The sequence below is a fragment of the Apis mellifera genome, linkage group LG11 (genome assembly GCF_003254395.2).
Source record: "Apis mellifera strain DH4 linkage group LG11, Amel_HAv3.1, whole genome shotgun sequence".
NCBI lineage: Eukaryota > Metazoa > Arthropoda > Insecta > Hymenoptera > Apidae > Apis > Apis mellifera.
The window spans coordinates 14664171-14907963 of NC_037648.1; the positions used below are offsets into that span (position 1 = coordinate 14664171).

Genomic DNA, 243793 nt, shown 5'->3' on the forward strand with positions numbered 1-243793 from the left:
TCAAAGATTCATTTCCATAAATAACCTGGTGGTTGGTTTAACTAAATATCCACGATATTGCACGACTCGATGATTTTCAGGAATTGATTAAACGTTAATTAAACCGAAAAGTATCGTAACAGGGCTTTGTGCAATCGTTTCCAGAGAAATTGGACTCTCGATTAACGATCCTTTTCTATTGATTCAGTTATCGGCTTCACTTCGTGTCTTTCGAAAGCGCTCAAAATCAGAAACAATTTATGGAGTTGAAAATATAAGGTTTCATAATTTTCCAGAATTATAGAATATTGCGTAACATTTCTCGTTTCTTATGAAATTATGGGAACGAAATTTTTGTTTCTGCAAAATTAATATTTTAATTAATTTATTCTAATGTTTGTACAATTATTAAAAATTTAAATATAAATGTATATCATCGAAATTTTTTCAAGACTCCATATATCAATATTCAAAAAAATAAATAAATAAATTTATCCAATTAAATTGTCTCAAAAAAATACATATATATAAATATATAAAGGAGATTGATTCTGAAAGATTTTTAATGAACGATACTATTTTTGATTACTATAATTTGTTTTCTAAATTTAATTTCTAATTCTGTTATATCTATCACTTTTATAGAATTATAATCTCTTTCGATGTTCCAATCTTTTTCAGAAATCGATCATCCAAACGTTTCATCGACCATTGATTAACGAAACTCGTAAGTCAGATGCATTGTCGAAAATTGTCACGCGTGAGAGGATTGGTTAGAAACTCGTTAAATTCGGCAACGTAAGTCTCCTGACAATTTCTCCCTCTCTCATTCCCTTGATGCGCAATTAGAGGCACGTTAATTGCGCTGGAACGAATCGTATCGTTCGTTTTACAATTGGCAGAAAGATATTGGTGGAAATTTTTGCAAAATTTACGGGATACAAATTAGCCAATCGAAGGTTATGCAACGAGGAATTTATCGATATTAACTTCGATTATTTTGCAATCGATTTTCTAGGGGAAATTCTTCGAGGTTTCTATCATGCGAACTATGTTACAGGTTATTTATTGTAGGAATTTAATTAAGCTTGTGTTATTGATTGACTATCGCTTGTGGCAACATTGCGGAATTTCGAGATGGATCTTCTTCCCACGATACGTGTGTTATGTAAATATAAGAGAAGAAGTGGAAGTGGGGAATAGAATTTTATTAAATCAAACAAAAAGATGATCTTCCATCTTGTTTTTCCATTAAAAGACGTATAAATTGAAAGTGAAGTGTAAGTAAAAATAAATAATAAGAATTATTCCTAGTTATACGTGGATAAAGATTAGAAGAGGGAAAGATGGATTGTTTTTAATGAAAATAATGTTCTAGATCCCGAATGAAACTTCTAAGAAAAATAAAAGTAAATACAATAAAGATCGTAGAAAGTTATTAATACATCATACATGTGAGTAACACGTAATGTAAAAGTTAGGTTAAGTTAGTTCTTTATACATTCCATTAAGGATTAACATTCAACGTGACGTAACAATTGTCAAACGAGACTTATTATTCTTCTAACCAACGATTCTGCCTTCTCTTTACAGAATCTTACGTATTTCTGGAAGAGGATGGTCAATGATATCGAATCGACGAAGGAGAATCCGCGACTTATCGCGACTCAAAGGGATTCCAGACCGCTTTCGGAAGAGCGTCTCGCAGCTGTTCGTTATCCAGGAGTGTAGCAACCATTGAAGAGGTGCGCTTTGCATCCCCTGGAATTCCAGACAGTCCTTTGAATCGCGATCATCCACATGAACTCTCTTCTCGCTCCATTTCTTCGTTTATTTATCCGATATACCCTCGATCAATGTCCAGAATTTCGTTGCACTTGGATCGTGAAAAAAAACTATTTCGTTTAGCTGGAACTCGATGGAAAAAGAATGGAATCCTCTTCTTCTTTGACGAGGATATTTTTTAATGAAACTTGTTTGAGCTTCTTTGTCGGATATTGAATGGAAAAAGTGACCATCTTTTGATTACTATTATAAAGGAATGATTAAATTTTAGAACGGCTTTGGAATATTATTTGAATATTTCTCGACATGTGAATATTAATAATATATATAATATAATATAATAATAAATTAATTATAATATAATATAATAAGTCGTTTATTTTATGCTTTATTATTTGAAATTGTATGTTCAGAAATCAATTAAATTCTTTGGAAATAAAATGATAAATTCTAATGGTAAATTCTCTCGAAATTTATTCCAAACTTACAATCTAAATGCACTATCTAAAATTTTTAAATTTTCAAATGCTCATATTTTTCAAGAACCCAACTAGCACGAGTTTCTTCCTTATTTACAAGCATGGTCGCGGTTAGCCGAGCCCATTCATTCTCCAAGTGGATAGACGAATGCTCGAATTCGCGGGAACGATTTAAAGACATCGAAACTCCTTCCCTTCTCTTCTCCTCAACCGATCCTTTCCGCTCCTTTAACTTTTCTCGCTCTTCCTTTTTCTCCTATTTTTCTTTCTTTCTCTCTCTCCCTCCTCTTTTCCAAGAGAAGAATTTCTTCTTCTCATCCGTTTCACCGATACTCGACACGCGTTTAAACGCGGAAACCAGGAAAGCATCGAGGCATTCCTCTTTCGTCTTCCACCCCTTGTTTCCACGCCACTGGACTGTGCACGTGCACCCACCATTCCTGTTGTCTTCTTATTTACGACCGTTGTTTCGCTTCGATCGTGTTTCAACTACTTTTCTTCTTTGCTTTTTCTTCTTGCTTTTTCGTGAACAGATACGCGTTTCATCTTGAATTGGTTGGTCTTGTGCGTGAGCGCTCGTTTTTCTTTCTTTCTTTTTGATATCATTTCTTTATCTTTTGCTTATATTTTTTCGTTTGTGGGTTTAGCTCTTAATGGCTGCGCGCTTAATGGCCGATTCTTATCGCGGAATGGAATGTTTTTCATCGAAGGGAGGAAGAAAAGACGAATTGTTTCAAGAGAATTATTTATATGAAACTATTTATATACGATTTATATGCGATTTAAATTTTTTCATTAATTATTCGAAATTGAGTGAAATTTATTTAAATAGGGAAAGTTGAAATTTATTGATTGGAAATATTTTTATCTATAGGATTTATTTTCTCGAATTTGTGAAATATTTTAGATATTATTTGAAAATAAATAAAAGATAATTATAAATAAATAAATTGCAATCGATATATCTCAAAATCACAATTTTCGAAAAATTGATTTGACATTTTTCGTAAGATGTATATATACAAGTTCACGTTTAGAGTCGATTCATATTTGAAAGCCTTGTGTTCCGCATTTGGGCAAATTCACCAACCGGTCACTAACTTTGCGAATAGTAACTTTTCGTGTATTTAGGCAGCGGTCCAGAAGCTGGAGAAGAGCAAGCGCGCTAACGATCCGGGTAAAAGCAGTCGCTTAAACGTTCCTCCTCTCTTGTCAGAAATCCTCCCCTCCCCTTCCCACTTCCTTTCGAGCTGCACGCGGCTTCTGCGTGACCACGGTTGCCAGATAAGTTGAAACCGTGTCGATTTACGCTTATGTCGGTAAAATTCCCTCTCCCTTCGAAGTACGTACTTTCGAGTGAAGGAGGTGAAACGAAGTTGCTTAGTTTATGAATTCTGGTGTTGTGATTTCTGATCAGTGAAACTAAGTTACAAATGCGAATAATACAATTATGTAAGGAGATGATATATTTTGTTTTAACTTTGGATGGAAGTTTTTAAGTTAGTTTTTCGTCATCTTGGAACTTATTTATAGTTTCTAGAGGAAATTCAAAATAGTTTTTTGAGAAAGGAAAAGAAAATTTGTTTAAATTGATTCTGATTTCTGTTATGTACAAGAACAAGATTTTTCTGACATTGATGGACAAAATTTAATAATTTATTGTTCAGAATATAATAATAATAATAATAATTAATTATAATTAATTGTAGTGCCAATTTATACAAAGAGCTATTATGGGTCAACCACAATAGCTACAAATAAACGTTATTTTAATAATTAAGTTAATTAATTAAACTAACTTTGTTTGAAATTTTTAAGTGATTACTTTTTCAACTCTACTTTTCTGCCACTGTTGAATTAAACTATTGAAGAGAATTTCTAAGATAGACACCATTCATCTCTCTTTGTCTTCGACTTTGAAAAGAAAACAAAAAGTCCAATATATTCCACGATCGCAAAATTCATCCAATCACCATCGAAAATCACCCATAATCCCTCGATCAAAGATTCAGAAAAAGGGGGGCAGATCGAAGGAAACGAAGCGGAATAAGAAGAAGAAAGGGGGGAAAAAAAACGTAGGGCGGCCAAGTGGGTCAAGAATTGACCGAAATAGGGTGGCTGAAAAACGGCAGCGACCGACTACTGCGTCAGTGGAAAACGATCGAGTTCGAGCAGCCTCGGCCGGAATCCGGAGCCGACGTTGCGGCTGTGCCGAGCTCTGTGACGCAATCCTACTATACACGGTGCACAATGGCCCGTATCTGGGTCGTGGTGTCACTGCTACCCCTTGCTCGGCCGCCAGAGGGGCTGCAATTCCTCCTCCTGCTCAAAATCGCTGCGATATCCGCTCCACCTATTCTTTTATCAGTCTACTCTCCTCTCTTCTTTTCTTTCTATTTTTCTTCTTCTTTTTATTTGTTTCCCTTTCTCTTCTCTCTTTTTTTTTTGTTTTCTCATTGTTGGTTTAGGGGTGGAAGGATTTAATTTGATTGGTACATACTGAAGAGTAATTAGAAGAGTTGCAGATCTTGATAGATCTCTTTTCTGATTGCTGTTTAATTCTTGATTTCTTTTCTAGTAGGTTCTTAGTAGAGATAGAATTCTTTTGAGAGGATGTAATCTGGAATATAATCTAGTTATAATCCTTTTTAAGAATTTATACTTTATATATATGCTATTATATTTATACTTTATATATATTATTTTATTATATATGCAGTATGAATTACCTTTTTTTGAATCTTTATTGTTGTCTAAAAGGTCTACTCTTGTCTGAGTAATTGATTAGTAGATTTTGTAATGTGTAATCTTTGGTTTCATGTTTTCAAGAGTATCTGTGGATTTAGAAATTCTAAATGTAAAAATATCAGACTATTGAGACTTCGATATTTTTGTTTTAATTTCCAAAACTGATATACAGAAAATTCACCGTAAAAGAAAGATTCCCTTTTGAGAAATAATCTTTGAAAGAATTTAATTTTGGAATCAAATTCAAGTAAGAAGAAATAATAAACAAATTAAGACAAAAATTATCACGTTCTTTGAATCACAAAGAATAATAAAGTGAAAGAATTAAATAGACTTTTAGAAATAGCACAGAGGATCATGGTTTTCAATTAAGATTCGAATTACCTCCTTAATTTTCTTTAAATTTCAGATTGTTCGCACAATACAAAGGTAATTGATCCGATATCGAATTGAATCTCGAGATTCTTTTTGTCTTTTTTTTTCAGGAAAAGTAGAATTCTTTATCAAGATTCTGGAGCAAGAAGAGTCATCATCAGGATCGTTGCGAATCTTTCTGCCTCGAAAAGGGATCCGAGAAGGTGTTCTGGGTTAAGTACCGGCGAAGATTTCCACCATTTCTTGCCAATTTAGGGGAATGTTTTGCGCAATTTATGTTATAAATGGCGGCCATTGATAAAACGGCTCATTGTGGAGGAAACGTTGCATGCTCCTTATACTCGAATTTCTCTTCTCTGCTACGGTGTATTAACTGAAATTTACGTTATGAAAAATGTTTATAATCCTCCTTAATATGCAAAGAATAAATCGATTTTCAAGTCAGGAGAAAACTTTTTAAATTAAAAATTCGTTTGAATAATTTTGTGCGTGCAACGTGATCGAGGGGGGGGGGGGGAAAGAAAACGGTTTGTGCAATTTATTCATAAAATAAAATAGGGGGGAAAAAAAACTTTGAAATCCATTTGAATAATTTTGTGCAAGAAACGAGAAAACAATTTATCGATTAAAATTTTTACGATTCTTTTAATACTATCCATCAAGGAAAACAAATCACCGTTTACAATCGAGAATGTAACTTTTAATTTTAAAATCCATTTGTATAATTTCGTTTCCCGAGAAACGAACAATAAATCGAGAAAAGAAAAAATGATTTAGTAATTTTTGATAATATTATCCACGAGAAGAATAAATCAGTATTTAGAGTGAAATATTAAAATTTTAACTTTACACGTTCACATTTGTGTAATTTCGAATGAAAATCGATCTATCGAATGAAGAAAAGAGAATTTTTTTTAAAAGTGATGCAACAACGGAGAGATGTATTCGAAGCGTCCCCAAGGTTGATCGTCTGAAGAGCGATCAAGCAGGGAAAGCGGGTCACGGAAGGCGGCGAAGAAAAGGGCGTCGAACGCGTATCCTGAAAATTACGTTTCCAGCGATTTCTGTGACCCAGATCGAGCCAACACGCAGATTGCTCGCACGCAACCCGTCAGCCCGATTGTTCTACATTTTCAGTGACATCCTTTCTTTCCCTCGTTTCAAAAGAAATCTCTCGCTCTTCCTTCGTTGGGAAATCACGGGAAAAAGATCATCGTGAATTCCAATTCTTAAAAAAAAAAAAAAAGAAGATACATTTACGAATGAAATTTTCGTTCTGTTGTTGTAAGAATTTTTAAAAATTACTTAGCGTCAAGGATTACGATAGGGACGATAATTACAAAATTCTCCGTCAAACAATCCTTAAATTTCCGAAAAAACTGTTCCCCTGTGAATCGTTTCACAATGAATTTATTTTTGGACATTTTGAGAGAACTAAAAGTTTATCAATTTTCGAATTACTTACCTTCGTATCTTTTAAATCTTTAAGTCTAATTATTGATATCGTGTGATTTGAATAAGAATTGAGAGAATCGACTCAAATCCAATTTCTCTGAAAAGTCCATTCTAATATCCTTAAACCTCGCCCAGAAGAAGAAACTTGAAAGAAAACTGCCCCTTGAATCATTCGACGATGAATTAGACCATCGAGAACTCGATAAAGAAGCGCCAAGGAATTATTCCTCGCGAGAGAATATATCTCGAGGCAAAAATCTTTCAATCCGCTAATCTGCCTCCATTAAGAAGTTCATCGATCTTTTATCTCTCCGCAGTCTCCCTTTGTTATCTTTTCATCTTTTAACCTACATTACATACAGCTGTGAAGAGAGAAAAAAAAAAAGATAATGTATATATATATACGAAGTGTGTTTAAAAAGAAAAAGATTCTCGATATAATATTCAGAATCTAAAATATTCAAATATTCAGAATTTTTTTTTTCAATCAATTAATATCAGTTAACCTCTTACAATCTAAACGAGAGATGCTAGAATATCAATATTTAATTTCGTTCATAATAATAAATTTCATATATATTCAATCAATCAAGAATAAAATTCTAAAGAGATAAAAATGTTAAGAATTGTTGTTATTTTCGACAAATATTCGATAAAATTTGTGATAAATTACACGTTATTAATTTTGTATCAACAAAAATATTCTTAACTGGATTCAATAGAATTGGTTATAGAAATATCATAAAAAATAATAAATTATTACGTTGTGAAGATGAAAGAAATATTCACATAATGATGAGAATGAATCTTTACTTTCTATTGTTTCAATTTTCTTCTCTATATTCGAACTGAGGTAAAGCGTTTCTTGACTTTTCATTAAGCGCGGACCATGGAGAATGTCCTTTTTGTTGCATTACACGCTCGACCAATCAGAATTGTGTTTTAATCTCATTGGCTTGTCAATTATATATATATTTTTGTTGTTTTTAACAATATATATAATTTACAATTAAATTTCATGCAGATCTTCAAACTTTATCAAAGACACGAAAAATATTAAAAATTGCGAATGATTTTAATTTTTTTGTATATTCCAATCGATTCGATCGCGATATATCGCGAGAAATTCAACATAAATCGAATTTCAAATGTATGGTGGGGGATATTCGATATTTCCTCGAGGTAGGATTACAAGTGTAAATTGTATTTATCATCAGGAAACCACTCACGTGGAGACGTTCCACGTACCAAAAGCGTAATATATGTGAATTCGCATAAATTTCAAGTACTGAGTCGACCATTCGTTGATCGTTCACGTTTTCTTTTGCCTACGATGAATAATTTCTTTTTTTCGTTTCTTTCCTCCTTTTTCGAATTTAGTAGATACGGTTTTTCAATTTTTGAAGTACATCATTAATTATTGCTCTTACAAATTATATCTAATCAATAACTTGATATTTTATGGTAGGTATTATATGTATATTATTATATTTTAAATTTTTAAAATATATTCAATCAATAATATTTGCTATTTTAGGTTAGGTATTATATAGTTATATTATTGTTTATATTATTATTGTTTTATATAAATTAAACTTAATTTGGAATTTGTTTTGGAACATTGAAACTATCAACTTGTAATATATAATTTGTTATAAAAATATGATTAAAAGTATAAAAATATATATAACTGTAATATAAACTAAAATTAAAAATTTTAGTACAAATAATTATAAAAAAAGTAAAAAATTAAAACAAAATTTGACTTTTTTGAATTTTATTATTAAATACTTATTCAAGAATTATTTTAATATTTAGTAATACCAACCTAATATTATATTTCATTACAATAGTTTTCTAATCGTGAGATTCCAAAGATATAAAATTCATTTTAAATCCATATATATAAAAATCCATAACACATCTGTTTTTTTATTCATAAAAAGATATATTTCAGCCTAGTTGAATAATTAACCAAATTAGATGACCCATAAAAGTAAACACCCCACTTCGATCGGATGAATCGTTAACCTGAATCACCCTCAAAGAGGAGCTACTCTACTTTGAAAATTTCAACTACCAACAACAACAACAACAACAACAACAATCGTACATGGTGTAGCTGGGTTGTAAAAGCGAATAGTCTGGTTATCGGTTAATTTATAGCTAGACGACCTATGTAGATGAGGATGGCCTCGAATAAGGGGTCAGAAACATGGATGGTCGTCGATCGAGCGTCAGGTCGAGCACCAAGGGGGTAAGTTGTAACTTTCAAAGGACTCACCCTTCATGCCGAGTACTTGCGCTTCTCCTCCAGTCGAGAGGACACTTTCCTGTATGTGGTTGGCCGCGAGGCGACGGTATCGATACGCTTCGAGACGCGAGTCGAAAGTCTGGGTTCACTCGTAGGAATCTACTTCGATCAGGAATACACGCAGGAATATGGAACACACCCTGGAAACAAACACGATAAACATCAACATGATTAAGAAGGATACACAGGATTGCATAATTACTTGCTAACGATATATTGAGATTAAGGTGAGATCAAGGAGATTAATGGAAAAAGTTTAATTGCGAAATGTTATTTGTTAAAAAATAATGGTAAGATGATAAAAAAAAATATTCAGAATTATCAATATTTTAACGCTTACAATATTTATTAAGATATTTCAATACTTTTTTTCTATATTTTTAGATACAGTTGACGCAGAAAAAGAATACACATCATTCATCTTTTATCTGGAATATTTTTCACTATGAATAATACTATTAAGAAAATCAAAATGACATCCAGTATATTAATCTTTTGCATTATAAATCTTTTTCTTAAGAGCTAAGGAAAACAATATTATTAAAGGATCAAGGATTCATATCCTTTAAGTAAATTTAGACCTTCTTGTTTATTTTTCTAACAAATTTTGATTATGAAGGAAACGATACTGATATTATATTTTTCATCGACTAATATTAACTTAAGAGAAGCGATATTCTTCCAATACATCATGCATCATTTAGTTTAAACCTTCACGAGGCTTTCCAAAGTGAATTCCACAAGGAATCACTATTCTCCGGACGGTTGAAGCAATTTGCAACAACTCGAAACCGTTTAGAATATGGTAGAAGTGAGGAGAAGAGAGAAGGAGAAAGGCAGCCATAAATTGACGTTCGTCCTTGCGATGCATGCAAGGATACTCGTAAAGGCTCGATTCCTACGATCTTCGAGGTACACCCAATGACCCGATGGAATACATTATTCCTGAACGTTTCCGGCGTGGAACCGGAAGTCACCACCATTTGCACTCACGCCGCGCCTGTTTCACGGCTGATTTGTGGTTAACGGAAGTCTTCGTGATTCTCGAGAATATCGATTAACTTTGTATATCGATATTATGGAATTGCTTTTTATTAATTTTATAAAAATGTTATCTTAGAAACATTTGAAAATATTCAGTTTTAAATTCATGATTAACTTGTATTATTATTATTTAAACGAAATAATAATATTTTGGAAATTAATTCTCTTCTAATCTCTATTTAATATTTCGGATTCTTCCATTCAAATCCGCATTTCATTCTATAAATATACATCAAGAATAAATTGGCTATTTCTTTTCGTAATTTATCGGAAATTAAGTTCCCATTACGTTCTTTCACGAATTTCCCCCGCAGTTTTTTGTTCGAGGCGAATCTTTTCCCTTTGAAATATTCCTTTTTAAACGACAACAGTCACATATATATCGAGAATGGAAAAGAGAATGACTGGAAGAATCGAAATCGAGAAAGGAATGGAACATACGCGGAGACGGTCGTTAGACAAGCATTTCAGTAACCATACCAACGGTAATGCCGAATCATTAGAGAGTTTCTGGTTGGCAACAATGCTTCAAGGAGTGGGAGTGAGAGGGAGCTTTTGTGCCGAGGGACCGCTCGCGCCAAACAAATCAACGGAAATTGGGATTTCTTTGATGGGAATCGAGCTTGAGGATCGATGCCTACCGATCATCATTACTGGGAAACGATTATCAACGAGGTGTCTGATAGCTTGACGCTTGATAAAAAACTTCTGTAAAATGGTATTCGAGCTGGTGAAAGAAAGCGAGATTAAGCGAAATCGTGGTGGAAGAAGAGAGAGAGAAACTAAAGAGTGAGAGACTTTCGTGTTGTTCGAGCAACGAAGAAAGAACGTTGAGTGTTACGAATGAAATATAATTCCATCGACTTGGCTGTAAAACGTTGTCACTTTAAACTCGGAAAATTGTAACGCTCCGGGGAAATTAGATTACGAGCATAAAGGAAGGTAAGCTGGTAATTCGAAAAGAATATTTCACTTCGCGCATTCCAAGTGGAATTTTATGGAACAATACCTCGTATTCTAAATTGTTGCAGGCAATTTCTTTCGAGGAACGTTTAATGAAAGCTACGTTTGAAATTTAAAGAATCTAAGAGAAAAGCGTAAATATAATACTTTGAAAAATGTACGATACTTGCAGCACTATCGCACATTTCTTTTTTTTTTATCTCGTATCTCTTTTCCAGAAAGAACGGTGTGATGGATAATTTCAAAAGATCATCGAACAAGCTTGGAAATCCATGGAAAGGAGCTTAAAAGTATCGATTTCCATGTAAGCGATTAACAGTCGCGACAACAACCGAGCACACGCAGAAGAGCTAAACGAATTCTGGCCGCGGGATTAAACCGGGCACAAACGCGGACACATTCAATTATCCGTTGTGCATCCGAATACAAGGCTGTGCTGGAGATACGAGAACCACTCCCCTCCCCCTCGAATCCAGTTCTCGCGGCATGGCCGCTCGAAAAGCGTAAAGACTAAGCGGAAAAGCGAGTCGACGTTTCCCTGGAAATGTGCCGGCGTTATCGTTTCCGTCCTCATAACGTGCCACGGCGCCGCTTATCGCGCTTTATCAGCAACGATCCGTTGGAAAGCTACGCGAGCACTTTCCACCCTATCATCTCTCCCCTCCGTTCACTCACCCCCGTTTTCCCTTTCCTTTTATTTTCCATTTCCTCTCTCCTCTTTCCTTTTCCTCTTTTTCGATTCGTATTTCCGTTTCCCTCCTTCCTTTAAATATCGTTTTTAGTATTTGAAATATCATACAACACTTTTCTGTAGGAATTTTTCCTTTGAGAATTTTGTTATTTAATCGACAGCGATTATTATAATTTAAACAGATGGAATTAAAACGAAAATTGTGTAGTAAGTGACTAAGAGATAGCTTGTCAATATTGTGATGTTAGAAAAAAAAGATTATATAATAAGATTATAATAGTTAATGATTTATTTACTATGACAAGTAAATATATATATATACAGGTTCGTTTCAAATATTTTTAAAGTGTTTATGCTTGAGTAGATTGTATCTTTGAAATTTTTACAACGAGACTGAGTTTGTAAACATAAATACATTTTTGTTCTTCATAGGAAACGATAGGAATTTACCATGCATATTGTTTTTAGAGATAATATGTTCATAAAATCTTGTTATTGTGACATTCAATTTCCATTCCTTGATTCTTACGATATAAACATTCTACCTTATCGACAACACTCTACGTCAATCTTTACCAATGTTATTCGGCTGTTTTCGACAATATTCAATATTGAAACTCGGTCGACGATCAACTTTCAACTTAAAATCAGTTTTGTAGCCGCTTCAAGCGAGTAAGTACAATTTTTCCTTTTTCTTTTTTTACGCGGAAAGAAAGAACTTTTTAAAACTCGATGCATACTAAGGTTATAGCGTTCAATATGCAAAAAATATTCTGAACAGAACAACAAATGTTTGTCTCAGTTTCTTCGGAATAAATTGCGAGTACGATATCAAATTTGTCTCGCTTTAAAATAATTTACGACCCAAGTTCTTTAATCAGCGAACCCTATCCAGGTATTTTTTTCTCTAAATCGCGTGCAAACGGAGCTTGGGCAATTTTCCTTGTCGTTTCGACCTCCTTTCTCGTTGTTTCACCCCTGTAGGGAAACAATACGAGGAGGGAGAATGACGTGGGTGGATTTAAAGGCAAACAGCGAAGAAATGGTTAGGACCACGCGAAAGAAATATGGCGAAAGGACAGAGAAGAAGGTAAAAAGCATGAGTACTCGTAAAAACTTTCCAAATCATTTTTTACATCGCTCGTTTTCGTTTCATCCCTCGAATCGTTTATTGCCTTCTTTTTTTTATTTTTTCTTATTCGTTCTTGCCTTATTTTTGATTTCCACGACATGTGTTTCAGGAAAAAAAATTGTACTTTGGGAACACTTGATAATCTCTGAAAATGTTAGAGAATAGTTTATCATTAGAATGGAATTATGATGGAACTATGTCGTGAAATTGGATTAACTTGGATTTAAAACGAACCAGAATTTCTTGAATGGATGGAAAAATAATGAAATTTGGACAAGATCATCTTTCATCCTCGGTTAAGATGGAAAATTCCATTGAGAAAAAAAATAAATTATGCAAGATTTGCGAACGAATGGTTTCTCGTGGTAAGGTTTATGCTCGATAATCGAGTCCATTAAATTGCAGAAACTACTCGGGATCCGTCTATACGCCGACGACAGCAAGAAGTTGGCGAGGATTCGATTAAAATTCAAACAAAGAGACGAGTTCATCCTCGATTCAATTACAACTTTCTGCGAACGAAGATGTTGAAGAACACGTAAGAAACTTAAGAAGAAAAAAAATTTTATTCGAGTCTTGAAGATCTCCATAGAGTTCGATTAATATTCAGTTGACGGCATAAACAAGCTGATATGCAAGGAGAAAAACCTCGAAAATATTCGTACGAAATTCGTATTGGTTTTTTCAACATTTCAAAAGATTTAATTGACTATCGTTTAAAAATTAGAAATGCGTAATGATCTTGTTAATATTTCAAAAATAAAATGGAGAAAATTTTGATGAACTCTAAGAAAATTAAAAAAATACTAAATTTTTAATCTTTAATCTTTTAATCGAGAATAACATATTAATTTTTCATGATATTTTAAAGACGAAATTAATAAATAAATTTAAATTCTATTGTAAAATATTTTTGCTTAAAATACTTTTTTATTTATAGAAAAATATATTTTTTAAGATCTCTCTTTAATAATACATGAATTTATATATATTTATTGTGAAGAGAATAAGATTACAGATGCTTATGTATAATAAAATTTTTATGAATACGAAAAAAGTTTAAATGAAAAAATTTTTTCAAACTCTATAAATTTTTATATATTTAAATTTTACAAAAATAACAGTAATCTAGTCACGACACATTTATTATGAAATGCATTGTTACTAATTGATTAATTCCCTATTTAAATGTTAATCATGAGCATGCGCATATAAAATAATAAAAGGTCCTCGTCGAATCTCTGTTCTCGCCGCCATATTCAACAGCAATCGATACTCGCTTCAACTTTATTACACTCCAATTACAAGTTTCGTCGAATCCAATCCTTGGTCACAATAACAGAAGTCTCTCTATTGGTCTCGCCTCTGAACTTTCACGCAACTTGGTACAACATCAGAGATTCGTACTATTTCTCCATTAGCTTACGAATCAATTCACCAAAACCTAACCTAACCGTAGCATCAATAATCTTCCTTATCTAATAATTTAACCCGATAAAGATGACTTGGAACTCGATATTCGTCGAACAATGGGCCAGTCTCGAGCGAAAGTCGATTAGACACGGTTGATGATGCCGAGTTAATAGAATAGAAAAGCAAGAATCGAGGCTCGATAAACGCGGCCCAGTTTTCCACACCGATTATTCGCAGCTAATATCGTTTCTGCCTCGAAACTAGTTTAATTTCCGCCGATGATAAACTGGATACGCGGCTGGTATCAACCAACCTTGCATTGTCGGTTTCCAGGATAGATAAAGCGTGATCACGTGCACCGAAAATGCGCTCGACCGCACGAACGAGTTCCAGTGGGGTTAGTAGAGAATTTGTTTGATTTGTTTCGTTGATCTAAAGTGGTTGACTTTGATGATGAAGCGAACCGTGAGTTTGTTAGTGACAGTGTCGTTACTATTTTGTTTTCGAATGATTTGCGATAAAGTGTGTGTTAGATACGCGTGTGAAAACAAATTTGGATGAAATTTATTTCAAATGATCATTTTAGGAAAGAAAATTTTACATGATGAAGGTTATTTGATAAGTAATGTATTTCAATTGAGGTTATGTTACTTTGGTTAATCGATTTGAGATAATATTATTTATTTGTCTCGAGGATACAGAATTTTTTAAAGAATAAATTAACATTTAACCCGATATTTCCACTCTAAATTAGGATCATAATCTCGAGAATCTCTCGCACGAGGCAAAAAACAGTGAACAATTGAAGGAAACTAGAAGTTGTACAATGAGAGAAAATAAAATACCTGATATAAAACAAAAGCGAAATTGCTTTTTGACAAATCCACATTGTACGAATGAGGGGGGAAAAAAGGAAGGGAGGAGGGGAGAAAGTAAAAGAAAAGAACCGAGAACACGTTCATAAAACGTCATCCGTGAGAGGCAAGGCAAAAGAAGAAGATAGAAACAAAAAGGAGGGCACTCGTGACGACCACGAAAAACGAGGAACCACTTGTCAGCCTGGAAAACACGAACCTTCCCTATGACCGTCTCGGCCAACGAGGAGAAAATAGCTGAAAAAAGAGGAAAATGTGGAAAACGCGTGTTGAAGAATGGGACGTTTGTCCTCGAGGAAAGGCTAAGAACATCTTCGCAGGAATATAAAAGAGGATGATATTATTTTTTTATAACCAAAGACAAGGAGGAACGAAGAAGAAGCAAGAAGAAAATAAAAGGAAAAGAAATAAGTAGAAAAAAAGAGAAAGAAAGAAAGAAAAAGATAAGAGGGGGGGGCTGGAAAAGTCAAGATGGAAAGCAAGCCGCGTCAGCGCGCTTTTGTTAAAGAATAACTTTCCTCTCGTCGCGATTTTTGCACAGCGATCGTCCAACCAGCAATGATTGATGCGCTGAGGAAAATGGAAAAAGAGAGTATCGAAGGAAAAACCGGATCGATTCGAGTCAAGCGATCTATTCTAAACTTCCTGTTTGCCGGTAAACAAAGATATATTTTAAAACGTCATGAGAAAAGTAGTGCGGTGGTTGAAAAATGATAAGAATTCGAAATTGAATTCTAATTATGTGGAATTAATTTTTTGAGAGAATCAATAACTCGCAATCGTGGAAATTGAAACATACACTCGAGTAAATGTTTAATTTTTGAGGTTAGGGGACAGATTGTGTGGTAGAATTTTTGGTTTTGTAAAGGATTTATCTCTTCTCAAAGATAATATTCAAGAGATTCAAAGTAGCTTTATATAAGATTACGTACATATTAACGTAGATTTAGGTTTGTCTATGTAGATTTAGGTTTCTTGAGACGAAAAGTAAGGTTAGTTCTAGGTTTTTCAACTCTATCGATTTAAACCTAGATTGTTCTTTTAGATTAACTTTTACCAGATACTTAAATTTAAGCCTGAGTTAATTTCAATTCAGAAATTTTCATATTCATATTAACTAGGATATCTGGCTCTTACTCGTATTAATCCTTCTAATTACGTCACTCTCCATGTCACATTCATACAAATTAAACTTAACGAAGCTCTCTGCATCGTAGCGCCATCTATTTATTTATGTAGATTTAATCGAAATTACAGTGTATAGTTTCTTCCGCGTTGCAAGAACTATATTCGTCTTAGGCTCGAAACGTCCATCAGAAACATGATAGAATCGAAAGAAAATTACGCCCTGCTTTCTTCATACTCCTTTCCTCTACGTATCGATCATCAACCGCTGCCATAGAAACACATTTATCATTCCTCAATGACTTTTTTTCTTACAGAAAAATCTCTCCTCCAACTTTCAAACTCAGGCGCTTTCTGCTAATTAGTCTCTCCAACGATTTATATCATCTCTCAGAAATCCTCTCTTCAAGTATCGACAAATTAAGAAGAAAAAAATTTGGTAAATTTTTCTCTATCGAAGAATAACCGAAGATCGTTACAAAAATGGCAAGACACGTTCTTTAATGGATTGATCGAAAGCCATCTTCTCATTCCACTTGGAACTGCTTCAATTCACTTGATCCGATACACGACGGTATCTCAGTCCACCTGCGACAGAAGGCGAGCAATTATTTCCACCAGAGCTCAATTACGGATCACAGAAGAGGTAGGCCGATCCTATCATCTTTCCGCGATAGGAATCATCCACCTTTGTATCATCTGTCGAAAATCCATGATCCAGAGACTCGTGGGGGTCTTTAATCCTCGCCGATGAGCAGATTATTAGAATGCGGATCGTTCCTCTTTGCCAATGTTCTTTTTCCAAGCGATCCAATTCTTATTGATTTTGGGTAGATTTTCTGATTGGTAACTTGGTGTAAAGATAATACTGGATCTCGTGATAAAAAGTTGGAATTCTGAGAAAGATTAGCTTATTTAACTTGAACGTTGCTTTAGAATTTCTCTTTTAGATTTGTAGTAATAGATTTGTCACAATAAATTGACTTTTATTATTTGGAATCATACAAATCTAAAGTCGCTATTTTTAACTATTTTGAAATAATTAGAGTTCAAATATAAATAAATGGATTTAATTCTATATCAATTTCTACATTCTATTTCATTTTTCATTCATTCATTATATAATACATTAATCTAATTTTAATAAGAATTTATCTAGAGTTCATTCAATCAAACATTAATGAAAATTTCATTTTAATAAATGAAGTTTGGATAATTTAAACGATATTAAAATTATTAATAACATTTTAGATGATTTTCATAAAATAAACATAAAAAATTAAAGACAAATTCATTCACAGTGTATTAAAATGATATCTAGAATTAAATGTTTCAAAAGTTCATGTAAATAGAATTCTATTCTAATCAATAAAATATAGTGTACATATTATATATTGTAATACATAAAAATTGAAACATACCTTTATTTTTATTTTATTTTTGCAATTCTATTCAATAAAATCTAATTCATACAAAAATCCAATTTAATAATCAAAATTAAATATTAAACTCATCAGAATGACAGCCAGAATTTCAAATCACTCATTTTATAAATGACATTGCACCGTAGCCCCTACTCCCAATTACTCGTCTCTTTTCAACAGTCGCTCATTTCCGGTCGACGCTCATCCGTCGTGTTTTCGGTTCGTCGATCTCTTGGGAATGAGAGGATAGAACCCCCTCGGGAATCAGATGGAATGGTTATCCCGATCGCAGGATCCGGTGGCGTGATCCAACGTGGCGCAAAATGTACACACGCCAGGTTTACACGAACGCCGCCAGTGTCGAGTGCACAAGTATATCGATATATCGATATCGATCGCCCTCTGTCGAGCGATCGTCGAGGGAAATGAGTGTAGTGTGTGTCGTTAGACAGGATATAGGTACGTGCCGTTTCGAGCCGATCGATGGTGTTTACGCGCGCAATAAATACCCAAGTGTCCTGTTTCGAGGTTTCTTCGTTAACTCGTACGGCTAATGAAAATGGCATGGTCGTAAGCTCGATCGATCTTCCTATTTGCCGTAATCAGACGTTCGATTCTTTGGAGGTTAGATATAATAGCCTCGATATGGCAGAGATGTTTGATGTTCGATCGATGTATCAATCAGTGACAGGAATTAGAGGCATATATTCATCTTCTATGTGCAATTTTGATTAATCATCAAATATCGTATTCTCTTTTCGAAAGGTATAACAAGTAATAAGTTGAACTATTAGGAAGCCATTGGCTATCTATAACAAGTGTAATCGTTGCATTTATAGAAGCATTATTGTAATTTTTGTACAGTCAAAATATTTTACTGATAATAATATTTTACTGATTTTGTGACTATAACAGAAACATGTTTTATTGTTAATTATTATTATTTCATTTCAGGAATTAATTTATCATCTTATCTAAGTCAAAAACAGGTTGATCAAGTTAAAAATATCCATCAATTTTAATCTAAGATCGACCAAATGTTGATTTTAAATCTAGATTATGAAATTAGAATTTAGACAAGAGCAATAAATACGCACACATATGGAAATATAAGTTATTCGCAGCGTTCTCTCATCCTAATTCTACTCGAGGCAGACACAATTTCCCAAGCAGTGGCCCTCCTAACGAGTTAATGTCGGCAAAACGGTATACGGTTTCATTAATTATCGCCATAGTAATGTCCTGCTCGTTTAGAAAGACCTTTTCATATCTAGGTTCCAGGAAACCCTGCTACCATTAATGGTCTGTCACTTCGCTCCTTTATTTCGCGCCATTTTGAAATATTATCGTCGAATTCTGCTATCCACAAATCGAACGAACCTATATGATAAAAGAGAGGTAAATAAGTATTTCCTTTTTGGCAAAGTTTGGGATTAGATTGTCTTGATTTTAAAATTAAAGATTCTTTTTTTTTTCTTATTTGATAAAGTTTGGTCAAATTAAGTTTATTTTTGTGTTTTTACAATATCTTTTAGGTTAAGATTAATCGAGTAATCTGAACTTGAAAGATTATAGAAGAGTTTATGAAAGTTCATGAAAATTAAGAATTATAAAAATATTAAGTACTTTGGAATTATTTTAAATTTATTTGAATAAAATTGATTGTTTTTTTTTTGAAGTAGTTAGTAGCATGTAAAGTTATGTTTAAACAACCTGTTCAGCAAAAATCAGGTGTAAATTGCAACTATTAATTTCAGAATCAACGTATAATTTCTTGTTTCCTGTTAAATTGATTTATCAGAGTTTCGTCATTGTTAATTCATAGAAAACACGGCAACCATGACGCGCCAATTAATGAAGCATCCTATAAAGCTTCTGAAGGGCGGGTCTATTTGTTTTGCACGGAATAATGTAACAAAGTCGATTAATATTGTAGGCAAAGCAGACTAATTATTCCATGTTCAATTAATTTCTCGTGAAATTTGTTGCGATAAATGAACGAATTGTACATATATTATACAGAAATATACAAATTGATTTAAAAATATATTTTTACTCTCTATTTTCGAATCTAATAGTAAAAAAAATAAATAAATTAAAAAATAATTTATAATTAATAAAGATGTCACATATTTTTTTATATCTGAAATATATTCAAAATCACAATTATATTGCAAATTTTGAAACTTCTCTATTCAGAATTAATCTAATATCGTTTTTATTCTTTTTTATAGGTGACGTAATTCATTTTGATATTTATATAATATTAAAACCCGACACAAAGTTATGGAAAAGATAGCCGAACGACTAATTAAACCTTCACCTTCGTCACGATAGAGAAAAGTATAATTTTTCAAAGAAAAAAACAAAGGAAACGTAGGGGAAAGAGAGGAGGCATCATTGAGAAAGTTGATTACGCCCCTAATAATTTGCGTCTCCACGACTAAAGAGAGGAACAAAGGAGTTGCGGGGAAACAGGCGGTCCGTTGCTCCTACGTTCCTTCCACAGGAAACACAGTCGCTCTGACGTTACATAATTTCCAATTAGTCGACTGGGAGCAGGCGCCGCGGTAAGTAAATTCGTCGCTACAGAACAGAATATTTCTTTCACGAATCAAATTAATGCGACCTGTTTACTTGTCTCTGGATATGAATCAGGATTTGTTGCAGGAGGATACAGAATCTATGGAGTAAATGAAACGCGAAAGAAGAATGGATAATGATGTCTGCGTTAAACAGGAATTTTGGGTAACTTTGGAATTAGTAATGTATTTAGATATGTATTTAAATATAGAGTTTATGTAGGTTTTTTTAATTATGAATAACAGTAAATTTTGGACTTTTCTAAATTTAGATTCCAAAAGATTAAGAGATTTTGAGATTGCTTAAATTTAGACAACAAGAACTAAATTCCCTTCAATCTAAGAATCTTTCTGAATCTAGAGTTTCCTAGATTTATAGCAAATTTAAATTTGATTAATCTTTAAATAATAGTAAATCTAATAGTAAATCCAACATATTTACATTTTTTCTTAGACTAAAGATCCTTTCTTTCTAGGATTCCCTAGATCTAAGTAATAACAAAACATAAGTTTTCTTAATCTCAAATAATAACAAAAGATTTCCATTATATTTAAATTTTTCTTCAAATTAGAAATCTAGAGTTTCCTAATAAATCTAAATTTCTCTTAATCTAAGGATTTCTCTTGAATTTACTAGATATAAAATCTAAATAGAGTTTTCATTAGTCTCAAATAAATAATAGTAATAGTAGAGTAAAATTTTTTCTTCTAACTTAATCCAAACTTTTCTTCAGTTTTAAATAATTCTAAGCTTTTATCAAAGCTGAACTAAACATTCATTATAAAAATATTTCATTTATGTTTTTCCTTTCTTTGTTTGAAATTTTTTTTAAGTTATTATTATTATTAACTAATATCGTTATTATTAACTAATTGCAATAAATTTTATTGTCAGGTTTGAAACGTGAACATACATGTGTGTGTGTTGTCACTCTCTGTGTTAGTCGACAAACAAAATAACCACGTCTCATGGCCGAAAGCGAGCGGAAACAGAATGGTTGCCACGAGTTGATCGGTGAAGTGTAACGCGGATCCATAAGTCATGAGATGAAGCACGTTCAAACGACCCTCGACAAACTGAACGAGCGTTGACACGATGTAAAAGACGCGAGAACACGAGTATTTACCCATGTCCAACCTTTGCTCTTTTTCTAATTTCTTCTCTGTTTATTTCTTTGAAATTTCTGAATCATTTACTTACAAATCAATTACAGATATATTCTTGGTTTTTAAATTTTTTTCTTTTTAATTTATATTAATTATTAAAAAAGTATATATAATATACTCCATTATATTTCAATTTGAAGTTTAATAATGGTTTTGTCATTTTTTTTTTTGTCTTAGTTAAAATATTTTTTCCCTTTTTTTTATTTCATTAGAGAGATTTGTTATTCTCCTTTTACGTAATCAAATAGCCAGGAACAAATTCGGATTGCGACTTTTATTTCGTTCTCTATTACGCTATACGGAGAATTGAAAAAAAAGAAAAAATAGAACGAAACTGTTTCAATAAAAATTATGAAACACAAGGATAGTTAACGAATTGCAAATGAAGTAAGAAATAAAGAAAAAAATTTATTAATTTATTTAAGAAACATATAATGTATAATACTATATATATAATATATAATAAAATCGTTCTTCACTTAACTAATTATTATTCTTTTCTTTCATTTAAACGGATGATCCAAGAGTAAGGATTTCCTAGGACACGATGGAAATGTTTGCTGCCAATTTGATCAAGAACTGGATTCTGCATTACTTGCAAATGTCTATTGAATAAATTCAAGAGGATCGAAAAGGCTACTACCCTCTCGAGGCTCTTTGTTCCTCTATTTTTATTTTTATCTGCAAATCAAATTAACCGACCGCATAATGTTCATGGAAGAACTTTCGTCCTTCCATTCTTTTATCCGCATTATTTCCTTCCTTCTCACGGAGTTTCCTTTCTTATGGGGAAGAAACCGTATCCTAGTGATGTATGATGTCGGCAGATTCTATCTAACGATTCGGAACGACCGCATTGAACTTTGTAATCAGCTATTCCCGACTTCGTTAGAATGCGTTTGCTTCGAATGGTATTCATATTGGTATTACGATTGGGCTATTCTTCAATGTTCCTTTCAAAGTTCCACCAACATTCATCTCTCTTAAGAGTACTTAACTTTTATAGATGTTGGAACATTAAGTTCTATTACAAAATTCTCATTGCTAAAATAATCGTATTCTAATATTAAAAGATTTTTAACATCATAGAATTTGATTTTTCAAATCTTATTGCCAGGGAAATTTACTTCAAAATACAGAAAAGATCATTATATTCCTCAAGAATTTTTTTAAAATTAAATATTTTTATATTTATTCTATGACTGAAAATTAAATGTAAAAAACATAATTATATTAAAAAATTCTACAATTATAAAGTTTATAGAATTTTGAGATTTCAAGATCTGAAAATCTATGTAGAATTCCAAGTGAGATTATTAAGTTCTTCAAAGATAAAGTTTACTAATTATTTTTATATTTATTTTATCATTAAAATCATAAAAAAAATTTATAGAATTTCGATTTTTAAAATTTACTTAAAAATAAAAAAAATTATATTCCTTAAGAATTGTTTTGAAATTTGAAATTTTAGATTTTTATTATTATATTTCAGTAATTTAAATGGATATATCATCATAGGAATATAGCAATATATAAATAATATATACAAGTATGTAAATCCATATGAATTAAAATATCATAGATGTTGAAATATATTTATAGAAATTTATTCCTATATTTTAGCATAGTTTCACAGTCGTTTACATCAACTTTGATGTAGGTTCACAATAGTCTAAGCCAATGCTAATATACGTCGACGTTAACGAAGGTCCATAGTAGATTAAGTCAATGTTGACGTCGGTTCACAATAGTATAAGTCATCGCTTGACGTAGATTTGCATTAACCTAGATTGACTATAATTATATTAGCATATATCTATTATATTGTTCAAATATTAAAACATTTGTTTAATTTTATGTTATTTCTAAAAATATCTATGTAATTTAATTTGTATAATATAATATAGAAAAAAATGAATGGTAAATCTCAACATTTTTAAATGATATTGTATATTAATACTGACTTGCAATTTTAAGACTTTACAGTATTAACATAAATTCAGCTCACAATAATTTACATTTATATTGACATAAGTTTATATTAATTTCGATCGATGTTAATAAAAATTTTATACAAGATTGTATTAAGAATATATTAAACTGATAATAATTTACATGCGTTATCGTAGGTTTTCCAGTCAATAATTTTCCATTTTTTTTTTCAAGAATAAAATTTACCTCTTTCATAACGTACTGATAAAAAATTATTGCTTTACGCGAAGAATATTATTGACTCAAATAACGTATTATTGAAACAATGAAGGAGGAATGAGGAGGAATAAGTAATAAAGTTGAAATCGTTCAACCAGTTTGGTGCACGTGCATAAATAGCGAGATTAAAGCGACAGCGAGTTGTCGTGCGATATTTTACCGCGTAAACCGCGTACGCCTCTGACGAATCGCGAGCATTATCGGTAATTGCAAACGCGATCAACCTAGTCACTAGCACGCAGAATATTACCGATAATCTTTTCACCCGTATTTTCCATGCATAATGTCCGCTATTACGTGATAAAATATTTAGCAAATTTATTTTGTTATTAAAAGGAGGTAAAATAAGAATTTTTGAATCAGATCAAAAATATCGATTATTCTCAATATTTTCTATAGTGTTTATTATATTTCCAATATAATCGATCGTATAGAACGCCCTCTATTCCTTGGTTTCAATATTATATTTTGGTTAAGAATTTAGGTCGACATTACGTGTAATACGCAGTATGTAGATCAAAATTTAATGCGAGAGAATATATATATCTGAAGCATTATATATATCTAAAGCATAGTTGAGAAATTTGCAGATGTATATCAAATTCTAGATTCTAGCAGATATTATAGAGGTAACCTAGCATGTCACTAATGCTTATAATTTAGATATTCCTCGTATGTGTAGTCTAAATATCCCAGATTTGCAACTGTCAAAGATTTCTGAAGAAACTTCCTTGCATTTCTTTATTAACTAAAAAATGAAATATATTATTTTTAAAATCATAGATATATTCACGTGATAATTTTTATTAAGAATGAATATACATTAAATAAAAATAATATTTATTTACATTAATGCAGTATTAGTTTATTAGTAATTTTTCTATGGATTAATGTAGAGGTTATGTAAAAATCAATTTTAATTTTTTTAAATGAATCTATATAATTTATATACTAAACAGATTTATTATTTATACAAAATTAAACTATTTGTATTAAAAAATTTTTATTTTAGGAGATTGTAATTTAGAATTCATAAAAAAGACAAATATGAATAGTAAAATATTCGCGTGTTTCTTATATAGTATAATTTTTAAACTTCAAATTACAATATCTCTTAAATTAAAGATTTTTTTAAAGACATAAGTAGCTTAATATTTTTTTTCTAAAAAATAATTTTCTATCAAACAAACATGTTGTGTTTGAAACATTTTTTCATATTTTTCGAGATATTTTACTGTTCAGAGATGAACATACTATATATTAAATAGTAAATATATGTAATATTATAGGAAGAAAATACGCGTGATTTTGCTACGAAAACAAGTCAATTGGGTTTCACATATTGGCGCGTGGCATGAATATTTAACTTGTATTCCTGGAATCGATTAAACGGAGCCGATACCCAGGGATTTCGTCAATTATAATGACAGGTTTATATCGTGTATCGTATAAAATATACGATCGAATTCATACGTTAATATGATTCGTGGAATATAATTTTCATTAATATAGATCAAGTGGCTGGAAATACGCGTGATGGAAAATACTCGACAAGCCCAGCCATGTTCACAGGCCGTGTCCAGAGTGCACAATAGGCCGAAACGTCGTTCCAGTGATTAACCGTGCACTATGTCGCCAACGAATTTGCGAATCGAATTTATCGGATTCGAAGATACAACAATGAATCCTATTTTACCACGACCACTAATTCGATCGATTGCTTCATCCTCGATTGTTTGCCTGATCTTCGACCTGTCTGCATATACAATGTATCTACATTATATTATTACTCGTCGATATAGAGAGTACAGGAAGGCATTGGCCTGAATGGAGGTAAGTGCAGATTTGAGGGTAATCCAGGTGTAGATTAAACTAAGCTTGAGCCTGTTTTAACTTGGAAGATGGTGGATACGGATTAACCTAGACCTAGGTTACCTTGGAGATGAGTAAACTATGGTTTGAATCTGTGTGCTGCTCTGAGTAATCATAATTCTATTGAATTCTCATTCGGTCTACTGTAAACATAGGACTATTGTAAATATTAAGTTAAGCCTACGTTTGCATTGACTTGAACTACTAAAACTGCATGCCAAGATAGATCTTCTAAAAAATTGATTTACTTATTAATAATCTCTGATAATTTATCGTAAAGTAAATTAAGCTATATTTTAATTATATAAGATATATATTACATATTTTAAGGCTATCTTAGCATTGATCTGAAAGTTGAATACTATTGTATTATACTACTTTATATCAACTTAAATCTTGTAAAAAATTAGTCTATTGTAAATATTCCTTAACATAGAATTTATATGAATTTAGAATTTATTGAAATTTTATTAAATTATTACAATTCTGTGTTAAAAATTCTAATCTCAATCAAAAGTTTCAGTAAACCTAATATAAGTTAGAAAATATTTAATTCAAGATATATCTTCATTGATATATTAATATAATTCAACGTAAATCTTTTGAAAACTCAGATTATTTATCTCTGATAATTCTTAAAATAAAGTACGAATAACGTAAGGCTATGCTAGAGTTAATCTTGATTAATCTTGACTAAAATCAAGATCCTTCGTGAAATCGATTCAATCGTGAATTCACGGTACCATTGGTACTATTTATATATCCTCGTCAACGTTGAATTTTACGCCAACATAAACCTTTGTCAACGTTGACCTACTCCACTGCGAAGTTTCACGAAAGTTTCTACGTTAGCATTGACCTACACCACATTGTACACACGTTCATTAACGTTTTCCCCAATCCAATCTACGTCAACCTAAATGTAATTTGAAATTAATCCACGTTAATCCAGTCCTAACGCAACATAAATTAGTAAGTATTCATGAAACCTCGAAACCTAACCTGTATTATAATCCGCTCGCTGTAATGCACAAGTCTGAAAAGCACAAGTTTACGCAAATTTCAATGAAAAATTACTACACTCTTTCCATTATATGGACATTTTTCATTTTTGGTCACTTCGAATTATAAATTATTTATTTTATTCCACGTTTTTAACACAATTATTAATAAATCGATAAACGAGTGAATTATGAATATCCTCCAGCATCAGATGATCTTTTTATGGGATTACCAAAGCTAAAAATGAATTTTTCAAGGTTTCTACGACTTTATGAACGTTCTCGTTCAACAATTAAACTCATTTACGAGAAAATCGTGGAGTATATCTTCTGTCTTTTTCTACATATTAGACACTTATTCATCTTCTCCAGTTTGTTCCAGTCTTTTTTTATTCAAATTTCAAGAGATTTGCATAATCCTGGCGCAAAATATCCTTCATTTTCATACACTCTTAGCTTATTAAATCTTATTTTCATTCTCTAGGAGTATTAAAAAATTTCCAGCACGAGGAGGAAAATATTGCAATTAGTGACTTGGAGTGACTTAAGAAAAAAAAAAAAAAACTATTTTTATATTTGAAAGAAACAAAGAAGAAGGAAAATTGCCAAGTTTGGTATTTGAAACACGTTCGAGAGATCCATTTCTCCATTCCATCTCCATTATTTCGCCGTGGTTTTTCTCGAAAAACGGTTTCCAATGGATCAAAGACACGAAAGAGACGAAAAAACGGCCGGATTGAAAAGCGACTTGGACAACGGAGGCTTAATAAAGGCAGTGCTGATCGGGAAAACACAAGAGTAAAAGGGAAATACGCGAGAAGAGCTGTGCAAGAGAGGAAATCTCTCTTTCTCTGCATCGATCCGTTCGCTAATTAATGTTCCACGAACGAAGATTCGAATGTCGATTGGTCGTGGCAGAGAAAATCGTCTAGAGAGAGTCAGAGTATAGGGAAATTTTGTAATTTTTGCGTGGAATGTTGGCAGCGCGTGTCTATTTGTATTTTAGAAATTTTTAAGTTAGATTAAATTCGCATGGAATCTTTGAAATGGTTCTAATATATAATTGATTGTTTTTAGAATCTTTTTTGAAATTTTTATATGATAAAATGCGGATGTTTATTCGAAAATATTAATTGTAATTATTTTAATCGATTATCTGCTAGGCATGTATCAATTTCGCCATTTAATCATAATAATATTCTAGATTGATGCCAGAATTGTCGATGTATGTATATTATATCATATAAATAATTGTGATCGGAATGACGTGATAAAGGTATATAGACAAATATAATTAAATGTCTATCTTAATTAAACGTAATTAGAATCGATAATAATCACATGCCTTTGATAATTATCATTTCGACAAATTTCACTGATCTAACAGTCAAATATAATTCTCGATAAAAATCTTGAAATTTTCAATTTTCATCAACCACTTTCATCCCATTGCTTCGAATCTATATTCTATATCATTTTCAATTTCAATCATTTTCAATTCCAGCAAATAATTTCGAACCGAATTAATCCATCCAATTAATCCTTTATCCCAAAATTTAACAATTTCAATTAAAATCCCGAAATTGCTTCTCCAACTTCCGGTTTCTCTCCAACTCTTTGATCTCTCAACCAATCAATTTCGATAACGCTACGTCCGAACTCCCAAGATCCTTTGATGCACGAGACGAAACATTGTCCAACGATAATCCCTAGATTTTCCAACGCCCCCAATTCGACTTCCGGTTTCAAAGGCACGACGTCAGAGATTCGAGGCATTTCGCACCGCGTTCCAATCAGTTCACGGCATTTCGAGGTCACTAGCGGTGGACAGAGGTGTTACGTAACTCCTGCCAATGGGTCGAATACGATCCACGACATCGTCCACTTCGTCGATCGTTTATCTCGGTATCCCCTCTCCCTCGTCTCGGTTCACCGAGACCGCCGCGCATCGCGCGAGAAACGTTCCACGGTTTCCCGCCATTTTCATCGGCCGTTTATCGACCCACGAAAATGGAACGAGCCAACCAAGTTTCGAGGCGATCGTGATGGTTGGACGGTGATCGAAAACCTGTCGTTGAACGTGGTTAGTGGTGGACAACCGGAAACTGAAGCTATATTATTGACGAGAGAAAATTTTATACGGGGTGATTCGTGAATTGTCCATTGTCCATTCAAGGAATGTATCAAGGAATATAGTGAAAGAATTATCGTAGAAGAAATGTGTATATTTCGAGTATATTTTTATATTTCTGTAGTTACTATTGTAAGTTAAGAAACTATTTTAGAATTTTTTCATAATCTTTAGTTAATTTTTATATTATATTTTTGCAAAAAATAAATTTATTGGTTATTCATTTAATATATTGACAGTAATTTTCTTATATTAATTTTGCAATATATTTTTCTTAGGGAATAAAAAATAAATTATAAAGAAATTAGTGGACAAACAATTGATTTATTTTTTTAATTTTTAAGAGTAAGTATATTTTATATGTATATTATATATTACATATTTCATACGTTTTTTTTTTTTATATATTTTTACATGCTTATATATTTATATTATTAATTAAAAAATATTTTGTTTCAGAAATTGAAATTTGCATTTCAAAAAGCCAAGCATGGAAGAGAAGATATAGAACTAATAAGATAAAGTATAGGATTATTTTCCTTAGACTTAAGTAAAATGGTGAAAAAATGATGAATTCATGAAAATATGTCAATTGGTAAAGGTAAATATTAAAAGATAAATATTAAAAGATAAATACATCAAGTTCTGAAAAAAAATATCATATTTCACCTCCTCTTCAATTATGTTATCTTAATACAAAATTGAAAAATTGAAGAAATTTCGCAAATTATCTTTTATTGAATTATATTCTCCTAACAATTCTATTCTCTTACAAATTTTGTATTAAGAGAATATGATTCTATATACTTATCTTACATATTTATCTTATATATTTACTTTTTACTAGGTTCTATATTTCATATTTTTTTTCTTTTTCCTTTTAACAGTTTCCTTAATTCTAAATACTTACCCTTTGTATATTTATCTGTTATACTTATCTCTGTATTATTTTATGATATTAAACGTTTTTTGACAATTTATTTAATTCTAAAGAAATATACTGGGTGTTCCATAAATATATCTGGAATATCTCGTTATTTTTGATAATATTAGAAAAATGTTTTAGATAAAAATTGAATGGTTTCAAGGAAGCTTTTCACGTTATTAATTTTCTCATAAAATTTCTATTCAGCTTGTAACATAAACACGCAATTACGAATCATCTTATATATTATATATTATATTATATTATATCTATTTTTAAATCCATACGCAGACATTTAACGTATTTCAAAATTCGGATGAATTATCACGAATATTAAATTTTAATTATTATATCGAACACCATTGAAATACGCGAAAATGATTCAAATATTATTGTGATTCTTTAATATTGAAAATTATCGAGAATTCATCGCCGATGTATAACGAATCGAAAATTTTCTATCGAATTAACGTCCGGGAATATATCGACGTTTGAGAATTAAAATTCGTGCACGAGTGAAATTCCGTGTGGAATTTCGGCGGATATTTAGTCGAACGAGTGTTTGCGCGAATGAGAGTGCATCGTTTCCGGAAGCGAATTTCTCAAACATCGGCTCTTGATATCATCGAGCCGGTTACACTTCATCGGAACGGATTAACGAGGGTTCGAGTAGCTTGCTATGTTTTAACGCGATTACCCGCTAGTTCTGAACCTAGCCATCTACTCTGGCCATAACCTCTATCCACCTAATCGCGCAGACAGGAATTTCTGATCGTGAAAGTCGTTTCAAAAAGGGAACCTTCCTTTATACGTGAAAATACATGATAAATCGATTATCTTTTATGATAATATTTTTTCACGTAGAATTAAAATCATTCTAATTTTAATTACTATCGAAAATTTTATGAATTTTATTAAGATAGAAATACTTGAATTTAATTCTAGAGTCCCTAAAGTTACTAAAATTAAAGTTACTAAGATAGATAAAAATATCTTGGGAATTTAATCTTAGAACTAGAGTTACTAGAATCCTCTATAATTTTTTAGAACCCTATATTCATAATATTTAAAAAAATTTTAATTGATATAACAATTTACAAGAATGAGAAATTTTCACAAGAAAATATTAAATATTAAAAATTTATTGGAAAATTTTTCAATAATCATTAATTTGGTTCTAAAAAGAGTTATTCGAATCTTCGAGGCAGAAGGAAGGGAAGTGTCCCTGTAGGACTCTCTGAACATTAGCAAAGTTTTTGAACGAAGTTTCTTCCCAAGAGTTCCTTGAGATTTCTAACGCGATTTGCTATCCCCTTTCCAACAGGCTTTGGGAAAAGTTTCAAATTCATTAGACGCAGTGAAATTATTCGCCGTTTAATAAGCGGCTATAAACGTGCCACGTAGCACTCCGTCGACGTTGGGAAAAGCTTAAAAGCTTGGAAGGCTTTTAGGTGGCACGCTTGAGTCACCAAGGATCATTAGAGTTTATCAATATTTGCGATCGAGTTTTAATCTCGAAAAATTAAATATCTTGTTCCACGAAAAGAAATACGACACTTGGATTTTTTTGTTGGAAAAAGAACGAAGAAAAATGGTGTGAAAGAAGCTGGACTAAAATAAATAGAAAAAAAAAGGTGAGAGATACTTAGAACAGAATGAATGAAAGGAAAAGAAAAGAAAAGAAGCTCTATTAAATTAAGAGTACGGAAGAGAAGAAGAAAGGAAAAGACGTGAAACGAATAGATGAGAAACGAGCATGGTCGCTGCTAAATATTTGTCCTTGACGTTTCACTTTTCATGGATACAAACTGAGGAGAAATAATAATCGTCGAATAAATATAAAAAACATACTTTTTTGAACTTGTAAATTTAATAAATAATTATATTCTATAAATATATTTAATAAATCTAAAAAGATAAACAGAAATCTATTTAATTATTAATCGATGGATAATAAATATATGAAAATAATTAACCTAAAACATAATTATTTACTTCAAATCATAGAAGCATAATGTAACATTGACAAAATTTTTAGAGCAATAAAATCAGTGAAATGGTCTCTATTTTAAATAATTACTAGATTTTTTCATGATTCCTATCTAATTGCACAAAATATTATATCTATAAAATAATAATAAGATATACATTAGCTCTCATGGTTTACTATATGAGGAAAAAAGAAATTAAGGAGATAGCCAGGCGGAAGAGAGAATGGTCGATGAAGGGTTACCGGAAGCCGAGAAGCGTAAAGACGAAGTTCACGCTTCCTCGAGCGCTCAATATCGGATACTTGTCTCGAGAGAGAAGCTTTCGTCGTTAACAAAGAGACCAGGTCCAAGTTATGCGATAATTACTCCACGGTTTTCATGCGCAAAGGAAAAGAGAGGTGTAGATAGCAAGATGTCTGAGTTCCAACTCCCCGTAGGTTTCCGTGCGAATCCACTCTTTTAAACGAATGACTGGCGCGAGTCCAAACGCGAAATACGAAATTTCGCGATAATTTTCCAATGATCATCTTGAACGCCATCTCTCGACGTCTCGTCTATTGTGCGCCGATTCAATTGATGGCGTAATAATTTCGAAACTTTTGCAAACTAACCTATCACGTTTGTCACACGATTAAAAGACAAAAAAATCGCAAAATTAAATAATTAAATTCTATTTTGATATAAAATAATTGATATAATATACTTTTTTATATCACAGAGAGATTCCATGAATTTTTGATTCGGTTAGATTAGATTAGGTTATCTGTCGAAATTGTGTCAATTTGCACAATTGAGGAAATATTTGTTATCCGAGATAAAATGAGATAAAACTATAAAATAAATTAATATTATATTTATAAATATAGATAACAAAGCGAAACTTTCATAAAATATGAGAAAATAAAATTTTTAAATATTTGTAAAATAAATATTATTTTATTTATAAGAATAATTATAATTTGTGTATATATTTTAGTTTCTATTATTGCATAGAAGTTCGTAGAAATAAATACTTTTTATAGTATAATGCTACTACTGTAAATAGAATTAATTACGGCAAATCTAATCACTAAGAAGACTTACAAGACGAGAGGTTAAGTATTGAGCAAGGCATCACGCATTTCTGGTCTCCCCTAGTAAAATCCTTTCCTTATCGATCGGAGAAATCTGGCGTCCAATGATCAATTAATTGTTAATCAACGATGTCGATGCTCGACTAATTAACAACGTAGTTGCCAAACGAGTATTAATAGGAAGTCAATTGTTCGAGAATTTATTTTTTGCGACGATGAGTCGCATTCTCGCCAGTGTCAAGCCGAGCAAATATTTGTTCTTGCTCTTTGAACTGGAGAAAAGTGGCTGTTTAACCCTTGCTTTCTTTTTTATATTTGGCCAAAGCACCAGCGAAATTAAAATTCCACCTCGAGGGAGAAAGGGAACTTGAAACTAAAATACACCATCGTTCTTCTGTTTCCGATCCCTGGGGAAGAGAAACGCGCAAATTAACGCCACTGGTGAAAAGAATAAATATTAAATGCATCATGAAACCTTTGAAATTTGATCAAATTCAAAACAACGAATTTGTGACGAGACGAATAAGACGAGACATCTATGGACAAGAAAATTGTAATATTCTAATTTTGTTAAATTGGAAAAAAAAACTTGATAATGCAAATATATTCATGATTATTTATTTCAAATACCTTATTCTATATACTACAAGAGATATTATAACGTAAAAATGTAAATCTTGTAAATAAAATAGGTTAGAATTAAAATAGAATGAAATAGGTTAGAAAAATAGATCGCTTTTTTCTGAAAAGAAAATGTAATAGTTGTCAAAGATAATGATCGACAATAAAAAAAAAAAGATTACTTACGTAGAAAAGGAAACTGAAATTTTATAAAAGAAAAATTATTTTGTTTGCCAGCGAATCGCTTAATCGTGGCTTTCAGGCCACGTTAATTAGAGTGACGTTTGCCGGAGAAAGTCGCGGCAAGGTGATCCATCGTGGCTACCGTGACAGCAAGCTATACATTATTCTCGCCAGCGATAATCCATTATCAGGGTACCAGAATCGCGATATTCGTTTTCGACCAGACAACCTAGCCAAAGTATAATCGCGAAATTAATCTTAGTCCTCTACCAATGATTTTCTTTTCAAATATAGCTCATTCAATGGTACGATCTTTTCCATTTATGAAAATCATCCTTTACGTATGCCATTTCAACCGTGCAGTATGAAATATCTCATGTAAAGTTTACTTAATGGCGATAGTAATCAAATTTGTCGCCAGATGGCTCTCTAAAGGATTCGATTCATGTGAGTGTGCAGTGCAGTTCTGGCTGCGAAAGATCAAAAGTCGTTTTATATGCTCGACTTGCAATTTCTACTAACGCTCGAATATACTTGCAAAGTATGAATTTCGTAAGAAATATCGTTTCCATTCGTGAAAATCTTTCCTTTTATTTCTATTTCTAATTTACTTATTACAAATATTCGATGAATGTGAAATATTTTCAAAAATTTCTTCCCAAGAAATTACGTTACGATCGGTTCTAAAATATAACATTTCTGGTGATCATTGGCATTAGATGGTGACAAATTTTATTCTAGCGAAAAAAGGTAAAAATCGAAGAGAATAGAATTCTAAGAAAGCATATTCGACATTTTGGATCGTGTAATTGTAATTCCACCAATTTTAATTCTATGCGCAACTTTCTGACTAATTAGATTATGCAAAACAGTTGTTACGCGTCCTCGACGTGTCTGGAAATTTTTAATTCCTCGATCTATACAGCCATCGAAGAAATTTTCTCGTTCAATTAAATAATCATAATTTTGATTTTTTTTTTTTTTAATATTTTAATTTTATATTTAATGGCCGATCTTCTAATTATGATAAAAATTCTTAATTTTATAAAAGTTCAAAATTTTAAATTTTAATTAACCTATGGAATAACTTTTTAAATATCTTAGTTTTAAACAATTGAAGTTCGACTTTAATTTTCTTGAGTAGAATCTCAAAAAATTTTTCTGTTTCTTTCTCAATGTTCTAGAGTCAATCTCAAGAAAAAAAAAATTCGTGATAAAAATATTTCATGAATGTTCATGAAAAAGTGGAAAGTTTCAAACGACTTACCCTTCATACCGAGGACCAACGCCGTTCTCCTGGTCAAAGGGACGATCTTCGATTCTCCAACTAAGATTCTTACACTACGCTCGAGGAACAACTTTCAAACTTCACCGATCACTAGCGATCGTTTCTCGATCGCGACACTGCACACCAACGATTCGTCGATTCAGTTTCAAAAACATAAAACACACTTTCTGAAAAAGAAGAAAAACAATTGGTTAGGTTAGATTAAATTAGATCAATTTAAATATCATTAAGTTATAATTATAAATATTATTTTGTAAAGTATAAAAATCTTAAACTATTAAATGTATAATTAATTATAAATATAAATATAATATCTATATAAATGTAATATCTTATTGGAAGAGAATCAAAAAAAAGAATTTCAATACAATTTCTAAAAAAAACTTGAATGATACAAATATACAATTAAAGAAGCTAATGCCAAATTATTTTGAAATTACATTTAATGATAAAAATTAAAAAACAAACCAATCATTTACTAATTTCATTATATTATTTTATTTTTATTTATTTTTTGTATAAACATATTCGAAAAATATTTGTTTATATATTTTTAAATTTAATCTATTCATTTAAGAGAATAAGAAATATAAATAAATATAAATAAATTCACAAAAAATTAATTTATTTTTTAATTTTTTTTTAATTTTAATTTAATAAATGTATTTATAATTTTTAACTTATATTTGGCCTTTAATTTAATATCGCATTTATCAAACAAAATTGTTTCTAAACTATACATTTTTTTTCTATATAAAAAAAAATTATAGAAATTATACAAATTAAATTTAATCATCGTTACAAATTTTGGTTAATCAAATTTTCAATTTTATTGTTAATAAAATTTTTGAACCTTTATCTCATCATTAGAAACATCTCTGAAACATCACCATTTTGCGAAATAATCTGAATATAAATTAATGGTGGATATAACAATGACAGTATTATGCAATATCTCATGATTCTCGAATCGAATTTTCAAGAAACCAGTACATTAACGTGTCTCGATTTTCCAAATACGCGACCACACATCGGATTTAGAATTTAAACGAGAATTAAATCTTTATGGAATTCACGCGTACCGTCAAGAGACGAATTAATAGAGGCTGCGACAAATTAAAATCGATACTCGTGCTTAATTGGGTTATTACGATTCAACGTTATGGTTGCAAAGTTTATTAAGAATAAAGTCAGCCTCGAGTTATTATTTAATGAAGGTTAGGTTATAATAGGATCATGCATGAAATTAAAAAGCAGTATAATAAAGATGGATAATTACTGGCCTCTAACTGGTGGTTGAAGTTACTTGATATTAAAATTAGAGCACTCGAGGAATAACGAGTAGATGTAGGTGTATGGCGTTGGTTATGATTTAGAATTGTTATAAAAATTAGTCACGCATGAAATATAAAAACTGGAATAATATCATAGACACGAGATTAAAGTTGAATTATGACAGGCAATGAGAAATTAGAATGTTTGAAAAATAACAAAGTTAATTAAAATTCATTCAAAGAAAAATGTAATTAAAATCCTCGAGGGGAATTGGTTAATATTAAAAAAATTAAAAAGAAAAATTAATATGAAAAATTAAAAAAAAAAAATTTTAAAGATAAAATTGAGTTGATTTGATGTGTGAAAATGTTAGGTTAGTTACATGATATTAAAGTTGAAATGGATTAACGCAAGTTGGAGCAGCTATAGGCAGTTGCACGTAGGTCGGTGAAACAGAATTGTTGCGTTTAGGTATTAGAACAGATTAGCACACCGGGGCCACCGGATCTGAACAAAATCCTATTAGATCAATTAATACATAAGCTGTAAGCAAACAATCGTTAAGCTCTCATTCTGGAAAATTATGTAGTTCAAAAATTCAATAATTTACGTCTTATATATTTCGAGTCTAATTTTTTACTTCATAATATACTTTTTAATTCATAAATAAATATTACAATGCATTTTAAAAATATATTATATTAAATAAAAATATATTTTTATATTTTAAATATTATTTTTATGTTTTAAATATTAAATAACATGTATGAGTGTCTAACTACCAACTTGAAAAATAACAAAAAAAAATCTAGTGGAAAAAAAAATTAATTATAAAAAAAAAAATTCGAAAAGACGATACAAGATTGATGTAAATACAAATATAAAAATACGAATATATTTTTTAAAATTATCTTTGTTTAATTACTACATCTACTTGTTTAATTACTTCAGAGTCAAAATTATTGAATAGTTACTTTCGAGTGACTAGTAGAATTCCCTAGTGAAAAATAACAATACAATTTTAAAGTTTGATTCTCAAATATATTCGTATTCTCAATAAAAGATGCTGGATAATCATAATCGAAATCTTATTGTACCTCAAATATAAAAATATTTCTATCTGCACAGTATTCAATTCGATTTAAAAATCAGAGAGTTCCCAAAAGTAATAATTTAATTGTAAAATTTCTCCGCAAAACTGTCACCTTTTTAGCGAACAAGAGAAAGTGTAAAGACGTAATGAAATTCTTCGAGGTGCCAGAAAGAAAAGAAACTCGATAAAGCATCCATAAGAAGTTCGAGGACCAGGGAATAATAAACCAATTTACGATCAATGCTTACATTCCAACAAGAAGAACACGAAAATGAACGTAACTTCCACAACATTTGGAAAAAGAATGTTAACAATTGGAATACTTAATGAAGTTTTTGATTCAACTATTCAAAATTCGTTTCATTTTTTCTTTATTTTTGTAAGAATAAACATTTTAAAATTAATGTTGAAGTTAATAAAAGAATATTAAAATCAAGTTAACAGGTGAGTTTTGAATGAATTTAATAAAAGATAGAATCTTTAAAAAAAATTGTAATTGAAACGTCTTGTAAAATTCCAGCTTGAAAACTAATTTAGATTTCTTGATAATTTTTATGTAATATTAAGATCTACTTCGAGGAGGATAATTAAAGGAACATTAACCTCAATCTTCTTTGAAGCACATTAATTCTTGAAAATTTCTATTTTTATTTAATTTTATCTTATATATCGGAAAAATAATTTTTAAATTTTATTTTTTTGTTGCTTTTTTCATGTGACAATTCTTCTCTGAAAAATCGAAAAATCTGAAACCAATTTTCGACGATTCGTATGGTGAGAAAAACGATAAATTTGACGTCATCGAGCTCTTTTGCCCTACTCTTTGAACATAAATTAATTTTCCATCTGGATTCCCGCTCGTCCAGCGTGCAAATAATCTCGAATAAGGTTAGTAGCCACCGAGGAAACTTTAAAAATCCTGGGAAACAGAGCGGACGAAGTCGAACAACTATACTATTAGGACGATCCAGATTATATCCATCGATTCTTCTCTCTCCCAAGAATATTGCCAACGAAGTATTTGATAGTATGGATTCGTGAAAATCTGTGGAAAATCTGATAGGGAACTCATTTTTTTTATGATCAAACGAAAATCTACGAAGAATAGAAAATTAATAAATTATTTGCAATTTAACAATTTCGAAAAAAGTTAAATATTTAAATCGGAATTTTATTGAAATTTGTATTTTATAATTTTCATCTTCGTAAAGTTTAATTACAAAAAATTTTTATTTCCAAAGATCTTGGAAAGTTCAAGGTTTGATTCCATATTCCACGGTTAGTTTGGAACTTGGATTTAATATAATTGGAGTTCTTGAGTTTCTCTCGATTATTTAAAGTAATTTAACACCTTACGAACTTCACCGTGATTAAATTACCAGAAAGATAACCATCCGAAATTTTACGCGAAATATATATAAAATTATGAGATAAAAATAATCTTCTATTTTTACTATTTAAAATTAACTCGTGATTTTAATCTATTCGATTTTTTTAAAGTTTTAAATGTATTATCATTTATTAACCTAATTATCAATCTAACCTAATCATAAAGGTTAATATATCTTTCTAAACCAAATTTTATACAAAATCAAATTTTTATTAATGTTATTATTATTATTTTATTAAAGAAATGGAAACTTCTTTTATTTTTCAAATATCGATATCTTGTACTTTGGATATTTTATATTTTTATATACGTCATATGCATTAATTTCAAATATAAACAATCTATTAGTTAAAAGTTATTAAGATTATCTTTAGTGTTTTTTAATAATGAATGCAAAATATGTAAAGACAATTTTAAGACTAATTTACATTAAAAATGAATTTAAATTTGATAATATCAATATTTTTCGGACGAGATTAATTTAAGTTTTTCAAATATATAAAAAAAAACATTCTCAATGCTAATTTACATGAGAAAAAAATTTAAATTTAATGATATGGAATTTTTTTAGGAGAGTTAAGAAATCTCTGAGACACCAAAACATTTATATAATAAAAATGAATTACAATTAAAATTAAGATCAAAGAAAAATCTAAATTGTTACTCACCTGCGTAGACCACCAGCAACGAATGCCTAGAATTCTTCCAAAAACCCAACACGTCACAAAATCACACGTCACAACGTCATAATTCACGATCAATCTATCCTCTCAAAAAAATCACTTTTTGAGTCTTTGAATTTCTCATTTTTTTCTTTCTTTTTTTTTTCTTTTTTTTTTTTTTTATTTTTCACCCTTTTGACCTTTTTCCCCCACTGAATTTAACTTAATTATCACCAAAATAAGAACAGGTGATTACACATCGTGGCGAATCTCGAAACAAGGGTATTTTCATGAATCTCTCGACCACTTATCGATCTTGCCACCCTTTAATCCCTCTCGTTTCCACTGGAATGATCGTGTTCTAATTAATTTTCTTTTTTAAGGCTACCTCTTCGATTCGGGGATCGTTAAACACGCGAGTGGGTCAAGGACGCGGAGTGAACTTGCACCCTCGTCGCGCCTAACTAAGGGGAGCAGTAGTTGCAAGGGAGGAAGGTGGAAATGGCCACTTTGATATCGATTGTCGGTTGTTTTCGAACAATTTCCAAGGAGAATGAGATCTGGTAATATAAAAAATTCATATTTTTTTTTTTTTTTTTTATTATGAAAGGAAATTATTTTCGCCTGAATTTGACTAACCAAAATTTTTGATTTCAGGAATTAAATTCTAAACTTGACTAACCAATATTATTCAATTTTTTATTTTTGAATCATAAATATAAAACGTGTCAAATAATGATATGATATAGGTAAATTTAAAAATTTCTTAAAAAGTAGATAACAAATTTTTCATTTTATATTAAGTTAAAAAATATCGCCTCGATTCGACTAATCAAAATTTTTGATTTCAGGAATTAAATTCTAAACTTGACTAACCAATATTATTCAATTTTTTATTTTTGAATCATAAATATAAAATGTGTCAAATAATGATATGATGTAGGTAAATTTAAAAATTTCTTAAAAAGTAGATAACAAATATTTCATTTTATATTAAGTTGAAAAATATCGTGGATAATATAAGAGTTAAAAAAAAACATGAACATGAATTTCAATCTCTCTTCCTGTTACAGAAATGGAGTTGACTTTGAAACATAATCGTTCACATATCCAGAGATATCCTGTTTTCAACGCATCGCTACGTTCATACGATTAGCTTGATTATATCGTATTTACATTAGGGCCAAGATTGGTCTCTAACTAAATTCGCTTCTGAGTTTCTGAAACGTTCCAGTTACAAGTTAAAATTGAAACTCTACCATGCTAAAAATCCTCGTGGAAAGAAGAAACTTCTAGTCCAGGTAATAATTACTTATCGTCGAGGACTTTAAAATCGTCCAATAAGCGAAAGAATTAACTTTTCAATTTACGTAATACGGTTGCACGGTTTTACGTAAGATGGAACGAATACTTCTACGATTCGAAAACGGAAGAAGAATCACGCAAAGTGACCTATCGAACGAAGAGGAAGAAGGGAGAAGAGGGTTAATTTCCGCTCGATCGAAGGGTCGTTGCTCGTCCTCGACCCGTCTTCGAAATAAGGACACGCAAACAAGGACACAGAGCAATCCAGTTTTCTCGTGAATTCGTCCTTGACTTTTCACCTTTCATCTTTTCACCAAATTTTATAAGGTCCTTAGAATTTCCTTTTTACGTAACGTATAATACATGGTACACATTTCTGAAAAGTTACTTCTTTACTGTTTCTATGAACTGTAAGAAGAATTAAAGATCATTGTGAAACCATGAATTATATGGAAATTATGTTTACACAAAAGATACTATCTTTCGATTTGATTTTTTTAAATATATTGTCTAAGTTATCATTTTGAATAGTGTTGTGAAGATTATATATTGATAGTCATTTATTAAAAAAAATATTTTTTCTTTAGGTTAAAACTCAATTTAATAATTAAAATTGTTAAATCGATTAACAGTTAAAGTTTTTATTTAATTATGATTTAAAATAAGATTAATTGATGAAAAACAAAAATTTATTTAATCTCTAATTTCTTAGGTTAGATTAACAACTTTTTGACAAACCATCAACTAAATCTTTCATAACACTATTCAATGTAACATCTTGACGATACATAAGAAAAATCTAAATCAAAGAATGATATCTTTCTGTAAATATTTGTAAATATTTAGTAAATTTTCTGTAATAATTTACTAAATTTCACAATTGTCATATTAAACAAACTTAAATCATTCCAACTTAACGCATCAGTGTACAAGAGAAAAATTTTCATAGAAACCGTGAAACAATATTGTGGATAAAAAAAAAAAGAATGGAAAAGAGAGCATTGGCTGTAAGAAAACACGTTCGTTTAGAGGGTTGTATCGGGGACAGTGGAGTGCTCGAGACCGGTGATTATTGTCAAAGACAAACGGCCGAGGGATCTCGAAGGAATTCTCGCTTCAAAGAACAACCCTCCTTGAGAAATTCTCGAGTGTTCGCTTTTGATCAACGACCACGTCAAGTGGCTGGAGCGCGAAACGAACGCGGGCACGCCGTTTCCGTTCCAAACTTCACTTTCCTCTCCACTTCCTCGCTGGACGAAGCTACGATCGAGTGACTTTTTCATCTTGTAGCTTCCACAGATGACTTTTTCTGACAAACTGGTGTAAACTTTTTTCGTTACGAATTTTTTTTTTCTTCTTTTTCTTTTGGAAGAATTGAAAGAAAGTTGTAGTGGTAGTATTATATATTACAATAACTTTTGTGTCAACTTTCCATCTCTCTTGACTGTGAATTATTCTCTTATTTTTATTTTGATACTTTTTTGAAGGTTAGGTTATATTAATAGAATTACAATGATTTGTAGATAATGGAATTTCATATCAAATTTGAACAATTTTTTCTTTTTATATTTTTTTTTTTTTTGTGAAGAAAATTTTCAATTTTTTTAAAAAATCATAGATTCATATTGATAATGAATTAATAATGATTGATGGTGAAGAAATATTCAGTAGAAAACTTCTGAAGAAATAGGTTTATATTGATAGTAAATTAAATGAAGAAATTCAATGAAAAATTTCTCTTCATTACAAATTTTCCCTCTTTCATTTTGATATTTCTTTTTTCAAAGAATTAAATCTTACTAGTAATAAAATCTCATATTTCTTTTGATAAAATTACTTGTACATTATACTTCTTCGAATTTCTCATTGAAATACAAAAAATAAATTACTCTATTGTTAAAAAAAAAAAAAAACAGAAAAAGGAAACGAAGATTTTTCTTTTTACAGAGAGGCGAAGGAAAAAATTAGGTTAGAAGACCAAAAGAGAAAGTGTAAACGGAGCAAAAAAGTTGGTCAGTCCAGGAAGTAGTCGGTGAAGCTCCAATGCGAGAGCAAAGAAGAAAAAAAAGAAGAAAAGAGAATCGGTGGATGGAAAGGTGAGGAGAAGAGTCGTCTAAAACTCGAGACCAGCCACGAGGCAAAAAGGCAAAGCGCAGTGCGGAAATAATTCCGCGTCCTGCACTCGTGAAGGTCATCTCTGGGACGAGAACACTTGACCCGCTTGCCGTCCAAGGACAAACGCCATTATCCCGATTATTCCATTTCTTCTCGTTTCTAATTAACCTTTGCACTCCATCCACCTATCGATATTTATAGTATATTTTTATTTCCAGGGAAAAAGGAATAGAGAAAGATTTTGGAATTATTTTTTTATGGAAACATCGACGATTTTGCATTCTATGCGAAGAAAAAAATGAAGAAGGATTTTGGAGAATCCAAAATTGTTGAAGAAAGATAGTAGAATTATTTTTTGAGATTTTGATTGAAGCGTTGATATTTACAGTGGTATTTTCATTTCCTCGAAGAGAAAAAGAATAAAAAAAGATTTTGATTTTGGAATTATTTCTTTGTCAAGAATTCGATAGAAATTTCGACGATTAAATGATATTGCACTCCAAGCAAAGAGAAAAATGGAGAAGAGTTTTGAAGAACGAGAAAGTGGAATATTTTTTTTTTTTTTATCAGGAATGTTTCTGGCAAGTTTCTAGGGAATTGTTTCAAGAATAAAATGGAGAAATTGATGAAATAATTTAATCTCGATGATTAAAGAGAAAATACTAGACAAAAGTAAGAAGATTCCAAGGAATTTTCACATCTGTGTTGAGACAATACCGAAAAGAGTAACAAGGTTATACTATTTTGAGATTTATAGATAGTAAATTGAAAGACGTGAGAAGGTTGAATAAGGGGTAATTCAATCACGAAGATTAAATTATCGATTTAACCGGGGATAAAATTTGTCCCTGGGAATATAGAAGATTCGAAAAGAATCGTATAATTTTCTCGAGACGTTCCCAACAGTCACAGAATTCTATTACGTTTAAATTTATCGACGATTAAATTGGAAACTGTATTATCGATGGAGTAATTTAATCTCGAAGATTAAATGCGAAAGCTTTCGAAGAATTCTGCGAGTTTCTCGTGGAGAAATCATTTCCAAATTTTCCTTTTAATTCGATTTCAATTATTCTCAAGAGAAAATAAATAGATGGATTGACTAACGTCGAGTTTATCTTAATTTATAACAATAAAAATTATTTATTCGTCTTAAATAGATTTCAATTTGTCAAAAGAATTCCACGATAATTATAAAAATCACCTTGAAATCCCATTATATTGGAAATATTTGTAATCCTATTAGTCTTAAAGAATCGAAGAACTTTAAAAAAAAAAACATCAGAATGGCGCAATAAAGAGCTTTATTCTTCATCTATAATATAATTTATTTCTCAATAGATTTCAATATTCTGAAAACGCGATCCTGCGTTGACAAACTTCAAAGAATTCCAAGATAGAAAATCTTTGAAATTTTCCTTTAACTGTTCCAATTTATTTTAACCTGTAACAATATATTTGTTAATCCAATCTAATCTAACCTATGATAACATAGATTACAAAATACACGGATATTTTGCAACAGATTTATTTGAAGAAGAATTATAACAAATCCAATAATCTTCACAACAATTACACTTACAATTCTATTCTCCTCTTCTGAAAAGATATCGAAATTACGAATAATTTCATTTAAAGAAAGATAATTCTCCAACGATTCGAAAAATTGCAAAAGTGAATTTATTTCTAAAAGTAGAGAAAGTTGGCGTCTTTTTTCATTAAACATCTCTTTTCATTAAACTACTATCGCAATTTATAAATAGGAACACTTTCGACAATGATATGCAAGTTGTATTCCTCTGAATGGAACTGCTATATCTTGCACCCTTGATGGGGGCTGTTTACACAAGTACACTGACCCATGAGTACCCTCTTCTTTGTACTTTTCTCCCCATTCACTCGATGATTAAACAACACGATACCTGCGACTCTCAATAAATATACGAGCAACCTGAGTGTGACAACCATTTCGTCGAGTGGCTCGATTCATCCGCCATCATTTTTTTACAGGATGCGACATCTTTCGCTCTTTTTCGTTCGAATGTAAATGATAATTAATGGAGGGTTCAGAAACCAATCACTGATTGCTCGAAACTTGAAAAATCTCTTTATTATTCAAATTTAATCGATTGAACAATTTGCTCACTTGATTTTTCAATTGAAAATTTTTGAAAACGATAATTTAAATAAAATTATTAAATTGGATAAATCATTCTTGGGTAATGTGATGTTATACGTTCCAAAAGTAATTAAGTAATGTATCAATATATAGAGAAGAATTTAAAACCTAACCTAATTTATCTATATATTTTTTCTTGAAAGACAATTGATTATTGATGAACAACCTATCAACATTCTTTAAAAAGCAATAATCTCACATATAATTCATCACAAACTATTTCGTTCAAATTTCTAAATCGTTTTATTTTTTTCAGGAAACAAGAAACCAAGGAAGACCAATAAAAAAATTCAAATCATTCTATCAGGAAACAAGAATACAATCAAAAGAGGAGCAACAATTAAAAAAAAATCATTCTACTCTAACAAGAAACGAGAACAAACGATGGAGAAGCGATCGAAAAACCAAAGTCACCCATCCTCCATCCATCCATCGCCCAGACGAGAGTATTCGATTAAAAAGGAATCCTCCTCGAGGCGGCCTCGAAAGAGGGAAAAGTCACGGATGACCCCGTGACACTGTGCTCGACACGCGAGATATCGATTGCTCGGACCGAGAACAACGTGTCATCGTCTCGTTTCGCTAAAAACAACCTCGACGCCTCGAAATAAAGGGATCGTAAAAGGGAAACAGCGTGGCACAAGAGAATATAAGAAAGAAAAGAAAAAAGGAAAAAGACACGGCGCGTCGCGAAAGAAACTGGCAATCTGAAAATGTATATTCCGCGACGTATACCCAGCCGGTTGATTGAAAGTAGTTTGTCAGCGGCGTGCTGTCCTTCCATCAGACAGATTGCTCGAATTTCCGCGGCGGGATCGTTTTTAATACCGTGAAATCTCGCCTTCTCCCCAGCCGTGCCGACCTATTAGTCGGAGCCACGCGATGGGGGTTGGAACAGACTTGGGGGAGGGGGAGGGATGACTTTTGATCGAGGCGAACGAGGAGGGGGGTCAGAGCGAGGGTGGAAATGATTGAAAGTGTGGTGGAGGTGGAGGAAGGAGGAAGGTTGAAAACGTGAGAAAAGAAGAGGATACTAATGAAAGAAGGAGGAAACGTGGGGTGGAAGTTTGAAAGGGTTTTATGCACGATCTTCCCTTCCAGGATGCGAATCATCATAATGTGCGAATAGGATATGGCTAAAACGGTTACTGAAAACATTTCTCCGACGATGATGGATAAGGTTATGGCGAAAGTTCGAAGAATTTTTTTGCGAATGTAAGTATTATCCTTTTCGATGAAAGTGAACATATGAGTGAAGAAACACAGTTACGAGTTTCCTAACCTAATCTAATCTTACACGTATGAAGGAATAGAAATTTGAACGATTTTGAAACCTAACCTAACAAATGGAAGAATCATTTTCGAATCTTTCTCGACGAAAGTAAGTAAAACGCTAACCTAAAACGCATAAATATGAACGATTTTTCTTCTTCGATTTTTGAGAACAATCGCATAAAGAAATGAAAATTCTTTTTTTTTTTTAATTTGAGAACGAGAAGGAAGAATCGTTACGTTAATGAATATAAAAGGAAAAAGGAATAATTCGAACTGTTGCATTTCAGACGATTAATCACGACACGCGTAAAGATGAAGAAGAAGCATTTTTTTTCTCCCCACCAAAATGTTAAAATTCCCGTGAAGTTTAAGTGGATATGCGAGATCCTCCTCCCTTTGAAGAATCGACGGACTGTTCGTTTCGGTGGAGTTACGAGCGTCGACACGAACGTCTGACTGGGAAAGGGAGAAAACGGCCACACTTTTTCCTCGTTTCGATCCGATCAAAGAAGAGGAACCAGCTTTTTCCCTCCACGAGGGAATCCACAAAGGGACTATCGATCCTCCTTCTGCCCTCCACCTCGCACTTTCGCACGTGATCGAGATCTTGCTCCTTAATTCGAGTTCTCGAAATTCTTACGTTCTAAAACTACTCAGTAACAATTTATCGAGAAAATTATATTGAGAGTAAATTATTATATTATTAACAATAACTATTATTAAACTATCATCTAACAGAATAGTACCTGATATTTAGATAACATATTGCTATTCAACTACTCTCACCTTTTTCTGATAAATTAGTATTAGGTAGTATTTAATAGTATCTATTTAATATTACCAGATAACAGTGTTTAACAATCGAATAACCGTACTAATTATTGCAGGTATCGAGTAATTAATAACGAAGAAGCTCTGGAAAGGAAAACTCTGATAAACGAAAGGCCGCCAAAGGCTGTTGCGAGAGCTTGCGTCACCGCACGTCCTTGACCAGTCCTCGCGACCCAAACCCAGCCAACCCTTCCAAAATGCCAAAGGATCAACTCGCTCGCGTAAACTCTTTCTCTCTCTCTCTCTTCAAATCCCCAAAATCTAATCTCTACACTCTTTCAAAAATTCACCCACTTCGCACATCCTCCTTGGAAATCCTCCAATAGGCAATATATGTATATATATATACATATACATACATACATATATCACTATGAACCGAGAGAACACGAACGAGGATAAAACACGTATATACTTCCCGTATACAGGAGAACGAGAAACGAACCGTCTCCCCGTCTCTCTGTACAATGATAATAGTAATGATAAAAAAAAGGGGGAGAGGGGAGTAACGAGGGAGCGTGTCGCGTGTGTTGCGTGGCGCGCAACTGGCCCCGGTGTGCTCCGCTCGGTGCCTCGTCCGGAGGGCTTGTGACCCAGTTCGAGGGCCAGGAGAGTGCGCGCTACGGCCGGCAGCGCGTCGCGATACCTACTGAGCGGATCCAACCGTTCCAACCCCCCAGCTGCGCTCGCTCTCCACCCCCTCCTCCACCGTCCCTTCCACCGTCATCAGAGAGAGAGAGAGAGAAAGGGTGAATGGAGAGAGAAGGGAGAGACGCGAGTGTACGAGGGAAAAAAGGGGGTCTGGGAGGGAGGAGAACGGTGCAACGTGGCTGGGATAGTTGGAAGAAAGGGTGGCTGAGAGAGAGAGAGAGAAAGGGTTTGTATATGAGCGAAGAAGAGATGTAGCAGAGGAAAAAAGGGAAGAGAGTTTTTTGGAAGAAAGGGTGAGCGAGAGAGGGAAGAAAAGAGAGAAAGAGATGCGACGTAGTGCGGCGAAAAAAGGAAGGAAAACTCTTTTTGAAAGAAAGGAGATGAAGTGAAAGGGAGAAGGAAGGAAAGAAAGGAGGGAGAGATGGTTTTTTGGAAGAAAGGGTGAATAAGAGAGAGAGAGAGAGACATTTTCTCCCTCATGCCTGGATAAAAAGGAAGAGAAGAGTTTTTTTTTGGAAGAAAGGATAAGCGAGAAGGAAAAGGAAGAGGATTTTTTTGGAAGGAAGGCTGAGCGAGAGGGTTTCTGCTTGAATGAAAGAGAGAGAGAGACAGGAGAGTGGAGAAGTTTTTTGGAAGGAAGAGAAGGGCGCAACGTGGCTGGGATAGTTGGAAGGAGTGAGGGGTGAGCACCCCTACTCGCTTCGAAAGCGCTCCCCTCCATATTGATTAGTGCGCGCGGGCCGGCACGGCAATCCAGAGCGGAGCGAGCTGCGCTACGCGCTGTCAACACGGGTTGGTGAGCTCGAAATTCGGCCGTGCTCTCTCTCATCTCTCTCTCCTTTCGAAAATTGAAGAAATGAGGTTGGAGATTACGAGAGAAGTCGATCCGAGAGAAAGTTGGGCGATGGTTTGGTGCGATATGGAGATAGATGCAAGTGGATCCTTTTTCTAAAAAGTAAGAAAACTCTCCTCGAGAAGATGTCTCAAGAATGTGACGATTATGCACGAGTTGTGTCGTAATTGTGACGTAATATTCGTTTATATTTGAGATATTTAAGCTTTGGAAAATTAATGATCTTTCTTGTAAGATGATCTCGTGACGAAGAAGAACAAAGGATGTGATTCGTATCGGATAAGTTTAGTTTTAAGTAAAATGTTTGAATTTGTTACATTAATAGAGTTATTCGACGCTTTTTGAATGATAAAATTGTTCGAGTAATTTTATTTTTTAATCTAAAAAATTTATCCAACCATCTCTTTGTTTTTTCAAATTCAAATTATTTCGCATTTGATTGTAAGAGCGAGAAAAATTTCGATTCGGAAAAATTTACAGAGAATGGAACACTATATGTATATATATATATTTTATATGTGAAGAAAGTTCCAAGACAGAAATGGCATTTAAATTGCAACGAAGCGGTAGAGACATTAAGAATAAAGTTAGTTCAATGAGCTATTTGAATAATTTATTATTCAAAGCGTAGAATAACCGCGAATAATTACGCAAACGTCAACTATAATAGTTATAAACGTTATTCGAGCATTTTAAACGGAATTATTATTCAAAATAAATTTAATCGTTATTAAATTAATTTTTTAAACCGTGTCCAACTTTCCTCGAATACTTTCATTTACTACGATTAAAGTACAAAAATTTCGAACTTTATCCTCTTTCTCATTAAAAAAGAATTTGAAAAAAAAGTCGAGGTTAGGTTCCAGAGATGGATAAAATTTTAACGATTAAAATTAAATTAAAAAAAAAAAAAAAAAAAAAATACTCAATTTATCACTCAACGCGTAGAATAACGCTACGCTCAACTGCAGCGAAAGATTATAAATTATACAAAAAGCAGTCAACTGTGTAAATTTATATCATGTACAAGTGTATAAATTCGTTAAGTGAATTTATTATCGTAAACTAACTTTTTATTCGTTTATTATTTTAACTCTTAAATTTTCGAATTAATTTTTCCAACCCGTTCCACGACTAATTTTGAGGTTAGGCTCGAAAAATTTGCTTCTCTAACAAATCGACGATCTCGATGAGTGGCTGGTTGTAATTTTATAAATGTATTTTTATTTCTCGATGGAAGGAAAATGTTGGATACCAATATTGGTGTTTGAATGCGATAAATAAAGATTCAAAACTGTTATAAATTGAATATCGTGTTGTGGATTGGAATATATCAAAGAATCGTGAGTAGCGCGAAATTCGAAGAGTTTAGAACGCTCTTAATTAAGGAGGATGGAATATTCTATTGATTGTAATAACAACATTAATCGGATTTGAATGAAGAAAAGTTATTCGTTCAATCTCTTTTTGAAATGTTCCGCATCCGCCGAAAAATTGAGCCAGAATAAAAGCTGCATCGATAAATTTTCCAATTTATAAAATTGATTTTTTTTTTTTTTGCTCTTTTAATCTAATTTCACGTGTAATCGATCGTTTTGTTAAATTCGTTCGAATTGTATTTTTTTTTTTTTTAATCAATTATCGGAATATTTTTCGATAGAAAATTAACGATTCTTGATATACAATAGGGACGAGGTAATTTATTCGTTTTATAAAAAAAAAAAAAAATGTTCGAAAAATGTTGTTTCGTTTATTTATTTTAATTCTCTCGATTTTTAAAATAAGTTTTAAATTCAATAACTTGAAACATCCCCTAACATAATAACAGAGAATTGTACACTCGAAAAACAATATACTTCTCCCTTCCTCCCCTACAAATTTTTTCCACTAAAAATAATTCACTAAACAATCCGAAACAATTATGTTACGAGAGACTCGCCCTGTATTATTTTCAAACTATCAATATGACCCATTGGAAAATTTATATATATCCTAACCTCTCCAAAACTATCGCCATTTCTCCACCAGACGAGAACTTTGTCCACGGCCTGAATCACGGCCAGTCGTTCCTCCGACCAATGAAACCATTTATCGACAGCCGGCCAATACACCGTCCCTATAATATGAAAATTTGCACGGGTAAACAGCGGCAAGTGCGCGCATGCGCACTCGTGTCAGCGCATATGTAACCGAGGTTGGTCGCAGCTGCGAATCCAGTTTTATTAATCGGTCTCGTTACGCTGTTACGCCATTATAAGAACTGGCGCCCTTGATTTGTTTTTTACATAAATACAACAACAAAGGAATCGAATAATCGTCGAACGATCGATGATCGGCGACAGATCGAATGATTATACGATGGAAATCAAACTTAACGCCCGTTTGAGAAGCCAGCCCTCCACAATGAAATTTCAACTCGTGAGAATTCCACTTCAGAACGTTCGAGAGTACTATTCGTAAATAGACAGAGACAGAGACAGATCGACACACACACACACACACACGAGAGAGAGAGAGAGAGAGAGAGAGAGAGAGAGAGAGAGAGAGAGAGAGAGAGAGAGAGAGAGAGAGAGAGAGAGAGAGAGAGAGAGAGAGAGAGAGAGAGAGAGAGAGAGAGAGAGAGAGAGAGAGAGAGAGAGAGAGAGAGAGAGAGAGAGAGAGAGAGAGAGAGGAGAGAGAGAGAGAGAGAGAGAGAGAGAGAGAGAGAGAGAGAGAGAGAGAGAGAGAGAGAGAGAGAGAGAGAGAGGAATTGGGCAACGGTCGTCCACTACGAAGGGTGAGAGATGAAGAAAAGGGTTGGAGGGTCGTCGACCTCTTCGTTAAGACCATCCCCTTACCGATGGATGAGATGGGTCGAGAGTCGAAAGAAAATCAAGTGCATCCCCTCGAAGGGGATTACACGGTCTCTAGGGTTCCGCCGACCTTCTTCCGAATGCATGTCTCTCCCTCTCCCCTAGTGAAAGGACGAGGGGGGGGAGCTTTCACTTTCGTCGGCTTCGAAAGCCTCGGCCGGCAACTTAAAGTCGCGCGGTTCTCCCGCGGTTCCCCCTCCTCCCCTGGCCTCGTGCCGAAAACACCTTTTCCGTGAATGAACACCTTCTCCTGTTCCGCTCTTTAACCCTGTTCGAAAAGAGAGAGAGGGAAAAAAAAAGGAACGAACTGGACAAAAAGGTGTAAAGAATGTTTCGAGAACGCTGGGATGAAAGAGCGTTGAAAGAAAGGTATTGGATCGAGTATTGATACCGAGAGGTTTTTAAGTAGTACGGATCGATGATAAATGATAATCGAGCTTGATTCGAGTTTGGTTGGAGGCGATGATACGATAAAAGGTGTTGGGAGTTTCGTTGGGAAAGGATGCAGGTGCAATGGAAAAATGGAGTGGCTCTATAATATCCAGTTGGCTCGGATGGTAAGAAGTTTATAGGAGGATGAAGAGTCCGTTTATTGGGTCACCGATTGGACACCACACCTCCGGCGATGTCCACAAGTAGGTATTGTGTCTGTTCGTCGCTCGAGATAAATATTGGAAAGTATCGAGGGATCGAGTGCGAGTAACGTTGCTCTGTAATATGCGCGACCGATTGAAAGTGGTATTGACCGACGACGACTCCGACATGAAGGGATTTATAATTAACTGACGTCTTCAGCTTCGTATCGCGAATAATAGTGTATAATATTTTGTAAAATCTTATTGATTTGTAAGTATTTCTTGTGAAATTTATAATTAATTAACGTTAATTTTCTATTGTGAGTAGTACAAGCGTATAAAATCTCCTCCGAATCGAAGAATTTTTTAACGAATAATTAGTAGCCACAGAGACTTTGATTTTCTCTCGTTTCGTCGTGTACGTAATTAATCGGAAAAAAGAAACATCCAACGCGTTCAAATACATATATCGAAGACGGTGCTAGAGTCATTTCGATTGGCCGTTACGCCGAATGCTCGTGGAATATTCACGAAGAAATAAAGAAAGATAGTGGCCGATTCCCTCTCGGTCGTAATGGTAGCGTTCGTGGATTGGATACGAATTTGTTTGCAAGATAAAAGAGGGAAGAATCTTTTCCTTTTGAGCCCGTGGCTCGTTTACGTTTCTACGTCCTTTATTGCAACAACGGATTATTCCACGGGCCGAATCGCAAAACTCGTTGACGCTCTCGTACAGAAACAGAGACGGAAAATAGAATAACATTCGAGTTCCCCGGAAATGAGATTTCTTGGACCCCGTGAAACGTAATTTCACCGTGGAGGAATAGAGAGGAGTGGAGTGGAAGAGAGACAAAAAATGGCGAGGAGAAACGGCATGGAAGAAGGTGTAATTTTTGGGGAAGGGACAATCGGAATGGGTCTCGAGTCGCGCTAATAGAATACCGGAAAAATTATTCTGGTAGTAAGCGAAAATGATCCGCATGTATAAGTAATTTTGAAATAAACTCGAATAAAAATAGCGATCTTGAATTATTATTCGAATATCACGTTAAATATTTTTCTCTGTAGGAACGTTAAATAGAAAAACGAATAGAGTACGATTCTGATTGGTCAAGCGTGCGTGCGGTAAAAAGAGCACTCTCCATGGTCCGTGCATCTCAATCGAGTATGTATAATGTAATAGAAAGGACATTCTCCATGGTCCGCGCGTCTCCACGGAAAAAGCAAGAAAACTTACGAAACTCATTTTGGATCAATGTTTCCAGGTCAAGGAATTTGAGGGATTTAAGGGATTTGAAGGATAAAAAGGGAGTCGATTAGCAATGATTTACAACACGATAATGGGATTGTTTAACAATAGCTAAACGTAACGTATATAGATGGCATGCAAATGATCCCTATTTAAGCATACGTAACATGGAAGAAAATAAACAAAAAGATGAAAAAAAAGAAATGAAAAAAAAAGATAGGAAATGGAAGGAGACGGTTTACAGGAAATTATTCTCATCTTAAACGGGATGGTTCCCAGAAGGTGAGGCGCAAATGGTCGGTATATAATGTCGACGAGGATATCTATAATGAACGTCGAGTCGAATCAAGGGGACATCGTCTGCCTTGATAAATTAATTAAACCGGCAGAGGAGGGTCTGCTCGGATTTCCCAACGGCTGCATCCCTTCGCGCGTAACTCTGATCAATTTCTGATAGGCCTGACGACACGCGATATCGATGACCAAGAATCGAATCAAACGAGAATCTTTAATTGCCCTCTCGTCTCAATTCTCATCCGATATTCAAATTATTCGACAATCTCGTATTCTATTTTACACGATTCCAAAAAGAATATATACGTAAGAAAGAGCATTTTGTGGTGAGACGAGATTATGGCCTCGCGAGTAAGTAGGTCAATCATTTGTCAGACACTTTATAAAACGAAACGGTCGATTTAAGACAAGTGGTATAGGACTGTCATTTGTCAGACACGTGCAAGAAAAATATAAAACCATAAATGGAACAGACGTTTTCAGACAGCAACAAGTAAATCAGATCTTATTTATACAAATGTTATACATCAATCTTTCGTCAGATACGTGGAATAAGATAATCATTTTAAGACGAATAGTCGTAAAGGAATAGTCGTTTGTCAAAACGACATGGAAGAAAGATTGAAAAATAAATGGAGCAGGCCATTTTCACGACAACGAGTAACGCAAATCAGTCACGTGTCAGGCACGAAATAAGACGATCGTCGTCTGACGAGTAGTACAGATCGATCATTTATCGGGCACACCGAATGTAGTAGTACAGGATTATCATTTGTCGAGCAAACTTCTCGAGAAGAAAGATAGCGAAAGTGGAACGAAATACGCATTTTCGGACAATCGGTCAGATATAACTCGATCCTTCCACTGTTGATTAACGCTCGAGAGCGGAGGATACGCGGTTTCAACAAATCGATCGCGGGGAAAATCCACTCGGTCGGAGATTATTTTCTGATCCTCGGCAAACGGTTGGCGAGGACTGTGTTTCCTGTCTGGTAAGCCGGCACGGGAACCCGTAACCGGTGTTATCCTGTCGCAGGACAACCGTGTGAGCGACGTGCTGAATATTCAAGATCCTGGGGCCGAGCGTTTTCTCCAATTTGAATAACCCCACAGGCTCGTTCACAGGCGGCCATACTAATCGGGCGATTTCGCGCGCGTATGCGAGTGCACGCGCCGCGTCCTCCCACTTCCTCCTCCTTCCTGCTTTTCGGCCAGCCACGCCGAATATTTTCCATGCGAGTTTCGTCGAAAATTTAAACGAACTTAGAAATTACTTACGCCTTCTTCCCAGTTTATTTTTAATCTTCCATTTAATCTCCGCCATATTCGCTCCTGCGGTTTACTCTTGCCTTACTTTTTGCTCTCTTCCTCCATTTCTGTGCATTGCTTAATTTTCGAACATTCTTTTCTTTTTTTTTTGGAATCTTAGGGAATTGTATATTCTTGATATTTTGACGGAAATTTGAGAAACAGCAGTTTGCCAATTATCGACCGAGTATGACTGTCCGATATGTGATCGATCTGTACCACTGAAAATGTTTGCTCTCACCGCGTTTGACGAATAATAGATTTATACTACTTATAAAACGACCGTCTTGCTCTGTGATACGTGTGACGGACTTGTTTGAAAATGAGAAATCTTTCTTCTACGTGTTTGACAAATGATGCACCTACACTACTTGTCTTACTCCACGTATCTGACGAAAGATTGATACGTACTACTTGTGAAACCACTTGGTTATCTCGATACACGCGGATAATTTACGTTACTTGTTGTTGTCCGATGATGTCAGATCTGTTTTATTTACTTTCACGCGTTTGACGATTATATAAAAAAAAAAAAATATCGAATGCATCGATGTATTAAAAAATATATAATTTAAAAAAAAAAATTTCTATTCAATCGTTCAATTTCAATCCATTCGAAACATTTTTTCACTGCGACTGATAATATTGGAGGGAAATCAAGATTGAAAATTTTCTGCTTTATTTAAGATTGTCTGAAAAATTTGTCGATCTCGATTCTTTCGATCTTCGACAAGGATCGGTTTTGTTGTTGGATTCTTTTTCTTGGAAGGAGTGGGAGAATTGTCAAGTGGGCGGATGAAAGGGATCGAATGGGGATGAGTTGATTCCGCCTCGCGTCTGAGCGGATTCTAGAGATGCAAATGCGAGAAATTGGTGAACCCCGTGATACGTGTGCGCCTCCACGATAATGAGTTTAGCGTCTGAGAATCGAAGCGAGAATATATCTCGCGATAAATTACTTCCCCCCCTCCCACTACTATATCTTCTCCAATCGAAATTTTTGTGAACACGATTCCGACTTTTCATTCGATTATTTCCAACGCTTTCGGTATACGATGCGATCGACTCGGTCGATAATTTAGTGAATTTAGTGAATTTTTTCAATTCGACTTTTTCTCTCTAGATTGAAAATTATTGTAAGAAGAATTCAAATATTTGTATTTGAATTCTTAAATATTGTTTTATGAATAATAAATATTGTTTTGAATTTTTAGCTGTCTGAGAATGGAGAGATTTTAAAAATTTATTTATTCCACGACAGAAAAAAATAACTAAAATAATTTATTTATTCGTATTATTTCCGATTATTATTATTATTCAACTATTAAATTTTTTTAATTCGATTATTTCTAACGCTTTGAATATGTGATGCAATACATCGACTCGATCGATAATTTAATGAATTTTTTTCAATTCGACTTTTTCTCTCTAGATTGAAAATTATTGTAAGAAGAATTCGAATATTTGTATTTGAGAATTTGAATAAATATTGTTTTGAATTTTTAGCTGTCTGAGAATGGAGAGATTTTAAAAATTTATTTATTCCACGACAGAAAAAAGTAACTAAAATAATTTATTTATTCGTATTATTTCCGATTATTATTATTATTCAACTATTAAATTTTTTTAATTCGATTATTTCTAGCGCTTTGGGTATGCGATGCATAGACTCGATCGATAATTTAGTGAATTTTTTCAATTCGATTTTTTCTTTCTAGATTGAAAATTATTGTAAGAAGAATTTAAACATTTGAGAATTCGAATAAAATAAATATTCTAAAACTCTAAAGTGTTTTGAATTCTTAACTGTCTGAGAATGGAGAGATTTTAAAAATTTACTTATTCCACTACAGAAAAAAGTAACTAAAATAATTTATTTATTCGTATTATTTCCGATTATTATTATTATTATTCAACTATTCAATTTTTCCCTATCACTGATCCACCACTATTTGGGGAAAAAGAAAAGAAGTAGAAATTGCAAATTCGAAGTGAAATCCCCTAGAAATTCCCTAGCCCGCCAAACTACCAAATTAAACCATAAAGAAACAGAATTACGATCCTTCGCGATTAAACAACTCGAATTAACGTATCTCTTAATGAATCAAACTCGAAATTACAATTAAAATATAATTGATGCAATCGTCGAATCACAAAAAAAAAAAAAAAATTAATAATTCCACTTCTCAAACGTCTCAAATACCGTAAGGAAAAAAAAAAAAAAGAAAAAGAAAAAGATAGGAAACCCAACCAGAGTCAACGACTACGCGAAGAAACGTGCTCGAATTATTTCCTCGACGACTGTTTCGAGTAATTGCTACCGCGATACCCGATAATTATTTGGTATAATTACTCGCGAATACGGGACGTTTTAAGGGACGGGACACTCTGCTTGGTTTCGAGTGTCTCGGTTATAATATTGGCGAGAGCGGTGGGAGAAGGAACAGTGGATGGAGAGGGGGGAGAGGAAGGAGAAAGAAATTGAAGCTTGGGAGGGGAGGGGGAAGAGGGAGGGGAGACGCTGGAATTATTTCGCGCGAATCGGCGCCCCTCTCGTTTCCAATCGTTTCGCCGATATTCCAATTTGAATAATTACCACGGATAATTACTCCCGCGGAGGGGGCGAGAAATTATGCCCGGGCAAAATTTTCTAAATGATTATTACGCGAATCCCGCGAGGATCGCGCCAAGAACGGGAGGAGGGAGTAGGGTTTCTCCTTCTTTTTCTTCTTCTTCTTCGTCTTGGATTGGACGACGTTTCGCGATGTTTGTTTATTTTAGATAAAAACGTCACGAGGCGAAGAGGTTAGGTTGTAATAACAGGAAATGAACAAGAGTGGAAAATTGTGGAAATAAATATTGGAAATTTTGATCTTTCTTGTTTCAAGGTATTTTATAAATAATTTTATAAATAAAAAAAAAATAAATCGTTTCAAAAGATATAAAAAAATCCACCATATATAATCGATCCTGGAAAGAAACATTTTATATATAAAAACGCTAGAGATTAAAAATATATACATTCACTTTAATAAATTTTGAAAATTTTACATCCCAGACACATGAAATACATATGCTTCTCAACTTTTTTTCACAAATTTCGAAAATTTCAAATCTTCCATTTAAAAATGATGATGGAAAAAAAATAATAAGTCTTGCATCGCATAAAAACAAGCGATACCCTTCCCTTCCCCCCTCTTCTTTCTATCCAAATTCGACCGAAAAATTCTCGGCGTGAACTCATCATGGAAACGGGGATGTGTCGCGAATAATACGTCATTGTGACGCGAGAGTGAGCGAGCGAGCGCGAGAAAGAGAGGTGGAGGGGAGAGGAAGAGGTTGGAAATGTATTTAGGGATTTGCAGACCGACCGAGGTGACGCAGGACGACGGTTTCGGGGATGGATTCTGGGTCCGAGGGGGGAGGCAGGCGGGCGGCTACTGAAACCGGGTCGTGGCACTGACAGTACGACCTACATACGATTCTCCCTCCTCCCTCCTCCCTTCTTATCTCTGTCTCAGTGACGGAACCGCGATCGAGAACCGCCCTGTCATGTTGGCTTGGGACAGTTTCGAGAGGAACTTCCGAATTGCCTGCAGCTTCTGCACAAGAGAACAATGAGCAAAGAGAGGAGAATGGCACGTGATCCATAAAGACTGGTTTTTCGAGACTCGATCTCTCTCTCGTGTAAAATTTAAATTTCGATCGTTTCTTGAATGTTTGGCTCTCTTTTTTCTTTTTTTTTTTTTATCGTATTTAATTTTTTTTTTGGAAATGGACGAATGGAATAAATGCGGTAATTGGGAAAACAATGGGTTGGAAAACTTGTTAATTGGACGTACTTCGAATGTTTCGAGTCTTTATGATATTTTTGTATCACATTAATTAATCCGTTTGTGATCAACAGTCGGTAAAGAGATCGAATCGAATTGTTGACGAATATCAAACAATCTTCACAATGGAATACATCAATCGAAATTCCATTACGAATTCTATGTGTATCATAAAAATAAAACGTGAATTGAAATTATTTGAAAATTTTACATTATGAAATTTAAGATTCGTTAGAATCGAATAGAATTAATTTGAATGTAAAAATTGACGAATTATTATTTCAGTTTATCAACAACAAAGAAAAAAAAATATAAGGGTGCAAGGATACGTTAGTCCAGCTCTGTTCTTACATCATCCTCTTTATCTGCTGGCCGCTGGCTGCAAGCTCTTACGTCACCGGCTGCGACCGAGGATGCACTTTTTCCCACTCTTCCATCCAATATCCACATACATTATACGTATATGTAAACACTATCTATTTACCAATTTCTACTAATAAAATATCAAAAACTGTATTGTGTCGATCGTTGCTTATATCGGTTTTAATAATCCAATATTGCCAACTTAATAATCTATACTGATTGGAAAAATGAAACACGAAGCAGATGTAAATACGAATCATCAAATCTCTAAAAAAACTATATTTATTCCTCGCCAAATATAAAGAAATTTATCGAATATTTTTAATAATTTTTCCCCGATAAACGGAAATGGATGTTATCGAACTGTTCATAACCTAAAAAGTGTTCGACTTCTGTAACCCGTGTTTTCAAGAAACGGAGAGACGGATACGTTTCCGACGTGGAATTTCCGTTGCGGCAAAACGCTATCGATTTGAAAGTATGCACGACAACAGGAAGTAGAGTCATCTGACGATATGAAACGTCCGTGAAGAAGAAATGTAAGTAATACCTTTTGACGATCTTCAAACGTTTCTCCAAACTTACCTGTCTATCATTGCGATTTGAATGCGAGATTAATAGGTTATGTCACCGTCGTCATCAAATTTGGAACGAATGAAAATTTCATAACGATGAATTTTTAGGTTAGATCAAAGGAAATTATATTACATTACGATTTTGAGATAAATTTATCGATCGATTTTTAGAATTATTTTATTTTTATTTTTTATTTCGAGGAAGAAAAAAGAAAACAAGATTCATTCGTTCTTCGAATTTTTTTATCATATTTTTTGATCGATTCGTTAAGATAAAACCGTTGGTTGGTGAAAAATTCTAACCGAGATTGATCGTATAAATTATTATATGGATCAAAAAACGAGTGCTGTCCCGGCGCCATTAGAAATTGGTCTCACGCCCGGGGAAAAACGAAAGGAAGCGAGGAAGGGGAAAAGAAATAAAGGAAAATGGTCTCGCGTCTCTCGGTATCCACGTCGCGTACCGTTCGCCTTTTGAGAATTCATAAATATTCGAGGAGAGAAAGGGGAGAGATGTATATCGTCGGGGAATTTCTTTACAATATTCCGACGTGACATGCGAAAAAGAGACACTCGGTCGACGTAAACGTTATTTATTGGAAAACTTTCCTTCGCATCTAACCTCTATCCGGTTGCAATTTCGTCTTCTCTGTCTTCTTTCAGTCAAAACTAACCGAAATATACAAAATATCGCAAAAAATATATTCTATCGATTCTCTTATTCGTGAATTAATCTTTTCTTTATCTATCTTTTCGAATTATTGGTTTTAACATCTTGATTAATATTCCACGTGTTTTCATGTACAAAGTGAATAAAAGAATAAAAGCTATAAAAATAAATTAAGTAGATAGAAGTATATTAAAATTCAACTCTTCAAAGGCTGGTTCATTTTAATCCATTAATGAGAACGTTTCACAAAAAACACACTGTGTAAATGAAAATTTTTTGGTGGAATTATAAAGGAGTATTTAGGGATTAGAAAACGTGGTAAAATGATATTATTAAGATTAGGTATACCATTAAAAAAAAAAAAAGAATTTGTGAATAGAGGAACATAACTGATATACTGCTTATAAATATGTTCAAAGACAGTGGCTCCATCTTGAATGCATCCTTGTATCTTTCCGTTACAAACAACCTAGAATTCTTTTCCAATCCACTCTTCCGTGTCGGCAACTGCATCCACGGAACTAAAAGTCACTTCTCGTAATATTCCTGGTTCTCTCATTCAGGCTGCTTCGAGGCAACATTAATTTTCCTTAGAGGAAAACGTTGTTCTTCTAATTCTCATTTTCATCGTGAAAACGTTCGTTACGTTCTCTTAACGCTCGAGATATAAGCCATTGAATATTAAATTGAAAATAACTTATATCTGTAATAGATTGAAATTTACCTAATTTATCTAATTTATTTAATTTATTTAACTAGTAAAACCAAAAATAATTGCAAGTTCTGAAAACTATCAGGTTCCTATCCGTTAAAAAATTCATAATGATTTCAATGGTTGTACACATATGCTGCACGTTTCCGGTTTATCGGAATATCGAACGGAAGTCGCTCGTGCGCGTGCGTATTGAAAATTCGTACGAGAGGTGAAATATACGAGAGCAGACTCATTCGTGATCTTTTCAATAATAAATAACTCCGCAAGAGATGATCGAATAAATGTTTGCATATCTAACTTATATATTTTACGAATATACTTTCGTGCAACTGTATGTTTTTTTATTAGCGCATCATGAAAAAACAATCGCGAAAAGCAATTCGTATAATGTAACGGAATCATCGTGAATCGATCATTATGTGATATAGAAATGAATATTCTTTTTAAAAAAACATGCGACGAAAAAATGTTTTTAAGAATTGTAAAAATTGTTTTTTTTTAATTGAAAAATATAGAATGGATTGTTTAAATTGAGAATCTAGTGATAATAATTAAATGCGTGAAGGAAATACTATCGATAAATGTCTTTTTAACTTTATCGATTTATGATTTACCTCTGATTTTCTTCATGACCGATGATCGCTATAAAATGAATGTTTCGAAGAATAATTATTTTCTTGATATTATTATTGATGTCAGTAAATGTGAAATGATTAAATTTCGATAAAATAATGTATAACTTGATCTTGCAAGCGACGATATATATTTCGAACATATAACAAAATATCGTTTGAAAGGATGCCATGAGCTATGAGAATCAAAGAAGAAGGGAACAACTTTACCGACTTGATCGTATTTTAAATAGATGGAGATACTTGGACAGAAATCTCTCCAGATTCTCTCCGCGAATTTTTCAAATATACATGTGCTTTTCCTCGCTTTGTAATATCGGAAATTAAATCGAACTCAAATCTCGAAATTTAACTTTCGATCATCTTTTGAAAAATTACAATATTCAGAGTCATTATTTAAAGTAAAATTTTTAAAATTTAATAATATATTAATTAAGAATTTAAATGCATAGAATAATTTTTTTGAACGAGGATGAACGAGGAAACAGGAAGAGGAATTATAACGAAGAGTGGATTAAAATCGTATCTAAAGTCGTATAATTGGTACCGTGTATTATATAAAACCTCATTGTTACAATGCACGTAATTGTACATCCGCCATGTTTTCCGATTCCATCCAACGGAAACTCCGATTTTCTTCTTCTTTTCCCAGTGTTCGAGAATGCAACAGGTGCATAAGCGCAATACAACGAAGGAAAGAAGAATAATTAATCCGAACTGAAGTCGGTTAATGGATAATATTCTATTTCTCTCTTTGTGTATTTCATGATATTGCACACTTATTAAATCAATAGCACGCAGAACGGGAACGAAAAAATCGGATACAATAATGTAATTGTTACTTTTTTGGATAAAATATTTTTATTTTGTTGTTAATTAAAAACGAACGATTATTTTATCGTATTTTTTCGACCAATCTAGTACTAGTCTATTGTGGAATAAAGAATGCACGACTCTATAAATAACCTAACCTCTGTCAAAGCTACTGCTCATCGGAATAACCTATCAAGTGAGTAAAGATATTTGTGTCTTCGTTAACAATTATTTCATCACTATTATTTTTTTAAATATATCTCACGCAAGAAAGAAATTATATCCGATTTTCTCGAAACATATAGGTACTATACAATCGACACGAAAGCACGAATCCACTCACGCCTATTAAATATCACATGGTATGACCATCTGTTTATTTACACGGGAGACTAGCTTAAGGTAATTCCATGACGCAGCGACGAGAATGTCGCCAAATAATCTTCGAATATTTCCTTTTTTTTATAGTACAACTAATTCACCCAGTATTATCGATCGTTATATTTTCAACAACACGAACATCTTAAAGAAAAAAAAATATCTCGTTTCACTTTTCGTGTCGTCAAAAATATTAAATATTCGAACGATAATTCCAGGTATTCCTATAAATTTCCTATATACAAAAACATCGAATACTCGTACAATGATATACAACTTACATACAAGATGAGAATACGATATAAAACTTTGACAAAAAATAAAAAAAATTCTTTGTTAAAATTTGATCATTGCGCAAAAAAAATTCTAATTTATTTAATTAAAACTAGATTTCTGTAGATTCTGTAGACGTTTTTAAATTAAAAAAAAAAAAAAAAAATTTTTTTAAAAACTCCATCGATCTTTACACCTATCTAACTTTATGTACAAAACGTGAGACAATAACATTTATTAACCGATCTCGATCTCGGTTAGTGAACTGATGGGCGTTGCGGTTAGAGGCAACGTGAGATCGCACGATTCTCCTCTTGTTTGCGAGTTGGATCATCCGACTGGTCATCATCTGTGCGGGCAATTGGGAACGTGCGGGAACAGATGGCAGTGGATCGACCTGAATCTGTAATTAGAACAATATCGACACGTCGAGGCGCGAATATCTCGTTGTTAATGGGGCGCTGTCGTACGTCGGATAATTTGTGAACTATTTGTGAAATATATATAAATCGTAGCATGCAAGATTAGGTTAGGTTAGATTAAATTGGGAAGAATTGATGGAAGAGAAATGGAAGTTAGGAGATCGAAATTTGTATTAATTTGTAAATTAAAATTAAAAAGTAAATTTTGAGTAATTACAAATTTTCTGAAAATAAAATAAATATTCTTAAAACGATAAAAGTTAAAATTAACAGAGAAATTTTTACCGTGACCGAATATCGTAAAGTTAAAATATCAGAAATGATATCCAAAATATATTCACCGATATAAAAAAGTTAATAATTTCCATCCCAATTTCCCCTCATTCTTCGGAATCCCATTTTCGAGGAAAATTTACAAGGAATCGATAATTCCAGGTAAAACGAACCAGACGCTCTCCTTTCCTCGAGCAACCGATACTTTCCAGAAAAGTATCTCGTTAATATTCATAGAAACGGAAGTTGGCCTGTCTCTCTGTGGAACTGATGCTCGCGTGTCGAGAATAAAACCGAGAGGAGGAAGAAAAATGAAAAAAAATAGCGCGAAAGGGGGGGAAGGAACGGTGAAAAAAGGGAAACGTAAAAGGCCGAGTAGTAATTATAATAAAGTCAATTAAGAGCGGCGTGGCATCTTTGTCATTAACCTTCGCCACTCTTCCGCTTTCGCTCCCTTTTCCTCGCGGACAGAGCAATTACCGGAGCGATTCGAGCTTCTGGAGACGGTAAAAGAAGAAACTTGAGGAAAACGAAGCGGATAGTTGATACTTGGAACGGAAAAGGACGAAAGGAGGAAGATATCGTGCAAACACGTAGCTCTTCGCTCTGCTAATTACTCTTTCTCCGTTGCTACCTGTTGTGCCCCATACGATGATAAAAAGGATAGATTGGTTTCGACGAATTTTTCCAGACATTTTTCTCGGATCAAGGTGTTTGGAAAATGGAGAAGATATACATACGACTGATTACTTTTTAATAGGATTTAGAGCGTGATTGTATCAGTGAATGTTATATTGGGGAAAATATACTACGATATATAATTAAATGATTATTTTTGTAAAAATTTTAAAGATATTAAAATATTCATACAGAGTTGTAATTATCGATTATCGATAATTTTTTTGACATATCAAGATATCTTTTCTTATTAAAAAGTTATTGTTAAAAATATTATTTAATAAATTTCAACAAAAAAATTAATCTATCTCGACCATTTAACGTTTTATCGATGTATCGATGGAATTGCAACTCCAGCCAATAATTCTATCAAATTTTGACGATAAAATATCAACGATACGCACCTTTTCGGATCGTCCTTCATGTCGAAACCGTCGATCTTGAGAATATTCCACTCGTCCCTCGGACCTTTCGAGTAGCTGAACGATACCTGGAACAAAAAAATGGGAGGACGGAATGTGAGAAATAATTTCGCTCGTAGTTAATCGATTATTATCGCCTCGGATTACGATTCGATATCGGTGTTGAGGCTATTGCGCAGGAAGAAACGTGCACGGTCGTTGGAAAGTAACGCGATATCGTTTATTTTCGCATACCATGAGTCTCGGGGCAACACGATCGCGGCACGATCGCGTGAAACGCGAGACCGATCGAGTTCTGCCAACCAAACGAAAATATTTGTTCTCCAAGCGTTTTCGAGCTTACCACGAAATAATGAAAAGTTTTCGCCTCGTTTTATACCGCGTCAGATCTTCCATTCAATATCTCGAACGTTAACACACGTGTTTCAAATATCGTGCTCGAATAATTTGGGCCTATTATTTAACTCCTTAAGAATGACGAGTCAGACGAGTACGACGAGGCCAATTAAAATTGTCATAAATTAGACAATTGTTTTTGCGGTGGAGATGAAACAATTCGGGTTCGACTCTTATCGTTCAATTTGTTATCATCGAGTATTACGAAAAGAATATTTTTCTCGGCTAATTCAATAAATAACTAGCATTTATGAGATAAAATGATATTTCATAAAAACATGACGAGTAGTAAGAGGGTTAAGAAAACGCGTGTGTGTGTGGAATTATATCAACGGTAGAATCTTGGAATTGCCGCAGGTTGCAGCGTACGGATGGTGAACGACACCTGGTGCACGTTGACGATCACCTGTTCCATGGTGCACCATGGAGAGCAACAAACGAGGAAAGCAACAACAATCGAATCAATTGGTCATTGTTCGAGTTCGAGCGAGGAAAGAGACGGGTATTGACGGTGATTCATCGCGGGGATTATTCCATTACCCGCGATTAGACTTCACACTGCGACCCGTACGATCTTAATTTCCCCTCTTCCTCTCCTTACCCATTCTTTCATTCGTCGATTTTTTTTAATCCACCGCCTCCTACCGGATCAATTAATCAATCGTTGCTGGAACGCAGCCGAGATTGAGCTCGGTATGCTGCGTATCATTCGATTTCACGATTGATTTTCGTCGTTCGGAATTGTCGATGTAATTGGAATTAGATAGAAAAAAAGGATCGAAGAATTATGAGGAATTATGGAATTGCATAAAAGGAAATTGTCAGCATGATGGAATTGAATAACAGGGATGGAAAAATTAGAAAGAATTGAAGAATTGTGGAATTGCATATTTTTAAAGGATAACATGTCTCTCGAAATGTTTGAATCTGAGATCGTGGAATTGTGAATATCATGGAATTGAATAAAGAGGATCGAAAAATTATGAGGAATTGTGGAATTGCGTTAAAAAAAAGAATCGTCAGCATAATGGAATTGATTAACAGGGATGGAAAAATTAGAAAGAATTGAGGAATTGTGGAATTGCGTATTTTTAAAGGATAACGTGTCTTTCGAAATGTTTGAATCCGAGATCGTGGAATTGTCAATATCATGGAATTGAATAAAGAGGACGAAGAATTATGAGGAATTGTGGAATTGCATAAAAAGGGAATTGCGGGATTGCATAAAAGGGAATTGCGGAATTGCGTATTTTTAAAAGATAATATGTCTCTTGGAATGTTTAAATGTTAATCTGAGATTATGGAATTGCCAATATCATGGAATTAAATAAAAAGGACGGAAGAATTATGAAAAATTATGGAATTGCATAAAAAGGGAATTGTCAGCATAATGGAATTGAATAACAGAGATGGAAAAATTAGAAAGAATTGAAGAATTGTGGAATTGCGTATTTTTAAAGGATAACGATCTCTCAAAATATTTAAATCTGAGATTATGGAATTGTCAATATCATGGAATTGAATAAAGAGGACGAAGAATTATGAGGAATTGTGGAATTGCGTAAAAAGGGAATTGTCAGTACGATGGAATTGAATAACAGAGATTGAAAAATTAGGAATTGCATACTTTTGTAGGATAATATGTCTTTCGAAATGTTTGAATCTAAGATCATGGAATTGTTAAAATCGAAGAACTAGGAGGGAATCGTGGAATTATATAAACAGTTATTATAGTAGTATTGGAGTTTTGGAATTGTGGAATCGCATAAAATTTCATAATTTCGGAGAGTAACGTGTCTTTCGAAACTGAATTATCTCGTAATTTCAGAATAAAATTGAAAAACATACTTGCTCGTCGAAAGTATCCTTGTTGAGGAACTTCATGGGCTCCAGATGGGAATGGAATTGCTCGACGACGGTTAGCTGCTTCTTGAGCAAGTGTTCGATAATGTATCCCATCGTCACGTCATCCGGCAGTCTAATTCTGTCGCCCACAGTAATGAACTTTCCACCTCTGAAAGCAAACACATACACATTATTTCTCATCCCATCGTTTCTATCGATTATCAATACGAAACATTCAATACGAAATTTTCACGAATTGCTCATTCGATAATTCATATCTCTACTTTACCATTATTCTCTAAAATTATCTTGAGAATTTAAAAATGTATCGCGCTTTTCCAGCAAGATTTGGGACAAAATTCTCGCCAATCGCTCGTTCGATAACTCGTGCGTCACTACCTTACCATCACTCCCAATTCCTCACGAAATAAAAATAACCTAAATTTCGCTAGAATCCTCCCAAGAATTGTAAAATGTATTTTCCAGTTTTTTCAAGATTTAAATATCTCTCACTACGAATCCTTTAGCGATTCATGGCGCGTTTCCAGTAAAATAAACTGCGTCCCCGATTTATTCGCGAAATCTTGGATCGAGGAAATGAATTAACCCCATAAATTTCGTCTAACCCGGAGCAAAGCAACGCGTTCCAACGAATCACGAGACGTTTTCTCGTCCTTTTTCGCGCGGATTTTGCCGTGAACTTTCCTATGGACCGCGCCCACCTCGTGGACTAGGATTATCCGGTGTTTATTACCGTCGCGCTTCGGGTGGTCGTGAGGGAGAGGGGAAGGGCGGAAGGGGAAGGAAGCCGATAAATTCAGCGCCCCCGCGTAAAGTCTGGGTGTCCAGGAAACCATTGCGAATATTATTTATGATTATTAGGTTATATATGGAAACGTATATAACACATGTTTATATGGGTATATATGGGTATCGTGCAAATGGTGGAAAGAGGTTATGTTGGGTTGGTAGATCGTGGCCGCGTCTTGAAGAAATGAAACGTTCCAAGAATTTTTCAATTGGATAGTCTATCGGTCTACGAGAAACGGAAGAGTAGTGGAGGGGGGGGGAAGAGCGAATGACAACGATGGCGTGACTGCAAGCGGAGCGAATGATAGGCTGATTCGTCGATGAGAGCGAAAGTTAGGTGCACGGAAGAGAGAAAGAAGATAAGGGAACTCGAAGAAATTTTATTACTTGTTACAATACTGAAAATTCGATAATCCATTTTTTGTGAAGTTTTGCAAATAAACCATCGATGTAAATCGTATTCTTTGAAAATAATAATTTTTGTACGATAATTAAAACAATATTATAATTGATTCGTCAAAAAAATAATAGATATAAATACGAAGAGATTCTCGCCTCGTCAATAAAAATCCAATCGAAAGGAAAAAAGGGCTGAGAGGATATTCAAGATCATCGAATCTTTTCCTTTTTGGGATCAAAAAATCCCTCCTTCCTTCCGAAAAAAGAGGAAAGATGCAATATCGAAGAGAAGGAGAGGGGAGGGGAGGGGGGGGGGCATGCGAGAAAGGCGAGAAATATTAGAATCAGATAATTGGAGAGTAACGAGGGGTCCCGTTTAATTGTCGGATCTTCGGGATCCCTCGGTTTCCTTAATTTACCGGCATTCCAGCCATGTAGATTCAGCCGCGGCGAAGAAGAACACCTGCCTGCTCTCGGTCCTCTCCACTCCGCCATCATGAAAACGCGCGTTTATCAAGAGACCGGTTCGAATATCGACGGTAACGAATTTCCATCGATTACGCGATAATTCGATCTATTAATTGCATCTCTCTCTCTCTCTCTCTCTCTCTCTCTCTCTCTCTCTCTCTCTCTCTCTCTCTCTCTCTCTCTCTCTCTCTCTCTCTCTCTCTCTCTCTCTCTCTCTCTCTCTCTCTCTCTCTCTCTCTCTCTCTCTCTCTCTCTCTGTCCACACTTTTCGAGAAAGCGTGGCGAATCAAATGGCACGCGAGCGCGTAACAGAATGCGACACGGCTCGACGAGCTTGAAATTATTTTCCACGCCGCTTTCGAGACGCCTCGTTTCGCGATCCACCACCACCGGTTAATCTTTTATTTTTTTTTCTATCTTTTTTTTTTTTTTTTGGAACGAGAGACGTCGATTTTTGTAATCGAATGAAGCTTCGTATTAATAGAGGATCGTTCGATGCCGATCTTTCGTCTTCCACATTCGAATTTACCGCCATCGAAAATTTTCGTATATTTCGATTTTAGGAAGGAAAGTCGTATTTATGCGATTAATGGTAATTTTGCATTACAATCGATTGCTATTTTTGTCGATTCTTTTTTTTTGTAATTTATAAGAGGTTGGATTCTCTTTGGACCATTCGGTGGCGGATATTTGAATCTTTCGTCTTCCATATTCGAATTTACCGCCATCGAAAATTTTCGTATATTTCGATTTTAGGAAGGAAAGTCGTATTTATGCGATTAATGGTAATTTTGCATTACGGTTGATTGTCAATTTTGTCGATTCTTTTTTTTTTTTTGTAATTTATAAGAGGTTGGATCCTTTTTAGATCATTCGGTGGCGGATATTTGAATCTTTCGTCTTCCATATTCGAATTTACCGCCATCGAAAATTTTCGTATATTTCGATTTTAGGAAGGAAAGTCGTATTTATGCGATTAATAGTAATTTTGCATTACGGTCGATCGCCATTTTTGTCGATTCTTTTTTTTTTATAATTTATAAGAGGTTGGATCCTCTTTGGATCATTCGGTGGCGGATATTTGAATCTTTCGTCTTCCATATTCGAATTTACCGCCATTTATACGAAAATTTTCGTATATTTCGATTTTAGGGAAAGGAAAATTACGATAATGTCGGTTCTGGTAATTTTGCATTGTAATCGTCATTTTTATCGATTTTTTTTATATTAACAGAGGATGAATATTTTTTGGATTATTTCTTTTTCGATTTTAAAAAAAAAAGTCGTAGTAATATGGCTACGATAATTTTGCATTATACTCGACTACCATGTTGATTTTTTTTTGTAATTAATAAAAATCGGATCCCCTTTGGATTATTCGACGATGTTTGAATTTTTCACCTTTCACATTCAAATTTATCATCACTAGAACTACACGCACAGCAAATTTTCGAATATAAAATAACGAAATTCTTACAATGTAATCGCCATTTTTTTTATGCCGATTTTGAAGAGGAAGAAACTTCGATTTTTTTCCACGATTTTTTAAACTACCACATACGTACATACATACATACATACATACTCCCTTCATTTCTCCCCAAACTAATCGTTAAATCCAACTCTCAGAACGATCGATCGAAAAACCATCTCCAACCTCTCCCACGATCTCCTTCTTCCGTTCAGCAGGAAGAGGAGAGGGGGGGAGGGGATTTCGATCGTCAAACGCGCAAAACGAAAGGACGAAAATTCCAGTGGACGTTGATCGAGCGGCCGGGGCGAGAAGACGGTTGACCCGCGGCGGACATAAATCGTGCCAATTAGAGCGGCGACCGGTAGTCGCGGGGGCCCGCGGGCCCCCGCTTGTATATCGCGCGGCACCTCCTCTTCTCCTTGGGGGCTGCACGTGAGAGAACACCAAAGGACAAATGTCTCAAAGGCTCGCCGCCGCCTCCCTACGCGGACCGCCTATCGTACATTTGTCCGGCCGGCTCAAGGGAGCCGAGGATAAATCGACGGCCCGAGATAAGGGGCGGATCCTCTCGACCCGGAGAGGGGCGGGGAGAGGGGGCGCCCGCTCACTTTTCACGATCACGAATTTTTCTTTATATACTTTCTTTTTTTTTTTCTTTTTTTTTTTTTATATACGTGCACGCTTTCTTTTTTTTTTTTTTTTTTTTTAAGGAAAGACATTCACGTTTATTTTTCCATAGTTTAGTTTAAACAAGGAATCTTTGAGATTCGAATCTTTGAGATTCTAGGAAGAAAGTATTTCTTGCGTAAAAGTTTAAATGGGTGGGACGAGGACAGGAGGAGAGGAGAAAGAAGAAAGGAATAATCGAAGATCTTGAAAAGGGGAACTCGGTTGTTTCATCATTATTCGAGCGCACCTGTGCGTCCTTCCTGCGTTTCCTCCTCGTTGCCAACCCTCGTTGCATTGCAAATAAGGATTATCCGCGACCTAACCTAACGAGCCTTCCTTTGCGCCGTATTCATCTTTCGATCGATTCCTTTATTTCGTTTAATCTCGAATTAATCAAGTATTTCAATATTCTTTGGGCGTATTTTTTTTTTTAGATATTTCAAAATTACCGCCAATGTAAGTAGAATTCTTTAACTGACTTATCGATCAATCAGCTAGACGGATTCGCGTTTGTTACCGTGTGTCGATAATTTAGTTATGAGCGGTGCAATAAATATTCTCATCATGTTAATGTTGATGAAATTTATAGACAATTTTATGGATCGTGTAAATAAAATTGATGTCGTTCGTTTTGACGAGAGTAAGTAAAATATTCGATGAGAAATAAAATGATTTAACAAAAAAGAAAATTTTTTAATGAATGTTTTTTTACCAATGAATTAATAATCGAAGAAATCTTTCAAACTATTCACAATGAATCAATTGAAGTGAAAATTTGTCGAATCGATTCCAGATCGATCGATAATTAAAAGTAGACGTCAAATAATTGATACAATTTGTGGTAAAATTTTATGACTAATCTTCCAAAAAAATAATTAGTTAAAAATTTTAATAAAGTTATTAGGTAATAACTTTATTTGAAATTTAATTTATTTGATAGTTTGATTAATGTTAATAAATTATTAAATTTACCGAAACCTAACCTTACTCTTAACTTCAATTATTAAATTTTCTGGTGCGAATCGATTCACGATTCTTCCCCGTTTGTTATCGTTCCCCTTTATTATTCCACTCCCTGGTTTAACCGCCTCCAACACCGAAAAATCGAATAAACAATTTCTTTCCCTATCCCACGTCCCATGCCGACAAATTTCTCACGCTTCCCCCTCTCGCGCAACCGCTCCAAGCTTCTCAATAACCGAAAATTTTCGCTACGTTCACAGCCCAATTAACAGCGACCCCTGTAGACCAAAATATTCGTCGTTTATTTCTCGTCTAATTAACGTTTTCCAAGAGTTGATCGTTCTCGTCGAAAGAAAGTTCCTAAACCCAGGCAAGCTCTACGAAACGAAGGAAAGGAGTTCCAGGGAAAAAGGAGCGTGAAGGAGGGACGAAGAGGAGCGTTCATTAGCGAATACCATCGACGGATTCGAGAATTCACCGTACCTGTGCGCGCGTCTCTCGGCTCTTTTTAATTGGCCAGATTAGTCCCGAAATCGCGTATACCCTTTCCACGATCCTACCCCCTCCACCGGGCGTCTCTTCCATCTTTGTTCCCTCGACGCACGGTCTATCATTCCATCCTTCACCCGCCTGTTGCACGCGCGGCCTCTAGTGGACATAAGGCAGACCAGTGTCCTTTCTGCACCGCCGACACGGAATATCGGCCTCGTTAAAATACCTGGAGGACCGCGACGAAATCGAAATTTCGAGGTTACACGAAAGGGAAGGGAACAGGAGGGAGGGAGAGAGAGAGAGAGAGAGGAATCGAAGCCTTCCGTCTTCGTCTGTTCGGTGCTAAATAACCAAGGACAGATCCCGCTGATACCGACGCGGTTCATTTCGATCTTTTTCTCCACGGTTTCCGCTTTATCTCTCCACCTGTTTTTCGCGCTGTTCTGTTTTACAAGCATTCCGCGCGATCTTCTTCTGGGACTGGAATGAGTAGAGACGGAACGAATTATATGGTGTATAAATAGATTTGAATTTAAATTAGATAGTTTCAGAATTGATTATTATAAAATTTGATTATTGATCATTATAAAACGTTTCTAAATTTTTTAAAAAATTTTGATTTTGTATGTTTCGATATATTCTCCATTATTTCGATTTGTCATTTGTAAATATTACAAATTAGACTACTTAACACGATAACAATCGAAAATTGCCAAATAATATAACCTAATACATCGAATAGAGGAAGATAAAAATTTATGAAAGAAAAAAATTCACGATAAATTTCCATCACTAAACAAGTATCATTTATTAACCATTCGTTAAAAATTCTCGCGTAACGATCTTTAGCAAACAAATCCATCAAAGATACGAAAGGAAATGGCATGGAGACTTTGAAAGGAAGAACGAGAAGAAGACTTGACTCGAGATCGATTATCGATCCCGCGATCGAAACTATCGACCGCTTTGCGCACGTACTGCCACTTCGTTCGTTTCCAATTGGAACAAATGGCCGAGTCGATCCTCAACAGACGCGACGGATCTTTATCGATGCGAACGTGCCAACAGCGATCACAATCGATTCGATTGAGACATATATTCCACTGTATACAGGGATATAGGTTTTAATTGAAATTAGAAATGTTCTTTATTTTATTCTTATCGAGTGAATAAATTAATTCCCGAGTCTTAATTTAATTAAAAGTTTGATACGTATTGTTTCGTTTTGTATCTATATATAATTTTTTAAATAATTGTAATGTAAAAGAAATATTTCTATAAAATGAAACAAGAAGACAAAATCGAAGATCTTTAAAATTTGCCCACGATCAATAATATAAAGAATTTTTACAATTTCGTAAGTTCTATTTTTCTGAAAAATTCTTAAAATAGACAAATAGTCCAAATTTCAAAATCATATATCTCTTTCGAAACATTCCCATGACTGAACCCTTTCACCCAAGAAAATTCTCATCGACGCTCCCCTGTTATATATCTTTCTCATCGCGACGATAAACGTAAAAGTAAAAAAATACCGCGACAAAAACGCGAGCTGTCTTCACCATCGCTAACCAAGAGTCAAGCTACACGATCGATTTCCACACTATCCCCCTTTTCTCATCTCGGAGAATCAAAACACCATAAGACTAACAAACCGTGAAATTAGAAAATCAAGCTAAACCATCCTGGTACCTTTCAAACGAGATATAATTATTTCAAAAAGAGAGATTTCTCCATAAAACAGCTGTTGAGATTTATCGTCTCAAGTAAAAAAAAATCCCCATCGTCAACATTTCCTTGTCGGGATAGTTAATGTCATCGACTATTTTAATCGCCCATTTGTTTCATAACTTCTTAACCTAAGATTAGGTAGTAAAAACGAGAAAAGCGGCATTACTTACCCAGCAAATTCAAATCAATATCATTCAATATGCAAAGTATTTATAGTGAAACAACAACATTACAAGTAAGACAGTATAATAACAACGTCACTGAAAACAAAAATATTCGCTTTTACTACACTAAGAAACACAGTTAAGAACAGTTGATTTGCAAGCTGATGACAATACTTGGTTACAACACTTGACCATAGAGGTCTCCACTTGACTATAAAAATGCAAGCTCAAAATGCTAACCTCACAAATCTCCTCTCTACACGCTTCTCGTTTCGCGGCTTAACTCGTAATTACATTCTTACCATGGAGACGACTTCAATGGAAAGATAAATAAAAACAAAGTCTCACGCATCAATGACGAGAATCGAGCGAAGGAGAAGGAGGAGGAAGCAGAGTCGATCTCTTTGATTCCATTATTGCTCCACCTAATTGGATTCCACCGCGCGATCGCGGGCTGCAACGTCTATAAACCCGCGGTCGACGAAACCAATTTGGGCATTCCTACGGATACATAGCCGGTGGATCCGTCGTCGATCTATAGATCACTCGCCGCTACCTGTGCCAGTGATGGCTTGCCCAAATTTTCGACCGTGCGATCTTCGATCGTGCAAAAGCCGCCTCCGGTATTCGAGATACGACCGCGGCTTCGGGGGAAACTCAATTTTCGTGGGATGATGCACAGGTGAGGAGAGATTTAGTTTCGATCGAACGTGATGAGATTTGATCGATTCTATCTCGCGCGTGAAACACCATTCGGTTTTTTCGGATTGTTCAGATTTTTTTGACGATTCTTTTTTCGATAGATTGACGAAATCAAAAGTTATGATTTGGCTGTTCGTTTTTAACTGAAATATCGTGTCTTGTACGTTTTTGAAGTGAGATAAATAAATATGTATGTCTTTAAAGTGAAATTATTTTGCAAATGGATATTATGTTTTCAAAGTAAGGTTAGTTAGAAAATAAATATGTATATTTTTGAAAATGAGTTCACGAATGAAAAAATATCATATAATTACAATCTCGTTTTCTTATTTTTATTGGCAGTAATTTTGAAAATACACCTTGTATTTATTTATATTTACTCACTTTCTTCCAAAGAAATTACTTTGATATATAATTGATCGCGCCTTTGAATAAATAAACTCGTTTTATCGAGATACAAAAGGAAAAAACGTGTTTCGTTTAAAATTAAATTCGCGAGTGTACATACAGAATCGAGTTGGAACGAGTGCGTGCGTAAACGTGGGTGGCGATCTGTGCAGACCCATTGTAAATGCACTCGTCGCGTTCGTCGTTAATTAAGATCCATCTCCGCAAGGTCTGGCGGAACCAGTCCTCGTTCAATCTCGACGGCCAATAAGATGGAAAAGTCAACGAGATTCCCTGTTTATCGCGAAATCTCCACTCGATCGATCAATTAATCTTCCATAGAAAATCAGAATTAACCTATCTTAACTTAACCTAGCTTAGCCTAATAGTAAATAAATATCGACATGTTCGAGTAATAGAAACATCGATTCCTTTTGATATTTTGGTATATATCGATACCGGATCGAAATTTGCAAATTAGAATCGATAGAATCGATTTCTTTTCATATTTTTACCTTTGATACATTTCGATACCAGATCGAGATTCGTAAACCAATATCGATAATCGTATCACTAGTACTAGTCACATCAAGAGTAAATAGAAAGAAGAAAACAATTTGTAGTGACACTGTTCAAAGAAGAAAAACACTAGATAAGGAAAGTAGCAGCAATGGTGGTGCTTCATAGAACCCGTAAAAGTGATTTGTTCTGCTATTAACGAGACGCGGATAGCAGGAACGTTAATGGAAAATTATCGACAGTTACGAGACTCGATACACCGTTACGACTGGTGAACGTCGTAAATAACAGTCGGTTATATGCTTGAAAATACCTTAAAGGCGTGCTAGTTTCTTGCACCGTAGCGACTTAACCTATAACCGGAATGCGTCGAACGATTTGGAACTCGAAACATCTTTAAAACGCAAATTTTTTAAACATAGATAGAAGAAACTTTGAAAATATTTCGCATCTTTTTTGATGGAAAAGTAAAGTATAGTGAAAAATTGTAAATTTTATTCTACTTGAAGAAATATTTCATGCTTTACTTGAAAGGAAGATAAAGGGATTAGAGACGCTTTAACCTCGTCAAACTCGAAGAATGAAATATGCCATTTTCGAAAAAAAGGAAAAATATTATCGAGTCTCGACAATCTCTTTTCTATAAAAAAAAAAAAATCAAAAGAAAATGGAAATATCAAAGATTACGAGTTAGTTAGAAAAACGTAAGGAGGTTTCATCTTTTCTCGAAAATAAAGAATAGAAAAGAACAGAAAATCAAAAGCTGTCCAATTGGTAAATAAGAAAGAAAGGAAAAAATGAAATAAGGGATGAAGAGAGAAAGAGAAGGAATAGTGGCAACGTCCCTGAATGAGAAAGCGGTTCGATGCACTTGCACGATTCTTTCCTCTGCACCTCTACTCCGCCTTCCGTGCAGACGTGTTGCAACACGAGGAGAACCAGTGTACAAGATAATGCCAGGACGATGTACACTAGATGGAGAAGAAACGGAAGATTGAACCGATTGGAAAGCCCTCCCAAGTGCCAGGTTTCTTCGTTGCTCTGTTTCTTTCTCTCTATCTATTTCCTGTATCTTTTTCCTCATTTCTTTTCTTTTTCACACGATATTAAAATAGAAGAATGTCGTTGAAATAAATTGAAAAAAATCTTAGATTCGTCGATCTATGTAGATACAACTTGTCTTTCATTTTATTTTACAGGTTTTTTTATAATTATTCTATTATTGATTAGATTGATATCGTAAATGACAATGTTCAAGAATTCTAAATAAATAAAATTTTCATCTTTATTGGCAGTAATTTTGAAAAAGGTTAGTAAACGCGTTATTTAAATCATTAATTAATGATTTATGATAGGTTTAATTAATGATTAATTATTTAGGATTAATTTAATTGACAAAATCCTTTAATCCTAACCTCAATTTTCAGAATTTTCTTTACCTTTACGTATAGAAAGTTTCTCGAATATTATTGTATAAAAGAAAGTTGAGGAATTTTTTTCCAATTATGCAAAACGATAAAGAAACTTTGTGAAGAGGAAAAAGCACGTCGATTAGACGATTATCAGCGATTATAAAGCGATTTGATCGAGCGGATCAAGAAGATTCGAAATCGCTACGAGTCACTCCACTTAAAGCGATCAAAATGGTTGATCGCGACGTCGCTATCCGCATTATTATCAATAAGTTCGTCTCGAGAAGCAATTCGAATGAAGCTACGCCGACGTTTATGTCGTGGACCCTCGTCAATCATTATTTACCGACGGGCAACAGTGGTCGCTTGGTTGTCTTCGATTCCTCTACGCCCTTGCCGGGCAATCGTTTTATTTTAAAACAATAATCTACTATCTTCTACATAGAATAATCCCTACTGATATTAACTACACTATATATAATAATTGATCTTCCTCTTAAAATACTTATATAATAAAATGTATGTACATATCACATACATATAAATTTATGTATATTTCAATAACTCAGAAATTTTTATTCTGAATATGATTATATTTCATTAATATAAAAAACTATTGTAAAATATTTTTATACATAAAAGATCAATTATTATATAAAAAATAATATATATATGTATTAATTCTATCAATTCTTTGCAAAAATCAAATATATTTCTTTTTCTCTTCTTTTCAGTGATTTGACTTGTAAAATTTATCGAGCAATTCGCAAATGAACTATCAATCATCAGTGATTCAACTACGATACAAAAATTATTGAAAATAATCTAAGAATCTGGAGAGAAAGTTAAGTTACTTACCCAGCAACCGGTGTCATTTTCATCGCAAGCGCCCTGCTAATGCAAAATCCGGCGCCACCTGTCGCAAACCAGAATTTTACCTTTTGCTGCAACAGAAAAACCAATCTGGTCATTCGATAGCGAAAAAAATTTCTAATCTTCAAGTATTCAAGGATCGTGATCGATTGTTCACGAAACGCTCGATCGATCCCCGTCACGTACACCGATCATCGTCCATGACTTTCCGGATTGGGGCCACGATCGATTACATCTTGACGCATCGATAATCGATAATACGCTTCTACCTTCTTTGGGACAAATTACGATCGAGTTGTACGGTAAGAATATTCTATCTTTGATTGAAATTGATTGGTATTGCATCGGTGAATAAATTTTATTTCATTTCTTTTTCCATAGATAGATGAGGAAAGATTAAGACAAGTGACAGATGTACATCGATCGAGGTATTTGATTGGAAATAATGTTTATATATATATTTTTTACATATATATCAATAAATTTAAAAACTTTCTTAAATTTTAGGGAATCATTGATGATACTCGAGATATTCCATTGGAAATAGTATTTTTTATTATCCATATATATATCAGTGAATTATGAAATTAAGAGGAATTATTATTAATCAAGTTTCGAAGAGTCCTAAAAGATCCAGATATTCGATTATGATAATATTCTTTTTTTTATGAAATATATCAATGAATTATGAAATTGAAGAGAATTTTTTCATTTTATTTAAAAATTATATGATAGAAAAATTGCAAATGACTTTTCCTGACATCAAATATTGTATTGTTTATTTCACAATCTAAAAAGACAATCTTCCACTCCGGGTGGAATGGAGAAAATGAGGATTTTGTGTTCGAGGATACTTGAATGAAAAGGTAAAAAGGAAAAAGGAGAAAGATGTTTCCGATCTTCCCAACGACCTGGAAATTCGATACGAGAAAATCATTTACTCGTGAAACGTATGATTACAATTAAATTCTTCCAAAATGATCATTTATATCAATGAAATTTTACATAAGGGATTGAGAATCATAGTGATATAAATAACGTGATAATTATTTTGAGAAATTCATATTTAGAAATTAATAGTAATAATTAATAATAATAATATTTAAGAAAAAAATAATTTCTATTATATATTTTTATATTTCGATTTCAATATTGAATATTAGTTTTAATTTGTAATCAATACAGTTGAGATAACTTAAGTAGTAGTAATTTAAAATAACACGAAATAATAGCACAGTTCTATTTTTTATCGATAATGCCTAATTGACAATAAGGAATATACATAAACCATCATAAGTAGAGTATCACTTTATTTATACGTTTTCGTCATATAACGCAATTAAAAATATACATTGATATAAAATTTTTTCAAAAATGTTGAATTTTAAAAATATTTTCAAACCGATCCAATTTCTCGTTAATAAATGATCACTCGTTCAAATGTTTCGAATATTCATAGTCTCGGTCGGTAGAAGCGCGCGTACGAAACGGTGCACGGGAGTATTGTCGGGTTTTTTGAAGGAGACCGGTTTCATTGGTTAGATACGCACGTGCAGCATGCCTCAGTTCACGGTTGTTCGTCATGTACCACGCCTAGCCTATGAGGAAAGGAGCACGAGTTCTAGACCGGCGGCGAGATAGTATCGCTGCCATGGATATAGTCCAGCACTAAGAGGTTGCCTCTAATAGCCCCAAGCCACGAGGAGATCGAGGCTCGACACGCTCGATTTCCTCCCGATTTCTCGCGAATAAATCTTTTACGAGAAGTGGAAAAAAAATTTTTATCCATTTTTCTCGATTATTTAGTTTCACTTTTCGTTTCGTTACACTTTATTTCGAATAATTTCGAAAGAAATCTGTTTACAAATATCTGCTAAGTATATTTATTATCATATATTATTTTTTTTAAGAAATAGAAGAAAAATTGTACTTTTCTTGATTCTCTTTGTTATGCTTTATTTTTCATTTTAAGTAATTTCATCGTAAAAGTATTCCTAATGATCTAATAGAAATTTTATCTAATACTTTTTTGAAAATGTATAATAATGTATTAAATATTATAAATTTATAAAATTTTGTAAATATAATCTATCTAATATTTAACGAATTAAGTTTTTATTTATTCTATATAAAGTTCACCAATTTCAAACAATCAACAAAACTATTATTTATAAAATTATATGTATAAAAATAACCTAAAAATTATCGTCGATATTATAAGAGATTGAATCTGTCAACATCATTCGAATGAAAGCTAGAACTGTGACAGGACCTCACGGATGCTTTAGATATACACCGGCGATCGAATAGATCTCTACGATCTCTCTTTTCTTTTTTCCTTTCAGGATTTCTATTTAAATAACACGAGAGTAAAGGAGAAATCCGTGGAGACTCGCGTGGAATCCCGGAGTCTCACCACTTTGCATAATATTTTTCTTATATTTAACCCTTTGTAATCTCTCCATGATTTGAGGTTATGTAGAGAATTACAATACTTTATAAATTTTCCTCTATGCCTTTGTCGTATTATTGTATTTATTTTTCAGAAGCAATCTATTTTAATCATTTAATATAAAATTAATATAATTGCATTAAATCGAGAGCGAATAAAATAATAAAAATTTTAAAAATAATTGGATCGAAATTAAATCGATATTCTTTTGGAAATTTGGAATTTTATTAATTTGTTATTGATATAAATCACATGAAGAAATGAAAAAAAAATTTTATATGAAATTGATACAAATATAAAATCTTCACTCGCGTAGTAACAATTATCGACGAATTATCGAGATTCGCGATTATTCTCTTCATTAACCGATACAAAATTCGATTACTCGATGCATCTTGAAATTTATAGACGAGTATCGATACACGACACCATAGAAAGAAAACCATTACTGAAACTGTCAAAGCGATAGCTCTATCTTGTATGCTAATAACATCATCTATCTTTGAAGTACGTATAACAGTTTATACGTGTTCGAAGTAAAAGTTGACTTTAATTAGTCAACTTCCAATCTCTCTTTTTGCATCGTTCGATTAATTCGCGAGCAAAAACTTGTTTGAATGACAGCGAATGCGGTAATTAACCTCGAACAAGATAATGAAAATCAAGTAACAAATCACTCCGGATATTAACGATAGTTCCACTTCGCAATCGATATATATATTTTTTGTATTAATATTCATTGATGATAAAATATTTGAGAAAAAATCCTAAAGGATTTTAAGAAGGTTTTAAGGTTGTTAAATTAATGCATGAATTTTGAAAATAAAAAAATTTATTGCAAATCAGACGATTGTTAGAAACGCAAGAATTTTCAAGATTTTCTATCATGGACGCAATATAGGTTATATGACACTATGGACGAAATATTCGCAATACGATAGTGTTCGTATAATTTACGATCACTTACGATATATTCCACACAATATAACTCATACGATGTCACTGATATTTTGAAATATAATTCATATGATACCACTGACGAAATACTTCACGATATAAAATAACGAAATAATTCGCGACACAATATAGTTTATACGATACTATGAATGAGATATTTCGCGATGCAATATAATTTATACGATATTATGGACGAAATATTCCGGAATACAGTATAATTTATACGCCATAGACGAAAAATTTCGCGACGCTATATCGTTCGCACGACGCCATGAGTAACACGAGACTGAATGTCGTTCGAATCGAACTATCGATAAAACTAACATTGAAATCTCGTTCTAATAAACAAACTCGCGAAATACTTCAAGCTCGTTCGTAGCGAATTATATAAATATTATGTTCGAATATTTCGCTTATAATATTGTATTGCGAAATATTTTTTAATAAAGCGATTAATAAACGAAAATTTTAAATGGAAAAAATTGCTCGAATCTAATATTTAATTTAAAAAAAAAAAAGGTTTCATAAACTCTTTTTATATTTAACCATTTAAAAATTAATAAAAAATTACATTCTAAAAATAATTTTTACATATAGTTTCAAATACTACTGAAAAAAATACTTATCGAAACACAATATTAGAATTTCAATTAATCAATAATCTCATTTAGAAAATTAATTTTTAATTAATTATATTTCGTTTTATCATAATATTTATTTCCAAAAAAAATTCGTCTTGAAAAAATTAAATAAAACCATAAACCATTTTCAAAAAAAAAAAAAAAAGAAAGGAAGAAAAAAAATTTATTAAAAAAAGCATCAAGGGACAACACCTGCTCGGTCAACCAATTTTAATTATTCCCCGACCACTTGTAACTCCATGGGATCTGGAGAAATCGCAGAACCCTAACTGACGTTAGCTGTGGAAGATCGCTGGCCAAGATTGCACCCAACCAGCTCCCTTGACTAATTACATTCCGAAGACTGGCTTCGAAGGGGGTTGATGCGTCCACTCCCTCTCTGAGAAACCGATTATACGATCCATGCGATCCTATATCCAATTACCTAGCGACGATTGGCAGCGATCCAGAGATAAATTCACCAGGTTGATTGGTCCTTACCTTCTTATCATCCCTTTGAGAGAGATAGGGGAATTTTCGGATCCCTTGTGTTACGATTGGTACGACCGATGGAAGAAAATCGTAAAATTGGTGTCAGATATAAGTTTCTCGTTTTAGTGGAAATTAAATTGGGTTAATGGATTTCTTAATTGATCAATTAAATCGAATAAATGTTTCTTCTTTCATTTTCTTGAAATTTTAAATTTGAAATATACATTTATAGCAATATCCATATATAATTAAATGCAAAAAATGTAAAAAATGTAAAATTTAAATATTTTAAAGATTCTGTATAATTCTGTAATACAAAAATTATAATAATTTCTAAAAAAGTTTATTTTAAAAAAGAGAATACTTGGATCAATATATAAAAATATATATATAAAAAAAATCGAAATATAATGGACTAATTTTTTCAATTAATTTTCATTTCTAAAAGACATTTTGAAAATCCTAACGAATTCATCAAACGATAATAAACACGACTATTTAACGGTCCATCGACCTCACTAGGTGATTAAGAGATCGATGAAAATCAGGGGCAAAAAATACAGGAACCGAAAAACCATCAAAAAAGAGCGTTGAAAACTTGACCAAACAGATCGGTATTAACCAGATGAAATATAGATGGTGGTTTAAACGGCGGCAGTCGTAAAGGCGTTAATGAGTCGAAGGACCCATTCCAATCCGGAAACCGATAATCGAAGCCGACTATGATGAGTCTTCGCATCTTCCAAGACCTACGAACAGCTAATGATCGTAAAACGAAGACCGAACGACATTGGTTAGTAATATCTGATGGAGAGTGGGTGGCTGTCTGTCGGTATATTAGGACTAATGAATAGATTAGAGGCGCCGATATCGACCGAGCTAACCATGCGAATACGCATGACTTCGTGACGGGAAAAGCAATAGAGGAATACATAAGAGGAATATATAATGTTAATGTACCGATGGATTATATATAAAAGATTATTATTAATGCTTTTAATTCATTTGCATAAATATATATAATATTTACAATAACTATGTATTATAATTTCATATAAAATAATTAGTTTGGATTGTTCTCATTATTATCAATATGAAGATGTGTATACGAAATAATTTCTTTTATTTTATAAAAATCAATAAAATAAAATATCAATTTTTTTAAAATATTAGTGTTTAAATTTAATAAAAAAAAAGTTATTGATGAAAATATATTTTTCATTCTTTCGTATGATACAAATAAATTAAAAATATAATAAGATAGAACGATATTTTTTCGTACTTTATCTTGATGATCATTTTTGAATAAAAAAAAATAAATACATCAAAAAAAAAAAAAAAAAAAGAAAAATTCTACATCTGGATAATGAAAATAATAACGAAAATAACAGTATGCGATAAATATCATGGACTTTGTTGTTTAACCAGATTAAAATACGAAAAAAGTAGTATAATCATTTCTACGAAACGATGTTCGATTCTCTCAGAAATTTTAAATTTCCATTTGCGTTACGCCCCACTGAGCTCTGTTCGAATGATCAAAGCACTCGATCCAAAAGAACAAACAGAAGAAGAACCAAAGAAGAATTCCTTCTGCATTCTCATCGATAACAAACACGGTGCTATCGGTAGGAATATTAACGAATGATAATTACGTACAAGCTGCGTCAATTTGCATGCGTGTCCACGTGCTTGCAACGGTCGCCGATATCCCAATAAAATAACGTAGGATGAGAACGAGGGGCTAGATCGAGGGGCCTCGTATACCGGACACGCAATTTACAAAAGAAGCATCACGCTACGAAATATAATCATAATATCTCGCAGAGATATAATAATATCGAAATAATGAAGGTAACGTCAAATACAAGGTGTAAATATGTTCGTAAAATATGAAAGATAGTATAGTAACTCTAACGACAAATTTTCGAATAAAAAGAATACGTTATATCACATTATCCCCACTACTGCTGCTAGACTAGGCAGATATGTCACGTGACACGATGTAAACATGGTGGACGTAACATATTTCTCACTCGGAAATTCGTCAAAGCTAAATGATATATTTTTGTCTTTAATTTAACAATGGCAATCAAATATTCTTCTAATACAGAAACTTATCATTCTAAGAGGAATTCAGACATTTTCACAATTGTCAAATGAAAGCGATATATTATTCTTTCTATCGTTAATAAATTTGCCGAATTTTCGTATGAAAACAATACATGATATCACATCATCCTTACTACTTGTTAAATTAGCCAGTGATATATATCCTGCTTAATGTAACAATGAGGATAATATCTATTTTCTATAGTAATATATTGCCTGTCTGACAATTCTGTTAAAATAGATTCTAGAAGTCAATGTAGCGAAGATAAAATTATTTCAATTTATCCATGTTTCGCTATATCCAAAGTAAACTTGAATCGTTTATAACTTAATAAATAATTCACAATCGGTATTTTTGCTACTTTTGTGTTTGTTTCTTTTTTTTTATCTTTAGAATCGACCATTCAAAAGATCTCGCCTCTCATATATTAACTCTCTATATACGCGATACAGGAACTGGCCGAATCCCCACTCAAGGAACTGATACGCGTCTCTTGATGGCGAGGGGGCCGTCATAGGGTCACGAGCACGTCGAGAGCACGCTGGTTACACCGTAAACCGCTTGAAACGTTCACCTGTCCTCGTTCGGCCGACACCCGTTTCGTTCAAAGACCATCGATATACTAGAAGGATGCTAGGGTACACGGAAAGGATACACGGGCGCACGCTTCCGGGTTTGGTCGTCCGCCTATAGCCGGACCAATTGTCGAGACTCGTGGATCGACCGATTGGCTGGATACGTTTTAACGCGGCTTCGAGTAACGGCATCGAGAGATTAAATTCCTGGGCGTATAGGGAGGAAAGGTGTGGTTAAAGATCTTTGGAGAGTTTGCGAGGTTAAAGCAGCTTACGGGCGCTGGACGCGTTGCGATGCAAGTATCAAGTGATGGGTTTGAAGTGTACTAGTTCCAGCGCGTTGTACGAGTGAACTTAAACCCATCACTCAAATTAATGCAACACGTGTTAATATATTTAAGTTTCTTAATCTGAGATTCTGAGGGATTTTTTGGAATGTAAAGATACTTGTATATATTGAAATGATACAAAATGGTATAAAATATTGTTTTAATAATTTTAAAAATATATTTTAACTATTCTGTAGATTTTTTAAGAGTTTGAGAAATTTTTTATAGTATTATATATGTTGTTGATTGATTTATGAATTTTTGAAGATTCATATAAGAGATTATGCGAATCAAAAAATTTGAGAATCTGAAATATAAAAAATTTGAAAATTCAAAAATTTAATCTGGAAATTAAGTGAAACAGTTGCGTGTTTGTACGTACGTTTTCAGAGAGAAAGAGGTCAGTCTCGACGATTTTAACGAACCTCAAGCGTAATTAGGAGATGTATTGTTCGATCTGAATGCGAGGGGGGATCGCGTGACCCGTGACGACCAGCGTGGTTTGCTTGGTCTGCGTGAAAACTGAGACTGATGCGCGTTCCCGCTGGAAAATCCGTGGCCACAACGATTACAATGGGGAAGGGAAGCTAATTAGATCGGAAGATTGCTCTTTTCCCGGGATTGAATTGCAGATAAGAAAAAGATTGGAAAGGAGGAAGCACGATATCCTTGAATGCTATGCAATTATAGTTCTGAGACATGCATTCTTCTATACTCTTGCAGAATTTTTAATGCCTCCAATTTTGAACTTATTAAATTTTCACACTTCAGATCCTAGGTTTTTCAATTGTATAATTGTCAAATATTTCCAAATTTTCTGTTTCACGATTTTCTCGAAATCTCAAATTCGGCCACAAACAATCGAAAATTTTATTAATAATACTTTAAAAAAATTAATACAACTTCAAAATTTTTAAATTGTAGATCTCCAATTCTATAGTTTTCAGTTTTCAAATTTTCAGATTCCTTATTCCACAATTTATTACACTAAAATTCTCAAAATTCAAAAAAAATTCTAAATTTCGAATATTATATATTGACACACAGATCGAAAACAGATCACATATTAAAAAATTAATAACACTTGGACGACACAGTATCAGTAATTCATTGTAATCCATTCGTATTAAGAACAATTCTTCTTTTGACCAAAGTTCGCCAATTATATTGCTATTCACACATTCGAGTTCACACATGCGATAAAATGCCTTGGCGACCGTTTAAATATTGGAAGACGATCGACAAGGGGGAAATTTTGCACCCAGTTTCCCAGGATCGTAACAGAATCCATACTTTCTTATCGACAGGAATCCTGATGTTGCGTGGCACGATCGATTTCCACTTTGCGGCTTCGTTCTTTTTTTTATCCAACCAGACCGGTTATCGTTGGATCCATGAATGGAAATCAAAAGAAAGGAAGATCACATTTAGTTAGAGTGTTTTGAATATTTGAGATTTTAGAAAATTTTTTTAAACAATTCTAGAAGTCTCGAAACTCGTAGATTTAGATCTTGAAGATTTTTGAAAGTTTCATATCGTTAAACATAAGAAATTTAATGAAATTCTAGAAAGCCTTGAAGCCCTCTAAAAAAACTAAGAAACCTTAGAAACTTTGGAAATTTCGTAACTCTTTCGTAACAAGTTATTTCTACCCTAACCTAATATAACCTAACTTTGAAAGAATACGTCACACTTTGAAAAAGTTGAAAACTTAGAGATAGACTAAACTTTTCTTCCTCCACTTCAATTCTCCACTTTCGATTCCCTCCTTACGTAACAGCAGCCATTGAACTTTCGATCATCCTTGAACTCTTCTCGATTCACTAGCACTCGCATCGAATAGCACGAAGGAAGCGGAAAATCGGGCGAGTAGATGGCGCGTGCACCACGGCCAAGGCCGCGTGGAAAAACCAGTCACGCCTGAGAGGAATTGGACGCTCTAGGAGAAGACAGTGATTAATGGGGGCAAGAGGAGGGAAGAAATTAAACGGCGCGCCTCTCGTGGCCGCTTGTCGAACGAGAAAAAGGGAGAGGGCGCGCTTAATCGAGCTAATTTAACCTATGAATATCGTGGATCTCTGGGTACGCGTTTCAATTGACGCGTTGGAATCATTGCCACTGATTGAACAATTCTAAATACGATATGAATTATGATGTTTTAATATTTTGCTCCTTTTTTTCCTTTCTTTTTTTAAATGCTTTAAGTTTCTTAATATTTTAGAATTTTTTTCCAAAATTAATTCATTTTGTATGTATATCATATCAGCTACGTTTTATTGAATATCCTCTTAAATATGCATAATTTCCACCAATTTATTCCTCCAAAGTTATGACAAAAAAAATATATGTAATAACGATAAAAATATAAGAAAATATACAAAGATATAAAAACACATTCCTGAGAGAGAATACTATTCCTCAGAAAACTTTAATTAACGACATTATTCGTTTCAAAACGAGCATGGAAGGATGAAACAGAGGGAAGGTCTGTTTCTGAATGTTCGCGGTCCGTTGAGTTTCCAGTCCCAGTTAAAAGTGGGCGGAACGAAGGAGATTGTTCCTTTTTCCTCCTCATTTTTTCCAGGCGAAAAAATAAAATTCATTCGGATTCGAGACGCGGAACGATCGATAACGAAATTCGCCGGGACGCACTCATAAATAATGTTGATTTTCCGGCAGAGTAAACAGAGAGATGTAATCAGCGCGATAGTTTCACGGCGGCGTGCACTCTGAAAACGATTCCCACGTTCGTAACGCGTCGCGGCTCCGCTCGTCGTGATTTCCGCGAGATTTCGACCGACCCCCTCCGTGTCTTTCTCTTTCGTGTTAATTAATCGAAGGAAGTCCTGTGCAACGACCGTTCGCGGCTCTTCCTGTCCACGACCGACTTGGTTCAAGAATAGTAAAAGAATTAGGAAAATATGACGACTCGAAGATTCTCAAGAATAAAATTTGTAAAATGAAACGCGAGGAAATTTTCGAAAATTGGAGGAAGAATTGGAATTTGAAAAAAATGCAATAGCTGAGGAGTGAAATTTAGTAAAAAAAAATTTTCGATCCGAAAATTGCCAAAAAATCGAACTTTGCAAAAAAGAGATGAAATTTTCAAAGGCGAAAATGTGACGAATTAAAATTTTCAAAATCGAAAATGCAACAATTATTAAAAATCGAAATTTAAAAAGCAAAATAGAAAGATTCGAAGATAAGTAAATTATTGAAATTGCAGATTGGAAAATAAGATTAACAAATCGAAAATGCAATATAAAAATGCAATTCAATTCGAAAATTCATCTCCAAATGTAGAAATGTAATTTGGATAATGTGTGCTTTCGACGAAAATCGAATCAGCCAATTTTCTGAATTTCGCGCCAATATTCTTATTATCTCCAGGGAACGATATATCATAGTTAGAATTTCGATAGATAATTAACCTAACATAATTTCCCTAGAATTCCTCTTCACAGATAAAATCGAATTTTATTTAAATTCCACGTTTCTTTTTATGTATAAATCCCACTTTATTTCAAACATCAATCTATCTATTACCAACAAATTCCATTAAAAATTTTCTCGACAAACTAATAAATATAATACTAGTAAATTCTATAGAGGTTATACGCTCGATCAAATACGCTTCGTTTAATTATCCTTGGTCAAAAGTTGGCGCAATGCCGGAGGAGTTTTATGGGCAGTCCCCTCCACTGTCCTCACGCTCATTAAACGCCGCCTTAATTTCGTTGGCCATGGGACAGGACGGTAGGCGAAGCGAAATTATCCTCGGACAAGCGTATATATCTGGAGGCGATGCGACTCTAATTAAATCCGTCGCGCATCGTGTGTGGAGGACGAAGGAGACACAACGAGGTCGAATTGAAGGAGAAGAAAAAAGGTGTCCATTGTATCTCGACGAACGCGTGTCCCGACGAAGAAAAAGCGATTCGCCTGTTTTCGATTCTATGGAGAAACGGAGGAGCGAGAAAATTGCTTTGGTTATGGTTAATAGCAACGTGTCAGAGGAATCGCGCGGTTGGTTATCTTTGAATAGAGTCCATTCTTTCTTTCCTTTTTCTTAAGCATAAAATAAAATTTTATCAATTCTAAGATATCGTAAAAATGACGGATAAATTTTACTCGTAATTGAATATAAGATCTCCATCAACGAGTTTCATTTTCAGTTAAGTGAATATCCATTGTGCGATAATATACCGTTGAACTCGCTTCTCCATTTATTTGTTTTATTTTATGCAGTACAATAACTTTATTGGCACTTATATTCTTAATTCAATAATTTTTACATTTTATATTTAAACAAAGATTGATATTGCTGTGTATTCCAGAAACATTTATTGATATTTTGTCAACGACAATCGAAGTTGTCATTTCCATAATATACGATATGTTAGTATTCGTATATATAAAGCATGACCGATTGTATTTCTGGTAAAGAAGAGACCTGCACCTTAATATACCATTAGAGTGCGACAAATATGAACTTTTACACAGATGGTATACCGAAACAAATATGTGACGAATACACAGTTTCCAATAATTGGAATTGACGATGGTGGGGATATCGACCTTGAATGACAGAATATCTCGACATAAGTGATATAAAGAAGGGTATGTTGGACGAAAATAATAATCGAACGATCGTGTAGAACGAAAGAGGAAGGCAGCGGTGGTTTGAGTGGCGAGCTCAGAGGCTAATTAATAGTTCCGGGAACGGGCAAGAGGTGAGGAGAAAGGATCGCAGGATTGCGAGTGGGGAGAGGGAGAGAAAGAGGGGCGAAGGACGGAATGCGGGACATGTGGCGCGCATCCGCGTGCCTCCGGCCTGCGAACAGGGTGCGATTTTCTGGTGAATGCGGGAATAGGTGTTAGAGGCCAAAGCCGTAATCGTTACATCTATCGTATTCTAGTAAAATTTTTGATATTTTATTCGAAGACGAATGATAATTAATCTTAATTTTAAGTAAAACGATAATACTTGGACAAAAATGAAGAAAATATTTTTGCTGATGTAAGGGTGAAAGTCCATTTGAGAATAAATGTTATTAATTATATACATAATTCTACTAAAACGATAAGATTGAAACTACTTGAGGATAAAAGATACTTACAGAATTTTACAAATAAATAAAATTTAATTTTGTAAAATTGATATTGATCTAAAAAATAATCAAAAAGGGATATAGATATAAATTGCAATTAAATTGGATGTTTCTCTTTCGATCTTGGAATAATCAGTTTGGAAGAGACGCGGCAAGAATTCATCGTTTAGATGCTTGGCGATCTCTTGCCCGGACATGGGTGTATGGTTTGTTTGCTCGGCTTTTTGCCCCGGTATAATAGGAAAACCGCAGAGTGATGTTCCCTCGGGAATCACTCACGCCGGCTGCAGTCCTTATAATGCAAGATCAAGGTCAATCTCAAGTACGTCTTGCAATCTGTTAATTGATTAATCTCATTTATCCAAATGATTTTTTTTAAATTAAATAAAACAATATTTTCCAAAGCAACTTTCACAAGAATTGTAAATCTGCAATTAGATATTATTACTTCTTCATTTTCTTTTTCTTCACAAATATAGCTTTATGAATAATGCATTACTTTTTTGAATGTAGAAATAAAAAGATTTATTTAACCAATGATTACTATCATTCGAAATCAATGTTACCATATTGATTTTATTGAAAATAAAATTAAAAATAAAAATTCTTTCTTTTCTTGCAATTTAACAAATTAATCGACCTCTTGAACTTATTCCAATATCTCCATTCCAAGATATCATTCGTTCCAAATGTCACGATAAGGATAATCTTTATCTTTTAATTATTGGTATGATTATTCAATAAGACTAGATTTTAATGAAACGTTTCCCGTTTCAATTCGATATCTGTCTTTCACTCGCACCTTCCTTTTCCATTTGCGGAATGATTAATACGGGCAGTAAAGGACCGAGAATTCGCTGGTTTCCTACTGCGACCACCTACGGTTCCCCTTTTTTCCTGCATCCTGCGCCATCCAAGGCCACTTCATCTTCCTTTTCGACGTGCCACTATTTTGTTTCCTGTCTTCCGTAGCACGCTTCCGTTCATTTTCAGTGCTTTTTACTTGGAATTGCATTTTTCGAATATTATCAGTGGAATTATTTTAAGGATATTGACAGAGATTTAGAACTTTGGAAGACTTATGTGGTAGTTTAGAAATAGTTACACTCAAGTATTCATTCGTGAAAAATATTCTCTGAAAAATTTAAAAAATTTTTATTTTCAATTATATTTGCATATTTAAATCTTTATAATTCATAAATTCGTACACGATCAATAATATTATTCGACGATAATAACTGAATTCAAACCAATTTTTTTAAAAAATATAAATATTGATAATATTTTAAAAAGATTAAACTGGACTAAAAATAAAATTATTAAAATTAAAAAATTGTATCGTTAATATTATCAATCTAACCTCTAAGTTAACCTATGATAAGTATAAAAATTTGTTTGTGAACTGCACATCACTATCACAATGATAATAATCATTTTACACATTTATGTATTATTTATTAGATTATCGTGTATAGAAGTAATATTTTTATACAAAAGAAATTAACCTAAAAAAAGAATTGATTAGCAATTCAATAAATATCACTTATAAACTTTTGGCACATGCGCATAAAAATATTCATCACTGTTATAGGTTAAGTTAAGTAAATCCGTTTTTTTCAATTCATTTCGATCCATTCTCGCTTATATACTTTCCTCGTTCGAAAGATTCCTCCCCGTTATTTTATTCTTCATTAATTCTCTTTTCGCTTCGACATAAAAGAAAAAGAGAGGAAGAAAAAAAAAAGGAGCACGCAGCTTGTCACGGCCTCTGTTGATTAATTAATACGCGACCGATTACCGATTCGACGTGCTATTAGCAGTAAATCCCGCATCAGTCCCTATTATCGGGGTCCGGCTGATGTACGATCGGCCCGCTCGTTTAAACGATCGAAACAGGGTCCAGGGACGGAAATCCGAACTAGTCGACACTCTATGTTACGACACAACTCTGATATATCTGTTAATTAGTTCTAAGATCAGCCACCGATTTATACCGTATTTCTTCACTTTCGAATACCATATATATATTCCCGAGAAATCGAAATGTTATCTTCGAAAAAGATATTAACGAGCCACGTGATGTGGAAAGATCGATGAAAGATTATATTTTGTTGAAAAGCATTGAAATTTTTTTACTTTTTTTTGGTAATAAAATTTTATTTGGAGATACATATGTAATGAATAAATTTTTTTAAATAAAATTCGATACGACATTCGAATCGAAAATTAGAAATTCTAATGGCGGGATGAAATAAATTTTTAATGGAATAAAAATCGTTTTGGATTTTATTGTTTTGCAATTATTTTTGTGCAAATTCAAAATGACTGTGCATATTAATGATGATAACTCGTATGCAAATGGATACTATATATTTTTTGGAAAAAAAATTTGATACTATAAGATACAAAATTTTTATAACAAATATCTTTATTCTTGTCGAATATTGTTAAAGCAAAAATAAAAGCTTGTAATAAAAATTAAGTATAAACAAATACGATTACTTCAGAATGAATAAAACTGAATATTCTCATTGATATCTTACATATAATAATGAATAAAAATAAAATAAAATAAAATCTCGACTATTCTAGTTTTTTTCTTCTGCACGAAATTGCATAAATTGCATTAAATATTCCAATCAGAAAAACGGATCGTAAAGCGATACTACGAATATTCTAAAAAACTCGAAATTATTTCGCAACATTTTGCAACATCAATATTAAGATTCCGCTTCCGGTTTTATACGATTGCTATTATGCTCAATATATAATTATCGACTATAAGCACAATCTTCCAGTCATTTCGTAATGCTGTGTTCACTATACATTTCATTTCTCATAGAAATCAATCTGAATTGCCAGTCAATACAGAATCTGAATTGAATTTATCGTATAATTAAATCGACGGACTAGAAAGTAGATTTCGATCCAGAAGTCGTTGTTGTGGGGCACATAGAGGAAAATTGGCCCCAGCAGCCAACAATGGGACAGTATAGAATCGCGGAAAGAAATGTAGGAACGTAATTATTACTCATGGCTCAGGTCGTTAACCGAGAGCAATAAACCCGGTTGCAGCTAATGCACCGGTGTAATTCCCCGGCTGTTGCATTGGTTGGTAATTCAACTGGCAAAAACCAACGATTCCACCGATATGGATAATAATAAGGTCTTGGTAAGAAGCTTTTGCGGCAAGAAGAATACGTACACGCGGTCAAAGTGATCGCCACACCAATTTTAGTAATGAAAAGTTTGATTTTTTCAGTGGAATACTATTCGTGTATTGTGGAACTTTCATTATTTTGATTTAGAATATATACAAATAAACTGAGAACTTTCATTACTTGGAAATACGAATTCCTAAAATTATGTCTGTAAAAGCTTATTTTTTTCTTCTTCTAAATATCTTCAATATTTTCACTGGAACGTTGTACAACTCTGTGGATATTATGAAACTTTTATTATTCAATTTAAATGCGAATATACGAATAATAGGAAAACTTTTAGGATTACCTGGAGATACGATTATGAGTAGAAGTTGACTTCAAAATTTCAAAATACTCGGATACCAGTATATAGTAAAAGTTCTGTTCGATTACTCGAGTAGCAAAAGATACCTCGATACCTCATCTCCAACAGTGCTCTAACGAAGCATTAACTTTTACGTATTCCTACAATAAAAAAAATTTTCCATCGTCAAAATGCAACCATGCAAGAAAACACCCAAGTATTCACCGATTAGTAAAGCAATCTCAAATCTCTCCCCTGTATCCCCGGCTTCGGTTCCCAATTAGAAACCCTAGGAGGCAGCAGCCACGAGTCGGTTCATCCTTGGTGCAAATAAGCTCTTCCATCTTTCTCCTTCTCTCTACCCATACGTGGCGTGTCGTTCGGATGCTAGAAACACGTGCAACATCCGCCACGATTGCACACACGTCGCTGGTAGTCGTAATAATAAAGCATCCGCGAAGTTGGAGCGCGAGCTACACGGCTTGGTAATAAGTTCCTGGTTTACGGTTCATCGGCAGGTTATCCTGGGGCTGGATCGACCTACCGGCCGACTGAAATCACCGGTGGCCACGTATCGCCTCTCTGATTATTTCTCTCTCTTTCTCTTTCGAGTCGATCCGTTTCGTTTCGATCATCCTTTCACCGGGGGCGTGGTGGCCGCCATATCCACCGTGGTGCAACCGTAATTACACTGGCTGCGAAACAACGTAAACCAACGACCGATGGGTGATTAGATTGGCAGGATGTTAGGTGGAGATGAGATTGGTAATAGCGATGTCTTGATACGTCTTATTTGGAAATATTAAAATCGGTCGAATTAATCCCTCAGAAGAATTTAGTTTCATATCGATTGAAATTTCAAACTTGTTACGTGGAATTCAGGAACTGAAAGAAATTTTAGGTTAGAATTTTATTCGAATCGAATTAAAATGTTAAATTAACTTTTCGTAAATGGAATTCAGTGTGTATTGAAAATTTGGAATTGTAAATGTGTTATGAGAAATTCAAGAATTGAAAAAATATTTTAGATTACATCTTATTTCTTATAGAGAAGAGTTCTTATAGAGAAGAATTCTTCTCTTCGAGCATTCGAATCGACCGAAATCATGAATTCTCTCTAGAAATAGGCTCCATGTAAATGAAAAGTTTAGAATTGTGAATATATTATGTAGAATTCAAGAACTAAAAAAGATTTTAAGTTCTTCTGTGGCCACTCGAACTAACTAAAATTATTAGGTTAATCCAACTCTTCCAACTTTTAGAAAATCCAACTCCATATATATATATTGATTAAAACTTTGAAACAGTAAACGTGTTATAGAACTGAAAGAAATTTTAGATTAGAATTGTGTTCAAGTCACTCAAATCGAAGAATTGAAAAAAATGTTAGGTTAAAATTCTATTTTTCTATTTTGATCTCTCGAATCGATCGAAATCTTAATTAAAAAAAATTCATCCATGTATCGATTGAAAGTTTAAAATTGGGAAAATATATAACGTAGAATTCAAAAGTACAAAAAATTAGAAATTTATTACCTCATAAAACGATTAAGAAAATAATTCCAATCTTTAGAATATACTCAATACATTTTTTTCGTAGAATATCTGCAATGATATTGGGTCAATTGGCCTCTCTAGAACTACCGATAATCGGAGAACGAAGAAAGAACGATAGTCCGATAATCACTGCAATTTTTGTTACCGCGGGGATTTAAATTAGCCCCGGGTATACATGTTTTTGCGACAGAATTGCCTCGTGCCTATTATATCGTTAGACCAGATATTCTCCACGTTCAATTATCCTCTACGAGGCTCTGAATCGACCAATGATTACGAAACTCAACTCTTTGTCTGTTACCACGCTTCTACAGTAAATCGTAATCGATGTTGAAAACTAGATGCACGTTTTCTCGAAGAACGAATAATAGCCTCGCGAATTTATTAAGATTTCGTTTCATCATTTTTTATTTATTATTAATTATCGAAGAAAATTATATTACCTTGTAGATGATATCTTACGACACAAAATGGCTGCCAAAAGTGAAAAAATATCGTCAACGTTATTAAAATAATATATCAAGATTGGAAAAGTCATTAATTATCGAAAAATATCAGAAAGAATATAATTTATGTAGTATAATCCTAGAGTATAATTTTTCTTTCTTTTGTAATTCTTCGAACAGCTTAGAGCAACATTATATACATTCACTGAATTCATTATATACACACATTGAATTCTCACTTTATTTTATAAATTTGGTTAAATTTTTCTTACCAAATTGAACCGCGAGAGAGCGTTACATGTCCTAGTTTGACATGCGTATATTACTTACATACAATAGATAAGTCGATTGCATATCCTATATATCCTCAATAATTCAAATATATAATTCTAATACATTCAATCGAAAATTCAATGAATTTTTAAATCCTTATATCAAATTTTTAATAAAATGTTCAAACTGTTATCATTAACTCGAGATATATATATTCTCTAGAGGTCGTCCATTCGGATATCATTACGATAGAACAATCGTCTCATAAATAACGGAACATTCAAACAGATCGCACGAGTCAATCTGACCAACGCAACAACAGTTTCGAACTTAACCACAATGATCTCCACACCCTCACGGATGAACGCTCATTCACCCGTCGATCCCGAAGCTTCTCTTACAATGCACGTGCACAGCCTCTAGCTCTCAGCGGACGCAGCAACGACGTAAGAAGGAAAGACGAGACGAAGGATAGAGCGAAGAACGAGAGAAGAACAGAGCGAGTGTTTCTCGGGCAAATATAATATACGAGTACGCGAAGACCCCAGGGAGTAACGTCCACTGTACCTTAGACCATAATCTTGGCTGGAAGATGGCACCACACCCATGGGGGGTCGCAGAATACGTTGTGGACTGTGCACGAACCACTTCCAACGAGCACTAGCCACCTTTCACTTCCAACTATTACTCCACGCGGGTGGATTCTCTGTGCATAGTTTATTTCTCGATTTAACAATCGTTGGTGATCGCCTTTGTCCAAGGAACTTGCTACCGTAAAATATTCGAGAGTAAAGATATAGGTTAGGTTAAATTAGATTTAGACAATCTGAAATTCTAAACTTTAAAAATATTGATCGAAGGTTATAAAAATTAAAAATTATTAAATAATTTAAATATTTCTATTCCAGATAAATTTTTTTAATTATATTATTATTATATTTGAATTTACGAATCTTCTAAGGTAAATCACTGTAAGATAATATACACGAGGAAACGGAGGAGTCATTATGATGAATTCTACAGAACCTGTTACGATCTTGGCGGGAATGCGGCCAGGACACCGCGAAACGAGAACATTTATGACAATGCCGGGAATGAGATTCGTCTCACGAATTATTATGACACGGTCTAGGTTATCTCGGTCCACATACTATGCATAAAGCACAATCGAAACAGAAGGAAAGTTAATCCAGTTCTCTTTTTTAAATCCAAACATTTCATCTTTATAATACTTTTCATTTATAATTAGACAAAATTAGATATTAATAAATTATGCATTTATGCATAATTTAAATATACAAAAATGTACATGATACACAAAAAGATATTCCAAATATAATAAATATTATTAATTTATTATATTGAAGAATTATCTTGAAGAAATTATATTGAAGAATATAGCAGATTTTTACTTAAGCTTTGTTTTTTAATATTTATACAAATATTTTATATTTATCAATTTCAAAATTGCTATTTTTAAACTTCACTCGTGGAATATTATGAAAAAACGATTTCCAAATCAAATTTTTATTTCATTCTAGGCAATCTTTCTTAAAATTCATGATCTATCGTAATACAATTCATCGGGGAATCGTTCAAAAATCGTTCGAGGAGAGGCTCGAACGAAATTACAGACTTTCAATGGAGCCAATCTCGATCGCCTGGCAGTTTGAAAAAATTAAAAAGCGTCCAGAGAAAAAGAAAAGAAGGATGTTCGTAAGCCACGAGGACTTAAGTGGGTTACCAAGCTTGTTATCGATACCCGAGCTCGGCGTTCGATCGACTTTCAAGGGTGGTTCTCTTTGCAACGATACTGGTTCGACCGGATCGTAAGAAGGCTGAATGAAGAGGACCTCGGAGGAGAGTAGGGCTGAAAAACACGGAATACGGAGAAGATAGAGAAAGAGAGAGAGAGGTCTTTATATCCATGGTGTCCGCAGAACAATGTCCATTCACTCGAAAATGGGATCCAGTCTGATCTCTGCTTCGAATATCCTCCCGATTAAAGGGGAATAGAAAGACGAAACACGTCGATTCCTCTTTGCTTCCTAAAGTGTAAAAGTACGTTTTTTTCGATTATTTAAAATTTTTATCTTCAAATTGAACTTATTGTCCATATTAGTGTTCTTAAGTTATTGTCTATGTATTCATTTTGAAATTATTTTTTCAGCGTTGGGATGTTGCCTGAAAATGAAATTTTCAAGATTATCTTGAATATATAAGTTATAAGTACTTTTACTCTACTCTACTTGTTCTCAAATTGGCATACGTACTTCAAATTTACATAATAGATTGCCTCTATATGATTTAAAAAAAAGCAATAATAGATGTATGGATTTAATTTCTTAATATGCTTATAATGAAGCAAGTGAAAGTAATATAAATGACGTGCAATTACTTTTCTTTCTTATAGATTCAATAATTTTTTAAAACAATTTTCCAGTGATTCTCGATTAAATTCTAAACTCATCATTAACGATTCTCACTTGACAGTGATTGCTTAGAGAGATTCTTGCTTGCACACTAGATAAATTATAGTTCCAAGATGAAAATGATAGAGGGATATTCTAATTAGTGATTATGTAAGACTGTTCATCTTGGATACAATTTTCGAAGGAAGAAAAGTTGGAAAAATGAAAAGAGTTTAAGCTATTAGGGGACTAACGAGCCTGGTGACTCGAGTAGAAATCAGAGAAAGAGATATCTGGCTGCCGGTTGATGAATGGCCGAGATCATTCCTTATAAGAAACGCTTAATCTCCTCTGGAGGCAGAAACGGGTCCTCTCGCAAGATTTATCGTTTCATCTCGCCTCTACCGGTTTCGATTTCGTTTCCGTTTACACGATCCACCGATCGAACGATCAAAATTCTTCTGGAAAATATTAAAATTTTCGATTATTACTTTCGAATTATTAATCTTTTAATTTTCATTTCACGGCTAAATTGCGAAGATTTTAATTTTCTTTCTCCTCTTTTTTTCTGACCAGATATCGAAGAAGAAAAATATCAAAGAAGAATGCAAAATAACGAAAAAGGTTATGGATTACAGTATAAGTTAGAATCAATAAAAGTAAGTAAAATTATACAACAATTTCTATAACTATTTTATTCTTTAAATTATAACCTAATTTCATGAAAAATATCTTCCACCTATCGGAATCTAAGAAAAAAAAATACTAGTCCGCAATTGGTTGATAATTGTGACGTATTTCGAAACATAACCAATCAAAATCCTTTGCGCATTGCACATCACAAATTGTTTTCTTTTAAACGAATAAGGAATAAACATAACCAAGATCGATCGTATTATCGTTAATTCCAAACATGAGAATAAGTACGCAAGATTTCTTTTTTTTATATTTTTTATTTATTTTTTTTAATGTTGACGAGATATTCTTTTTATTTCTGCCTTATTCTTTTTTTCAGGAACAGGAAAAAGAATTAATGGGCTTATAGGCATGACAATGTGACGAGATAAGATCAGAGGCCCCATTTTACTTGTCCTGGAGACCGCACCGGCGATCATATCACGCGAAATCGCATCGTGTATCTCTGGCGAGAGAGTCTCTTCGGTAAGACAGGCCTTTTATCGATTTTTGATCGCGACTTTGTGGCAGGGAGTTTATAAGCGTCACAGTCTCTTCAGACAGATACTGTGCAGACTCGAGGCATCTAGTAAGTAAGTAAGTACTCGAGACTGCGGCCTTTCTAATCGAGATATCGAATGTTCCAGGGAGGAAAGATCGAGTGGGCTTTGATCGGATTCGATGAGTCTCGTGCGATTAATATTAGGTCATCCTATGTGTATAGCAATAATGCAGTAAATATATCAAAGACTGATATTAGGTCATATATAAACGATATAATAAATATCGAAGACTCGTATGATTAATATAGTAAGTATAGTAATATAAGTACATAAATTAGATAAAATAATAATGATGAGTCTCGTACAGTTGATATTAGATCATCCCATGAATATAATATAGTGTATATTAGATCATGTAAGTAGTAAGACATAGATTTGATAAAATAATAGTGATGAATCTCGTATAATATCAGGTTTTATAAATAATATAATATAGTATTTATAACAAGTTTCCTGTAATTAATATTAGATTCTATAAATAGTACATATAAAGATACATTTGTTGTTATCTTTTTATTCATAATGTTAATTTATATAATTACTTTTCAAGTGATTGGCAAGGAAAGGAAAGAGAAACTAATATGAGAAATCCAGAAACTCGAGCATTTCTTCAAAACAGAACACTGTATCCCTTAACTGTCGCGAGGAAAATGGATTTTACAGATGGCAATGAAAAGATGCAAAAATTTTAAACCATCTTGAAAAATATATAGCAAATTGACTGAAAAAAGGTATGATCACGAAAGAAAACACAGGAACTACAAAATATTACATTTTTTAGATTAAATTTTTTCTCAAGTCCAATTATAAATTTATCAAAAATCAAAAATTCGTTGAAAATTCATTAATTTCGTATTCGTAATCGGAGGAAGACAAATTTATGAGAGAAAAGAAGAAAAAGAAGAAGAAAATGACCCTCCTTCTCCATTTTCTTCGAACTCACCCCCTAAGGGAAGACAGTGGATTCGGTTTAAGCTTGCAAACTGGAAAATACGGCTACAATGCGGCGGCTGCTTCCTCCCAGATGCATAAATTCGATAAGACCGGTAGATAGTGACGTAACTCGTTTCCTTGCTCGCATCCAAGCAAGAAAACGCGCAACAAATTTTCTCTCTGAGTGCAACCCCAAACCCAGAAACGAAAGCAATAACTTTTCCCTCCAATTTCTTTTCCCCCTACGTTCTCAGACGCTAAATATTCTTCCCAAATTTTTGCAAATTTAATGAATTTTTTTTATTTTCCAATTTATCTCTGAAATTTGTAAAAATATATCAAACATTTTTTATTTTTTAAATCTTCTGTTTATTGAACTTTCCACTTTCTCTGTAACGAATTTTTCACTCCTCGAGTTTTTCTTTACTGAATTTTTCACCTTTTCAATCAAGTTTTCCATACATTTAACAAAAGTGTATCAAACATTTCCCACTTGTCAAATTTCTCTACTCTTTTCCTTCCCCTTCTCTTAAATTTCTCAAGCATCGAATATTTTCTTTCCTTTCTACCGATTTCTCTGCCAATTCTCTCCCCTCCCCCCAACTTTCACGTTTCTTCTATGTCCCTGGAGAATCCCAAGGAGAGAGAGACCTCCCGCCGCGCACGAAAAAAGGGAATTTCACGCCTCTATCCTTTGACGGCGGGTAAAAAAGGAAACGGTTACTCATTACCGCCTCCATTCACCGTCACTCGGATTGAGGGAGGTCTCCGCGAAACGATCGTCGCTGTCACCAATCACGAAAATGGAAGAAATTCCTCCGGTTACGAGGCGAACGTCTCGCGCAAGAAACGACGCGAAAAAACTTGTTGTTTTCGTTCGTACACGATTCCAATACATCGAACCAAGCTTGCACTCGAACGATAAAGGAAGGAAGGGACAAATTCTCGATCGATCTTCCCAGATTTTACAATTTTTTTATGATTCTTGCTTCGAAAAGTAAAATTGTTTGTAGTTTTTGTATTCTTAACCTCATTTTCGATCGTGTCGCGAATCTGAATTTGTCAAATTACATAAATCAAAACTTAGAATCTCGAAAGTGTCCATTTTCAAATCTATTATCAACTTTTATCAACTTACAGAATTGATAAAATTTAAAAATTTGGAAAAATTGTCAAATTTCCTAGATTCTAAAAGTCATCCTTAATTAACCAACTCGATAGGTTGCCCCGTTAATCCGATAGGTGGCCCTCTCGCGTCTCTCTCTCGAAATATCGAAGAAAAAGTAAGTTCAGTTTAGGAACTGGTTCGTAATTCGAACTGAAAAACTCACCGGCCGCTTCGAGGGCTCCGGACCCTGCCTGATGATCTCCAAGGGTGCCGGTATCGAGGGCCTGCCCAGGTACCAGTCCTCCCGTGGATTGTAGTTGTCCAGAAGCTTGAGCAGGCGTGGCACGTTCACGTAATTATCATCGTCGAAGTGGCAGAACCACCTGCAACCGAGCCAACGTTCAATCTATAATGTTCCTTCGCGCATGGATATGGATATGGATATGGATATGAATAGAAAGTTTGAGCTAGAAAACTTGAAGTCAACGAAAGGAATTACATTTAGAGTATAAATTGCGAGTATAATTATTTGGCGAAACTTGGAAGCGTGCGTGGAAAGAAGATAAAATAATAAGGAATGAATGTATTATAATTTTTGTTTCGAGATTAGAAGAAAAATTATTATTATTATTATTATTATTATTATTATTATTTTATATATACATATACAATTGAAAATTTCGTGTATGGTGGCAATACGTGTGAAAATTTGTAAATGTAATTTTGTTCCAAGATTTATTTATTTTTATAAATATATATATATATAGAGGAAATTGTTATTCAAAGTGAAAAATTAAAAGTATGTAAAATGTATAATTTCTTTTAAGACAATATTATTATTATAGTTTAAAGAGAACTTTGAAACTTAACCTTAAATTGAAGTTCAAGAATACATCGAAACGATATATCTACTTTAACCAACATTCGAGTTTTAACCGATTGTAAAAGGGATGAACAATAAAATCTTTTTTCCATATGCATAAAGATCGAACGTTATCTCAAAACAACCGATCCAACAATTATCCCATTCGTTCGTTCGATAAGGAAGCAGCGATCCATAGAAACGAAATAAAAAGAAGAAGAAGAGAAAGAAAAGAGGAAAGGAATAATCTCGAGATGTATCTTATCATTTGCAAAGTGGCTGACATCGAAATGCAATCGCGAACAACCGTTTCTCGGAAGAGAACGAGCGAGAGAAGCGAATGATAGGCGAAATAAAATCTTCGTCTCTAAGAGTTGCGCGGCCATTAGCGCTACCGGGTGGCCAATCTTCTCGATACGTACCTGCCGCCATCGTTAAACACGTCTGGATTCCAACTTAATGGAGTGCAAAGATGCCAATTGCCAATCTCGTATGCGTTAGATCTAAATGATATTTTTCTTTTTTTTTTCTTTTTTTTTTTTCGTTTATGTAGATTTTTATGTTTCCTCTATTCACGATAATGTGATAACGAGATTTGATAAAAATTTTCCATTTCAAGATTTCATGACTCTTAGAACTTCTTTAAATTTTTATCCTTATCAAAATTGAGCATTGTTTTCTCCGGATTTTTTCATCTTTCAAAAAAAATCTTATATTTTTTTAAGTTCGCTACAAATTCCCCAAATCGCTCGAATTCCCTATGCTTCTCACCTTCGAGCAAAAGTTACTAGAAATCGATCGGTAAAGTACTTTCCACCGCTCGAATGAAAGATTCGATTCGATCAAATTCGATAGGGTCGATCATTAGTATCGATATCGATATTGGAATAATTCGAGCATCGATTCATCATTCGAATTGTACGCTATACATCGACTAAATTGGCTCGATCTCTATTGATTCTCTAATCGTCTCTCTCGAATGGGCTCTCGGTTCCGCGCAGAGGGTGGCTCGTTTTAGACCCGGTCGGTATTTAATTAAATCTGGCGTTTAGAATTTTTACGAGTTCCTCGAGAGGGATAGGCATCAAAGAGGCCGAAGTGTCGAAACTCACAGCACGATATCTCCACCTTATCCTACGAGTTTTAATTAGAGATTATCTCCGTCTTACAAACCATCTTTTTTTCTTTTTTTTTTTAAATTTTAATTGATTGAGAATTAATAATGTTCGTAACGGTATTTCTCTATGGTTAAGTGTAATTTAAAATTTGCACTTATTCGATTATTTTGTATTTAATAAAGAAAATGTGGAAGTACATTGACGATATTTGTGTAATAAAATTTTTTCTTACTTTTATGGAATCTAATATCTTGCTCATTATAAAATTCTCCATACTCGAAACATATATTATTACAACATTTATTCCGTTTCTATTTAATCTTTTTAAAACTTGCATCAATGAATTTATAGAACGAGATGAAAATGCTAAAACACAAAAGATGTGGTAAATATATATACAGTGTGTCCCAAAAGTGTTGGAACATTCTTTAAACCGGATGGGATGTAATTTCAAACAATATTTTCCTTTGGAAAAATTTTCGTCGTCGCGATATAATTTTTTTACCGATAAAAAAAATATATATTTTTTTAAAGATAAATTGTTTGAATTTCACGCTCGATCGTAGCCAACACTATCGCCGTATTAAACTACGCGACTGGTTATCGCCAATATCCAATATTAATGTATTATCCGAACACTTTTACGACATATATTACACGCATTACACGTAAAAATTACACGAGATATAATAACAATCTTTCAAAATATATTTTATATGTATAATAATTTAAAAACTGCTTACAACGCTATTTCCCCGAAGAATAGTAATCTTAATTCGTCCATCTTAACTCCCCATTAATTTTCTCCTTCACACAATCCTCCTTTCACCATTAATAATTACGTACAATAACAATATTTCGACAAATAATATTATATTTAAAAACTTTGTGTAACAATTTCCCCGAAGAATTAAATTATATCGTACGTAATCTTTCTGATCGACGATCGATAACAACAGTAACAGAAGGAATTAACACTTACCTCGCGGTGTATAAACGAGAGACGCGTGTAAATTTATTTATCGATTTTCGACGCGAACAGAGACGAAGAATCGGGCGGATATTTATCAAGCGTTATGAACGATATTAAACGGTGCCCGACGGTTCAAAATTCATGCGCGCGCACCCGTACCCGCGATCTGCATATATATTAACGGCTGGAGAGGGGGAAGCGAGGGAATAAAGGTGCGAAGACCCATTCGTTTTTATCCGACCCGACATCGAGAGACCCTCTTTCGTGTTTTTAACGGGTTGTTGATGAAATAATGGGGCGATTCCTCGAGGAGATTGCGTTTTATATATATATATGTAAGATGGAGGCAAATTTTTCTTCGAACGTTTATCGTAATATACGTAATTGTTCGTTCGATTATTGATGGTGAAAGGAAGAAATAGTTAAGGAAAGTTACTGTATTGAAATACCTATTCTTCGAGAAAATTTCGTTATATCGAATTTTTAAATATATAATATATTATGTATTAAAAAATTGTTATTATCATGTATCTTTAACTATTAACAGTTAAAGAGTAGAGAGAGATTTGAACAATTTTAAAAATTTCTAAAAATCGAAGAATCTACTAAAAAAAGAAAATGGAAAAGAAAATGGGAAGAGGCCTTGAAACGGAATCGAGCGAGCGGCGTGCGTGCGCGCGCGGGCAACGAGGCGGCAAATTGGCATCGAGAGCCGGGGCTTAATGAGTGGTGGGTGTGCCTGGTCCGTTAATTGCCGTGTAAAACGGCCACGGGAGCCGTCCAAAGCGAGCCAAACTTGACCGATTTATATATTATCTCGCGCCCATTCCCTGAATGCCGCCTTCAATCTTCAAAAATTCTTAAACTTGTTAAAATACACGATTTATCGAGCTTTTTTTTTTTTCGAGATATCGATTTATTTTCCTCTTTCCGAGAGAGCGTGGAATTTTTCGTTAGTGAAGTTTTGTTAACCGAGAAACTCGTGTAGGGATGGCTGTAAACGAGCAACGAGTAATCGAAATAATTTGATCGTTACAAATATTGAGAGTCACATACAACTTTGAAACTTTTATTATTTACCAGTTTTATTTTCTCGTTATTAGTGGAAATATCCAAGAGTTGAAAAATCTCGAATTTGATTTATACATATTTTCTTTATCTCGCCTTTGTGCAATTATTGTGTTTCCAAGTTTGTATATATTTTCCAAAATAATTTTTCCAATCGAAATTCCATCTCCATTGTACGATATATTGCTTTTTTGAATTTTCAAATTTATCGTGGCCGACATAATTTTCATCTCCTAATTAAAGTTAATTCAAGTAGTCGTGCATATTTTTCAAAAATAATTTTTCCAATCATTTATGAAACGACCCCGTGGGAAGCTTGACGAATTTCGAAAGAAAGCGAAAGAAAGAAAAGTTTTAAGGGCGTCCGGTTTTTTTTCGTCGGAGCGCAAATCGGTCAAACTTTCACGACATTTACGATCGCAATTAGTCGTGTACCGCGCACGAAAGTCGAAACATCTCCTCACGAACGTTTAACGACACCGATTTAACGGGGACCGGGTTCTCGAGGCGCGAAGATAAACAGGACCGACACCTGCTTTCGTTTCTGCCAATTATCTCTCCGCCTCTCCATCTCTCCCGGTGACAAGAAATCTCCGCGTGGAAACTCGTCTCCTTCTGCATCCGCTAAAAAGAATTTTTAAGAAATCTTTTTTCACTCCATTCTTTGTTTTTTCGAATAGAACTTTCGAGTAGATTTGTCTCTTGCAAAATAAATTTAAAAATTCAAATTCGAAAAAACGATTAAAACATTTTTACATGAAATATATCCATTTGAAGAAAATAATCTTTAATCTTCACTGAAAATTCAAATTTAAACGATCAAACTAATCAATTTTACACAGAATGTTCATTTCAAAAAAAAATTAATGTAAAACTTTCACAAAAAATATTACATGTTTATTACATGTCAATTGATATATCAAAAAATATACATATAATTGCATTTGGAAAATAAAATAATTAGAAAAATCAAATTAAAATAACTAATCATTTATATATATATATATATATATATATATGTATCTTTCGAGAGAATAATCCAATTGTTCCAAATTCTATCGCAACTTAACCTCAACTTTTCGTCGTTCTTCAATTCACTTCCTTCTGGTACGTTCCGTGATCGTCGCGTGTCGGAAAAGTCGAGGGGGACTTCGATGGGAATCGACTCGAGAACAATTCCCAGAAAAATGGCAGAGGGTGGCCACCCCTATCCAACGTTAGCACGTGTCCCGTGCACGCGTCTTGCCCCTTCAAACGGCCGTTGACACGCGTCGTTAACGCGCAAACGTTCCCACGATACTCTGGATCCATGGCTTCTCGACAGCCACATATCGTGTCGTACATATCGAAACGATACGCGTGCGTATGAAGCACGTAGAGAGAGAAAGAGAGAGAGAGAGAGAGAGAGAGAGAGAGGGAGGGAGGGAGAGGGAGGGAGAAGAGTTGCTCGAGAAACGTTCTCTTTCCATTTCGATTTTCTGATCGACGTCTTCCTTCTCCAAGAAGAATTTGTGATATATTCATAATATATCGAGTATACTCGATTGATTGAGTACAATCAACGAATACTTGGTTGAAAGAAAAATTTTCAAGTATTTGAATCTAATGTGAATAATAGACAAATGAATTGTTAGTATTAGTTTTTATTGGAAGCAAGATTAATAAGAATAAAATCTTATAGCTAAGGCGATACTGATAAAAATGAGGCTTGGTTCGTGCAACAACGATCGGTTTCGAGAAATTACAGATGGTCGAGCGAGATAGATCGGCTGGTTAATTTACTCGAGTGTGCATTCGTAACGGCGGATAGCTTTTACGCGCGGAGGTGGCGACCTCGCCACGGATCACGATTTAATCCGCGCGAGTCGTGATCGCCACGCCCGTCTCGATCGCGCGGCACACGTCAGCCATGACCTTTTCGATACCTGGCAGGAATTGACCGATAACTCGTGCTTGTTCGTTCTATATCCCTCGAATAATTTGTTTTCAAGTTTAAGGCTTTGAAAGATTTCTTCCGTGTAAAGAATCGTCGAAGAAGAAAGATCCATGAATTATTATTTTTCGTTGTTTAGAAGAATAGCATATATTTTGCTGAAAAATTGAAAGATTTAAATTCGAAGAATTTTGCCATTTGTCAAATAATTTTCATTATAATCGTTTTTTAAAATATTGAAATTATATTGAAATTAAAATCAAAAAATCAAAAAGTCAAAGAATCGTGAATTTAAAAAAAAAAATTCTCATTCCGAGCGATTGAAAATTGGTTGTATTGCAGTGAACGACCGCGGCTGTATCGTCGCAAAATTTTGCGCTCTCTGACTCTTCTCTCCTCTGAGAACACGTAAGCAAGGATGAAAAGAAATAAAGAAATAAAGAAAAAGAAAAAAAGAAGAAGAAACGAAGAGAGGCGGAGGATCGGCAATTTTCTCTACGTGTAATTTCACCTGTTGCGCGCATCCGGCGAATCCGATCGTTCGCCTCGATTCGTAAAGGTAAACCAACCGTCTCGAATATAATCTCGCTCCATTATCGCCAGCTACCGATTCGATACTCGATTCGTGCTCTTCCCACTAAGTATTATTTTGTCATCCTTCCACCATCGAACAACATTTCGAACGAATATACACAAATGTATATTTTGAGGTTAGATTTGATTCACATCGAATAAACGAATAAATAAAATTCATTCGATTCGTGCTCTTCCCATTAAATACTATTTTGTCATCCTTCCACCATCGAACAACATTTCGAACGAATATACACAAATGTATATTTTGAGGTTAGATTTGATTCACATCGAATAAACGAATAAATAAAATTCATTTTGTGCTTTTCCCACTAAGTACTATTTTATCATCCTTCCACCATCGAACAACATTTCGAACGAATATACACAAATGTATATTTTGAGGTTAGATTTGATTCACATCGAATAAACGAATAAATAAAATTCATTTTGTGCTTTTCCCACTAAGTACTATTTTGTCATCCTTCCACCATCGAACAACATTTCGAACGAATATACACAAATGTATATTTTGAGGTTAGATTCACATCGAATAAACGAATAAATAAAATTCATTCGATTCGTGCTCTTCCCAATAAATACTATTTTGTCATCCTTCCACCATCGAACAACATTTCGAACGAATATACACAAATGTATATTTTGAGGTTAGATTCACATCACAATAAATGAATAAATAAAATTCACTCGTGTTGCAAGGAAAAAAGGTTAGATTACGTTATGATATTTCGTAAAATTATTTCGAACGTGATTGCTTTGAGATTTGTGAAAAGGTGGAGGGTAATATATTACGGATAGGAGGAAAGAGGAAGAGGGAAGGCGGTAACATCTTGCAGACGGGCCAGTGGTCGATTAGTCACCCGATACAGGTGCGGCCAGTTCAGAGCGGAAGCATCGCTTTATCGACGAAGTTGTAACGAACCTGATCTCGTCGCTTATCGTCGATTTCCTCTCTCCTTCTTCCTTCCTTTCCTTAAAAACATCCTTCGAAATTATTACAATTTCAAATATTCAATTTTAACAGGAAATTTTGAGAAAAATTAAATCGTATATCTCTCTCGCTTTAATACACATGAATATTTTCATTTTTTAAGTAATTCGTTCAGAAAGCTTGAAAGAATCATTTACTAAATGGTGTAATACATTCGATTGAATTTACAAAACGAAAGATTATATCTTTCTTTAACCCAACTTAACCTAATCTAATCTAATCGTTTAATCTAAAATCAACGGAAAATTAAAAATTTCTTTCCTTTTACATCTGAATGTTGCATATTTTCGATATTAAAAATAATCGTATTGTTAAAAATTATAAAAAGTTTCAAAGATTTAATACTTATCTTTCGATTAAATGACAGGTTAAAACTTAACCTAATCTCGTTTTCAAACATATCTAATCTAACGAAACATAACCTAATCGTAAAATTTCACGATACCTGAATAAATGGATATTAAAAATGTAGTGAAATTCCGAAAATCAAGCGAGTCTATCGAGAGGAAGTGTGCACACCTCGAGCGTTGTTTATCGAATAAAACGAGCACGAGATGAAGACCGGCCCAGAGCTTTCGAAAGGGAGTGACTCGATCGACCTGTCGTCGTCCAAACTATTGTCCAACGTCTCGATTAAGCGAGCACGTAACCGATGGACATAACCAAGTCGTTGCTCGAGCGGCACGATCACGGCACGGTCCGTACACGTGCAGCCCCGGGGCCTCACCAGGGCTAAATTATTGATTATTAAATTGGGGCCCAGCGCGGCAACTATGTATTTCGAGATGCTGGTGCTCTCCTCAAGGATCGATTTTAAATCTCGACCGGTTGAAACTTTTTTTAGAGAGGGGGAGAGAGAGAGAGAGAGAGAGACGGATTGATTGCTCGAGGATCAAGGAAGGGATGGAAATTTTGATCGATGCTTCGCATCGAACGATAATTTGTGGATGTGGTTTAAATTCGAATTTAAGAATATTTTAAAAAGGAAATGATACAATTACGATAAATAAAGTAAAAGCAGTCTCGAAATTATCGAGAAGAGACAGTGCCTCGGGTTGAAATTTTGAACGATACGAATAATTTGTGAATTAAATTCGAATTTAAGAATATCTTTGTCTCGGAATAAAATAAAAATCGATTCCATCTAAAGTATAATACTCAAAACTTAAAAATATTTTGAAAAGAAAAACAACAAATTTTTCGTTCTAAATAAAAAGTATATTTACCTGAGAAAGAAATTTTTGACATGCGATGCTATGAACATCGACGCTGGTTCTTTAATATGAAAGCGATAAAGATTCGATTCTTTCCTCGTTCAAATTTCAATAATTCGATAAATTTATATTCGTTCTCTCTTAACTTTATCTATCTACCATTTCAATTTTATTATGTCAAAATTCGATCGAATCATAAATCAAGATGTGCAGAATCGGAATAATATGCATGTATACACGATTCCTCGATAAATTCGTCGTATCTTTTGGCCAACTGCCAACCACTATAACGAAACTTTGGAAGGAAGTATGCTTAAAGGATGCAAACACACAAAATGTCTAAACTTTGGAGAGAAGCCACGAAACTTCCATGTCCACCTTTCCTCCGTTCGAGATGTCTTGTCCAAACAGCGTACGATCTTCGAATTCCTATACAGAGATACAGATTCGATGTAGAGAAGAAGCGAGATATATATATGTATGTATATACGGTTTCTTTTCGAAGAAAAGGGAGCAGGAAAGCAGTGTTGTCGTCGAACTTGCGGACACTCGATACACAGAATAAGGTCACACTTATAAGCCAGCCACCGCAAGAGATTTTCTTTCTCCTCGACCTCGGGGATATTTTGTTACGTGGATATACGATTGCCTCTCGATCGAGACGCGATTTTATATTCCCCTCCTCTTCGTTCCAACGAAATCAGCCACACTTTTCTTTTTCCTTCTTTGAAGAAAAGTACACGTTTGTTTCTTTCTTTTCCTCGTTTCCTACCGTCTCTTCGAAAAGTTTGAGGTTAACACGCATAGCATCCATTTTGAATCTCGATGCCACTAAGTTGCGATAATCGATATTAATAACATCGATAATATTGGTACATTATCGATTTCGATATATTATTGCACCTCGATGTGACAATTGATATTCTTGATATAAATATCGATAATATAATATTGGATTTCGATATATCGACGAATAAATTTTTGCAAAGTTATCGACCGAAACGTTGTTAGCGATTACCTGTGAATTAACGGTATCTCATTAAATATTCAATATTAATTACAATTAATTGCAAGAAATTTTATAAATAACATTTTTACCTCAATAATAAGAAAATTTCAGGTAATTATCGATAATCGATAATTACTCTATTTATGATCGTTTTGATATATTTACACAGGGATAATAGATCTCACAATTGGTAACAGAAAATAATTTTACGTATAGAATAAAATTTGTTCGTTTGAAAATTACTCGAAATCGGATATGATTAATCAATTCTCTCCTGATGAAAAAGAAAATAAATATTTTTCATCTAGAAATTGCTTTTTTTCTATCCTATCCTATATTATCGACCCAACCCAACAACGGCGAAGGATCCGCCAAACAGAACAGAAGCGAGCAATCATGTGCATGCCCAGACGAAACATCCCAACTGCAACTCTTTTGTTCCACTTTCGAGTGTATCAAGTTATATTGTGTACCGGCAACCATCCTACCGGATGTAGCAATGAGCGACGCGGCGAGAGTCAACGAGCCATTTCCGGGGCCTCTCGCTGCGGAATATTACATTGATAACAGAAATTGCCTTCCAAGTGAACAGGCCAAGACGTCCTCCTCGGGAGGAAGACGTCTGTACGTGAGCCGCTCTCGTACCTCTCGCTCTCCACTGTTTTACGACTATTCCCGAAAATGAAAAGTGTCTCGATCATTCTTTCGAAATTTTTTCAAAATTAGACCACTTTTTTCAAAAAATTGGCGTGGAAAAATTATAATAACGAGAATCAATATCTTTTTTTTTTTTTTTTCATCTGTAAGGAAAAGTTATGAATGATAGTTGTATATGGTGAACATTCTTCAAGTTAGCACCTGGATAAACAAATAGATCGAATTTTCGAATTTTTTTCTTTCGATATTACGATTATTACGATATATTATAAGAACATTCGAGAAGAGTCTTGGAAGATGTTGGAATTGCGATAAGAGAAAATCTTGAACGTAAACGGTTTCCAAGAAACGAAATCTGCCGATCGAATCATACGAATTCATCGACCACCGCGTCGTCTGGCGCTGAATGGAATCATTCATGCGAAGACATATATATATATATGTATATACAGTTGTAGACTATCTGGAAGAGATAGGTCGAGTAGGATCGGATTCAGCCACTCCAACTTATCGAGGATTCGAGGAACTTTTTTATCATTGGCTCGTAGCCAGGATCCTCTTCTCTATTTCGAACGTGTGTCGCGACCTTGTTTTGATCGAACAACGAACGAATGTTCGATAAAAAAAATGAAATTCTATTCTTTTTTTTTTAGAATTATTAGAGAATATTTGTAACTATTAGTATATATTATTTACAGATTCGAAAGGATTCGTAAAGTTTCTTTTTCTTTTTTAAGTTAAATTAGGTTAGGTTAGAATTTTCCAATTATTGTTAACTTATTTATAGATTTTTTTTTTTAAATTAAACTAGGTCAGAATTTTATTTTCTTTAAAGTTAGAATTATTATATTTACTTACAGATTCAAAAAGATTTTCCATTTTAGAATTTCTTTTCCTTTTTTTGATTAGATTAGGTTAGGTTAGGTTAATCTAATTCTTTAGAAAAAAAATATATTTTGATTTTTAAACACGTTCCTGGATAAATAAAAATATTCATTTAACGATTTCACGATTGGAATTTCTCAAAAATATAGAAGTATAGAAAAGATCTGATCGTCTAACAACGACCGACTCATTTATATTCGAACGAATACTCTGACAACAAGCTTCTCCATTCTCTCTCTTCGAAACAGTATTTCGTGAATTAAATATCCAAAACAACATTCCAAAAGCAGTAAACTCCGTCCGACGATAATAATTTAAATAATAATTGAATAACAATTGAACACACGAGATTCCTGGTTAAACAAGAATATCCACGGTTAACGATTTCACGGTTGGAATCTCTGAATACTACGCGGTATATGGAAAAGATCATTTCGATCTGGTCTACCAATCGCCAACTATTCGATATATTCCGATGCGAAGCTACGCGATTTGTTTATAAAGCGGAAAAAACGTCAATGCAGGGAAGGAACGAAGTTTACGATGGCTGTACGCGTTTAAAGAAGGTTGAAAAGAGTTTTAAAGGGTAAAGTTGCAGGAAACATAAATTTCACGTTTCAAGGAGATCGTTTTGAGTTTCTTCACGGATCTTGGATACCTGATGATGACAAGGTAAAGGATATAAATATAAAAATTAAAGGTGCAAAAATAGGTATTTATCGTATACAAGAAAGAACCTATATACATAACCTATTATACATAACCTATTACAATCTACATATTTTTGTGTAAAATTATCGTTTTTTTGTAAGATGAAGAAGGATAAAGATTTTTGTCACTTGATATATAGTCCAAACTCTTAATTCATTAGATTTATTATTGAAAAAATAACAAATTCAAACGCTAATCTTTATAAACTCTTTCACAAATTTCATTTTATTCTTCATATATAGCGCTTAATATACCTTCAAGCTAATCTATTTTTAAACCCTAGCCCATCACTTCCTATCATTTCCTTAATTTTCGCGAAATTCTTTCACATTAAACGACTAAACAATCGCACACTTGTCACACTTTTGCTCTTTCTCTTTCCATTTCTTTTTCTCTTATTTCAATCATGGCGGAAATAATCGAGACAACTATCGAAAGTTCGATAGATCGTTGCACGGCAACATTGCAAGTAGCGCCACACATCGATCAAACTATCGTTCGTTCTTTCACAGTCTTTCGAATCATGCGTACAGACGCGTTCGGTAGAAAATAAATGAAATAAGGAAGGAAGGAGGGAGGAAGCTCGCGTGATCTTGAAAAAGCAGGACAAATCGAGAAAGAGACGAGTAAACGAGAGAAAGGAGGGTTAAGAGAGGGGCGCGTTGAAACGCGTCATTCGATCGGGAAGCCGGTATCAGGTGCAAACCAGTTTCGGTGCATACGGGAGAGAAGTGCGCCGGATTTGCAAATGGCGACACGCAACATTTCTGAACAAGTGCGAAGCTTAACCAAGAAACCATTTTCGTACCGAGTCTCGTACACGAGGAAATAAGAAGACGTTCAAGTTGGAACAGAACGAAATTTACAGAAGGTGGCTCTTAAAACGTATATATATTATTATATATTTTTTTTTAATCATTGTTTCATTTCTATCGCGATATTACGGATGAAACTCGATAAACTGGATGATTTAGAGTGTAAATATTTTATAATGTTGTTGTATAAAAGAAATAATTTCGCTACGAAAATAAAATGTATAATAATTTCTACGAAATAAAAATGTGATATTTAGCAAATTAATTCTTTATTTAATACCAAAAATTAAACTCTATTTTTATTATTCGTTTATTCTTCTATCAATCAAATATCTTTCTATTTCTTTCGTATTATTTTTTATTCTTTTTCTTAAATTTTTATGGTATCATTTTTATATTACATAGACTAAATTCTACTAAATTCTATTTCTCTATCATTCTACGTAATCTCGCTTGAAAGTTTGATTTTAATCTCTACACTTTTCTTTGTACGTTTGTAATTAAAAAATTACGAAACGCGCGAACAGATCGTATTCGAGATAATATGTCGTCAAGGACGTTAGACCGGACAACTTTTTCTTCTTCTTCTGTTATTGGTCGGTTATATATATAGGGCGCATACGATGTGCGCAGCGACACTGCGTATCGACGTTAATTTTGACACGGTTATGCAACGATCGATTCGACCGAGCGCGAGGCTGATCGTTCAAACCGAGCAGCGTCATCCGAATCAATTGGCCACGATCATGCCGGGTCAAATCGATTAAATAATCGATCATTGTGTTGCCGTCGTGAAACAACGGTCACTTCGATGTAGTAGTAACTCGCACATCGACATCGACAAAACGAATCGAAAAATTTTCCTATTCAATCTCTCTGATAAAAATTACCAACTGCCAAAATTGTTTCCATCGATGATTCTTTTTCTTAAAAATATCGAGAATTAAATTGTTGATCGTATGAGCTTTGAGAATGTAAAAGAGAAACGGGACAGAAGGGGACGCGATGTTCCCCTCCCCCTCCTCCCCCTTATCGTTGAAACGTCGTGTACGAACACCAGAGGCGCATTCCTATCGGATATTAGCATTTCTGCGACGCGTATCGAGTCGAGAGGCTGGTCGCGTGCAACCGGGAACAAAAGGCGACACTGGCGAATGGCCAGCGTGATTCTACGTGAACAATTTCCTACGAGACCCCTCCTCTCGAATTTTATTCCTCCTCGAGTGGAGAAATAATATTCTCCTCGGGAACGGATTCCGGGAACGTCGGTGGGGATCACCGAATTCGTATCACGTAGACGACGAAGGAGGAACAGGCGTCGTGCACCGATACACCTGCCACCCGGGGACACGTATGAGCTCCAAGCGCGGAGTTATGTTGAACGTTTCATGTTTTCCGGCCCATTATGCCAACCCTCAAAGTTGGAGGAAACTTGGAAACTATTAGATCGAGCAACGAGTTTATTCTTCGAACAGTTCTTGACGTTGAAAAGAGGAAATGCTTTTTATACCTCGCTTCGAATAAAATCTTGCAACGATGATCTGTATTTAATAACGAGACGATCGTTAGTTAGTACAGTGAATGGATTATGGAGAAAACGCGAAGAAACGATGACCTCGACGCGAGAAAGAAAGAGAGAAGTTCGGTCCCTAAACGCTTATTATGCGGTATTACCGGCAGCCCCCTGACTATATGTATATAATACTAAGTCACGCGAGCGTTCACCATTCCGAGGAACCTCGTGTCCAGGAGCGGAGCAAGTTTTTTGCGAGTTCCGCCCGTAATTGCGACCACGCAGGATATCCCCAAGTTCTCTTCCTCCCCAACGAACTCTCCACTACGTTCCATGTCAATATCGGTTATCAAATTATTCTACGAGACTTGTATGCGATGCGTTTTTCATCTTATTATTTTTACTAAGTGTTTCTTCTAGGTTATATACGAATCTATATGTTACGAATTTATCGTGTCGGTAGGCGTGTCGATAGATACGAAAAGTGCCGAAAGTGACCGATCATGGGCGAACGATGCCGAAATTTAACGAAGTCGACTGCCGCGCTTGACGAAGATAAAATTACGACGAATCGCGAAATTTTCTGTTCCGTATCTACCGAAATCTTAAAGAGCGGCAAAATGTTTTCTCGTCTTTCCTAGATATTTAGGACAAATATTGAAACAGCGATACCGAAAACACTCCTCGTCGAGAGATTTCTTTTTCAGAGAAATATCGCGTGTGCACACGCGATCGCGAAGATTTCCAGAGAACGGTCGCGTTATTTGAACGAAGCGATACGAGGTATCGGTGTATGTACACGGTTAACCCTGGTTGAAACGCGATAAGACAACCTGAAATGCCGCACGCTCCTCGTCAACCGGCTCGCTGATCCTTTCACCGGCCACGAGCGGAATACCGAGATACGCTTCCACCTATAAATCATCGGTATCGTCGTTACCGATCTAAAATTCTGGAGAACGAGCAACAATGGACGAACGGCAGCCGGACCCAACCCATTCGCGATACATTTCGCGCGAGCACTCTTGCTCGAAATTTGTCCGATCAAAAAAAACTTTTAAGGCTTGTTCGCATGGGGCTAAAACGCTCTAAATATTTAATATTTACGATAATGTTTACACCACTTATATAAAAATCGTTTCAAAAAATTTTAATCGATGCGAATCGAATTTATAAAAAAAAAAAAAAAAAATTTCTTCAATTTCGAAGAATTTTAGAGGAAATTGGGAAAATGAGCAAATTTGAATCGATGAAATTTTCGAATTTTAAAAGTTAACCCATCCCCACGTAGCGAGGCAATTGTGATTCGTGGTACGACGCGTGGTACGGTTCTTGTGAAGTTTGTCCGCGGTTGGGCATGCGCATTAAGGCTTTTTTACGCGTGGCGGTCGCGACCGCGTGATCGGAATTCGAGGAGGCTGCGCGCGACCAACGTATACGCGACCAGAAACGAAATCGACTCGGCCGCGTCCGTGTCCCAAATCGATTTATCCCCTCGCATCGAACCGCCCCGGGACATCGTACCTCGACCTCGTTTCATCGGCCACTTTCATCGCGTATCGTATCGGTTTTGCGTCCACGAGGGGCTCCTACTTCGAAATCGTTCGACTCTCGATCGATCACTGACGCCGAACATGAACTTCCTTATAGATACTTGCAATTTGTCACGTATCCGATACACACGCGAACGTCTCGTGCGAAACTTTGAGCAAGAAGTTTCGGATCGAATTATCTTTCTCCTTCGATTCTTTTTCCGCGTGTAACTTTTTTTGCGTGAAATCGTGCTCACCTGATAGATACAAGTATTTTTCAAGCGTGAAGTATTTTTTTTTTTTTAGATAAAATTTTGTTTTTTGTTTGTTTTTAAAATTAATTTAATAATCGAAATAATCGTAAACTATGATGATTATCGGTAACAACGAATAATCACTTTTACGCAATGCAATTCAAGAATTCGAGCATACTCGAAATATTTCGAAAAATTCTCTCGAAACTAAAACAAACTCGAGTTACTTGGAAATCTCACTCGAACCACTTGTAAATCTCTCTTAAAGCACTTGAGAATCTCCCCATGTTTCTCTAGAAAACGGAAGCGATGTCGAATAATACCGGCGATGTTTTAAAATTCGTTCTTTAACGTTGCAAGAAGGAAACGGCTTCGTTAACGTATTCGTTTCGTCGAGGTCGAACGAGATCGATCCGTTCCGCGGCGTAAATCGCAAGAAATATCGACAATCGCGGTGCTCTCGAAACGATTGCACAGCTGCGCGCGCAGAAGGAATTCCATAAATTCGAGACGGCATCGTTGTTTTATCGATGGCGCGAATCGATAAAACAGGCAACGCGTAAAACGCACGCATAATTGAACGTACGCGAGGTGCAAAATCGCTAGCGGTAAATTTTAACTGGACGATAATATAGTTGACTTTCACCGGCGAAAAATATATTGAAATGTCTTCCCGGTGGATGATTATATACACGTGATCTTGGTATAGGTAAAATATCGCTTACTGGAAATTTTTAATTTAACCATATTTATTATTTCATTTTCTAACATTAAGAAATAAAAATTTTTAAAAATATTCGAATTTCTGTTATTTCTACACGAGTATTCAAACTTAAATGATCTGCCTGAAACATCACATCAAATTCTACTTATCATCGCAAACATAACCTCACCGTTTACCGTTGCAAATGTTTTAATCAAAGTTGGTTAAAAAAATTAATTATATCGAATATTCAGAAATACAGAATAATATACATAATATAAACGTAAGATTCAGATATAATTGTTTCAAGAAATTTGTAGAATAATACTCACGAAAAAAAATATATATATATATACACATATCGAAGAATACACAGCGGAACATATACCAATGGATCCACAAATCATAACCTCACAATCTAGCGACAAATATCCGCCATAATCCAATAAAGGATATCTTTCCAACGAGCCGTCGAAAAGCGCATGAAACTTTCCGTGCTCCGATAAATCAACCCTTCCCTCCTCCTCACCAATAAGGGGACCAGCCGGACAACAAGCAGAGGGTTGAAGAACATGCACGAAAATAAAAACGAGGATTAAAAACACGCGTTCGAGAGAAAGAAAAAAAAAAACGCTCGAATGGGAAGGAAGAGTAGTAGGAGGAGGAGGAGGAGAAGGGTTCCGGACAAGAGGAAGAGGATCCCAAAGAGGCGTCCAGGCAACGAAAGGACGGAGCAAGGAGGAAGGGAGCCCGCATGTGACATTCGAGACACTCCCTTGGCCCTTCTTCTTTCTCCAATGATCCCCTTGAAAGCGAACGAGAGAGAGAGAGAGAGAGAGAGAGAGAGAGAGAGAGAGAAGGGGAGATTGAATCGTCTCGAGCCAGCTGGTGCACACCTCTTCTTCTTCTTCTTCTTCCTCCTTCTCCCCTTAATCCCTTTCCATCCTTACTCGCTCACGAAGAAGACGGCCGGGTCCTCCTCCTGGCCGTGACGTGCCGTATTGTGGACTTTTCTCAAACAGGACAAAAGGATTCCCCCGGTAAGGGGAGAACCCTCGCTCCCCAGCAACGTCCATCCAGAAGAGCACGTGTGCGCGCGCGCGTCTCGTCGGCCAGTTAAGAGAAAAATTACTCGGTGAAAGAGGAAAAGGTGGCGGAAATACGGGGCAAGGGAATTCTGGTCTTAAACAGTGAGCGGTAGCAAGAGATTATAAAAGGTCGGGTGGCTCTTGTGGGGACCACTCGAAGTCGAGAGAGAAAGAGAGAGAGAGAAAGAGAGAGAGAGAGAGAGAGAGAGAGAGAGAGAGAGAGAGAGAGAGAGAGAGAGAGAGGGACAAGTGTTTTTTTTCAAGTTTCCGAGTCAAATATTTTTACAGAACGAACGAGAGGGGGGAGGGGAGAGGAGCACATTTTTCTTCAAACTTGAGAAGAATTATTCCACCAATCCGTGATCGCTTGGAAAACACGCAGGTGCAAGTATGCACTTTCCACTACTCGAATTAACAACCGTAAGTAATTGAAAACAGCTTGTTCTTTCTTTCCTTCCTCTTCAACGGACCAAGAATGTCCTTTCAAGTTGTTCTTTGATCCTCCTCTTTGATTACACGACTTGATGAACTGGTTTACGCGTTACACGTAAACACTGTGAAGTGCTACGCCGACGGATTGTTATGGGGAAAAAATGGCCGCCACTGGGGGAACTCTCTTGATAAAAGCGGAAACTACCATTCGGTAGCTATCGACGATCACATAGATTAACCATCTTTCTTTTTTAGGAATCGATGTCGCCCCCTATTTCTCGCTTAGTGTTCCTAACCTCTCTTGCACGGCGAACGAATAAAAATGGAAAGGTGGAAAAAAGGAGGAAATGGTTGGAAATATACGGATAATTGGTTCGAGACCGAGGACTAAGACGAAAACGACGACGACGACTATCCATTAAGGCGTGTTTTTCCAGTCGAAGGATAATATTTTGATTGTTCCACCCTATGCAAACACGAATATTCGAGCGGCAGCAATAACATCCCATTTGCAAACAAGCTGGAACGCTTTTGGCCCAGCCTTGTCGTCCTTTCGATTCCAAAAAAAAAAAAAATTTTTTCAAATAAGGAAAGATAAAATTTTCTTAGTATCATATTTCGTTCCCTTATTAAAGAAAAAATTCTGTGCAATTAACGAAAGAAGAAAACAACTTTCCTTTCGAAAAAATACCGATATCGGTACATAGAATGGACATCACGTGTTACTTTACGAAAAAAGAATTCTTCTTCAGAAGACAGATCGAAGCTGACAGAACGAACAGTTTAATTTGGTCAGTTCGAGAATACTCCGCCGGGACAAGTTTATCCGACACAAATTTGGTCGATTCACGCGCGACTCGATTTCTTCTCCCCTCCTTCTCCTCCTCCTCCTCCTCCCCCCTCCTTTTTTTCGAATCGAAGGAACCGCGATACGTGTCTTCCACCTGGCCTCCACGATAATATCTTCGATCCGAGGGAATCGTCGTTCAATCCGTTTTGAGGGCGGCATTCATAGGTAAACGCACAATGGATGTTAGAAATACACCTGTTTAATCCGCATATTTTTTTCGTCCAATCTGATTTCTTTGTATACATTCAGCGAGTCACAGTTGGAAAAAATCGTAACGCATAAAAACAGGTTTAATAGAAATGAAATGAAAAGTGAAAAAAAATTGAGTGAATACGTAAATGGATTTTTGTATTTATAATAATATAAAATAAAAAAATGTGTAGATATTTCTAAAAATAAAAGTGCACGTTTTATTTTTATTTGTGTTAAAAATTAAATATATGAATATACGTGATAAGCATTGATTGAATAAAATTTCAGACGAAATAGAAGAGACGCGATAGATAAAGAAGATAAAAGTATTGGACCAAGTACTCACTTCCGGCCGCTGTCGAGGAACCTGTCGAATTCGACCGACATTTTACAGCAAAGGGCCCGCCTGTTATGCGAAGACGAACATTTCGTGTTGATCATATGGCCGTCTGCAAGATACAAAATAGAGACACGTCAAGTTTCGTTAAAGAAAGAATAGTGGGCGATGTAATTAAATGTAATTAATCGAAAGGTTGATAACCCTCCTCTTCGATCGTAATCAGAGATCGTAATTTTTCATTAATAATTCTTTTCGAAGATATATCTCTCGACGATCGCGATACGTATCGTTCCACCTTGCCTACAGACGATAGTGTATCCCACGATACACGAGTGTATCAATTATATATAAGTAACAACAATACGCGACGATTAATCGTTCGAATCGTTCTCGTAATTACACGGCCGCTTAATAATTGCGAACTGGAAAGATATAAATCGAAGAGAAGAGAATCTGTTCTATTCGTAGTTCCAAAGTAAATTTTTCAAGACAAGAACGATCGTTTTCTAAATTATCGGGTGTAATTAAAAAAAAAATTAAAAACGCGATATATATTGACGAATGAAATTAATCAAAATTATCATAGGATCGAACGAAGAGATTTTTAAAATTTTCGAAAAAAATTCGGAAGAATTGGGAGCACGTATTCCCTTGCGGCGTAAACGACGCATCAGTCGGCCGCGTGGGTGGATAATGTCGGCCACCTTAGGATCCCAAGGAGAAGGGATGAGCACGCGAGCCCTCGGGCACCGTCCGACATTTGACCTCACCACGCGCTCTGCACCGGTTTGCACCTCCACCACGGCTCCTTTCTCTACTACCTGCCTCGCGTAATCCACCCTTTCTCGTTCTAACGCCAAGATTACCGCCATATTGCTCAATATCGCTCCAAACTGGTTTTCACTACTCCAAATATTTATTATTTCTTTTCGTATATTTACCTTATAACGTACGGATAAGAATAGAGAATACGTTCCGTAAAATGAAATCTCGTTCACGCGATTCATTCGATGGAACAATCGATTGAAAAAGTTATATATCGTTTTTCAGATCGAAATATCGAAAGTAGATTTCGATATATATATGTGTATATATATATATCGAAAGTATAGATTTCGATATATGTATATATATATCGAAAGTATAGATTTCGATATATATATCGAAAGTAATTTCGATATATATATATGTATATATATATATATATAAATAGATTTTATTTAATTAATATGTAAAAAAATTTATCAGATGAAAGAGGAAATTTCAATTTCTTTCCTGAACCGAAAATATCGAAAAACGAAAAACTATTTCTCAAAAAATTCTTTGTATCGACCTACGAAATTCCATTATACGATTCCTTTCACGAGCAGGTTCTAGAAAAGAATTCCAACAAAATACCATTTCTACGACCCCGTCGAATCCAGCAGGTGGTTGATCGACGAACGACGTCAACCCTTGAATCAGTTCTTGATCCCGTACCGGTTCGATTACAAAAGTTAGGTTAGGTTTCGATTAATCGCACGGTTTGACAGATGACGTGTCATTCGCGTGATCCGCGCGGATAAAACGCGAATCGTTCGTGGACAGTGACGTGTTTCGACGCGACCATTAACCAAAGGACGAGAAGTTTTGAAACGATCGGACGAGGACGGGTCCTACAAGCTTCTATAACGCTCGTTCGTTCCACGCTGGCAATTATCGCGTAAATGAGGCCAACCATTAAGTCCAGTCGTAATTATCCGTGCCTCGTATTACAGCAGAAATAAACGCTTCTATTTCGTTCTTATTTCTTTATTTATTTCGTAGCCCTATATTTTTAATTGTATAAAGCAAGATTTTTGTTTAAAGCAACATTATGAATACATTCATGATTCATAACCTATTTACAGATTACACGATTATATTATAATATACCGAGAGAATAAAAATTAAAATAAGGATGATAAAATTAATGAAATCTGAAATTTAATCACTTCTTGAAAACACTATTATTATTATTATGATCATAATGAGCAAATACTTTAATCACTAATTAATGAAAATGTTACGAAGGATAGTAGATCGATAATAATATTCTCATCTTCATTCTAACCTCTATTCTCGGATAAATTGGAATTCGAATTTTTACCGCATAGTACGTTTGAAAATGAAAAGTAGAATTACTCACTGGTTTGATTCTGGAAATACGGATCGTCTCGATCGGTGAAGAACCATGTCTGAAATCAAAAAGAAAACGAAGATTAAATCACGACTGGATAAAAGCTACTTCTACGTCGGTTACGAATCTAACGATCAACGTGTCGGTCACGTACGCAGGCGCCATTGTTTACCCCAGCTAACACGCGCCGCGTACCGATCATAAATTTCGATTTCTTCCGTTCGTTTCACCTCGGATCGCTCCATCTACGTCCACCGAGCTCGATAAATCGTTGCCAAGGGTTTCATCCTTGACCGGCCGCTGGGAAATCAAAACTATACTTTTCCTTTCTTCTCTTACGCGAGTGAAACTGCACAAGATTTCGAAACTCTCAAACTCGAATCTTTCGACATTTTTGATTTTTGCAAGTTCTATTTCGAAGTATTTAACTAAATTTTAACTAAACATCCGATATAAATAATATTTCAGTTTTTCAATTTCAATATATATATATATGATGATAAAAAAATAAAAATAATATAAATAAAATAATTCAAGAAGATTCAAGATAAAAAATAAGGTTATGTTATAAAAATCTTATAGAACGATTTCGATTGATACGAGAAACGAATCGAGAGGAAAACACCTTAAAGTTAGGAAACTCTGGTAGGTTCATCAGTCTCATCTGGCCAAGTGAAGAATGACTCGGTTAAAGATCGGTGCAGCGCACGTGTTAAAGCAGTTGCCTATTTTTAGTTGGCGAGTTCCCTTCAGGAAGTGAACGCCGACGAAACGAGGGGTAACGATAACTTACCAGACGTCATAAGTATTGTTTCGAGGATTTTCACGTGGCGACATGGAGTTTCTAACCAAGGAAATAAAAGATCCCCGCTATTTGTGCAGAAACGACAAAAAACACGAGAAAAATGTCCGATGGGATAAACCATTTCAAAGAATAAGTACGAAAGCAGAATCTTCCAATTTCTTGCAATGTTTACTCGAGATTATATTTAATTTTATAAGAATAAAGACAACATTCTTAACCTTCTAATTGGATTAGAATTATGACTATCGATATCATTATAAATATCGATAATATCGATAAATATCAATAATTTTGATATATCGTTTACATATCGATTAAAAGTAAACTACAATATATATATATATATATGTACAATATAATTTTTCAATAAAGTTTTATTTATTTTAATTATAATTTATTACAAATAATATTTTTACATGTTTTAATAGTAACATTGAATAAAAAAAATAAAAATTGTAATCATTTCTATATTTCCCTTAATATCATCGATATATAAAACTATCAATAATATCGACAACATATCGATAATCGATAGTTTAAACATGGCGACACATGTTTCGATAGTAATAATATTCTTAGAGAATCAAGAATATGTAGAAAAATATAAAAATTTAATTGAGAACATTTATTTTCAGTGAAAGAAATAATGATTTGTTCGTTTCGGTCGAAAGTTAAAGATTTACCATATGAGAGTTAAATTATCCATGGGATGTTATCTCACGATAAGAATTATCGCGACAAAACGGATGTCCTGTATAACCTGCAATTAAATCGTGGTGGAAAGAGAGAGAGAGAAGAAACGAATGTTTACAGAAGAAAAAAAAGAGGTGAAGCGAATAAACCCCAAGTCAGCGTTTGCAGAAGGAACACGAATATCCGGCAAACAAGAGACATCGCACACCAGAGAAAAAGAGAGACGAGTGATATGATGACGTCAGTGGCACCGGCGTCGTGTTACATCGACGTAATTACGTTAATCCACGCACGTATGTCGCGACTAAAACGAGTATCGTCGTTAAGCTGATCTCTTACACTGGGATCCGAATGTTTGGTTCTAGTTACCACCATTTACGACTATGCGTAATAAGTGAGGTTAAGAATTAAAAAGTTTCAAGTTAATTTTAGTTAACGAGTGATATATGCTTGTATTCCAGTTTATAATATACCAGTGTAAGCAATAATCTGATCTTACAAGTTATTTCAAAAGATAAATTTTGAATCGAAATATTGATATCGATAACGAGTGTGTTTTCATTGCCCCAAATTTTATTTCTTTAAAAATTACAATGAATTCAAAATCAATTTCAAAAACAGATTATCGAAAAAAAAAAAAATAAAATAAAAGAATTCGAGATTAACTTGAAAAATTCCATGTATTTTAGTCGTGTAAAATTATAGCAGTGCGGTTAGTAAGCATTTCTAGATAAATAAACGTCGTAATTGATCAATTATCCGGGAACGATTCAGAGGCGAAACGGCTGTTGTAAATTGTAGAGTTACAATATGAAGTGAGTCACTGAAACTAATGACAAGAGAGAGCTTCGACATTCGATTGATCGATATCGCCGATAGAAATCCCTTTCTTCTTAATAAAATCTTCCAATGAAATGTTAACTGCGGGCCAATTGAATATGATGACTGTCGAATCGCAACGTATTAATTTCATTCGGTTACAAGATGCATCACGAACAATTTGTCGGAACTGAAAATATCTACTTAATCTTGCTGCGATGATGAATATAAGAAATACATATAAAAGTATGAATATGTGTACATATATGTACAGTTTTTTAAAATTATTTAAATTTCTATCATCAATATATCGTGAAAAAATGATTTGATTTTGAATCCGCTTTCTTATTCACTTCTTTTTTGACAGTGATAAATGATTCTTTTTCGTAAATTGGATTGCGAATTTATAATGCGAAATGAAAAGAATATCTTATTCTATCTATTTTAAATAGATCTATACTATCGATTTTGATTCGATAATCGATAAGTAACATATTAATTTCTTTAATTGTGATTATTCATTATAGAAATATAATATGTTATTATAAAATATAATTCGATAAAATTTTCTTAACCTCAAATCTAATAAAACAAATTAAAACAAATTAAAACCTATGCTTCAAAGAAGATTCCCAATGGAATAAGATAGTAGATAAATATTATAGTGCTATAAAACCATAAGTACTCTGAAATAAACTTTTACATCCTTGAATAATTTTGTACGAATCCTGAGAATCTGATTGTTATCCAGTCCTCTAACTTTTCTTGATTATTAGTTCCAAGAAATGTCGTCAGTAGCGTTGGGAGCAAAAGGATGAGTAGAAAGGAGAATACAATGCATGCAATTAGTCGCGGCATGATAATATCGCGAAAGTTGAATTTGTAGATATTTCGTTCCTACCGACGTAATATCTATAATTTTCGAGCCAATGGGAAGAAGAAAGAAAAAAATATATAAATAAAATAAAGAAATAAAATCCTATTTTCACGACTGTAAAATAAGCTAAAAATTTCTATTCGACTTGATAAATTAGACATAAATTTCCATTTATTTCCTTCCGTTTCAAATTAATGTAAAATATAATTTTAAATCTAATTATTCGAAAAATAAATAAAGGAATCGCATGTTTGATAACATTAGTTATACATTAGAAAAATATTATATGAATATATACAAATATGTATATATATGTATATATAGATATAAACATAAACATCAAATTTAGTATATATAATACTTCTATTTACTTACCTGATCCTTAGCGAATTGAAACCACGTGCTGATAATAGCCGGCAGACGAGAATGATGATAATGCTTGGTGGTCTTTACACTGATGAACACATCGTCGAGATTTGTGGTGAATGGTGCCATCGTCGCAGTCGCGATTGCAGGTGTTACCGATGATTCCTCTCTGATCATTCTCCTTGAAGATGGCACTTCTACCAGTACATTTCTGCTATTTACTTCAACTGTCATCTCGTCGATCCACTGAACAATGTAATACACATATACAAGGTCAATGCTTTCTCGTAATATTTATAAACATGATGCATATAGAACAACAATTCGAATATTTAAAAAAAAAGAACATGTAAATTATAAAACGAATTGATGATGCATCTGTTATTTATTTTAACGAAAATAGATTTATATAACCTACTATCGAATTACTATTGAATTTTAACAATATATAATTTTTATGAATTTCGAAAATGATGAATTACGAAATGCTCTTTATCACAGATGTTGATTAAATGTTTATTTCAAATAATGATGTAAATTTCTTAAAACACTTACCTGACGAGGTACGATAGCTTGATAAAGAAGAATCGTAGCATAAGCAGTGGCAAGAACAAGTGCCAATGCTTGAAGACCTCGTCTAGTCGGTAGGCCACGGGGCATTTTAGCACTTCCGGTGCCGGTATATCCCGCGTCAATCACCGACAAACGAGTCTGTGGCCCACCGCCACCAAATTTCACCGACTGTCCTTCTTCTCCGTGATTTTCGCGTTTTTCTCGAATTCCAATAATTAACGATAACCACCCCACATCGTTCTCCTCCTTCTGGCTTGTTAAAAATACGCCAGTCATAACATATGATATATACCCGTCAGTTTTCGCGTCACTGTTGTATTACTTTTTTTAAATATCGACTAGTCGAAAAATTTGTTCTTGTTAATCAAATATACTCGTAACTCGAAACAATCACGTTTGCGCATGACAAGGAATCACGTGAATTATATAGATTCACTATGCCAATCACAAGATCGTCCTTCGAGTAATTTTATTATTTTTTAAATTAATCGAAAAATGTAATTGTAAAATTTCAATATATGATATTTTGTAACGAATTGTTAATAACATCACTAATGTCATCGTTTCACTTCACTTAGTTCATAGTTGGTTTTATTATTTATCAATTTCTTCTAGATCGATTAAAACATTAAAATCGATACATTTAGAATTCTATACTTCAGTTCAACAATATTTTGTATCTTGAAACTTGTCTTCCGAATTTAATATCATAAAAATATATTTCTATGAATCAATTAATCATGCGTTAAATTATTTAATTTTTGTCAATATTAAAAAAAATATAATCAATGTAAAGTAATTAAATGCAATTTGTAAAATAACAATAAATATTTGACAACTGGTTGTCACACAAAAATGCTTTCGGAGTGATACAAGAAATCACGAGGCCAACACGTAACACAACGTACTGCTGCGCGGCACGCGACAGGCCACCGACTGAACACATGGCCAGCCGCCCTGACTACGCTGTAAACATCGCCATAGCAGACACTTGGTTGGTATGGTGGGAGAAAAACGGCCTGCGAGTGGTACAATGTCTGAAACAAATGAGAAGGGAAACGCATTTTAAATAGAGCACCGTCTCTGTTGTGCAACATGGTACTAAATTTTAATATCAATTGAAAGCCAATGAGTAACAAATAGGAGTAATTAAAATATTATTATTATTATTTTAATTAATTTTTATCTATTACGAATATTTCATTTTTATTTTTTTAATGAATCGTTGAACATCCTTATTATTTGAAAGGAATTAGGGAATATTTTTAATTTTTTCATGCATTATACGTTATTTTATATATAATATACATCATATATTGGATTTAAATTTTTTGTTTATTAGACATATATTTACAATTTTTTTTTTTTATTCGAATTGGCTTTCGTTGTCTTTATTTATTGTAAAAATGAAATATTGTTAAATTGTAAAATATTAGAAACATTTGGTATTATAATACGTTATAAAAAAATATGTTATTATTGCTAATAAATTCGCCCTAAAGAGAATTCGAAGGACGAAGGTAAGCTATTCTTAATATTAATATCGCAGGTCAGGTGTAGATTTCTTCGAAAAACTACTTATATTTTTTGTATTACAATATTTAATTATTAAGATTATTAATATTTACATTTGTACATGATTGAATGCACTGTATAGGAAAAAATTAAAACGGACAATCGTAAGTACTTCATCATGGCCATATGTCCGAATTATAATTATATCTCGTGATCACATACGGATAAAATTTGTCCATTTCAACTTCAAGCACATAATTGCCTTTCACTTCAATAATTGTCTTTTACATCATTAAATTAAAATTTATTACACTTTCCTCCTCCATTTATAAACTAATGTTCTAATTACGATAGGAGGTACATTCCTATCTCAATGATTGTTAAGCCTCTCTTTTTTTTTTCATAAATACATTTGATGCGATCATTAAGATAGCTGCCACTTTGCACTTTTTAAAATCCAATTATATATGCGTTCATCGCATATCATTCACGTTGCCCTTCGACGTAAGAGAACTATGCTATTATACAATTTAATCGCAGGACCGAGACGCAATCCTAACAGTGATACTAAATCCTCTTGAGTCAACATTAAAAATGCTTCTCCATCTATATTCTGTGAAAATAAAATAAAAAATTAAGCACAACTCAAATTATATAAATTTTTTTTTTTTTTTCTAATACATACATGTTGTCTAAAGATATTTCCAATTTCTTTACAATTAGGGACGCTCTGTATAAATTTAATAACTTCTTCATTCGACCACCTTCGCGGATTCGTATTTTGTTTTGCTACTACCCTGTTTAAAGCATTGCTATGTTTTGCCCATATATGTGGAGCATCCGGTAATGGATTGTATCCAGGATTATAAACAGATTGATATAATTCCGTACGCAACTGTTTATCAGGCATATTTGCGGCATAAGGTATAGTATTTAATGAAGAATCACCAAATGAATTTGAAAGTGAATATAAAGGTTCTTCAGAAATCTGTCGTCTATAGAAATATATAAATTATATATAATGTATATAAATTGATAATAAATATTTATGAATGTAAAAAAAAAATTATTTAGAAGCAAACCTTTTTTTTCTTTTCCTTAGAAGTTCATCATCATCTGTTTGTCCATCGCTGTGATGATGTTTTGACTTACTAGACCTATAATAGTTTAGAATATAATATTAAAATCAATTATTTTATATAATAATTTAATTAATAGGAATATAATTGATATATAATTGAAATAATTGAAATATAATATTAATATAATTTACTTTTCTGAATTTTCAGATTTGTCATTTTTATCAGAAAAATCTCCATCTTCTTGTTTAATATCTTTCTCAGTTTTCATTAATCGTTCTTCCGAAAATAATGGCTTCTCTAATTTCTCAGATTTTTCCATTTTTATTTTATCAGCCTTTTCTGTTTTTGACCTATCCTGTAAATCATCTTCAAAATCACAAGTTTCATGCTTTAAATTAAGCCTGTCAGCTAATTGTCTAACTTTGTGAAGATTTTGAGGTGAATATGGACATCCTGATGCAGAATTATGTGTTGCATATTTTGGTCCCTTCACGTGACCTATTCCTTTGCAACCATATGTTCCACACTCTGGTCTATCATTTAAATTATCCGGAGCTATAAAGAGTAACATATATTAAGATTATAAACACAATCTTTAAAAAAGATATAAAGATACAATATATATTCAAAATTAAAAATATTAAAAATAACAAAATATAAAAAATGTAGAAAAACAATAAAATATACAAATATACAAATGTAATAAATATTTAAAAAATTCTTACTTAATGGTGGTTCCAAAGGATGACCCGTTTTCATACACCAACCCATGGGATGTATGTCAGGTGAATCATCATCAACCCAATAGGCATGATTTTCTGGCCATCCATCAAATCGTATTTTTAACCTGTAATGTAAATATAATTTTTTACGTTCTAAATTAATAATCAAATAATTAATTAATTTTGATAAAAATAAATATTTATTTACATACATATGATCTTTTACGTCTTCAACTGTTGCTACTCTTATAAGTTGGGGCACACGTTTATCAACTGCTTCTAATTTCATTCCACGTTTAAATCCGCAAGGTGGTCGTTGTTTAAAAGCTCGCGCTGGTGCGACCATAGAACGAGTTTCTCTAAGATATGCATCCCACGTAAAAGATTTGGGGTCTTTATAATCTAAATCAATAAATTTATATTTTTGTATGTATCATTCTTTCTGAAAAAAATTATAAAATAGATATATAAAAACAAATATATATTTTCACCTACTATTTGGTGGCGTTAAACTATGACCATTATGATGACACCATCCTACTGGATGAATATATGGAGAACTTGCATCTGCCCAATAATCATATACTTCATCCCAGGAATCAAAATGAACTAATATACGAGAATCCATTAGGCCTGCTATACTAGCTACGCAAACTAATGATGAATGCTTTCTATCAACTGCTTCCAATTTCATTCCTACACGGAAACCAGTTGGACAGACGGACTATAATAATAAAATATATTGATTAAATTTATAAAAATTTAAAATATATCATATGTCGTTTAAAATTAATACTTACACTTTTATTTGAAAATATATTTTTTGGTGCTGCAGTAGCTTTGCAAATTTTTAAATATGCGTTCCAATTAAAATTACTAGCTACATAACCTTTTGGGGGGTCTAATCTATGTCCATTTTTTTCTGACCAACCAATAGGAAAGATATCCATACTATCTGCATTTACCCAAAAATCATAATTTTCTAAATATCCATCGAAATGTAAACGTATTCGGTAACCTGAAAATATCAAATATATAGTTTAAATATGTTAAATTTATTTTTATATAACAAATATAAAAAAAAAAGAAATTAAAACGAACTTACCTACTACTTCAACAACTGTAAGAACACAATATCGTGATGGATGTTCAGGATCTATTCCTTCTAATTTCATTCCAACTTTAAAATGATTTTTAGTATATGGAAAAGGATCTTTGAATAATTTAACAGGTGCAGCTTTTGCTTTACAATGTTCAAGATATTTAGACCATGAAAATCCGAGTTTTCCTGTCTGCCAAGGATACTACATACAGAAACATATTTATAAACCAGTATATTTTAATGATTATATAAATAAAGTTTGATTATAAATACCTTTGATTCAGTGGTATCTCCTTGACTTTCATCATCTATTCCTGTGATGGTATCTTTTGTATCCTCATCTGTTTCAGACTTTACCTTATCTTGAACTTTATCTTCGGATTTTTCTTCTATTTCTTTCGACTGTTGTTGTTCTTGAAGTAATCTTTTACGTTTACGTTTCGCACGTAAATCTCTACTAAATCAAAAAAAAAAAAAAAATAATAATAATAATAAAAATAAATTTAAATATATATTTAATTAAATATAACTTTTCGAAAATTTTACATTAAATTACATACTTTAAATCTTTTTCTTTCCGTAAAGTAGGTTGTTTTTTGGCTTCTATTATTTCTGTACATGTTGGACCACATGATATTGGACTTTCAAATTCTGCAGCTAATCCATAACATCCACAGCCTTCACAATGATACATTGTATCCGCCGAAACAGTCCTAGATTTCCTATCGTCAGCTAAAAAAATAAATTGTTATTTAAAAAAAATTTTTATTCCTCTCTGAAAAAAATCATAATTTAATACTTACATTTTTTCTCTGTATTTATATTATTAACAGTTACAGGGCTAGATTTGGAAGAATTCTGAGTCGAACAAACATTTTCTTTGTCACCAATGCAATCTTTACTTTGCTTGCTATTTTCGTCTTCATCTACTACTTCCATGATACCAAATTCATTCATACAAAACTATGGAATACATTCGCTATTTTAAACTATAACATTAGTCACAAATTAACTTTTTAACATTACATTGCCATACCTTTAACGTACTTCCAGGAAGAGTTCCAACACCATCTTTCCAATCTAAAACTTTTGTTGCATCAAAATTTGAATCATTCGCATGTGTTGTATTTAAATGATCTTTCAAATCTTCATGGTTATTTATATTAATCTTAGAATCGTTTTTATTGTCTGTTATTGACTCAATACCACAACTTGTGCGCGTTTTAATAATCTCAATTTTTATATCATCATCCATGTTAGTATTAGTAAGTTTCATAGTTTTATCTTCACTAGGAACTACTTTAATCAAAGTAATATCATCATCATTTTGCACTTTCTTATCCTTATCTTGTTCTGATTCTGGACTACTTAGTGCATAGCTTACATCAACTATACTCTCTTGAGGAGATTTTGAAAGATTTTGTTTCTTCATTCGTTTTTCACTCGATCCTCTTAATATATTGCTTATCGTCTTTTTCCGTTTTTCAGGTATACCAGTATCATCCTTTTTTGGAATGGGAGTAATAACAGCAGAATCTGGATTTTCTGTGATTTTTATACTATCTGTCGAATTATTATTTCCTTTATTTGCATTTAATAAACTCATTTTTGTAATAGGATGCAAAGGTGGTGGATGAGTAGCTGAATTTGTAGTTTTTGACTCTCGCAGCACTGTGATATAAAATAAGATTGATAATTTTTTTAAATTTAACAATTAAATGTTTTCAAATACTTACCAGTAATAGTTCCTTTACTATCAGTATTAATTTGGCCATTGTTAATTTTTAAATTAAACATACTGGATTTAGGAGGTACATTTTGTTGGGGAATACTGACTGGTAATAATAAATTCGCCATATGTTTTGGAGGTTGACTTTGAGATCCTGTAGTAGTGCTTGTCGAAGTTTGAGCTAATTGTGATATAACTGGTGCTATTACTAATTTTGGTTTAGTTATTTGAGTTGTAGTCAAAGCCCCTAAAAAAGTATATTAATAAAATATATTAATAAATTAAAATTATATTAATAAAAAATACTTTTTATAATCATTATTATATAATATAAACAAAATTTAAGAATTAATCACCTGCTGGAATAACAACAGATTCACGTGATTTATTTGGTTTAATGAGAGTCCCGAGATATGCAAACGTATGCTTGCCTGCTTGTGCATTGGCTTGGTTTCCCTGAGAAGTACTTAAGGGCACAATCTGAGCAGTAGATGTGTTGGACTTTCTAAGTAATATATGTTTCTGACCTTGTGAAGTTGTTGTGGTACTGACAGTATTAATTGGCCGATGAATTACAATATGTTGTTTACTTTGAGAAGTAGTAACCTGACTTGGTCCTTGTATAAATACTTTATTCTGTCCAGTGACAATCTAGAAAATGAAATAAACAATTCATTGATGATATTGACATTGAATTAATTCATAAAATTCCAAATAAATTAGTTGAATGAAATTGATATTTTAACACAATTAATTTAATCATAAAAATCATTTAATAATTCACTATCGTGTAATTTAATATAATTCAAATTCTTTATATTTTTGAAATGTATTTTTTAAAAAATTTTTAACACTATCATAGAAATATTGAATAATTAAATAAAAAAATAACATTTAATATAATTTATATTTTCCTACTTATTATTCACTACACAAATTTATTGAGAACAGATCTATATTTACTATAAAGATATATATCATTCATTATTATCACTTACACATGGAATTTAATAAAATTTCACATGTATATTTTTCATATTAATATATATATATAACAATGAAAATATAGTTAATATATATTTAAATTATTGTATCATTTTATATAATTATAGGTTACTCTGACCTATATATTACAATTGTGTAGTTTATTGTACTATATAGTGCAATATATTAATTTACTTATATAAGAATCAAATTATGAATATTAATGATCTTTTTTAAATTTCATTAAAGATTTTTCAATATTATATCATATATAGAAAAAAATAATTTCCTTAAATATTCAAGCTATCTTACATAAGATAAAAATTTTAATTTACCTGATTATTAACTGGATTGATAATAGCAGCCAATTGAGTAGCATTAGGTGAAACCAAAGTCTGATTTGTGGTTGTTGGTGGTACTGAACGTAATTTACTTTGTTGAATATATAATAAAGGCATAACGGGTGTTGTTGGGTCATCTGATTGTGGAGCCTCCGTACTACTGTTCTCATCTACATCATCTACTACTATTTCTTCTTCCATTCTGTCAAGAAAACGTAATGCATCATATTTTTTAGATACATAAAGAAACTTATTTTTCTTATTTAACAATAAATTGTTACAAAAAGATTTAAAAACATAAACCATTATCATACTTTCATAAAATCTTTATTTTTTTAAAATTATATCACAAAACAATACAAATAATGTAACTAGAATACTAAAAGATAAAAACAATTTATTGACTTAAATTTTATTTATATTTAGAAAATTAATTTTTAAAATTTATTATAAAATAAAAACGAAGAAAAAAAATAAAAAATATATCAAAGATTTTTATGTAAAAGAAATAGACAAAAAAAAAAAAAAAAAAAATACTTTATAATTTTACAAACCTAACAATATATAATATCTTCTATTACCAAGTGAATAATAGAATTGTTACTAGTTACATAATTCATGAATAATTGCGACTTTTATATACACGATGAAAAAAATTTAACAAAATAAAGTAAATGAAACTAATATGTAAAGTTCGGTTACTTTTGTCGTGATTTCACAGATAGCCATAACTGGGCGTTAAGAGAATTGCCAACACGATTTGAAACACGCGCCGAATTAATATCATTGAGTGAAGTTACGTTATTATTTTTCACGCTTTTAAACCTATCGGCTGAATAAGAATTTATTCTATATATTCTATGAAATACCAAAAATCTCAAGAAACTATTACTTTCAAGAGTTACAGCACAGATATTTTTATTCTAATACTTTTACAAATCATCAGTCGCGCATCACAAATCACTCGAAGAATACAACGCGCACGCACACTTTTCACACTGGAACGGAGAATAGATTAAACTATGTAAAACTGATCACTTCTACCAGAATTCTTAAGATAACGTAAATAATTAATACAGTATAAATGAAGAACAAACCAAATTGAATTCCACGGAATTTTAAGCAATTATTTTCACATATCTTTTAAGCGTTCGAGCCTTCGTTCTCCGTACGCTACAGCTACGTCCTCATAGGCTCTAACTGTAGTAGCGACGGCGCAACAGGCCGCTCGCTATTGGTTAATCGCTATTAAACTAAAGAACAAGTTCACAACTTCGACCAATGGTAATGTTCTCAGTGCACTATTAACCGCATAGGATGTACAGATTTTTCCCGACAGCGAGTAATTTTGAAATCATTCAAGGATCATGCTCAGTCGATCGATACACACGACATATAAAAAATGTTTTAATCTAATCTAGTGTATTGATAATATATTTTTATTGTTTTACTCTTTAATGAATTTCCCGCGCAAATATTATTGAAAAAAAAGTACGAGTAATATACGTGTTGTTGATCAATGCGAACTAAATTAATATTTTTTTTTAAAAAAAAACCAAATCACATATTTATTGTTATTTAACAGACATTATATTGAATTTTGAAAATTTAAATTTACTAATATATTAATAATTTAATAAAAATGTGCAATATGAAACATATTTGATTTAGATTTGTTTCAAGTATAGATATGTTAAATTTTATTATTTTATTTTTATAGTTCTTGCTTTTAACCAATGGCGGCGAGTATTCAAGTGACGTCGTATTGTTATCGTATTTGGATTGGTTAAACGAGCAATACGTGTAATCGGGAAAAGGATTCTGTCTTTGAAACAGCAATTTTGACGAACTGTTGATAAAATTATTAAGTTTAACGATCAATATTTTCTATTGTGCTATATACATAAATATTATTTGTATTGATTAATAGAAAATTCTAATTGATAAATTCAATTTGCATATTAAACAAATGCTTAAGTTTCTATTTCGATATACTTCTACATTAACCTCTAAAATATGAGTTTGTATTTTTAATGCTCAATATATTCGCTCGAATTATCGCTTCACATAAAATATAAATTTATAATTATCATCAGATTATAATTATAGTATTTGAATGTCATAAATTTATATTCGAAAGGGATAAAAATCAGTAATAAACAATTTTTACTATAAATTTTATTAAAATTTTAAATAATTTATAAACTTTTGATATAAATTAATAATAACGATAACAATACGACATAACTATAATTTACAAATATTTTTTAAATTTATAAAAGATACTATAAACTAGATAATCCTAAATAAAAAACAAATTTTTAATTATAAATTATGAATATGAGTTATTTTTATAAAAAAATAATAATAAAATATAATTCAATAAAATATAAAATATTTAATGTATCAAGGTTATTAAAAAGTTTTCAAAGCTAGGAAAAAAATATTTAATTCATTATATTTACTTTACCAGTATTAATTGATCGTTATGAATATGTAGATACAATCATTATCAAAGCACCAAAGTCACAATATTTTAAGTATGTTTCTATATGAAATAAATTGAAAAAGAATATAAATAAAGATTATTGTGAAAATTATATTAATATATACTAAAAAGTTTATACATGTTACATTCATTCATAAATACTTTACAACTTTTTTCAAGTACACTAATGCAAGAAGTTACGGAAAGCTTTATAGGTATACTTACTAGGATAAGTGAATGTTGGTCTAACGAATTATGAGCGGTAATTTTAAGGATATAATCTATTAAACAATAATCGTGAAAAAAAATTACCTGACTAACAAACATCTGAATATTTAATGATAGCACTGTTATATTTTACACGCGAACAACACATTGTAAACATAAGAAATTATATGATAATAAACTCACGTTTTAAAGTTGTCAGTCGCCATCATATGCGAAGAGACGGTATCATTCTAAATGCGCATGCGCATCGACCCATGTTGCTTCTGCTGTAAAAAGACTCATTCACATTGCTACGTAAAATAAAATAAGATAAAAATGCTTAACTACTTTAGAAATATGCATTTAATAACATATAATGGAAATTTTTCTTTATCAGTTATATATTATTATTACTATTTTTCAAATATATTAGTAAAATTACTTCATAGATATAATTTTTACAAAAAAAAAATATGATTCACATGTAATTATCATATTTAATATAAAAAGTATCGAATGATAATGATTATTTTTTATTTATTTTGGTATAAAAATCATAATAAAAAATTGATATTTTTTTTCAATTTTAAAAAATAATTTAAAAAAATTAAATTTCTCATATTAATCAAATTATATAAAATTAATTTATTTTCTTGATCATATATTAATTAAAATTAAATGTTATGTTTTTCAATATTAAAATAAAAAGTAATAATAATATATAACAAATTTAATAGAATTATTATATATATTGAAAAATTTATTTTATATTTCGCAGTAATATTTTCATATTTTCATAAAATAATAAATAATTTCTATGCAATGTATATATTATACGATTATTTGCTACAATAAATTCTTTATTAATTTATTTGACATATATAATTGCAGAAACATTAATTACAAATCATTTAAATTAAACTTTAAAATTATTTAATTATAAATAAATAAATATATAAATATATATATATATAAATATATATATATATATACATATATATATATATATGTATATATATATATGTATATATTTTTGAGAAACATAATATATATATATATATATATATATATATATATATATTTAGATTTGAGAAACATATGTCAAACATACATATGTAAACGCTTGCGCTCGATTTTGTTGGCCAGTGCTGTCGAAGCTAAGCTCCGAAGCTTGGACAATCTTTTTCCATTTCAGTTTCGTTACCATGGTACAGAGACGCTAACCAATGTTATACTACACCCGCGCATACAATACAAATACTTCCCGCGAATTGTTTTCTGTTTTAAAAGCAAGTTAGAAGAAGAGAGAAATAACATCAGAAATGTCGCTCTCTCTCTCTAAACCCTCTTTGTCTTGTAGGAAGGATAGCAAAAGGAGGGATGGTTGTCACGTAAGGGGCTCCATCCGTGGGGACGGCACTGTCGTATGCTTCGAAAAGGCCGATTAATACGCATACGCGTTTCAAAGGAAAAGGTAAAAAAGAAATAGAAAGATACTTTGTGATTGAGAAAAAAAATTCCGAAAGATAAATAAAAAACAAGATGATAGTTATAATAAATCAGGTTTTTCTCCGTGAAATTTGTTATGTGTCGTTTAACTTGCCGTAAAAAGATCGGTGACGGACAATGGCGTAGAGACAATTCTCGTGTTTTGTGCTATCAGCTGATGGACTTGATGGACCCTTGTATACTTATCAAAACAGAAGACATCATAGCAGTAAATCCCGTCTCTTGTTGCAAAATGTCATGTTACGATGCGTGATATTGTGTGCATTATAATAAACTAACTCGAAGCTGAAAGTTTTTTTCCGACTTAACATCGACTCCATTATTCACTGTCATTGAGCATAGTGTTTTCATCTGGTAAGGGAACGTTTTAATGAGAATGCTGCAAAAAATTCCATACAAATTTCTTTAAAACTTTTAACGTTTATACATACAAATATTTAAATTAAACAAATATTTAATTCAAGATTAACTTATTTTACGAGTTTGCTGCAAAAAAATTTAAATATACATACTTTATCCGATTTTGTATGTGAGACGCACTTTGACGTATATGATCATTATCATGTTATATTTTGACGTATAATAAAATTAGCTATTTGCTATTGTATCAATAACAAAATGAGATACGTTAATGTTATTAATCCGAATTTTATTCTTATTGGATGAAATATATTTTAATAAATTATTTTTTTGTGTTTTTATAAAATTTAATAATTAATTAAAATATTATATTTTAATTAAAAATATTATATTTTAACTTGGTAAGTTATTTAATAATAATAAACTATACAAAATTATAATTATTATATTTGATTATTATATTATTATATCTGTTTTCAAATATATTATATTATGATAACTATAATAATAAAATAATAATTATTATATAAGTATAATAGTAAATAGATATATATATATTAGATATATTGAATATTATTTTTTTAATAGATATATATATATACATGTATATATATATTTTTAATTTTATATTTTTATTTTAAATATAAATATTAGAATGACAAAAAAATATTTAATTAATGTATTAAAATTTTGTTGCAGAGATCTTTAGTAAATTTTTAATAATGGGGGCAGCTGTAAGCAGTGGACAAAACAATGATGAATTAGTTAATAACTTAATGAAATCTGGATATATAAGAACAAGAAAAGTAGAACAAGTTTTTAGAGCTGTTGATAGAGCAGATTATGTTTTACCATCTCACAGAGATAGAGCTTATAATGATCTTGCCTGGAAACATGGCAACATTCATTTATCCGCACCATGCATATATAGTGAGGTGATGGAAAGTCTTTCATTGGAACCAGGATTGAGCTTTTTAAATCTTGGGTCTGGAACTGGTTATCTCAGTACAATGGCAGGACTCATATTGAGTAAGAACACTGCTGCTTTACTAGATCAGTATAGAATATTCGTGATATCTTTATGCCTTTCTTAGACCAACATGGAACAAATCATGGCATTGAGTTGCACGAAGATTGTTTAGAATATGCGTACGAGCGACTCGAAGAATTTAAACAGAAGTCATTAGCATTGGATGAATTTGACTTTTGTGAACCAGTTTTTATACAAGGTGATACATAAAGAATTTATTTATATGTGACTCCTGTGAGAACAAGAAAGAGTCATGTAACTGTACATTTGGCAGGGAATTGTCTGAATGTTGCACCTGGTAGACAATATGACAGAGTATATTGCGGTGCAGCATGTCCTGAAAATTACGAAGGATTTATTAAACAATTTGTATGTATTGGAGGTATTCTCGTGATGCCGTTCAAAGATCATTTGCTACGTGTACTTAGAATAGACGAGGATACTTGGTTACACTTTAAAATGCTTCCTGTATCATTTGCAACATTAGTCGTACCTACCACAACCGAGCAAACTTTATTTCATTTACGTAAGTATTTTATTATCTTTTTAAGATAAAATAGAAAAAAAAAAAAGAAGAAAAGAACGATACTTGTAAATTATATTTAGCTTCACCAACTTTTATTAATATATTATATTCATTGTAGCTGAATGCGTGCCGTTGTCTTTACAAGAACTGTGCAGAGGTAAAATTAGACGTTGTTTGCGATTAAACGTATGGAAAGAGCACGAAGATTTGGAAACGGAAAAAGTAATATTATTGGAACGACGAAGATTCAATTCTCCCCAACAAACGTTAACGAGATTCGTAATACCTGTGTTGGGGGAATCCGATGGATCTGTATCGGACGAATCAGCGTCCGACGAAGATGATGAATTTACGAGAAGGGTATGCGTGTTGCTCAGCGTGGATGCCGATCCTAGAGATTTGTACACAACTTCTCAAGTACGGGCGGTCGTATTGTGCAATATGAACGAAAATCAAAATTGGCAAATGGTGAATAACAACGGCAACGTTGATTGGTACAATCAGAATTCTGAAAATTCTACAAACAGTAGTAACAACAAACTCTCTGTTTCACGGACAGAGGAGAGTACGAACGACGAACAGACAACTTCGAATCCGACGGAGGAAAAGTCTCAAAGTAAATCCGAGCTACAAAATTTTAACAACGTGAGCGAGACTTATTTGAACTTACTCAAGCATACCGAAACGTTGTTGAATATAAGCGAAAGCGATAGCGAAACGGAACAGGATGATACTCTTCCCGTTCAACGTAAGAAAATGGCGAAACGAGAGAAAACGGACAGCGGTATCGTGGAGGATGTAAATTTGAGCAACGAGGAGAGTAGCCCTAGATCGAATACCAGTCAATCAGACTTGGCAAAACCCGACGTCGAATCTCCGCAGGACGCCACGAACGCGATGGACGTGGACCCGTCCGATGTCTCCCGTGACCAAGAAGTAATAATCGCCCGTTATGTGAATAGCAATGCCTTTTCTACATACATGAAAGAGAAAATACAAGAGTTACCATTGCCTTTTTCATCAAAATTGTACCTAAATTATAATCGTAAGCTGTAATATAAGTAAATTACACACGCCAAGTCATAATACTCTAATTTAAATAAATAAATGAATAAATAAATATATGTATATTTACACACACACACACACACACGCGCGCGTATACATAATACCAACTTAATATTATGTATAATAATTTACATGAAATAATTACCGACTGTTATTTTATTTTATTTTATTTCTCTCTCTCTCTCTTTCTTTCTTTTTCAAACCAGAAAAACCTTACAAATCCTCACAGAAGAACATACTCGTGGGAAGAAGATCCTTTTATCTACACCATATATTCCAATCAACACCATTATTCAAAGGTGTATATATTACCATACCACAGAACACAGAATATTAAATATTTCCAAGTAATTATCAATATATTTTTACATACATATATATAAGCACATATTCATACAAATATAATCCTGTTGCTTCTTTTTCTTTCCCCAGTGAAATCTTCTGATCACACACACACACCAAACATTATTGGATCTCCTCCTGAAAAATTCAACAATTCTGAAACATGGACATTCAGAGACACGTTCCCACACTCCTGCCGTCTTTCACACCATCCAAAACATAATTAAAGATAATAACGAAACGCGTTGCGTAAGTCTTATCTGTCGGCCTGCAACCAAGGCGAATGGGATGCAGGGGATGCACTGAGGGTGCGCGTGGGGAAGCCAGCCGTGCGGAAGGGGCTAACGCCCAGACAGATCGCGGGTTCGCACGTTCGCGATAAAACGTTCCCAACCCACCGGATCAAATTGTTAATCATCCCAAGAGATAAGATAAGATCCATCAACATGTCACCTGTGCAATTCGACCCCTTATAGCCTCCTTTCTTTTTTTCTTTTCAATTCAAAGAAATTCACCCCTCTTCAGCTTCCTTCAAGATTGTGAAATAATTGATACAATGTCTTCTCCCAAATTTGCAAGTGGCAACGAACGATCGACTCGTCGTTCCATAACGTGTTCTCGTGCAATGATATTCTGGAACGAGAAACGAATACAGAATTTTGAGTACTGGTGAGGGGAATTGATGCTTTCTTCTCATATTCCTTATGGTAAGTAAATGTTCTTTCTTTTTAACATCAAGAATATCTATCATCATTCTCAACGAGAATAATCAGCAATAGATGTAGATTTGCAAAATATTTTCAGTAAATATGTATACGTATATATATACATAATATTAAAAAAAAATCGATAACAAAATTTTCCCCCGCAGCTGTATGCACCGAGGATGAGGTCTCCCTTGATCAGCTTCTCCTTTCTATTTTACCTGGTCGGAGGTTCGACGAGCGTCGAGGTGTCGTGCGGCGGCCGTTTGACCACCCCGAGGGGGGTGATCCAGACGCCGAATTTCCCCCAATCTTTCCCCGTGCCGATCAAGTGTCGCTGGATAATCGACGTGTCCGATATTCCGTCGAGCAACAGCTCCATCGTCGTCTACTTGACCCAGGTGTACGTGTACAAGGGGCTCAGCTTCACCGAGTACGCCTATTACGAGTCTGAGAGCATGAATTTTGGCGGCACGTTAATAAAGGAGATCACCGAGGGGAACGTGTTCGAGTACAAATACTTGAGGACGTTCAGACAGTTTCTGGTGATCGAGTTCGAGCTCGACCGCCTCGAGGGCAATCACGTACGCGTTCTCAACGATTTGTTGAACGTGTACGGGTTCAATGTCACGTATCAGGTGACCGAGGACACGCCGAGTTCCGATTCCTGCTCCGTCCACCGCTGCTCCTACACCGGCAATTGCCTCGTGTCTGCAGACTATACGTGAGTTTGCCTATTTCACTTTCTATTGAAAGTTGCCAGAGGGATATTAATTTGGAATAAAATCATCCTTGTTCATGTTTACAAGTAACTTTATTATTTAAGAGGAGATTATTTATACATTTATTATTATTGTTATGTATTCCACAGCATATTTATTCTGCAAGAATGTTTTCAAACAAGAATCTCTCTCTCTCATGAAACATCTCATGGATAACTTTTGAAATGAAAGAATAGTAATCTTGTTGATTTTATTACAAGTTTGAAGAGAAAAAAATGTGTCAGGCTAATAAAAATCCCTGTACGAATCACTTTGGAAATTTTCCAAATATAAAAGATAAATATTAACGACAGGGTGGTTTCAAAAGATATCGTATCAACTCGTGATTCATTGACCAAATTTTTCCTATGTATATATATATATATATATTTATCTGCTCGTGGTTTGATATACATCTAACATGGAATTTGCCATTCTTTGTCACTCAGGAACTTTTGGTGCGATTGTTTCGAGGGTTTCAATGGAAAAAATTGTAACGAAGGACCTCTCTGCTCCGACGATAGGAAAAATCCTGTTTGCCAAAACAGGGGAACATGCAAGTACGAAAGAAGATTAGATTACACCTCTCACTGTTATCGTATACTGTACGAAATCTCGAGAAATGATTATGAATTGTTGCAGGCAAATTGGAGCAAAGGCGATGACCTGCGAATGCACCGACGATTACGTCGGTCGTAATTGTGAGATCCATCTTTTGAACACTATGGAGGGTAAATATTCTTATATCACTGTGCAAAGAATTGCAAGATCTGTTATAGATTGATTATATTGATCTCTAATGAGATTCCATGAAATTGTGTCACCGTAGTCGATACGTGAGAGAGAGCATTCACGAAATCAATTCTGCTTGTTCGCAGAATGCAGGATGGAGAATTGTATAATGCAATGCCCTCACGAGGAAGTGGCGCAGCAGCCATGCGCGTGCAGGAATGGCACGAAAATCTATAACAGTAAGTTTGAAACAATCCTCTTTCATTCTTGAAGAATTGACGTTCTTCTTCTTCTGTTTGGAAAATTCGAGGAAACGAAATTGATGGATGGAAACTTTTACAGATCGGTCGAGATACGAGTGCAGAATCAAATTGTCGAACGTGACATCCCTGAAAACCGGTCTGATATCGCAATACGGCAGTTTGGAATCTTATATCAGTAAACAGGTGAGTGGACAAGTTCTGAGAAAGTAATATTATCACTGTATATAGTAATATGTATATATATTATTAATATAGAACTTTTGGAATTATTCTAGTTAGAAAAATTCTTTTCTCTCTTATCCAGAATTATAATAGTCTCTTGACTGCTCTAATGTATAACAATATCATATAAAATATTGTAAATCATGCAATTTTTACCATGATTGTGTTATCTTAATTTTCATGGCATAAATTAGATTCGAAATTAGATTGTTGTAACTAAGTGATAAGGTCTTAGACGTCTTTCCAAATCTTTTTTGGATCTGTCAAATAAATTCTTGTTTCATTACAACGTGCTTTGGAGCATATCTTCAATAAAAAAGAAACGTCAATTGATTTCTCAGGTAATCTATGTAGGAATTTTCATGCAATGCTTCAACATCCACAGTTGAAGGTGTTGCATTCAATTGGAAATTGTTATATACAGGATTGAAATCCTACAAATTATAGATATATAAATAACTAAAAATATATGTTTTATAAACAATTTTTTGTTTTTTTTATTAATTATTATTATTTGATTAATAATAGAAATTTCATAAAATTTCAAAATATTCATCATGTATCATGTAACAATCAATTGTGTAACATTATCTATACTTTTGCACGTGTTTTGATGACACGTGCCCATTGAAAATCAATGCAACGTTTTAGTACATTGAAAAAAAACACAATGAATGTACTGAAAGATAAACTTTAAGTGTTTCATGACTTGTTTCATTATTATAAATATGACGTTAATAATATTGAATTTTTCTCGTTGAAATCCATTAACGTACTTTCATTTTTAATCAATTACAATTTTTTTTTCTTTTTTTTCTTATACAAATATATTTTGATAATATTATTTTACAAGATAGATCATAATATTGACATCATTCAATTAGAGAAAAAAACTTTGAGAAAAATATATTGATGGATATAATATGTAGAAATAAACAGCTTATAGATAGGAAAAACTATTATATCATGTGTTTATATGTATGTATATATACATACACACATATATATATCCAATCCACATTACGAACTTCTTTCATAACTGTTTACGTTACAATTATCCAATGTCAATATAGAAAATAATATAAATAGAATTTTCCAATGTTTAATGTTCCATTCTGCTTATCTTTTTGAATATTTTTTCATACTTGATCATTCGTTACGTTTATCAAAAATTTATAAATTTACGCAATTCTTATTTAGCATAATTCTGGCATAAAAAGTTGCGTTCGAAGGAAAAGGTATATTTTGTTTCTTTTAATTAAAAAAAAAGAAAATGTGCTTAAATCGATAGAAAATAAATTAAATTTAACGTATCACACATACACCGACATAATTATTCATCGTTACGTTATCGATTCACGTTCTGGAAACATGACATATGTATGAGAAACATTAATGCTATTAAAGAAAAACTTGGTGCATCCATTCTTCGAACTTTAATTTATTTTTGCACTAATTACTTAAATGTACATCGCAAATTGATCCCGATTCAAGCTTATTTGGATTAAAAAGTAAAATTTGAAGTAATTTTAAGAATTTTAATCATTGAAAGATTTTTAATAACTTACATTAATATCTCATTAAATATCTCTTCTAACGATGCTTGGAAAAAAAATGTCAAGTATTTAAAAAAAAATGCTTTCTAGTTTTAAGGATTTGGGTTTAGAAATCTAAATTGGCTCTTTTCCTTCCCGATTACTTCTGATTACTTCAACAGGTGTACAAGTGACGTCAAGATCAACATTTTTTTTTTCTTTTTCTCTCTTGGTATTTCTATCGACCCTCTTTGTGTATTTCATTCACAATCAATTCCCAGTATGATACACTTGGTTTTTCCAAAAATAAAGTAATTTCCTTTTCTTTATGCTCTGCTTTTTATTTTTTATTTTTTTTTTTTTTATTATTGTTTCTATGACAAACAAAATTTTTACTTTTTTTAATTGATAATAAATGAAATTTTATCAATTACATTTCTTTTTTCAATAAATAATCGAAATAATCGATTGTCTTCTCTTCAGAGTAATTAATTATTTATTATATTCATTTTAATCGTGCAAATTACTTACACAATAATTCTATCAGCATCGAAATAATGACAGTGGCGCCACTCTGAGATTCAAAATCTTTTTCAATGATAGGAATGAATTTTTCTTCTTCATAAAAATCTAGTGAATATCTAGTAATCTCCAAATCAATAAACAGAGCAAAGAGTTTCTTCTTTTTTTTTTCATTTTATTACAAAATTTTTGGTATAAAAAAAATAGTTAGATTTTTTTAGTGGCTTCTAAATAGAAATCTCAGTGCGTTTGAAAATAGCACAAATCTATCTCTAAATTTGTGTTCAACAATTCTATAAATAGAACTCTGTTATATTTTGTTATTTATAAAATTAATATCGCGAATGTTTCTCTTTTAAATGAATTTTACGAAAAAAAAAAATGTTTTTCCAATCAATCTACAATTTAAACATTTTATATTGAAAAAATTATAAACATGTGTACTTATAATTGTGTATAAATTGTATACAATTATTATTATTTATCTTTGTACAACAATTCTCCTCAAATCTTGAGAAACGATAAAATGTTACCTTCCCGGAATGATATCTCAAGTCACGATCTTAGTCGTCATAACAAGAATTAGTGATTTTTTTTTTTTCGCAGATGATAAGATTACTTGTCGACTCTTATATATTAAAGAATTCAACACTAATTCCAACAGGATCGATTACAACATTTATGGCATTAATTGCATTATATTTAATTAAATTTAAAAAGCAAAATCTAAATTTTTCTGGATGAAAATTTTTTTAAAATTTCAATTGATAAGCTTATTTATATTCTCTATATTTACTTTATATTTATCTCAAATGTATGTAAAGTTGAAAAAAGTTAAACAAGTTTGGATATGCTATAGAATTATATAAATTCATTTTTTGTTGTAACAATTAAGCAATTATCGAATAAATTATTCTTTCTCATGAATATGTTATGTTTAACATATTTTGATATAAAATTCTAATTTGATGTATCCATCCAGTAAATGTCTTCGATGTTTATATATTTATCATAAAATACGTTTAAATCATTTCGTTCTGGGAATCCTTCTTTTTTTTTCCAGATTGGAATTTTTTTTATAGATTGGAATTTCCAGTAGTCGCTTGCGCATGCATGTTTCCGAGGTGACTGACTTGATCAAGTTTCGTTTTTAAATTTTTTCTGTAACAAAAAAAAAATTTTCCCCAATTAGTAAAAAATAAATTTATCCGTACGAATTTGTTTTGTAACTTTCTTATCCAAATTGGTTACGTAACTTGCATCAACTTTCTACCTTATCGGATCGATTTAATTTTAACACATTCGTAGTTCTGTTGGGGGAATAATATAACGCGTAGAACGAGATTAAAGAGAATAAAGAAAGTAAGAGAAACATTGCGTGAATAAAAAACAGATGGAATATATCGACGTTTTCCTCTTTCCGTAATTCCCCTTGGTCGATAATTTTTATATGGATTATTCGCAAATCTGTTCAGTTGCAAGGATGATGAAACTAGACATATAAGATTCAATTGTTTGCATCATGTATGGTACGAGCACGTGCTATCGATCGAAATGTCCTGCCAAGATGGATATAAAATTTATTAACCAAACAAACTTGACATCTCTATCAAGCTCGATATTCGTGTATGATAATATAATTTTATTCACGTTTAATTTTTTGATGTTTTGAATATGAAGAAAAAAGAATTGGAAAGATAATACTTATTGTAAGACCGCCATATACGTAAAAAAATGTCATCTCATCATTCCCGAGTTTCTATCTATCTGGCTATCCTTCTCTTCTTAAAAGAACGGTTATGCGCAATAGAAGCAACGTTTCGAACGAACAGATAATTGAAATCTGCGATTATTCTTTAAAAATTATCAGCAGTATCGATATTTGCAAAGATTCCCTGCATACGATAATTATTCTTGAAATATTAAAACAATAATAATTGATTCGAGACGGAAATTTTGTTTAAATTTATATTTCGAAATAAATTATAGATACATGCTAGTTACACTACCTATTTATTATTTTTCTATTTTAAAAATTGTTATAGTTTTCATTTTTCGTTTTATTTTCTGTTTCCTGGTAAAAATTTTCGTACTAAATTCGTTGATAAAAAACTCCGCAATGTACATAGAATCGACATACTTTATCTGGAATACCCCTGAATATATAGTACAGCAATGCATGTTGCTAGGTGGGGATAAGAGATGTATAAAAGCGACGTGTGTCGATTATCGAGGTCACTCGTCAGTGGAACTGTTACCCGGCACGTGTGTTTTCAACGTGAAAGTTTTCACCGTTGCATAAGATTATATCGAGATAATTTGTGTATTTTGACAAAAAAAAATTTCTAAAAGAGATCAGTGAAACAAAAGTGTGCGTTTAATTGTTATAAACTGGAGATCAAAAACGAGAGAATTCCAACTTTTAGTGAAGTGTGTAAGAGAATACCAGAAAATAGTAAATCGAGTGAGCAGAGACAAATATTCACAGATATGACACGTTGCCAAAGTCTACAATCCTACGCTTCATCTACGATGTCTGATAGGTATGAATTTTCATTTTTGATATGTAATGCTGATTACTTTTACTGAAGAATTTGACGATATTAAATTGCGAAATTTATTGAAACTATATGTAAAAAGATGATAATTATAATAATTATGAAATTATTAGTTTTTGAATTAACTCGGAAATTATGTTTTATTTCTTAATAAAGAGATATTCGAAAGTAAAATAATAAAATAATATGATCAAAAAATGAAAATTTTATCATCTTTTATTACAAGCTTTTGCTTATCGTCGAATTCTTCACTAATTTAAAATAATAAAACTTGGAAAAAAATAACTTGGAATACTCACCTCAAATTGATTTTCAGTGGAAACTTATCATGGACCGAACAAAAAGAAATATTTAGATATCCTAGAGGCACTATAACGTGTGGTATGTTACCAACATTACGAGCTCTAGCATCCAAGGAATGCGAGAATAACCAGAGTGTTATTTGTCTTGTACCATTCGACACGGATATGGATTCTGCCAGTCATCTGCAAATGATCTTGTTGGAGGCATATTGTCGTGAGACGGGAATTAAGGTGTTAAGAGTATCCAGAGAAAGAATACGAAACCATCTATGTCCTGAAAGCGGCGATTTATCCTGCGTACTCATCTCCAATGACGATCCATACTTCTCAGATGCACCGGAGTGAATTTGAAATATATTCATTTATCAAGAATGAATTTTTTTTCGACTGGATGCAGTCACGTAATCATATCAAGAAATTCTGAAAAAGAATAGTCGGATATTGGATAGGTGGCAGGAAACACATCTTCAATAGTGACATTTTCGATACGGAGAGAGAAATCGATTTTGAACTCGAAGTTGAACAGAACATATCGATAACGAACAAGATTAACATTCTAAAGATATCATAGAAATTATATTTATATATATATATATATATCTCGATTACGATAAGCGATTTTAATCGCTAAAATTCAAGGAAAAGGGAGATGAAAATGATCGATTGCGAATCCGTGCAAATACATATGTGTACGTGTATAAATATATATAAATACATTCGTATACACACACACATGCGCGCGCGCGCACATACACCCTTTTTCATTACGATATAATTATTAATAAAATTAATTATATTATATATATTTAATTATATTAAAGATGAATATCATGTTATCGTTATAATTATTTTGTAATAATATATATATATACGTTATAGAAAGTGATTATTTTTATTTATTCCTACAATTCTCTTCTTCACTTTTCCTTTGAACAATAATTAATTACTACATCCTTTAAAATGTTATTATTTCTTCGCAGCTTGCAAAATATTTAAGGAATTCTAATGTCTCGTTTACGGAGGATTTACAAATCCTGAGCGTGACGTGAGTAGGTACATTAAACGATAAAAAATTCCATTTTCTTTTTGTCAAGATTTTTAATGGAAGTAAAGGGATTACATATAAATATATATATATCATAATGAAAAAATGAGAATAATGAAATAACGAAATATATTAATATTAGTAAAAAAAAATATATTTAAAATTTAAAAACTATATAGAATAGTTTTTTTATTCGTTATGTAGGCCCACATCGGAAATTACTTTCCACTTTTTCGGAAATTCTGAGGATGGGGATAAAATTCGAGAATCCCTTAACAAATTGGTTCAACGACGACGGCTCAGTGAAATTTCTCTCGAATCGACTCATTTTACTTTTCAACAAAAACCCACGCTCAAATTGCAGGTATTTATTGATCTTTCTTAAATACATTCTTTTATAAATTGATCTTATTCATCTTGATTGACATTCCTTCAGAGTCTGAAACTAAGTAAAGGAAACGAACACGAAATTCATCTGGGAGATCAGATCATTCTCTCTTGCGTTGCTCAAGGCAGTCATAACATAAATTTCACATGGTACAAGGACAATATGTTGGTGAACACGAATAAAGCCACCAGGTGAACAAATAAGAAATATTATCATTATCATTAAAACAGTATCTTTAATCTTTTCAAGCGTATTATTTATATATTATTTTAAATAAAAAGCATCGAACAATTAAGTAACTAAATGAAATAATAAAAGTGACTTTGAATGAACAATAAACAGAAAAATTTTCATTTTATAGGGCAATTCGATATAAATATTTCCCCAATGACGGTTCCGATCTACACACATCAGTATTAACTATTGAAAAAGCAACTTTACTTGATGCGGGCCAATATACTTGTCAAATAGTTGATTGGGGCGTGCAACAATGTAAGAGTATTTACATAGACGTGAGAGATGAACCGGATGTAAAGGTGATGCCGATGAGCGTCACTATAGACAAGGTGATCTTTAAAAAAAATTTTTTTTATAATAATTGAAATGAACAATTTTCACAAAACTGATTCTTCTTTCCAGGGAACCAATATACAATTAACATGTATGACGCCTAATGTACCCAATATTGGAATAGGATTTGGTTGGACAAAAAACAAAGTTCTATTGAAATTAGAACTTGGTAGTGAAGTTTGGGAAGATTTATATCCGACTGGAAGCATATTGAAAATTACAAATGCACAAGTACTTAATTAATAGCAAATTATTCCTGTATCTTTCCATTATAAAATGTAATATTTGTCTTATGTTTATTACGTTATATTTTTAGAAATCTGCAATATACACTTGTAACGTAGCAGACAAGTTTATGTCTGTTCGTGTACAAGTTGTGAATCGAACATTAATACCGATTTGTTTAAAAGAGAAATCCTGGGGTTTGATTTGGCCAGACACTGCTCCTGGATCTGAAGCGTTACTAGAATGCCCTCAACATTTTGTGGGTAAAACGGTATCCAGGCTATGTTCGATGAAGGATGCCACAACTCCTGAATGGCAGATACCAGATTTTTCTTTCTGTTTATTTGAGCCATTAGTTATACATTATAATAAGTTTAAAAGCTTAACTTTAGGATATCAAAATACAAGTGGTTCTGAAACGATCTTCCTATTTTGGGAAATCCTGCGAACTCGTGATTTACCTCTCTATCCAGGCGAAGGAGATCGCATTTTAAGTATTCTGACTGAAATAGAACGTTATCAATATCACATTGATCCATCTGACTTACATGCCTCCACAGAAACTTTGATACGAATAATTAGTCGTATATTGAACGATGAAAATTCAATTTTGAATCAACAAGTATGAAAATTTAACTCGTACAACAAACTCATATAGATAGTATAGACAGAAGAAATGCATAAACTTTGATTAATTTTCAGAAAGTTCTGTTGCTTCTTCAAATCATTCAACGAAGTTTAATACATTGGTCCAAGATGACTATCCGTCCTTATAAGCATTTATCCTTTTCTTCCTTGGTGGTAGATGTTCAAGAATTACAGCAACACAATGGAAACAGTATCACTCATTCTCTTCAAATCCCTGTAGATGAATCTATGTAATTAAATAATACACGCATAAATTAACATAAATTAAATAACGTTTGTTAAATAACATTATATATTTATAAAATATACATAATTTATTTCGCTCAATTATTTAGATATCCAAATTGGTACGAAGATAAAACAATGGTTCGATTATGGAAGAAACGGCAACGTGGGATAAAATCCAACAGTACTTTATATGGAATAGTAGTCGTTTACAAAAATATGTCTCATTTTTTTCCTGCCACATATGTCAAAGAACTTGAGTAAGCAATGACAATATTAAATTTTACTTTCTATCATTATTGTAATTATTCAATTCAAATACTTTTTTATTACTAGTGATGGTACAGATTTGGAATTTAGGATAAATTCTCGAGTTGTCACGGTAGCAGTGCCTACCTTCAATCTAGACAAACACAATAAAATCTGGGTAGATCTACAATTGAAACACGTACAGAATCAGTCGAATTCGTGGAATTTGTCTTGCGGGTTCATGGACGTTACAGGTTCCTGGGATCTGAACAGTTGCATCGCCAATACATCTCCAGGCGATGATGTCACTCATTGTGTTTGTCCTAACAGCGGAACTTTTGCAGTTTTCTTAACAGCACGTGCTGTAAGAGTAAGTTCAAACAGAGTATGATTATTATGTTTTTTTTTTCTTTCCATTTTATTAATATCAAACTTTTATTGAATTATTATAAAATAATTTAACAATGTAATTGTCAGGTAGTGCTTGCAAAAAAAGAACAGACCACGTTCATCGTGATATTTGGATGCGGTGGTTGTTTAGCACAATGTCTTTTATCCTCTTTGATCCTTGGAACTTTTTGGTGGACAAATCAAAGCTGGATGAACTTTTTAAAACTTCAATGTTGCTGTGCTTTGATAGGAGCAATGGCTGTTTTCATTTATGCCGTTCATAATGATTTACCAGAGGTAATTAGAACAATTTAGCACAATGTCTTTTATCCTCTTTGATCCTTGGAACTTTTTGGTGGACAAATCAAAGCTGGATGAACTTTTTAAAACTTCAATGTTGCTGTGCTTTGATTGGAACAATGTTTGCATTGTGATTCTAGGATTCTTTTTTATGATGTTAATTTTATTTTAGAGTTCATATGCGATCGTGGCAATAACTCTGGAAGCTTTTCTTCTTATTGGTATGTCAGCCCCGGTATCAGAAGCTCTAATCATTTATGCTGGTCTAACTCAAGTTCGTTCCAGTCAACATTTTCAACCTACCGTCATTGCAGTCATTACGGGTATAGTCGTTCAACTAATAATAATTAATAACAAAATCCACTAGATTTGTATTAATTTTTTTATTTAATATAGGTGTCCCTATCTTAGCCGTGTTAAGTACAGAACTCACACATAAGAGCACGGGTTGGAGACACGAATCATGGTGGTTAATTTTTGGCAGTGGAGTTTATAATATCTTTGTCACTTGCGCAACAATGATGTTTCTTATATTCATATTATTATACTTAGGAATTTTACACAAAGCTCATGCTCTCGTTGAGGAGAATGTTATGAAAAAGGAAGCGATAGACATCAGGTATGATTATTTATACAACTTGAAGAAGAAAAATTAAAAAATAAAACATTCTTTTTTTTTTTTTTTTAGATTACGAATGCTTCATCGAGCTGCCATAGTCATTTGTAGCATCATTGCGACAGAGACTGCCTCCATTTTTTACATAAATTCCACCTCCATCATTTTTCATTATATATTTGCCTCTCTTTCTTCCGTCTTGGTAAGTGTTGATCGATAATTTTAATTGAACAAATAAAAATTTTTATTTTTCTTAACTATGACTTTTATAAATTTAGGGTTTTGTTATAATGATGATGTATATCATAAACGATGAATTGACCACGATTGATTTAATCTTACGGAAACTAAAATGGAAGCAAAATGCAGAAGAAGAGGAAATAACATCTGAACCGATAAAAGGTATTTATAAAAACATCCTCTAATCTATATCATGTAATGATACATAATACATGAATAAGAGTGGATTTTATACTTACTAAATGAAATAAATTTATCATCTTACTAGTGTGTTCAAAAAATAGTGCAGAAATGGAGAATGACACCGCTCCAACTCTCCAGTCATCTTTGGGTATTGGAGAATCGTATTTAGAAGTTCGGGGGATTGCAGCGGGTAGTATAGACATGCGGGAATTCATCAACGAGTCCTCGTCTTCATATTCGAAATCTTCCATTCCCATTGCCAACAGATTCCTACCAGAGATTCGCATCGATCATTCGGATGACATTAACCTGGAGAATTATAGCACTAGTCCACGAAAGTATCAAGAAGCTATCGCGTTTGACAGCATAGTTTCTCCACGATCGTCGCATTACGTAAACGAGCCCTATAATACGAATGAATGTTGCAGTTTCCGGGAATTTGGTAAATTCAGAGAGTCTCAAGGACAAATCTTCATTGCACACAATCCGTCGTCAGAAAGTTCAGCGAAAGTTCTGTGCAACGCCGATGTTGAATCACGTTTAAGTGGAATGCCAGATGTGACTTTAGCCGTGAAAAAAGACGTTGAATTATCCGTGCCAGATCTAAAAAGCAGGGAACATGTGAACCTTATTCCCGATATTGCCAACACCACGGAACGTAAACAACCTGATGGTGAAGAAAAGGCACCTGAAATTGTGATTACGAATTGCGAAGCTACAGCAAGTGGTATGCTAGATCGTATTGCACATGATCTTGATTATCTGTTAAATCGTACCCATTCTTCGGATGGAACATAAGTCTGATCATCCTGCAAGAAATTGATCCACTGCTCAAATTTATTAGAAAACATAATTCCATTAAGCATAATTCATGTAATGTTTAATGAATATTTAACTTTAACTTTATCATTCATGGAATTTAATAATGTGCTTAAATGAAATAAATAAAAGTCATTTTTTGATATTTAGTTGATTCAGAAGTATATTATAGAAGTATATTATAATTATAAAAAGTGCTGTTCAAAGTAAATTTTGAAACATATATACATATATATATTGAACATATATCAAATAAAATGAAAATCTTATGACCGAATAGCACTGATATGATTGAATATATATATATATATATATATATATACAATTAATTTTTTTATAATTTATTTATTTAATTTTTAATTCATAATATAGAATGAAAAGATTTTTAAATTCTTATAATATAAAAAAAAAAAATTTAACTGAAACATGTAAGTTTAAACGAAAAGAAATTGGATCGAAACATACAAATTAATAAATAAAAATAAATAATGGTACTTTTAAAAAAAAATTATTATTATTATTATCATCATATCAAATTATTATTATTATTATACATATATAATTTTCATTTATTGTTATTTATTATTATATTTGTTATCTAATATTATAAAAATATTACTATTTAAACTAAAAAAAATTATAAGACAATCTTTTACATTCTCATTTTCATATTCTCTCTCTCTCTCTCTCTCTCTCTCTCTCTCTCTCTCTCTCTCTCTCTCTCTCTCTCTGCCTCTCTATCTTCGTTCCCTCTCTTCCTCTATTTCGTTTTATTAAACATTTATTAAATATTTATACTATATAATCATTCTTTCTATCCTTAAAAAAAGATCTTTAAAAAAAATCTATCATAAAAGAAGACTTTTTATAAGAATTTGTTTTTATTAGATTCCATCCATTAGAAAACGTTTTACATTAAAAATTTGTTTACATCTCGTTTTCTTCATTCTTTTATACAAACTCACGTGAACAAATTTTTACAGAATTTTTACAACACTTCAAAATCCATATCATAACTCCATACTTCCATTCTTTTTCTTCTTTCTTTTCCTTCTATCAATATTGATTTCAATACAAACATATATAGGAAAATAAAAAAATTGAAATTAGGAAGACAGGAGTGACAAGTTTCAACGAAAACAAATTTTAGGCAGTGGAATTCCGAGTTATAGTATTTATTTATCATCGTACAGCCCTTTTCAATAATATCCATTCATATTGATTCAGTCGTCATCGCACTTTCATTTTTCCGGTTTTTTCTTTTTAATAATTTGAATTATAAAGCTATACATTCAATTTTTATTTCAATAATCTACTTACATATTTAAGATCAAACTGTATGTTATCGGTAATAATTGCTGCAGTTACTTCATTTATTTTTTTCTTTGTTTTGCATCTTTGTTTTACCTCTAATAATTAATTAGTCATTTTTTTAGTGAAATACTTCACTGAAAATTTCATTTTTTTTTTTTTTTTTTTCATTTGCCGAGGTATGAAATCGGAGCAATATTTCTTGGCCAAGCATATGTTATAAATGCAAAAAGATATAATAATAAAGTCGGTGTTAGTTTGTTAGCACTCGAATATATCTATATGACTAGTTTTCTGTGTCAACAGATTTTCTTAAAAATATAAATTATTTACAAGGATTTCAGCTAATTTTATCGAGATTTAATAATCTTGGTTTAATCACATCAATAATACCGAAGTATAGGAGAGAGCCGTGGCTGTATTCGATTATTATTTAAAAATAAGAGAAAAAAAAAATGAATTACAAAATATATTCACACAATTTTTATATTACGTTTTACTGAATTTTACATGCGCTACTATTTTTTTTTATTTTTGTTTTTTTTTAATAAATAAATTTTTTATTTATTTTATTTTAATAATTGAAAAGAATATAACAATTTGGGTTAAGATAAATTACAATATACATCGAATATTAAAGCGAATATAAATGCGATACTCATTAGTTTTCTTTATTATTTTATTATTTTTGCATCGATGTATGATAAAATTATTCTTTCATATTTAATAAGAATTAATCATTTTCTCCCAGTTAGTTTATGTCAATTTGTATATAAAATAAATTTTTATAGTATATTTCAATTATATAAATAAAGAAAGTTATTTGAAATAAAAATTTCAATGAATTCAAAAATTCACCAATAAAATGGCTTTTATTATATTTTAATCTAGTAACAAGAATCCATGATTATTTATGATAATTAGATGCTATATGTTCAACTGAAGTAATATAGCGCATCTTTTATTTTCATTCAATTAAAATTTATTCAATATATATATATATATCCTAGCTTTCAAAATTAATATATTATTTAATTTGAAAAGAAAAAAAAATTACTAGATTTAATTTTAAATAGAACACATGAAACAAAAATGTTTAATTCTACCGCGTTAATATTTTTATTTTTAATCTATTAAAAAATTTAGCCACGGCACTCTTTTTCTTTTTTTCCATTTTTTATTTTTTTTCTTTTAATCATTTAATTTCATTCTTTCTTCCTGTTTACTTAAATATAAAAATACATAGCCAGTCTATACATAGAGCGTGCAAAGTGGCACAGTGAACTGAGTTACCAAATATCCTGGATGGTTAACTACCACTTTCAGCATTCGACGGTGGTTCCATTTCATCGTGACTTCTATTCGTATTACTTGACATCGGGAGACATGAACTTTTTGGCAGCGGATTAGTTATTACACTATCACTATGAGATGTTGTCGCATTATACATAGAATTATCAAAGTGTTGTAAGCATGGAAATTCTGGACCAGGCAGCAATAAAGTAGTTTGAGTAGGAAGATTAGTTAATGACACCATTCCAGGTGTCATCATTTGTTTGTTAAAACAACTTCTTAATGCCTCTTCAATTAAATTTGCTATTTTATCACGATCATTCTATAATAAACAATAAAATCTTGAAACTATTATTTCTTTTTAAAAATATGTAATAAGATAAATACCTCATTAATAAATCCAAAATGTACAAGCTCCTGAGCGAGAAGCATTGAAGTATCTAATTGACTCACAGGACATGTCAATTGTCTATTCATTTTGTCATCCATTCGTAATAGTATTGTCATCTATAAAATATACTAGTATAAGAAATACAAATTTGATAATTGATATTAATTATTTCATCATATTGTGTTATATTACTTACAAGTAATTCACAACTTTCTTCTCTAGGTTTAACATTACACATCATATTAACTACTCTTCGAGATTCTACATCCACCGGTTCAGGTGTAACTGATTTCACTGATTCAGTAACTTCAGGTGATATTGCTCTTGGTCGAACAGGTGGTGGCAGTTTCGCCATAAATGCTGTCAGAGGATATATACCATATCTATTGACACAAAAAATTAATATGATATGATTAAAAAATGTACAGTTTTTTAACAAATATAATTATGAATTTGCAGATATGAATTATCAAAAGAATTATAATCACAAATTATCGATTTTTAAGTTTTCATTTTAAAATGAAAAATGGAAAATATTGAATTCAATTTCAATTTGAATTAATTTTTTCATGCTTCTTTTTTATAAATCTATATAATATCTATATAATATAAATTTATTTAAATATAATTATATTTGATATTATTTTTTAAAAAATTTTAATAAAAATAAAAAAAATTTTTTAAATTTGATTATAATAATCTTATAATTAATAAAATAAAGAATATGAAAATTTTATTTTTTATATTTTAATGAGTCATTAATAAATAAATATCATCAATCACAGATAAATATACAGAATAAATATTTAGAATATATATATAATTAATTAATATATAATTAATATATATATAATTAATTATTATAAATATAAAGAACAAATATTTTTTCTCTATAAAATTACTCTTAAAAAATTCTGTAAGAATTAATGAGAATAAGTTCTATTAAGTAGAATATAGATTCTATTAAGTAGAATATATCTATTAAAAGCGAGGAATACTGTTAAATTCAATTTTATATATTTTATATATTTTATATATTTTATATAATTTTATATATTTAATCTATTCAATTTTATATATTTATGATATGATTATTTAATACTTACTTTACATCTTCCACGAATTTTTCTAATTTTTCTGTAACAGGAATATCACTTAATCGAATCTGCTGCGATGGTCGACTTTGATATTTAATTTCCGCAACTACGGTATCAGGACCATAGAGCCTTTGCAATACTTCATCCGTTATTGTCTCCGAAATATTAGCTGAAAAAATGTAAAAAATTAACCGATTTATAAAAAATCATTTCATCAATATTTCAGTTTTTATTATAATGATTATTTTATCTAATTTTATTATTATAAAAAAAAATACATATAAAATAATTAAAAATATACAATAATATCGCATAAATTGTCGAAATATTATCTAATCAAATATGGAATAAAAAATTCTAGAAAATAGAATAGAATTTCTAGAATAGAATAATTTTAGAAATCTTAATATTTTTTTTTTTTTTTCAATGACTATAAGTGAATTATAGATATTTGATTTAAATTTTGTTATTTTAAATATGTCAGAGTAACATTAACTCATTTTAGGAAATCAATTTTCAATAAATGATGAAAATAGTTAATGCAACATTATTAATACAATTTTGAGAAATTGAGATTAGATATAATATTATTATTAAACAATAATATTATTAAACTTACTGGCTGAATTAACCAAAGCATGAGCAGCAAGTAATTTCAACGAATGTACTTCAAATAAAACTGGATGAAAAAGAAGCTCCCTTGCGCTTGGTCTACTAAGCGGATCTACTTGAAGACATTTTCGAATGAAATCTTTTTGTTGGCCATCATCTAACGATTCTATGGTTTTTCGAACGTTATCATCGGTCACAATCGTACCAGTTTCTCCATTGCCCTGAATTTCTAATGCAGCCATTTCCAGAGCACACATTCCAAATGAATAAATATCAATAGCAGGTGTTACAGAATCTAAAAAACAAAATAAAAGATATTATAAATTATAATATATAATAATTTATAAAATATATAATATATTTTTATGAAATAATTTACATACTTCCATATTCAGGGGCTACAAAATGCATATTTTTCATATTTGCTCTACATGTTTTAACGTGATGATGAATTGCATCAGGAGCCACTGTAATAATAATGAAAATATATCATTATTTTTAATGAATATATTGTAAATAAGCACTCACAGAATATGTATATTTCTAAGTATTTAAAAAGTAAGTTAAAATTTTTTATGAAGTAGCAGAAATTCTATATTTCTTAAATTAAAAATTAATTTAAAAAATATACACAACGTTTTTTTTTTTTACTTTTTGAATACTTTTCATTTGCATAATATATAATTAAATTAATACATAAATTGCTAGAAAAATTGTGTTGTGAACTGAAAAATTATCCTATGAGTAACTTGAGTCCTCACACACATATTCGCATATACATATGTATGCATAAAATAAATAAAACAATAAAAAAATAATTTATATAGTTTATTTTTAAATTATTCATATGATAAAATTATAAATTTATAAACAAGAAAAATAAAATTTATTTGTTCATTAATAAAATTAATGAACAAAAAAATAAATCACAATGAAAAATGCATGCAATAATAATAATAATAAAAAAATAAAAAATGAAAATATTTTAAATCCTTTATCTTTTTTTTTTTTTATTACTCAAAAGATAAAGAAATACAGTAAACTATATTAAAATCAAATAAATTGTGAATATCTTTATATAAATGACAATTAAAATGTAAACACATACGCGCGCGCGCACTTTTACAGATGCATATTACAGATATATATATAAAATACTTACCTCTATATGTCTAAATTACTTAGCTGGTAATATACGATGATTATCTGCCAAATGTATTTTCTTCAAATTCATCATCTTTTCATTTATACCAAAAGTCGTCATTATTAATTGATTTTATTCTCTGGATGGATGAAAGTACGATAGTACTTCCTCTCTCTTTGAAGACTTTGCTGTGTTTTTTTCATTATCTAGATTAGTCTATTTGCTACAATTAAAAATGAGGACTCAAGTTATTCCTAATATATAAAATGTAATTTATACACAATCTTTCCAAGAGATTTATCTTATTAATGTATAGAATAAAAAAAGAAATTATATTTAGATAAAAGTAAGAGGGAAAGGGGGAGGGAAAGAAGAAGAGAGTGGGAAAAGAGAATAAAAAGGGAAAGAAAGAGGGAGATTATAAACATTACAATGATAACAATAACATAAAATGATTCTGAATATCTGATGCAAAATGCAAAATTATTAGCAATATTTGATAGAAACAATATCTCAATTTTTTCGTACACATAAAATTTATCATTAAAATTTATTTAAAGAATAATTTTTGTTCAAATATTATTAATTTTTTTAAATGACAATCTATTCTTTTTGATCATAACAATACTAAATTATAGTATAGAAAATTTTTTTCATAATATATTATTTTCACAAATATATTATAGCTTTTTCACACATTATATTTATATAATAAAATATTCAGATATCTGTTCGTTCAATTTAATTATTAAATAACACATAATATATATATCATAAATTAATTATAAATTAAAATAGAAATTAATTGAATAATTATATTTATAATATTTATTATTATAAATTAACTTATTGTACGAATATTGAGAAGACAGACATAATGGCAATATATACATACTTTGTCTGCTCGTGTAAGAATAAAATAAATATCAATTAATTTGCAGTGATTATTTTAACATCTGGTTAATCAATATATATATATATATATATATATATATATATATTAACATTTATAATCCTATATTATGATTTATCATTTTCATCCATGAAAATTATGACAAAAAACTATTAATCTTTCTATAGTCCTGTGAAAAAGGAAAAGTCTCTTGCAAATTCCTATTCCAACATAATACATAATTTCATTTAGGAATAAATCTTGAATACCTATGATTAGCTATATGACATAGTAATAAATATTGTTAATAAAGTGTTTTGATATATAAAATAAAGAAACATTAACAACTATTTTTTCGTACATAAAATTTTCTCATAAAATTTTTGTATTACATAAAATAGAATAAAAAATTGTTATGTTTTATAAAATAATTGCTTACCCGAACCAATTTTTACAAGTCCATTATGTTGAATAAATATTGTGTCACAAGTGAGATTTCCATGAATAATAGGAGGTGAACAAGAATGCAAATAACTAAAAATGATTAATACATTTATAAGAAAAATACATAAATAAATAAGCAATATAATTTTAAAAACTTATGATATACTTCTTTTCCAAAGAACTTCTTTTTCATATTACCTTAAAGCAGAAAGTATTTGAGTACACCAACGTTTCCATGCTTGCAAGGGTAATTTTTTGACATTACGCTTTGTTCTTTTTAGGAACTGTTTCAAAGATCCAGAAGACATATACTCAGTTATGAATATGACCTATAATAAATAAAATAAATAAAATTATAATAAATAACATTTTTATACATATTTATTTAAAAATTCAAAATTAATTTAAACTTTAATTTCTTTGTTTTATAACATACCCGAGGTTTATCATTATGGGTATCTGTCCAATACCTATGAAATTTAACAATATTAGGATGTTCCAACTGCGTAAGATTTTCAAATACAAGTTGTATTTTTTCTTCTTGTGCTTTGAAGTTTTTCCTTTCTGAAAATTGCACTTCGTTCCAAACAACTTCAACACCTTCTTCTGTATCCATTGCCAAATAGGCACAATCGATTCCTGGTACATCACGTTGTTCCACCTAAATAGCAAATAATATTATTTAGAAAATTATTTTATTTTATTCATAATTATTTATAAAAAAACTTATATAAAAATTTAAACTTTAAACTTTAAATTTAAATAAAAATACATAAAGTTTACTTCATTATATTATTTATAATATAAAATTATATATGATAAAAGTAAAAAAATTATTAATATATCTCAAAGAAACTATATATATAGAACATATTATTGCAATCATCTATTTTAAAGTTATTTAAAATATAAATAAAACAACTTCATGCTTATTTATCATTACATCAATATGATTTTGCAATTTAAGAAGAAAAAGTAATTTATAGACAGAGATTAAAGAATATTTATGATAATGATATTAAAATAAAACTATATTCCATATTCAATAAAATATTATATTCAAATATAATATATATAGTTATATATAAATAAATATATATAATTTTCTTCTAATTTTTTTAATAAATATTTTTTTAATTAAGATTTTGAATAAAAAAAATAAAATTATTTTTCTTAAAATAGACGTACCTCCATTTCAGTAACTTCGTTTTCACTGCCTCTGGCTGCTCCAAATGTAGAGCCTTCGGCTAATGTGGATTTGGAACCTACATACACCTAACATAAAATACATAATAAACATAAAATAATTATTGAATAGCATAAATAAAACATTTCCATTGTTTTAAATTATTTCTTGTATATAAATTATATATAAATTTTTATCTTTAAATAATAAATAATTTGATAGAATAAAGCAATTTTATAAATGTAATTAATTAACAATTTAACTTTAGAATTATTTTTTTTTTTAACTTTAGAATAATTTTAGAAAATCATTTTTAAAATGAAATATAAAATTTGTTAATTTTAACATTAAAAAATTATTGTAATCTATATTTATAATTTAAAAACTATTTATATTTACACAAATTTTAAGAAAACTGATTTTTAATTTTTTAAAAAATAAATAGAAATATTATTTTTATGTTATGTATATATTAAAATCATAATATATATATGAATATGTAACAAATTAAATACAAATTTTTTTCTTACTGCTTCAGAAGAAACAAATATTAAATAAAATTACAAAGCAAATAGTTTTTAATTTATAAGTTTCTGATTTTTCTGTATAAATATTTAATAATATCTTTACGTTATCTACTCAATACAAAAAAATATCTCATATATATATTTTTAAATTAATTATAAAATAAAATTACATAAATCATATTTATATCTGAATGTTTAAGGTATTTATCTTATAATTCATATAAATATCTTAATAGTTTATCCAAATTGAAATCTATAAATAAGAAGTATTATAATAAAAAATTTTTTTTATTCTTACATTTTTTATTTATTCTATTTATGTTATTTCTTTCATTATAATTTCTACGAAGAGATTACGTTAAACTAAATATTTAAAACAATATTAATCAGAATAAAATTCCAATCAAACTAATAAACAAGATATAAATATAATATAATAAATATAAATAAATTAAAAAAAACATACCTCTTCGCGGCGTTTAAGCCACCGCCCGCAGGGGCTCTCTTCCAGGATTTCACTCTCATCTTCTGAATCTTCACCACTTTCCCGCGGTGACTTGTGCTCTGGGTCCGTGCTAGAGCGACTCCCGGGCATTACACACGCGATTAGTTGAAGAAGCAGCACCGAACAGAGCACAACACGGTCAAACTCATCGGTGGTAATTCAAAGAAGTTACCTTAATATTGCATCTATTCCACCACAAGTACACTGCTAATAATACGCACGTAAATGTTAACAAAGAAAATGAAGTTCGGAATTGAAGCACAAGCTGCACTCACAGTGACACATGCAGCGACAACTCGTTGCAAAGAAACCCGAGCTGCGATATTTCTGATCTTACGCAGTCACACGTACAGACTGACACTTATTGGTTTCCCTTAGGGTTCAGCCGATATATTAAACATCGTGTGGGTTATTCGCAAATCACACTGTCAAAATAAACCCTCTGTTATGAGTGAAATAGCTTTGATATGACACACACTCTAGTATTCATTTTCGCTCTGTCTTTGGTCACGTTCGTCCAGTATGGCGATTACCATGTACCGCACCCTTTTCAGAGTCAGATACAGCGACATCTATCAATTGTCGTGTCGAGGACCAGTTTCAATCTTATTGAAGATAATTTAAAGATAAAATTCCCTGAACTGATTACATTCAAATTTGACAATGTACACATTCTATGTTATCACATAGTTTATGCTCAATTTCTGAGATACGAATAAGAAACAACATCAAACTATTTCAAAATTAAAAATTTTAAATTAAGTTTTTTAAATATTTAAAGAGATGAATTTCTTATAAATCTAATCTTCATTTTTAATAATTAAATTTTTATATTTTTAATTCAAATTTGTTTATTAATAATAATATAACATTTACTCATCATTATATAGTTACATGATTATTATTAATTTCATAGGTGTTCTTACTTATAACACAATATGATATCTATAAAAATGTTACCTTTATTAGAAGGTACAAAATTAATTGTTCTTGATGAAGGTTTGGTGATATTATAATAAAATATATACATATATACAATATAAATATATATATATATATATGAGAAAAATATTTCGCAAAATTATGCTTTAATTTAAATGTTATAATTAAATGTTATAATTAAAAAGTAATGTATATATGTATGTATATATATATATATTTATTTATTTATAAATAATATATAATTATATTGATAATAAATAATAATAAATATATTTTAGGAGTAAATGCAACATATGCAAAAATACTAATTGCAGGATGGATACAAATGTGGAAAGAGAATGATGCTAATCGTGTATTCAATTTGTTATTGTTTTCTAATCCAAAATCTTCATATCAAAATGAACACAAAGTTTTTACATCAAGTAACATACATATTTCTGATTATTATACAATTAATATTAATGAATTTGATACAAATAATATTGCTGAAAAAGATTTTCATAGATTAGAATATATTTTAAAAACTACAAATGCAAAATCTACAGTAATTATTGATTGTTTGACATCTTTAATTTTATTTATTGGTTTATCAAAAACTATGTGGTTTTTAAAGAAATTAAGCAAACAAGTATCACAAGTAATTTGTATTTATAAACGTGATTTTGTACAAATTAAAGTACCTTGCATTGAAACATTAGGAAGTACATATATAAAAATACAGAAATTTTCTAATTTAACGATAAACAAGAATTTTAATTATATAGTAGAATTTGTACATCGTAAAATAAATGGAGGGATTTTGAAACAACAGGAAATAGTAAATCAAAATATCATTTCTTATGAAATTCAATCACAAAAACTTGAACGAAGCAAAAAATTAGATTCAGAATGCGAGAAGTTGAATCAAATCGAATCTTCATTCAGGTTAGAGATAAGTGAAAATGAAATAAAACAGAAAAAGAAAATAATATTACCATACATATTTAATCCAAATATAAATATATCTAAAATTAATTATCAACCAGAGGATGTAGATGATATTGATGAGGAAGATCCAGATGATGATTTATGTTTCTAATTTATTTATATTTTTTCTTCCTATTAATATATATTCAAATTATAAAATTAAAAAATTACATTAAAAAAACTACCATATCAAGCAAAAAATTTTATTTTTCATTCTATAATATAATATTTTCAAAAATATTATTTATAATATTTTATTTACTATTTTATTATGATAATAAAATTTAATATCTTTTATTCTAACATATTTTTAAACTTATTAACAATAAATTTCAAATTTATAAGAAAATAGAGGTATTTTGTACAAAAAAATACTGCATATAATAGTGATTAGCAAATTTAAGAATAGAATACTAATATTCATCTCTTTGGCTTTTCGTTTGATTAATTATTATCAGTTTTTTCTATAGGATTATATTATAAAATATATGTAGCATTTATAATTACAGAAAGCAGAAAAAGCACAGCCAGATAAAAAATAATTCTATAGAATAAATATTAATCAATAATATTGAATAAATTATAATTGAATAAATTAATTAAAAAAATATACAAATTTAAAAAAATATTAAAAAATTATATTCCACCTTGAAAGATCTTAGATAATATATTGCACGGAATAAGTAAAAAATTTCACTATTAGATATTCCAATTTATAGCATTTTAAAAAATTAATATTTGATAACGTATTTCAAAAGAATTATAAAAATAATCATTTTCATAAAATTTTATCAAGATGTACAATTAGGCATTAAAAATATAAAGCAAATTTTGATCACAAAAATGATGGGTACCATCAATATGCTGTAACACTCTACTTTCTAATAAATTACGACCATATTGAATGGCTTCTTCTCTTGTTTGCGCAATATTGGCTTCGAGCAACCAATTAACTAAATCAGTTCCAGTGAAAACACCTTTGTATACCTTTAATAAGCGTCTACGACATATGGCTATACGAGCACGACATTCAGTTAAATAACAACGATTAAATTGATCCCTAATAGCCTTCACTTCTGGACTTAATGCATCTTCAGGAGGAAGTTGTAATTCTTTTTCTATAAATAGCAAATTATATTATTTTAATTATAAATATTTTTTATTTAAAGATAAATATATATAATAAAAATAATTTTGTACCAGTACGCCATTTTTGACATATTTTTCGTAGCCAATATCCTAACTTCCCAAGATCAGTATCTAATCCAAAAATAGCAAATGTGATTAATGATTGGCCAAAATTTAAAGCAACATCCAAAAATGCTAATTCTGCATAAATCCCCGTTAATTGTTCCATTAATAATGTTCCAATTGATATGGATAAACCCTTTATAAAATATTTATAATAAAATATAATTTTATCTTTTGAATATATTACACATATAATATACTTACTATAAACATAGAGCATAGAAGTAAAATAACAAATATAAGATGTCGTAAAAGTTGAGGATCATTTCTTTCATTTTCAACATCTATGTATAAATCACAATTATTAATTTCATTATTATAGCTTCTACATATTCTATTTGGACAATCATCTATATATTCACAACCAATGCTAATAAAATTAATATATTAATTAAAAAAAAGTTTTATTTATTTTAATTTGTTATATGAATCACTTACATTGGAGTATTAGAAGTTGAAGAAATCAAATCTTCAACATCTACTACCTGTCCTTCACTATCATCATTATTAGAATTTTCAGCATTATTTATTAAATTAGAATAAGATGTTAAAATATTTCGACGATGATAATTCTGTTGTAAAATCAAACAGCCTATTGTTACTGTAAAAAAAAATATATAATAAAAAAAAAATTATTTCTTCTTTCATTTGACAAAATACATTTTATTCCTACCAATAAAGCAGAATGTTAATATAAAAATAGAAATTCCAGCTTGAATAGTACCAAATTGAAAATTTGGATTTCTAAACTCAAGTTCAGATTCCTTTGAAGATATAGTGCTACACATGATAATTGCTATTAAAAATGGAATTCTGAAACAATATATTAATTATATTATCTTTTTTAGTATTAATTGTAGGAAAATGTAAATTTATCATACCCCCATCCTATAGGATAAAACCATTTTTGAATATTGTAAACAAAATCCAGAGAACGGGAACTTAAATATAACAAAGTTGCAGCTATTGCCATAGTCCAAATACGACTTGCATATACTCCCATAGTAATTAAAATAAATTGAATATACCTATAATAAATTAATATATATATAATTATTGTAAATTGCAATATAAATTTTAATATTTTTAATAATTTATATTAATAATATAAGTTAATATATATAATATATATTATATTATATTAAATAAAATAAAAGTAGATAAAATAATAGATATTACCATAAAACTGAATCACTATTATGAGATTCAAGTTTTGTCCATATTACGACACCAATAGCTGTCGCCAACTAAAATCATAATTTTTATATAAATATTTCGATTATAATTGATACAAATTCTAAACCAATGTAATTTACTACAAACCTGAGCAATTATAATACAGAATGTACATTTATGAGTGATGCATTTATATTTTCTTTTTTCTAATCCAATAAAACAGATTATTAGCCATATGCACACTGTTGCTGAAGCAATGCTTACATCAAAAGAAAATATATTTAATTGATGTTCATAATTTTCTGGGCTAATCCCACTCGCAACAGCATCAATTAATTTTGCAGATACAAACATTAGTGGAGCAGATAAAAAAGTACAAGCAACCATTGCCGATGCAATTAAATCAATTTCAAGATTATATCGAAGAGTGAAAATAAATAAAGCTGGTGCTGTAGGAATAGTACCATATAGAAATCCATATGTACTTAAATCTTGTGTATCTGTAGCATTTTCTCCGGGATTTAAAAGAATAATAGATTCTCTTATAACCAAAGGAAGTACCAGCAATTTTATTGATATTAATATACCTGGTATTACAAGAGCTGTACCTTTCAACTTATGGACTTTTCCAACCATCATTAATCCCAACAAAAAAAGAGCACTTGCTGAGAAAGCATTACCAAATATATTAAGCACAGTTGCAAGTACAGGTGGTACTACATGACTAAAGATAAGATTACCAAAAATACCAAGGACAGTCATGAGAAGTACAGGATTCAACATTATTCCTTTTATAATAGAGTAAATCATGTCCTTATAATTTCTATGATCTTCATCATAACGCTTACCAATTTCTAATAATACAAAACCAATTGGATTTAAAATAACCAATGATATAGGTGCCATTAAATATAAATAAGCAGCATATTCAGGGTGTGTTTTCCCATATAATGCATGAACTATAAAAATAATAATATTATATATTTATAAATTGATATTAATTTTCAATTTACTTACTCATAGGATATCCAATAGCAAAATCATTACTTTGTGTAGTAAATATTGCAAAAAGTGCAGCACAACCTGGATTTGATCTTCTTTTAATAATTAAAGATATACTAAGAACAACAAAAAATACACAACTCTTAGCTAATAATACAGCAAAAAGAAATTTCCAGTTTACTAAAGTAAAATTTAATTTTGCTAATGACATAAAAATTAAGGAAGGTAGAGCAAATGTTCCTACAAAAGTATTTAGGCCATTTGCTTCTATTTTAGTAATAACATCAAAGCGTCCTGCAATATATCTGAAAAATAAATTTTTTTCATGTATATTTTAAAAATTATATAATAAAAATTTAATTATTAAAATAAAAAATAATTTTTATTAAAAAAATTTACCCGCATAATATAATAGCAAAGCACTGTATAAGTGCAAGATATAAATTATCTATTGGTTCAACTTTCATTTTAGGAATTGAAATTTCTTTCAATTTAGATGATTAATATTTTTTAAATTTCTGAAAATATAAAATAATTTAAATTGAATAAACATTTTAAATAAAATATTTTTAATAAATTAAAATCTTATTAGAAATAAAAAAATAACTTATTAAAATATATAAATATAAATATATAAAATACACATACATTTATATCATAGTTTATGATGTTAGTATTGTCACTTTTTTAATATGACATTATTATTGTCCCAAAATGAATATAGAAAGATATTTTATAGGATTAATTCCACATCAATTTCATTTTTTTTGTTATTTTTTTCATAATCTGAAATAAAAAATATATTCTTTTGAACAATGATTTCCATATGTTTATGAATATCAAAAAAATAAATATCACGAAATAAATAAGATTAAAACAATTATTATAAATTATTAGAAAGTTAATAATTACATATCATTTTTTAAATACAATGATAAACAAATTAAAATAAATATTCATGTAAAAATATAAATATTTTTTTTAAACGTAATTGATATTTATTATATCCTTCAATTATAATCAAAATGAAAAATACATATGAAATGACCTATAAAGCTGATTGTAAAAATTATGAAAGATATTGATAGTGTTTGATATAATATAAATATTTTACGCACATTAATATCAAGAAAACATGCATGATTACATATATACATAAGTAGATAATTTTCAATCTCATCTAGCATACATCGATATCCATTGCTAAATTTGATTGGTTCATTCATATCATGTGCCTTTAAAATCAGCTTTATTATATAAATTTTTATAATATTATATATAATTTATATAATTTTTATAATATTTCTATAATAATAACTTAAAATTATACTTTCAAAATAGAAAAATTTTATTTATAATTATATTATGAAATTACAAGTAAATTAAAAATTATTTTAAATTCAAAATTAATATTATAAAATTATATAAATATAATCATTTTAATCATCATTACTAAAAAATAAAAAATATAAATTTAAATTTATATATATAAAGAAGATGTATAGAAGATTCGATATTTATTATTAATATTTAAGAATTTAAATTTATTAGTTTATAGCAAGATATTACAAACATATAATAAAATTTAAAAAATAAATACATATTACACATTTAATTAGTAAAAAATATAATACTCATATTTCAACTAATATTTATAATTATATATATTTATTATTAATATATATAATATGTTATATATTCAAAAAGTTCGAAATACATGGAAAATAAAAAAAAATAATTCTATTATGATAAACAATTAGTTAATTTTATCACATTAATATATTCTAAATGTATATTTATCTGTATGAATTAAATAATAATACAAATAATATATGATAATATAAAATTATAACTCAATAAATAATTATTAACTTCAATTATTAACTATTCTAATATATACTAATATATATAAGTATAGTATATACTAATATATACTATACCTATACTAATAGGTAATTATTAACTTTCTGAAAAAATATAATCAAATTTTAAACAAAATATTTTAAATATATAAACTTTAAACAGTATTTGAATATTATTAAGAAAATAATGATAATATCTTAATAAAATAATAGAAGAATAAAAGAAAAAGAATTCGAAATAAAAAATTTAAAAGAAAATATTTATTTTATACGATATAATATTAAGAATTATCAAAAATAATTTTATCATTATTTTAGTTGAACTTGTAACATCCAAGTTCACACATATGCATATAGATCATTTACACAAACATACATTTATATACAATGCAATGTTTCAACTGATAGAAAAATATATCTTTACGTCATGCATGAATCACATATATATTTTTGTATTTTATGTAATTAAATTGCTCTACCATAAATAAAAATCAATAGAAATCTGATTTATTTTTAATTATAATTATAATGAAAAAATATTTATGTATATCTTCTGTAAAATAAATATATAAGCACATGTAAAGATTAAATTTTTTTGCATTATTATCGAAATTCATATGCCACTATTATAGAAATATATCTGTCATTGAAACTATAAACATGAAACTATTCTAATATAAGTTTTTAAAGTGTAATTAAGAAAATAATAATAATCGATGAAAAAACATTGTGATATTTATAACATTAAATTGATAAAAATGTATATTATATATTAAATAATAATTAAACTGTTTTTGTGTATATTTTTTATAAGAATAAATAAAAAATGAAATCATTATCAAATAAACTATATTAATAATAGTTGATTTATTTTTAATTTTCTCAAAAGAATAATATAACTGCGTAGTAATTTCGTTTCATCAAAATACATATAGAATTACATTATAATCACGTGACCAATAGATATCTAAATGAATCTAATGTGATTGTTTTAATTTGCATATATATTAGATTAAATATATATTTATATGTATATAAAAAAATATATATATAATACTTATATATTTATTATATATTGTTTGTAATTGAATTGTGGCTGAATTATTAAAACAATATTAACAATATATTAAAATATATAAAACAATATTAACAATAAAACCGCGCGAAATATCATTTTTGTCATGATTCAGAATTCCATAGAATCCCAAAGTAAAATATTTATAACTTAAAAAAAATACCAATTCAAGGTCATTTAAAATAGTGCGCCTGAAATTATAAAGAAAAAAAATGTAATATATGCAATGAATAAAAAGTGAGAATAATCATTAACATAGTATCTATTTAATTTTCTTTCTTGGAAATCCTAATAATTATATTAACGTTTCGAAGAATGTATACAGTTATATTTATCATGAAACTCAACTCAAGAAAAGTTAACGTAAGGCTTCGATAGCTTAACAATTGGAAAATGGTGATATTTTTCAGAAGCGCAATATGTTCAACCAATCATATTTAAGATGAATTTCTTTGTGACAAATTTTTTATATCTTGTTTTATGGATTAATTAATTTCGAAATTTGTATTAAATATATTGAAAATAATGTAGAATTTCAAATATGGATAAAATTTTAATAATTATAAATATGTAAATACATATTTATTGAATACATATTTTCGGATGTAATACAAAAAAGTAATATTAAATATTAGACAAGAAAAAATTGTTTTTCAATTTATTTAAAAAAGAAAGAAAACATATAAATTCTAAATTATGTCTTCTAAATTTTATATGAAATAATAGTCACGTGGTAAATTATCAAACCAAGCTTGGCAGAGAGGTAAGGGAGAACTATAAAGGCTTGAACGTATATAATCTTCAGCATACATTCCACTACCCAGTTCTGCTTGGACTTCGGACGTGTAAATTGTGCCAAGCTTCCGAAGAGGGAAAGTTTTTGTTTGTTTGGTGCGCTCATTGTATGGGTAAGTTCTATAATATATTTAATTTCTTTTTTTCTTTTTTTGATTTTTTTATGTTTTGAATAAAAAATTACATTTATTTACAAAATAGTTGATAAAATAATTCGCATATGCGTACTTGAAACATCTTGTGTCCTAGTTCGGGAGGGAAATACTTTCACTTCTAATATCATATATTTATAATTTAATTTATATTATTATATTCAATGGTAATAAATTATAAACATAATACATTGATGTAAGTAATGTGCTATTAAATCAAATAAATACTTAAACTAATAAATGTAAACATTAATGTTTTGGCGTCATTAGAATTTCATACTTACTATACCATTATTTTTTGAATCATATTTAAAATTTGAATTTTTTTTAAAATTATAATAATGTATTGTGAATTTAAAAACAGAAAACAAATATATGTTTTTTCTTACGTAATTATTTTCACAATATTAATTAATTTATTTTGATATAATTTGATATAGTATTATTTTGAAAAATATAAAATATTAAACATTTAATATAGATATTAAATAAATTGTTAGAATTGGCAATTTTTTTAATATTAGTAAATATATTAGCGCGAATAGTAACATTGAGACGAAAGCATAGTAGACACGTGGCATATTACATATCTACCTGGTCACGTATTGATTCATCATGCGTATATATACCGTCGCCATGTTGGATACTAAGCCAACGACAACTCCGATCCGTTTCTCTGCTTTTATTTCACAAATTTTGTCATTTGGAATCGTATTAATTCGTGTGCTTAAATAGCAATGGAGATATGGTATATATATATTTATTAATAGAAATAATAATTACAACAAATAAGTTATGAGTTATATTGATTAAAAAATATCCTATTCATACTTATGGAATTACAAAGTATTATTTTTTATATATTTTATCTTTTAAAATAAACAATTATTTATTTGAAATTATTAATAAAAGATATATATATATTATACATATGTAAAATATATCAATGATAAAAATACATCATTTTATATTTTTAGAGCGAGAGAAGAGTATAAAACACGGAGAGAGCCCTGTGGAGCCAATAAGCAGCTGCAGGGATGAGCATGGCTTTGTGCCAACAGTGGGCCGTTGGGGAAGTGAATGGCCAAGTTGACTCGAAACAGCAGAAACATGGTGCCAGCCACAAGGGCAGGCACGAGGGCCCTGGATCAGGGGTGTGCCATTACCCTTGCCGGTATGGGCCCATTATGAGGCACCAGCCTTGACCGTTTTAACAGTCGAACAATATGAGGAACTAGCAGGCAGCGTTGAATTAGAAACGCAGCATTTACTGCGTGAGCATCGCTATGATACCATTGGCAATTTCCTTAAGTAATTGTCATAACATGTTTTATAAGTTTATATTAATATTATAAAACAATTATTATAATAATTTGTTTTGCAATTAATAGGTTTTATAAGGATTATATTGCAAGTGGAGAAACTGTTCTGGAGAGATTCTATCATAAATACCAACCATTGATAACCCGTGAACATCACACTTGTGTGGGTTTAGGATTTGAATTACTATACCGTTTAAAATGTTTGAATAAAAGGTTTCCTGGTATAGCAAGTGGTTTCTATTTAGTGTCTTGTGAAGAGGTATATTTATAATTCTTAAATATATTTTAATCTATATATATATATATGTATATTTTTTATAATTAAAAATTTATAATTTTTTTATAAATTTCTTTGTTATGTAGACGATTGATAATGTTGCTAATTATGTTGGAGGACCACCTGCTGCAGATAGTGGTGAAAAAGAACATGTGTTAGTGTGCCTGAAAATTAAAATTGGCGGACGACAAGGAGTTATGCTACTTGATCCTGGATATCATGTAGCTCGAGTAATTACTATAATGGAGGATAAATTATACCCACATACAGGCTGGTTTATTCAATCTGATGAACCAGATTGTAAAAAAGAATATAATTACTTTTTATGCACTAACGATCCAGATTATATTGAATGGCATGAAAGAAAAACACGATCTGATACCTTAGAAAGAACACAAGTTGCTCTTATATATGTGGCAAGGCCTTATTTAACTGCCATTGATGTTACGGAACGCAGAAATTTAGTTTATAACTTCAGAAGTCTTCTTGCAAGAGATACTAAAGGTCATGTTACAGCTGGTTTATATTTTCCTGTTGTGCTGGATATAAACAATGCACAAAGTTTTACAATTTTTTATCAAACTAATAATGGCAAAAGACGAATCAAAATGGCATTTAATAAATTCTGCAGTTCACCAAAAGTATGTTTTTTATTTATATAAAAATTAATATTAAATAATTGTAAAAAATTAATATTGTTAAATAATAATATATTTTGTTTAGATAAATCCTGATACTGAAGAAAAAGAAATTATCGCCGAATGTGCCCGGCAGTTAGGTCTTTTACAAGATTCCCTAGAAGATCTATTATCTGCTCTTGCTACAGTTATGAGCGATTCAGCCTTTGTGGCCCAATTATTGGCTATTAATGCAAGAATCAACACTTTGGCAGAAGATAATTAACACAAGTCAATCTGCCCTGTGCGGTGCAGACAATATATAATATATCATTTCTTTTGTCAGCTTTCTTCTTACGTTCTTTTTATTTTATTAATGATTATGTTAATAGTTTTACTATGTATTACAGATGTTAATTTTATTCTTGTTATAAAATAAGGTATATTTTTTTAATGAATTTTAATAAAATTATATTATATACATTATTGTTACTAATTCAATGAAAACATTAATTAATTGCACTATATATTAATTTTAAAATTATTTTTAGAATTTAGTAATAGAATACATATACATTCATATATCATTCTTTATTATTATTTACATAAATATTTAATCGTAGATGATTTTAAAATCTTAGAAAATTAAATGTTTTCATTGAAACATTATTAAATAAAATTAGTTTCTATTTAAAAAAAAATTATAAAAAGAGGTACTAGGAACGGCTTATATTTAATTTTTTTGTTTTTAATATAAAAAAGTGAACTAAATTATATTAAATCTATAATTTTTATTGAAATAAATAATGACAAAAATTATTACATTAAATTGTACATTCATTGATAAATATATCCCAAAATATGTTTATTTTTATTTAAAATTGAAAATGTATTAAATGTATAACAAATTGAAATTTAAATGATTTATTAATATTAAAAATATAATTAAAATTTAAACATTTAAATATAGTTTTTTAGATGAAATATATTTTTTGTTCATAAATTGAATTGTTTTTAAATAATGTAAATGTTTTTTTATTATGTATAGATATATTTAAAATAAAATTAAATATTTTCTGACATTATTCATATTTTTCACATATGTTAATGCATATCATACATGTTATTTATTTAAAAAGATTCAAGAAAATAATAAATTTACATATAGAATGAAAAATAACTGCAGCATAATTTCAATAAAATATTTATATGATATAGAAAATATTTTTTAAACTTTAATTTTAAGAAAAAAAATGTCAGAAAACTTGAAAACATACTAAGATTCATCTAAACCTATAAAAATATAATAAGAAATTATTTGAAACTATTAAAACTAATGATTTTATCGATTAAAACATTTAGATTCTACCAAAATTCTATAACATAGTTTAAATTTAAATAATTAAATACAAAGTCTATATATTACTATGAGATATAATGACACTTTTTGCAAACTTCAACATCCACATTTTTGGTTTCTTATTATAATCAACTGCAGTACTGCTAATGTAGATTTGAATACAATTGGATGAATTCAAACTGTAAACATAAGAATATGAAATCATAATATATTTTTTGATATTATTAAAATTAAATTATGAAATATGTAAAATATGAAAATGATAAAATTTATTAAAAAATTTATATATTAATATAAAATAATACATTGTAATATAAAATTTTTAAAAAATTTTATAAAAATAAAAATGATTAATAAATTTCAAAAATTAAAAATTAAATAGTATAATATTAAAAAATATATATTCAATACATATTCAATAAATTACAGAAAAATTGAAATATAAAAATATAAATTTTAAATAAAATGCATACTTACATTGCATGTGTGTCATTGTATACTATGCTTTTTATTTTATTAATATTTGCGGTTGTACCTGCAATATATAATATATAGTATATTCTATACAAATCTTATTTATTATACACAATATGTGATTTTATATAAATTTTAAAAGTAACAAAATAAATAATATATTATGAATAAATATTATAATGGATTAATATTTTATATTCTTATATATAAACAAAAAAATGCAAAAAACAAAAATGTATAATATATAAAATTAAAAAGATATAATTAAAAAAATAAATGAAAAGTAAAAAATAAATAAAGTAAAAATATAAAAAAATAAAGTAAAAAAAATATTATTTTATGAATGCAAAATTTCATTTCTTATATTTTTTATTTTAATTTTTTAGTTTATATATTATAATTTTTATATATTATTATATTAAATATATAGATATTTTTTAAAAATCGAAATTAATTTCAAAAAATGAAATATTGAAAACTGATCATTTTATTTTATGCGTATTTAAATATCAGTATTCATTATATCAATATTCATGATTTAATATCATAATATATATATCATAATATCATATACTGCATAAAAAAATTCGCTATTATTGATATTAATGTATAAAAAAAGACTAATCGATCAAATTTTGCTAAAATATGTTAAAATGTTATTTATTATTATTAATAAATTAAAAATAAAAATAAAATGAAAATTAATAAATTGAAAATTTATAAAAAAATTTTCTCATTTTTTTAAATGAATATAATAATATAAAGAATATAAAGAAATAATATAAAAAAAATATTCTTAAATAAGATTTTTAAATATATTTTTTCTTAAAAAATATGAAAGAAAAAAAGATAAAATATGAATTATATTTATTATATTTTATTACAAAATAACAAGATATTTAAAAAATATTTGTATTTAATAGATATCTAATATCTATAATATATTTAAAAAAAAATTGTATTTAAGGTATACATTTTTAAATTAATTTTAAATTAAAACTTCTTTATTTAAATCTTTTAATTTCTTATTGAAATTTATAATCTAAAAATTATCAATACATTTCTATAAATTGAGAAATTTCAATTTACTGCTTTTATGTAAATACAATAATATATCTAATAAAATCACAAAAAAAAAAAATATAATATATCATTATAAATATTAATATACTTTAACTATAACTACTATGTTACAGACTACAAACAACATGCATGAATCAGTGATATTTTTACATATTTTTATGATGTTTCTTCTTATTGAAAAACATTGAATTAAAAAATATGAAATATTGTAACTTATTAAAGTTCATTAGAAACATTAGTTTTATTCAAAAGAATGATTATTTTTGCTCAATAAATTCTATCCTTAAATAATTTAATAATGCAAGTACAGATATTTATTATAAATAAATTTTCTTTATATTCGTAATTTTTTTATATTATAAATATGTTAATATTTGTAATATGTATTTTGTTAAATCACAAATTTTTAATTCTGTAACACATTTATGTGTTTAATACATGTTCAAAACCATAAATTTTAATAAAATTACTAAAATTACCTTAAATTGTAAATTGAGTTGTATGGTTTAGATGATGATAATCTTAAACTACGTCTAGGAGAAGATGTCCATCTTGAAGAATTAGAATATCGATTATGAAAGCATATAACAAGCAAATAAATAAAAAAGTAGAATAAAACAAAAAAATAAAAAATTTAGATATTAAGATTTAGACTTAATTTCATGCTTATAGTACATTAAATAAAAAAAATGTAAGTGTAGATGTTTTATTGATACATTATCTTTTATTAATCCCAATGAGTTTACATTACTATAAAATAAGAATCAAAGTTATGAAATATATTGCAATTTATTATTTATTATTAAATCAATAAATTATATATTCATGTAATGATATAATAATTATAACTATTTGTAACACATGAAATATAAGAAAATTAAAATATCATGAAAGTACTATAATGAAATTCTAATTATTTCATATTATAACTAAACAAAACAAATAGAAATTAAAACTTAAATGTTTTTATTTGAATGTTTGATACAAAATTTTAGCAGGGAATGCAGAAAGTAAGATAAAATGATATTTAATATGATGAGATCCTTTTTCTTCATTCACTTTTTTTTACTGGTTCGTCTTCTGGTTTTCTTATGTACACTGCATAAATTTAAATTTATCAGTAACAGCGCTATATATATAATATTTTTATTCATGCACACATAATCTTAAGTGTACATTTCTATGATAAATACATGCAACATCACTACATGTATTAACATTTTAATATTTTAATAAAGATGTATTAAACATCAATTGTATATTTTAAAGAATTATAAGATAAATATTTATACTTTTTTTTCTTTTGTGCAAATAATTATACATAAAGATTTTGTTTGAAATAAATTATATATTTAATGAACTAACCTTCCTGATGGATCAGGTAAAGCCAACTGTCTATGATCGAATCTATTTCGATGACCATGGATACCATAATGAGAATTTCCATGATGGTAATTTCCATAATGACGAACACGTGATTCCCATTCTTTATTAAAACTTTCTGCTTCTTCTGTAAAATAAAATAATATATTTTTTTTATTTTAGATATGAAATAAATAAAAATAATGATATGATTAATAGATATGAAATAAATGAATTCTTATAAAAAAGATTCTTAACCTTCATCAAGATTAATAAATTCCTGATGTTCCTCTTGTTCACCACTATGAATATTTTGTTCTCTTTCTAAAATATGTGCTCTATCTCCAATATGATGTTCAATAGCCATCTTTTTTTTTCCAGTACGAGAATCACAGACTGTTGTTTTTGTTTCTTTTATGCCACCTGGAACAGTTGTTGTGGATGTGGTTTCTTCATAAACCTGTGGACGACCATCACTACCAAATGTCATTACAGAATTTGATACAAAGGAATGACAATTTCCACTTGATGCCATATTATCCTAAAATATTTTTTTTTAATATATATAATTATATTATAAATTTTCTTATTTATTATTTATTATAAATTTCATAAATTAAAAAGAAGAATTTACATACAAAATTTGAAAACATATTGCCCATATTAAATGATGGTAATGGTGGAAATCCAAATGGTAATACTTGAAGATCATCCTGATGATTTCGATTCCTATGATTAGCATGTGCAATAGCATTATGGCTAGGATGACCCATCATACCAAATGGGTCATTAAATAATGAATTCATCATATTATTCATATGTCTCATAGATTGAATATGAGATCTATAAAAAATAATATTAAAAATTTGAATGTATTTTTTTTTTTATAATAAAATCTTCAAATGTAATAAAATAAATGAAAATTTCAATAAATATTTTCTTATAATATTAATTATACAAAAGAATAATATATTAAAAAATAATTATATCAAATAATTAATAATTAATTAAATTAATACAACAAAATTAAAAAAAAATATTATAAAAACGAAATTTCCATTATAAAATTTAAAATATAAAAAATTAAAATATAAAATATAAAAATTAAATATAGTTAATCATATTTCTAATTTATAAGATAAGATTTTAATGCGGAATGTTTTACAAATATAGATATTTACTAATTTTTTTTCTAAAAATTATATAATTTTATCGAATCAAAATATTAATAATATATAATAAATATTTATGTAATAAAATTAATAAAATATCGTTTTTTGTTTTATTTAATTATAATTACAATAAACTAAGTTTAAAAATAAAATAATTCATATATTTTTCATTCTTATAAAAAAAATTAAGAAATTAAAATTTGTATTTTAACTTACCCAAAAATAGGATCATCGTCGAGATCACTCATCAATGATCCGAAAAAGGACATTTTGAAAAACAGAATATTTGTGAAAAAGATTACGATCGATAATTAAAAATAGAATAACGTAAACACTTAAAATGTATAAAACAAAATAAATTTTTATGGAAAATTTCACTGAAAGGATTTATTAGAAATTTCTGGAACAGAACGTGAAGTAAAACGATCAATTCTATCTGACACCACCGTTTATGAAACGTATAATGAACAGCGTATAATAAATGGATGTATCTTCCACAATCATAGAGTCACAGCCTACTTTAGATACATGGTTAAATCTGGCAACATGGTTTTTGCTAGTACCAAGAGTCTTATTTTATTACGATAATGTTATTACGATAAATAGAAAACGGAATCTAATCTTTTTTTAAATTAATCTATATATATATATATATATACATATAATTATACATATAATTTTTGTATAATCAAGTATAAATGTTTAATTATAATGCAAAAAATAGAAATAATATAAACAAGTGATAAATATATAATTTTTGAGGTTATAGTTTATATCTATTTGTATTGACATTAATTTAAATAAATTAATATATGTGATAAAAAAATAATATTAAGTGAGAGAGATTAGATATATAAATAAAAATGAATAATTCGCTAAAAATATTGATATAATTATTAAACCAATTCCAAACAATAAATTATATTAAAAAATGATATATAATTTATAATTTAATTATTAATTAATTTATAAGATTTTAATATAAAAAAGTTATATTATCATGTAACTATATAGTAATAGTATTATTATTACTATTACTAAATTATTATAGTATATAATTGTTAAAAATTAAGATATAAAATAAGAATTTCAAAATTCTAATTTTAGTTTCTAACAAATATCTATATACATAGAAAAAAAGAAAAATAAAATAATAAATGAAAAAAATAGTTATGTATATTCGTATCTATTAACTAAATTTAAAAAAAAAAATATTAATTTTTTTAATTTAAATTTGCATTTTTATTTTGATATCCGAATATGTTGATTCAAACATTATTTGTATATAAAATCTTGTATTTTTAAAAAAATTTTGTAAGTTACATGAAACCACTATTTTTTATTTAATCTGCTTAGTAAATTCAAGATTTCAATCTTTATTTATAATTTTTATTATTTTTATTTTTTTCTTTATATAAATAAATATTTCATAAAATTAAAATTCGTGAAAACCTGAAGTAACTTCTAGTAACTTTTAGAAACTTCTAATACTTGATTGACTATATTAAAAATTTGGACATCGTTGCCATATTTATTCTCTAACTTGTTGTTCTCTAGTTAAATATATATATATATACAATTTCTTGTTAAGACATATTTACATGCATTTTGTTATTATTTTAACTAATACATTATGTTTGAATAATCTTTAAAATTTTAATTATTTTAATATTAGAATTTTTAATTTTTTAATTTTTTCTTATATTGTTTAAAAGTTATAATTATATAATATAAATTATTTTCAATCTATTATTCATATGCATATAATCAAAAATATATATGTATATATATATTATATATACATATATATATATTAAATATAGATTTTATTTGATTATATATAAAAATTACAATATTAAAAAAAATTAAATATTTTTATTTTATAAATATATATCTAATTTTTTAAATATAAAAAGATATATAAATATATGTATTTATTGATATATTTAAAAATAATAGAATATTGTTTATTTAAAAATTAATAAGAATATAATAAAAATATATATATATATATAATTTATAAATTGTACAATATTTTATTAATTTAAAAATAAAAAGTAATTAAATATTTCTAAATATTTCTTGTGAAAGTTAAATTTATTAACGATATTGTTGACTTTATGAGAAAAAAGAATATTTTAGAGAGCGCCACGTGCATATTAATGAAAACACGTCATCGTCATATGTAACAATACATAAAAAGAAGAATTCTTTTTTAAATCATAATTTCAAATTTAACTATGTGAAAATTGTTTTTTTTTTTTTGCATAATTAATAATTTTCTTATTAACTAATAAATACTTAAAAAATGTAACAATTTTGAATACAGTATGGAGATTGTTCTAACCTAATATTTTCTCTTTAAACGAATACTAGGTAAGTTCATCTAATTCTTATATATTTATTTTAAAAAATAAATTTCTTTATAAAATTATATAATGTTATAAAAATTATTTATATCAATAATTCATTTTTAATTAGTAAAATTCTTTCTACTATTCTATAGTAGTACTACATACATAGTTATAAATCCTTAAATATATATTCTATATATTTTTTGTTAACAAAAAATTTAGTTAAAGAATTTAGTTTTAACTTTCTTTTTAAATTTGTTAATTATAGAATTTATTTTTATATAATATAATTAAAAAATAGAAATATACTAGAATAAAATTCTATTAATGATATATAAATAAATTTTTTCGTTTTTTATTATATAAACTTGATTCATTATTAATAGAAAATACAAATATTATATTATACTTATTATTATATAATAATATTATTGATTTGTTTTATTTGTAGCAAAATACAAAATATGATGTCCAATGGTATTTGGGTTTCTACTAAAGAAGTTGGAGGAAAATCAATGTCAAATAATACGAATTGTTCACCAATATCATCCTCAACATTAAATTCTCCACTTATGAAATTGTCTTCATACTTCTTAGCTGTACGACCTTGGTCATTAAGTGCTTCATTAATGCCAACACTTCTTGGATCTGCATTAGCTTATCGATTAACAAACATAGCAAATTTTAGTTGGATATCTTTTATCCTCACAGTATATACAGTTTTTTGTGTACATGGAGCTGGTAATGTAGTAAATACATATTTTGATTATATAAAAGGAGTAGATAGCCGGAAAAGTGATGATAGGATATTAGTAGATCAACTTTTATCAAAAGATGAATTAGTTTCATTAGGTGCATTATTATATACAGCAGGATGTTTAGGTTTTGTTCTATTAACTACCATATCTCCTGCAAAAATGGAACATCTTGCACTTGTATATTTTGGGGGTTTATCTTCTTCATTTCTTTATACAGGAGGAATAGGATTTAAATATATTGCATTAGGTGATGTTCTTATTTTAGTTATATTTGGTCCTATTTCAGTTTTATTTGCATTCATGGCTCAAACTGGTTATATTGAACTAGGTACAATATATTATGCTATACCTCTTGCTCTAAATACAGAAGCTATTTTACATAGTAACAATACTCGAGATTTAGAGAGTGATAAAAGAGCAGGAATAGTAACATTAGCTATTTTAATAGGTCACACTGTATCTCATGTTTTATATGCTTTTTTATTATTCACACCATATGTAACTCTGGTGGTGCTTGCATTAAGGTATTCTATATGGTTTCTGTTACCAGTTATTACTTTACCAACTGCCTTCAAAATAGAAAAACAATTTAGAAGCCCTCATATGATTCAGAGTGTGCCTAAGCAAACAGCTAAATTAAATATGTTTCTGGGCATTTTATATGTTATTGCTTGTTTACTTGTCGATCCTCTTCCCTATCTGTAACATACTTGTATAATTATTTAAAGAAACTCAATGAATGATTCAAATAATTATATAGGCAGCTATTAGCCTATCTATGTAATTTTATATAATTCGTTCTTTCTTATCATTATATTTGGATTGTTATAAATTATCTAAAATCAATTGATATTATTCAATCTTGCTTTTTAATTTTATGAAAAATTAACTTTTATTAACTTTTTTCATATAAACATTATTATGTATATTATAAAACATTTTTCTTACTTGTATTATATTATGAATATTTATAATACAATAAATATTTGGATATATCTTTCCAATAATATAACGATCTTTGATATGTACAAATTACATTGTTTAAAATCTTGAATTTGTACTTTTAATTTTTCCAGTGTGTATAATTAGTGTAATATTTTTGCACGTAGGATAGGAATAAAAAGAACATAAATTTATGAAATTAAAATTATTTAAATATGTTTATATAATAATTTATTTCAATGTTTAGAAATTAAGTAATATTATTTATGAAAAGAAATCATGTGCATAGCTTTTGTAATTTTGAAAATGTAAGAATTAAGAATTTCGAGAATAAACTTCGAAAATTTTCATGTTTTATAAATTAATAAATTTACAAAAAAATATAATAAATTCTTATAGCATATTAATAATAAATTAATGAAATATATTATTTATTTCATATATATTATTATTTCATAATTTGCTGTTAACATGAAGATTTATAATATAATAATTATTATTATAAATTATTTACGTAAGTTTGTTTATAATTATTTTGTTATATTTTTGTTATATTTTTTTAAAACTATACAATGAATGCAAATAAATCAAAAAATAATTAATATTAAAAATTCATTTTTAATATTTTCAACTCTTGTTTGAAATATTTTATTTTTATATCTTTCAAAGAAATAATATAAGATAAAAAATTTAATTTTTATATTAATATCAATTATATACATATAAATAAATGATTATATATAAAAATAGATGAACATTTATTTTAATCTCTGATTTATTTTGATTTATAAATTAAAAAATGTAATATTAATGAGAACAAAATACATCTAAAATATTTTTTCTTTTACTTATATTAAAATCTAAATAAATGTATAATAAATTCAATTGAATTTTAATTTGAATCATTTATATATATTATATTATTTATCATTATCATATATATATTATTATTATCATTTATAAATATATATATATATATTTATTTATATTATATTTATATTATATATTTTTTCTATATATCGCAATATTTTTTATATTTATTATATATTTATTATACACTTATTTAGATTTTTTAAAATTATTTTTCGATACAAATATAAATCGATTATATATCGATTTTTATGTATTATCGATTTTAAGCAATATATCGAAGAAATAATTTCGATCACAGAAAAAAAATTATTAAAACATAAAAAACATTCTTATTATTATTTGTATATTTAATAAGGTATTTGTAATAAATTCAAAATGTATAAATGTCTTACGCTTCATGATCCGATTATAATATGTCCATATGACAAAAATCATTTTATCGCAAAATCTCGTCTTCAAAAGCACATTGTCAAGTGTGAAAAAGTAAGTAAATTAATTATAAAAAAAAATATGAATGTTAATTTGTTAATTTTAACGAATAAATTTAATTTTTTTATAAAATAATACTCATATCATCAGTTATATAAATATATTAAATTTTTAAAATAGCGATATCCTGAACATTATAAAGTTATGTGTCCATATAATGCCACCCATCGATTATTTAAAGAAGAATTAGAAGAGCATATCACTACGTGTTCTGCTCGTAATGTGTTAAATGAAATATATCCAGGTTTTTTTTATATTTTATTTCTAATTTTCTCTTGTTTAATATTATTGCTAAAATATTATATTTCATAGAAACAAAAAAACATGGTGCAACAAATTTTGAGATATATTCAGATCTTTCAAGTACAATAGATTGTACAGAAAATTGGGACATAGAAATTAATGATAACTCTGTTATTTTAACTGAAGAAGAATATTCTATGGATAACAATACAAAAACAATTAATATAACTATTGATTCAAAGTAATAATTTAGTTCTTATCCTAATTATATTAATTTGTTACATATTTATTTTTTTATTTTTTTTATATAATTATAAGAAGTATCATTAATCTTTTGAATTTATATCAAGAAATGAAGAAAGAAGTAAAGATTCCAAACCCATAAGAGCTCCTCGTGGTTTTTCTGAAGCTATGTTACGAGAAGCAAATGAAGATTCTTGTGTTGAAGATTTAGAATCTATAGTTAGTTCAATGGGAATTGGTCGGGGAAAAATTATTCAAAAGAATAATAAATTGAAATTAATTGGAGTAGGTAGAGGAAGAGCAATAAACAACCTTTCATTAATATAATTAAATTTCATTTAAATAAAAAATATTAAAAAACTGAAATCTTTATATTTTTGCAAGTAAAATAAACTAATATTGTTTATTGTTTTTCTATATAATCTATTACATATAATTTATCATTTATATGTATTATATTTAAATATTTGCTTAATTTCTTGATCTTTTTTTATTTTTATTTATATTTACATATATAATATGAAAGATTTCTCAAAAAAGAATTATGTTCTTATGTATATTCTTTGTAAAAACAAATATATATTAGAAATATTAATATGCTATTTGAATTGAAAAATGGGCAAAAATTACAATGGCAGTTAATATATATTAACAATACTTAATTTTCTAATATTTTTAAATGTCTTTTTTTTGTAACCTGAACTTTATTAATTTTATATAATGAGAATATTAATTAAACATTAAACATTTTGAGATTATAATATACTATATAAGAATATAATAAATAACATTTTTTAACAGTTAATAATAAAACTAATTTAGAATAATAAAAATAATTTAGAATTACATGAATCAACATATAATTTATTATATTTTCAAATCATTTGAATTATGTGAAATATTTTCTATGTTTCGAATTTACAATTAAAATAAAATTCATTTTCATTTTAAAATAATCTTTAACATTATTTAATGATAAATTTATGTAATATATAATTTATAGTTAAATTTAAAAATATAATTATATAAATATAATTTATAAAAACAAAGTTTTAATTGATATGAAAATTATAAATTACAATCATACTTTTAAAAAATAAATATTAATTTTAAAAAATTTTTTTTTTTATAAATTTTTAACCATTTTTAATACTATTTTAAGAATTTAAATGAAAATATATACTTCGAATTTTGAAGTAAAAAAACGTTTAAATTTGTAATAAAAAAAGCATAATTATAGTAAAAATGTTAAAATAATTTTTTAAAAAATTTCACAAAAAACAAAATATTTTTTGGATGGAATTGTTTTAAATAATATATTATTATATACACAAAACAAATCTTTACTCATGAAATTTATTGAAGGAATAGGCATGATACATTTACCATGTACATCTTTAGAAAGAATTAATCGCTGCAAATTATTTTTTCTATTGTGCAACATTTCGCATGTTTAAAAAAAGATTTTAATATAATTTTTTTTTTAAATACTTTATCATTTGTATATGGATCATTTACATAAATTTTGCATCAAATAATGTCTTCTTCTTTTATTTTCATAAATTTATAATTACCAAATTTTAAATAAAAAAATTTAGATTGATGTTAACTTTTTTGTCTCTATGCTGTTTAATTTATTATTCTTATAATTGATCATATGTTTTTAATTTTTTAATTTTTAATTTTTCATTTGCAGTCTCATATATTTAGAACGTACAAAGGAACAAGTGCTAAATTTGTAAATAAGATTTTTTTAGGTATTGATGTTATAAACCAGCAATTATTTACAAGTTTTTTAAAAGTATTTTTTTTTTTTCCTTTAAAAGTAATATGCAGCTGGTTACATAGCTGCAGTCTGTTTAACTGTCTGTTTTAAGTATTAGACAGTAATGTATTAAAACTGTAAATTTATTAAGTGCAATATTTGCACATTAGCGAGATCATTGCACTGTATTCATTTGCCATAGAATGATATATCTATGGACTGATACAATATATCATGTAGTAATATTAACTACACAATATCGTGATGTTTCTGAAAAATGATTATTGCAATAAAATCATAATTTATATTTTTGTCGGTTTTTTCTTTTGCTGTTTCCACATTGATATTCTTTTCTCCAAATCAGGCACTATAAATATGCAATAATTAATTATCACATAAATTTTTTATAAAAAAAAATTACTTTATTTACTCACTTGGTGTAAGCATATCTTCACTAAGAGGTTGCCTACTAAAAGGATCTGTAGCACTATTGAGAAGATGTCTAATAATAACTGCTTTATCCATAACAATGCCAGATGGAAGTTTAACAGGTTCTTCCATAAGTGTATCCATAAGTGGATCTCGAAATTCTTCTGGTGCATCGCCGTAATCTGCATCACGTGCACGATTATCCCTTGCTATATCTGCAGCACGTTCAGCAAGAGCTACAAATCTTTCAATTTCTATAATAGACTTGATTACTGATCTTTCTAACTTATTTGCAGCATCAATAAATAATTCCATACAAAATGAACGCTGTAATTATAATATTTGTTAGAAAAAGTTTTTTATATTATAGATTTCATTTATTATATTATTATAATACATATTATTTATAATATTATTTGTTTATTAAATACATATAATAATTTTTAATATTATTAATGTATTTATATTATTAATATATTGTAAACTTACTTCATCAGCAGCCAAGGCAGCGGCAAAAATCTCACAATCAAGATGTAAATATATGTCAACTAATTGACTAAGTAAAGCTCTTGGTTCCCAACCATATTTTTGTGGTATTCGTACTTTTAAGTTTTTACATTTAGGACCACATAATTGTTGTAGATTAAAATTTAACATGGCACATAATCTTCCGACTAATTCTGGCCGTAAAAATGGTTCTGTAATATCATCTGTTAGATATTGAAACATAGCAACGGTTTCCTTCGCCAAAGTGAGATATGACCTAGCTTGTCTCTCATCTGCTGTTAATTGTTTCATTCGTGAATGTTGTTGTTCACGGGATAATGCAGACCATGCTTTAAGATCGGACATCAATTCTTGGATTTCGTGAATACGTTTTAATGATTCTAAACTTTCATCGAGTAAAAATGTGGTATCATTCATTAACATGTTAATAAATTTTACAAATTGATTCCCATTATTGCTTTCATCGATGATTGATTTTCTATGTACTGGACTATCCCACATGGATTTTAGTATTAAACTAATATGATAACGAATAGAAAATTTGTCATAAAATTCTGAACTAGAACCAGTTGTTTCAACATCTGTGTAGAATTTCATCAAATATGAAGCTAATAATGTTCTTGATATAGGATGTGCCATTACTTGATCATGAAGAGATTCAGTTCGTCCCTAAAATTAAGAATTATGAGATATTATTTAAGAAAATACAAAATTTTATTTTTTTTTTATATTTACCTGAACATTAGGATTTATTACAAATAATACTTCAATAATTTTTGCTATTAAATATGGATTTCGTATACAATGTGGAGTACATACTACTACAAGTAACCATGTAATAAGGGAATTATCCATATTATTTACTATTACACTAGGACAAAATCTATAAAAAATAGAAAGCAATAATAATATAGTACATTAGTAATAATAATGTAATAATAAAAATAACAATAAAAAAGTACTTACTGAAGGGTAAATAATACAAATTCTGCAATATCTTCGACATACCATTCTGGTAATGCTGTAAATTTTTGTGGAACCTCCTGTGGCAAAGGCAGTTCAGGAATAGGATTTCCTGGCGAAGTCTGTGTCAATAAACTTAGCAGAATTTCTGCTACAGAAATATAAAAGTGTAAGCACCTTCTCAATAAAACAGGATCGATTAATCCAGCATCTGTGTATAATTTTGATTTGCCGAGATGTTTTAATTGCTCCTTACATCGTTCTATCAATTCTTTATTACGGCTAGCGAAAGGACTATCTTTCCATTGTGGTTCAGTAGCTTGTAGATCATCGAGCATTTTTTGCACATCACGTAAAGTCCTCAGCTTTCTCTGGTATTTCTGTAAAGCCGGTAACAACGCTATATGGTGACAATGTAGAGTAAGGAACCAACATTGTGTTGGAAACTTTGGCTCGACCCACTTGTGTGTCCTTTCTAAATATTTCAACCAATCAGCAACTTCTTGGCACGTAAGTTTCAGCCTTGTATCGTTTTTTATTTCAACGAAACTTGCTGGATGAAATGGATATAATAGATCTACTGTGTCCAATTTGATTTTCACAGAAAGTTTTTGTAATACCGACAAAAGATTCAACATAAATCCATCTCCCGCAAGAGAAAATTCTTCTGTTTGTATTTGAGCACGTTTTTCATTGTAACGTAATAATGTCGCTAAATATGTTAACATAGCTTCACGGCAGTTACTACTCGCAAGTATCGCATGAAATATTTTATGAAGTGATGTTCTGATACTTTCTAATTCTTGTTGTAATGTTAAACTTATTGATTTATCGACGAATAGATTACCACTGAAGAATCTTTCAGCTACATCCAATTGATCCTCGGCGAATACAGAAACTGATAAAAACGGTCCCAAAAGAGATGTTGTTGTAATTTCTTTACCAGCAGCCGACGTCATAATATCAGGTAAAAATTGAATTTGATGGACAATTAAACGACATATTGGTCGTATGTTACTACTCGGTCCGCAGCAAATTTCTATTAACTCTTCTAATGCTTCAATCGGTCTTCGATGTGTATTTCTAATCAAACTAGCTTGCTGCATTGAAAGATATAAACCTTGCAAGAGCGGTGTAAAAATTTTGTTAAATATTGCTGAATTCGTATGTGTTCTTGTTACAAGTTCATGTAAATAGCCACGAGGTAAACTTTGCGAGAGTACAGGATACAGAAGTGGTGTCATGGAAAACGGATATGTAGTTGAAGACTGAGAAATACCAACTAGGCCTTGTAATACAAGACTGGAATACTGAACACATTGTGCTCTTAGAACAGCCAAAATATCAGATAATGGAGGTGTACTTGATTTCTATTTTTAAAAAAAAATATATATATCATATCAAATATATATATCATATACTTGTTAAGATGCAAATATATTAATAATTAAATGTTAATATAAATTATACCTTTGGATGATTTCGTTCTTCAATTGCAACTCTTGAATAACAATCTAATAAATAAATGAGACTTTTAGGTTGTGACGATTTACAACAAATATCACAACGACAAAATGTTGTAACTGGACTTTGTAATGGACTTGCTTGACTATTTGGACTATCTTCTCTATCTGAAGAAGTATCTATATTAATTTCTTTTAAAGGATCTTCGTCTCTCATAAACATGCATAAGACTTCCATTAATGCTTGATTAATGATTTCTGTGGCATCAATGAATTTTGTTGATAATGCATATATTGCCATTTGTGGTAAGAATATACAACCCTCTGTAGGTTCTTTCCATGATATGCATAATACACGTGATATAACTGCATGTATTTGTTCTGTAGTTATTTCTGTACTGGAACTTGTAGTCTAAAAAATAAATATAACAATAATAATAATAATAATAATAATAATAATAATAATAATAATAATAATATTTTAATACATATTTTTAATTTCTTTTATAAATATAAATATTTATATTTACACGTGATCTTGGCTTTACTTCTTTTCTTTCAGATTCCTCAACTTCCATATTTTCAATTCCTGAATCTATGTCAATACCAGAACTGCTACATTGTTTATTAGTATTTTCTTCTATTTCCATTGGTAGCTCAGGATTCTGAAATTGCTGCTGTTTTAATGGTGATATTATTTGATCTGTAAATGTTTTAGATGGACCAGGTGTGTTTGGAGAAACAGGATCATTATTATGACTTATATTGACTGTTGAATTAAAGCTGTCCAAGCCTGCTAAACGAGCCATACGTCTTCTTCTTACCTATAATTGAAACATTTGATATTATATTTATAATTTTTTAATGTTTTGTTATTTTTTTACAAAATAATTTTTTTAAAAAATAAATAATATAATTTTTGAAATAATTTCTCATATTATTAATATTTAATAGGAAGATAGAAAAATATGATTCAATAATCAAAACTATATAAGATATGATTAAAAATTTACTATATTTATATCAAATACAAAGAATACAAATAATAAGAATGAAAATGAAAAAATACTTTTATAAATATAAAGAATACATTATCTTTTTAAATAAATTTTATATTAAAATAATCTTTCTAATATATTATCATGAAATATACAATTTTTGTTTACATTATAAAAAAAAGAAATAAACATTGTAAGTAATATCTCAACAAAAATTAAAGAATTATCTTAATTATATATTAGTGGAAAAAATTAATTTTAATTTATTAACGTTATATAATTATTTTAACACAATACCACAGTAAAAAAAAGTGGTACCACAGAAGCATTTTACAATTATTGTCTGAAGTCTTGCTGATGAGACTTCTTTTTTATCCTGTTATTTTTTCTTATGTTCTTGCCTATCATTTCCATTTCAGCATAAAATTAGGAAACAAAGCAAGCATAAAGCGAAAGGAAGGTAACAACAAAACGGACTTACGGACGCTATTGAATAACGATTGAAAACGGTGCATTGGTACTCACTTCCTCTTGGCTTAATTCGCTCATGGCGATTTCTTTATTTTTTTTCTTTTGATGTCTTTAACCTCTGACACGATCACTTATGATCACACGTTTGATATTATAAAAATTCTACGAAAAAAAATGTCTTCACTGTTCGAAAAATTCTGAACGAGATACGTCAAAAATTTGGACAGCCACTCCACATCTGTTTGCGTTTGGACGTGAAAGCAGCAATTCTACACTGAGTTACGGATAATCACTGTTAAGCTGCGTCGATTCTTCAAAACAGCTGAGCAACTAATATAAAACAGAACGCTCTCTTGCATTGATAATGGTAACTAAAGTTCAATCAACATCTGCGGGTTATGTAGTGAAACAATAGTAAGCAAAGGGAATTCATCATTGTATAGCAAAAATGATCAACAATATAATTTGAATACTCTAATATATATTTATATATATTTATTAGATCACTATTTTAAATAATTTTTTTAAATTAATCATACTGTATTGACTATGTTTATAAATTATGATTTTAATCTTTCTTTCACATTAATAATTTAATGATTTATAATATTACTAAATATTACTACTGAAATTTTTAATTTATAGTAAATAGATTTAATAATTCAATTGATTATATTATCAAATATTGTTACTATGCTTAATCATTGTCTCATATTATCACATAAAAAATATAAATTATATTTTAAAATATATATTAAAAAATATATATTCTAGTTATTATTTTAATTCAAATTATTTGTTATATATACATCATTTCTTATTAAATCTTTATCTTTAATTTAAGGTTAAATAAAAAATTAAATTATGAATATTAAAACGATATTATTAAAATTTCTTGATCAATAAATATTATTATTAAAATAATAATAAAATATAGAATTTAAAAATAACTTTTGATACCTCTTAATCTTAGTTATATTTATTGATCAAGAATTTCATTATTAACTTCTATTAGTTATATTTATTAATCAATTATAACAAGTTAACAATTAAAAAATTGGTCGAATATGATTGGTTACTTCTTAGATTCAATATAATAATAATATTGACCAATATTATCTCGCTCTTCAGATAAAATCATTGCATGACATGCGTGTGTGAGCGAACAAAAGTATATAATATAATACTTGATAATAGTATACTTGATAATACGTATATTTGCATAGTTTTTAAAAAATTTATAATACATATGTTTGTTACGTGTATTTAAAAATATTATTTTTGACAAGTATCAAAATAAAATTGAGTATTAAGATGATGATTTTCTAAATAAATTTTTAAAAATCAAATTAAAACATTGATTTTTTACGATATTTAATAATATATACTATAATGAGTACAGAAGAAATTATTGATTTTACGAAACTAGGTAAACATAATATAATATTATAATATAATATAATTCATATTTTACTAATTTTATTAATCATCTATCTATCTATCTATCTATCTATCTATCTATCTACTTAGTTATCTATCTAATATTATATATAATATTTAACAAAAATTACACATAAGTTATTAGTATTATTTCTTTTTTTATTTACAATATTTTATAGAACCAGATATTCAATCTTTGATAAAGAAGACTATAGCAGTTCGTGAGTACTCTTATTCACCTTATAGTAAGTTTAAAGTTGGAGCTGCAATACTTTGTGATGATGGATCCATTTTCACAGGATGTAATGTAGAAAATGCATCTTATCCTGTAGGAACTTGTGCTGAAAGAACAGCAATTGTTAAAGCAGTGTCAGAAGGAAAAAGAAAATTCAAAGTTTTAACAGTAGTAGCTGATAAAAAAAATAATATTTTTACCACACCATGTGGATTTTGTAGACAAGCTATTGCAGAATTTGGTGATATACTAATTTATTTAACAGGACCTGATATGAAAAATGTTTTAAAAACGACATTAAGCAATTTGTTACCTCATGCTTTTGGAATTGGAAATGCAAAATTATTGCAATAAATTTTTGAAAGAAATGAAATGAAAGAGATTAAATCATGTATATTAATATCTCTTAATATTTCTTTAAATTCATTTCTTTAAATTTCTTTAAATAATATTTCTTAAATTCATTTGTCTTATATATTAATTATTTTATCAAGACATATTCTGTCTTTTAATGAAAATATATAATTATTGTTGTTTTGTATTATATGAATTTATCTATAAAATTTTGAATGAATGGTCTGACTGTAATAATGTGATGATGTTAGTTTTTATATATACAAATTTCAATAAATACAAAGACAATCCTTAAGAAAAAAATATTGTTACTATAATCTTATTCCTGAGTAGATTTTTTTCTATGTTTACATAAAAATGATTATTATATAATTTCTGAAATATGTTCTTTCTAATTTACATTGTACTTTATAAGCAAGAATAACATAAGTATTATATACAATCAATATAATAATATAGCTTATATATGTACATGTTCTAGTGGTATGACATTATACATAATTATTTCTTAATAAAAAATGCAAAAACAGGAACAAGACTGCACATGATATACGTTAAAGTCCCCATCTACGAAGATTTTTGTTTACCAAAAGGGACACCTGTAAAATAAATATAATTTTATTAATAATGATTAATAATAATTAATCATTTATAAAAAATGTACTATTTATATATTATATAATTAACAAATAAATAATGAAAATCATTTATGATTTTGTAATATATTGTAAATAAAGTTATAAAAAAATACCATCCAATATAACATTGACATAAATTCTCATTATTGGTAGCTTGTTGAATTAAAAGATCAACTTGACGTTGAACACTCAATGTTTCTTCATGAGAGAAATCACGTCCCGTTAATTTATCCCTTACTCTTGTAATAATAGCAAGGGCTTTTTTATTTAATGCCTCTGGTTGATTAGTATCACCTATGATAAAAATAAATTTTTGTTCATTTTTTATGATATTTATAATTTATAATTTTCAATTATAAATTATAATATATATTTATTAATTATATTATAAAATTTTGTTTACAATAATTTTTTTTACTTAAAAAATAAAAAAACTTAAATTCCATACAGATAATAGTTTACCTCCATTTTCAACACTACATGGTACTCCTTTCTTTGGTAATGTGGCAGTAAGAGAATCTAATGCATCGCTCTGCTCTTGATTACTGCTAGCACTCATTCCCTGAGCATCAGATCTTTTACCTTTTAATGCAGCATTGTCCATTAATCGCCAATTTAATAGAGGATCGTATACAAATGCTTCTAATACTGCCATTAAACTATCCTTATTACGATGTAACACTGACATTACAGATTCACAAGTTCTTCTATATGTGCCCTCGATTCCCGTTACTTCCATCGCATTGATTAACATTCTTGTTAATCGAAATGGGATTTTCTCAGGAAATTTCTCTCGAGTCATGGCCACTTCAAAACAATCTCCAAAATCGATATGCAATATTTTCCCGCTTAAACGATCCAACATCAAATTAGATGGATGTCGATCACCAAGACCAAGGATATAGCCCACCATAGACATTACAGCAAGAGAACGTGTATAATTTGTCCTACGATCAAACCATACTTCGCTTGATGGTGATTTTAACCAAAGAAGTCGCGATAAATCATCACCATATGTATGCTCAAGAGCATGTTCAAATACTTCAACTTTTTGCATAAGCATAAGATGATCATAACCTGGGGCCATCTATAAATCAAATTGTTATAATTGAATTAATTAAAATAAAATATCAAAATATAAAATATGTACTTACTCTTAGCATTATTTTATGTTCTATATTTAATAGTATTTTTTTTTTTTCTCTATAATCTCTGATAAGTGTATGTAATGTATCACAATGCGGTACCCAACCAATTAAACCACTATTTGTGGATAGTGGAATTACCGCATACCTCTAAATATAAAATATTAAATTTAATTAATAAAATTGATAAAATATTATATATTTAATAAATTAATTATTTGATTAATTATTTGATAAATACTATATTATAGAATTTTGTTTCTTAACATATATTTACTTGAATAGTAAGATTTCTTCTAAATGTATCTGGATCATGTAATAAAAGAGTATTGACTAGACCAAATAACTGCATTACGCGTTCATCCTGTCTGAGATCTTCATGTCCTTTCAAAAGGAACATATAATCTTTACCATTACTACCTGTAAATATTAGACATTTAAGACATTTTATACATTTTATTCAATATTACATCAAATTATCTAATGAAATTCAAAGATTACTGACCTTTTATACATAATTTTCGCGGTCGCTGTTTGCTGGTTATTACTTGCATGGAACTATGTATACTTGCTATTCTAACTATTGGCTGTCCCGGACTATAACTTCCCGGTACAGCCAGTTCTAAATCCCTACAAAGAAGTAATTTAGGACTAACATATTGAAGTTCTAAACTAGTTAACTGTGGTAATTGTCGAGATATCCTTCTAAAAACATGATAATATAAATCCCAAGCTTGATTTAAATCTCGAACATTGCGTGAAGCTTTATATCTGCGGCACCATTCTTGTGCTTCCATTAAATCTCTGCCATAAGCTTGATTAAAGGACGTTTCTTTCAAAGTCTGTGGACCTCTTTCTAACATTGCATGTAAAGGTTCCAATGTATCAAACATTCCTCGAACATTTCTTTCGCCGAAGTATAATCTGCTAGCTTCTTCTAATCCTTCATGCCATAATTCATGCCAAAGAATTGCAACTCTAATTAATTCATCGCTAGCCATCATTGCTTGTTGTACTAATGTCGGACTATGTTCACACATATTTTTAAGAATTTTATTGGCGGCAGTCTTTCTAGCATGACTAGCGCTTTTCGACGCTACAGTCAAAGGATAAACCAAAGCTTGTGGATGCGTTTTTCCAATATCTATTAGAAGATGATGTATGCATCGACCAACTAAAGCTCGGGGTGTGTCTATTCTTGCTATAAGTTGCGGAATTACTTGTAGCCAAGTATTGATTTCAATTAAACGGATACCTTCGACAATAGCTTCATATACCTCTGGCCATTGACCATAATCAAACCATAAGGTCAATAAACGAAGTGTATCTTGCAAAGAATTACCATGAGAAAGATTAATAGATCTAAAAAATCCTTCAACTGCTGGTACAGTAAATTGAGATATATACTGTGAACTAGAAAGATTATTATGAGTCCCATTTCCTGGAATATTCTCAGTATTTGAGTCACCTTGCTGATGTTTATAAAATAAAACTGTTTCAAAGTTAGTATAAGCAAAAGCATGCCATGCTTTGTACCAAGTAGAATCATGTTCTGTAGCTGCAGCATAATAAGATAGCACAGCTGGTATAGAATGTTCATTTATGCCTTGCAATGCTTCTAACCATTCTCCAAGTTTCAAATAACATCTGGCAAGTAATCTTTTTCTTATTTCCTGTTGCTTCTCATCTTCTTGATTGACTACTGATAGAGTTGTCGGTTGTAAAGACATCTGTACAAATCTTTGCAGTTGATTGTATGCTTCTTCTCGTTTATTTGCTACCCACATATGTTTACAATAGGCAAATGTTACTTGAGGATGAGTGGTCGGTAATGCCTGATCAGGAGTTAATGAAGGATCTGTTCCAAGTAACATAACTAATGTTTTATGACATAACATTAAGCTACCACTTTTTCTGCAAAGACTGGCATATTTCAACCATGTATACATATCATCTTGAGGTGAAACCACCAATGTGTGAACCTGTATAATCTTTTGCCAATCTTCAACTATTCTTTGTCCACCTTGAAGCCTTTCCCACCACATGGATTTAATAGTGGATCTTCTTTCTGGGACTAATTTAAATTGTATCACTTCCTCTAGTTCTGCCAATTTTTGGACTTCTACCATAGCATTATAAGCTCTTTGATAGCTTTCACCAGCCATAGCAGTCAATTCTGTATCTAGCAAATCTCTAGCACTATCAATAAGTTGATGGGCAATATTGTATTGTTCATCATGAATTGCTAAAACAGCTCTATAAAAGGCACCATCCTGAGTATCTTTTGGTATTAAAGAGACATATTTTTCCATACTTTCCCATTGATTTAAACCCCATGCTGCAGCTGCTGCCATTCTAGCCATTCTTTGTTTAGTTTCATCATTTTGATGAGACCATTGTTTGGTAGCAACATCGTGCAATTGTCCCCATTCTCCAAGGGCTTCCAAACAACGCATTTCACCTAAAGTCGACTCTACATCTGTAGAATCGCTTTCTAGTCTTTCTCTATATAATTGTAAAGCTTTATCCCAATTATGTAGTTTTTCGTACCAACGAACTTGCACTTTTAGATCTTGCTGATTATTTTGATTCATAACATATTCGAGTAAACCTTCTGCAGCTTCTTTCTGTTGAAGCTTGTTATTAATAGAGATTAAAGATTCAAAAACATTACTATTCCTGCTCTTATGAAATTCATCTTCTTTATAATGTAATGCTTTTGCATAAGCTCTACAATGCATTGCTCTTTCACCTAAAATTTTATTGTCTAAAGGTAATGGTCCTTTGTCACAATGTTCCATAAATTCCGCTAAATTTAAGATTGTTTGTGTTATCTCTGGAAGATCAGGAACCATTAATGCTTGTTGTAAGGTTTGTATAAGTTCCGCCTTATAAGTATCGTCCAATTCGGTCCAACAAGAAACGAAAGCTGCATTAAATAAATCTCTAGGTAATTTGGAATAAGTTTGTGCAAGAGCCCAACATGATCTTAGTGCTGGTGATGGTGATTCTTTGAGTAAACCAATCGACAAACTTCTTAGCCATTCCAGCCAATCATCTTTTGAAACTCTTCTTGTTGCAGTCCAGGCTTTTTGAAGATTTGAGGCAGACACGTGTAATCTTTTAATCGTAGTTGTATCAGATGATGTTAACGATAAGTCACGATTTTTGTTTCTTGAATGTCGATGTCTCATTAATAAATAATCCTCACCGTCAGCAACAGTTGTTTCTGTCAAAATTTTATCAATTAAAACTTCATAACGTGAATTAACAATTTTATGTTTCGTCATAATTTTTTGTACTAGTAAAATAAAGATTTGATATTTTTTTCCTAATTGTATCACCAATGCACATAGTGTATCCATTGCTGTATTTCGTAACTCTGGACATTGATCTAGAGTTCGTACTAAAGGATGCACAATTCTGGATGCAAAATCTGTAAAATCTAATGTATCTGCTAAATGATCAACTGTTTCAAGCGCTACTTTATTTACAGTTATTGGGCAATCAGTAGCATGAAATAATTTTACAATTGGTGGTAAAACTAAATGAAGATAATTATCCAGATTATTTCCAAATTTTTGAAGTGCTTGAAGAAGTTTGACTGTGACTGATTTATCTTTACTTGTGTCATGTGTTAAAACTCTTAATATTTGTGGCATTAACTGTGGTAAATAAATCTTAAACTCTGCACCCAAAGCAATAGCAATGTGCTCAACTAAAAGTATCAGAGTACTCTGTAATGGACTATTCACTGTCCAAAATTCTTTAATTAAATTAAATATATCATCCAAATAGTTTCTAATATGCTGCTTCACAATGGCAATAAGAATAGCCAATTGTTGAAATAGATATTCACGAAAATTAACATCTGCTGTACGAACTACATTAAGAAAACTTGGCATCACTTGAGAAATATATGGAACACATTTAATTCCTAAACTTTTGAATATAAAAGTTACAGCTTGAACTACCATAGTATGATGTTGTGATAATGTTGGATCACGAATAATTCTCATAAGAGTTGCAATAGCAATGGCTGGATAATATTCTTCTAAAGTTGAAGAGGACATATTGACCAACATTTCACTAGTAGTTAAATCTTGTGTATTTTCAGCTTCACTTTTAGTATCAGCCATAGAAGTAAGGGTATCCAATTGAGAATCAATCTGACCAAGGTTCATTTTATGTTTATAAGGATCTAAAGCACCTAATAATCCAAGAACTCTTATAGTTTCTCTTCTAATAATTAATTGTTGTTCTGTTTTTAAGAAATTTATCAATACATCTAGTAATGAAGGATATTGCATATATGGCTTAACAACATGTCCTGTACTTCCCACTAGTTGTCCAAGAACCCATAAAGCAACTCCTCTTTTTTCTGGAGAGCTCGCGTCGACTAACATTTCAAGTAGTATAGAGAGAAGTTCAGGCATCCATTGTTGCATTTCAGCACCATTAACTTCTGCTAAATCACCAATAGCGCGTAATATAGCTAAAATTACACCAGGATTTGATTCAGGCTCCTTTAATTTTGGAACAAGAACTTTTAGAATGGGTTCCATATATGGTCGAATAAGTCTAGGTGCACTGACTACTAAATGATCCAACATTCGTGCAGCTTGTTCCTTGTTACGACCCATACCTGAATGTTCTAATTCAGTTAAAAATTGTATAAGTGTTTTACGTAAAGAAGGCATAACATATGCTGGATTCATTGTGCTTAATCGTCCGATTGTGCGAATTGCTAATTCTCTTATTTCAAACATTTCATCATTCATTGCAATAAATAATGCAGAAAGATTTTCTGCTTGTGCTAAATGAATATCAAATGAATCATCCAAAGAAGCTAAAACCCAAAGTCTTACATCAGGATCTGTATCTGTTATACCTACAACTAATAATTTTCCGAGAACAGTAGAGACAGTATTAGTCACTGTAGGTCCAGGTTGATTTAATGCTAATCGTAATAATCTTGAACATGTTCTTACAGCCTCTAATCGAACTTCTGCTTGTTCAGATGTAAGAAAATGATCAGCACATCGCCTTACAAATTGCAAAAGTGGATTACCATCAAAATTAAATGTTCCTAGAGTTTTTAAAGCTAAAACTGTAGATGGAATATCCACTTCAGTTGGAGGACCAGATATAGGACTAGTTGCAGTCCATGGTGCACCAGGATGTCTTAAGGGTTTCTGCATCAAAACTTGAGATAACATTCGTAAAAGTCCTTGAGATATATCAGGTTTTAATGATGGAACACTATGAGCTAGTTCTCTGAGAGAAGTTGTAAGAATAGGACTTAATCCAGTCTGTAACATAGATTCTAACAAATCTCTGACATCTGCAGCTATAACTTGTTTTACTGCATGTCCAAGTAAAGTTATACAAATGAATACTGCAGGCTCCAAAGATGCTCCACGTTTCTTAGTAGATGTTTCCTTAGAAGGTAATAAACTTTTGATCATTTCCATAATTTTTGAAAGATAAGGATTTATCGAATCTTCTACTGCAACTGCTATAAATCCAATTGTTGTAAATGCAGCATATCTATCTTTTTCTCTACTACGTAAAGTCATTAGAAGATATGCTAGTGATTCTCTTAAATGATCTTTTGTAAATTTTTCTTTATTAAATGCTGCAAGTCTTGGTAACAACATCATAAGAGCATGTTGAATATGTGGATTTCTAGATATTCTCTGATTCATTACATCATTATATATATCATCTAATCGTTCTTGCATTAAACAACGACATACTGCAGATTCATGTGATGGATATAATGTCTGTTGAGAATTAGTCGAATTTTGAGAAGAATTAGACCATTTAGATACTATTGTTGTTTTTAATCGAGGCATTAATGACAATATATCATTCTCATTTTGTTGAGTAGAACAATTTAATCGTTCCATTAAAGCTTCATAATTTTTTTCCCATTGAATGTTACTACATCTTAATAATTCATTTAATATTAAGAGTGAACCATGTATTCTATCATCCCTATTTACTCCTCTTTCTCTAGTATATATTTCCTCGAATCCTGTTACTATTTCATCATAACATTGTTTGTACCATTGTGATTTGTGCATTTGCTTTGCTGTTTCCCTCTGTGCAGTAACAACTAAAGCAGCTCTTAATGCTTCAACAGCACCTTCTCTTATCACAGGTTTTGGATCACGTATTGCATTAAATATGAGTTCAAAAAATGGTGTCACTTGTTGAAAAAAATATGTTGGCATAGAAACAGCAAGTTCTCTTAAAACAAGAACAGCAGCATGTCTTTTACCTTCATGTCTATCACCACCAAGCCATTCAAAGGCACGCTTTACTTCAAATTCTACATATTCTGCTGTATAAGTACCAGAAACTAATGCTAGCTTACCAACTGTTTTAGCAGCTAATTCCATAACACCCACATCATTAGAGGGTAATAAATTCCTTAAATAATTTGCAAATCTTATAGTTCTTGTATTAATGTTTCCCACATCAGCTCCAATAAGGCAAACTATAGCTAAGATACCTCCTTTTTTTTCATTTACATCTGAACCAGATACCATTTCAAATATATGGTGATTAAATTCATCCATAAAAGCTGTAATTTCTTCCTGTGATACTTCACGTAGTTCTGTTTTAACATAGAGACATAAATCTCTAGCTGCTTTGTTACGTATTTCTTCATTTCTGGATTTAAGTCTTTGAACAAATTGTTGTACAAGTATACTTGACATTGTTAAAAATTTTTAAATGCCAATTCTACAATATTATTTTTATAAATCTTCACGTATGTTATCTAAAAAAATAACATTTTTAAATATGAAAAAAAGTTAAGAAAAAATATAAATTAATATTATTTCTCACATATCTACTTGACATCACACAAATTTTGCGTTTGATAATACATCATTTTTGTGATTGTCATTATTTCTTTTAATTTCTTGATGTGTGATTAAAATTTAAATGTTTTCAATCACATTATTACAGTACGTCTGTCATATAAATTTTTCATGTTTTTATACTCGTCAATTACGAGTCGAATAAATAATAAATCGAGATCTCTTATTCTCTTATTTGTGTGTCATAAACACACAAATAATTGAATTATTTCGATGCCATTAATTTAGTAAATTTATAGTAAATATAGAAAAACTATGATGCGTTGTTCGAAAGAACTATCTTAAGTTTATAACCTCTACATTGGTTAATAAGAGATGCTCAACTAAATTGTGCGCTTTGAATACTCCCCCACTCTTTTTCATTAAATATTCGTATATGTTTCCTACTATTTCTAATTCATATCTAGTTTATACTATTGTAATTAAAAATAATTAAAAAATATATTTAATAAAAGAAATTTTAAATTATTTAATACATATTTAAATAAAAGAAACTAAATATTTTAAATATGTAAATAAAATAGATTATTCAAAAAGATAAATTCAAACTTATACCAATTTTAATTTTATTTCATTATATATCTTATAATCGAAATAAATGTCCCAAAATTACTATAATATTACAAAGCTATTAATTCTATATTCTAATTTTTAAGTAAATATTTCAATTTAGATTATTAATGTTTTCTAAGAGAAAGAATTTTTAATGAAATAATTAAACTTTAAGATTATTATTTTTAAATTTCATAAAATCAGTCATTTCAAAATTATATTTTTATTCAATAAATAATAATTTATATTCATTTACATTTTTTGTATGAAATTAATATTAATACATATTATGTATTAAATTATTGTATTAAATTAAATAATTAATTAAATAATAAAATAAAAATATTGTATTAAATTAATATTAATACATATTATATACGTATTAATATAAATATGTATTAATACAATAAATATATTAATAATATGATTTATAGTAATATAAAAATAATATAAAATAAATATAATATATATATAATAAATATGCTGAAAATTTATTTATTAATCAAATATATATGTATATTTTTTATTACAATAAGTAAGTATCTTGTTAAATATTCACTTATAATATTTATAGTAAATTATATTCATAGTAAGTTCATTCATTGTTTATCTAGTCACGTGATTAGAATGGTTTTTTTTAATATGCAGCTGATTAAAATCTAGTTATGAAATTAAAATATATTATTGATAAATTATTATTAATATTAAACTGAATCTAGTTTTATAAACATATATATATTAAAAAATAATTTAAATATAAATTTTAATATTAATAGTTTAATATATTCAATAGATAGATTTCGATCTAAAAGTGTCATAACCTCTTTATTAATGATGAAACATAAGTTTTAATCCATTTTGTGAATTGTTTAGTTCTTAGATATATAAGCAAATTAAAAAATGACACTTATTTGGAAGTTCTTTACTAGAAATATTATTTCACAAAAAATAAAATTTTGTAAATCGCCAATTATACATAAACAATTATTTTATATATATTTAACATCATCAGCCAGAATTAATCGGAAAACCTGTATATTTAACACTTTAAGATATTATGGAACAAATACTTTAGAAACTAAAACTTTAAATTCCACTGTACGATTTATTGCAAAAAAAAAAGAAACTTCAGAATTGAAAAACCTAATTGTGCTAGCAGTACCTGAGAAATGGAGGTTATTCAGTGCTATTACTTTTTTACTAATTTCATCTACTATAACAATGGCAGTACCATTTTGTTTAGGAAAATTAATTGATATCATTAATACAAGTGATAAAAAGGATATGAAGAAAAATCTTAATCAATTATGTATCATTTTATTTGGAATATTTGCTCTTGGAGGTCTATGTAATTTTTGCAGAGTATATTTAATGTCTACTACTGGACATAGAATTACTCAATCTTTAAGGAAACAATTATATGCTGCTATTCTTCGACAAGAAATAGCAATTTTTGATAAATGTAATACAGGAGAATTTGTTGGTCGATTATCTGGTATAAATTCAAATTTCAAAATTCTATTATATAAATATTATTTTTTCATATTTGATTATTTTTAGGAGATACACAACTTGTTAGCAATGCTCTGACAAGCAATATATCAGATGGATTACGTTTTGCCTTCATGAGCATTTCTGGAATATCTATGATGTTTTATACTTCTCCCAAATTGGCTATAGTTAGTCTAGCAATTGTTCCACCAGTTGCTGGTTTAGCTATAGTATGTGGTCGTTTTTTAAAGAAGATTTCCAGAGACATACAAAACAATTTAGCATCATTAAATATAATATCTGAAGAAAGAATTAGTAATATAAGAACAGTAAAAGCTTTTTCAAAAGAAATAAATGAAACCAATTATTATAATTCTCAATTAGATGATATGCTTAAAGTTTGTTATAAAGAAAGTTTATGTAGAGGAATGTTTTTTGGATTAACTGGTTTCTCTGGAAATATGATTATTTTATCAGTGTTATATTATGGTGGAGCTATGATTTCGGATTCCTCTCTTACAATTGGAAGCTTAAGTGCATTCTTAGGGTATGCTGTATATGTTGCAATTTCTTTGAATGGGTTATCTTCATTTTATAGTGAATTAAATAAAGCATTGGGTGCAAATATACGTTTAGTCGAATTGATTGAAAAAGAATCAGCAATACCAATTTATGGTGGTGAAATTCTGAAAAATCAACTATCAGGTGATATTGAATTTCGCAATGTCAGTTTTGCTTATCCTACAAGAGAGAATATATGGGTTTTGAAAAATTTCAGTTTAAAAATCCCTTCATGTACATTAGTTGCTATTGTTGGAGCATCAGGTTCTGGAAAATCTACAATAGCTTCACTCTTATTAAGATTTTATGATCCTAATTTAGGATCTATACTTTTAGATAATTATGATCTTAAGTTTCTTAATCCAGCATGGGTAAAATCACAGATCAGTATTGTTTCTCAGGAACCTATTCTCTTTAGTGGAACAATAAGAGAAAACATACTGTATGGAGCAATAGACTCAATAAAATATGATGTAGAAGAGATTGCAAAACGTGCACACATTTTAGAATTTACAGAAAATATGCCAAATGGTTTAGATACAGTAGTAGGAGAACGAGGCATTACCCTTAGTGGAGGACAGAGACAGAGAGTTGCTATTGCTAGAGCATTGATAAAGGTAAATTTATTATTGGAATCAAAGTTATCTAATAAGAATATATATATATATATATATATATATATATATATATAAGAATTTTATATTTTTAATATTTAGAATCCCAGAATCTTAATTTTGGATGAAGCCACAAGTGCATTAGATGCAGAGAGTGAACATTATGTACAAAAAGCTTTAGAAAAAGCTGTTCAAGGAAGAACAGTTCTCACTATAGCTCATAGATTGAGTACAATAAAAAACGCAGATAAAGTCATTGTTTTGAAACAAGGACAAATGATAGAAACTGGGAGCTATAAAGAACTTATGAATTTGAAAGATAGTTATTTTAACAAGTTAATTCAACATCAAACTTTTACTTAAATTAATAAAAACATAATTAAATTGATATATTATAAAAATTATATGTATATATTGTTAAAAAAATGTGAAAAAACAAATTGTATGAAAATAATTTATAAAGGTATTGAAAGTCATATTTGTAATAAATAATGATTAAATTTATTGATTTAATTTTTGAAATACAATGTTTTATTTTGAAATTATTTTGTATTTTTTACTATGAAATTTCAAATCATAAAATTTGTATAAACTTAAAATTTAAAAAATTTAATTTGATACACGTTTATTTATTAAAATAATATATATGAGACATTTATTACAAATTATAATTTATAATCATAAGAATTACAAAGCTATATTCTAAAATATAAAGCAGGTATTATAAATAATTCCACTTTGGTAATGATTTTTAATATATTTTCTATAAAATATTGTACACTGTTATTTCTTAAATTATATCAATGTTTTATATCATTGTTCTATATGTTGTCTTTAAATTACTATAATAAATGTTACTATAATTATTTTTAAGAAGAAGAATCATCTTTAGACTTAAATCTGCATAAAAATATTTGATGAAAATATTGTGACCAGAAGCAAATTATTGTAATTAAACTAGATAAGATAAATTTTATTTATTTAAATTAATTTAAATAAATGTGTTTTGTGAAATAAAATTTCCATTTAAAAAAAAAAATGTAATATTCATATTATTTGATAAGTATTTAATTATTATATTTATCTATTGGAAAATAGAGCAAAACATAAAGAGTGATATCACCATTTTTTAATTGGAAAAAATTAATTTTTTATCTTTGCTATGTTTTACATAGCAATACATTTTTTTATTAATTGAATAATTAAATGGAATTCATGTTTTGATCCCATCCATGTTTAATATAATTGAAATATTTGTAAATTTCAGTCATTTTTGTGAATATATATTAATAAATAGTACTGATTTTTTAAAATTGACATATTTTTCATTTTTTATTATTTCCAATTATTAAAAATCAAAATTATTTCTTGTGATTTTATATCAATCAATAATTAATTTAGCTTATAATTGGTCAGATCTATGCTCCTATTTGCCAATAAAATATTCTGTAAAGCACTAAAATTCATGTTTAAATGCTTCTTTTTTTATATCACATATTGTATTATGTTAGGAGCCATGTAAAAATTTCATATGCTTTAATTACAAACACAGCCATATCCTAAGTAGAAACTTCATTCACATAAATTTATTATGGAATTTTTTACAAATTGATTTGAATTAAGATCCAAATCATAGTCAAAACTGATAACTAATATTATAATGTTCTGGAAATAGGCAGTGTTTTGCTTTTTATAGGAGCTTAGAAATTCATATGAACAAGTCTCTGTACAATACCAAATTGATTTAGTAGTAATTAATAATTATGAAATTGAATGAATGGTAATTATAAAGTTAATGGAACAGTAATATAATATATGATTAGAGAATTTCTAGTAAATCATCTTACAATATTTCTTTATGCATCTCATATATTAAATTACTTAAAGAAAATCATACAAATCATATTTGAAATACAATACAAATTTTTATCATTTAAACAAATTCCATTTTTTCTATTTTTCTTTTTTATGTTTTCTATTAAAATCAAAATCAAATATTAAAAAATATGAATAAAATCTTCTTCTTACATATCATTAACTTCTAGATGATTGTACTGTTTCTTGTTCCATGACTTCATCATCTTGTTGAAACACAGATAATGTTTCTTCTTCATCTACATCCATTAATTCCACCTCTTTCTGTTCTTTTTTATTCATTATATTTTCAATTACTGTGTCACTATCGTGTATTTTATTTATGGTAGAAGTTATATTATTACCTTGTAATTGTGCTACATTACTATCTTTAATAGATATTGTTTCTTTGTTTTCTGATTGACAGATTATTGGAGAATTTTGCAGATTTTCTGATTTTTCTGTTATTTCAATAATTGGTGAAATGTTTTCTTTAATTTTAATAGACTCTATATTTTTTGGTTCCTCAACAATAGGAATTGGATCAGGTACTATAGTTTTTATGATACTGCCTTCATCTTCTCCAATTTCTGTGATAGTTAAATCAATTTTCTTTTGATTCTGATTAAAATGTTTTGTTATATTAGTTTTGGAACATGGTTCTTCTTTTATAGATTTTGAATTCTTTATTAATTCTACTTCTTTAGTTTGATCTTTCAGATTTTCTATATCTACAGACAAATTCTCTGAAGTATTTATAGTTTCCTCTGTGCTTATATTATCAGTAGATAAAATTAAATTATTTGTCAGTTGTTCTGAATTGTTTGTTGTTGATGTACTTTCCACATCTAGTGATTTTTTATTTGAAGTAGATGTATCAATAATTGATTGAATGTTTTCTACTCCAGTATCTAATTTTATTGTATTTTCCAAATTTTTATTAGTATTTAGATTTTCAACAATTGGACTAATTGATTCTTTGTTATCCAACACAGTTTTGAGTTCAATATCTGATTTAACTAATATATCTTTACTTTTTGATCCTTCTTGTACATGTATTGACATTAATTCAACTTCTGTCTTTTCATTTATCTTAGAATTATCTATATAAAATTTTGTTGATTTATTTTCATTTGTGCTAAAATCTTTTGTTTGGAAAGTAGTTTGTAATTTTCTTGAGGAATCTACAGCATCTCCTCCTTCATTTATCAATTCTAAACTAGGTTGAGAACTAGTATCTTCGTTCATAATTGCTTCTGAAACATCACTAATAATTCCAGAATTTTCAGGAACTATGGTTGACAGATTTTGTATTGCAGAACCAATTTGTGAATCTTGTGTTTGTGTTTGAGAATTCAAATTGGAAACTCCGGAAAACTCTGAAGTTTGTATAAAATTAGATACTACAATATCTGACTTAGATGTTGATTCTACTTTTTCATGTGAAAGTTCTTCCGTATCAAATACATTTTTTACTACAGTATTAGTTGGTACAACAGTATGTAATAAAGGCGTTTCATTTTCAACAGTATGCACGCTAATTGTAACTGTGGAAGAACAGTCCTTTTCCCAATATTCCATTTCTACATCCTGAGGAGGCTGTGTTACAGATGGATCTTCATCTACTGATCCATTCACCATACCATCTCCATTTTCATTTCTCCTGGTTATTGGTCCAGGTTCTCTAGTAGAAACAACTAAAATATTTTTTTCAATAGCTCTCATAAATTTGTCAACTCTATTGTATTCCTTGCGCGGTGCTGTTAATAATTCACAAATTCGTTGAACAGTGAACGGAGCGTTTGCAAATGATTCCAAACGCTCCAAGAGATTGCTTTTCATCATATCATAATTGAAATGCTCAACGTTTGGACACGGTGCAAGATCAAGCGTCGGACAACTTTCATAAAATTCGGTCATCACGCGAGTAAGTTTTTCCCTGAATAATGTTTTAATTAGTGACCACTGATAAACAGGATCACCAGTTTTCGCAACCCAACATAAATAATCCTCGAGCTCTCGAGGTATTTCACTTGGACGCACTTTCTGAAATTCGTCAAGGGCTTGCAATACCTCCTCCAAATTATCCATCTTCACCTCCTGCTACCCCCTCCGCCTTCTTTTGTTTGCTAAATAATTATTGTCAATACTTTTCGTTAGATTGTAAAAGACTTATAGTAAAACTTTCTGCAAGAAATAATGAAAAACGCAAACACACCGGGTATTAAATAGCAACAATGAAAGGCAGGGGACGAAACAGGGCTACCAATATCTTAAAAATATGTCAACGTTGACAGCATTTGGTTAGCTCTCATGTGCTTTCATTTATTATATTATTTTTTTCAATGAATAAGATGAATTACGATTTTTAAACATTTGAAATCGAATCTTTAGTATCTATTTTAATTTCTTTTGTAATACATATAATATTCAGTATATTTTCATATAGAATATATATTTATAAAATTTACATCAATAAAAAAATCAAAATAATACTATATCTGTTCATCATAAATACTTTTATATCTAATAAGATTTAAATTTTATACTATATTGTAAAAGTAAAACAGATAATATTATATTATTTATAAGATTAATATTATACTAAATATATTTAAATAACAAATACTAAATATATTTAAATAACATAAAAAAATGAATTTAATTTTAATTTAATTTTTAAGTAATGATAAAAATATAAGTATTTATTTATTATTTATAATTTACTAACATATTTATATACAACATTTTCAATAATGAATACAACTCAATTATAAATGTTCTCATTAAAAGTTTGGTCATACAATATTATATGTTGTACATGTATCATATATATCATATGGTTTTAATACTTTAAAAAATCTATTTTTTCTGATATTTTTTAAAATTTTTTGGAATCTGAACCATTAATTTTTAATCAATTAATTTACAATTTAGAATGCTTTTTATAAACTTTTATATTTAACATAAAATTGTAATTATATAATATTATATTAATATAATATTATTATAATATAAAATTATTATATTTAATATAAGATTAAATATATTTTATATATTTTTAAATGAAGAAACGAAAATATACTAAAAAAATATATATGGGATTCAAATTTAATTCAATTAAATATTATATATGTTATATAGATTTATTTCAATATAATTTTAAGTTTTGATCAAACATTAAGATAATATGTAAATGTACAAGACTTATAATATATTATATATATTATTATAAAATAATGGATGTAATTTAATTTTTTTATATAACACATTTATATAAAAATAATTGTGCATCTGAAAGTTTTTAAAATCCTTTTATGATTTTTTAATTCAAAACTGGATAATCATAAGATTTCTACTAGAAAATTAATTTTATTAACTCAAGAGAGACTCAACTTCTCAAATGTTAATTAGTTATAATTAATTAAATGATTTATTTCTTTCAAATGCTCAATTAATTAATTAATAATATATTATATATATTAAATACAATATATATATAAAATATAAAATTCATTTTAAAGTTGAATAAAGATCTTAGAAATTAACAGTTATCCAATTTAATAGATTAATTTAATTCAATTAAAAATTTTGTATTATGGATTAAATAAAATATTCTTACTTATTGAGCTACAATAGCATTTAATTGAAAAATTAAAAAAATTTTAAAGTTGATAAAAATTCAAAATTTTTAACAATATATTGCAAATTATTAAAATATGTTGTAGAATAATATTTAAAAGATGTATTTCAATATAAAAAGGCATTTTTTAAATAATTTATATAATTTTAATTATATTTTCATAAAATTAAATTTTTGAAATAATTTTATAGCTTTTTGTGAATGAATCAGCTAACATATATTTACAATATTAATTAATTGTATATTAATAGTGATTATATATGAAATAATAAAATTATTTTATAACTATAAAATTTTTGACCAAAAACTAAATTCTGTGAATGTATATAAAAGACCAATCATATTAAAATTTGCATAATTTACAAAATATGTCAGCTGAAAAAACTATTTAAATATTGAAATTAGTTAAATGTCTTTTTTGTTTTTAATGACATATAAAATATTTCTGGCATAATTTAATTGATTTTAAAGCAGCAATATTTTAATAGCTGGGAAACTAGAAGACAGATTTCATTTATGTATTAATAAGTATAAAATTCAACCATATAGAGTTTATTGTTAATAAATATCTTAAACATTTATAACATAAACATAACAATAATTAATGTAAACAATAAGTTTATTATTCTATTTGTTTTATAATTATTTAATATATTTTAATCAATTAAAGATTATGATTTATTCAAACATGAAATATACTTTTCATTCATCACATAATATAATATAAAAAAATTATTTTATTATCACATTTCTTAATAAAAAAAAAAAAAATCAATAACCTTAAATAAATATAAAAAAAATGACATTTCAAAAAAATTTCTCTTTCCATAATATTCAAACTATTTCTATTAAAACTATTTAAATTATCAAAAACATTTTTAGATGCCATTAAGAACAAAGAAATATTTAAGTGTCTTCTTTCAACTAAGACATCTTACATTTAATAAATATGCACAATATTTTTGAAAATTGATCATTAATTTATAATTATAATAACTATAGAAAAAAATATTTAAAGATAATAAACTTATATAAAAATTGGCTTAAAGACTTAACATGATCATAATTTCACTCTATTTATAACTATCCAATAAATCTAGTGTTAATAATGAAAAAGTCAAATTGATATTATTATAATTTTTTTTCTAATATCTTTTTTCTCATAAACTTGATAATTTAAACATCAACCACCATTTTCTTATGAATATCTGTATTACCAACAACCTAAAATTATAAAAAAAAATATTTTTATATGATTATTTTTTCTTTGTGATTCTAGAATTTATTACTTACAGAACAAAATTCTTCGAAACTAATTTTGCCATCTTCATCCTTATCAGCAAATAATATTGTTTTATCAACAATTTGTTGTAACTGTGTATCTTTCAAGTTATTACCAACCATCATTTTTAATACTTGAAATAATTCTCCATTGCTTATAAAACCATCATTATCCATATCATAAATTCTAAATGCAAATCTTAATTTACTTTCTTTATCTCCCTATATAATAAAAAAAGAAATTATTTTTAAATGTATTATTTATAATTTAATATTGTAACAAAATTTATATATACCTTAACACTGAATTGAGAAACACCATGAATAAATTCTTTAAAATCTACTTCTCCATTACCATCAGCATCGAATATATCTATAACACGTTGTACTAAAGGATTTTGTTGTAATTCTGGCAATGACATAAACTCATCAATGCTTAAAGCACCACTATTATCTAAATCTAACTTCCGAAATCGTTTTCCTAATCTTCTAATTTCATCAACATCAACTAAAAGATTAATATTTTTATTTTAATTTATTTATTAATTTAATTATTAAAAAATAAAAATATAAGAATATTTTTAATTAATATAATTGTATATATATATAACTAATATGGTGGTTAATACTTTATAGGTGCTATGTTTAGTTGGTGACAAAAATAGATCAAAAGTAATATGTAAATTAACACATAAAAAAATTATTAATTTAATTCCATATTTTTATCAAATATAATTTAAAATTATTTCATAAGAATATATGTAAATATAATATTTATTTTAAAATTTAAAACAAAATAAATTGTTTTAAGATACCAAGAATAGTTTAATATTGACTCACAATTGGAACATAGTTCCATAGGCAACGAGCTTTCATTACCCTAAAAAAGAAGAAATGCAAAAATACACATATATATATACACATATATATCCTATTAAAAAAATTATTTATATCATTTATTTATACTATAAATTTATAAAATATTTTAAAACAATTTAAAATGCAATTATAATACATTATCTTTTTTAAACAAATATGAAATTAATTACTCATATTATCAAATATTATTTAATTTTTTATATGAATTTTAATATGTTTAAAATTTAATTATTTTCTTACCATTATGTATATGTATGTGTATTCTTATGACGTTTCTGTTAAAAATTTATTATAAAATGTCAAAATTGATCAGCAAATAAGTAAGTATATACTTTGATAGGCAGTAGAAAATATGAAATATAGAAAGGAAACTTTAACGAAATACACAACTACATAAAATAAACATTATATTATTATTAATTCTAAATTCTATTAAAATTATTTTTTATTTTAAATTAAATTATTTATTTACAATATATCTTTGAAATAAGTTTTTAATATTAAAATTTTTTATTGAAATTAAATTACAAAATATTCTATAGCTAAATCGAACTTTTTTCTAATTTTCACTCTGTAGATGTCACTTTAATCTATCAGTTATATTTAAAGATTTAAATCAAAAATGTCAGTTAAAAAATAATGAAGAATTTGTTATGAATACGTGAATAAATGATTAATTGTGGAGTATTATTTTAATAAAAAATTTAATTTAAATATTAAATATTATATAATTTTATATAATATTATTGTTTTAAAGAATATTTTAAAATATATAAATAATAACAATATATAATAACAACAATAGATAAATTTATAATAAATAATAATAAAAGTATTTTTAAAAAAATCTTCTGATATTTTTAGAAAAACATATAATTTATAATGACTCATATGGAAGCATTTAAACTTCCATCTAATGTTCCATCTGATTATAAGGATATTGTACTTGATACTTTGTATAAAATGGAAGAACATGTTGAAGCTAGAGGATTAAGGTAAAAAGAAAAATTTTTTCTTCAATTATTATTATATATAATATAGTATAATAAATATTTCGCAATTTTAATGTTGTTATAAAAATAAAATATTATTTTATAGATATCAATGGAATTTAGATGATTTTGAAATTGGTGCACCTCTAGGCAGAGGTAAATTTGGACGTGTTTATTTGGCTAGAGAAAAAACTACACATTATATGGTTGCATTAAAAACTTTATATAAAGTAGAATTAATGAAAGGACGTGTAGAGAAACAAGTAATGCGTGAAATTGAAATTCAAACGCATTTAAGGTAAATATTTTATAATTTCATAATTTCATATTTTATAATTTCTTTATTTATAAAATATTTTTTAATAATAAATATATATTTTATATTATATAAAATTTTTCAGGCATCCTCATATTCTTCAAATGTTAACATATTTTCATGACCATAAACGTATTTATCTTGTATTAGAATTTGCAGCTAGAGGAGAATTATATAAGGAATTAAAACGACAACCCAATGAAAGATTTAATGAACACTTGTATGTATTTTGGAGATAATTTATAATTTAATAAAATTTATATATTTATTTTTAATCAACAAGTTATTTTTTTATTAGATCTGCTAAATATACTTATCAAGTGGCAGATGCTTTAGAATACTGTCATAAAAATAATGTGATTCACAGAGATATAAAACCAGAGAATTTACTACTTACTTATGAAGGTAATATAAAGTTAGCAGATTTTGGCTGGTCTGTTCATGCACCATCATCTAAGTAAATACATTTATAATTATAGTACATTATCAAAACATATTTTATATTTAATAGTAAAAACAGAATCAGAGAAAGTTCTAATAATAAAAATAATTGCAGAAGAAATACATTATGTGGAACATTAGATTATTTACCTCCAGAAATGGTATCAGGACAAACATATGATATATATGTTGATCATTGGTGTTTAGGCATTCTTTGTTATGAATTTCTTGTTGGTAGACCACCTTTTCTTAGTGATTCACAGCAAGAAACTTATGCAAAAATAAAGACATTAAATATACAATGGCCAGAACAAATTACACCAGGAGCTAAAGATTTGATATCAAAAGTAATTTTTATTTATTTTTATTATTTTTTATTACATAAAAGTTTATTTATTATATATAAAAGTTAATAATTATTTTTATATTACAGTTAATTAAACGAAAAAGTTCAGAAAGAATTTCTATGGCTGCTGTAAAAAAACATTTCTGGATATTAAAATACAAAGATGCATAATAATATAAAAATTTTAAAAATTATGAGAGGTATATATTTTTTATTATAAAATCATATTATTAAAACCATTTTTATATTTTTTATATCTATGCATATATAATAACAATATTTCAAATAATTCAAATATTTAATTCAATAATTTCAAATATTTCAAATAAAATATTAAAAATTAAAATAATTCTTATGGCCAATTCAAATTAATTCCTGTTACATCCAACGCGACTATATCAATTTCAACATTAAGAATATCACATAAACTTGGTTTTGTTCGTCCAAAATCGCCGTGTACAAATTCTTTTACATATGTTCCAGCTTGTGTTTTAATATCTAATATAAAAAAAATATTGGCATCTTCAGAACTTATGTTCAAATTTTTTAATTCTTGAGGTTTCACCCACCGAGCTCTCATTTCATATATTAAACGTTCTCTAGGGCTTAAGGGTCGTCGATGTAACACTCTCATTGGTGTTTTTTGAATTATTTTTAAATGTTTCAAATTATTTAATTTTTCAAGAGAAAGCACATTTTTAGATGCATTACGACAAATACAAAGTGCTCGATAAAATTTTGTTTTAACGTTTTCTCCTTCTTTCAATTTTTTCAGATCAAATCTGGATAAAACTTTTAAATTTGAAACAATTTGTACTTGCTGTGAAGATAGATTAATTTTATTAATTAAATCTGACAATAATTTCTCTGTTATTTTTGTTAATCGAGGATTAATTAATTCCACTGCAAATGGTCTTCCTGAATATATATTTCTAACATCCACATCTTCCCTGCCAGATGATAAAAATTTAATAGCTAAAATGACATTAAATTATAAATAAAATTATTAGTCATATAAAATTATAATTATTAATTATGATATTAAATTATAAAATATTTGATTTACATTGAGCTTTCGTTACATCAGCAATAGGATTACAAAGTATATCTTGAACAGATGTCTGCATTTTTTTTTCACCATTTATAAACCATGGTGTTTGACTGAGTTCTCTTGATAACTTATTATATCGTCCTGAAGTTATAGTATGAATATATGGTTTATTTAATAATTTATGCATATTATAATTACAGTTATAATTATATACATTATAATTAACAGTAAATATTACCTCCAATAAAAATACTTGAATGTGAACACATAATATTTTCTATAAGAATACTATTATTTGTTTCAAATGATAATGCTTTAAAATGCTGAGAAAATTCTTTGTCTGTTATTTTTGTCATAATAGTTTCTATATTTTTTTTGCTGAATTTATTGTCATCATATTTTCTTTTAGATTTATTTCCCATGTTACTTAATTCATTATATATTTTTAATCTAATAAAAAAATTTTATTGAAATTGAAGTAAATTTCTATCAATAGAAATAAAAAAATTTTGAAAACTTACAATGTTTCACATTCTTTCTCATTAGATTTATATGTCAAAATAATTTCAATCAGAAATGGAGAAGGTGTTATCAAATCTACTTGTTTTTTAATAGCCTGTTCTATTTTAGGAGTCATTATCCATTTCCAAACATCTTTTACATTTTGCAATTTAACTTTAAGATCTAACAAAGTATTTTCTGAAAGATTAAGTTGAGTAGCACATTGAATACGTAAGAAGCGTTCTCTAAGACTGATGCATATTGGTATTGTTAATGCACATGTGAATGTTCCACTGTCATAATTTTGTTTTTTTATTTCAGCTTGAATCTGTTTATTATTGAAAAATTATTGAAATTTATATAAAACATCAACATCAATATTTCAAATATTTCAACATACTTTTGTAATAACTTGTTCTTGTATCTTATTTTGGAGAATTCCCAGACAAGCCATGCAAAGTATTTCATCATTAAAAGAAATATCTTTCGTTTCTATATATCTAACCTGTAGAAAAATTTTATATGTTATAAAAAAATTTTTTAATTATAAATATTTAGAAATACTTACATGTTTTGCAAATTTAATGGGATCTTCAAAACAGTTTAATGTACGCCATCCAATAAAACGAAAACAACATCTTAAACAACAATTTTGCTGATATAAAAAATTAAAAATACGTTTTTCTTCTTCAGTATAAAGATTCATTTTATAAAGTATTTCAAGATTAAAACAATATTAAAACAGTATTAACAAAATAAAATTATATTAACGAACTTTAAATTATTTAATATTGTGTTTATATTAACTTGTTAAAAAAACAATTCATGTGTTTCTAGTAATTAAATATATATAAATTTATAAATTAAATTATTGTTTTTCATTTTTTTAGTTAATAATTTGAATGTAATTAAGAAACTAACGTATTACCTACAATATAAAATATCAGTCAAAACAACACGATGTTGATACGATGGCATGAAAATGAATAGAGTACATCTTTTTTATCGACTTTACTAATTGTAAGAAGTATGATGGGTGTTTACAATATTCTCTATTATTAATGTAAATAGTTATTAATTTTAAGTTTTATTTTGTTACAACTGGTACCTGATTAATTTGTAGATAGTAACATAACGTTTAACATCATGCCTATTCTAAGGAAAAAATCTAGCAAAAAAGTAAATGTGGAAAATGGCAATGACAATTTGATTGGAGGTTAATCATACACATTCTTTTTTAATTATTTTAAAATAATATCTAAACATCACATCAAATATATGTAAAAAAAAAAATGTAATATATTATTGACAAAATAATATTTTATTTTTTTTATAACAGATATAACTATCAATGATTTTGCAAATTCATCACGGATACACACAAGATTTAAAAAGGCAATAATAAATGTCTCCTCTGAAGGTTATTTTGTCAATTCATTTTAATCTTATGTTCTAATGTTTCTATATAATAAAACAATTTCATTTATTTTTTTATACTGTTTAATAAATAATTATAATAAAGTATTTTTTATAGTGAGACAAAAAATAACAATAGATGAAGAAAGTTTTTTAAATGAAATGAATGAAAATTACCAAAATAATTTGTATGATTCGAATAAGTCAAAGAAAAGTACTAAAGGTAAATACATTTAGAAATATTAAATTATAAGTATATTTTATTAAGTTTCAAATAAGCTTAAATTAATCTTATTTTATAGGAGTTTTAACAAATCAAAGAAATAAAAAGACAAATTATTTTAAAAAAGATATAGAAGAACAAGAAGGTAAAGTACAAAGAAATAGCAAATAATAAAATTCATATTTTTGAGCTCAAAAATTCATATTTTTATTTTATTTAGGTATAGATTATCCATTAGATATATGGTTTATTATATCTGAATATATCAGTCCTGAGGCTATAGGAAAATTTGCTCAAATATGTAGAAGTTCTTATTATGTAGTTTCAACTGGAAAATTTTGGTTTCATTTGTATAAATCGTAAGTTTTTCTTTATGTAAGAATATAATAATTTCTAATTAAATATTAAATATAATAATATCAAGTAAAATATAATTACAGTTATTATAAATTTGTTCCTGGTTTACCAGAACGTCTACAACCACAATGTATGGTTCGTACTCATGGACTTCGAGCTTGTGTCATCAGAACATTACATTATACTTATTTTGCTTTGAAAAGAAAAGTTGATGATGTATCCTATTTAAGACAAGATGAACCACATTCACTTATAAAAAGACAGTGCTGTCTTATGTGGCATAAAGTATGTAGTAATATATAATACTATACTCAATAATATTTTTTAATAATTGAATCATTTTGAAAATTTTTATAAAAAGCAAATTAGTTTAAGAACTATAATATGAAATTATTATTTAAATCATATTAAAGTCATCTGAAAACTTTGAAATTTTGCAAAGATTTAAGAAATTTAAAAACTGAAATCATTGACATTATATTGTTAATATCTAATTGATAACATTCTCTATCATTTGAATTATAGGAATCATTAAAATAATATAATGATATTTAATATATTATAGTCAAGATAATTTCATTAAGAAGATGACTAAAATTATATAATTAGAAATTAAAATAGCAAAATGATGAATCATAGGATGATGATTAAAATTATTTCAATTTTACAGAAGTTCATTGAAATTATCATTGATATTCAAAGCTATTTAAAAATCAAAAATAATTATTAAAATTGTTAATGATATCATTAATATTTAAATTTATTAGAAAATTATAGTTGGTTGTAGAAATTATATTATTGATGTTTAAAATTATAAACTTTAAGATATCAATCATAATTGTTGAAATTACTATATCTACTATATATCTACTATAGAAAATCAAGATTCATTCAAATATCAAAGAATGATCGAATCCATATCATTGACTTCATCATCATTCATATTATTTAAAAGCATTATAATTATGTATTTCTTTTTCATATTTTTTAATTATATTTTTAATTTTTATTTTTTCGAAAATGCATTTAAAAAATGCTTAATAAAATTAATTGGTTATAAAATAATTATCAATACTTTGTTTTAGGAAGGAAAAATGCGTTGGTATTTCTATTTCAAATTAAAAGAATTGTCCAAAACTACAAATAATTTATTAAAACAAAAAAAAAATACGAACGGTAAAAAAACAGATTTTATTGAAATGTTGGAAGATGTAGCTGTGAATATAGAAGAAGGTTGTAAAATACTTCGGGTACTTATTTTATTATAAATAATTATTAATTATTTATAATAGATATTATATCGTTACAATAAAATTATATTTACACAATATTGTAAAATTTATAGGTAACTTGTTTAAAATATAGTATGTTACCACCTGTAATTGGTTTGATTTTACAGTCAGTATCAATGACTTTAATGCCTGGTTTTAAAGATCATCGATTACAACTTGGATTTGGAACATCAGATATTCCTAATACATTAACAAATCAAGTTATTTTGAATGAAGTTGTTAATTATCAAATTTTAGATTGGTGGCATCCAACTTATCCTCATCAAGATTCAATAATTTCCATTGAATTGCCACAAAGTGATTCTTGGGATCAGAATTTATTATAAGAATTTAATATTTTATAATCAAGTAATTAGATCATAAATACGATTTCTGTAATATAAATATGTTTATGTAAATAATACATGTCTATTAAATAAATAATTTGGATATTTGTTCTTCAAAATTTAACACATTAAAAAATTAAAAGAAGAAAATTTATTATTATTATAATTTTCTTTTATTAAAAGAAAAAATATTATATAATGAATAATATATAAATAATAGAGAAAAATATATAAATAAATTTTTATTGCAAATAACAAAATTAATTTATATAAAAATAAAATAAATAGAAGAAACTAACATTTATTTTTTTATTGCTGTTTCAACAGTGTATAATAACTCTTTCATATAAAGTACATTTGAAGTTGAAATCTGCATCTCTGTAATCTAAAATGATTTAAATATATAATTTAATAAATTTTAGTTAATAAAAAATTAATTATGATGTTAAATTTTACCATGTTAACATAAGTTTGTACATCAATTTTTAATTGAATTCGTATTTTTTCATCATCACTGATTCCTTGAACGTCAGGTGAATAAGGACCTAAAGATTTATTTAGGTATGTACGTATTTTTTTCAATTTTCTTATACTTTCCTCAGTTTTTTGTACTGAAGTAAGCACATCTTTTACAGAAATTAGATAACTATAAATATTTTTAAATTAATGTTTAACAATGATAAATTTCAAAACAATAATATTAATATTTAACAATGTTTAATATTTTTTTTTCTTACTGTTCAGTTAATGAGGAAAGAGTCAATTGTAACCAATAATTTACATCATCTGGTATTATTTTTTTGTAATCTGCATGAAAATTGATAAGAAATGCAAGAGTATTTTTAATATAGGCACATGATTTAGTTGGTATGTCCCTTTTTGTCCGTCTAAATAATCTTGGAATATCATTAACTTCTTTCAAATGTACTACACATTGTTTCAATAATTCATTTACAATTTCTTTTGTAATATCTGGCCAAATCTTTTTTAAATTTTTTATTGTTTCATCAAGAGAATCTATGAAAGAATATATATATAACGATAAAAATTTTTTAATGATAATAACATTAACATGTTATGCTGTAACCTTTTAACAATTTCAATACTGTTGGAGTTTCTTCTTTAAGTTTTATTCGAGCTATTTCCAAAAGAGATGGAAGTATATTTATAAATTTTTCTGCATCCTTATATAAACAGATTAAGAAATTAAGTTTTGTAGAATGTTCTATTTTGTTTGAATTGTTAATTTCATTTTCTATTGGCCATACCTTCGCATAAAAAGAAAATTAAAATTGTTGATCATAATTAGATTGATCTAAAAAATTTTTCTCTTATTTACACAATAAGTTTTGATAGATAATATCTCAGAAACATATAGCTTATTTTTCATTGATATTAAAATATTTATTTGTTAATTTTGCAATAAAATAACTCTTTATTGTAAGAAAATGAAAGAATTTTTAGGATATCATATATCATATATCATCTATATATATTTTATCATTTAAAAAATTAAGCATACCTCTTTAAGTACTGTTTGGATCCATGTTTGGTATCTAGCACATATTTGAAGACTGAATTTCCAAAATCTAAAGACAAAACATTGCAAATTATTGTTATTATAAATAAATATTTTATTTATTTCACTTACTTATGAAAGAGTTGATACAGATATATATTATTATCCCAAATTTTTTGTAGATTTTCCCATATAATGTAAGTTGTATAAAGAGAAAATTCATTTTGCAATGCAAGAGATTCCAATGTTCCTTTTATAGATGTTGGTGATATTGGTTCAATTAAAATTGTCTCAATTCCATTAGCTATTTCTTGAAATCTAATTTGAAAATATACTGGTAAATTCCACTTTTTTAAAAAATTTTTGTATTGTGAATTATTTTTTAATGCAATTAAACATTCAGATGTAACGCATTCAGTGTCTAACTTTTCTAAAAATTCCAAAGTTGCTACATATCTCTGAAATTATATATATGTATAAAAAAATTATGTACTATATATGGTATATATTAATAAAATTTTATTTCTATTCACTTACTGAATGGAATAATATTGGATCTCCAGGAGCAAAGATGCATTTTATATAATGTTCGATTTTTTCTTCTACATCAATCCAAAAACTATTTACTAAAAAATTGAAACCTTTTACAGAAAGTCTGCAAAACAAAATCTAAAAATATTTCTGTACTATAAAATACATAATTTGACTTTTATAAATTACATACCTATTTGGATGTAATGTGATATCTAATAATTGTTTAAGCTCTACATTTAAGATGGTCAACAACTTACTATATATATTTTGTAGACCTAATAAATCAGTTTGCAAATTTTCTATATTAATTATGCTATATATCAATGGACTAATAATCTCTTTTCTCACTAAATTCTCTGCATCACATATTTTATCAAGTGTGACATAAATTCCTAAACAACGAATTAATAAGATAGAATTTTGTTCTTGTATACATGCTAAAAAAAATTCATTGAGATGTGTCATATAAGATTGTTCTAGTTTTTCACTTTCCTATAATATAAAATTTTATTTATATATCATAATAAAAAATAAAAAATTTATTTTCAATTATTTAAATTTTTTAAAAATGCACATACTTTTTGTTTTTCGTTAGTAATATTTAGTTTGCATCTAGACATATGAAATTGCAATTGATTAAATTCTGCTGCAGCTTGTTCTAAGATGTCTATTTTAACAGGATTTTCAAGGAATGTATTTAAACATAAAATAGATGTAAGTTTATTTAAAGATTTATAGATATATTGTAAACTGAATATACTTTGTTTATAATCTCGAACTTTCTTATTTTCATTTATGTTATGAGTAATTGTCACAACTTCATCATCTAAAATCTGCTGTACTTGCTATAAAAAATTATTATTAGTAATATTATACAAAAATTAGAGATTAGATATATATATATTTTTTTAATTTACCATTACTTCTTCTCTTAGTTGACCCAAAGGTGTTTGTAAATCATTAATAGCTTTATCTAAACCAATCATATTACTTGATAAATTTACAAAATCTATATAATCTTTATTAATTAAATCAATCATAGCAGATCTCAATAATTTTAAATATATTCCAAGATCATCTCGCATTGTTTCTAATTTTGTATTTTTTTTATGTTCTTGAAGAAAAGCATCCACATTAAAATTTTGCTATAAAATATAAATTATTGATTTAAGATAATGTTAATAAAATATTACAACTTAAAATAATTTTAATGTTAATTTACCTGAATAAAATCAATTTCAGAAAAACATAAATCTTTTGGAGCTCTTGGTAAATTAATATTTTCCTTTGACATGATGATTTTTTGTTAATATTTTTCTATAAAAAAATATGCTTTTTTAAAATACTAAATTAAATATAAATTCTTAAATTTATAAATATTTATTAAAATATCCAATAATAATAAACAATTGCTATATTGCAAAGAAACTATTTAAAATAACTTAAAAATATTTATAAGATAAGATAAGAATTCTTATAACTTTGTCATGAATTATAATTTATATTAGAATAAATATTTGTCATTAATAATTACAAATATTTAAAAATTATTTTTAAAGAATTTAAAATATTTAAAATATTAAAATCTTATCAAGAATTTGGTTAAACTATTTTGGAGCATTAAAAATTATTAACTTTTTTCGTACCTTTTAAAAGTTTTTGATGAACAATATTTAAAAAAGTTAATTTTAAGTTTATAATCTACTGATTTAAAACTTAATTATACGTAAAATTAATAATGTTAAGTATATTTGACAGATTACTAGAACATCATATTGATTGATGTTCAAATTCGTTCAGAAGTCACTGTTTGCATAGATGATAACTACTTAAGCGCGACAAATCAAATTTGATTTATACAAATACATTTTATATGTTGTTTCTTTGATTACTCTACACAATACATGTAATTATATTCAACTTTAAAAATAACTTTATTTTTTAAAAATAATTTAAAAAAATTTTTAAACCAAAATAATAATTATTACTAATATCACCGGCTATCTAAGGCAACTGGAAAAATAATTAATCTAATTCAATAATTTTGAAAATATTTATATAACTTAATGCTTATCATAGCCAACACATATAAATAATTACTCCATTTATTGGACGAATTTTAGAAACCAATATGGCGTCCTAGTAATCTATCAAATTATTAAAAAGCATTAATTTTATATATGAATAACTTTTGAATCAATGAATTTTTAAATTTAAAATTAACAATTAAAATTTTTTAATTTTAATTATTAAAAAATATTAGAAGATACAAAAAAATTTATTTTTATAAAAAAAGTTAATTTTTCGAATTCCAAAATAAAGTTTCAAGAATTTACTTATATTAACATTAAAATAATTTTTAATCTTTAATTCTTAACTTAGTGTGTATATACATATATATATAGTATGTATATATATATATATATATATATATATACTATGTATAAATCATACGCACGCGTACAAAAATCATACGGCTAAACGAATGGACGAACAGCAATTCATATTCGTGATCAACAATAAATATCTGTATTTGCATTAATGAGAAAACAGTGCAGTAAAACAAAATCTAACAAAAAAGAATTTATAGTGTTTTGTTTTGAAAAAATTTCAGTAAAAAAAATACTAGGGTATTTTCAAAGACAATAGCTGTGAACCATCGTCAAGAAACTTGACAAGTTTTACTACATTTAGTGAAATTTATTTTCAAAATGGCAGCTACGAGAAGATTGCAAAAGGTAAATCAAAATTTCTGTCAATAAGAATGATTATATATTGAATTCATTATGTGAAAAAAATATTATAAAAAATTCGTATTTAAAATTCCTTGGTCATCATATATGAATTAATTTTCATATTTTTTTAAATATTACGATTTTTCATGATATAGAACAGTACTTTTATTATTTGTTAATAGTTATTCTTATTATATTCAAAATTTTTTTATGATAAGAAATCAAGTTTTTTATTATTTATTTAAAATATATATAATTATTATTTTTCTTAATGATAATATTGATAGCGATTTCATTTTTGCAGGAACTTGGTGATTTAAGAGCTTCAGCAATGAAAAATTTTACAAATATTCAAGTAGATGAATCGAATATTCTTACTTGGCAAGGTCTTATATTGCCGGTATGTTTTGATGTTCCTTTCTATTTTAGAGATATAATTTAATCTAATCTAACCTAACCTAATCCTATTTGTAAAGACAACTATAGTTAGATATACGCAATGCTGTACTACAATTTGATTTTGGAAAGATTGGAATGATTGTATATGTCGTTTTCAAAATTTAACTGGTAACATAATGACATACAAGTCTTAATTACATTTAAAGTATGTTTTTTTTATTATTCCTCTTTCAGAAATGTTTATCACTTTTACTTCTTTAAATGTTTTAGGATAATCCTCCATATAATAAAGGAGCATTTCGTATTGAAATAAACTTTCCTGCAGAATATCCTTTTAAACCTCCAAAAATAAATTTTAAAACAAAAATATATCATCCAAATGTGGATGAAAAGGGCCAAGTGTGTTTACCAATTATAAGTGCAGAAAACTGGAAACCAGCTACAAAAACAGATCAAGGTAAAACTTTATTTGAATTTGTTGATCCATATAAGAAAAGAAACAACATATAATTGATTTATTATACTTATAGTTGTACAAGCTTTGATAGCATTAGTGAATGATCCTGAACCAGAACATCCATTAAGAGCAGATCTTGCAGAAGAATTTTTAAAAGATAGAAAAAAGTTTTTAAAAAATGCAGAGGAATTCACAAAAAAACATGCAGAAAAAAGGCGGGAATCATCTTCTAATGAATAACCACGAGTGATCAATTTTACTCACCATGATGCCTGCCACCTGTCACCTAATTTAATTCAAACAAATATAGACTTCTCTGTTACATGAAAAACAAGTTGATTGAGATACATGTGTACAGTATTGGTTAACTATCGACAATGATATTATGTGCAAATTGTAATGTTTATAAAGTGAATTAACAAATTTTTCAGAGTAAAGTAAAAGTATAATAAACTGTATGATATTGTATACAATTTGTATTTTGAAGTTGTATTTTATGGACAATCCATATAATTTTAAAAAGCATAAATATGCAAATTGCTCTTTTTTGTCTAAAGCAAAACAATTTATTGTGAAAAAATATAATATTATAGAATAATGCATTTATTTCTAATATTAGAAGATATATTATGAATATGTCATGTGAAGTTATAGATAAACTTTGGTTTATATCAATTAAATACAAAATCATTAAATGATTATTGTAAATGTATATATAAAATTTAGCTAATTGCTAAATTGATTATATTAATTTTGATTGAAAATATTTTTCTTATTACTATGTTGAAAATATAATTCCATCTTTTAAAAATATATAGAAACTTGATATTGTATGATTTGATATTATATTTGCAAAATTACAATTGAATTACTTTGCATGTATCTTTATTTTTTTGAAATAACATTATTCTATTAAATAATAAATAATGAATTAATAATTTTATTAATTTGTTACTTTATGTGATATATTATACTGTAGAATAATTCAACTGTAAACTCTGCAATATTGATATTAGCATTTACAACAATTTTAAATATAATTATAAAATATAATAAAAATTGTATTTAACTCCTTGACGTCTATTATTCCAAGTACATACTTTGTAATTTTAAATATTAATTGATTATTATTTTACTTATACTGTAAAATTTTATTTTTATAATTTAGACGTTAAGAGGTTAATTTAATAGGAAATGTTAAAAAATGGAATAACAAAGGATCGGATAGAATTAATACGATATTCTTATATTTAAAATGTGTCGAAACTAAAGATTGCTTTTACAGGGTTTTATTTTTTATTTAGTTTGCGTAAGAAAGGGTAAAACCTTTTGTTTAAATATTAAAACTCTATATTAATAAATAAAGGTATAAATGGAAATAAAAATATGATGCATTTCGCATGTTTTTCATTTCATTTCGTCAACACACGAGCTCATAGTAATACGGTCTTTAATCATAATTTTTGTCTCATTCCTTTATTAAGTTCTTCGTCTTTTATATAAACAGCGCGCACTCTTTTTTTTATTTCACCATCTGTGACATTGTCTCTTTTTTTTATTTCCGCATCTGTTACAAATTCGTAGAGATTCCACTTTTGGCATACTATAATAAATATTCTGCGATTTAACGAAAAATTGGATTAATTCAATTGTAATAAAATAATTGATGAGCTAGGTGGAAGAGGTGGAGCTCGCAGAAAACTTACTAAAATCATTACTTGTATTCTGAAGTTTTAGGATATGGAAAATGATTAAAATAAAGTAATCAAATATTAAAATGAGGCAAATATATTCTTAGATATACATTCACATGTTTATGTACACACATAATAGATAATCACGAATGTAAATAAAATCTTCATATATAACACTAATAATTTATCACTATATCCGTGTAGATTTGTTTTTGATCATAGATACATATGTAAATAGGTTACAAATATAAAAAAATGCTGAATCATACACACATAACGAATGAATCAATTTTAACGATAACATAAATTCCATTTATTACTAATAAATGTTTGTATATAACGTATATTCAACTGAATCCTGTTGAACTTAAATTACAATTTTCTATTATAGTAAATATTTTTATATATTTAATTAAATCAATCATATAGATACAACTGAAATATGATAAAGTGAATTCAAGGAAGAGGATATCAAGAATTTTACAGAATATATTTTTGTAAAAAACTTACTTTGATACTTGAAAATATATATTCTAGATCATTCAATTATCTTCATGTCAACCTTTTCCACCAAACTAGCCAATTATTAAACACATTTATCTATTTTTTTAATTTCGAGGCAATCAACATCAATTAATTTCAATTTATAAAATCATTTTTTTTTTTAAGCAATTCTATTTTAAATTTTAGGTTTTGAGATAAATATAATTATCTTTAAGATTAACATGTACTAAATACTATATATAATAACTATATTTAAAGTAAATAGATAATATAAAAATTTATCAAAACCTAAAACATAAAATAGAAATTGATTTATATAAATAATTAATATAAATTAATAATGGAATGTTAAATTAATCATTTATCTGAGTTTGTATTATATAATGTGTTTATGATGTGGAATGCCTCGTTCGTGATCATCTTAATTACGTTTATAAAAAAAATATTAGAGATGATAACAATTTTCAATGAATTAATGAAAAACTGAAGATGCAACATATAAGTTGATAAAATATAAGATAATGAAAAGATATTTAAAGAAATAGGTACTATTATAGATTACTTACATGTTTGTACAGATCCAACATTTAAATTCGAGCATTAAGCAACATACGTATATACTTTCCTAGAATTAAATTGACATTAATATTAAAAATAATTGTTAAAAATAAAATAAATAATAATTATACAAACCTATCTTCCGGCGTACGAGCCAAATATTCACGTTCAATTAAACCTTCAATACGTTTTTTAATTATTACAGGCGACGGCAAAAATCGACCTCTTAATTGTTCTGTTACTTCAGTTACAAGTATATTGTGCTAAAAAAATATAATATGAAATAAAAATATATTAAAAAATATTAAAATAATAATAAAACATAATAATAATGTTACATACTGGCATACGCTTTCTATCTTTCATAATACGAACAATAGCTGCTTCTATTTCATGTTTTCTGTCTTCATCTACTTTGTTGCGAGTTTCTCTTCTTTCAGGTTCTGATTCGCCTTTTGCAGCTACTGTTTGAATCTTTACTCTAAAATAAATTATAAATAATTTATAAGTAATATATTAAATAAATTGATTTAGTATTTTGATTTACAAATTTGTTAACTATTATATCGATTTTGATTTATTGTAAATAAGATACCTATGTAATTTACTGGTAAAACTGTCGTTAACACAAAAATAATGTGAAGGTTCTATTTCCTTTGTACGAGGATGCTTTAATAACACTCTTTGTGTAGCTTTTCCCATTGCAAGAGATTGTAATGCTCTAACCAAGTCTCTCTCTGGAATATCGGTTTCACCTTGAATTTCCTACACAATATTTTATATATTATATAGATAATCACGAAGACTTTAATATTCTTCAATAAAAATTGGGAAATAAAACTAGATATTCAAACTAACCTCGTACGTCAATTTTTCTCTTTTGTTAAAAAGCATTAATACACACATTTGATAAGTTGATACTTGAATAATGTGTTTTCTGGTATTTCCACAACTGTTGTTACGTTGATTTAAAATACTACCATTAGTAGATATTCCAGTACCATACAAATTACCACTTCCATTGCCAATGGAACTTGAAGACGATGGTGTATCTAAGCCACCGCAACTACTTTCTTCTCTTCGTGGTCCATGAAATACAGCATTTAAATCCGCAGAACCTAAAAAGATTATATTAATTTATATTATCAAAATTAAAGATATAAAAAAAAAAGAGCAATATTAATTAATAACCTAATTGTGGTTGTAACGTTAATTGTCGACCACTATGTTTAGCAAGATAAAAACGTCGGAAAGCATCAAAAGCATCTCGTGGAGCAGCTGGCATGCTACATTTTGGAGTTGCAGATTGTGTCGGCCAAAAACCGGTTGTCAAAACTCTTACACTTATATCCACTCCATGTAAGTTTGTCTATAAAATTGAAAAATATAAAAATCAATTTATGAAATAATTATAAATATTTTAATTTATAAATGCTTACATTGGATGTAAGGACATGATCTTTAAATTCATCCATAATAGTATTACTAACTGTTATATCTTTGAACATTCCCTCCAATTTTGATGTGAATTGACATCCACATTCAGTCTAAAATAATTAATTATTAAATAATCTATATTAATAAATTAAAAAAAAAAATTACCTTAAGTTTGGATATCATGTTTTTTTCGCTATCATCAGATACAGATTTATTCAAAAGAAGACGTTTAGCTAAGTGCTGTTTATAATATCGTTCAAATACATCTTTTTCTTGAAGAAATCTAAATAAAACCATAGTTTTATCCAAGATACCTTCGATTTCCTGTTCTGTCATCTAAAATATATTAATACAAACATTGATTAATATTATATACAATTGTATCAATTAGATTAGGAATTGAAATGGAAGATAAAACTTATATATTTTATTTAAATACAGAAATCCTTTGTAGAATGTAAGATATGTATTAAAGTTTTATAACATTACCTACCATAAAAATTTAGTTATAAAAATACAGTTAAACTAACCCCTTTAACACCTTTTTTCAGCTTATCATCAATGAAGAGCGAAAGATATTCTGGACTTTTTGTATTTAAATTGAGAAAGTATTCAAAGTCAGATGCAATCATTTGTTTATAATTCTTATCATTATTAAACGAATAATGAAGAAAATGATCGAAACGATCTTTTAAATCTAGCAAATTCTGAATAAAAAGAACTGCATTTGTCGTTGATTCATGTTCCTCTTGAACCATGGCACGGCCTTGTTCTTTAAGAAATTGAGAAACACAATCGCATACAGTACGTAAACCATCCGAAACTCTCGAAAATAATTTATACATGCAGCCAAGATCTTCAGTTTTTTGGTTTTTGAGCATATGTACTACACCACTATTTTCCATCTTCAAATAAAAATATAAATTGTTCTAATTTGTTGTTATTTATATTTAAATTATTTTTTAAATTGTCACAATAAAATATTAAATACTAAATATTTTTAAATATTTTAAATTTTTTAATATTTTTAAATATTAAATATTATGTTATTATGATAATATTATATTTATACCTCGACAATAGTTTTCATATGAATTTTAATTAGTTCTTCTTCTACAACTTCTACTATTCGTGGTTCAGTAGATTCATCTAAATAATGTTTTGCTCTTTCTGATTCTTCACAAATTCTAGCTTCAACTTTTTTTATATATACTGATGCACTATTTTCAGCCAAAAATTTTTGAGATTCCATCTAAATCAAAAAAAGAAATATTAAAAAATAATATTATATAATATTAAATTAAATAATATAAATAATATTATAAATTAAATTAAATTAAATAATATTATAAAATTTAAAAAAAGTTTTCTTACTCTATAAAATTCAGCACTTTGTTGTAAAAAAGGCCTTTCAAAATCTTCCTCATAAACTTGACGACTGTTAATGCCAAGTAACATTAACATTTGGCAGGCATTTTTTATTGCAATGCGATCTACAACTTCTCCTCTTCTTTCTCTTGCTACCATGCCTAGTAAAGTTTCTCTTAAATGATCTCTAACACATCCATATCTGACCACCTAAAATAAGATTTATTATAAATCTTTCACAATTATTCTATTCTTATTATTTTGAACTAAGTAACAATCATTTACCTGATCTCTAAATATGATAAGTCCTAAATTATACACATTGTCCACATCATGTTGTTGCACATAAACTCTATCCATATACATTAAAATATCTCTTATCATTACCATAGATGTCTGATGATCATTCCAAGCTTGATTTAATGTTTGAAGAAAATTGTTGTGAAGAGATCTTAATACATCTTCTCTGACTTTATTTTCTAAATGATGTGTTACAACTTCTTTTAAACCTGTATATAAACGTTCACCATACTTGTGAAGAACCATAGTATAAGCATTTCGATAAAGCTCTTCAAAACTAAGCCCTGAATTATTTTTCTTCTGAATTTCTTGAATAGCATTTTTTAATAGTGCCCAAATACTTTCTACATACTTTTCATCCATAGTTGTCTAAAAGAAAATTAATAAATTAAATATTTAAAATTTGATTATTAAATTTATATTTGATTATTAAAAATTATTAATAATATATAAATAATGTTTGAGAATTAAAATTAATTTAATAAAAAATCAAAAACAGGTGAGAATATTATTATAAATAATAAGTTTTATTAAAAAAATCAATAGAATGCATTGAATTATATATAATATAGTTTTTAATATTAATAAAATATAATTATGATATAGAATAATTAATGATAATATCTAAAATGAATATAATTATATATTATATTAGAATATTTTGAATGTTCAAGTATTCTTAGCTTCATATTTTAACCTTTTTTTTCTTACAATAATTATTTCAACATTGCCTTTATTACATAAAAGAAATATTATGAATATTAAACAAATAACAATGCTTAATTTATCAATATCATTTTGTCATTGTACAAATACAAATTTTATACTTTATTGCTTTATTAGATAAAAGTAAATTATGTAATAATAATAACAAATACAAAGAATATTTTACTAGTCAATTATAATTATAAGATATGATCACAAAGAATATTTCATTAGTATTTTAAATATAATATTAAAATGTTATTTGATCAATTTTTAATGTCATATTATTTAGCACAGAAGATATAATTTTTACAATCACAATTTAGTGGACAATAATCACAGTTCCAAACTTTATTGACAGAATAAACTGAAATTCATTGATAAACATGATAATATTGAAATATTTATATTTCATTGCTTTTATTTTATATGCCACTATAGCAACTGCTGATACATTCATCTTTGTGACAATATATACAACATTATAAACATGATTCTTTAAAGTTCAAAGACACAGTATATTGATCATAAATAACATCTAAATTATGATACTATGTGTTGTTATCCTATAAAGTATAAAAAGAAGAGTTTTTGTAAAAAAATCAGGTGATAAAAACTACTTTTACAAATTATTCTATTTTTTTTATAATTTGACATATAATTAAAAAGAATTGATTATATATAAATGTATATATATACGCATAAATTTGAATAGCGTATTTATTAGTTTATTTATAGATATTAAATAAAAGTAAAAAAAAGAAAAAAAACAAAATATGAGAACAATTAAATTTTAAGAGATAAAAACGAATGAAGGCTAGAAAGAAAAAACAAACGAAGCCATACTCACCGGAAAAGCACGTATGCGCATTTTGCTTTCTTTCTTAAGCATAGCACTGCTCTTCATCATGTCGAATTTCTAGTTGAACGGAGATTCTTTTAGAACGAAGATTCTTTTAGCTCTCTGGCCAATGCTATAATAACGTTACACCGTGTGTACATTGACACCAGTTAAACGTAGGGAGCATTCATTCGCGTACAAGGTAGAATAGCCGACGATCGGCTATTGCGTGAAAAATATGATCACTCATCCACGTTCACGTTATGCAGGAGAGTCAAAAATTGTTGTTATCATGAACATTTAGTAAAAGAAAGAAAAATATAAGATGTATCGGTGAAGAGGGGGAAAAAAATGAGAAACTTAGAAAAAGACAGACAGGAAAGGGAAATGGAGAGGAGAGGAAGGGTAAAAAGTATTCTCTTTTTATCCGGTAGATGAAAATGAGAGATAAGATACTCAAGGGTTGAAATATAAAGGAAAAGATGAATATGAGAGGAAAATAGATAAGGAGGTTGAACTAAGGTGAAACAAACGAAAAAAAAAAAAGGAAAAATCACACACTCCTGTCACGAAGCAATGAATCTGTCAAATTTCAATAATACACACAAATTTTGATGATTTTTGAGCACATTAACGTAATTGTCGGTACGTTCTCAGCGTCTTTCGAGGCATAGTGAATTTAGATTGTGAAAACTCGAGTTTTCATCCTATGATCCGATATTGAGTACACAATATATCATTCACAACGATATGCTCCATGCACATGAATCACGAACACTGTTGTCAGTATAGATTCGCTCAGTACAAATTTCATTATTTTACAGCGCCATGAAAAGAAGCTATTTTTTTTATTTTATATATTATTCATTAATATCACTTTAATTTCGAATTTAACAAATTTATTAATTAAATATCATAAAAATAATATTTTTAATTCAATTTGTTTAATAACTATGAAAATTTCTCGCAATTAGAAATAGCTTACTTCAGACTAGTATTTTTATCACATTCATGAATTTTATTTCTTAAGTAAAATCAATCATATTATTTTTAACATCTACATATTACTAATATAAATTTAAATTATTAACTTACTTAATATCAGTAAGTTATAACAATAATCCTTCGAATCAATTTGATATATTCTTTTTTTAAAGAACGCTTTACATGAATAATTTTGTATTAACGTTTGTCTCTGTATTCATTATCTATTTATATTTCCTTGTCGTAGTTTAAAAATCTGGAGTTATGCACTTTTTAAGAAAATTTTATAGAAAAATTAAAAAAAAATATTATTATTGTGAGATATTTATTAATATTATTAAATAAAATTAATATGTTTTAATTTTTGAAAGATATTCTTTTATCTTTTTTCGAAAACAACTATTTAATAAATTATTTAAAAATTGATTAAATAATAATAATTGATTAAATAATAATATTAAATTAAATAAAATAAAATATAACAATATTTTAATTAAATTAAATTAAAATAAAATATAATGTAAATGCTTTTGCATCACATGTACACTATTATATGACGTGTATGTTTTATTTGTACTAACCTTGTATTTGTTTTATGAATGTATTTATAAAATGTAAATAATAATCTGAAGGATAATGGAAGTCATTATTTAATGATATTCAGTTAATGTCCATTTTTTTTAGTTTTAGTTGAAAATAGTAGTAGAAGAATTTAAATATCATACAATGAAATTGATATCAATGTCGAAATATTTAACTTGTTTGTTAATTTTTTAGAAAAACAAAAAAATGACAGTTTGTTTTAAATTTTAAAGGTTATTCAAATTATTTTTAAAAAACTGTGTAATTTATGTATAAACATTTAAGAGAAGTACCTGCATTTAAATTTCTGTACATAAACATAATTTATCTATCGTAGTACAAACTTCAAAGATTATATAAAAATATGATAGATAAGAAATATCATTAATATGATAATATATTATTAGTAGTTATTAATATCATATTTCATTTAAGATTTATTACAAATCTTTATATTCATTACATTTATCTATTTGTTATTTTATTATATAATAAATACTTCAGTGAAAATAATGTTGACGGATTGTTTAAAGTTAAGATCATATAAGATCATATAAAGAATTGAAAGTATACATATATTTAAGACAGAAAAATACAAATATTTTTTGATAAAGAAATTTAGTTTCATCGATAAAAAATCTATTACGGCAACTTCTTGTAAGTTATATAAAGTAGATAAGAATAATAAATACAATAGTAAATACAATCGAAATACGACAGTAGAAAATATATTAAGATAATTTGGACAAGATTGCCATGTTTTTTTGCCACCATCTTAATAAAGCGAACGTGCATTTTATAAGAAGGGCTTATATCAAATCTTATAGTAACAATATTTTTTCCTCACAAATATTATTGCCAAAAATTCATCAATCATTCAATAATTCAACATTTTTATTCGTTAAAACATTCAGTAACATTTCTTCTATAACAATGACTAAAATACAGGTAAGTAATTAATAAAATTGCATTACTGACACTTTTATACATATATATATATATATATATATATATATATATATATATATATATTGTATGTGTGTGCACGCGTGTGCATGTATATTTCGATTAATTAAAATTTCTTTATATTATTTTTTTAATAAATTTTTTAACTAATTTAATTATTTTAAAAATAGCTTTTTTTTTACAAATATAAAATAATATTTATATATTATAATTTGATTTTGTATTATTACACGTTTTTTTATATATAATGCATTCTATATATTATTACTATTTGTTTTAGGTTGGACCTGTTGTTGATGTTTTAGGTGATGAAATGACAAGAGTCATTTGGGATTCCATTAAAGAGAAACTCATTTTACCATATTTAGATATTAAATTACATACTTATGATTTGAGTATTGAAAATCGAGATGCTACTAATGATAACGTGACTGTAGAATGTGCTGAGGCTATTAAAAAATATAATGTAGGAATCAAATGTGCTACTATTACTCCAGATGAAAAAAGAGTGAAAGAATTTAATTTAAAAAAAATGTGGAAAAGTCCAAATGGTACTATTAGAAATATTTTAGGTGGTACAGTTTTTCGTGAACCTATTATCTGTAAAAATATACCAAAATTAGTAAACAGTTGGATTCGACCAATTATCATTGGCAGACATGCTCATGCAGATCAATATAAAGCTGTAGACTTTATAATACCTGGTCCAGGAAAACTTGAAATCACTTGGATTGGAGATAATGAACAAAAAATTCAACATATAGTTCATAATTTTAAAGGACCTGGCATTGCACAAGCTCAATATAATACGGATGAAAGTATTCATGCTTTTGCTCACAGTTCTTTTCAATATGCTTTATCAAGAAATTATCCTTTGTACCTTTCTACAAAGAATACAATTCTTAAACAATATGATGGTAAATTTAAAGATATTTTTCATGAAATATATGAAAAAGAATATAAAGCACAATTTGAAGCCAAGAATATTTGGTATGAGCATCGTTTAATAGATGATATGGTAGCATATGCAATGAAATCAGATGGTGGTTTTGTATGGTCTTGTAAAAATTATGATGGTGATGTTCAATCTGATTCTGTAGCACAAGGTTATGGATCTCTAGGTCTGATGACTTCAGTTTTAATTTGTCCAGATGGACGTACTGTGGAAGCTGAAGCTGCTCATGGTACAGTTACAAGACATTATCGTCAATATCAACAAGGAAAGGAAACTTCAACAAATCCCATTGCTTCTATATTTGCATGGACAAGAGGTTTACTTCATCGTGCAAAATTGGATGATAACAAAGATCTTAAACAATTTTCAGAAACATTGGAAGCAGTTTGTATTAATACTATTGAATCAGGTTTCATGACAAAAGATCTTGCAATTTGTATCAAAGGCATGAATAATGTTACTAGATCTGATTATTTAGAAACATTTGAATTTATAGATAAGTTAGCAGAAAATTTGCAAAAACAAATAAAAGTAAATTGACTAGAATATCTTTCTAATAAAATGTTATCAAAGTATTAATTATATATCTAAAAAAAGCTATTATTAATGGTTATGGGAAGAGAATATGCATTTAGATTATAAAAATAAAATGTAATAATATAAATGAAATTGAGATTAATATATTGTAATTATAATTTTTGTAAAAATATATTCATCAAATTCTGTTTTGATATTATATGTACATATATATTTTTTTAATATCTTTAAAAATTGTTGTAAAAAATTGATTTTTATTCTTTTTACTTTCCTTTCACGAAAAAAATATGATAATTTTTTTTCAAATATTAATATTAAATATTATTATATTACTATTAATACTAAGTTATATATATTGTAATTATTAAATATTATTTAAATTATAATATTTAATATTTATAATATTTATTGTAATATTATAATATTATAATATTATAATGTTATAATTATAATAATATTAATATTAATATATTATAATATTATTATATTATAATAATAATTATAATATTTACAATTAAATTATATATTTTTTACTTAAATATTTCATAAATCTTAAATAATATAAAAATTTTATTCATATCATATATATTTAATATATAAATTTATATGAGTTTGTTAATTGATCTTTTTATTTAGTTTTTATTTCATATATTTGCAAATTGATTTCATTTAAAGTACATTATTTATAAGAATTATAAAAAAGAATAATATTAATTTTGTACTCTATATTTAATATTTAAAAATAACTTTTTATAATTATTTATATATAATATATTTTTAATAATATCAAAGAAATAATACAAAAAAAATATTTATTGTTTTAATTTTTAAAAATAAGGTTATCAATTCATAAAAGATGAAATATAATAATTAGCATAACCTTTATATTTATAAAAGTAAATTATCAATTATCAAAATCTGATATAATTTTTTTAAACTATAATTTTATTTTATTTTTTATTTAAAAAATTAAAAATTATTATTAACAATATTTATATAAATTACATAATTAATGATACTCGATAATATCTATAATCATATACTGAACTAATTTTAATTGTTTTAAATTATACAATATATTATGTTGAATATATGCGTTTATTGTAATTAAAAATATATACTTTTATATTAAATAATTACCAAAACAAATATATATTATCATATAGATTCTAATATTCACTTAATTAATGAAAATTTAATTCCGTATATTATTGTTTATTATTCTAAATCATTAACTCTCAAATCAAATCTGAAAAATAATTTACAAATATTTCGAAAAATTAAAAATAGCTGCAAATAGCTAAATCTAGATAAGTAATAATTTATTATAACATATATACTAATTTGATATATTATTTTATTTTACAAAATCAATGATAAATTAAGAAATTGAAATAAATAACGAAATAAATATAAATAATATTAAATAAATATATTATTAAATATAAAAAAATAGATTAATATTTAATAAATATTCTATCTTAATCTTTTTCTTTTTTTTTTGCATGATAACGAAACATATTAACAGTAAAGTTTTCGAAATCTTGATATTAATCTTGATATTAAATCTTGTTATTGATATTAAATCTTAATTAAGCAATAGATTAATTGAAATGTTGTATTTTTACTATGTTTCTATCATTAGACTGTATAACAAATTTTTATATTCCTTCCATTGGTTTGTAATAACTTATACGAAAAAAATCTCAACATTTCTAATACTAATATATCTTTAATAAGATTTGCTATATTTCTGCAATCAATTTGCTTTTTTATAAAATTTTGTATTAAACTTAATATTTTTCTGACAAAAAACTTTAGGATTCAGAATTTTGAAAAATCTATTGAAAGTAGATTTTGTATAAAGTTAAAAAAAAAAAGATTAATAATTTATGTTGTAAATTAATATATTAATTATATATTAAGTTATTTAATTTTTATGTATGATTTATAATAAATTTATAATCATTTTAACAAATTCATATATTTATATTTTATTTATTTTATTTTATGTTATGATATTTAAAATATCAATTCAAATATATTTAATAAATAATAATAATTATTATTATTATTTGATAAAATATATTTAATAATTTTCGAATAATAGAAATATAAATATTTAAAAATAATATAAAATAATATAAAAAAATATAAATATAAAAAATATAAATAATATAATAATAAATAATAAATAAATAATAAATAATAAAATATAAATATAAAAATAATCTTAATTTTTTTTTACAAAAAGATTATATAATAATATAACTTCGATATTGTTTATTATATTTGTTTATTATAAATAATTTTTAAAAAAATATGATATTTTCAT

General features: G+C 29.4%; 25 protein-coding genes, 7 long non-coding RNA genes and 1 other non-coding gene across 60 annotated transcripts; 18 read left to right on the forward strand and 15 right to left on the reverse strand.

Moving 5' to 3' along the window:
* Positions 1–20046: 20046 nt before the first annotated feature.
* Positions 20047–21602, forward strand: LOC102654487. The gene is made up of 3 exons (XR_003305565.1): positions 20047–20372; positions 20473–20550; positions 21280–21602. It is a non-coding gene; the product is annotated as an uncharacterized LOC102654487 (long non-coding RNA).
* A 17619-nt stretch (positions 21603–39221) lies between these two features.
* On the reverse strand, positions 39222–39342 carry Mir3764 (microRNA 3764). The gene is given in 1 exon segment (NR_039457.1): positions 39222–39342. It is a non-coding gene; the product is annotated as a microRNA 3764 (primary transcript).
* A 925-nt stretch (positions 39343–40267) lies between these two features.
* On the forward strand, positions 40268–42669 carry LOC102654444. The gene is made up of 2 exons (XR_410728.3): positions 40268–40568; positions 42520–42669. It is a non-coding gene; the product is annotated as an uncharacterized LOC102654444 (long non-coding RNA).
* Positions 42670–62073: 19404 nt separating this feature from the next.
* On the reverse strand, positions 62074–128528 carry LOC551501 (fringe glycosyltransferase). The gene is made up of 9 exons (XM_623895.6): positions 128235–128528; positions 127689–127925; positions 124129–124177; positions 121968–122070; positions 102451–102610; positions 78091–78176; positions 67046–67211; positions 64784–64869; positions 62074–63409 (listed from the first exon to the last, which is right to left on the reverse strand). The coding sequence occupies exons 1-9, from the start codon at positions 128526–128528 to the stop codon at positions 63352–63354; spliced, it is 1239 nt and encodes a 412-aa protein (XP_623898.4). The 3' UTR covers positions 62074–63351.
* Positions 74219–79952, forward strand: LOC102654947. Of its 4 annotated transcripts, none has more exons than XR_003305585.1 (6): positions 74219–74894; positions 75016–76847; positions 77020–77129; positions 77248–78407; positions 78487–78533; positions 78613–79176. It is a non-coding gene; the product is annotated as an uncharacterized LOC102654947 (long non-coding RNA). The 4 variants fall into 4 exon arrangements; XR_410745.3 differs by having other exon boundaries at positions 75839–76847; positions 78613–79174; XR_410747.3 differs by having other exon boundaries at positions 75925–76847; positions 78613–79174.
* LOC107965256 lies at positions 99454–102444 on the forward strand. Its single transcript, XR_001704996.2, has 3 exons — positions 99454–99871; positions 99964–100433; positions 100737–102444. It is a non-coding gene; the product is annotated as an uncharacterized LOC107965256 (long non-coding RNA).
* LOC113219075 lies at positions 120417–121193 on the forward strand. Its single transcript, XR_003305586.1, has 2 exons — positions 120417–120567; positions 120835–121193. It is a non-coding gene; the product is annotated as an uncharacterized LOC113219075 (long non-coding RNA).
* A 1299-nt stretch (positions 128529–129827) lies between the features above and the next one.
* Positions 129828–138747, reverse strand: LOC408319 (lethal(3)malignant brain tumor-like protein 3). Of its 7 annotated transcripts, none has more exons than XM_006566626.3 (17): positions 138627–138747; positions 135722–135929; positions 134759–135053; positions 134410–134649; positions 133710–134344; positions 133477–133636; positions 133234–133405; positions 132947–133127; positions 132677–132875; positions 132372–132589; positions 132067–132295; positions 131784–131973; positions 131575–131696; positions 131041–131404; positions 130850–130924; positions 130453–130762; positions 129828–130380 (listed from the first exon to the last, which is right to left on the reverse strand). In XM_006566626.3, exons 1-17 carry the CDS (start codon positions 138650–138652, stop codon positions 130255–130257), a joined length of 3750 nt encoding a protein of 1249 aa, XP_006566689.1. In that variant the 5' UTR covers positions 138653–138747; the 3' UTR covers positions 129828–130254. The 7 variants fall into 7 exon arrangements, with proteins under 7 accessions (XP_006566689.1, XP_006566690.1, XP_006566688.1 ...); XM_006566627.3 differs by having other exon boundaries at positions 132677–132863; positions 132947–133130; XM_006566625.3 differs by having other exon boundaries at positions 132947–133130.
* Positions 138748–139559: 812 nt separating this feature from the next.
* On the forward strand, positions 139560–142967 carry LOC724685 (protein-L-isoaspartate O-methyltransferase domain-containing protein 1). Of its 2 annotated transcripts, none has more exons than XM_006566632.3 (5): positions 139560–139896; positions 140991–141320; positions 141386–141520; positions 141596–141847; positions 141966–142967. In XM_006566632.3, the coding sequence occupies exons 2-5, from the start codon at positions 141014–141016 to the stop codon at positions 142901–142903; spliced, it is 1632 nt and encodes a 543-aa protein (XP_006566695.1). In that variant the 5' UTR covers positions 139560–139896; positions 140991–141013; the 3' UTR covers positions 142904–142967. The 2 variants fall into 2 exon arrangements, with proteins under 2 accessions (XP_006566695.1, XP_001120576.2); XM_001120576.5 differs by having other exon boundaries at positions 139562–140285.
* On the reverse strand, positions 140114–140642 carry LOC113219067. The gene is made up of 2 exons (XR_003305566.1): positions 140444–140642; positions 140114–140310 (listed from the first exon to the last, which is right to left on the reverse strand). It is a non-coding gene; the product is annotated as an uncharacterized LOC113219067 (long non-coding RNA).
* Positions 142968–143057: 90 nt separating the features above from the next.
* On the forward strand, positions 143058–156983 carry LOC410154. Of its 3 annotated transcripts, none has more exons than XM_006566633.3 (22): positions 143058–143262; positions 143348–143964; positions 144129–144685; positions 145172–145282; positions 145365–145453; positions 145601–145693; positions 145797–145900; positions 151837–151901; positions 152106–152265; positions 152338–152480; positions 152651–152855; positions 152929–153090; positions 153176–153706; positions 153787–153962; positions 154068–154217; positions 154294–154576; positions 154684–154893; positions 155069–155219; positions 155293–155515; positions 155585–155714; positions 155791–155914; positions 156037–156293. In XM_006566633.3, the coding sequence occupies exons 2-22, from the start codon at positions 143962–143964 to the stop codon at positions 156102–156104; spliced, it is 3738 nt and encodes a 1245-aa protein (XP_006566696.1). In that variant the 5' UTR covers positions 143058–143262; positions 143348–143961; the 3' UTR covers positions 156105–156293. The 3 variants fall into 3 exon arrangements, with proteins under 3 accessions (XP_006566696.1, XP_393637.5, XP_016770576.1); XM_393637.7 differs by having other exon boundaries at positions 143061–143262; positions 156021–156983; XM_016915087.2 differs by lacking the exon at positions 143058–143262 and having other exon boundaries at positions 143331–143964; positions 156021–156983.
* Positions 149253–150179, reverse strand: LOC102655371. 2 transcript variants are annotated; one of them, XR_001704922.2, is made up of 3 exons: positions 150006–150179; positions 149647–149891; positions 149253–149555 (listed from the first exon to the last, which is right to left on the reverse strand). It is a non-coding gene; the product is annotated as an uncharacterized LOC102655371 (long non-coding RNA). The 2 variants fall into 2 exon arrangements; XR_001704921.2 differs by lacking the exon at positions 150006–150179 and having other exon boundaries at positions 149647–149999.
* LOC724756 lies at positions 150212–151395 on the forward strand. The gene is made up of 2 exons (XM_001119824.5): positions 150212–150539; positions 150871–151395. The coding sequence occupies exons 1-2, from the start codon at positions 150487–150489 to the stop codon at positions 151199–151201; spliced, it is 384 nt and encodes a 127-aa protein (XP_001119824.1). The 5' UTR covers positions 150212–150486; the 3' UTR covers positions 151202–151395.
* A 930-nt stretch (positions 156984–157913) lies between the features above and the next one.
* LOC551424 (nuclear receptor-binding protein homolog) lies at positions 157914–166721 on the reverse strand. Its single transcript, XM_006566635.3, has 11 exons — positions 166118–166721; positions 165127–165213; positions 164375–164599; positions 164137–164267; positions 163934–164028; positions 161842–161925; positions 161466–161753; positions 160856–161015; positions 159946–160132; positions 159746–159865; positions 157914–159680 (listed from the first exon to the last, which is right to left on the reverse strand). The coding sequence occupies exons 1-11, from the start codon at positions 166244–166246 to the stop codon at positions 159375–159377; spliced, it is 1812 nt and encodes a 603-aa protein (XP_006566698.1). The 5' UTR covers positions 166247–166721; the 3' UTR covers positions 157914–159374.
* Positions 166722–166847: 126 nt separating this feature from the next.
* LOC724842 (elongator complex protein 5) lies at positions 166848–168231 on the forward strand. 2 transcript variants are annotated; one of them, XM_001120746.5, is made up of 2 exons: positions 166848–167155; positions 167377–168231. In XM_001120746.5, exons 1-2 carry the CDS (start codon positions 167095–167097, stop codon positions 168174–168176), a joined length of 861 nt encoding a protein of 286 aa, XP_001120746.2. In that variant the 5' UTR covers positions 166848–167094; the 3' UTR covers positions 168177–168231. The 2 variants fall into 2 exon arrangements, with proteins under 2 accessions (XP_001120746.2, XP_006566697.1); XM_006566634.3 differs by having other exon boundaries at positions 166974–167128.
* A 602-nt stretch (positions 168232–168833) lies between these two features.
* On the reverse strand, positions 168834–172282 carry LOC724877 (integral membrane protein GPR155). Of its 3 annotated transcripts, none has more exons than XM_026443646.1 (12): positions 172142–172282; positions 171893–172011; positions 171509–171798; positions 171241–171450; positions 170639–171156; positions 170495–170562; positions 170197–170343; positions 169989–170128; positions 169754–169916; positions 169520–169685; positions 169265–169451; positions 168834–169182 (listed from the first exon to the last, which is right to left on the reverse strand). In XM_026443646.1, exons 2-12 carry the CDS (start codon positions 171958–171960, stop codon positions 168869–168871), a joined length of 2271 nt encoding a protein of 756 aa, XP_026299431.1. In that variant the 5' UTR covers positions 171961–172011; positions 172142–172282; the 3' UTR covers positions 168834–168868. The 3 variants fall into 3 exon arrangements, with proteins under 3 accessions (XP_026299431.1, XP_026299430.1, XP_026299429.1); XM_026443645.1 differs by having other exon boundaries at positions 171232–171450; XM_026443644.1 differs by having other exon boundaries at positions 170639–171450.
* A 4138-nt stretch (positions 172283–176420) lies between these two features.
* On the forward strand, positions 176421–178076 carry LOC409595. The gene is made up of 4 exons (XM_006566767.2): positions 176421–176551; positions 176769–176958; positions 177063–177617; positions 177700–178076. The coding sequence occupies exons 1-4, from the start codon at positions 176421–176423 to the stop codon at positions 177877–177879; spliced, it is 1056 nt and encodes a 351-aa protein (XP_006566830.1). The 3' UTR covers positions 177880–178076.
* Positions 178077–179061: 985 nt separating this feature from the next.
* On the reverse strand, positions 179062–183563 carry LOC409877 (myeloid leukemia factor). 3 transcript variants are annotated; one of them, XM_016915245.2, is made up of 7 exons: positions 183261–183563; positions 182511–182715; positions 182131–182413; positions 181876–182020; positions 180990–181061; positions 179431–179488; positions 179062–179132 (listed from the first exon to the last, which is right to left on the reverse strand). In XM_016915245.2, exons 1-6 carry the CDS (start codon positions 183311–183313, stop codon positions 179470–179472), a joined length of 777 nt encoding a protein of 258 aa, XP_016770734.1. In that variant the 5' UTR covers positions 183314–183563; the 3' UTR covers positions 179062–179132; positions 179431–179469. The 3 variants fall into 3 exon arrangements, with proteins under 3 accessions (XP_016770734.1, XP_006566702.1, XP_006566701.1); XM_006566639.3 differs by lacking the exon at positions 180990–181061 and having other exon boundaries at positions 183261–183313; XM_006566638.3 differs by lacking the exons at positions 179062–179132; positions 179431–179488; positions 180990–181061 and adding an exon at positions 181456–181608 and having other exon boundaries at positions 183261–183313.
* A 1619-nt stretch (positions 183564–185182) lies between these two features.
* LOC552769 (ubiA prenyltransferase domain-containing protein 1 homolog) lies at positions 185183–186954 on the forward strand. The gene is made up of 2 exons (XM_625145.6): positions 185183–185420; positions 185850–186954. Exon 2 carries the CDS (start codon positions 185863–185865, stop codon positions 186859–186861), a length of 999 nt encoding a protein of 332 aa, XP_625148.1. The 5' UTR covers positions 185183–185420; positions 185850–185862; the 3' UTR covers positions 186862–186954.
* A 1283-nt stretch (positions 186955–188237) lies between these two features.
* On the forward strand, positions 188238–189296 carry LOC100577344 (gametocyte-specific factor 1). Its single transcript, XM_003250835.3, has 4 exons — positions 188238–188454; positions 188581–188704; positions 188773–188944; positions 189054–189296. The coding sequence occupies exons 1-4, from the start codon at positions 188347–188349 to the stop codon at positions 189271–189273; spliced, it is 624 nt and encodes a 207-aa protein (XP_003250883.1). The 5' UTR covers positions 188238–188346; the 3' UTR covers positions 189274–189296.
* A 988-nt stretch (positions 189297–190284) lies between these two features.
* LOC412219 (ubiquitin conjugation factor E4 B) lies at positions 190285–195881 on the reverse strand. 2 transcript variants are annotated; one of them, XM_006566641.3, is made up of 8 exons: positions 195553–195881; positions 194604–194897; positions 194081–194485; positions 192614–193980; positions 192383–192530; positions 191630–192316; positions 191146–191467; positions 190285–191078 (listed from the first exon to the last, which is right to left on the reverse strand). In XM_006566641.3, exons 2-8 carry the CDS (start codon positions 194880–194882, stop codon positions 191014–191016), a joined length of 3273 nt encoding a protein of 1090 aa, XP_006566704.1. In that variant the 5' UTR covers positions 194883–194897; positions 195553–195881; the 3' UTR covers positions 190285–191013. The 2 variants fall into 2 exon arrangements, with proteins under 2 accessions (XP_006566704.1, XP_006566703.1); XM_006566640.3 differs by having other exon boundaries at positions 195597–195879.
* Positions 195882–196651: 770 nt separating this feature from the next.
* Positions 196652–197866, forward strand: LOC727234 (cytidine deaminase). Of its 2 annotated transcripts, XM_026443627.1 has the most exons (3): positions 196918–196971; positions 197162–197203; positions 197282–197866. In XM_026443627.1, the coding sequence occupies exons 1-3, from the start codon at positions 196935–196937 to the stop codon at positions 197569–197571; spliced, it is 369 nt and encodes a 122-aa protein (XP_026299412.1). In that variant the 5' UTR covers positions 196918–196934; the 3' UTR covers positions 197572–197866. The 2 variants fall into 2 exon arrangements, with proteins under 2 accessions (XP_001122944.1, XP_026299412.1); XM_001122944.5 differs by having other exon boundaries at positions 196652–196971; positions 197162–197866.
* Positions 197861–206609, reverse strand: LOC409393 (serine/threonine-protein kinase mTOR). Its single transcript, XM_006566642.3, has 7 exons — positions 206213–206609; positions 199860–206144; positions 199632–199774; positions 199364–199504; positions 198672–199296; positions 198323–198503; positions 197861–198170 (listed from the first exon to the last, which is right to left on the reverse strand). Exons 2-7 carry the CDS (start codon positions 206080–206082, stop codon positions 198155–198157), a joined length of 7329 nt encoding a protein of 2442 aa, XP_006566705.2. The 5' UTR covers positions 206083–206144; positions 206213–206609; the 3' UTR covers positions 197861–198154.
* A 778-nt stretch (positions 206610–207387) lies between these two features.
* Positions 207388–209941, forward strand: LOC552744 (ATP-binding cassette sub-family B member 10, mitochondrial). The gene is made up of 3 exons (XM_006566645.3): positions 207388–208294; positions 208360–209468; positions 209568–209941. The coding sequence occupies exons 1-3, from the start codon at positions 207700–207702 to the stop codon at positions 209826–209828; spliced, it is 1965 nt and encodes a 654-aa protein (XP_006566708.1). The 5' UTR covers positions 207388–207699; the 3' UTR covers positions 209829–209941.
* Positions 209942–210813: 872 nt separating this feature from the next.
* LOC727222 (serine/threonine-protein phosphatase 4 regulatory subunit 2) lies at positions 210814–213595 on the reverse strand. Its single transcript, XM_003250836.4, has one exon. It carries the CDS (start codon positions 213408–213410, stop codon positions 211500–211502), a length of 1911 nt encoding a protein of 636 aa, XP_003250884.1. The 5' UTR covers positions 213411–213595; the 3' UTR covers positions 210814–211499.
* Positions 213596–216108: 2513 nt separating this feature from the next.
* LOC551313 (calcineurin subunit B type 2) lies at positions 216109–217491 on the reverse strand. Its single transcript, XM_623748.5, has 5 exons — positions 217363–217491; positions 217084–217123; positions 216540–216751; positions 216256–216465; positions 216109–216186 (listed from the first exon to the last, which is right to left on the reverse strand). Exons 1-5 carry the CDS (start codon positions 217363–217365, stop codon positions 216139–216141), a joined length of 513 nt encoding a protein of 170 aa, XP_623751.2. The 5' UTR covers positions 217366–217491; the 3' UTR covers positions 216109–216138.
* A 441-nt stretch (positions 217492–217932) lies between these two features.
* Positions 217933–219440, forward strand: LOC552733 (aurora kinase B). The gene is made up of 6 exons (XM_625108.5): positions 217933–218117; positions 218221–218412; positions 218516–218650; positions 218729–218887; positions 218987–219218; positions 219305–219440. The coding sequence occupies exons 1-6, from the start codon at positions 218005–218007 to the stop codon at positions 219386–219388; spliced, it is 915 nt and encodes a 304-aa protein (XP_625111.1). The 5' UTR covers positions 217933–218004; the 3' UTR covers positions 219389–219440.
* A 48-nt stretch (positions 219441–219488) lies between these two features.
* Positions 219489–221994, reverse strand: LOC411505 (putative tRNA pseudouridine synthase Pus10). Of its 5 annotated transcripts, none has more exons than XM_006566649.3 (7): positions 221698–221829; positions 221338–221407; positions 221170–221274; positions 220790–221097; positions 220507–220718; positions 220284–220409; positions 219489–220192 (listed from the first exon to the last, which is right to left on the reverse strand). In XM_006566649.3, the coding sequence occupies exons 1-7, from the start codon at positions 221745–221747 to the stop codon at positions 219570–219572; spliced, it is 1494 nt and encodes a 497-aa protein (XP_006566712.1). In that variant the 5' UTR covers positions 221748–221829; the 3' UTR covers positions 219489–219569. The 5 variants fall into 5 exon arrangements, with proteins under 5 accessions (XP_006566712.1, XP_394978.3, XP_006566714.1 ...); XM_006566651.3 differs by lacking the exon at positions 221698–221829 and adding an exon at positions 221878–221994 and having other exon boundaries at positions 219490–220192; positions 221338–221424; XM_006566652.3 differs by having other exon boundaries at positions 219490–220192; positions 221702–221836.
* Positions 221680–224480, forward strand: LOC409491 (transmembrane protein 183B). Of its 3 annotated transcripts, none has more exons than XM_392998.7 (9): positions 221680–221789; positions 221893–221985; positions 222109–222189; positions 222304–222408; positions 222488–222553; positions 222629–222767; positions 222849–223050; positions 223851–224015; positions 224111–224480. In XM_392998.7, exons 2-9 carry the CDS (start codon positions 221916–221918, stop codon positions 224381–224383), a joined length of 1101 nt encoding a protein of 366 aa, XP_392998.5. In that variant the 5' UTR covers positions 221680–221789; positions 221893–221915; the 3' UTR covers positions 224384–224480. The 3 variants fall into 3 exon arrangements, with proteins under 3 accessions (XP_392998.5, XP_026299863.1, XP_016770568.1); XM_026444078.1 differs by lacking the exon at positions 221680–221789 and adding an exon at positions 221814–221832; XM_016915079.2 differs by lacking the exon at positions 221680–221789 and having other exon boundaries at positions 221889–221985; positions 224165–224480.
* Positions 224298–228574, reverse strand: LOC552714 (conserved oligomeric Golgi complex subunit 2). Its single transcript, XM_625089.6, has 13 exons — positions 228083–228574; positions 227659–227753; positions 227354–227581; positions 227015–227281; positions 226627–226928; positions 226440–226557; positions 226035–226360; positions 225906–225972; positions 225471–225651; positions 225121–225400; positions 224840–225029; positions 224683–224768; positions 224298–224429 (listed from the first exon to the last, which is right to left on the reverse strand). The coding sequence occupies exons 2-12, from the start codon at positions 227728–227730 to the stop codon at positions 224685–224687; spliced, it is 2115 nt and encodes a 704-aa protein (XP_625092.3). The 5' UTR covers positions 227731–227753; positions 228083–228574; the 3' UTR covers positions 224298–224429; positions 224683–224684.
* A 314-nt stretch (positions 228575–228888) lies between these two features.
* On the forward strand, positions 228889–231099 carry LOC413822 (ubiquitin-conjugating enzyme E2 L3). The gene is made up of 4 exons (XM_397261.7): positions 228889–229174; positions 229476–229571; positions 229841–230027; positions 230101–231099. The coding sequence occupies exons 1-4, from the start codon at positions 229148–229150 to the stop codon at positions 230265–230267; spliced, it is 477 nt and encodes a 158-aa protein (XP_397261.2). The 5' UTR covers positions 228889–229147; the 3' UTR covers positions 230268–231099.
* Positions 231100–231257: 158 nt separating this feature from the next.
* On the reverse strand, positions 231258–238645 carry LOC552700 (cullin-3). Of its 2 annotated transcripts, none has more exons than XM_006566654.3 (14): positions 237444–238645; positions 235874–236257; positions 235595–235798; positions 235293–235472; positions 234751–235125; positions 234386–234556; positions 234223–234330; positions 233975–234152; positions 233642–233901; positions 233379–233548; positions 233126–233264; positions 232919–233046; positions 232792–232850; positions 231258–231644 (listed from the first exon to the last, which is right to left on the reverse strand). In XM_006566654.3, the coding sequence occupies exons 1-13, from the start codon at positions 237501–237503 to the stop codon at positions 232826–232828; spliced, it is 2382 nt and encodes a 793-aa protein (XP_006566717.1). In that variant the 5' UTR covers positions 237504–238645; the 3' UTR covers positions 231258–231644; positions 232792–232825. The 2 variants fall into 2 exon arrangements, with proteins under 2 accessions (XP_006566717.1, XP_006566718.1); XM_006566655.3 differs by having other exon boundaries at positions 231272–231630.
* A 230-nt stretch (positions 238646–238875) lies between these two features.
* Positions 238876–241705, forward strand: LOC551276 (isocitrate dehydrogenase [NADP] cytoplasmic). The gene is made up of 2 exons (XM_623670.5): positions 238876–239948; positions 240247–241705. Exons 1-2 carry the CDS (start codon positions 239757–239759, stop codon positions 241459–241461), a joined length of 1407 nt encoding a protein of 468 aa, XP_623673.3. The 5' UTR covers positions 238876–239756; the 3' UTR covers positions 241462–241705.
* Positions 241706–243793: the final 2088 nt, after the last annotated feature.

What these genes read in the sequence shown, in the direction of transcription:
- LOC551501 (XM_623895.6), bottom strand. Translation starts at nt 128,528, where the DNA reads ATGACTGGCGTATTTTTAACAAGCCAGAAGGAGGAGAACGATGTGGGG. An exon ending in TTCAATTCGCTAAGGATCAG is followed by an intron (nt 124,178 to 127,688) that starts GTAAGTAAATAG and finishes TTTTGATTTCAG; the next exon opens with ACATGGTTCTTCACCGATCG. An exon ending in TTCCTCGACAGCGGCCGGAA is followed by an intron (nt 102,611 to 121,967) that starts GTGAGTACTTGG and finishes GCTCGGTTGCAG; the next exon opens with GTGGTTCTGCCACTTCGACG.
- LOC408319 (XM_006566625.3), bottom strand. Translation starts at nt 138,652, where the DNA reads ATGATGGCGACTGACAACTTTAAAAC. An exon ending in TATAAATACAGAGAAAAAAT is followed by an intron (nt 133,406 to 133,476) that starts GTAAGTATTAAA and finishes TTATTTTTTTAG; the next exon opens with CTGACGATAGGAAATCTAGG. An exon ending in CTAAGGAAAAGAAAAAAAAG is followed by an intron (nt 130,763 to 130,849) that starts GTTTGCTTCTAA and finishes ATATTTCTATAG; the next exon opens with ACGACAGATTTCTGAAGAAC.
- LOC724685 (XM_006566632.3), top strand. Translation starts at nt 141,014, where the DNA reads ATGGGGGCAGCTGTAAGCAGTGGACAAAACAATGATGAATTAGTTAAT. An exon ending in AATGGCAGGACTCATATTGA is followed by an intron (nt 141,321 to 141,385) that starts GTAAGAACACTG and finishes TGCCTTTCTTAG; the next exon opens with ACCAACATGGAACAAATCAT. An exon ending in TGAACCAGTTTTTATACAAG is followed by an intron (nt 141,521 to 141,595) that starts GTGATACATAAA and finishes TACATTTGGCAG; the next exon opens with GGAATTGTCTGAATGTTGCA.
- LOC410154 (XM_393637.7), top strand. An exon ending in CGTCATTGCAGTCATTACGG is followed by an intron (nt 155,220 to 155,292) that starts GTATAGTCGTTC and finishes TATTTAATATAG; the next exon opens with GTGTCCCTATCTTAGCCGTG. An exon ending in AAGGAAGCGATAGACATCAG is followed by an intron (nt 155,516 to 155,584) that starts GTATGATTATTT and finishes TTTTTTTTTTAG; the next exon opens with ATTACGAATGCTTCATCGAG.
- LOC724756 (XM_001119824.5), top strand. Translation starts at nt 150,487, where the DNA reads ATGACACGTTGCCAAAGTCTACAATCCTACGCTTCATCTACGATGTCT. An exon ending in TCATCTACGATGTCTGATAG is followed by an intron (nt 150,540 to 150,870) that starts GTATGAATTTTC and finishes ATTGATTTTCAG; the next exon opens with TGGAAACTTATCATGGACCG.
- LOC551424 (XM_006566635.3), bottom strand. Translation starts at nt 166,246, where the DNA reads ATGCCCGGGAGTCGCTCTAGCACGGACCCAGAGCACAAGTCACCGCGG. An exon ending in TGCTTTGGTTAATTCAGCCA is followed by an intron (nt 161,016 to 161,465) that starts GTAAGTTTAATA and finishes ACATTTTTTCAG; the next exon opens with CTAATATTTCGGAGACAATA. An exon ending in AAATTCGTGGAAGATGTAAA is followed by an intron (nt 160,133 to 160,855) that starts GTAAGTATTAAA and finishes TTGTGTCAATAG; the next exon opens with ATATGGTATATATCCTCTGA.
- LOC724842 (XM_001120746.5), top strand. Translation starts at nt 167,095, where the DNA reads ATGATATCTATAAAAATGTTACCTTTATTAGAAGGTACAAAATTAATT. An exon ending in ATTAATTGTTCTTGATGAAG is followed by an intron (nt 167,156 to 167,376) that starts GTTTGGTGATAT and finishes AATATATTTTAG; the next exon opens with GAGTAAATGCAACATATGCA.
- LOC724877 (XM_026443644.1), bottom strand. Translation starts at nt 171,960, where the DNA reads ATGAAAGTTGAACCAATAGATAATTTATATCTTGCACTTATACAGTGC. An exon ending in ATTAACATTCTGCTTTATTG is followed by an intron (nt 169,917 to 169,988) that starts GTAGGAATAAAA and finishes TTTTTTTTACAG; the next exon opens with TAACAATAGGCTGTTTGATT. An exon ending in ATGTCAAAAATGGCGTACTG is followed by an intron (nt 169,183 to 169,264) that starts GTACAAAATTAT and finishes TGCTATTTATAG; the next exon opens with AAAAAGAATTACAACTTCCT.
- LOC409595 (XM_006566767.2), top strand. Translation starts at nt 176,421, where the DNA reads ATGGCTTTGTGCCAACAGTGGGCCGTTGGGGAAGTGAATGGCCAAGTT. An exon ending in GTGTGCCATTACCCTTGCCG is followed by an intron (nt 176,552 to 176,768) that starts GTATGGGCCCAT and finishes TGCAATTAATAG; the next exon opens with GTTTTATAAGGATTATATTG. An exon ending in AATTCTGCAGTTCACCAAAA is followed by an intron (nt 177,618 to 177,699) that starts GTATGTTTTTTA and finishes TATTTTGTTTAG; the next exon opens with ATAAATCCTGATACTGAAGA.
- LOC409877 (XM_016915245.2), bottom strand. Translation starts at nt 183,313, where the DNA reads ATGTCCTTTTTCGGATCATTGATGAGTGATCTCGACGATGATCCTATT. An exon ending in GACGATGATCCTATTTTTGG is followed by an intron (nt 182,716 to 183,260) that starts GTAAGTTAAAAT and finishes TATTTTTTATAG; the next exon opens with ATCTCATATTCAATCTATGA. An exon ending in GCAATATGTTTTCAAATTTT is followed by an intron (nt 182,414 to 182,510) that starts GTATGTAAATTC and finishes AAAATATTTTAG; the next exon opens with GATAATATGGCATCAAGTGG.
- LOC552769 (XM_625145.6), top strand. Translation starts at nt 185,863, where the DNA reads ATGATGTCCAATGGTATTTGGGTTTCTACTAAAGAAGTTGGAGGAAAA.
- LOC100577344 (XM_003250835.3), top strand. Translation starts at nt 188,347, where the DNA reads ATGTATAAATGTCTTACGCTTCATGATCCGATTATAATATGTCCATAT. An exon ending in ACATTGTCAAGTGTGAAAAA is followed by an intron (nt 188,455 to 188,580) that starts GTAAGTAAATTA and finishes TTTTTAAAATAG; the next exon opens with CGATATCCTGAACATTATAA. An exon ending in GTTAAATGAAATATATCCAG is followed by an intron (nt 188,705 to 188,772) that starts GTTTTTTTTATA and finishes TATATTTCATAG; the next exon opens with AAACAAAAAAACATGGTGCA.
- LOC412219 (XM_006566640.3), bottom strand. Translation starts at nt 195,620, where the DNA reads ATGAGCGAATTAAGCCAAGAGGAA. An exon ending in CTGCCTTGGCTGCTGATGAA is followed by an intron (nt 191,468 to 191,629) that starts GTAAGTTTACAA and finishes TTATAATTACAG; the next exon opens with CGTTCATTTTGTATGGAATT. An exon ending in TGAAGATATGCTTACACCAA is followed by an intron (nt 191,079 to 191,145) that starts GTGAGTAAATAA and finishes GCATATTTATAG; the next exon opens with TGCCTGATTTGGAGAAAAGA.
- LOC727234 (XM_001122944.5), top strand. Translation starts at nt 196,935, where the DNA reads ATGAGTACAGAAGAAATTATTGATTTTACGAAACTAG. An exon ending in TATTGATTTTACGAAACTAG is followed by an intron (nt 196,972 to 197,161) that starts GTAAACATAATA and finishes AATATTTTATAG; the next exon opens with AACCAGATATTCAATCTTTG.
- LOC409393 (XM_006566642.3), bottom strand. Translation starts at nt 206,082, where the DNA reads ATGTCAAGTATACTTGTACAACAATTTGTTCAAAGACTTAAATCCAGA. An exon ending in GAAGAAATCTTACTATTCAA is followed by an intron (nt 199,505 to 199,631) that starts GTAAATATATGT and finishes TTTTATATTTAG; the next exon opens with AGGTATGCGGTAATTCCACT. An exon ending in ATGTAGTGTTGAAAATGGAG is followed by an intron (nt 198,504 to 198,671) that starts GTAAACTATTAT and finishes TTTTTATCATAG; the next exon opens with GTGATACTAATCAACCAGAG.
- LOC552744 (XM_006566645.3), top strand. Translation starts at nt 207,700, where the DNA reads ATGACACTTATTTGGAAGTTCTTTACTAGAAATATTATTTCACAAAAA. An exon ending in ATTTGTTGGTCGATTATCTG is followed by an intron (nt 208,295 to 208,359) that starts GTATAAATTCAA and finishes GATTATTTTTAG; the next exon opens with GAGATACACAACTTGTTAGC. An exon ending in TTGCTAGAGCATTGATAAAG is followed by an intron (nt 209,469 to 209,567) that starts GTAAATTTATTA and finishes TTTAATATTTAG; the next exon opens with AATCCCAGAATCTTAATTTT.
- LOC727222 (XM_003250836.4), bottom strand. Translation starts at nt 213,410, where the DNA reads ATGGATAATTTGGAGGAGGTATTGCAAGCCCTTGACGAATTTCAGAAA.
- LOC551313 (XM_623748.5), bottom strand. An exon ending in TATGGAACTATGTTCCAATT is followed by an intron (nt 216,752 to 217,083) that starts GTGAGTCAATAT and finishes TTAATCTTTTAG; the next exon opens with TTGATGTTGATGAAATTAGA. An exon ending in TTTCTCAATTCAGTGTTAAG is followed by an intron (nt 216,466 to 216,539) that starts GTATATATAAAT and finishes TTTATTATATAG; the next exon opens with GGAGATAAAGAAAGTAAATT.
- LOC552733 (XM_625108.5), top strand. Translation starts at nt 218,005, where the DNA reads ATGACTCATATGGAAGCATTTAAACTTCCATCTAATGTTCCATCTGAT. An exon ending in GTTGAAGCTAGAGGATTAAG is followed by an intron (nt 218,118 to 218,220) that starts GTAAAAAGAAAA and finishes ATTATTTTATAG; the next exon opens with ATATCAATGGAATTTAGATG. An exon ending in GTTCATGCACCATCATCTAA is followed by an intron (nt 218,888 to 218,986) that starts GTAAATACATTT and finishes AAATAATTGCAG; the next exon opens with AAGAAATACATTATGTGGAA.
- LOC411505 (XM_394978.7), bottom strand. Translation starts at nt 221,475, where the DNA reads ATGAATCTTTATACTGAAGAAGAAAAACGTATTTTTAATTTTTTATAT. An exon ending in AAGAACAAGTTATTACAAAA is followed by an intron (nt 221,098 to 221,169) that starts GTATGTTGAAAT and finishes AATAATAAACAG; the next exon opens with ATTCAAGCTGAAATAAAAAA. An exon ending in TTCAAGTATTTTTATTGGAG is followed by an intron (nt 220,410 to 220,506) that starts GTAATATTTACT and finishes CTATAACTTCAG; the next exon opens with GACGATATAATAAGTTATCA.
- LOC409491 (XM_392998.7), top strand. Translation starts at nt 221,916, where the DNA reads ATGCCTATTCTAAGGAAAAAATCTAGCAAAAAAGTAAATGTGGAAAAT. An exon ending in CAATGACAATTTGATTGGAG is followed by an intron (nt 221,986 to 222,108) that starts GTTAATCATACA and finishes TTTTTATAACAG; the next exon opens with ATATAACTATCAATGATTTT. An exon ending in AATAAATGTCTCCTCTGAAG is followed by an intron (nt 222,190 to 222,303) that starts GTTATTTTGTCA and finishes TATTTTTTATAG; the next exon opens with TGAGACAAAAAATAACAATA.
- LOC552714 (XM_625089.6), bottom strand. Translation starts at nt 227,730, where the DNA reads ATGTCAAAGGAAAATATTAATTTACCAAGAGCTCCAAAAGATTTATGT. An exon ending in TTACTAACGAAAAACAAAAA is followed by an intron (nt 226,929 to 227,014) that starts GTATGTGCATTT and finishes TTTATATTATAG; the next exon opens with GAAAGTGAAAAACTAGAACA. An exon ending in AGTATTGAAATTGTTAAAAG is followed by an intron (nt 225,401 to 225,470) that starts GTTACAGCATAA and finishes ATTCTTTCATAG; the next exon opens with ATTCTCTTGATGAAACAATA.
- LOC413822 (XM_397261.7), top strand. Translation starts at nt 229,148, where the DNA reads ATGGCAGCTACGAGAAGATTGCAAAAG. An exon ending in CTACGAGAAGATTGCAAAAG is followed by an intron (nt 229,175 to 229,475) that starts GTAAATCAAAAT and finishes TCATTTTTGCAG; the next exon opens with GAACTTGGTGATTTAAGAGC. An exon ending in AGCTACAAAAACAGATCAAG is followed by an intron (nt 230,028 to 230,100) that starts GTAAAACTTTAT and finishes TTATACTTATAG; the next exon opens with TTGTACAAGCTTTGATAGCA.
- LOC552700 (XM_006566654.3), bottom strand. Translation starts at nt 237,503, where the DNA reads ATGATGAAGAGCAGTGCTATGCTTAAGAAAGAAAGCAAAATGCGCATA. An exon ending in ACATGATATCCAAACTTAAG is followed by an intron (nt 234,331 to 234,385) that starts GTAATTTTTTTT and finishes TAATTATTTTAG; the next exon opens with ACTGAATGTGGATGTCAATT. An exon ending in ATCATGTCCTTACATCCAAT is followed by an intron (nt 234,153 to 234,222) that starts GTAAGCATTTAT and finishes TCAATTTTATAG; the next exon opens with ACAAACTTACATGGAGTGGA.
- LOC551276 (XM_623670.5), top strand. Translation starts at nt 239,757, where the DNA reads ATGTTTTTTTGCCACCATCTTAATAAAGCGAACGTGCATTTTATAAGA. An exon ending in TAACAATGACTAAAATACAG is followed by an intron (nt 239,949 to 240,246) that starts GTAAGTAATTAA and finishes TATTTGTTTTAG; the next exon opens with GTTGGACCTGTTGTTGATGT.